At 50.4% G+C, this 288358-nt stretch overlaps 1 protein-coding gene across 1 annotated transcript; it reads left to right on the forward strand.

Annotated features, from left to right (window-relative positions):
- Positions 1-20922: 20922 nt before the first annotated feature.
- Positions 20923-222577, forward strand: POLD4 (DNA polymerase delta 4, accessory subunit). Its single transcript, XM_086953265.1, has 5 exons — positions 20923-21015; positions 33126-33240; positions 198606-198719; positions 219683-219794; positions 221037-222577. The coding sequence occupies exons 2-5, from the start codon at positions 33141-33143 to the stop codon at positions 221059-221061; spliced, it is 351 nt and encodes a 116-aa protein (XP_086809391.1). The 5' UTR covers positions 20923-21015; positions 33126-33140; the 3' UTR covers positions 221062-222577.
- The last annotated feature ends 65781 nt before the right edge of the window (positions 222578-288358 follow it).

Consider the following 288358-nt stretch of genomic DNA (forward strand, 5'->3'; position numbering starts at 1 on the left):
CAGACACTTGACCAGTATATCTTTTCAAACTCGGTTTTATTTTTAAGGTACGCTTTGTACGGAACGTTAGTCTCTCCCTCGCAAACTCGATTTTATCCGTGGTGGTGGTTTTCGGGGCACGCAGGGTTACAGATTGAAAGTTCCCCGGTTTCCAGGGGGCACAGGATGAGTGGTATCTTCTTTAGAAGCAGCGTCGTGGATACCCCAGGCAAGGTACGGTCTCAGGCGTTACTTTCCCCAGGTGCAGCAACATGGAAGAAAGAAGATGGACAGAGGGAGGCCGTTAGTCGCTATATCCGACAAGCGTTTGCACCCAAGGGTTTCCCGTGGTTGTGAGGGACACCGGTGTAGTTTACAAGCACGCTAGTGAGTATGTGATCATACAGGAGAGTAGAGTGAGGGAATGAGGGGGTAGGTGCGATAAGGGGATAGGGTAGCGGGAAAAAGGAGGGAAATGGGAAACACAGAGGTTCAGCACAAACAGGGAGCTTTTTACACTATTCACACGGGGCACTCTTTCTCCCCACCCAAGCCGCCCAACGCCGCCATACCTGGCTAAGCCACACTCCTCCCTCGGGAGTGTGGCACGGCGGAGCACAGGGTCGTTGGCCTCCTGGCTTTCCCTCTTCTTCTCGTCTTCCGTTTTCTCCCTCGTCTTTTTCCTCCGTTCGGTGTTCCTCGCGTCCTCTGTCCTTCGGCTCGCCGATGACGTCACACGCTGCGTACAGGGCTTCCCCTGTTTTCAACCATTCAGGATTGTCGACGTCAGTGGTAGGCGGGTCCTCGTGGAAGTCATCATACGCCCACTTAAAGGGGGCTGTGGATGTTTCTTCGGTTTGATCCACGTCCCAATCATCCCTCGGAGGTGCAGTCTGTAGAGTAGAAGGGGCACAATCAGGGATCCACCAGTCCTCCCGACAACCCGACCCGACCCCGTTACAAATATACTACTTTTCGCTCAGTCAGTCAGTGCGTTTATTCTCATTGATCTTCATGCACCAACTGACAGACAAAATTCTCTGAACATTCTGAAGTGAGCTTCACATGAAGATTCTAAGGAATGGGGGTACCAACTAGGTTAGAATGTGGGGAGAGGTGGGCAAGGGAAAGAGGGTGAGGGAGGAAGGCAGGAAGGGTAATTATAATAACATATTACAACAATATGCTTATTATGAGAGGCTTCTACAGGTATTTAAACAGTATAGTGGTTTTGAAAGCATAACAGATAAAGATATGGGACATTTTATGTATACGTTTGTGTTTGGATTGAAACCGGAGATTAGTAACATGATTCAGCAGCATTTGATTTGTTGGCAGAATGAAAGTGTAGATGAGATATTGCTGTATGCAAAATACTGTAGTTATTATATTGAATCAAGACATAAGAAGATAAAGGAGAAATTAATGTGGACACAGATAAAAGCGGCACAGAAAAGTGGAAATGTTGTAGATTTTTTCTCAAACAGGTTTCCCAGAAAAGAATCAGAATCAGAATACTCAGAATGGTCAAATTTCTATCATGTGAGGTGTCATGGTGAATGGTGGTGTTTCTACTCAAAGAAGAGGTAGGGGTAGAGGTAATAAATGAATGAATAGGTAATGCAAATGAATCCACCCAGAACACATAAAGATGTTCAAATGTTCTTGGGAATGGTTGGATACTGCAGACAATGGATCAGTGGTTTTACACTGACAGCAAAGCCATTACAGAGATTGACACATCAAGATGTGACTGATCCAATTGAACTGGATGAAGAATGCATGAAGGCATTTGTAGAGTTGTGAGACAGCCTTTGTTGAGCACCTGCATTAGGAATGCAAGATTACAGCAAGGATTTTGCATTGTTTTGCTGCGAGAGAAACGGTTGTGCACTTTAACTTCTAGTGTAAATGCTTGGAACAGCACGTCATCCAGAGGCATGTTTTTGTGCAACACTAGATTCAGTGGCTGCAGCGTTACCAGGATGTTTGAAAGCATTTGCTGCTACTTGTGGGAGTTTGAAACAGAGTGAATCGATTGTAATGGGACATTCATTGAGAATATATGTCCTTTATTCTGTCAAGATCTTGTTGACACGAACTAGAACACAGCATCTTACAAGTAGTCGGTTGAAAAGATATGAGAGAGTGATTTTGGGAGCAGAGAATGTGACTGAGACAAGATGTACAAATTTGAATCAAATCCAGCTACTTTGTTACCAAGTCCAAGTTGTGAGGAAGTGGTGGATGAAGCTGATCATGATTGTTTGGATGTGACTGCTCTGTGTACAAAGCCAAGACCTAATATAAAAGACACTCCATTGGCTGAATCAGTTTGCATGAAATTTGTGTGTGGATCTTGCTTGAGAGATGATAAAGGTACTTTGGGTACTTCATAGGCAGTTTGTATAAGCTCCATGGTTCTTGAAGCTTCATGCTTGAAAGGAGTAAGTTTCGCACAAATTTCTGAGCTGGTTGCATTGACCAGAGCATGCATAATTGGCAAAAATCAGAGAATACCCATATTCACTGATAGTCAATATGGTTTTGGAGTTGTCCATGGCTTTGGACAATTGTGGTTGCAACATGGATGTTTAACATCATCAGGCTCACCAATTCGGAATAGAAACTACATTGGGGGAGGAGCCAAGCAGGCGTTTGAAATGGCCGCATAGTCGCTTGGCTCCGCGAGCCCTTTCGCCCCACAAGTATATCCTGGTGCCCATCCTGAGGTACGAAGGCGTACTTTCATAGGAGAAGGAGAACTAATACTCACCGCCTGCTCCCGAAGCTCCTGGGTGCGGCAGACCCCGAGAACTCTCCCCGGTTGATCCGCGGCCCAAATGGTGATGAGACCGGGGCGTTGACCTGGACATGCATCCGGCCGCGACTACAGCAACAGCGGCCGTTGATGGCGGTGAGGAGCCTGCTGGTGGGTGCCGTTGATATGGTGGGCCGCTGATGAAGATGGCGGCCCGGTCCGCTTGGCGGTGACCCTTGAGGGGCAGTGTGGTGACACAGGATCGGAGGGGGTGCATGACTCCTGCCCCCTCCCCAAACTTTTTTGCCCGGGCATGACCAAGGATTGCCCCCGGTATAGGCGGGCGACTCCCGGGGTTCGGCTGGGATTTTAGCCTTTTGGCGACTCTCCTTGGGGGAGCCTGCCTCAGAGTTTTTGAGTCCCCGGGGTGTACTCCGTGGTGCCCCGCATTGGGGCCTGGTCCTTGAATGTGGTGAAGAAGGACGGGCCGCCTTGACTAAGATGGCGGCTGATGCCCTCCTCTAGGGTCCACTGCCAAGTCGGGCGCCTGCCGCACGGATGGAGCCGAGATGCTTGCCACATACAAAGGAGCTCACATTTAAGGACGTGATGGATGCTTTTACAGATTTGCACGCGACTTTGCTTTGTTCTGCCTGGGACCTGGGTAGCAGAATCGACGCCATTATTGCCTCGCCGTCTCTATCGGCCGCGGTCCGATTTCGAGGGACTGCCGATAACCTTGCAACTATGTCCACGGAAGTCCCAGCTTTGTCTGTGCATAGGGCGCTGCTGAAGGACCAGGTCCCCACGACCGAACGGGTCGATATGCTTACTCGTCTGGATATTTCTTTGGGACACATCCTTGACTGGCGGCTGGGGATCAAATGCTATTTTTCGCCTTGGCCTGTCCTAGCTACGCTGTGGCGCTTGCTGAATCATGTGCCTCTCCTTTCCTGGATGGTGCTACTGTGTGTGTGCTCTGGAAAGTTCCCGGGGTCAACGTTGCTATGGTCGGATCTCTGCTGTCGATATTTGGATGGATTTGGATTGCTGCTTGTTCCTATGGCTGCGCCCCGACCGGACCCGCCCAGATTGTTTGGACCCTCAGGATTGTTCTTTAAATTGATTGACGAGCGGACTTCTGGCGGCGCCATTGCCAGACGGGGTCAGGGATGAGATGGTTTGCAGCCTATATGCTTTGTTGTGGGCAGATGGTGTAGAGGGTATGTTTAATCGGGATTTCATAGGTGTTGTGATCGGGACTGATTGTTCTCCATTACTGTGCTACGTCATTTCTGGGAATTTCCTAGGTGTAGGGGTGAGGGGCGGGACCGGGCGACGTGACTGAGGGCCCTCCTCCGCTTACTTTCTTTTTCGCTTTCCTCTTTCTTTCTATATTTTGGGTCTCTATTAGGGTGACAGGCACGCTGCTGGGGGGGGTAGGCCATGGCCTTCTGCGGGAGTGCAGGGTGGGGGGGTGGGGGAAGGGGGTTCGTTCGATATTTGTTTCTATGGCCCTTCAGTCTTTCCTTCCTTTTTAGTGTCGCCATCGTTCATGCTCTCTGCAATATGTTTAGTTTTGAGGGGTGGGGGTTTGACTCTTTACGTGCCGGGGTTGTGCCTGCATTTCTCCTGCTTTGTATATCTTACCCCCGATATTTCCTTTGTAACTGTACTGTCTGTAGATATCCTGCTCCGCGCGCAGTATTGTAGGACTGTGTAAGATTGTGCGACACCCCTTTCTTTAGTTCCTTATTTTAAAAATGAACCTCTCAATCCTGATTTCAACTTGGTGCATCTAATTGCAAGATATGTTCTGGTCTTCTATGACCCCGGATTTCGAACTGCTATGCATCTTCATATTGATTACTGTCCTCCTGCTCTGTTTAGCGGCCGGCCGGGTTGGTTGTAGGCCCATACCTGTAATTGCTATTACTATCAATAAAGGTTCGCAAAAAAAAAAAACTGCATTAAAGAGTTACTATTTGCTCTCCAATTGCCCAAAGAAATTGGAGTTGTAAAGTGTTCAGCACATAAATCTTGAATGGATTATGTGAATTAAAGAAATCGATATGCGGACCCAGTTGCACGTTTTTGTCTTCAAAATTCAATTTTAATTAACAAAAGTTATGTCATTTGATGTTTTCTTCTGTGGGACCTGGAAAGAAATTAGACAATTGCAGGAAGAAGCAGGTGAGGAAGACATTTTCGGGGGGATCCAGACAGGATGTTCACGTAGGGCTGAAGATGAAGTGTGGGTTTACACTTATGGAAGACCAGTAATGCCAGACAGCATGTTGTCACAAATGGCAATAATGTACCATGGTCTAACAGGAAGAGGCGCCATGATTAGGCTATTTAAGGAAACATGGCATAATCCTAAATTCAGAGTCATTGCAGAAAGTCTTTGCCAGAGGTGCATCCCTTGCCAGCAGTTAAATGCAGGGAAGAAAACTGTTGTCAGTTGGGGACAGATAGGAATAGCAACAGGTCTATTTACTAGACTGCAGGCAGACTTTATAGAACTGCCTCAATGTAATGGATTGAAATATGTGTTGGTAGTGGTCTGTTTGTTCTCTCTTTGGGTGGAAGCTGATCCAACAAGATGAAATGATAGTTTAACTGTTGCTAAATTGCTACTGAGAGAGATAATACTACAATTTGGATGTCCAGTTTCTTTAGAAACTGATAGAGGTACACATTTTAATAATGAAATAATTCAGATGATTTGTACAGAATTGCAAATCGAGCAAAAATTACATTGTACCTATCGACCAGAAGCTTCAGGTGTGGTCGAGCAGATCAAATGTACAATTAAGTCAAGACTTTCAAAAGTGTGTGCATCCACCGTACTAAAATGCCCGGATGCTTTACCTTTAATTCTCATGAGTCTGAGAAGTATTCCTGATAAAAAGACTGGATTATCGCCCCACGAAGTGATTATGAGCAGAGCAATGAGACAGCCAATAGTTCCAGCAAATTAACTGATGAATATAACTGATGATCTAGTGCTCGATTATTGCAAAGGATTGGCTGGTGTGGTGCGTTCTGTGTTTCATCAGGTTGGAGAAGTTGCAACCACAACACAGCAAGAACAAGCGCATGACTTAAGTCCAGGAAAGTGGATCCTAGTGAAGAAACACGTAAGGAAGTCATGTTTGGAACCATGTTGGCATGGGCCATACTAAGTGATATTGATGATGACGACAGTAGTGAAGTGTGGTTGCTTACCAAAGTGGATACACGCAAACCAAACAAGAAGAGGCCCAAGTCCACTTGAAACAGCAGAAACAAATGAAAGAGATCAAGATCAGACTGAAAATCAAAAAGAATCTGAACAAAGTCGAATAAAGTGGGCACCAGCTACTGGGTCTCGTGAGACTATTGTCAATGCCGATGCAGAAGAGAGTTTGATTCAAGAGCATGTGCAAACAAGAAAGGAAGCAACCAAAAGAAATTTTGATTCAAGTGTTGAATCTGGTGACTCTGTGCAAAAGAGAAAGGCAAGAAAAGGATATACATGGCCAAAGGGAGTGAAATAACTGAAATACACTGCATAAAAAAGTTACAAATACAATAATAGATGTATTGAGCCAAACATAACAAAGTAATTCAGAAGAAGATACAGTTTGGAGAACAAAAAGAGCAAGAGTTCCGAACAAAAGATACACAGCACCCAAATGGACATATGTTGTGACTAAAAAAGTTAAACCTACGAACATTGCAAGGAAAAGAGAGATACAGAATCAATCCACAAAACCAATTACGAGCCACCCTAAATGAACTGTGTTGAAATTAAGGGTGCAGAAGATTGAAAAGGGTCTTCCGTAATGTGCAAAAAATAGAGCTGGAACTCAGTTAAAGGCTGTTAGAAGAAAAAAATATTTATAGGGGAAAACAAGAAGGTTTAAAGAAGTGCTTGGATACACTACATATTTTGCACTACACATTTTTACATATTTGTAGTTTTGTTTTAGTTTTTTTCAGTTTTTAGTTTAAGTTTTTGATTTTTCTAGAAAATGGCAAGGGCAAAATTTCAAGAGACTGGATATCAAACTCGAAGTTTTAAACATAAATGTATTAATGCTTTTTTTATAAGTGTCTAATTTCAGACCCATCTCTCTCCTTCCTTATCTTGCTAAAATTCTTGAAAGTTATGTTACTTCCTGCCTCTCCTCTTACGTTGAGCAGACCCATCTCCTCACTTCCCATCAAGCGGGCTTCCGCTCGGGCCACTCTACGGAGTCAGTGGTGCTTGCGGTTCTTGACGAGCTAAAAGCCAAGGCCGACACCAACTCCCCTCAAGCCCTGGTTCTTCTCGATTTGTCCGCTGCGTTCGACACGGTGGATCATACCATCTTACTTGACCGTGTCGGCGCAGCGGGCATTCGGGGCTCTGCTCTATCCTGGATCACGTCCTTTCTTACAGGTCGCTCACAAGCTGTCCACCTCTCTGGTTTCTCCGCTTCTCCCCTCCCGGTGTCTTGTGGGGTCCCTCAAGGTTCTTCCCTTTCCCCTCTTCTTTTTAATCTTTATATTCGCCCCCTCATTGTTTCTCTTCTTGGTCTGGGGGTCTCTGTGTATAATTACGCTGATGACCTCCAGCTCGTCTTTGATCTTTCCTCTTCTTCTCACTCCCTGTCATGTTTTCGTTCCACTCTGGTTTTTATTTCTGGATGGATGAGCGCCAATCATCTCAAGCTCAACCCAGACAAGACTGAGCTTGTCTTGACTGGAGGCTCATCCAGTCCTTGGTCCTCTGCCTTCTGGCCCCCCATCTTTGGCCCCCCTCCCACTCCGGTCCCCTCTGTTAAAACCTTGGGCATCAAGGTCAGCCAGGACCTGTCAATGCATGGCCAGGTCAGTTCTGTAGTGTCCTCCTGCTTTCTTTCCCTCCGTCTGATTCGAAAAATTTCCTGTTTTTTCTCCCTGTATTCCCTTAAAATTATCATTTCAGCCCTTATCACCTCCCGTCTTGATTATGGGAACAGCTTGTTCGTGGGCATTCCTGCCTACGAAACTCGCCGTCTCCAAGCAATCCAAAATCAGGCTGCCCGTCTTATTTTTAATTTTCCCAAAACTCACCACATCACTCCTGTCCTTAAGTCACTTCACTGGCTACCTGTTTTGCAGAGATCCTTATTTAAACTAGGGTGCTTAGTCTTCCGGGCTGTTGATCGCTCTGCTCCGGCGTTCATTAATACCCTGATCTCTACCCACACCCCGGCCCGTACCCTCCGTTCTTCTACTTCTGCCCTTCTCACTATTCCCCGTTTCCGCAAATCCCGCACTGGTGGCACCTGATTCTCTGTTCTTGCCCCCCGGTTCTGGAATTCCCTCCCCCTATCCATGCGTTCAATTCCTATCTTCTCACACTTTCGTAAAGCGCTCAAGACCTTCTTGTTTGCCCAGGCATACCCCTGTTAAAACTCCTCGGCCCTGTTTTGTTCAGTAGAGCTCTCAGCGCCAGGAAGCCGCTTGGCCACCGTGCGCTCAATAAATACCTTATTCATTCATTCATTCATTCATTACTAATAATGTTTGTTTGGTTAATATTAGTTGTTGTTGTGCCTTTTTTATGTATTCTACTAAGAATAATATTATTAATATTTGGTGAGTAAAAAAGTAGATGTGGAAAATCTTGAAGATCCACAGACTAGCATTTAGAAATTAACAAGTAATAATATATTACACCAGAATAACTCTATTAATGATTTTTCATTAAATGTTTTTACCAAATTATTGTACCAGTATGTAGATACTATGGATTAGAGAGATTGTTACGTGTGCATGCAATTACCTTTGTCTGTGTCTATGGGGGTACCCTATCATCACTTACCTTTAACATATGGAGTTTTGTGTACTCTACTAACAAGTTTGTTCTATGAAAAAGAAAGGTTGCAGTACTTGTATTCAAATTATGATTTAGTATTTTCTGAAGTGCCTATTAGAAAGAATATGAATATGGTGAGCAGTGTGAAAAATGCTGAATATTTTGGAAAATTCTTCCATACTACTAAAATGATAGATACTATGTATGTACATCATAATGATTTGACCTGTAGTTTGCATCAGGAGGAGATATATTATCTGGTGGAAGATAGGAGACAGAGGGGTCTATGACAATGACCCGCCACCTTAACGGTATGCGGGACCGTCCACCAGGGGTGCAACTGTCCCGCATCTGCAATCAGGATGCCACCGCCACAGTGGTGGTGGCATCCCCCATCCACACAATGCTGTGGATGCACCTTGTGCATTGGCATGGACAAGGTGACAGGCACCGCGCGGTGCCTGCCATTTTGTCTACGCCGATGTAGGGGGTACCATAGGTACCCCATTGTGCACCCCCCTCCCTCAATACTCCGGGGGACCGCAACGGGCTCCCACATGCAGAATATGCATGGCTTTCCATGGCGGCGTTGCCGCCATGGAAAGGCACATCTCCACCTGCATATTAATATGGATGGCGGTGTCTTGCAGACACCGCCACCATATTAAGCCCCTTTTCCGCCCGGTCTACTCATCGACGGGCAGGAAACCGGTGAACAGTCTTTCCATCTGCCGGGGTTCCCCCCCCCCCCCGCCATCATAATATGGAGGGGGGAAAATGGTAGGCGGGCAGTGGGAAATGGCGGGCGGATCGCCACCGCCATACAGGCAGTGACAATCTGCCCGCCATACTAGACCCCAGAGTTTTGAGAAAAAAGCTGCTGCGCAAAAGTCCCATATTCCCTTAGGCAGAAAACTGAATATACTAATTATTTAATTGGTTCTAGTGAATGTGACCATACTTTCCTAATTACAGAGGTTTGGGGAATAAGAGGTTGTATGCATCCTGTTTTCCCTGGGATACATTATGTGTGTGGTATAAATGCCTATTTTAGGTTGCCTGCACCGAGACCGCCCTCATCGCTGCCACCGATGACATCCGAGCCCTGATGGACAACGGAGAAACAGCGGCCCTCATCCTCCTAGACCTCTCCGCGGCATTCGACACTGTCTGCCACCGCACCCTAGTGCAGCGCCTCAGCAACGTCGGAATCCAGGAGAAGGCACTGGAATGGATCATCTCCTTCCTCGACGGAAGAACACAGAGAGTCCGTCTACCACCGTACAAGTCAGAGGCCACCGAAGTCATCTGCGGCGTCCCTCAAGGATCCTCGCTGAGCCCCACCCTCTTCAACGTCTACATGAGCCCCCTCGCGGCCATCGCACGCCAACACAACCTCAACATCATCTCCTACGCTGACGACACCCAGCTGATCCTCTCCCTGACCAACGACCCCGCCGCCGCCAGAGCCAACCTTCACGAAGGGATGAAAGACGTAGCCGAGTGGATGACGACCAGCCGCCTGAAACTGAACTCAGACAAGACGGAAGTCCTCATCCTGGGCTCCTCGCCCTCCGCCTGTGACGACTCCTGGTGGCCCCCCGCCCTGGGCACCGCACCCAAACCGGAAGACCACGCACGCAACCTGGGCTTCATCCTGGACTCCTCCCTCTCCATGACCAGACAAGTCAACGCGGTCTCCTCGTTGTGCTTCAACATCCTGCGCATGCTACGGAAGATCTTCCGGTGGATCCCCACCGAGACCAGGAAGACGGTCACCCAGGCCCTCGTCACCAGCCGACTGGACTACGGCAACACCCTCTACGCCGGAACCACCACCAACCTCCAGAAGAGACTCCAGCGGATCCAGAACACCTCAGCCAGACTCATCCTCGACATCCCACGACACAGCCACATCTCCGGACATCTGAGAGACCTGCATTGGCTCCCCGTCAACAAAAGAATCACCTTCCGTCTACTCACCCACGCACACAAAGCCCTACACGATCAAGGCCCGAGCTACCTCAACAACCGCATCAACTTCTACGCTCCCAAACGCCACCTCCGATCAGCCAGTCACGCCCTCGCCGCCGTCCCCCGCATCCGAAGAACGACAACAGGAGGAAGGTCCTTCTCCTACCTGGCCGCCAAGACCTGGAACTCCCTCCCTCCCTCCCGACCTGCGCCTGCCCAAGACCACCTCTCCTTCAGGAAGAAGCTCAAGACCTGGCTGTTCGAGCAGTAGCAGCACCCCCCCCCCCCCCCCAAGCGCCTTGAGACCCTCCGGGTAAGTAGCGCGCTCTATAAATGTCTCTGATTGATTGATTGATATGGGTGTTGTTATTTGGGAGTTGTTTTTCTGAAGGTATATCATTTGGATAAGAGTCATGGAACCAATGAAAAGAAGAATAGACTAACTTGAAATAAAAGGGGAATTAGCGCTACAGAGCTTTTGGATGATATTTTTGGAGCATTGATACCTTCAGACGGAGTAATCTTGAATTAAAATAAAATTAGAAAATTGTCTCCAGTGGTTGATCGTTTATCAACAGACACTGCTGGTGGGTTCTTAATGATTGATACAAAGATGGTGGCTATAAGATCTATGTTTTTACAAAATAAACTTGCTCTTGATGTATTATTGGCAAAAGAGGGTGGAGTGTGTCGCATGTTGAAAATTCAACAGTGTTGCACATATATCCTAACAAAAGTAAGAACCTAGAGGGATATATTACAAATATTACACATTTAAGAGAAGAGTTAACCGAACTGAAGATTGCTAGTGCTTGGGAGGAAACAAACACTAGAGACTAAGCGAAGAGCCAGAAAGAGAGAGAAAAAATAGAGTTGGGAGACAGAAGAGAAAATTACTATGAAATAGTAAAAAACACGGATGGGGTTATGTTGAACCAGAAGAAAACTACTGTTTTCTAGGCAGTATAACCTGATGACAATCAAATTTTTGTTTTTCTTATGATGGTTCAAGTCGCCATCAAAGGGGGGGATTGATGAAGCAGGGTTTTGCGACATAAAACCTGGTCGGATCGAACTCCTCAATGTATGAATTATTAACAAAATGGTGTGAAAATTAACAGTGCAAAACTAAAAAGGGGTGGATGAAACTAGTGTTTACAGTGCTTTTATAGTAGGCCGCAAATATAAATGAATAATGCAGAAATAACAGCCAAAGAAAATAATAATAATAATATTAGAACCCATTAGTTCCTTTTAACTAACTGTCTGAAAATATATATATAACCAGATGAAAAGAAGCATTAATAGTGGAATTTTATAAAGTGACAATGATAATCACATGTGTATTTGTTTTTCCTAGAGCACATTTCACAGTTTTGCAGAGAAGGCCTCAGGAGTCTTTTTAGGTATAATTTGCTTATTAAAACGTAGGCTGCAAAGAAATGTCTTTTGCCCTTCGTAAGTTCCTGAAGATGGCCAAGGTTGTGCGGAGGAAGTAATGAACATTATGAATGGAATTTCCTTGCCGAGTGGAGTATGTGGACACTTGTGCTATGAGTTTGATACATTAGCGAGTTGGAGAAATGTACAAGCCGCGGAAGAGATTATTGGACTTTTCTCTGCTGAAGGTCGATGACGGACGTTTATTAAAGACAAAGAAACTGTTGATAAGTTAGGCTCACCCAACATGGAGTGACCAGACACCCCTTGGTCTTGTCCACTGGGGTTTGAGAATTTTTTGTGTGATGATACATGGGGGTGGGGTTGGATCTTTTAGTGAATTAGGGTATAATTACTGGTGTTAAGATTTATAGTTAGGAAAGGTTACTTTGCGAAAGAAAAGAGCTGTGTTGCTGTGTCCACATTTAATTGGTGGACTATTGTTCTGCTGGTCCTGACTCTTTGACTTTGCTCCTCATATCTTTTGAGGGTGCCCCAGCTTACTCTCTCGGCCGGAGAGTAGCTTTTTGAATTCTAGCATTTTGTGCTAATAGGTTTGTATGATATTCTGAATTTGCATTAATCGAATTTTGCAAATGTCTTCATTCTTTTGTCTCTTCACCTATTCACTCTCTCATGACACGGATATTTGAGATGTGTTTTATGAATTACCATTTTATTATTTCCCTTGTATGGTGATCTATGTTCCGAGCTGTATTGTAGTTGATGAACATTCACATTAATTTAGATAAAAGCATATTGATAAGTAATCAGAGTCTGTCTTTATTAATGTCAAATGGTTATATTGAATGATTATTTCTTCATTTAGGTCCTCGTTATTAGAATTCTGTCAATCTTTTGCCAATCCCTGTCAACTATAAAAGATTCATCGAAGAGGAGAGAGGACCATTATAGACAATTGAGATTGGTAACATGTTTTAAACTCATACAGCGTGAAAGGGACTGTTAGGTATTAAATTGTTTGGGATTAAACTGCATCATGGCTCAGGACAAATCTGTGATACTACAGCATTTGAACTGGACAATCCAATTGCTTCAGGATCTAGAACAATATGCAATCCATCCTCTTTCCAGTGCATAGACCTTCTAGGATTCCAGATCGACTCCCAGACAAGGAAATTGTCTCTTCCTCCCCAGAAACTGAAAACAGTGCAAAAAGAAGTCTGTTCCTCCCTTCACAAAGACAAGATATCTTTGCGAGTTCCTGTCAGAATAGAGGGCCTTCTAGCTTCTTTTATTAAGGCAATTTTTCCCACCCAACTCCACCACAGAGTCCTTCAATAATTAAAGATTCACCATCTCCAAAGGGGGATCATCTACTTAGAATTTGTGAGCTTGAGACCAGAATGGTGTTTGGACCACATGACCACCTGGAACGGCAGAGCTAAATATGGTTCTTGACCAGATGTCATCAGAGAGTCTGACGCCAGCTTGTGGGGCTGGGGTGCCATGTGCAATAATACTTCTACCGGTGGGTGTTGGTCAGCAGAGGAAGCTGGCACCCACATAAATTGTCTATAGCTTTTAGTGGGGTCCTTCGTGATAAAGGCTCTAGTCCTTCACACAACCTGTTGTTGCATCCTACTGAGAATGGACATCATCTCAACAGTCCACTACATAAACAAACTGGTAGGGATGAAGTCCTCAGTACTGGTGGAGATTGCGAAAACCATTTGGCACTACTACCTTCAACATTACATTTTAGTAACGGCAGAGTATCTTCCCGGCCAGAACAATGTAGTGGCCGACTGGAACTCAAGATATCGCCAGTATTCCAGCGAATGGAAACTACACCCATTGATCTCTTGCTCTCTACAGGACCACTGGCCCATACCACAAAGATCTATTTGCGTCTCGTCTGTCCACTCAACTGGAGATGATTTTCTCATGTCGTCCGGATCCAATGTCTCTCGCCATCGACGCATTCCTCCAGGTCTGGAAAGGTCCTCTACCTTATGCCTTTGCCCCATTCCTCTTGATTCTGAGAGTATCAGCTTACTCCTGTATCCAACAAGTGGAATTGATTCTAGTAACTACCCTGTGGAAAGCACAACTGTGAATTCCTGCCTTTTTTTTTTTTGTTGTTAATTTTTGGTAAACCTTTATTGTTACATAAGGCAAATACAATAACAGGCCTAGAATAATCACAGCCGGCCATTATTTCAGAGACGGTCAATGCAAATCAATAAAGCCAAACATATGCAACATTCCGCCTCCTCAATGCCCTATTAAAGTCCAGGATACTGTCCGCACCATAATGGTACCAGGATAAAAGAGGCTTCTTTTAAGAATTTTTAAGGAAGAGCAGGAGCTGATGCCGTACAATCCAATCATACCGAAACAAGGGGTTATCATTAAGCAGGATATTCACAATCGGGACCACTGCAGGCAGGGCGTTGGCACTAACGCACATTAAACAGGATAGACAATAAACAGTACATTACGCCCCCCAATGCAGCATACGCCCGCTGTAGCTGAGAACTTTAAAATAACACCCACCCTTGTAATTTGAGCCATAAGAACGTACAGCAAGCCACCTACCACTCGGTTTCCCGAAGGATAAGAAAAAGAGAAAAAATAAAGAGAAAGCCAAGCAGAACAAGAGAGAAAAAGGGTCCCTAGAAACTGAAAAAGGGAAAGAAAACAGAGAGTACCCCTCCCCTAACCCCCCACCCTGCACCCCTGCCTCCGGCTACGGCCTCCCCCTCAGCAGCGTGCCTGTCGCCCATTGTATGGAACCCGAAATTTAGAAGAGAGAGAAAGAGAACTACCACCCACCTAGACTAAAAGAAGAACCCAAGAGAGGGAAGAAAGAAAGGGAGAACCCCGAAGTCTATGAAAGAGAGAAGAAGAAAAAAGAAGAACGGGGGGTTCTAGTCTACAACTACTAGGAAAGGAGTGAAAGACGGAGAGGAGCCCCCTAGCAGTCCCCCGGCCTCTCCCTCATGCAATTATTATGTCTGCACAGGATGTAGAATACATCTGCAAAAGCCAGTACAGTAGAACAATTCACTAGGTACAGAATCAGCCCAATATGTCGTTAGATAAGCCAATATGTCGCCTATCCCTCACAAACCCATAATCAGAAAATGCCAACACGGAGGAAACATCATTTATCCTTGTCCAGTCTTGCTCATACCGCGATGGCCACCCAATTTACCACACTCCAAGTCCATAGTCGTAGGGAAACGGAATACCAAGGCAAACCCAAACAGCAGCACGTCTGCAGCGCTTCGATGCAACCGGACCTCATCCAAGCCCGTTTCCTGCCAGTACGGTGGACCCAACCTGGTACAAAAATATGACTGCCACACTTCAATCGGCAAAATAGAGCAGGGGGAGAATGTCTTAATGTCCAAGCACGGCTGGAGCAGCACCAGAGACACTAACAGCATGACGTGGAGAGAAGTTCCATCGCTCGGTTCCAAGCTAAAGCCCACAGATTGTCCTAGGCCTCCGACATCACGGACTGGAAATGGCTCGAAAATCAGTGTCTCGGACTCTTCGGTATCAGTGACCGACGCCATCTTGTTGCATCTGGGTACTAGGTAAGGCATCTCGCTGTGCGTCCACGGGCCATCCGATCTCATTCGCTCCGCCGCGAAAAGCACATCATCCATTTTACTCCCCAGTGATCGGGCATCCTGCTCCAGGGTGTCGTGAAGGTCAGCTACGGTAGCCAGAAGATCGCAAAGGTGTAGTTCTGGTCCGTGCCCCCCTTTTGTCATGCTCCCCTTCTTCGTATGGTGTTCATTAGGTCGGGACTCAGTCTCCCAGAAGCTGCACTCTGCTCTCCTCACTATGTTCCGGGGCAGCACCACTCCGGATTGGGGCAGAGGCGCACGCAGTGGGGCATCGGGCGTCATGGAACCACCATCAGGGCCACCGAAACCGTTTCCGTGCGACCAAATCGCAGCCACCGGTGGAATCAGCCCTGTTTAATCGCGGCTCGGCACAAATTCGGGATCCTCCCGCCGTTAGCGGGATGAGTCTCATAACACTCCCCGGCGGCAAGCGAGCAAGTTCTAGTAAATATATAATCCACTCAGGGGCACAACGACAGGCTTATCTGTAAAAGGTGAGCCCAAATTAGTATCGATGCCCGGGCTGCTGGCGCAAGTCGCCTCTTAGTTCTCATTCTGAATAGTTACCAAATAAAGAGACGGGCGCTGGAGGCTGGAATCACAAGAACAAAGTTTTATTTCTCATGAGGAGAGCCTGTCATTTCGGACACGAAACACAGTGTCTTTCGGGAGGTGCTCTAACAAGTGTTCTGAGACATCGCCTTTTATACCTTACAAACACTCCTTATTACAATAATGACATTGTGAAACAAGGAAAAGACATTCCCGTTATCCTCGTGTCAATCCCACCCCACATGTATCCACAATAGAGACCCTTGAACTGTCGATAAGAGAAGGGGCAATCACGCAGCTGAGTGTTCCGCTGATTATTAGGATGTGTGCGCCTGATCGTATCCCAAGGGTTGGGAAGGCCAGGATCAATAGTGGGTTCTTTGAAGAGGAGTGACTCCATACAATAAGGGGCAATCAACAGTATCTTCCGGCTTAGGCGATGGCCTCGGACATGTGTGGACAGTCCATCGCGGAGGGAGGGTTTACTAACAGAGGGGTTATTCATGAAAGGAAAGGAGGTGTTGGTCAGGCGCGGCCGTGACTCCCAAGGACAGGGTTTTTGCAGAAGAAGAAGGTTTATGACTTATCCATGTGAGGGAGGAGGGGAGAGCCAGGGTGCGCACAGGGACAGAGCCGCACAGAGAGGGAGATCTTACGACCCGTACATGAGAGGACGGGGGCAGTCAGATACAGCTGGGGGGGGTTATGTCAGCTGAGGCGAAAGATGCTTCTTCGAGAGAAAAAATGGGGAGGGGGGGTGCATGGGTCAAGCAGGAGGGTTGCCTTTCAGGGCAGGATCGCGCAGGAGGGAAGCTGGGGATTCCAACGAGCGGGCAAAGAGGCCATGGTGCCTGAAATAGCTGTCAGGTACATGTGGGCACGGGCCTTTACTGGCGGAGTGGTGCGGTTAACGTACAGGGAAGGGAATGGGAAAGGATAATGAACGCCGCTTATGTACATTAATTTCGTTATTTTCCACATATCCCCGACTCGCGCCCCCAATCGACCCGAGTGAGTGTTGCAAAAATCGGCCGTTCCTTTTCACGCCGGAGCCGACCGGCCCTTCCCTGCCACCGGTGGCCGCTGTTGTGCACTTAGTGACCGGCCCTTCAATCTAGTCGAGTCCCCGGTCTTTGGGCTGCTGCGGGCCGCAAACGCCGTTGGCTGTTTCTCCCCGTATGAAGCAGGCACGAACCTCGGGATTGCGCCATCAATAATCGGAACTGTTCATGTACCCGTGTATACCATTGTGTGTCAGGATATCAAGCAGGATGTACACCCGGGAGGAGATGGAGGGACTGGGCGGCCATCGTGGACGCCGGCTTGGCTCCTCCGTGATTTCCTGTCTTGATAGAGATGTCATGCGATTTTCCAGTCCAGCTTCCTCAGGTTCCAGATTTCCTACTGGATCCTGCAGATTTACAACATCCACTCCTCCGTCAGGGTCATCTATGTCTCATGGCCAGGCACAATTCAGGAAATGCTGGTTCCTGCCAGGTCTTTGAGATCAAGCTGTTCCATTCATATTCAATTCCTGGTCCGAGTCTACCAACAAACACTATTTCTCCGCTTAGGGGGCATGTTAGATTGGTACAACAAACAGGATTTGGATCCCGTGAGGGGCTCTATTATCTGTATCATCAATTTCCTAGCATAAATGGCATCTTCCAGATTAAATTATTTTTCCGTGAACAACTATCAGTCTGCAATCTCGGGAGACCACTCGCTAAAAGGGGGATACCGATTGGAGTACACCCTCTCATGAGCATTCATCTTGCGAATTCTCCTCATTCTAAATATTCTGTCCTTTGGGGTGTTAATATTATTCTTAAATTCTTATAAAGATTGCCAACCAATTAACATCAATCCAGGAAACAACTTTCATCAAAATTAACCATCCTCTTAAATCCATGTTGGCTGAGGAATGGAGGGGTATTTCCCAAAGCACCTGGCTGACTAAACACACTCTCTAGGAGGGGGTCGGATGTCAAAGCTCTAGATCTTACATGTGGAATATTTTCACCTGATGGGGTATCCTACACTCTGCAAAGGAAAACTAAGGTACTTTCTCAGCAGATTATGTTTCCCAGTTTTTTGGCTCATCCCAAATTTTGCATTGTGCAGTGTCTGAAAGGGAACGAGATTCGTAGTAGGGAATTGCGTCAGTCTACAGGGGTAGGTCAGCTCTTAATTGCCCTTGAGAAACTCTTTGATCCGGTAGCATCAGCTACTTTAGCCCACTGGGTGAAATGGATTCTGTCTGAAGCAGGTATAGATGTTTCTAGGTTTGAAGCCCACTTGGTGAGAGGAGTCATGGCATCAAAGTCATATGCCTTAAATTCTCATTTCCAAGTCATAATGAGAGCAGCGGATTCCACTTTCAAAACCTTTTACTACAAGCCAATCCTAGATGTAGCTTCAATAGTGCTACAACTGCTTTGAACAAGCCTAATCGAAAGCCTCCGGACGTGACATAGAATAAAAAAAATTCTAGCTAATGTGTTAAGACTTTTCAATTATATTTAGGACGCTGGCGAGGAGTATCCAACCCTAAATTGATTCAAGAATGTGCATTTAAGTACCAAATCTATGTTTTGTGATATTCCACCTTTTTGCATTCCTGCATTTCAATATCTGAGTTCCATATATATAGCTTGGGTGTTACGTAAAGATTTTATTTGTTTTCTCTAGATGCTGACCAAAAGCATAACTAGAAGACCACAAAAGAACTTCCAGGTTTCCTGTTCTTTAAGGTCCAATTGGTTCTGTGGATGAGTCCGGTACTGGAGGCTCGACAAATGACACACTGTGGTTGTGGCAATCAGTGGATCATAAGAATCAATACCATTTACAGAGTTCGACAACCCCATCCGGTGCTTATGTTACATCAGTTCTATCCAGCTGCTGGTGGGAGGCTGTTGAGTTATGTTTAGCAGTTAAGGCAAAGAAAAAGGATATTAGGATGGCAGAACATCGGTTTATATGAACACCACCATGGTGATTGGTGCATAGTATGTGTGGTAATGTTGTGATTTATGGGAAATGTAGTTTATGTAAAAAGTTTCATTTTGATTGTCTGCTGTAAATTTGTGTTAATAAACAGCAAAGAAGGAGAAGCTTAATCCTTGCCTCCAGGTACTTAATAGAATTGAAAATTCTTAATGTGTTAGCTAAAAAAAGGTGTGTGTGCATGTTACAATCTGCATGTCACAATGTTTTAATGAAATAGAAGCGAAGATATTTGAGAACTCATCTAAAATGTGTCCTATTTTTGTGTTCTTCAGCACCAGCCATAATTTCTTTGACAAATGGAACCCTCAAGTTTTACTTTCTAAATGAAATGTTTTAAATTCTACCAGTTTGATTCAATCAAGATGGCTTCAGGTGTGCCACACTTTTGTCATAAGTAAGACTGTTAGCGGTCTAGTTGTTTTTTAGAACACTAAGGGAGGCTGCAGTAGAACACAAAGGAATCGACTGACAGGCTGCTTCTGTTGTAAGTACATGTTAAACTCAGAATGTCAGACTTTATTCTCATATGGCTGAGAAAGATAGAGTGAATTTACAGAAAATAGGTTCTCAATTTAGCTTCTGGAGCACCTTCCATACCTCTATGGATATATCATGAGGAAACTGTTTTGACTCAAACATTATTCATGAAATCCTAGCAGAAGGCTTTTCCACAGGGTAAAATCACCTTAGAACACACCACAATTCCTAAAATGAGTATGTTACCATCAACAAATGATTTATATTGTAACAAAAAACCTGTTATCAGTCACCCTTTAATGCATTTCTATGGAGTCCATGTACCAGAGTCCTGTAAGAGCTGTCACGGCGTGTTATCCATGTTGTGGCCAGCCAATTAAGGGGAGGGGGGGCCACTGGGACCACCCACATGCCCGTTGGGGTCTGAGTGTGCTCACCCTGCCCGCTTACTGATTTTTTGTAATTCATTTGAAGGGCACAGGGAGCAGGCCCCTGAGACTTGTAATTGCAGCCAAAACCTATTGTTTAGGTTGTCACAAACTAATCAGAATTGACTAGTGTCCTTTAAATTGGCCAATCAGAGCATTTCTGGACACCAACTGGTCAGATAAACAATTATGTTAAAATCTGAATTTCTCAAAAGTGTAGTGTAGAAATCACTTCAGAACAGATTCACACAAAATGCACAATCTGTGTGCCAAGATCTAGCTTCCTGCCAAATGTAGTTTAATTCCATTTAGTAGATTTTTTTGCTGTAGCCCGTGTTAAGGAAGTCTATGGAAAATGTATGCGATTTTTTATTTTGCCCCCTCCCTCCCATCCCCCATAGATGTATTTTTTCATAAATAGTTGGGGGTACAGGTGCTTTCAGTCGGATTGTTGAGGTGAGGAGTCTGTCCAATTTTAGAAGGAATGTATACATAAACACTGACAAAAAAAACGTACAGTCTCTCCCTCTCTGTTTTGAAAGTCTTCAAAAATGTTGGTTCTTTTACAAAATATTGTGTTTTCCCTCACATGGCGCCCGTGCAATCCGCATTCGCCTCAGCACCGCCCCACAAGCCCCTCTCGTGTGCCCTGCCTGTTTATAATATGAGTTATTTAACATACCATGCCCCCACCCCACCCCCGCCCCTGAGGCTGTGTCATGTCTCCGCCTCTCCTCCTCCGTCCCTCCGCCCCCGGGTGTGCGCTTCTCATCCATCGGGCCCCGCCGTCCCTCCCCTCAGGGGTCACTCTCCCCCCTCGGGCCGTGTGATGTCCCCGCCTCTCCTCCTCCGTCCCTCCGCCCCCGGGTGTGCGCTCCTCCCCGCGGTGGGTGTCACTGGAGGCGGCACCAGGAAGCGGAGGAGCCGGGACCGAGGCCGCTCTCAGCGAGACAAGTAAATATAAACACCCTGGTCGTCTCATGTGACCCCTGTCTGCGGTGCCCGGGGCCCCTCGGGCCTACGGATCCCTTACCGTGGGCCTCTGACACCGACGGGCCTGGGTGAGGCCGGGATGTCTCTGTCTGGGGTATCTCGGGCATGTCTCTATGGGTGCCAGTCCCTGTGTGAGGGGTGTGCCTGCCTGGGGAGTCTCGGGCATGTCTCTCTGCATGCCAGTCCCTTGGTGAGGGGTGTCTCTGTCTGGGGCGTCTCGGGCATGTCTCTCTGTATGCCAGTCCCTGAGTGAGGGGTGTTACTGCCTGGATGTCTCTGTCTGATTGTGCCAGCCCATGGGTGAGGGGTGTTTCGGACACGTCTCTTCTTGTGTCAGTCCTTGTCTGAGCGGGGTGTCTCTGTCTGGGTGTCTCAGTGATGTCTCCGTGGCTGTGCCAGTGCTTGTCAGAGCGGTGTGTCTCTGTCTGATGTATCTCTGTTGTGTAAGGCAGTGTCAGACATGCCCCTGTTTATGTCACCCCCCTCCAACCCCCTGTCGAGTCTGTCCCTGTCCGAGAGGTGGGTCCATGTACCAGCCCAGTCTCACAGCAGTGTGACCTCTGTCTCGGCTGTGACAGCCGGTCTGACGTGCATCTGTTGTGTAAGGCAGTGTCAGGCATGCCCCTGTTTGTGCCCCCTTCCCCCTCTGTCGAGCCTGTCCCTGCCCCTGTCAGAGAGGTGTGTCTATGTCCCAGCCCAGTCACACCTGTCTAGCAGCAGTGTGACCTCTGTCTCGGCTGTGACAGCCGGTCTGACGTGCATGTGTTGTGTAAGGCAGTGTCAGACATGACCCTGTTTGTGCCCCCCCTTCTCGGTCGAGCCTGTCCCTGCCCCTGTCAGAGAAGTGTGTCTATGTCCCAGCCCAGTCACACCTGTCTCACAGCAGTGTGACCTCTGTCTCGGCTGTGACAGCCGGGCTGACGTGCATCTGTTGTGTAAGGCAGTGTCAGACATGACCCTGTTTGTGCCCCCCTTCCCCCTCTGTCGAGCCTGTCCCTGCCCCTGTCAGAGAGGTGTGTCTATGTCCCAGCCCAGTCACACCTGTCTAGCAGCAGTGTGACCTCTGTCTCGGCTGTGACAGCCGGTCTGACGTGCATGTGTTGTGTCACGCATGGTGAGATATGTCCTTCAGAGTCGGGCATGTTCCTGCTAGCCCAGCCCCTGCCTGGCTGAGTTATTATGCCAGGCTCACCACCGCCCTTTGTTTGTCTGTTGTGCCAGTCCATGCGTAACCCTCACCCACTTCTGAAAAACAAGCTTTGCAAAGTCAAAAGATCTGGCCTCACTAAGCGTGAAATGTAATTTATGACGATTTTTGTAGGCAGACACGAAAAAGTAATTTCGCAAAACATTGTTTTTTTTAAATGAAAGCGCGGCCCTGCAGCTATGGCACGCTATCCCCGGCAGTAAGGAACTAGTAAAGTACTGTCACTCAGGTCAGGACCACTGGAATTATGCGATTGTGCGGCCGCGACCATTTTTGCATAATTATAGGTCTGCCATGTGTTGGTGTGTACACCTTAAGTGCTCCTACGTAGTTGTGAGTCGTAGCACGCCGCATCCCGTAGAGGGGTGCGAAGACCCCAATGATGAAGCATGACACCAAGGGGCCTGTTGGTGTGTGAGGGGTATTCAAAACAACACTGTGTGCTCCCCACCATTGTATGGATCACTACCACTACCTGAGTGGATTCCGTTCTGTTTATGTAAATTGTCAGGGGAGACCGAATCCACTTTCCCTCTCCCTCCCTCCTTTGTTAGATAACAGTTGCCACATAATACATAATCTACCGCAAAATGTGCAGATTTGGGTTAAAAATAAAAGAATCTAGCTCTACGGTTCAAAAGTTGCTAATAAGGCAGCAGCGGATGTTGCAGGGCATTGAAAGGCTCTTTCCAAAGCTGGACTGGTCGTCTTTCTGTTGCTTAGTTTTATATTTGGGTGTTAGTCTGGTACTAATGATCTGCAACCAATGCCCAGAGAATATAACCTAGTTTGATGGAATAGAGAAGTAATACTATTACAAAATGTGCCACATTATGCAGCATATAATGGCTTTTCTTGCCACATAATTTACTCAACCCTGCTCATAGTGCAAGCCGGCTAATGGATGCAGCATTGCCCCATGCTCTACCGTGTGGTGGGCGGAAGCACGATGATTTACACTTGAACAGACCAGTGGATGAAGAGGGCTACCTGAAAGCCTATGTCTGCATGTATGTTTATCAAGAATTTTGGGAGAATATGAGGCTGGCAAAACAGCTGAAGTTTACTGTAGGCTAGACCTAAAAACAGCGCCATGTGTCCCAGAGGCGTGATGGGTGTTTGCTTCTGCTTATTCCACCAACGGGTGTGTGAGTATACTCCACAACGTATGAAGTGGTTAGTACTTCTATTATTGAGGTTACTCATGGAGTGCGTCTAACACACTCCAAACCAGGGCTTTAAGTGGGCCGGGTCTCACCAGTGCTGAGCACCGGCAGTTCTTTAAAGAGGGCCTCGAAACGGGTCTCTATCGAGCTCTGTTTGTTCCCTGGCACAGGCAGTCCGTTTTTTTCTGGACTGCAGTGACAGCAGGCACATCGATGTGCGCGTGCTCATACGGCTTACTTCTCACTAGTGGAGAAGTTATGGATTGACCTCGTGCCAGGTGAGCTTTGTGTAGGGGAAGGGACATTTTTAGCTTACGTGTTTTTAAGCCACACCCTTAATTACATTGGCCACGCCCCTTTGAGAGACCCCCAAGTTTTTTCATCCCACTTAAAGCCCTGCTCCAAACTGAACACCGCCGCTTGCCTTGCCCAAGGTTTCATAATGATACATGACAAGAGTGGTCCAATCGGAAAGATCCACTATGTGAATAAGGTTTGAATGAATAAACGTATCCTAAATATTATTCTATGGCCCCAACCCATGAAACTCAAGGATGGGAGTAGGTCCCCTTTCTAACATCAATCGAGAGTTTGCTTATATTATTGTCAAAATCTAACATCACACACACAGGAAACACATTTGAAGGTATACAAGATTCTGTATTTTGAGAAACACCAAATGTAGGTGCAATATATACATATATGGTTGCTCCAAAGAGATAAGTGAAGGGGTGCTCAGGAAAGAAGTGCTTGTTTGCGAAGTTTTAGGATAGAGAAGGTAGATTTATTACATAGATTATCTTATTTACAGCATAGCCTGTTCGTATATACTTATTATCCAAGATAAGTATGCTCACATCAAGACAGAGGTAGTTGTATTATTCATAATTGTCCCTTTGGGGAGCCATTTGACATTATAGGCTGTGGGAAATTATGACGTTTCGACCCGACAAGATGTGGAAGGATGGGGACTAATCAAAGCCTCAATAGCGGGTCTTCATCAGGACTGGATAACCATTTGGAAAGGGGAGCAACCTGTAAACTATTCCAATGTGAATACTGCAGAATTGATCATGCAATTGACGGGGGGGCCTCCTGGCTTCTGCAGGGGAGTGGAATTAATCCTTAAGGAAAATGGAAGCTGTCAGCCTTAAATTGAGAATGATATGCAGGAGTCAGTTGATATCTATAGGAAAGTACTCCTTTTGGTATGGCTACACCCCATATCTTGCCTGACTCTGAATGCAACTTAGGCTGAATGTGCACTGGGTTCCTGCTAATCAGGTTCCCAGTGCCTGGGTTCTTCCCCAAAAACTGATTTTTTTCCCCAAAATGGGCACACCTCTGGCCCACATATAAGTCCCCTGTAAAAGGTGCCAGTGGTACCAAGGGCACTATGAGCAGAGGGGGTCTCTAAGTGCTGCAGCATATATTATCCCACCCAAAGAGACCACTCACCAAACACATGCACACTGCCACTGCAGCTTGCGTGCTTTGGTGCAGCTCAAAGTGAAGAGTCGTCCTGGCACACATTCTTGCGTGCCAGTCCTGCCTGCACTGCAAGAGGCATGGTTAAGTAACCCCTACAGCTGGCCTTATAGCCGTACGGCAGGATGCACTATATCTATATCTGCATGGGCAGTTATGCCCTTTTATTTAAATTTATTTAAAGTGATTTATATAGCGCTGGCTAGACCCGAAGGTATCAGAGCCCTTTACATAAGGTTTCACATAGTTGCAATCATACATCAGTTACAAGTTACCAAAGATACCAGTAATAACTTTTAAGGAGCATAGAAGAAAAGGAAAATGGAGTGAGGAAGGGAAAGGGGGTAGGGGGTAGGGGAAAAAGGGGTAGGGTATATGAAAGTACGGAAAATCTCCTACCTGAGCAGAAAACTGTGCCGACATTTCCAAGCTCTCTCCTTTTCCTGGTGCTGATGTGGGGCAGATTTGGGGTCTAAAGATGAAGATAACTGCACAGACAAGGGCTCATTCCTCCTCTGCATCACTTCTAGTGCCTGAGTCCATTCGTAGGCATTGTACGTGCATAGTGAGACTGTACTGAGCCCATGGGCTGGGAGCTTGTCAATACAAGTGCCACAGCTCCATGATGGCTTTACAGAATCCCAAGATGTTTGGTACCAAACATCTCAGATTGATGAGCCCACACTGACGCAAGTGCTGGATTCATTAATAAATGCACTCGGAGGGCACCCCAAAAGTGCACCCTGAAAACCTACCTAACCGCTAGTGTGTGGCTGACTGGTTTGCACCAGCCTGCCACTTCCAGACATGTTTCTCTTCCCCTGAGGTGGGAGCTCTTGTGGGTCAGAAACAAAGTCTGCTATGGGTGGAGGTGCTTCACACCTACCCCCAAGCAGGAGCAGCATTTAAGGGTAGTGAGCCTCAAAAGCCTCCTGCCCTTTGTTATGCTATCCAGGCCTCTCCAGCTAGTAGAGAGGCCTGCCCCTCTAACCAAGCCCACTTTTGGCAGCATCGCCGGCGGGGAAATTAATATGCAGGAGAGGTGTGTCCCCTCTCAGCCAGGACCATTCCTTAGGTGTTTTAACAATTATCTGTAGCACAGGCCATCAAATAATCAATAATATACAACAATTAAACACTTGGATTCCCAAACTTTTTTTGTGCTTGTCTTTGTCTTTATTACTTTACTCTTGATCACATTCTTCCACTCCCTTGTGCCAACGCGTTTCGTCGTCTTTGGGTGTGTACCCACGACTTCCTCAGGGCTTCCATATCTTTAGAACGCCAATTTCCTGTCCTCGCTGTTTGCATAAGCAAATGCCGGACCCTTCATCCATTGTGATTTACACAGGCTCTACAAAGTGGGGAGACCTCCTTGGGCGGAACCAGTCTTTCCGCCATGGTTTGCCGATCCCTAGAGTACGGGGAATCTTTTACTCTCTTTGCGTGTCTTCCAGTATCCAGAGACTCTGGATACTGGAAGACACGTGAAGAGAGTAAAAGATTCACAGTGGATGAAGGGTTTGGCGTTTTTGTGACTGTGGCACCGTAGATTAATAATATACTTGCTGAATAATCGAGTGCATGAGAGATTGTGGAGAAGCCGGATCTTTTTAACGGAGCATTAGATTTGAACAAGCCGATTAATAAGTATAAAGTTTGAATTAACAAAGGAGAAAAGAATACAAAGAGGATTTGGGGATAAAACTTCCTGCTTATGGAAACTGCGAGGACAGGGAATTGGCGTTCTAAAGATACGGAAGCCCTGAGGAAGCTGTGGGTACACACCCAAAGACGACGAAACGCGTTGGCACAAGGGAGTGAAAGAATGTGATCAAGAGTAAAGAAATAAAGACAAAGACAAGCACACAAAAAAGTTTTGGAATCCAAGTGTTTAATTGTTGTATATTATTGATTATTTGATGGCCTGTGCTACAGATAATTGTTAAAATTGTATTTAATTGTGGATTGAGCTATAGGAGGGATTGGGTGTTTACTCTCCTTTTCTGTGAGCACTGCTAGAAGGGGGACACCGGAGGATTGTTTTGAATTTATGATAATTGTGTGTAAATTTTACATGAGCGCCCCCTACTTTAGTTTCCATTCCTTAGGTGGCGGGCGGATGTGACCCCCTTCTTTGAAAATCCTCCATATTGGTTGCGAGGATTTCAGCCAATAGGATTAGGGGTATGACTGACCCCTCCCTAAAGGGAGGAGACGTACAAGGGATGTTGTCACCCTAAAGGTAAGTACCTGCCAGCTAAATACCTGGCTGCTACCTGCCTGCAACTGTAACACCCCTAAATTGAGTATTTAAGTGCACCCCTGAACCTTGATACTCAGATTCCTGGTGACCTAAAGAAGAAGAAGCAAAGAGCTCTTCCAACAGTGAAGACTCCAGATGACAACTGACTTGACCACAGGCCTACTGGCCTGTCTGCAGCTATCGAAGAAACCTGCTCCAAAAAGCGATTTGTCCTGCGGGCCCAGCGACCTCTAAAACCTTGGGAGGACTGCCTGCCTTAACCAAAGACCAAGAACTCCAGAGGACAGCAGCCCTGCCCACAAAGAAACCAATAAGAGCTCCAGTGCCCTGCTGAACCGCACAACCAGACCTCCGCACAATTCGAAGTGGCCTACCGGTCCAAAGAAGGTTCCTCAGCAGTCCTGAGCTCGAGTCCACCCCACAATGACCTCTCCTAGACTTCACGATGATGCCTGCAGCCTCAACACGTAGGACCCCCTACCGTGACCGGCTCAGGTAAGGATCTTCTGACCTCAAAGGACACCCCTGCACCTGCAGCCCCCCAGGCCTTGGGGAGTCTGACTAACAGTGCCCAGGTGTCCTTCAACATCCCAACTTACCTCAAGAGTCACTAGTTCCATTTGTCCAGCTTCCTGATCCGAGCCTGCAACCTTTGTTTGAAATCTTCATTCGCCATATGCCCGATATTCTGTTGGCACTCTGCACCCGGTTGCCTCTGTGCGTCTGAGGGTGTATGTTTGGTGCTGCCTCGTGCCCCCCGTGTTGGCCGAAACCCCTGGAGAATGACACCCAACTCCGATTTACCAACCTTCAACCGGTACCTCTTTGAGTTGCCCCAGTCCCATTGATTATCATTGGTACCAAGTGGCTGAATTTAACCTCTGCACCCAGACGCCCCAGAGCCGCTGGTGGTGCAGTCTCTACACTTACCTGACTGAGGGTCAACAAGGTACTTGGTAGAGTACCTAGCATCTCACAAAAAGTGAAGGACTGTCCTTACAAACCACCAGGTGTCATATGCTTCATCATTGGCCATCCTCGCTCTCTAGAAACTTGGTTTGGTAGAGAGCGGGCCTACACCTGGAGACATGGAGGCACTTCTAAATCTGCTTATATTTATGTCACAGTTCCCTCAGGCAAAGTTATAAGGTTCAGTAGACATGTGCGAAGTTCTTAAGTAACCTTTTGGTAGGGTTACATATGTAGTCTAAGGGGTTTTTCATTTCGCTCAATCTTTCACAAGCAGGTCCTTACAGTATCAAAGTCCCCCTTCGACTCTGGGAAGGTGGGAAGGACTAACGCAAGTGAGGGATGAAGAAGAAGTGGAAGGCAAATCAGGGAGGGCAGACGCAAGATAGAAAGAAGGAAGACAGAACAGAAAAAGCAAGGCAGCAGAGAAATGAGGGGAGATGGAATGAAGAACTTGGAGCGGTAGAGGGAAAGTGCTGTAGGGCATAGAGGAGGAAGGGAGAAGTCGGAATCTGACCACAAATCAAAGTAAGGAGCTGATAGACTACATATTTTTCTTACTATGATTGAACTTTCGTACTTTTTTAATTTCTGAAAAATTGTGATTCATTAGATGCCTACATCTGGCATTTGACATTACAGAAGGTCCTGTGGTCCAAGGAAGTTGTTGTTGCTGCTGAGAAATTCCGAGGAGCAGTAGAATCTAGACCTTTTGCCCTGGGCCTATACTGAAGTAGTGTGGGGCCTCCCAGAACTAGAAACCGTGGTCTGGGGTCTCAGAAACTGGCCTGAAAAGGCTGGAGAGTTTTCATCAAGGTAGCAGTACTTCAACAGCTGGGACTCAACAATAGTAGGGCTGCTCAACAGACATATAGGACTCAGGTCTTCCTTCGCTTCTACGGATTCTAATCTTGCACCACTACAGGGCCTACATTTTGGAGTCGGAAAGTATGGTGAACCACCAGATTATATTCAGCTGCATTAATTCATGAGTTAGTTACTTACTTACTGTCTGTTCTGCGGACTGGCATGTAGGGCAGCAAGAAAGGACCCCTCTTCTGTCTGTCTTTGGCAAATGTCTGTACGGTGCCCCAGCTGTAGCTCAGGGTCTTCATTGCAGGTTCCACCGTTCACTCTGGTATTCTGTGTCATGGCTCTCCTCTGTTTGCCCTCTTGGGTCCAGTGTAGAGCTGGTCTTGTGATGGAGTCATGTTCTGGTATTCTGTGTCATGGCTCTCCTCTGTTTGCCTTCTTGGTTCCAATGGAGAGCTGGTCTTGTGATGGAGTCATGTTCTCTTCTGATGGTGTGTCCTATCCATCTCCATCTTGTTCTCATAATAATGGTGTCCATGCTCTTGTGCTTGCATCTGGTCAGCAGTTCCTTGTTTGAGATGGTTCAAGGCCAGAAAAGGCACAAGATTCTTTTTTGTCTCCAAGTTTTATATAGCGTGAACTTGACCCAAAGGTTTCAGAGCGCTTTACATGAGCTCCAGTTGTCTTACAGAGGGACACATTCATTTTGTTAGGCACTGGGAGATACAGTTATTTGTCCAGAATCACAGGATGTTGAGTGTCCCTGCCAAGACTCGATCTCGGTTCCCTAGCTTCGTGGTCAACCGCTCTAGTCATTAGGCCACATCCCCTCCTCTCATCCTCTCTTCTCAGGTTGCTGGTGTGAAAGGCATACGGTTTGGTGATGTCGGCAGTATTCCGATCCATACAAGAGTGTGGACAGAACGCAGCTCTGGTAAAGCCTCATCTTGGTGTTGGCTCCTGTACTGAGATGACCTCCACACCATGTTCAGCATCCTGCAAGCATTGCTGGCCTTCTTCAGTCTGCTCTTGATGTCACTGCCTGCCTGTCCGATAGTACTGCCTCTGGAGGTGAACTCTTCAGTCATGGCAAGGTCCTCTCATCCACCTTGATTGATGAAGGGTTGAGGATGTTGAGTGGGTCGTGAGGCGTTGGTAAATTAGGCCTTAATCCTGGCATACCTCATCCATTAGGCTGAAATCGGATTTTAATTTCCTGTTTTTCTAATGGAGTGTTTTTAGTATTTGCTGTAACTATTGTTCTTTACATCCTATTACTTCATTTTGTGTCATTTTACTAATTATATTTTTACACTTTATCACTAGCTTGGTTTGGACATTCAGGCTTTGGGTCCGATGCATGATGTGCAGGCAGGTCGTAAATAGTGGGTACAACTTGTGCTCTAACGTTTTGTGGCCTCCCTGGCACATTGCAATGTAACCTAAGCAGTAACAGGTCGCATTGCGAAATTTTCATTCAAAGAGGATCACAAAAGTACCAGCGTAATGAATAATAATCAGGCAGGACACTGTAGTGACTCCCTGCTGCGAGTTACAAACACAGGATGGTGGCCTGTTAGGGACAGCCGACTCCATCACTGGGCATGTGCTGGCATGCCTAAATAGAAAACTTTTGTTTTACCTAGCCAGTGCCCATTTTAATGGACGGGTCCTGATTTAAAAATAAAGCAGTTTGGGAAGAAATTGGAGGGCGCCCACAGTGCACACCCTCTGGTAGCTTGGCACAGAGCAGTCTGGCGAATCTACAAAGGCAATGTGTATAGTACTTGTGCAACACACACTGACACACAGTAACACAATCAATACACCACAAAAAAGACTCCTCGCTTGCCCCGCTTACCATGTACCTAGATTGAAATGGATTAGGCCCATTTGTTGTAGGCTAGGAATTAAAGGGAGTGCTGAAGCCCTGAAGATATTCCGCACTAATACTTCTGAGCTGGTAGTGGTTGGCCTTGCTAAATTTCTTGGGTGGGCATGGGTCATTCGTACTAGGAACGGAAATGTATTTTAACCTTGAAATGATCTTAACACAAAATGATTGTTAATGTATTTTTGTACTGCTAAAAGTCTTACCATACTGTTTAATATTCCTTTTAAAAGATGTTTTGTAATGATGAACTTTTTGTCAAAATTTTATATTTAATGTTCTTGATATTCCGGTCTTTTATGATTTTATTATCGAAATAAAGACTTATGAACTGAACTGACTCCACACAAGATCAAAAATATAGATTATATGTTTAGGAATACATCAAGACCAAAACAATAAAAATCCAATAGGTAGAGCCAGAGTTATGATTGTTCAAAGAATAAATCAATAAAAGTGATTAGAAGTCAATAGCTCTAAAAGGTTACTTTTGGTCTTGCTAGACCGGGGTAAATCCAAAGTTCGGGCCGAACGAGATTGAGCGCATGTTGGATACAGTTCCAAACAGGGCCACCTGAAGTTCTACCTTCTCAAGCTGAGCAAAGTGCCCAGTTCGTGGGGGAGACAGTCACAGGGACCAAGTAGAGCATCGCTAGTGATGATCCTGTGGGCGCGAAGTTTCAGTCTGGTGTTGCGAACGGCAGACGAGGCCTCGCGGTCGATGGCGGCAATGGTTGCTGTGCGAGGACCCAATGCTGAGGCGGCTTGTTCTGTTCCTTCGAGCAAGCAGTGCAGTCTCAGTGCCAACGGCCTGTTTGCGGTCGCAAAGGCGCTGGTGCACTACCCACGATGAGAAAGATAAAGTTCGGTTCTGGCCACTCTGTCCAGTTACCATAAAAATATAAAAGCAGCTTGTAAAGCCCATATTGCATCTCAATTATCCCAGGCTGGCAACGTCCCTAAAACCTTGCATCACATTCTCCAGTCTTTTAATCAGCCCCAAGGCCTGTGAGAACCCTGAGGCGCCCACGCAAGCGCTATGTAACGATATTGCACTATGTAATGTAAATTGCATTTATATGGCGCATAAATCACCCGAAGGTCTCAGAGCGCTGGCACGTCCACCAGGCAGCGAGCAGGGCATGTGATCAGAAAAGCCAGGTTTTGAGGTCTTTACAAATTTACACAAATTTGGATCCATTAACATGTTACCGAATCACAATTTGGGTTTTTTAAACGTTGAAAAAGGCCATTTTGTGGCCGCAAGGCTCTAGTTAGGCAATTGTGAGCATAAATCCCTTGGTACATCAGGACCCTGTTGTCCAGCATCCAACTAGTGTGACATCTTTGTATTCACTTCCCACAAGTTTTTCTCAAGGTCTGTGCCTTTGAAAGGTGGTGACGTAAGTCAATGATATCCGAGTGTCCTCTTCTGAAGTCTGTGAACTTCAAGTGTCGTCTTTCAGTCGTTGTGACCTCTGAGAGATCTTGTATGAAGGATGTTATGCTGCTTTGTCTCCTTCTGAAGTCTGTGACCTCCGTGTGCCCTCTTTCAAAGCCTGTGAAGTTTAAGATCTCTCTACTCGAGTCTAACACCTGAGTATTCTTGTTGAAATACCTCTGAGTTTGGACCTATTAGAGCCATCCCCAAGGTCTGTGGTCTTTGGCCACCCCCTTCCAATGTCTGTGATCTCTGAATGCCCTTGTTTAAACAGTGCTTAGTTTGTAATAAAATAAGTGCCAGGGCCCTCGTCAGGAGGCCACTGCAGCTTGCACCGCCCATGCCAATGACAGTACCTACACAACTACTAACCTTAACGCTCCTACCAATGTGACACTTCAAATTCTTCCAGGCCCCCAAAGTTATAACAACGGATTGAGCAGCAGGTATTAGTCCCTTTTAATGTATATTGAGTTATTAAACAACTGTTGTTCTGATCACCTCTTAAACACACACAGCGCCATCATGAGGCAAACTGTAATAAGTGCTGGTTTTCACAAGTAAGTGCCTGTGCTGAGCACCGGAACCCCCCGGCTCAAATTGAGCACTGCGTTGAAGGACCATAATCTCCATGCGTCACTAACAAACTCTGTCACATCTGAGTGCCCTCTTCCAAAGTTTGTGTTTTCCGAGAACTCTAGTCTGTATCCTGCCTGTTCTCCCTTGCGCCCTCTTCCAGAGTCTGTGACCCCCTGAGGACCCTCTTGTAGTCTATGTAACTTTAAGTGTCCTGTTACCAGGCCCATGACTGATTCCTCTTCTTTCCGCAGTCAGCAGCTAGTGCCATGAGTCGCAAGAGCCTCATCACAGATTCCTACAAGGCAGTGAAGAGGCCGGAGAGCTCCAGGAAAGGAGCGAAGCGAGAGGAGCATGTTCCGGAGACTGGTAAGAACACTATGTGGCTAAATCAGGATCTGTGGAATCATGTAACAACGAAGGATCCAAGTATGCGGCAGGGTTGACACAATTATGTGGCACCATCTGTATCAGTATTATTTCATTATTTCCGCACTTTAACATTTATCAACCCCTTCGCCGCTGGACTAATTCCCCTGCGATGCGGGGGGAGGGGGCCGCGCACGACGCCACAGTGCTTGTGACGAGCTTGGCTCGTCATACAGCACCGTGGCGCTGTGCTCATGACAAGCTCAGCTCGTCTTGAGCACAGCACCATTGTGCCTCATGACGAGCTGAGCTTGTCATGAGCGCCCAAGGGGTTAATACTGTCTGGGTAAAATTGCTCCTCATTAGTACCAGTTTGACACACTTATACAACTAACTTTTGATCTGTCTGAGGTAGAAACCATTTTTTTTGTGAAATATTCAAAATCTGCAGCAGATACCTGATTATGAACCAAATGCTGCAATCCAGGATTATGTGGAAAAAGCTGCGGTTGTAGCTTGTATAATCCCAGTTGCCCTGGGCTAAAGCAGAGTGGAACAGATACACCAGTGCAGGACCGGCTTTAGCGCTGGTGGCGCCCGGGACGACAAGCTCCATGTGGTAATACCATGCACAGAGTTCTGGGGTCCCCAAAAGTGTATACGGCTCAATGAAAAACCCAAAGTGCTCTAATACTGGTAATGTGGGTGAGGAAACAGCGTTTACAATGCTGTCATTACATTGCAGTACTATTGAAACGCGGTCATTACAATGATCTCATTAGTACGCAATGCATTTACATCGCAAGTCATTAGATCGACTTGCTGTAGGGGGCGCCAAGGTATTGGAAATGAATTCCAACACCTTCCCTACTGTTGCGCAAACTGGAGTAGGAATAGTAAATAATAATATTCCTAAGTCCAGCGCGCCCCCTACAGCAAGTCGTTCTAATGACTTGTGATGTAAATGTATCACGTACTAACAACGCGGTCATTGTAATGACCGAGTTGTAAAAGCAAACAAGCAAGCAAGCAATGTAATATATTGCGTTGTTATGTGCTATATTCATGTGGGTGAGCAGCCTTAGGCCTAACACAGAGGAGTGTAAGAGATTTATGGCACAACAATGATCAACTATGGACACATGTCTCAAGGAGATCCAGACCAAGGCAGCAGAGGCTGGGGGTCGCATTACCAAGGCAGCAGGCCTTTGAACTTCCCTTTTCAAACACTGGCCCATCCTGGGGGAAGAGACATGACACCTCTGCCCAGGCAGTGCATTGTTTCTGGTCCCAGAAAGCGGGGGCTCTCTGCCCAGGGGTTCAGAAACATGTGTGGTGGTGGCTGGCTGCCTTCAGCCGGTCCGAGACCACACCAGTGTTGGTAAGGATTCAGAGGGCACTTCTCATGTACCCTCAGGGTACCTAGTAGATAAATCCCACACTGGGATCAATGTGAATTTATTGTAAGGAGTAGTTTGGTCGCAAACACTCCTGCATTCAGTGAAGCCATCATGGTGTTGAGGAACTCGAGTTGCCGAGTTCCCAGCCCATGCATTCTCAATGGCTTCCCTGGCACTTACAGTATCAGAAAATGGGGCCCAATATTGTAAGGGCATTTCTGCTCGTGCAGATATGCTCTTACCTGTAGTATTGTGCATCTTTCCTTAGGGCTGTGAGGCCTGATAGAGGTGTAACTTACCTATGCTGTCAGGCAGTGTTAGCTAAAATGGCAGGGTGCTATGTCGACTTTGTCGTTTTCTCCCTCAAAGGGGCATGCAGGCTGCAAAGACAGTATAATTGTCCCAGTGAGGGGGGTCCCAGGGGACCCTCTTCGGCTCCCAGGCCCTAGGTACCCAGGGTACCAATTACTAGGGACTTACAGGGTTCTGAAGTACCGATTGGGGGTTTATTTTAGGGAAGGAGCACTGGCACAGGAGACCTGGGTGGTAGAAATCCTTTGCACTACATTTGAAACCACATCAAAACCGGCAAAAAATGGGGGGCTAACCGTGCAATAGAGGCACTTTCACCTCCCCCCTCGATAACCTCTCCTCGTATTCCCTCACTACCAGACAGTAAAAGTGCCGCTCATCTCACTATAGCCCCTCTCTCATATACATTTAATTTGTTTTAAAGCGCTGGTAAAGGCTGGCTTTACTAATTCACTCAGCGATCAACATAAAATACAGATCTGTTCTTTGCAGCAGGCACATTAACGCTCTGCGCTACTTTATGCCAAGTCAAAACTGCCACTAGACAAAGTTATGACCTTTCTCCAGCAGGAACAATAATCACTAGAGTTATCTTGACATTTTTATTGCTGCCTGAAACTGTACCACAAGGAACTCTGGAGCAGGTGCTTTTAAATTGTAAGTTATGTTAAGCACAGTGCCCCCCTTGAGGTCAATGGCCCCCGCGCCCAAATCAGCACCCAGATCGCACCGCCCTAAGGCTGGCTCATCAGTGTGTGCCAGAGGCTGCAGCCCGGGCCACGCACTCAGTGTCTTGTACTCAGGTTCCTTGCTCTTCAGATTTCCAAGGACTAGGAAGCCTGGTTCTCTCTCACTGCCAAGGACAGATCGTTCCACCACTTCTCTGACGTTTCTAGTTGGAAGGCCTAACTCCGGCTTTGACTTATTGCCTTAGTCTATTCCCCAAAAAGAGTACACGACAACAAGGCTTAATTCAAGAAAAATGATCACTGGACCTTCATGCTACTTGCAATGATGAGTGGAGGATGAAAAGTGCACCCTGAGAAGAAGGGTTAGATCCAGATTCTGTTACACCACTGGAGGTGCCGTGCTTATACAAGACTCTACAACCTCGAGAGTGCCTGATATAGACTTTGTTGGATGGGATACTCCGGCACACATCTGGCGGATATCCCTTCCACTGTATTACAAGTGCCCTAGGATAGAATGTAATTGTAACATGGTGGACGTGATATCCGTCACGTTTGCGACAGAGTATCCCATCCGCCAAAGGTTGAGGGCCTGATTACAGTCTTGGAGGATGGGATACTCCTTCACAAACGTGACTGAAATCCCAACCGCTGTTTTACGAGTTTCATAGGATATACTGTAATTCTTACACAGCGTACAGGATATCGTCATGTGTGTGACCGAGTATCCCATCCGCCAAAGTCTAAGGGCCTGATTACGATCTTCGGTACAAAAGGGGGTGGTGATGGACGGAGCATCTGAACCAATCAAACACTCACACCCAGTCAAAAGATCTGGGTTTAATCCATCACCGTTCTTTAGCCCACTCTGCCACCCCAGTTCAGACATGGCTATATGCAAATCAGTCTGACCCTGTGCCTCATGGGAACAGTCCAGCCCGAACTGTCAAGCCATGTCTTCGCTGGACCGGAAACAAGCTTCCGAGGACCGGTTTCTGGCATTTCAGCCGTCTTCAGCCTGGCTTGCTTGAATCCAGTGGCAAAGTGAGCAAGGGACTCACGTCTGAGCATACCCTGCCACACTTATGGCGGCCAAAAGCGGTACAAAAGGGGGTGGTGATGGACGGAAAATGAAATGAAATAAGACTTATAACGCGTGACTTTGCCCGGAAGCATCAAGGCGCCTATATAAAAAAAAAATCATAAAAGGCAAAACCAGCAGACTAAGGGTAAGCTTTAGCAAAAAGCCACGTCTTCAGGGCCTTTCTAAGCGATTGCATTGAAGGCAGTGTCCTAATATCACAGGGCACAGTGTTCCACCATCTAGGAGCAAGGCTGGAAAAGGCTCTGCCTCCCCACTTGGCTCTTCAAACTCGTGGTACTGAGAGAAGAAACTTCTTAGTGGAGCGAAGGTTTTTCGAGGGAGCGTAGGGAATCAAAAGATCTTTTACGGAGCATCTGAATCAATCAAACACTCCCACCCAGTCAAAAGATCTGGGTTTAATCCATCACCGTTCTTTAGCCCTTTCTGCCACCCCAGTTCTGCTGTATTACAAGTTCCATAGGATAGAATGTAATTGTAACACAGCGGACGTGATATCCGTCACGTTTGCGACAGAGTATCCCATCTGCCAAAGTCTAAGGGCCTCATTACAACCTTTGGCGGATGGGATACTCCGTCACAAACGTGGCGGATATCCCACCCACTGTATTACTCGTTCCACAGGATATAATGTAATTGCAACAAGGCGGTCAGAATATCCGCACCCGTTTGTGACGCAATATCCCATACTCAAAGTCTAAGGCCTAGTTACAATCTTGGCAGATGGGATACTCCGTTGCAAACATGAAGGATATCCCATCCGCTGACCTACAAATTCCATAGGATATGATGTACTTGTAACACGGCGGGTGGGATATTGTCATGTTTGTAACGGAAGATCCCATCCGCCAAGATCGTGATAAGGCCCTAAAGCAGGTCTCTGTTGCTAAAGGGATGATATGTTGTATTATTTGTGAAGCAGATACAAGCTGTGAAATTTCAAATTTAGGGCTCACCTTCTAACTCATTCAATGCTTCGATATTGACTTCTGGTATGACGTCATAAATGACGTTTGTGTTTGCTAGGAAGCAGATGGTAGATTAAGACGGTTGCGTACAGGTGTGCACGCAATAGGTCGCTTTACTTTTCCTTTGTGGGAGGCCCCAGTTTGGCACGGAGGGCGAGCCATCCCTATCCTTGTAAATAGGACCCTGGGCTTGTTTCCATTATAAAGATCTAAATATCTATCTCTCACACACTTGCAGCAGTGGTAAGAGAAAGACCTCTGCAATCAAGAACATTTTAATAAGTAGCCAATACTCCCCTCTTGCTCCATGGCAGGAAATCTCACATTGGGAGTCGTCCTGGGGGGAGGGGTGGTCTAATTCTGACAGAAACAAAGCACACACACTCACACACACTCATACATTAACAAGCTCTCGCACACACACTCACGCACACTCATACACTCACAAGCTCACTCACACACACTCATACACTCACAAGCTCTCGCACACACACTCACACACACTCATACACTCACAAGCTCTCGCACACACACTCACGCACACTCATACACTCACAAGCTCTCGCACACACACTCACACACACTCATACACTCACAAGCTCACTCACACACACTCATACACTCACAAGCTCTCACACACACACTCACACACACTCATACACTCACAAGCTCTCGCACACACACTACCTCTCTTTTTCTTTCTCTCTCACACTCTCTCTCTGCTTTAACTTTCCAAGAGGCAGTGACCAGCCGTCCAATCAGCTCACAGCCATACAGAACACTGGGGCAGCAGCACACCACACTCACACTGCACGCATCACCCCTTAGTCTGTAAACGGAGCATTATATTTACCAAAATCTGTAGCTCTGTGTAAGGTTACTCAGAATGTGGGGTGACATCACCTAGGAAAACTCTATGAGCATCAGGTAAATAGAACTCATCAGCAAAGGCAGTGGGGCGGAAGCCCCCGCTTAAGGTCGGAGTTTGTGTAAGTGCTCAGGCCCCAGAAAGAGTTAGAGAAGGGTAGGGGTCAATATTGAATTAGTTGCCGTGTACTGTTAGGCTGTGGGTCGGGGCTGAGTGTAGGGTTATATTTACGGTAAGCAATAGGTTATTGGAAATGGATAAGGCTCGAAGTAGGTTAGGGTGGGCGTACATTTTGGGGTTATTTATAGGGTCAGAGATACAGTTGCATTGCGCCAAGTGCTAACGCTAGGGCTAAGGCACATGTAATAAAATGAGTATGCCAAGAGAAGGATAGGTTTCTTATGGGGGAAGGGCTCGCCCTGTTTTGTTTCTAAAAGAAAAACATAAAAACAAGGTACCAGTTGGATTTCCGTGAACTTACCAAACAACTAGTTTAGAGACAGAACCCCAGAATTATTAAAAACGGACTGTGATATTAAAGTAATTTATGCCCCCGAAAAGTGAATTATAATCCCCAAGTTCGAGGCATATGAGTGAGTTGCGGGTATCAGTAGCATGCCACTTGCAAAATCATATATGTTTAGTTCCTTTCTCAGATGAGTGGAATGCTTTTCCTAAGCTTTACTCCTCTAAGCGGGTGAGCAGCAGCCATCTTGGTGAGCAAGTTACCTCTATGAGGAATCAGTTTATTGTGTGTATTTGATCACATTTCTTGCCTTCTGATGGTGTCTACAACTGTGACTTGGGGCATGAATTAGATGTTGGTGGGACTGCCCCTGTCGTTGACTTTGAAGCGTGGTGGTCCGCCTGCCCGATTTAGATCCTGGCTGGCAATGGGCTGGAAGACCACCATGGTCCTGGTGACTCTGTCAGCAGATCTCCCTCTGCCGACGCTTCCAGGGCTGCTGCTGGCGAAGGTGGGATTCCAGCCCGGAGTGTGTGCTCATATACATTGCATGGAGTGTGGATGGTGTGAATGTGGCATACAGTATCAATCAATCAATCAGTGACACTTATAGAGCGCGCTACATACCCGTAGGGTCTCAAGGCGCTGGGGGGAGGGGGGTGCCGCTACTGCTCGAACAGCCAGGTCTTCAGCTTCTTCCTGAAGGAGAGGTGGTCTTGGGTCAGGCGCAGGTCGGTCGGGAGGGAGTTCCAGGTCTTGGCGGCCAGGTAGGAGAAGGACCTTCCTCCTGTAGTCGCTCTTCGGATGCGGGGGACGGCGGCGAGGGCGTGGTTGGCTGATCGGAGGTGGCGTTTGGGAGCGTAGAAGTTGATCCGGCTGTTGAGGTAGCTCGGGCCTTGGTCGTGTAGGGCTTTGTGTGCGTGGGTGAGGAGGCCGAAGGTGATTCTTTTGTTGACGGGGAGCCAGTGAAGGTCTCTCAGATGTCTGGTGATGTGGCTGGTTCGTGGGATGTCGAGGATGAGTCTGGCTGAGGCGTTCTGGATCCGCTGGAGTCTCTTCTGGAGCTTGGCGGTGGTACCGGCGTAGAGGGCGTTGCCGTAGTCCAGTCGGCTGGTGACGAGGGCCTGGGTGACGGTCTTCCTGGTCTCGGTGGGGATCCACCAGAAGATCTTCCGTAGCATGCGTAGGGTGTTGAAGCACGCCGAGGAGACGTTGTTGACTTGCCTGGTCATGGAGAGGGAGGAGTCCAGGATGAAGCCCAGGTTGCGTGCATGGTCTGTGGGTTTGGGTGCGGTGCCCAGGGCAGGAGGCCACCAGGAGTCGTCCCAGGCGGAGGGTGAGGAGCCCAGGATGAGGACCTCCGTCTTGTCCGAGTTCAGTTTCAGGCGGCTGGTCGTCATCCACTCTGCTACCTCTTTCATCCCTTCGTGCAGGTTGGCTCTGGCGTAGGCGGGGTCGTTGGTCAGGGAGAGGATCAGCTGGGTGTCGTCGGCGTAGGAGATTATGCTGAGGTTGTGTTTGCGTACGATGGCCGCGAGGGGGCTCATGTAGATGTTGAAGAGGGTGGGGCTCAGAGATGATCCTTGAGGGACGCCGCAGATGACTTCGGAGGCCTCTGATTTGTACGGTGGTAGGCGGACTCTCTGTGTTCTTCCGTCGAGGAAGGAGATGATCCATTCCAGCGCCTTGTCCTGGATTCCGATGTTGCTGAGTATGTAGACTGTACACATTAATAACATGCACATAGATACACATACACATCAGGCATGTATATAAATGTAAAGCAAATGTATCACTTACCTGTCTCTGAAACCCCGAAGCCTCACTCCATAGCCACACCGCCGTGCTGACACCACCAACCCAACTGGAACATCCAAATCTGGTCGGCGGGATCTCACCGTCAAGTCGACGTTGTAGTACATTCAGCTAGCACAGAAGACCACCGCTGCAGCGGTCATCTTTCTATTGTGTACAGATCCATATACGGATGGCGGTCCGCCGTCAACTCGACAGAGTAGTCAGGACCGCTGCCATGGTAGGACCGCGGTAGTCCCACCAACATCTAAATCAGACCCTTAGACACCAGAGGAGATCCGCCATCGATCTCTGAGATATACAAGGAAGTGTTTTAAGCACTACCTGGCGATGACCAGTGCCCAGGACCCACCAGAGGCTTTGAGGGATTAGAAAAAGACTGCACACGACTGGGCACCTAGGTGGCGTGTTGCCAGACAGCACACCCTGCGCATGGCTAGGTTTCCTGGTCCATGCTGATGATTCGATGATCATTGTCCTCTGAGGGTGGAGAAAGTATGATTGGACGTGGGCAGTAGTGGGACTGCCGAATCCAGCTGCAGAAAAAGGAATGTAAAACGCGGGCCCGATTTAGATCTCGGCAGACGAGTTACTCTCTCATAACAGTGGCGATAACCCGCAAGCCGAAATATAAATCCCATAGGATATAAAGGGATTTATATCTCGGCACATGGGATAGCCTTACTGTTGTGACAGAGTAACCCGTCCGCGAGATCTAAATCAGGCGCAGTTCTGTTCACGCCATGATGCTGAAGGAAGAGGACTTACCCTTTCAAAGATTGTGGATTTTCCAGAGGACACTATTGTAAGTGCCCAAACCAGAAAGAAGTGTGAGTCGTTTGTGATATATTTGTTGTTGTTTGAATCAAATATACAGGAGGCAGAATGACCTGAAGATGTGTCACAAATATTTTTGTCGCTGATTTTTTGCACTTTTGTAGCTGGATTTCACTTGGATTCTTCTCCTGGGTTCTGTGGTGATCTCTTTGTGGGGAAACAGTGTTTACCACGCAGTGCCTTTACAATGCGGGCACTACAACGAATGCATTGTTATCACACCTTCCTCTTCAGACGCTGCGTCTTATTATATGGTGGATCTTGGATGAGATACATTTGAATTGGATTTGGACATTAAAAATCGAGCAGAGAAGACTCTACAAAGACTGTGTTTTATTAATTTGAGTGCTCGGAGGAAAATCTTTTTTGTTTATTGGACCACATTGTGGTTTACTTCTGGGGTTGTGGTAACCGGCCCCTTTTCTTCCTGAGCACCTTACTTACGAATTGAGAATTTACATATACCTTGAATGTGCTGTGCGCTCCTTTCAGCTGTTACCATCTTCTTGTTTCATGCCTGGTTAAGGTTGTTTCCCCCCTTTCCTTGGGTTTACAAGAAAGAACCTGAACAGACCTTCCCTGCAGTGATCCCTTGCATCTGCGCAAGGCTTGTCTGCCTAAACAGGCTGCCTCGTTCTGTTCTTTCTGCATAATGTTTTGGGATTAGGTTGTAGGCCAAGTTAGATGGGATGACAGCACTGAAGCAGAGATCAAACATCTGATGGGATTAGAGATATTTGTGGTTAAGGCCGGGAGTGGCCTGTGAGCTCCTCTTATGAAATACAACAATGTTTTGCTGAGCTGTTTACATCTGGAGGAAGCATGGAGCACTGTGAAACTCCCAGGGCTCTGAACTCTTGTGAAGCAGGGCGTGCAGTTTCATCAGCAGATCTGTGTTCTTTGACTTATGAAAGTTGGGGTTTGGACCTGTTAATGCACCGACAGTTATTGGCCGTCGGGGGCTCCACCCTGTGGGGGTGCAGTAAAGTGGAGGTGTGTGGGGCAGACGTGCTGGAGGGGTGTGGCTGATCTCTGGCATTCTCCTGACAGACCACCCTTAATTACAGAACCAGGTATCGACGAGTCTGCTCATAGAATGTATCCGAGTATTAAAAGGGGTGCTCTGAGGGCCTCAAACATTACTCTGTAGAAAGGAGAGAGGACCAGCAATCCTTCGAGGGAATGCCGGCAGGTAAGTACCAGACAGCGATGAGGATGCCATACTAATGTGGGTTTTAGGCGTAAAGCCTGCACTAGTCTTGTGAATATTTTGGTTCTATATGTAATAGAGGAGGGTTTATCAGGTTGCTGGACAGGTAAATTAGGAGAAGGGTGTTATTTGGGATTGGATGTTTTATTATAGTAAGGAGGTGTCTTGATAGCTTGTAACTTTGGCTATCCCTTACAATCTTTGGAATTAGCATGTCAGACCCTGTTTGGGGAGGGTCACAGGACAGACAGGAGCTGCTTATCCTCAGCCATGGTGACTGGGCCAACTACACCCTTTCACCACACGACTCAGGGTAGCAAGGGCGAGAAGTTAAATGCTCCTGAAGGAGGTAGTGGGGGTGGGGCGAGAGCTCACAACTCCACAGTCAAACACCGGGCACAATGATGCATAGTCCAGCCCAGTGCAGTGCTTATCTTAGTAAAATTAAAGTACTTTAATAACACAACAGATTGTACTCCTAAAGAATCCAGTGGTGTTCAGCTGTGAGGCTGTGGGTCCCACTATCATCCCCAGGCACGTTTTACGCCTTCTATGCGGCTTAGAAGCTTCTCTTGGGGACTTCTGCTCAGGCATAGACATAGGCATAGATTCTACACAGGTGCAGTACATTAGGTCTCTTCTCAAATGCAGAGTTTTTCGTAGTTCAGTTCAACAGTTCATGTCCAAAATGTCCAAGATTGCATAAGTAACAGTGAAAGTTCCCGATACAAAACTCGCTCCGCACATCTGGCTCAGTCTCTTGCACGTGAGGCCCTGTTATCTACTCACGTTGCAGCAGTCAAGCGCCGCGGGCACGTGTCTTACAGGCCAGAGAATTCAGTGGCGACTCCACTGGTAAGGACTGTGGTGGCAGCTTCACATGGGACTCAGTCGCAGTGGGCGGACAGTGGTGGCAGCTTCAAGTGGGACTCAGTCGCAGTGGGCGGACTGCGGTGGCAGCTTCAAGTGGGACTCAGTCGCAGTGGGCGGACTGTGGTGGCAGCTTCAAGTGGGACTCAGTCGCAGTGGGCGGACTGCGGTGGCAGCTTCAAGTGGGACTCAGTCGCAGTGGGCGGACTGCGGTGGCAGCTTCAAGTGGGACTCAGATGCAGTAGGCGGACGGTGGTGGTAGCTTCACTCTGGACTCAGTCGCAGTGGGCGGACTGTGGTGGCAGCTTCACGTGGGACTCAGATGCAGTGGGCGGACGCTGTGGCAGCTTCACTTGGGACTCAGATGCAGTGGGCGGACGGTGGTGGTAGCTTCACATGGGACTCAGATGCAGTGGGCGGACGGTGGTGGTAGCTTCACTTGGGACTCAGATGCAGTGGGCGGACGGTGGTGGCAGCTTCAAGTGGGACTCAGTCGCAGTGGGCGGACTGTGGTGGCAGCTTCAAGTGGGACTCAGATGCAGTAGGCGGACTGTGGTGGTAGCTTCAAGTGGGACTCAGTCGCAGTGGGCGGACTGTGGTGGCAGCTTCACATGGGACTCAGATGCAGTGGGCGGACGGTGGTGGTAGCTTCACTTGGGACTCAGATGCAGTGGGCGGACGGTGGTGGCAGCTTCAAGTGGGACTCAGATGCAGTAGGCGGACTGTGGTGGCAGCTTCAAGTGGGACTCAGATGCAGTAGGCGGACTGTGGTGGTAGCTTCAAGTGGGACTCAGTCGCAGTGGGCGGACTGTGGTGGCAGCTTCACATGGGACTCAGATGCAGTGGGCAGACGGTGGTGGTAGCTTCACTTGGGACTCAGATGCAGTGGGCGGACGGTGGTGGCAGCTTCAAGTGGGACTCAGATGCAGTAGGCGGACTGTGGTGGTAGCTTCAAGTGAGACTCAGTCGCAGTGGGCGGACTGTTATGGCAGCTTCAAGCGGGACTCAGATGCAGTAGGCGGACGGTGGTGGTAGCTTCACTCTGGACTCAGTCGCAGTGGGCGGACTGTGGTGGCAGCTTCACATGGGACTCAGATGCAGTGGGCGGACGGTGGTGGTAGCTTCACTTGGGACTCAGATGCAGTGGGCGGACGGTGGTGGTAGCTTCACATGGGACTCAGATGCAGTGGGTGGACGGTGGTGGTAGCTTCACGTGGTACTCAGTCGCAGTGGGCGGACTGTGGTGGCAGCTTCAAGTGGGACTCAGATGCAGTAGGCTGACTGTGGTGGTAGCTTCAAGTGGGACTCAGTCGCAGTGGGCGGACTGTGGTGGCAGCTTCACGTGGGACTCAGTCGCAGTGGGCGGACTGTGGTGGCAGCTTCAAGTGGGACTCAGATGCAGTAGGCGGACTGTGGTGGTAGCTTCAAGTGGGACTCAGTCGCAGTGGGCGGACTGTGGTGGCAGCTTCACGTGGGACTCAGTCGCAGTGGGCGGACTGTGGTGGCAGCTTCAAGTGGGACTCAGATGCAGTAGGCGGACTGTGGTGGTAGCTTCAAGTGGGACTCAGTCGCAGTGGGCAGACTGTGGTGGCAGCTTCATATGGGACTCAGATGCAGTGGGCGGACGGTGGTGGTAGCTTCACTTGGGACTCAGATGCAGTGGGCGGACGGTGGTGGTAGCTTCACATGGGACTCAGATGCAGTGGGCGGACGGTGGTGGCAGCTTCACGTGGTACTCAGTCGCAGTGGGCGGACTGCGGTGGCAGCTTCAAGTGGGACTCAGTCGCAGTGGGCGGACTGTGGTGGCAGCTTCACGTGGGACTCAGTCGCAGTGGGCGAACTGTGGTGGCAGCTTCAAGTGGGACTCAGATGCAGTAGGCGGACTGTGGTGGTAGCTTCATGTGGGACTCAGTCGCAGTGGGCGGACTGTTATGGCAGCTTCAAGTGGGACTCAGATGCAGTAGGCGGACGGTGGTGGTAGCTTCACTCGGGACTCAGTCGCAGTGGGCGGACTGTGGTGGCAGCTTCACATGGGACTCAGATGCAGTGGGCAGACGGTGGTGGTAGCTTCACTTGGGACTCAGATGCAGTGGGGGGACGGTGGTGGTAGCTTCACATGGGACTCAGATGCAGTGGGCGGACTGTGGTGGCAGCTTCACATGGGACTCAGATGCAGTGGGCGGACGGTGGTGGTAGCTTCACTTGGGACTCAGATGCAGTGGGCGGACGGTGGTGGCAGCTTCAAGTGGGACTCAGATGCAGTAGGCGGACTGTGGTGGTAGCTTCAAGTGAGACTCAGTCGCAGTGGGCGGACTGTTATGGCAGCTTCAAGTGGAACTCAGATGTGGTAGGCGGACGGTGGTGGTAGCTTCACTCTGGACTCAGTCGCAGTGGGCGGACTGTGGTGGCAGCTTCACATGGGACTCAGATGCAGTGGGCGGACGGTGGTGGTAGCTTCACTTGGGACTCAGATGCAGTGGGCGGACGGTGGTGGTAGCTTCACGTGGGACTCAGATGCAGCGGGCGGACGGTGGTGGTAGCTTCACGTGGTACTCAGTCGCAGTGGGCGGACTGTGGTGGCAGCTTCAAGTGGGACTCAGATGCAGTAGGCTGACTGTGGTGGTAGCTTCAAGTGGGACTCAGTCGCAGTGGGCGGACTGTGGTGGTAGCTTCACGTGGGACTCAGTCGCAGTGGGCGGACTGTGGTGGCAGCTTCAAGTGGGACTCAGATGCAGTAGGCGGACTGTGGTGGTAGCTTCAAGTGGGACTCAGTCGCAGTGGGCGGACTGTGGTGGCAGCTTCACGTGGGACTCAGTCGCAGTGGGCGGACTGTGGTGGCAGCTTCAAGTGGGACTCAGATGCAGTAGGCGGACTGTGGTGGTAGCTTCAAGTGGGACTCAGTCGCAGTGGGCGGACTGTGGTGGCAGCTTCATATGGGACTCAGATGCAGTGGGCGGACGGTGGTGGTAGCTTCACTTTGGACTCAGATGCAGTGGGCGGACGGTGGTGGTAGCTTCACATGGGACTCAGATGCAGTGGGCGGACGGTGGTGGCAGCTTCACGTGGTACTCAGTCGCAGTGGGCGGACTGCGGTGGCAGCTTCAAGTGGGACTCAGTCGCAGTGGGCGGACTGTGGTGGCAGCTTCACGTGGGACTCAGTCGCAGTGGGCAAACTGTGGTGGCAGCTTCAAGTGGGACTCAGATGCAGTAGGCGGACTGTGGTGGTAGCTTCATGTGGGACTCAGTCGCAGTGGGCGGACTGTTATGGCAGCTTCACATGGGACTCAGATGCAGTGGGCGGACGGTGGTGGTAGCTTCACTTGGGACTCAGATGCAGTGGGGGGACGGTGGTGGTAGCTTCACATGGGACTCAGATGCAGTGGGCGGACGGTGGTGGTAGCTTCACTCGGGACTCAGTCGCAGTGGGCGGACTGTGGTGGCAGCTTCACATGGGACTCAGATGCAGTGGGCGGACTGTGGTGGCAGCTTCAAGTGGGACTCAGATGCAGTAGGCGGACTGTGGTGGTAGCTTCAAGTGGGACTCAGTCGCAGTGGGCGGACTGTGGTGGCAGCTTCATGTGGGACTCAGTCGCAGTGGGCGGACTGCGGTGGCAGCTTCAAGTGGGACTCAGTCGCAGTGGGCGGACTGTGGTGGCAGCTTCAAGTGGGACTCAGTCGCAGTGGGCGGACTGCGGTGGCAGCTTCAAGTGGGACTCAGTCGCAGTGGGCGGACTGCGGTGGCAGCTTCAAGTGGGACTCAGTCGCAGTGGGCGGACTGTGGTGGCAGCTTCAAGTGGGACTCAGTCGCAGTGGGCGGACTGCGGTGGCAGCTTCAAGTGGGACTCAGTCGCAGTGGGTGGACTGCGGTGGCAGCTTCAAGTGGGACTCAGTCGCAGTGGGCGGACTGTTATGGCAGCTTCAAGTGGGACTCAGATGCAGTAGGCGGACGGTGGTGGTAGCTTCACTTTGGACTCAGTCGCAGTGGGCGGACGGTGGTGGTAGCTTCACTTGGGACTCAGATGCAGTGGGCGGACGGTGGTGGTAGCTTCACATGGGACTCAGATGCAGTGGGCGGACGGTGGTGGTAGCTTCACGTGGTACTCAGTCGCAGTGGGCGGACTGTGGTGGCAGCTTCAAGTGGGACTCAGATGCAGTAGGCTGACTGTGGTGGTAGCTTCATGTGGGACTCAGTCGCAGTGGGCGGACTGTGGTGGCAGCTTCACGTGGGACTCAGTCGCAGTGGGCGGACTGTGGTGGCAGCTTCAAGTGGGACTCAGATGCAGTAGGCTGACTGTGGTGGTAGCTTCAAGTGGGACTCAGTCGCAGTGGGCGGACTGTGGTGGCAGCTTCACATGGGACTCAGTCGCAGTGGGCGGACTGCGGTGGCAGCTTCAAGTGGGACTCAGTCGCAGTGGGCGGACTGCGGTGGCAGCTTCAAGTGGGACTCAGTCGCAGTGGGCGGACTGTGGTGGCAGCTTCACGTGGGACTCAGTCGCAGTGGGCGAACTGTGGTGGCAGCTTCAAGTGGGACTCAGATGCAGTAGGCGGACGGTGGTGGCAGCTTCACGTGGTACTCAGTCGCAGTGGGCGGACTGTGGTGGCAGCTTCAAGTGGGACTCAGATGCAGTAGGCGGACTGTGGTGGTAGCTTCAAGTGGGACTCAGTCGCAGTGGGCGGACTGTGGTGGCAGCTTCAAGTGGGACTCAGTCGCAGTGGGCGGACTGCGGTGGCAGCTTCAAGTGGGACTCATTCGCAGTGGGTGGACTGCGGTGGCAGCTTCAAGTGGGACTCAGTCGCAGTGGGCGGACTGTTATGGCAGCTTCAAGTGGGACTCAGATGCAGTAGGCGGACGGTGGTGGTAGCTTCACTCTGGACTCAGTCGCAGTGGGCGGACTGTGGTGGCAGCTTCACATGGGACTCAGAAGCAGTGGGCGGACGGTGGTGGTAGCTTCACTTGGGACTCAGATGCAGTGGGCGGACGGTGGTGGTAGCTTCACATGGGACTCAGATGCAGTGGGCGGACGGTGGTGGTAGCTTCACGTGGTACTCAGTCGCAGTGGGCGGACTGTGGTGGCAGCTTCACGTGGTACTCAGTCGCAGTGGGCGGACTGCGGTGGCAGCTTCAAGTGGGACTCAGTCGCAGTGGGCGGACTGCGGTGGCAGCTTCAAGTGGGACTCAGTCGCAGTGGGCGGACTGTGGTGGCAGCTTCACGTGGGACTCAGTCGCAGTGGGCGAACTGTGGTGGCAGCTTCAAGTGGGACTCAGATGCAGTAGGCGGACTGTGGTGGTAGCTTCAAGTGAGACTCAGTCGCAGTGGGCGGACTGTTATGGCAGCTTCAAGTGGGACTCAGATGCAGTAGGCGGAAGGTGGTGGTAGCTTCACTCGGGACTCAGTCGCAGTGGGCGGACTGTGGTGGCAGCTTCACATGGGACTCAGATGCAGTGGGCGGACGGTGGTGGTAGCTTCACTTGGGACTCAGATGCAGTGGGCGGACGGTGGTGGTAGCTTCACATGGGACTCAGATGCAGTGGGCGAAAGGTGGTGGTAGCTTCACGTGGTACTCAGTCACAGTGGGCGGACTGTGGTGGCAGCTTCAAGTGGGACTCAGATGCAGTAGGCGGACTGTGGTGGTAGCTTCAAGTGGGACTCAGTGGCAGTGGGCGGACTGTGGTGGCAGCTTCATGTGGGACTCAGTCGCAGTGGGCGGACTGTGGTGGCAGCTTCAAGTGGGACTCAGATGCAGTAGGCGGACTGTGGTGGTAGCTTCAAGTGGGACTCAGTCGCAGTGGGCGGACTGTGGTGGCAGCTTCACATGGGACTCAGATGCAGTGGGCGGACGGTGGTGGTAGCTTCACTTGGGACTCAGATGCAGTGGGCGGACGGTGGTGGCAGCTTCAAGTGGGACTCAGATGCAGTAGGCGGACTGTGGTGGCAGCTTCAAGTGGGACTCAGATGCAGTAGGCGGACTGTGGTGGTAGCTTCAAGTGGGACTCAGTCGCAGTGGGCGGACTGTGGTGGCAGCTTCACATGGGACTCAGATGCAGTGGGCGGACGGTGGTGGTAGCTTCACTTGGGACTCAGATGCAGTGGGCGGACGGTGGTGGCAGCTTCAAGTGGGACTCAGATGCAGTAGGCGGACTGTGGTGGTAGCTTCAAGTGAGACTCAGTCGCAGTGGGCGGACTGTTATGGCAGCTTCAAGTGGGACTCAGATGCAGTAGGCGGACGGTGGTGGTAGCTTCACTCTGGACTCAGTCGCAGTGGGCGGACTGTGGTGGCAGCTTCACATGGGACTCAGATGCAGTGGGCCGACGGTGGTGGTAGCTTCACTTGGGACTCAGATGCAGTGGGCGGACGGTGGTGGTAGCTTCACATGGGACTCAGATGCAGTGGGTGGATGGTGGTGGTAGCTTCACGTGGTACTCAGTCGCAGTGGGCGGACTGTGGTGGCAGCTTCAAGTGGGACTCAGATGCAGTAGGCGGACTGTGGTGGTAGCTTCAAGTGAGACTCAGTCGCAGTGGGCGGACTGTTATGGCAGCTTCAAGTGGGACTCAGATGCAGTAGGCGGACGGTGGTGGTAGCTTCACTCTGGACTCAGTCGCAGTGGGCGGACTGTGGTGGCAGCTTCACATGGGACTCAGATGCAGTGGGCCGACGGTGGTGGTAGCTTCACTTGGGACTCAGATGCAGTGGGCGGACGGTGGTGGTAGCTTCACATGGGACTCAGATGCAGTGGGTGGATGGTGGTGGTAGCTTCACGTGGTACTCAGTCGCAGTGGGCGGACTGTGGTGGCAGCTTCAAGTGGGACTCAGATGCAGTAGGCTGACTGTGGTGGTAGCTTCAAGTGGGACTCAGTCGCAGTGGGCGGACTGTGGTGGCAGCTTCACGTGGGACTCAGTCGCAGTGGGCGGACTGTGGTGGCAGCTTCAAGTGGGACTCAGATGCAGTAGGCGGACTGTGGTGGTAGCTTCAAGTGGGACTCAGTCGCAGTGGGCGGACTGTGGTGGCAGCTTCACGTGGGACTCAGTCGCAGTGGGCGGACTGTGGTGGCAGCTTCAAGTGGGACTCAGATGCAGTAGGCGGACTGTGGTGGTAGCTTCAAGTGGGACTCAGTCGCAGTGGGCAGACTGTGGTGGCAGCTTCATATGGGACTCAGATGCAGTGGGCGGACGGTGGTGGTTGCTTCACTTGGGACTCAGATGCAGTGGGCGGACGGTGGTGGTAGCTTCACATGGGACTCAGATGCAGTGGGCGGACGGTGGTGGCAGCTTCACGTGGTACTCAGTCGCAGTGGGCGGACTGCGGTGGCAGCTTCAAGTGGGACTCAGTCGCAGTGGGCGGACTGTGGTGGCAGCTTCACGTGGGACTCAGTCGCAGTGGGCGAACTGTGGTGGCAGCTTCAAGTGGGACTCAGATGCAGTAGGCGGACTGTGGTGGTAGCTTCATGTGGGACTCAGTCGCAGTGGGCGGACTGTTATGGCAGCTTCAAGTGGGACTCAAATGCAGTAGGCGGACGGTGGTGGTAGCTTCACTCGGGACTCAGTCGCAGTGGGCGGACTGTGCTGGCAGCTTCACATGGGACTCAGATGCAGTGGGCAGACGGTGGTGGTAGCTTCACTTGGGACTCAGATGCAGTGGGGGGACGGTGGTGGTAGCTTCACATGGGACTCAGATGCAGTGGGCGGACGGTGGTGGTAGCTTCACATGGGACTCAGATGCAGTGGGCGGACGGTGGTGGTAGCTTCACTTGGGACTCAGATGCAGTGGGCGGACGGTGGTGGCAGCTTCAAGTGGGACTCAGATGCAGTAGGCGGACTGTGGTGGTAGCTTCAAGTGGGACTCAGTCGCAGTGGGCGGACTGTGGTGGCAGCTTCACATGGGACTCAGATGCAGTGGGCGGACGGTGGTGGTAGCTTCACGTGGTACTCAGTCGCAGTGGGCGGACTGTGGTGGCAGCTTCAAGTGGGACTCAGATGCAGTGTGCGGACTGTGGTGGCAGCTTCAAGTGGGACTCAGTCGCAGTGGGCGGACTGCGGTGGCAGCTTCAAGTGGGACTCAGTCGCAGTGGGCGGACTGTGGTGGCAGCTTCAAGTGGGGGCAGCTTCAAGTGGGACTCAGTCGCAGTGGGCGGACTGCGGTGGCAGCTTCAAGTGGGACTCAGTCGCAGTGGGTGGACTGCGGTGGCAGCTTCAAGTGGGACTCAGTCGCAGTGGGCGGACTGTTATGGCAGCTTCAAGTGGGACTCAGATGCAGTAGGCGGACGGTGGTGGTAGCTTCACTCTGGACTCAGTCGCAGTGGGCGGACTGTGGTGGCAGCTTCACATGGGACTCAGATGCAGTGGGCGGACGGTGGTAGTAGCTTCACTTGGGACTCAGATGCAGTGGGGGGACGGTGGTGGTAGCTTCACATGGGACTCAGATGCAGTGGGCGGACGGTGGTGGTAGCTTCACGTGGTACTCAGTCGCAGTGGGCGGACTGTGGTGGCAGCTTCAAGTGGGACTCAGATGCAGTAGGCGGACTGTGGTGGTAGCTTCAAGTGGGACTCAGTCGCAGTGGGCGGACTGTGGTGGCAGCTTCATGTGGGACTCAGTCGCAGTGGGCGGACTGCGGTGGCAGCTTCAAGTGGGACTCAGTCGCAGTGGGCGGACTGTGCTGGCAGCTTCAAGTGGGACTCAGTCGCAGTGGGCGGACTGCGGTGGCAGCTTCAAGTGGGACTCAGTCGCAGTGGGCGGACTACGGTGGCAGCTTCAAGTGGGACTCAGTCGCAGTGGGCGGACTGTGGTGGCAGCTTCAAGTGGGGGCAGCTTCAAGTGGGACTCAGTCGCAGTGGGCGGACTGCGGTGGCAGCTTCAAGTGGGACTCAGTCGCAGTGGGTGGACTGCGGTGGCAGCTTCAAGTGGGACTCAGTCGCAGTGGGCGGACTGTTATGGCAGCTTCAAGTGGGACTCAGATGCAGTAGGCGGACGGTGGTGGTAGCTTCACTCTGGACTCAGTCGCAGTGGGCGGACTGTGGTGGCAGCTTCACATGGGACTCAGAAGCAGTGGGCGGACGGTGGTGGTAGCTTCACTTGGGACTCAGATGCAGTGGGCGGACGGTGGTGGTAGCTTCACATGGGACTCAGATGCAGTGGGCGGACGGTGGTGGTAGCTTCACGTGGTACTCAGTCGCAGTGGGCGGACTGTGGTGGCAGCTTCAAGTGGGACTCAGATGCAGTAGGCTGACTGTGGTGGTAGCTTCATGTGGGACTCAGTCGCAGTGGGCGGACTGTGGTGGCAGCTTCACGTGGGACTCAGTCGCAGTGGGCGGACTGTGGTGGCAGCTTCAAGTGGGACTCAGTCGCAGTGGGCGGACTGTGGTGGCAGCTTCACGTGGGACTCAGTCGCAGTGGGGGGACTGTGGTGGCAGCTTCAAGTGGGACTCAGATGCAGTAGGCGGACTGTGGTGGTAGCTTCAAGTGGCACTCAGTCGCAGTGGGCGGACTGTGGTGGCAGCTTCACATGGGACTCAGATGCAGTGGGCGGAGGGTGGTGGTAGCTTCACTTGGGACTCAGATGCAGTGGGCGGACGGTGGTGGTAGCTTCACATGGGACTCAGATGCAGTGGGCGGACGGTGGTGGCAGCTTCACGTGGTACTCAGTCGCAGTGGGCGGACTGCGGTGGCAGCTTCAAGTGGGACTCAGTCGCAGTGGGCGGACTGTGGTGGCAGCTTCACGTGGGACTCAGTCGCAGTGGGTGAACTGCGGTGGCAGCTTCAAGTGGGACTCAGATGCAGTAGGCGGACTGTGGTGGTAGCTTCAAGTGAGACTCAGTCACAGTGGACGGACTGTTATGGCAGCTTCAAGTGGGACTCAGATGCAGTAGGCGGACGGTGGTGGTAGCTTCACTCGGGACTCAGTCGCAGTGGGCGGACTGTGGTGGCAGCTTCACATGGGACTCAGATGCAGTGGGCGGACGGTGGTGGTAGCTTCACTTGGGACTCAGATGCAGTGGGCGGACGGTGGTGGTAGCTTCACATGGGACTCAGATGCAGTGGGCGGACGGTGGTGGTAGCTTCACGTGGTACTCAGTCACAGTGGGCGGACTGTGGTGGCAGCTTCAAGTGGGACTCAGATGCAGTAGGCGGACTGTGGTGGTAGCTTCAAGTGGGACTCAGTGGCAGTGGGCGGACTGTGGTGGCAGCTTCAAGTGGAACTCAGATGCAGTAGGCGGACTGTGGTGGTAGCTTCAAGTGGGACTCAGATGCAGTGTGCGGACGGTGGTGGTAGCTTCACTTGGGACTCAGATGCAGTGGGCGGACGGTGGTGGTAGCTTCACGTGGTACTCAGTCGCAGTGGGCGGACTGTGGTGGCAGCCTCACGTGTGACTAAGTCGCAGTGGGCGGACTGTGGTGGCAGCTTCAAGTGGGACTCAGATGCAGTAGGCGGACTGTGGTGGTAGCTTCAAGTGGGACTCAGTCGCAGTGGGCGGACTGTGGTGGCAGCTTCATGTGGGACTCAGTCGCAGTGGGCGGACTGTGGTGGCAGCCTCAAGTGGGACTCAGATGCAGTAGGCGGACGGTGGTGGTAGCTTCACTCGGGACTCAGTCGCAGTGGGCGGACTGTGGTGGCAGCTTCACATGGGACTCAGATGCAGTGGGCGGACGGTGGTGGTAGCTTCACTTGGGACTCAGATGCAGTGGGCGGACGGTAGTGGTAGCTTCACATGGGACTCAGATGCAGTGGGCGGACGGTGGTGGTAGCTTCACGTGGTACTCAGTCGCAGTGGGCAGACTGTGGTGGCAGCTTCAAGTGGGACTCAGATGCAGTAGGCTGACTGTGGTGGTAGCTTCAAGTGGGACTCAGTCGCAGTGGGCGGACTGTGGTGGCAGCTTCACGTGGGACTCAGTCGCAGTGGGCGGACTGTTGTGGCAGCTTCAAGTGGGACTCAGATGCAGTAGGCGGACTGTGGTGGTAGCTTCAAGTGGGACTCAGTCGCAGTGGGCGGACTGTGGTGGCAGCTTCACGTGGGACTCAGTCGCAGTGGGCGGACTGTGGTGGCAGCTTCAAGTGGGACTCAGATGCAGTAGGCGGACTGTGGTGGTAGCTTCAAGTGGGACTCAGTCGCAGTGGGCGGACTGTGGTGGCAGCTTCATATGGGACTCAGATGCAGTGTGCGGACGGTGGTGGTAGCTTCACTTGGGACTCGGATGCAGTGGGCGGACGGTGGTGGTAGCTTCACATGGGACTCAGATGCAGTGGGCGGACGGTGGTGGCAGCTTCACGTGGTACTCAGTCGCAGTGGGCGGACTGCGGTGGCAGCTTCAAGTGGGACTCAGTCGCAGTGGGCGGACTGTGGTGGCAGCTTCACGTGGGACTCAGTCGCAGTGGGCGAACTGTGGTGGCAGCTTCAAGTGGGACTCAGATGCAGTAGGCGGACTGTGGTGGTAGCTTCATGTGGGACTCAGTCGCAGTGGGCGGACTGTTATGGCAGCTTCAAGTGGGACTCAGATGCAGTAGGCGGACGGTGGTGGTAGCTTCACTCGGGACTCATTCGCAGTGGGCGGACTGTGGTGGCAGCTTCACATGGGACTCAGATGCAGTGGGCGGACGGTGGTGGTAGCTTCACTTGGGACTCAGATGCAGTGGGGGGACGGTGGTGGTAGCTTCACATGGGACTCCGATGCAGTGGGCGGACGGTGGTGGTAGCTTCACGTGGTACTCAGTCGCAGTGGGCGGACTGTGGTGGCAGCTTCAAGTGGGACTCAGATGCAGTAGGCGGACTGTGGTGGTAGCTTCAAGTGGGACTCAGTCGCAGTGGGCGGACTGTGGTGGCAGCTTCATGTGGGACTCAGTCGCAGTGGGCGGACTGCGGTGGCAGCTTCAAGTGGGACTCAGTCGCAGTGGGCGGACTGTGGTGGCAGCTTCAAGTGGGACTCAGTCGCAGGGGGCGGACTGCGGTGGCAGCTTCAAGTGGGACTCAGTCGCAGTGGGCGGACTGCGGTGGCAGCTTCAAGTGGGACTCAGTCGCAGTGGGCGGACTGTGGTGGCAGCTTCAAGTGGGGGCAGCTTCAAGTGGGACTCAGTCGCAGTGGGCGGACTGCGGTGGCAGCTTCAAGTGGGACTCAGTCGCAGTGGGTGGACTGCGGTGGCAGCTTCAAGTGGGACTCAGTCGCAGTGGGCGGACTGTTATGGCAGCTTCAAGTGGGACTCAGATGCAGTAGGCGGACGGTGGTGGTAGCTTCACTCTGGACTCAGTCGCAGTGGGCGGACTGTGGTGGCAGCTTCACATGGGACTCAGAAGCAGTGGGCGGACGGTGGTGGTAGCTTCACTTGGGACTCAGATGCAGTGGGCGGACGGTGGTGGTAGCTTCACATGGGACTCAGATGCAGTGGGCGGACGGTGGTGGTAGCTTCACGTGGTACTCAGTCGCAGTGGGCGGACTGTGGTGGCAGCTTCACGTGGGACTCAGTCGCAGTGGGCGAACTGTGGTGGCAGCTTCAAGTGGGACTCAGATGCAGTAGGCGGACTGTGGTGGTAGCTTCATGTGGGACTCAGTCGCAGTGGGCGGAATGTTATGGCAGCTTCAAGTGGGACTCAGATGCAGTAGGCGGACGGTGGTGGTAGCTTCACTCGGGACTCAGTCGCAGTGGGCGGACTGTGGTGGCAGCTTCAAGTGGGACTCAGTCGCAGTGGGCGGACTGTGGTGGCAGCTTCAAGTGGGACTCAGTCGCAGGGGGCGGACTGCGGTGGCAGCTTCAAGTGGGACTCAGTCGCAGTGGGCGGACTGCGGTGGCAGCTTCAAGTGGGACTCAGTCGCAGTGGGCGGACTGTGGTGGCAGCTTCAAGTGGGGGCAGCTTCAAGTGGGACTCAGTCGCAGGGGGCGGACTGCGGTGGCAGCTTCAAGTGGGACTCAGTCGCAGTGGGCGGACTGCGGTGGCAGCTTCAAGTGGGACTCAGTCGCAGTGGGCGGACTGTGGTGGCAGCTTCAAGTGGGGGCAGCTTCAAGTGGGACTCAGTCGCAGTGGGCGGACTGCGGTGGCAGCTTCAAGTGGGACTCAGTCGCAGTGGGTGGACTGCGGTGGCAGCTTCAAGTGGGACTCAGTCGCAGTGGGCGGACTGTTATGGCAGCTTCAAGTGGGACTCAGATGCAGTAGGCGGACGGTGGTGGTAGCTTCACTCTGGACTCAGTCGCAGTGGGCGGACTGTGGTGGCAGCTTCACATGGGACTCAGAAGCAGTGGGCGGACGGTGGTGGTAGCTTCACTTGGGACTCAGATGCAGTGGGCGGACGGTGGTGGTAGCTTCACATGGGACTCAGATGCAGTGGGCGGACGGTGGTGGTAGCTTCACGTGGTACTCAGTCGCAGTGGGCGGACTGTGGTGGCAGCTTCACGTGGGACTCAGTCGCAGTGGGCGAACTGTGGTGGCAGCTTCAAGTGGGACTCAGATGCAGTAGGCGGACTGTGGTGGTAGCTTCATGTGGGACTCAGTCGCAGTGGGCGGAATGTTATGGCAGCTTCAAGTGGGACTCAGATGCAGTAGGCGGACGGTGGTGGTAGCTTCACTCGGGACTCAGTCGCAGTGGGCGGACTGTGGTGGCAGCTTCACATGGGACTCAGATGCAGTGGGCGGACGGTGGTAGTAGCTTCACTTGGGACTCAGATGCAGTGGGGGGACGGTGGTGGTAGCTTCACATGGGACTCAGATGCAGTGGGCGGACGGTGGTGGTAGCTTCACGTGGTACTCAGTCGCAGTGGGCGGACTGTGGTGGCAGCTTCAAGTGGGACTCAGATGCAGTAGGCGGACTGTGGCGGTAGCTTCAAGTGGGACTCAGTCGCAGTGGGCGGACTGTGGTGGCAGCTTCATGTGGGACTCAGTCGCAGCGGGCGGACTGCGGTGGCAGCTTCAAGTGGGACTCAGTCGCAGTGGGCGGACTGTGGTGGCAGCTTCAAGTGGGACTCAGTCGCAGTGGGCGGACTGCGGTGGCAGCTTCAAGTGGGACTCAGTCGCAGTGGGCGGACTACGGTGGCAGCTTCAAGTGGGACTCAGTCGCAGTGGGCGGACTGTGGTGGCAGCTTCAAGTGGGGGCAGCTTCAAGTGGGACTCAGTCGCAGTGGGCGGACTGCGGTGGCAGCTTCAAGTGGGACTCAGTCGCAGTGGGTGGACTGCGGTGGCAGCTTCAAGTGGGACTCAGTCGCAGTGGGCGGACTGTTATGGCAGCTTCAAGTGGGACTCAGATGCAGTAGGCGGACGGTGGTGGTAGCTTCACTCTGGACTCAGTCGCAGTGGGCGGACTGTGGTGGCAGCTTCACATGGGACTCAGAAGCAGTGGGCGGACGGTGGTGGTAGCTTCACTTGGGACTCAGATGCAGTGGGCGGACGGTGGTGGTAGCTTCACATGGGACTCAGATGCAGTGGGCGGACGGTGGTGGTAGCTTCACGTGGTACTCAGTCGCAGTGGGCGGACTGTGGTGGCAGCTTCAAGTGGGACTCAGATGCAGTAGGCTGACTGTGGTGGTAGCTTCATGTGGGACTCAGTCGCAGTGGGCGGACTGTGGTGGCAGCTTCACGTGGGACTCAGTCGCAGTGGGCGGACTGTGGTGGCAGCTTCAAGTGGGACTCAGTCGCAGTGGGCGGACTGTGGTGGCAGCTTCACGTGGGACTCAGTCGCAGTGGGCGGACTGTGGTGGCAGCTTCAAGTGGGACTCAGATGCAGTAGGCGGACTGTGGTGGTAGCTTCAAGTGGCACTCAGTCGCAGTGGGCGGACTGTGGTGGCAGCTTCACATGGGACTCAGATGCAGTGGGCGGAGGGTGGTGGTAGCTTCACTTGGGACTCAGATGCAGTGGGCGGACGGTGGTGGTAGCTTCACATGGGACTCAGATGCAGTGGGCGGACGGTGGTGGCAGCTTCACGTGGTACTCAGTCGCAGTGGGCGGACTGCGGTGGCAGCTTCAAGTGGGACTCAGTCGCAGTGGGCGGACTGTGGTGGCAGCTTCACGTGGGACTCAGTCGCAGTGGGTGAACTGCGGTGGCAGCTTCAAGTGGGACTCAGATGCAGTAGGCGGACTGTGGTGGTAGCTTCAAGTGAGACTCAGTCGCAGTGGGCGGACTGTTATGGCAGCTTCAAGTGGGACTCAGATGCAGTAGGCGGACGGTGGTGGTAGCTTCACTCGGGACTCAGTCGCAGTCGGCGGACTGTGGTGGCAGCTTCACATGGGACTCAGATGCAGTGGGCGGACGGTGGTGGTAGCTTCACTTGGGACTCAGATGCAGTGGGCGGACGGTGGTGGTAGCTTCACATGGGACTCAGATGCAGTGGGCGGACGGTGGTGGTAGCTTCACGTGGTACTCAGTCACAGTGGGCGGACTGTGGTGGCAGCTTCAAGTGGGACTCAGATGCAGTAGGCGGACTGTGGTGGTAGCTTCAAGTGGGACTCAGTGGCAGTGGGCGGACTGTGGTGGCAGCTTCAAGTGGAACTCAGATGCAGTAGGCGGACTGTGGTGGTAGCTTCAAGTGGGACTCAGTCGCAGTGGGGGGACTGTGGTGGCAGCTTCACATGGGACTCAGATGCAGTGTGCGGACGGTGGTGGTAGCTTCACTTGGGACTCAGATGCAGTGGGCGGACGGTGGTGGTAGCTTCAAGTGGGACTCAGTCGCAGTGGGCGGACTGTGGTGGCAGCTTCAAGTGGGACTCAGATGCAGTAGGCGGACGGTGGTGGTAGCTTCACTCGGGACTCAGTTGCAGTGGGCGGACTGTGAGGGCAGCTTCAAATGGGACTCAGATGCAGTGGGCGGACGGTGGTGGTAGCTTCACTTGGGTCTCAGATGCAGTGGGCGGACGGTGGTGGTAGCTTCACATGGGACTCAGATGCAGTGGGCGGACGGTGGTGGTAGCTTCACGTGGTACTCAGTCGCAGTGGGCGGACTGTGGTGGCAGCCTCACGTGTGACTAAGTCGCAGTGGGCGGACTGTGGTGGCAGCTTCAAGTGGGACTCAGATGCAGTAGGCGGACTGTGGTGGTAGCTTCAAGTGGGACTCAGTCGCAGTGGGCGGACTGTGGTGGCAGCTTCATGTGGGACTCAGTCGCAGTGGGCGGACTGTGGTGGCAGCCTCAAGTGGGACTCAGATGCAGTAGGCGGACGGTGGTGGTAGCTTCACTCGGGACTCAGTCGCAGTGGGCGGACTGTGGTGGCAGCTTCACATGGGACTCAGATGCAGTGGGCGGACGGTGGTGGTAGCTTCACTTGGGACTCCGATGCAGTGGGCGGACGGTGGTGGTAGCTTCACATGGGACTCAGATGCAGTGGGCGGGCGGTGGTGGTAGCTTCACTTGGGACTCAGATGCAGTGGGCGGACGGTGGTGGTAGCTTCACTTGGCACTCAGATGTAGTGGGCGGACGGTGCTGGTAGCTTCACTAGGCACTCAGTCGCAGTGGGCGGACAGTGGAGGCAGCTTCAAGTGGGACTCAGATGCAGTAGGCGGCCTGTGGTGGTAGCTTCAAGTGGGACTCAGTCGCAGTGGGCGGACTGCGGTGGCAGCTTCAAGTGGGACTCAGTCGCAGTGGGCGAACTGTGGTGGCAGCTTCAAGTGGGACTCAGATGCAGTAGGCGGACTGTGGTGGTAGCTTCAAGTGGGACTCAGTCGCAGTGGGCGGACTGTTATGGCAGCTTCAAGTGGGACTCAGATGCAGTAGGCGGACAGTGGTGGTAGCTTCACTCGGGACTCAGTCGCAATGGGCGGACTGTGGTGGCAGCTTCACATGGGACTCAGATGCAGTGGGCGGACGGTGGTGGTAGCTTCACTTGGGACTCAGATGCAGTGGGCGGACGGTGGTGGTAGCTTCACGTGGTACTCAGTCGCAGTGGGCGGACTGCGGTGGCAGCTTCAAGTGGGACTCAGTCGCAGTGGGCGAACTGTGGTGGCAGCTTCAAGTGGGACTCAGATGCAGTAGGCGGACTGTGGTGGTAGCTTCAAGTGGGACTCAGTCGCAGTGGGCGGACTGTTATGGCAGCTTCAAGTGGGACTCAGATGCAGTAGGCGGACAGTGGTGGTAGCTTCACTCGGGACTCAGTCGCAATGGGCGGACTGTGGTGGCAGCTTCACATGGGACTCAGATGCAGTGGGCGGACGGTGGTGGTAGCTTCACATGGGACTCAGATGCAGTGGGCGGACGGTGGTGGTAGCTTCACGTGGTACTCAGTCGCAGTGGGCGGACTGTGGTGGCAGCCTCACGTGTGACTAAGTCGCAGTGGGCGGACTGTGGTGGCAGCTTCAAGTGGGACTCAGATGCAGTAGGCGGACTGTGGTGGTAGCTTCAAGTGGGACTCAGTCGCAGTGGGCGGACTGTGGTGGCAGCTTCATGTGGGACTCAGTCGCAGTGGGCGGACTGTGGTGGCAGCCTCAAGTGGGACTCAGATGCAGTAGGCGGACGGTGGTGGTAGCTTCACTCGGGACTCAGTCGCAGTGGGCGGACTGTGGTGGCAGCTTCACATGGGACTCAGATGCAGTGGGCGGACGGTGGTGGTAGCTTCACTTGGGACTCCGATGCAGTGGGCGGACGGTGGTGGTAGCTTCACATGGGACTCAGATGCAGTGGGCGGGCGGTGGTGGTAGCTTCACTTGGGACTCAGATGCAGTGGGCGGACGGTGGTGGTAGCTTCACTTGGCACTCAGATGTAGTGGGCGGACGGTGCTGGTAGCTTCACTAGGCACTCAGTCGCAGTGGGCGGACAGTGGAGGCAGCTTCAAGTGAGACTCAGATGCAGTAGGCGGCCTGTGGTGGTAGCTTCAAGTGGGACTCAGTCGCAGTGGGCGGACTGCGGTGGCAGCTTCAAGTGGGACTCAGTCGCAGTGGGCGAACTGTGGTGGCAGCTTCAAGTGGGACTCAGATGCAGTAGGCGGACTGTGGTGGTAGCTTCAAGTGGGACTCAGTCGCAGTGGGCGGACTGTTATGGCAGCTTCAAGTGGGACTCAGATGCAGTAGGCGGACAGTGGTGGTAGCTTCACTCGGGACTCAGTCGCAATGGGCGGACTGTGGTGGCAGCTTCACATGGGACTCAGATGCAGTGGGCGGACGGTGGTGGTAGCTTCACTTGGGACTCAGATGCAATGGGCGGACGGTGGTGGTAGCTTCACATGGGACTCAGATGCAGAGGGCGGACTGTGGTGGTAGCTTCACGTGGTACTCAGTCGCAGTGGGCGGACTGTGGTGGCAGCTTCAAGTGGGACTCAGGTGCAGTAGGCTGACTGTGGTGGTAGCTTCAAGTGGGACTCAGTCGCAGTGGGCGGACTGTGGTGGCAGCTTCACATGGGACTCAGTCGCAGTGGGCGGACTGTGGTGGCAGCTTCAAGTGGGACTCAAATGCAGTAGGCGGACTGTGGTGGTAGCTTCAAGTGGGACTCAGATGCAGTAGGCAGACTGTGGTGGTAGTTTCAAGTGGGACTCAGTCGCAGTAGGCGGACTGTGATGGCAGCTTCATGTGGGACTCAGTCGCAGTGGGCGGACTGTGGTGGCAGCTTCAAGTGAGACTCAGATGCAGTAGGCGGACTGTGGTGGTAGCTTCAAGTGGGACTCAGTCGCAGTGGGCGGACTGTGGTGGCAGCTTCACATGGGACTCAGATGCAGTGGGCGGACGGTGGTGGTAGCTTCACTTGGGACTCAGATGCAGTGGGCGGACGGTGGTGGTAGCTTCACATGGGACTCAGATGCAGTGGGCAGACGGTGGTGGTAGCTTCACGTGGGACTCAGTCGCAGTGGGCGGACTGCGGTGGCAGCTTCAAGTGGGACTCAGTCGCAGTGGGTGGACTGTTATGGCAGCTTCAAGTGGGACTCAGATGCAGTAGGCGGACGGTGGTGGTAGCTTCACTCTGGACTCAGTCGCAGTGGGCGGACTGTGGTGGCAGCTTCACATGCGACTCAGATGCAGTGGGCGGACGGTGGTGGTAGCTTCACTTGGGACTCAGATGCAGTGGGCTGACGGTGGTGGTAGCTTCACATGGGACTCAGATGCAGTGGGCGGACGGTGGTGGTAGCTTCACGTGGTACTCAGTCGCAGTGGGCGGACTGTGGTGGCAGCTTCAAGTGGGACTCAGATGCAGTAGGCGGACTGTGGTGGTAGCTTCAAGTGGGACTCAGTCGCAGTGGGCGGACTGTGGTGGCAGCTTCATGTGGGACTCAGTCGCAGTGGGCGGACTGCGGTGGCAGCTTCAAGTGGGACTCAGTCGCAGTGGGCGGAATGTGGTGGCAGCTTCAAGTGGGACTCAGTCGCAGTGGGCGGACTGCGGTGGCAGCTTCAAGTGGGACTCAGTCGCAGTGGGCGGACTGCGGTGGCAGCTTCAAGTGGGACTCAGTCGCAGTGGGCGGACTGTGGTGGCAGCTTCAAGTGGGACTCAGTCGCAGTGGGCGGACTGCGGTGGCAGCTTCAAGTGGGACTCAGTCGCAGTGGGTGGACTGCGGTGGCAGCTTCAAGTGGGACTCAGTCGCAGTGGGCGGACTGTTATGGCAGCTTCAAGTGGGACTCAGATGCAGTAGGCGGACGGTGGTGGTAGCTTCACTCTGGACTCAGTCGCAGTGGGCGGACTGTGGTGGCAGCTTCACATGGGACTCAGAAGCAGTTGGCGGACGGTGGTGGTAGCTTCACTTGGGACTCAGATGCAGTGGGCGGACGGTGGTGGTAGCTTCACATGGGACTCAGATGCAGTGGGCGGACGGTGGTGGTAGCTTCACGTGGTACTCAGTCGCAGTGGGCGGACTGTGGTGGCAGCTTCAAGTGGGACTCAGATGCAGTAGGCTGACTGTGGTGGTAGCTTCAAGTGGGACTCAGTCGCAGTGGGCGGACTGTGGTGGCAGCTTCACGTGGGACTCAGTCGCAGTGGGCAGACTGTGGTGGCAGCTTCAAGTGGGACTCAGGTGCAGTAGGCTGACTGTGGTGGTAGCTTCAAGTGGGACTCAGTCGCAGTGGGCGGACTGTGGTGGCAGCTTCACATGGGACTCAGTCGCAGTGGGCGGACTGTGGTGGCAGCTTCATGTGGGACTCAGTCGCAGTGGGCGGACTGTGATGGCAGCTTCACCTGGGACTCAGTCGCAGTGGGCGGACTGTGGTGGCAGCTTCAAGTGGGACTCAGATGCAGTAGGCGGACTGTGGTGGTAGCTTCAAGTGGGACTCAGTCGCAGTGGGGGGACTGTGGTGGCAGCTTCACATGGGACTCAGATGCAGTGGGCGGACGGTGGTGGTAGCTTCACTTGGGACTCAGATGCAGTGGGCAGACGGTGGTGGTAGCTTCAAGTGGGACTCAGTCGCAGTGGGTGGACTGTGGTGGCAGCTTCAAGTGGGACTCAGATGCAGTAGGCGGACGGTGGTGGTAGCTTCACTCGGGACTCAGTTGCAGTGGGCGGACTGTGAGGGCAGCTTCAAATGGGACTCAGATGCAGTGGGCGGACGGTGGTGGTATCTTCACTTGGGTCTCAGATGCAGTGGGCGGACGGTGGTGGTAGCTTCACATGGGACTCAGATGCAGTGGGCGGACGGTGGTGGTAGCTTCACGTGGTACTCAGTCGCAGTGGGCGGACTGTGGTGGCAGCCTCACGTGGAACTCAGATGCAGTAGGCGGACTGTGGTGGTAGCTTTAAGTGGGACTCAGTCGCAGTGGGCAGACTGTGGTGGCAGCTTCATGTGGGACTCAGTCGCAGTGGGCGGACTGTGGTGGCAGCCTCAAGTGGGACTCAGATGCAGTAGGCGGACGGTGGTGGTAGCTTCACTCGGGACTCAGTCGCAGTGGGCGGACTGTGGTGGCAGCTTCACATGGGACTCAGTCGCAGTGGGCGGACTGCGGTGGCAGCTTCAAGTGGGACTCAGTCGCAGTGGGCGGAATGTGGTGGCAGCTTCAAGTGGGACTCAGTCGCAGTGGGCGGACTGCGGTGGCAGCTTCAAGTGGGACTCAGTCGCAGTGGGCGGACTGCGGTGGCAGCTTCAAGTGGGACTCAGTCGCAGTGGGCGGACTGTGGTGGCAGCTTCAAGTGGGACTCAGTCGCAGTGGGCGGACTGCGGTGGCAGCTTCAAGTGGGACTCAGTCGCAGTGGGTGGACTGCGGTGGCAGCTTCAAGTGGGACTCAGTCGCAGTGGGCGGACTGTTATGGCAGCTTCAAGTGGGACTCAGATGCAGTAGGCGGACGGTGGTGGTAGCTTCACTCTGGACTCAGTCGCAGTGGGCAGACTGTGGTGGCAGCTTCACATGGGACTCAGAAGCAGTTGGCGGACGGTGGTGGTAGCTTCACTTGGGACTCAGATGCAGTGGGCGGACGGTGGTGGTAGCTTCACATGGGACTCAGATGCAGTGGGCGGACGGTGGTGGTAGCTTCACGTGGTACTCAGTCGCAGTGGGCGGACTGTGGTGGCAGCTTCAAGTGGGACTCAGATGCAGTAGGCTGACTGTGGTGGTAGCTTCAAGTGGGACTCAGTCGCAGTGGGCGGACTGTGGTGGCAGCTTCACGTGGGACTCAGTCGCAGTGGGCGGACTGTGGTGGCAGCTTCAAGTGGGACTCAGGTGCAGTAGGCTGACTGTGGTGGTAGCTTCAAGTGGGACTCAGTCGCAGTGGGCGGACTGTGGTGGCAGCTTCACATGGGACTCAGTCGCAGTGGGCGGACTGTGGTGGCAGCTTCAAGTGGGACTCAGATGCAGTAGGCGGACTGTGGTGGCAGCTTCAAGTGGGACTCAGATGCAGTAGGCGGACTGTGGTGGTAGCTTCAAGTGGGACTCAGTCGCAGTGGGGGGACTGTGGTGGCAGCTTCACATGGGACTCAGATGCAGTGGGCGGACGGTGGTGGTAGCTTCACTTGGGACTCAGATGCAGTGGGCAGACGGTGGTGGTAGCTTCAAGTGGGACTCAGTCGCAGTGGGCGGACTGTGGTGGCAGCTTCACTTGGGACTCAGATGCAGTGGGCTGACGGTGGTGGTAGCTTCACATGGGACTCAGATGCAGTGGGCGGACGGTGGTGGTAGCTTCACGTGGTACTCAGTCGCAGTGGGCGGACTGTGGTGGCAGCCTCAAGTGGGACTCAGATGCAGTAGGCGGACGGTGGTGGTAGCTTCACTCGGGACTCAGTCGCAGTGGGCGGACTGTGGTGGCAGCTTCACATGGGACTCAGTCGCAGTGGGCGGACTGCGGTGGCAGCTTCAAGTGGGACTCAGTCGCAGTGGGCGGAATGTGGTGGCAGCTTCAAGTGGGACTCAGTCGCAGTGGGCGGACTGCGGTGGCAGCTTCAAGTGGGACTCAGTCGCAGTGGGCGGACTGCGGTGGCAGCTTCAAGTGGGACTCAGTCGCAGTGGGCGGACTGTGGTGGCAGCTTCAAGTGGGACTCAGTCGCAGTGGGCGGACTGCGGTGGCAGCTTCAAGTGGGACTCAGTCGCAGTGGGCGGACTGTTATGGCAGCTTCAAGTGGGACTCAGATGCAGTAGGCGGACGGTGGTGGTAGCTTCACTCTGGACTCAGTCGCAGTGGGCGGACTGTGGTGGCAGCTTCACATGGGACTCAGAAGCAGTTGGCGGACGGTGGTGGTAGCTTCAAGTGGGACTCAGTCGCAGTGGGCGGACTGTGGTGGCAGCTTCATGTGGGACTCAGTCGCAGTGGGCGGACTGTGATGGCAGCTTCACCTGGGACTCAGTCGCAGTGGGCGGACTGTGGTGGCAGCTTCAAGTGGGACTCAGATGCAGTAGGCGGACTGTGGTGGTAGCTTCAAGTGGGACTCAGTCGCAGTGGGGGGACTGTGGTGGCAGCTTCACATGGGACTCAGATGCAGTGGGCGGACGGTGGTGGTAGCTTCACTTGGGACTCAGATGCAGTGGGCAGACGGTGGTGGTAGCTTCAAGTGGGACTCAGTCGCAGTGGGCGGACTGTGGTGGCAGCTTCAAGTGGGACTCAGATGCAGTAGGCGGACGGTGGTGGTAGCTTCACTCGGGACTCAGTTGCAGTGGGCGGACTGTGAGGGCAGCTTCAAATGGGACTCAGATGCAGTGGGCGGACGGTGGTGGTAGCTTCACTTGGGTCTCAGATGCAGTGGGCGGACGGTGGTGGTAGCTTCACATGGGACTCAGATGCAGTGGGCGGACGGTGGTGGTAGCTTCACGTGGTACTCAGTCGCAGTGGGCGGACTGTGGTGGCAGCCTCACGTGGAACTCAGATGCAGTAGGCGGACTGTGGTGGTAGCTTTAAGTGGGACTCAGTCGCAGTGGGCAGACTGTGGTGGCAGCTTCATGTGGGACTCAGTCGCAGTGGGCGGACTGTGGTGGCAGCCTCAAGTGGGACTCAGATGCAGTAGGCGGACGGTGGTGGTAGCTTCACTCGGGACTCAGTCGCAGTGGGCGGACTGTGGTGGCAGCTTCACATGGGACTCAGATGCAGTGGGCGGACGGTGGTGGTAGCTTCACTTGGGACTCCGATGCAGTGGGCGGACGGTGGTGGTAGCTTCACTTGGGACTCAGATGCAGTGGGCGGACGGTGGTGGTAGCTTCAAGTGGGACTCAGATGCAGAGGGCGGACTGTGGTGGTAGCTTCACGTGGTACTCAGTCGCAGTGGGCGGACTGTGGTGGCAGCTTCAAGTGGGACTCAGGTGCAGTAGGCTGACTGTGGTGGTAGCTTCAAGTGGGACTCAGTCGCAGTGGGCGGACTGTGGTGGCAGCTTCACATGGGACTCAGTCGCAGTGGGCGGACTGTGGTGGCAGCTTCAAGTGGGACTCAAATGCAGTAGGCGGACTGTGGTGGTAGCTTCAAGTGGGACTCAGATGCAGTAGGCAGACTGTGGTGGTAGTTTCAAGTGGGACTCAGTCGCAGTAGGCGGACTGTGATGGCAGCTTCATGTGGGACTCAGTCGCAGTGGGCGGACTGTGGTGGCAGCTTCAAGTGAGACTCAGATGCAGTAGGCGGACTGTGGTGGTAGCTTCAAGTGGGACTCAGTCGCAGTGGGCGGACTGTGGTGGCAGCTTCACATGGGACTCAGATGCAGTGGGCGGACGGTGGTGGTAGCTTCACTTGGGACTCAGATGCAGTGGGCGGACGGTGGTGGTAGCTTCACATGGGACTCAGATGCAGTGGGCAGACGGTGGTGGTAGCTTCACGTGGGACTCAGTCGCAGTGGGCGGACTGCGGTGGCAGCTTCAAGTGGGACTCAGTCGCAGTGGGTGGACTGTTATGGCAGCTTCAAGTGGGACTCAGATGCAGTAGGCGGACGGTGGTGGTAGCTTCACTCTGGACTCAGTCGCAGTGGGCGGACTGTGGTGGCAGCTTCACATGCGACTCAGATGCAGTGGGCGGACGGTGGTGGTAGCTTCACTTGGGACTCAGATGCAGTGGGCTGACGGTGGTGGTAGCTTCACATGGGACTCAGATGCAGTGGGCGGACGGTGGTGGTAGCTTCACGTGGTACTCAGTCGCAGTGGGCGGACTGTGGTGGCAGCTTCAAGTGGGACTCAGATGCAGTAGGCGGACTGTGGTGGTAGCTTCAAGTGGGACTCAGTCGCAGTGGGCGGACTGTGGTGGCAGCTTCATGTGGGACTCAGTCGCAGTGGGCGGACTGCGGTGGCAGCTTCAAGTGGGACTCAGTCGCAGTGGGCGGAATGTGGTGGCAGCTTCAAGTGGGACTCAGTCGCAGTGGGCGGACTGCGGTGGCAGCTTCAAGTGGGACTCAGTCGCAGTGGGCGGACTGCGGTGGCAGCTTCAAGTGGGACTCAGTCGCAGTGGGCGGACTGTGGTGGCAGCTTCAAGTGGGACTCAGTCGCAGTGGGCGGACTGCGGTGGCAGCTTCAAGTGGGACTCAGTCGCAGTGGGTGGACTGCGGTGGCAGCTTCAAGTGGGACTCAGTCGCAGTGGGCGGACTGTTATGGCAGCTTCAAGTGGGACTCAGATGCAGTAGGCGGACGGTGGTGGTAGCTTCACTCTGGACTCAGTCGCAGTGGGCGGACTGTGGTGGCAGCTTCACATGGGACTCAGAAGCAGTTGGCGGACGGTGGTGGTAGCTTCACTTGGGACTCAGATGCAGTGGGCGGACGGTGGTGGTAGCTTCACATGGGACTCAGATGCAGTGGGCGGACGGTGGTGGTAGCTTCACGTGGTACTCAGTCGCAGTGGGCGGACTGTGGTGGCAGCTTCAAGTGGGACTCAGATGCAGTAGGCTGACTGTGGTGGTAGCTTCAAGTGGGACTCAGTCGCAGTGTGCGGACTGTGGTGGCAGCTTCACGTGGGACTCAGTCGCAGTGGGCAGACTGTGGTGGCAGCTTCAAGTGGGACTCAGGTGCAGTAGGCTGACTGTGGTGGTAGCTTCAAGTGGGACTCAGTCGCAGTGGGCGGACTGTGGTGGCAGCTTCACATGGGACTCAGTCGCAGTGGGCGGACTGTGGTGGCAGCTTCATGTGGGACTCAGTCGCAGTGGGCGGACTGTGATGGCAGCTTCACCTGGGACTCAGTCGCAGTGGGCGGACTGTGGTGGCAGCTTCAAGTGGGACTCAGATGCAGTAGGCGGACTGTGGTGGTAGCTTCAAGTGGGACTCAGTCGCAGTGGGGGGACTGTGGTGGCAGCTTCACATGGGACTCAGATGCAGTGGGCGGACGGTGGTGGTAGCTTCACTTGGGACTCAGATGCAGTGGGCAGACGGTGGTGGTAGCTTCAAGTGGGACTCAGTCGCAGTGGGTGGACTGTGGTGGCAGCTTCAAGTGGGACTCAGATGCAGTAGGCGGACGGTGGTGGTAGCTTCACTCGGGACTCAGTTGCAGTGGGCGGACTGTGAGGGCAGCTTCAAATGGGACTCAGATGCAGTGGGCGGACGGTGGTGGTATCTTCACTTGGGTCTCAGATGCAGTGGGCGGACGGTGGTGGTAGCTTCACATGGGACTCAGATGCAGTGGGCGGACGGTGGTGGTAGCTTCACGTGGTACTCAGTCGCAGTGGGCGGACTGTGGTGGCAGCCTCACGTGGAACTCAGATGCAGTAGGCGGACTGTGGTGGTAGCTTTAAGTGGGACTCAGTCGCAGTGGGCAGACTGTGGTGGCAGCTTCATGTGGGACTCAGTCGCAGTGGGCGGACTGTGGTGGCAGCCTCAAGTGGGACTCAGATGCAGTAGGCGGACGGTGGTGGTAGCTTCACTCGGGACTCAGTCGCAGTGGGCGGACTGTGGTGGCAGCTTCACATGGGACTCAGTCGCAGTGGGCGGACTGCGGTGGCAGCTTCAAGTGGGACTCAGTCGCAGTGGGCGGAATGTGGTGGCAGCTTCAAGTGGGACTCAGTCGCAGTGGGCGGACTGCGGTGGCAGCTTCAAGTGGGACTCAGTCGCAGTGGGCGGACTGCGGTGGCAGCTTCAAGTGGGACTCAGTCGCAGTGGGCGGACTGTGGTGGCAGCTTCAAGTGGGACTCAGTCGCAGTGGGCGGACTGCGGTGGCAGCTTCAAGTGGGACTCAGTCGCAGTGGGTGGACTGCGGTGGCAGCTTCAAGTGGGACTCAGTCGCAGTGGGCGGACTGTTATGGCAGCTTCAAGTGGGACTCAGATGCAGTAGGCGGACGGTGGTGGTAGCTTCACTCTGGACTCAGTCGCAGTGGGCAGACTGTGGTGGCAGCTTCACATGGGACTCAGAAGCAGTTGGCGGACGGTGGTGGTAGCTTCACTTGGGACTCAGATGCAGTGGGCGGACGGTGGTGGTAGCTTCACATGGGACTCAGATGCAGTGGGCGGACGGTGGTGGTAGCTTCACGTGGTACTCAGTCGCAGTGGGCGGACTGTGGTGGCAGCTTCAAGTGGGACTCAGATGCAGTAGGCTGACTGTGGTGGTAGCTTCAAGTGGGACTCAGTCGCAGTGGGCGGACTGTGGTGGCAGCTTCACGTGGGACTCAGTCGCAGTGGGCGGACTGTGGTGGCAGCTTCAAGTGGGACTCAGGTGCAGTAGGCTGACTGTGGTGGTAGCTTCAAGTGGGACTCAGTCGCAGTGGGCGGACTGTGGTGGCAGCTTCACATGGGACTCAGTCGCAGTGGGCGGACTGTGGTGGCAGCTTCAAGTGGGACTCAGATGCAGTAGGCGGACTGTGGTGGCAGCTTCAAGTGGGACTCAGATGCAGTAGGCGGACTGTGGTGGTAGCTTCAAGTGGGACTCAGTCGCAGTGGGGGGACTGTGGTGGCAGCTTCACATGGGACTCAGATGCAGTGGGCGGACGGTGGTGGTAGCTTCACTTGGGACTCAGATGCAGTGGGCAGACGGTGGTGGTAGCTTCAAGTGGGACTCAGTCGCAGTGGGCGGACTGTGGTGGCAGCTTCACTTGGGACTCAGATGCAGTGGGCTGACGGTGGTGGTAGCTTCACATGGGACTCAGATGCAGTGGGCGGACGGTGGTGGTAGCTTCACGTGGTACTCAGTCGCAGTGGGCGGACTGTGGTGGCAGCCTCAAGTGGGACTCAGATGCAGTAGGCGGACGGTGGTGGTAGCTTCACTCGGGACTCAGTCGCAGTGGGCGGACTGTGGTGGCAGCTTCACATGGGACTCAGTCGCAGTGGGCGGACTGCGGTGGCAGCTTCAAGTGGGACTCAGTCGCAGTGGGCGGAATGTGGTGGCAGCTTCAAGTGGGACTCAGTCGCAGTGGGCGGACTGCGGTGGCAGCTTCAAGTGGGACTCAGTCGCAGTGGGCGGACTGCGGTGGCAGCTTCAAGTGGGACTCAGTCGCAGTGGGCGGACTGTGGTGGCAGCTTCAAGTGGGACTCAGTCGCAGTGGGCGGACTGCGGTGGCAGCTTCAAGTGGGACTCAGTCGCAGTGGGCGGACTGTTATGGCAGCTTCAAGTGGGACTCAGATGCAGTAGGCGGACGGTGGTGGTAGCTTCACTCTGGACTCAGTCGCAGTGGGCGGACTGTGGTGGCAGCTTCACATGGGACTCAGAAGCAGTTGGCGGACGGTGGTGGTAGCTTCAAGTGGGACTCAGATGCAGTAGGCGGACGGTGGTGGTAGCTTCACTCTGGACTCAGTCGCAGTGGGCGGACTGTGGTGGCAGCTTCACATGCGACTCAGATGCAGTGGGCGGACGGTGGTGGTAGCTTCACTTGGGACTCAGATGCAGTGGGCTGACGGTGGTGGTAGCTTCACATGGGACTCAGATGCAGTGGGCGGACGGTGGTGGTAGCTTCACGTGGTACTCAGTCGCAGTGGGCGGACTGTGGTGGCAGCTTCAAGTGGGACTCAGATGCAGTAGGCGGACTGTGGTGGTAGCTTCAAGTGGGACTCAGTCGCAGTGGGCGGACTGTGGTGGCAGCTTCATGTGGGACTCAGTCGCAGTGGGCGGACTGCGGTGGCAGCTTCAAGTGGGACTCAGTCGCAGTGGGCGGAATGTGGTGGCAGCTTCAAGTGGGACTCAGTCGCAGTGGGCGGACTGCGGTGGCAGCTTCAAGTGGGACTCAGTCGCAGTGGGCGGACTGCGGTGGCAGCTTCAAGTGGGACTCAGTCGCAGTGGGCGGACTGTGGTGGCAGCTTCAAGTGGGACTCAGTCGCAGTGGGCGGACTGCGGTGGCAGCTTCAAGTGGGACTCAGTCGCAGTGGGTGGACTGCGGTGGCAGCTTCAAGTGGGACTCAGTCGCAGTGGGCGGACTGTTATGGCAGCTTCAAGTGGGACTCAGATGCAGTAGGCGGACGGTGGTGGTAGCTTCACTCTGGACTCAGTCGCAGTGGGCGGACTGTGGTGGCAGCTTCACATGGGACTCAGAAGCAGTTGGCGGACGGTGGTGGTAGCTTCACTTGGGACTCAGATGCAGTGGGCGGACGGTGGTGGTAGCTTCACATGGGACTCAGATGCAGTGGGCGGACGGTGGTGGTAGCTTCACGTGGTACTCAGTCGCAGTGGGCGGACTGTGGTGGCAGCTTCAAGTGGGACTCAGATGCAGTAGGCTGACTGTGGTGGTAGCTTCAAGTGGGACTCAGTCGCAGTGGGCGGACTGTGGTGGCAGCTTCACGTGGGACTCAGTCGCAGTGGGCAGACTGTGGTGGCAGCTTCAAGTGGGACTCAGGTGCAGTAGGCTGACTGTGGTGGTAGCTTCAAGTGGGACTCAGTCGCAGTGGGCGGACTGTGGTGGCAGCTTCACATGGGACTCAGTCGCAGTGGGCGGACTGTGGTGGCAGCTTCATGTGGGACTCAGTCGCAGTGGGCGGACTGTGATGGCAGCTTCACCTGGGACTCAGTCGCAGTGGGCGGACTGTGGTGGCAGCTTCAAGTGGGACTCAGATGCAGTAGGCGGACTGTGGTGGTAGCTTCAAGTGGGACTCAGTCGCAGTGGGGGGACTGTGGTGGCAGCTTCACATGGGACTCAGATGCAGTGGGCGGACGGTGGTGGTAGCTTCACTTGGGACTCAGATGCAGTGGGCAGACGGTGGTGGTAGCTTCAAGTGGGACTCAGTCGCAGTGGGTGGACTGTGGTGGCAGCTTCAAGTGGGACTCAGATGCAGTAGGCGGACGGTGGTGGTAGCTTCACTCGGGACTCAGTTGCAGTGGGCGGACTGTGAGGGCAGCTTCAAATGGGACTCAGATGCAGTGGGCGGACGGTGGTGGTATCTTCACTTGGGTCTCAGATGCAGTGGGCGGACGGTGGTGGTAGCTTCACATGGGACTCAGATGCAGTGGGCGGACGGTGGTGGTAGCTTCACGTGGTACTCAGTCGCAGTGGGCGGACTGTGGTGGCAGCCTCACGTGGAACTCAGATGCAGTAGGCGGACTGTGGTGGTAGCTTTAAGTGGGACTCAGTCGCAGTGGGCAGACTGTGGTGGCAGCTTCATGTGGGACTCAGTCGCAGTGGGCGGACTGTGGTGGCAGCCTCAAGTGGGACTCAGATGCAGTAGGCGGACGGTGGTGGTAGCTTCACTCGGGACTCAGTCGCAGTGGGCGGACTGTGGTGGCAGCTTCACATGGGACTCAGTCGCAGTGGGCGGACTGCGGTGGCAGCTTCAAGTGGGACTCAGTCGCAGTGGGCGGAATGTGGTGGCAGCTTCAAGTGGGACTCAGTCGCAGTGGGCGGACTGCGGTGGCAGCTTCAAGTGGGACTCAGTCGCAGTGGGCGGACTGCGGTGGCAGCTTCAAGTGGGACTCAGTCGCAGTGGGCGGACTGTGGTGGCAGCTTCAAGTGGGACTCAGTCGCAGTGGGCGGACTGCGGTGGCAGCTTCAAGTGGGACTCAGTCGCAGTGGGTGGACTGCGGTGGCAGCTTCAAGTGGGACTCAGTCGCAGTGGGCGGACTGTTATGGCAGCTTCAAGTGGGACTCAGATGCAGTAGGCGGACGGTGGTGGTAGCTTCACTCTGGACTCAGTCGCAGTGGGCAGACTGTGGTGGCAGCTTCACATGGGACTCAGAAGCAGTTGGCGGACGGTGGTGGTAGCTTCACTTGGGACTCAGATGCAGTGGGCGGACGGTGGTGGTAGCTTCACATGGGACTCAGATGCAGTGGGCGGACGGTGGTGGTAGCTTCACGTGGTACTCAGTCGCAGTGGGCGGACTGTGGTGGCAGCTTCAAGTGGGACTCAGATGCAGTAGGCTGACTGTGGTGGTAGCTTCAAGTGGGACTCAGTCGCAGTGGGCGGACTGTGGTGGCAGCTTCACGTGGGACTCAGTCGCAGTGGGCGGACTGTGGTGGCAGCTTCAAGTGGGACTCAGGTGCAGTAGGCTGACTGTGGTGGTAGCTTCAAGTGGGACTCAGTCGCAGTGGGCGGACTGTGGTGGCAGCTTCACATGGGACTCAGTCGCAGTGGGCGGACTGTGGTGGCAGCTTCAAGTGGGACTCAGATGCAGTAGGCGGACTGTGGTGGCAGCTTCAAGTGGGACTCAGATGCAGTAGGCGGACTGTGGTGGTAGCTTCAAGTGGGACTCAGTCGCAGTGGGGGGACTGTGGTGGCAGCTTCACATGGGACTCAGATGCAGTGGGCGGACGGTGGTGGTAGCTTCACTTGGGACTCAGATGCAGTGGGCAGACGGTGGTGGTAGCTTCAAGTGGGACTCAGTCGCAGTGGGCGGACTGTGGTGGCAGCTTCACTTGGGACTCAGATGCAGTGGGCTGACGGTGGTGGTAGCTTCACATGGGACTCAGATGCAGTGGGCGGACGGTGGTGGTAGCTTCACGTGGTACTCAGTCGCAGTGGGCGGACTGTGGTGGCAGCCTCAAGTGGGACTCAGATGCAGTAGGCGGACGGTGGTGGTAGCTTCACTCGGGACTCAGTCGCAGTGGGCGGACTGTGGTGGCAGCTTCACATGGGACTCAGTCGCAGTGGGCGGACTGCGGTGGCAGCTTCAAGTGGGACTCAGTCGCAGTGGGCGGAATGTGGTGGCAGCTTCAAGTGGGACTCAGTCGCAGTGGGCGGACTGCGGTGGCAGCTTCAAGTGGGACTCAGTCGCAGTGGGCGGACTGCGGTGGCAGCTTCAAGTGGGACTCAGTCGCAGTGGGCGGACTGTGGTGGCAGCTTCAAGTGGGACTCAGTCGCAGTGGGCGGACTGCGGTGGCAGCTTCAAGTGGGACTCAGTCGCAGTGGGCGGACTGTTATGGCAGCTTCAAGTGGGACTCAGATGCAGTAGGCGGACGGTGGTGGTAGCTTCACTCTGGACTCAGTCGCAGTGGGCGGACTGTGGTGGCAGCTTCACATGGGACTCAGAAGCAGTTGGCGGACGGTGGTGGTAGCTTCAAGTGGGACTCAGTCGCAGTGGGCGGACTGTGGTGGCAGCTTCATGTGGGACTCAGTCGCAGTGGGCGGACTGTGATGGCAGCTTCACCTGGGACTCAGTCGCAGTGGGCGGACTGTGGTGGCAGCTTCAAGTGGGACTCAGATGCAGTAGGCGGACTGTGGTGGTAGCTTCAAGTGGGACTCAGTCGCAGTGGGGGGACTGTGGTGGCAGCTTCACATGGGACTCAGATGCAGTGGGCGGACGGTGGTGGTAGCTTCACTTGGGACTCAGATGCAGTGGGCAGACGGTGGTGGTAGCTTCAAGTGGGACTCAGTCGCAGTGGGCGGACTGTGGTGGCAGCTTCAAGTGGGACTCAGATGCAGTAGGCGGACGGTGGTGGTAGCTTCACTCGGGACTCAGTTGCAGTGGGCGGACTGTGAGGGCAGCTTCAAATGGGACTCAGATGCAGTGGGCGGACGGTGGTGGTAGCTTCACTTGGGTCTCAGATGCAGTGGGCGGACGGTGGTGGTAGCTTCACATGGGACTCAGATGCAGTGGGCGGACGGTGGTGGTAGCTTCACGTGGTACTCAGTCGCAGTGGGCGGACTGTGGTGGCAGCCTCACGTGGAACTCAGATGCAGTAGGCGGACTGTGGTGGTAGCTTTAAGTGGGACTCAGTCGCAGTGGGCAGACTGTGGTGGCAGCTTCATGTGGGACTCAGTCGCAGTGGGCGGACTGTGGTGGCAGCCTCAAGTGGGACTCAGATGCAGTAGGCGGACGGTGGTGGTAGCTTCACTCGGGACTCAGTCGCAGTGGGCGGACTGTGGTGGCAGCTTCACATGGGACTCAGATGCAGTGGGCGGACGGTGGTGGTAGCTTCACTTGGGACTCCGATGCAGTGGGCGGACGGTGGTGGTAGCTTCACTTGGGACTCAGATGCAGTGGGCGGACGGTGGTGGTAGCTTCAAGTGGGACTCAGTCGCAGTGGGCGGACTGTGGTGGCAGCTTCAAGTGGGACTCAGATGCAGTAGGCGGACGGTGGTGGTAGCTTCACTCGGGACTCAGTTGCAGTGGGCGGACTGTGAGGGCAGCTTCAAATGGGACTCAGATGCAGTGGGCGGACGGTGGTGGTAGCTTCACTTGGGTCTCAGATGCAGTGGGCGGACGGTGGTGGTAGCTTCACATGGGACTCAGATGCAGTGGGCGGACGGTGGTGGTAGCTTCACGTGGTACTCAGTCGCAGTGGGCGGACTGTGGTGGCAGCCTCACGTGTGACTAAGTCGCAGTGGGCGGACTGTGGTGGCAGCTTCAAGTGGGACTCAGATGCAGTAGGCGGACTGTGGTGGTAGCTTCAAGTGGGACTCAGTCGCAGTGGGCGGACTGTGGTGGCAGCTTCATGTGGGACTCAGTCGCAGTGGGCGGACTGTGGTGGCAGCCTCAAGTGGGACTCAGATGCAGTTGGCGGACGGTGGTGGTAGCTTCACTCGGGACTCAGTCGCAGTGGGCGGACTGTGGTGGCAGCTTCACATGGGACTCAGATGCAGTGGGCGGACGGTGGTGGTAGCTTCACTTGGGACTCCGATGCAGTGGGCGGACGGTGGTGGTAGCTTCACATGGGACTCAGATGCAGTGGGCGGGCGGTGGTGGTAGCTTCACTTGGGACTCAGATGCAGTGGGCGGACGGTGGTGGTAGCTTCACTTGGCACTCAGATGTAGTGGGCGGACGGTGCTGGTAGCTTCACTAGGCACTCAGTCGCAGTGGGCGGACAGTGGAGGCAGCTTCAAGTGGGACTCAGATGCAGTAGGCGGCCTGTGGTGGTAGCTTCAAGTGGGACTCAGTCGCAGTGGGCGGACTGCGGTGGCAGCTTCAAGTGGGACTCAGTCGCAGTGGGCGAACTGTGGTGGCAGCTTCAAGTGGGACTCAGATGCAGTAGGCGGACTGTGGTGGTAGCTTCAAGTGGGACTCAGTCGCAGTGGGCGGACTGTTATGGCAGCTTCAAGTGGGACTCAGATGCAGTAGGCGGACAGTGGTGGTAGCTTCACTCGGGACTCAGTCGCAATGGGCGGACTGTGGTGGCAGCTTCACATGGGACTCAGATGCAGTGGGCGGACGGTGGTGGTAGCTTCACTTGGGACTCAGATGCAATGGGCGGACGGTGGTGGTAGCTTCACATGGGACTCAGATGCAGAGGGCGGACTGTGGTGGTAGCTTCACGTGGTACTCAGTCGCAGTGGGCGGACTGTGGTGGCAGCTTCAAGTGGGACTCAGGTGCAGTAGGCTGACTGTGGTGGTAGCTTCAAGTGGGACTCAGTCGCAGTGGGCGGACTGTGGTGGCAGCTTCACATGGGACTCAGTCGCAGTGGGCGGACTGTGGTGGCAGCTTCAAGTGGGACTCAAATGCAGTAGGCGGACTGTGGTGGTAGCTTCAAGTGGGACTCAGATGCAGTAGGCAGACTGTGGTGGTAGTTTCAAGTGGGACTCAGTCGCAGTAGGCGGACTGTGATGGCAGCTTCATGTGGGACTCAGTCGCAGTGGGCGGACTGTGGTGGCAGCTTCAAGTGAGACTCAGATGCAGTAGGCGGACTGTGGTGGTAGCTTCAAGTGGGACTCAGTCGCAGTGGGCGGACTGTGGTGGCAGCTTCACATGGGACTCAGATGCAGTGGGCGGACGGTGGTGGTAGCTTCACTTGGGACTCAGATGCAGTGGGCGGATGGTGGTGTTAGCTTCACATGGGACTCAGATGCAGTGGGCAGACGGTGGTGGTAGCTTCACGTGGGACTCAGTCGCAGTGGGCGGACTGCGGTGGCAGCTTCAAGTGGGACTCAGTCGCAGTGGGCGGACTGTTATGGCAGCTTCAAGTGGGACTCAGATGCAGTAGGCGGACGGTGGTGGTAGCTTCACTCTGGACTCAGTCGCAGTGGGCGGACTGTGGTGGCAGCTTCACATGTGACTCAGATGCAGTGGGCGGACGGTGGTGGTAGCTTCACTTGGGACTCAGATGCAGTGGGCTGACGGTGGTGGTAGCTTCACATGGGACTCAGATGCAGTGGGCGGACGGTGGTGGTAGCTTCACGTGGTACTCAGTCGCAGTGGGCGGACTGTGGTGGCAGCTTCAAGTGGGACTCAGATGCAGTAGGCGGACTGTGGTGGTAGCTTCAAGTGGGACTCAGACGCAGTGGGCGGACTGTGGTGGCAGCTTCATGTGGGACTCAGTCGCAGTGGGCGGACTGCGGTGGCAGCTTCAAGTGGGACTCAGTCGCAGTGGGCGGAATGTGGTGGCAGCTTCAAGTGGGACTCAGTCGCAGTGGGCGGACTGCGGTGGCAGCTTCAAGTGGGACTCAGTCGCAGTGGGCGGACTGCGGTGGCAGCTTCAAGTGGGACTCAGTCGCAGTGGGCGGACTGTGGTGGCAGCTTCAAGTGGGACTCAGTCGCAGTGGGCGGACTGCGGTGGCAGCTTCAAGTGGGACTCAGTCGCAGTGGGTGGACTGCGGTGGCAGCTTCAAGTGGGACTCAGTCGCAGTGGGCGGACTGTTATGGCAGCTTCAAGTGGGACTCAGATGCAGTAGGCGGACGGTGGTGGTAGCTTCACTCTGGACTCAGTCGCAGTGGGCGGACTGTGGTGGCAGCTTCACATGGGACTCAGAAGCAGTTGGCGGACGGTGGTGGTAGCTTCACTTGGGACTCAGATGCAGTGGGCGGACGGTGGTGGTAGCTTCACATGGGACTCAGATGCAGTGGGCGGACGGTGGTGGTAGCTTCACGTGGTACTCAGTCGCAGTGGGCGGACTGTGGTGGCAGCTTCAAGTGGGACTCAGATGCAGTAGGCTGACTGTGGTGGTAGCTTCAAGTGGGACTCAGTCGCAGTGGGCGGACTGTGGTGGCAGCTTCACATGGGACTCAGTCACAGTGGGCGGACTGTGGTGGCAGCTTCAAGTGGGACTCAGATGCAGTAGGCGGACTGTGGTGGTAGCTTCAAGTGGGACTCAGATGCAGTAGGCAGACTGTGGTGGTAGTTTCAAGTGGGACTCAGTCGCAGTGGGCGGACTGTGGTGGTAGCTTCAAGTGGGACTCAGTCGCAGTGGGCGGACTGTGGTGGCAGCTTCACATGGGACTCAGATGCAGTGGGCGGACGGTGGTGGTAGCTTCACTTGGGACTCAGATGCAGTGGGCGGACGGTGGTGGTAGCTTCACATGGGACTCAGATGCAGTGGGCAGACGGTGGTGGTAGCTTCACGTGGGACTCAGTCGCAGTGGGCGGACTGCGGTGGCAGCTTCAAGTGGGACTCAGTCGCAGTGGGCGGACTGTTATGGCAGCTTCAAGTGGGACTCAGATGCAGTAGGCGGACGGTGGTGGTAGCTTCACTCTGGACTCAGTCGCAGTGGGCGGACTGTGGTGGCAGCTTCACATGGGACTCAGATGCAGTGGGCGGACGGTGGTGGTAGCTTCACTTGGGACTCAGATGCAGTGGACTGACGGTGGTGGTAGCTTCACATGGGACTCAGATGCAGTGGGCGGACGGTGGTGGTAGCTTCACGTGGTACTCAGTCGCAGTGGGCGGACTGTGGTGGCAGCTTCAAGTGGGACTCAGATGCAGTAGGCGGACTGTGGTGGTAGCTTCAAGTGGGACTCAGTCGCAGTGGGCAGACTGTGGTGGCAGCTTCATGTGGGACTCAGTCGCAGTGGGCGGACTGCGGTGGCAGCTTCAAGTGGGACTCAGTCGCAGTGGGCGGACTGTGGTGGCAGCTTCAAGTGGGACTCAGTCGCAGTGGGCGGACTGCGGTTGCAGCTTCAAGTGGGACTCAGTCGCAGTGGGTGGACTGCGGTGGCAGCTTCAAGTGGGACTCAGTCGCAGTGGGCGGACTGTTATGGCAGCTTCAAGTGGGACTTAGATGCAGTAGGCGGACGGTGGTGGTAGCTTCACTCTGGATTCAGTCGCAGTGGGCGGACTGTGGTGGCAGCTTCACATGGGACTCAGAAGCAGTGGGCGGACGGTGGTGGTAGCTTCACTTGGGACTCAGATGCAGTGGGCGGACGGTGGTGGTAGCTTCACATGGGACTCAGATGCAGTGGGCGGACGGTGGTGGTAGCTTCACGTGGTACTCAGTCGCAGTGGGCGGACTGTGGTGGCAGCTTCAAGTGGGACTCAGATGCAGTAGGCTGACTGTGGTGGTAGCTTCAAGTGGGACTCAGTCGCAGTGGGCGGACTGTGGTGGCAGCTTCACGTGGGACTCAGTCGCAGTGGGCGGACTGTGGTGGCAGCTTCAAGTGGGACTCAGTCGCAGTGGGCGGACTGTGGTGGCAGCTTCAAGTGGGACTCAGATGCAGTAGGCGGACTGTGGTGGTAGCTTCAAGTGGGACTCAGTCGCAGTGGGCGGACTGTGGTGGCAGCTTCACATGGGACTCAGATGCAGTGGGCGGACGGTGGTGGTAGCTTCACTTGGGACTCAGATGCAGTGGGCGGACGGTGGTGGCAGCTTCACGTGGTACTCAGTCGCAGTGGGCGGACTGTGGTGGCAGCTTCACGTGGGACTCAGTCGCAGTGGGCGAACTGTGGTGGCAGCTTCAAGTGGGACTCAGATGCAGTAGGCGGACTGTGGTGGTAGCTTCAAGTGAGACTCAGTCGCAGTGGGCGGACTGTTATGGCAGCTTCAAGTGGGACTCAGATGCAGTGGGCAGACTGTGGTGGTAGCTTCACTCGGGACTCAGTCGCAGTGGGCGGACTGTGGTGGCAGCTTCACATGGGACTCAGATGCAGTGGGCGGACGGTGGTGGTAGCTTCACTTGGGACTCAGATGCAGTGGGCGGACGGTGGTGGTAGCTTCACATGGGACTCAGATGCAGTGGGCGGACGGTGGTGGTAGCTTCACGTGGTACTCAGTCACAGTGGGCGGACTGTGGTGGCAGCTTCAAGTGGGACTCAGATGCAGTAGGCGGACTGTGGTGGTAGCTTCAAGTGGGACTCAGTCGCAGTGGGCGGACTGTGGTGGCAGCTTCATGTGGGACTCAGTCGCAGTGGGCGGACTGTGATGGCAGCTTCACCTGGGACTCAGTCGCAGTGGGCGGACTGTGGTGGCAGCTTCAAGTGGGACTCAGATGCAGTAGGCGGACTGTGGTGGTAGCTTCAAGTGGGACTCAGTCGCAGTGGGGGGACTGTGGTGGCAGCTTCACATGGGACTCAGATGCAGTGGGCGGACGGTGGTGGTAGCTTCACTTGGGACTCAGATGCAGTGGGCAGACGGTGGTGGTAGCTTCAAGTGGGACTCAGTCGCAGTGGGCGGACTGTGGTGGCAGCTTCAAGTGGGACTCAGATGCAGTAGGCGGACGGTGGTGGTAGCTTCACTCGGGACTCAGTTGCAGTGGGCGGACTGTGAGGGCAGCTTCAAATGGGACTCAGATGCAGTGGGCGGACGGTGGTGGTAGCTTCACTTGGGTCTCAGATGCAGTGGGCGGACGGTGGTGGTAGCTTCACATGGGACTCAGATGCAGTGGGCGGACGGTGGTGGTAGCTTCACGTGGTACTCAGTCGCAGTGGGCGGACTGTGGTGGCAGCCTCACGTGGAACTCAGATGCAGTAGGCGGACTGTGGTGGTAGCTTTAAGTGGGACTCAGTCGCAGTGGGCAGACTGTGGTGGCAGCTTCATGTGGGACTCAGTCGCAGTGGGCGGACTGTGGTGGCAGCCTCAAGTGGGACTCAGATGCAGTAGGCGGACGGTGGTGGTAGCTTCACTCGGGACTCAGTCGCAGTGGGCGGACTGTGGTGGCAGCTTCACATGGGACTCAGATGCAGTGGGCGGACGGTGGTGGTAGCTTCACTTGGGACTCCGATGCAGTGGGCGGACGGTGGTGGTAGCTTCACATGGGACTCAGATGCAGTGGGCGGGCGGTGGTGGTAGCTTCACTTGGGACTCAGATGCAGTGGGCGGACGGTGGTGGTAGCTTCACTTGGCACTCAGATGTAGTGGGCGGACGGTGCTGGTAGCTTCACTAGGCACTCAGTCGCAGTGGGCGGACAGTGGAGGCAGCTTCAGGTGGGACTCAGATGCAGTAGGCGGCCTGTGGTGGTAGCTTCAAGTGGGACTCAGTCGCAGTGGGCGGACTGCGGTGGCAGCTTCAAGTGGGACTCAGTCGCAGTGGGCGAACTGTGGTGGCAGCTTCAAGTGGGACTCAGATGCAGTAGGCGGACTGTGGTGGTAGCTTCAAGTGGGACTCAGTCGCAGTGGGCGGACTGTTATGGCAGCTTCAAGTGGGACTCAGATGCAGTAGGCGGACAGTGGTGGTAGCTTCACTCGGGACTCAGTCGCAATGGGCGGACTGTGGTGGCAGCTTCACATGGGACTCAGATGCAGTGGGCGGACGGTGGTGGTAGCTTCACTTGGGACTCAGATGCAGTGGGCGGACGGTGGTGGTAGCTTCACATGGGACTCAGATGCAGAGGGCGGACGGTGGTGGTAGCTTCACGTGGTACTCAGTCGCAGTGGGCGGACTGTGGTGGCAGCTTCAAGTGGGACTCAGATGCAGTAGGCTGACTGTGGTGGTAGCTTCAAGTGGGACTCAGTCGCAGTGGGCGGACTGTGGTGGCAGCTTCACATGGGACTCAGTCGCAGTGGGCGGACTGTGGTGGCAGCTTCAAGTGGGACTCAGATGCAGTAGGCGGACTGTGGTGGTAGCTTCAAGTGGGACTCAGATGCAGTAGGCAGAATGTGGTGGTAGTTTCAAGTGGGACTCAGTCGCAGTGGGCGGACTGTGATGGCAGCTTCACATGGGACTCAGTCGCAGTGGGCGGACTGTGGTGGCAGCTTCAAGTGAGACTCAGATGCAGTAGGCGGACTGTGGTGGTAGCTTCAAGTGGGACTCAGTCGCAGTGGCCGGACTGTGGTGGCAGCTTCACATGGGACTCAGATGCAGTGGGCGGACGGTGGTGGTAGCTTCACTTGGGACTCAGATGCAGTGGGCGGACGGTGGTGGTAGCTTCACATGGGACTCAGATGCAGTGGGCGGACGGTGGTGGTAGCTTCACGTGGGACTCAGCCGCAGTGGGCGGACTGCGGTGGCAGCTTCAAGTGGGACTCAGTCGCAGTAGGCGGACTGTTATGGCAGCTTCAAGTGGGACTCAGATGCAGTAGGCGGACGGTGGTGGTAGCTTCACTCTGGACTCAGTCGCAGTGGGCGGACTGTGGTGGCAGCTTCACATGGGACTCAGATGCAGTGGGCGGACGGTGGTGGTAGCTTCACTTGGGACTCAGATGCAGTGGGCGGACGGTGGTGGTAGCTTCACATGGGACTCAGATGCAGTGGGCGGATTGTGGTGGTAGCTTCACGTGGTACTCAGTCGCAGTGGGCGGACTGTGGTTGCAGCTTCAAGTGGGACTCAGATGCAGTAGGCTGACTGTGGTGGTAGCTTCAAGTGGGACTCAGTCGCAGTGGGCGAACTGTGGTGGCAGCTTCACGTGGGACTCAGTCGCAGTGGGTGGACTGTGGTGGCAGCTTCAAGTGGGACTCAGATGCAGTAGGCGGACTGTGGTGGTAGCTTCAAGTGGGACTCAGTCGCAGTGGGCGGACTGTGGTGGCAGCTTCACGTGGGACTCAGTCGCAGTGGGCGGACTGTGGTGGCAGCTTCAAGTGGGACTCAGATGCAGTAGGCGGACTGTGGTGGGAGCTTCAAGTGGGACTCAGTCGCAGTGGGCGGACTGTGGTGGCAGCTTCACATGTGACTCAGATGCAGTGGGCGGACGGTGGTGGTAGCTTCACTTGGGACTCAGATGCAGTGGGCGGACGGTGGTGGTAGCTTCACATGGGACTCAGATGCAGTTGGCGGACGGTGGTGGCAGCTTCACGTGGTACTCAGTCGCAGTGGGCGGACTGCGGTGGCAGCTTCAAGTGGGACTCAGTCGCAGTGGGCGGACTGTGGTGGCAGCTTCACGTGGGACTCAGTCGCAGTGGGCGAACTGTGGTGGCAGCTTCAAGTGGGACTCAGATGCAGTAGGCGGACTGTGGTGGTAGCTTCAAGTGAGACTCAGTCGAAGTGGGCGGACTGTTATGGCAGCTTCAAGTGGGACTCAGATGCAGTAGGCGGACGGTGGTGGTAGCTTCACTCGGGACTCAGTCGCAGTGGGCGGACTGTGGTGGCAGCTTCACATGGGACTCAGATGCAGTGGGCGGACGGTGGTGGTAGCTTCACTTGGGACTCAGATGCAGTGGGCGGATGGTGGTGGTAGCTTCACATGGGACTCAGATGCAGTGGGCGGACGGTGGTGGTAGCTTCACGTGGTACTCAGTCGCAGTGGGCGGACTGTGGTGGCAGCTTCAAGTGGGACTCAGATGCAGTAGGCGGACTGTGGTGGTAGCTTCAAGTGGGACTCAGTCGCAGTGGGCGGACTGTGGTGGCAGCTTTATGTGGGACTCAGTCGCAGTGGGCGGACTGTGGTGGCAGCTTCAAGTGGGACTCAGATGCAGTAGGCGGACTGTGGTGGTAGCTTCACCTGGGACTCAGTCGCAGTGGGCGGACTGTGGTGGCAGCTTCAAGTGGGACTCGGATGCAGTAGGCGGACTGTGGTGGTAGCTTCAAGTGGGACTCAGTCGCAGTGGGCGGACTGTGGTGGCAGCTTCACATGGGACTCAGATGCAGTGGGCGGACGGTGGTGGTAGCTTCACTTGGGACTCAGATGCAGTGGGCGGACCGTGGTGGTAGCTTCACATGGGACTCAGATGCAGTGGGCGGACGGTGGTGGTAGCTTCACGTGGTACTCAGTCGCAGTGGGCGGACTGTGGTGGCAGCTTCACGTGGGACTCAGTCGCAGTGGGCGAACTGTGGTGGCAGCTTCAAGTGGGACTCAGATGCAGTAGGCGGACTGTGGTGGTAGCTTCAAGTGGGACTCAGTCGCAGTGGGCGGACTGTGGTGGCAGCTTCAAGTGGGACTCAGATGCAGTAGGCGGACGGTGGTGGTAGCTTCACTCGGGACTCAGTTGCAGTGGGCGGACTGTGAGGGCAGCTTCACATGGGACTCAGATGCAGTGGGCGGACGGTGGTGGTAGCTTCACTTGGGACTCAGATGCAGTGGGCGGACGGTGGTGGTAGCTTCACATGGGACTCAGATGCAGTGGGCGGACGGTGGTGGTAGCTTCACGTGGTACTCTGTCGCAGTGGGCGGACTGTGGTGGCAGCCTCACGTGTGACTAAGTCGCAGTGGGCGGACTGTGGTGGCAGCTTCAAGTGGGACTCAGATGCAGTAGGCGGACTGTGGTGGTAGCTTCAAGTGGGACTCAGTCGCAGTGGGCGGACTGTGGTGGCAGCTTCATGTGGGACTCAGTCGCAGTGGGCGGACTGTGGTGGCAGCCTCAAGTGGGACTCAGATGCAGTAGGCGGACGGTGGTGGTAGCTTCACTCGGGACTCAGTCGCAGTGGGCGGACTGTGGTGGCAGCTTCACATGGGACTCTGATGCAGTGGGCGGACGGTGGTGGTAGCTTCACTTGGGACTCAGATGCAGTGGGCGGACGGTGGTGGTAGCTTCACATGGGACTCAGATGCAGTGGGCGGGCGGTGGTGGTAGCTTCACTTGGGACTCAGATGCAGTGGGCGGACGGTGGTGTTAGCTTCACTTGGCACTCAGATGTAGTGGGCGGACGGTGGTGGTAGCTTCACTTGGCACTCAGTCGCAGTGGGCGGACAGTGGTGGCAGCTTCAAGTGGGACTCAGATGCAGTAGGCGGCCTGTGGTGGTAGCTTCAAGTGGGACTCAGTCGCAGTGGGCGGACTGCGGTGGCAGCTTCAAGTGGGACTCAGATGCAGTAGGCGGACTGTGGTGGTAGCTTCAAGTGAGACTCAGTCGAAGTGGGCGGACTGTACTCCGCCACCTTCCCGGAAAACTGGAAACACGCTGAACTCACCGCCCTTCTGAAAAAACCCACAGCGGACCCCACCGAACTCAAAAATTACCGCCCCATTTCGCTCCTCCCATTCCCGGCCAAAGTAATCGAGAAAGCTGTCAACAACCAGCTCGCCGCTTTCCTCGAAGCCAACAAATGCCTCGACTCCTCTCAGTCCGGCTTCCGAGCAAAACACAGCACTGAGACCGCCCTCATCGCAGCACCAGACGACATTCGAACTCTACTGGACAATGGAGACACAGTCGCCCTCATCCTCCTCGACCTCTCTGCAGCATTCGACACAGTCTGCCACAGCACCCTTTTACAACGCCTCAGCAACATCGGAATACAAGGAAAAGCACTCGAATGGATCACCTCGTTCCTCACCGGAAGAACCCAGAGAGTCCGCCTTCCACCATTCAAGTCCGAGGCCACTGAAGTCATCAGTGGCGTCCCACAAGGATCCTCACTCAGCCCCACCCTCTTCAACGTATACATGAGCCCCCTCGCGGCCATCGCCCGCCAACACAACCTCAACATCATCTCCTACGCGGATGACACTCAACTAATCCTTTCTCTCACCAATGACCCCAGCAACGCCAAAACTAACCTACACGAAGGAATGGAAGAAGTTGCCGAATGGATGAAACACAGCCGTCTGAAACTGAACTCAGATAAAACAGAAGTCCTCATCCTAGGTACATCCCCCTCTGCATGGGACGACTCTTGGTGGCCGGAAGCCCTTGGAAAAGCACCCATCCCGACAGACCACGCACGGAACCTAGGCGTCATCCTGGATTCTTCACTCTCAATGAACAGACAAGTCAGCGCCGTATCCTCATCCTGCTTCAACATTCTTCGCATGCTCAAAAAAACATTTCGCTGGATCCCCACCGAAACAAGGTAAACAGTCACCCATGCTCTGGTCACGAGCCGACTGGACTACGGAAACACCCTCTACGCAGGTACTACCGCTAAACTTCAGAAGAAACTCCAACGAATCCAAAACGCCTCAGCCAGGATCATATTAGACATCCCGCGCAACGAACACATCTCTGGTCACCTGAAAGACCTCCACTGGCTACCCGTCAATAAGAGAATCACTTTCCGACTACTAACCCACGCACACAAATCACTCTACGACATCGGACCAGAATGCCTCAACTCACGACTGTCCTTCTCCACCCCCTCCCGCCAACTCGTTCTTCCAGCCAAGCCCTCGCCACTGTACCTCGCATCAACAAGACCACCATGGGAGGCAGATCCTTCTCATACCTGGCTGCTAAAACATGGAACTCACTCCCCACTTACCTTCGCCTTACCCAGAACCACCTAGCATTCAGAAAGCAACTTAAAACGTGGATATTTGACAAGTAATCCTCCTCCCCTTCCTAAGCGCCTTGAGACCCTCTGGGTATGTAGTGCGCTATATAAATTCTATGACTTGACTTGACTTGACTTGGTGGTAGCTTCACATGGGACTCAGATGCAGTGGGCGGACGGTGGTGGTAGCTTCACGTGGTACTCAGTCGCAGTGGGCGGACTGTGGTGGCAGCTTCACGTGGGACTCAGTCGCAGTGGGCGGACTGTGGTGGCAGCTTCAAGTGGGACTCAGATGCAGTAGGCGGACTGTGGTGGTAGTTTCAAGTGGGACTCAGTCGCAGTGGGCGGACTGTGGTGGCAGCTTCATGTGGGACTCAGTCGCAGTGGGCGGACTGTGGTGGCAGCCTCAAGTGGGACTCAGATGCAGTAGGCGGACGGTGGTGGTAGCTTCACTCGGGACTCAGTCACAGTGGGCGGACTGTGGTGGCAGCTTCACATGGGACTCTGATGCAGTGGGCGGACGGTGGTGGTAGCTTCACTTGGGACTCAGATGCAGTGGGCGGACGGTGGTGGTAGCTTCACATGGGACTCAGATGCAGTGGGCGGACGGTGGTGGTAGCTTCACTTGGGACTCAGATGCAGTGGGCGGACGGTGGTGGTAGCTTTACTTGGCACTCAGATGTAGTGGGCGGACGGTGGTGGTAGCTTCACTTGGCACTCAGTCGCAGTGGGCGGACAGTGGTGGCAGCTTCAAGTGGTACTCAGATGCAGTAGGCGGCCTGTGGTGGTAGCTTCAAGTGGGACTCAGTCGCAGTGGGCGGACTGCGGTGGCAGCTTCAAGTGGGACTCAGTCGCAGTGGGCGAACTGTGGTGGCAGCTTCAAGTGGGACTCAGATGCAGTAGGCGGACTGTGGTGGTAGCTTCAAGTGGGACTCAGTCGCAGTGGGCGGACTGTTATGGCAGCTTCAAGTGGGACTCAGATGCAGTAGGCGGACGGTGGTGGTAGCTTCACTCGGGACTCAGTCGCAATGGGCGGACTGTGGTGGCAGCTTCACATGGGACTCAGATGCAGTTGGCGGACGGTGGTGGTAGCTTCACTTGGGACTCAGATGCAGTGGGCGGACGGTGGTGGTAGCTTCACATGGGACTCAGATGCAGTGGGCGGACGGTGGTGGTAGCTTCACGTGGTACTCAGTCGCAGTGGGCGGACTGTGGTGGCAGCTTCAAGTGGGACTCAGATGCAGTAGGCTGACTGTGGTGGTAGCTTCAAGTGGGACTCAGTCGCAGTGGGTGGACTGTGGTGGCAGCTTCACGTGGGACTCAGTCGCAGTGGGCGGACTGTGGTGGCAGCTTCAGGTGGGACTCAGATGCAGTAGGCGGACTGTGGTGGTAGCTTCAAGTGGGACTCAGTCGCAGTGGGCGGACTGTGGTGGCAGCTTCACGTGGGACTCAGTCGCAGTGGGCGGACTGTGGTGGCAGCTTCAAGTGGGACTCAGATGCAGTAGGCGGACTGTGGTGGTAGCTTCAAGTGGGACTCAGTCGCAGTGGGCGGACCGTGGTGGCAGCTACACATGGGACTCAGATGCAGTGGGCGGACGATTGTGGTAGCTTCACTTGGGACTCAGATGCAGTGGGCGGACGGTGGTGGTAGCGTCACATGGGACTCAGATGCAGTGGGCGGACGGTGGTGGCAGCTTCACGTGGTACTCAGTCGCAGTGGGCGGACTGCGATGGCAGCTTCAAGTGGGACTCAGTCGCAGTGGGCAGACTGTGGTGGTAGCTTCACGTGGGACTCAGTCGCAGTGGAAGAACTGTGGTGGCAGCTTCAAGTGGGACTCAGATGCAGTAGGCGGACTGTGGTGGTAGCTTCAAGTGGGACTCAGTCGCAGTGGGCGGACTGTTATGGCAGCTTCAAGTGGGACTCAGATGCAGTAGGCGGACGGTGGTGGTAGCTTTACTCGGGACTCAGTCGCAGTGGGCGGACTGTGGTGGCAGCTTCACATGGGACTCAAATGCAGTGGGCGGACGGTGGTGGTAGCTTCACTTGGGACTCAGATGCAGTGGGCGGACGGTGGTGGTAGCTTCACATGGGACTCAGATGCAGTGGGCGGACGGTGGTGGTAGCTTCACGTGGTACTCAATCGCAGTGGGCGGACTGTGGTGGCAGCTTCAAGTGGGACTCAGATGCAGTAGGCGGACTGTGGTGGTAGATTCAAGTGGGACTCAGCCGCAGTGGGCGGACTGTGGTGGCAGCTTCATGTGGGACTCAGTCGCAGTGGGCGGACTGTGGTGGCAGCTTCAAGTGGGACTCAGATGCAGTAGGCAGACTGTGGTGGTAGTTTCAAGTGGGACTCAGTCGCAGTGGGCGGACTGTGATGGCAGCTTCACGTGGGACTCAGTCGCAGTGTGCGGACTGTGGTGGCAGCTTCAAGTGGGACTCAGATGCAGTAGGCGGACTGTGGTGGTAGCTTCAAGTGGGACTCAGTCGCAGTGGGCGGACTGTGGTGGCAGCTTCACATGGGACTCAGATGCAGTGGGCGGACGGTGGTGGTAGCTTCACTTGGGACTCAGATGCAGTGGGCGGACGGTGGTGGTAATTTCACATGGGACTCAGATGCAGTGGGCGGACGGTGGTGGTAGCTTCACGTGGTACTCAGTCGCAGTGGGCGGACTGTGGTGGCAGCTTCACGTGGGACTCAGTCGCAGTGGGCGAACTGTGGTGGCAGCTTCAAGTGGGACTCAGATGCAGTAGGCGGACTGTGGTGGTAGCTTCAAGTGGGACTCAGTCGCAGTGGGCTGACTGTGGTGGCAGCTTCAAGTGGGACTCAAATGCAGTAGGCGGACGGTGGTGGTAGCTTCACTCGGGACTCAGTTGCAGTGTGCGGACTGTGGTGGCAGCTTCACATGGGACTCCGATGCAGTGGGCGGACGGTGGTGGTAGCTTCACTTGGGACTCAGATGCAGTGGGCGGACGGTGGTGGTAGCTTCACATGGGACTCAGATGCAGTGGGCGGACGGTGGTGGTAGCTTCACGTTGTACTCAGTCGCAGTGGGCGGACTGTGGTGGCAGCTTCAAGTGGGACTCAGATGCAGTAGGCGGACTGTGGTGGTAGCTTCAAGTGGGACTCAGTCGCAGTGGGCGGACTGTGGTGGCAGCTTCACGTGGGACTCAGTCGCAGTGGGCGGACTGTGGTGGCAGCTTCAAGTGAGACTCAGATGCAGTAGGCGGACTGTGGTGGTAGCTTCAAGTGGGACTCAGTCGCAGTGGGCGGACTGTGGTGGCAGCCTCACGTGGGACTAAGTCGCAGTGGGCGGACTGTGGTGGCAGCTTCAAGTGGGACTCAGATGCAGTAGGCGGACGGTGGTGGTAGCTTCACTCTGGACTCAGTCGCAGTGGGCGGACTGTGGTGGCAGCTTCACATGGGACTCAGATGCAGTGGGCGGACGGTGGTGGTAGCTTCACTTGGGACTCAGATGCAGTGGGCGGACGGTGGTGGTAGCTTCACATGGGACTCAGATGCAGTGGGCGGACGGTGGTGGTAGCTTCACTTGGGACTCAGATGCAGTGGGGGGGACGGTGGTGGTAGCTTCACTTGGCACTCAGATGCAGTGGGCGGACGGTGGTGGTAGCTTCAATTGGCACTCAGTCGCAGTGAGCGGACAGTGGTGGTAACTTCACTTGGCACTCAGATGCAGTGGGCGGACGGTGGTGGTAGCTTTACTTGGGACTCAGTCGCAGTGGGCGGACTCTGGTGGCAGCTTCAAGTGGGACTCAGTCGCAGTGGGCGGACTGTGGTGGCAGCTTCACGTGGCACTCAGATGCAGTGGGCGGACGGTGGTGGTAGCTTTACTTGGGACTCAGTCGCAGTGGGCGGACTGTGGTGGCAGCTTCAAGTGGGACTCAGTCGCAGTGGGCGGACTGTGGTGGCAGCTTCACGTGGGGCTCAGATGCAGTGGGCAGACGGTGGTGGTAGCTTCACGTGGGGCTCAGTCGCAGTGGGCGGACTGTGGTGGCAGCTTCAAGTGGGACTCAGCCGCAGTGGGCGGACTGTGTTGCCAGCTTCAAGTGGGACTAAGTCGCAGTGGGCGGACTGTGGTGGCAGCTTTAGGTGGGACTCAGATACAGTGGGCGGACGGTGGTGGTAGCTTCACATGGGACTCAGATACAATGGGCGGACTGTGGGGGCAGCTTCACGTGGGACTCAGATGCAGTGGGCGGACTGTGGTGGCAGCTTTAAGTGTGACTCAGTCGCAGTGGGCGGACTGTGGTGGCTGCTTCACTTGGGACTCAGATGCAGTGGGCGGACATGGTGGTAGCTTCACTTGGGACTCAGTCGCAGTGGGCGGACTGTGGTGGCAGCTTCAAGTAGGACTCAGTCGCAGTGGGTGGACTGTGGTGGTAGCTTCACTAGGGACTAAGATGCAGTGGGCGGATAGTGGTGGTAGCTTCACTTGGTACTCTGTCGCAGTGGGCGGACTGTGGTGGCAGATTCACTTGGAACTCAGTCGCAGTGGGCGGACTGTGGTGGCAGCTTCATGTGGGACTCAGTCGCAGTGGACGGACTGTGTTGGCAGATTCAAGTGGGACTCAGTCGCAGTGGGCGGACTGTGGTGGCAGCTTCACATGGGACTCAGATGCAGTGGGCGGACGGTGGTGGTAGGTTCACTTGGGACTCAGATGCAGTGGGCGGACGGTGGTGGTAGCTTCACTTGCCACTCAGATGTAGTGGGCGGACGGTGGTGGTAGCTTCACTTGGCACTCAGTCGCAGTGGGCGGACAGTAGTGGCAGCTTCAAGTGGGACTCAGATGCAGTAGGCGGCCTGTGGTGGTAGCTTCAAGTGGGACTCAGATGCAGTAGGCGGCCTGTGGTGGTAGCTTCATGTGGGACTCAGTCGCAGTGGGCGGACTGCGGTGGCAGCTTCAAGTGGGACTCAGCCGCAGTGGGCGGACTGTGGTGGCAGCTTCACGTGGGACTCAGTCGCAGTGGGCGGACTGTGGTGGCAGCTTCACGTGGGGCTCAGATGCAGTGGGCAGACGGTGGTGGTAGCTTCACGTGGGGCTCAGTCGCAGTGGGCGGACTGTGGTGGCAGCTTCAAGTAGGACTCAGTCGCAGTGGGTGGACTGTGGTGGCAGCTTCAAGTAGGACTCAGTCGCAGTGGGTGGACTGTGGTGGTAGCTTCACTAGGGACTAAGATGCAGTAGGCGGATAGTGGTGGTAGCTTCAAGTGGGACTCAGATGCAGTAGGCGGACTGTGGGTGTAGCTTCAAGTGGGACTCAGATGCAGTAGGCGGACGGTGGTGGTAGCTTCACTCGGGACTCAGTCGCAGTGGGCGGACGGTGGTGGTAGCTTCACTTGGGACTCAGATGCAGTGGGCGGACGGTGGTGGTAGCTTCACATGGGACTCAGATGCAGTGGGCGGACGGTGGTGGTAGCTTCACGTGGTACTCAGTCGCAGTGGGCGGACTGTGGTGGCAGCTTCAAGTGGGACTCAGATGCAGTAGGCTGACTGTGGTGGTAGCTTCAAGTGGGACTCAGTCGCAGTGGGCGGACTGTGGTGGCAGCTTCACGTGGGACTCAGTCGCAGTGGGCGGACTGTGGTGGCAGCTTCAAGTGGGACTCAGATGCAGTAGGCGGACTGTGGTGGCAGCTTCACGTGGGACTCAGTCGCAGTGGGCGGACTGTGGTGGCAGCTTCAAGTGGGACTCAGATGCAGTAGGCGGACTGTGGTGGTAGCTTCAAGTGGGACTCAGTCGCAGTGGGCGGACTGTGGTGGCAGCTTCACATGGGACTCAGATGCAGTGGGCGGACGATGGTGGTAGCTTCACTTGGGACTCAGATGCAGTGGGCGGACGGTGGCGGTAGCTTCACATGGGACTCAGATGCAGTGGGCGGACGGTGGTGGCAGCTTCACGTGGTACTCAGTCGCAGTGGGCGGACTGCGGTGGCAGCTTCAAGTGGGACTCAGTCGCAGTGGGCGGACGGTGGTGGTAGCTTCACGTGGGACTCAGTCGCAGTGGGCGGACTGTGGTGGCAGCTTCACGTGGGACTCAGTCGCAGTGGGCGAACTGTGGTGGCAGCTTCAAGTGGGACTCAGATGCAGTAGGCGGACTGTGGTGGTAGCTTCAAGTGGGACTCAGTCGCAGTGGGCTGACTGTGGTGGCAGCTTCAAGTGGGACTCAAATGCAGTAGGCGGACGGTGGTGGTAGCTTCACTCGGGACTCAGTTGCAGTGGGCGGACTGTGGTGGCAGCTTCACATGGGACTCCGAGGCAGTGGGCGGACGGTGGTGGTAGCTTCACTTGGGACTCAGATGCAGTGGGCGAACGGTGGTGGTAGCTTCACATGGGACTCAGATACAGTGGGCGGACGGTGGTGGTAGCTTCACGTGGTACTCAGTCGCAGTGGGCGGACTGTGGTGGCAGCTTCAAGTGGGACTCAGATGCAGTAGGCGGACTGTGGTGGTAGCTTCAAGTGGGACTCAGTCGCAGTGGGCAGACTGTGGTGGCAGCTTCACGTGGGACTCAGTCGCAGTGGGCGGACTGTGGTGGCAGCTTCACGTGGGACTCAGATGCAGTAGGCGGACTGTGGTGGCAGCTTCATGTGGGACTCAGTCGCAGTGGGCGGACTGTGATGGCAGCTTCACCTGGGACTCAGTCGCAGTGGGCGGACTGTGGCGGCAGCTTCGAGTGGGACTCAGATGCAGTAGGCGGACTGTGGTGGTAGCTTCAAGTGGGACTCAGTCGCAGTGGGGGGACTGTGGTGGCAGCTTCACATGGGACTCAGATGCAGTGGGCGGACGGTGGTGGTAGCTTCACTTGGGACTCAGATGCAGTGGGCAGACGGTGGTGGTAGCTTCAAGTGGGACTCAGTCGCAGTGGGCGGACTGTGGTGGCAGCTTCAAGTGGGACTCAGATGCAGTAGGCGGACGGTGGTGGTAGCTTCACTCGGGACTCAGTTGCAGTGGGCGGACTGTGAGGGCAGCTTCAAATGGGACTCAGATGCAGTGGGCGGACGGTGGTGGTAGCTTCACTTGGGTCTCAGATGCAGTGGGCGGACGGTGGTGGTAGCTTCACATGGGACTCAGATGCAGTGGGCGGACGGTGGTGGTAGCTTCACGTGGTACTCAGTCGCAGTGGGCGGACTGTGGTGGCAGCCTCACGTGGAACTCAGATGCAGTAGGCGGACTGTGGTGGTAGCTTTAAGTGGGACTCAGTCGCAGTGGGCAGACTGTGGTGGCAGCTTCATGTGGGACTCAGTCGCAGTGGGCGGACTGTGGTGGCAGCCTCAAGTGGGACTCAGATGCAGTAGGCGGACGGTGGTGGTAGCTTCACTCGGGACTCAGTCGCAGTGGGCGGACTGTGGTGGCAGCTTCACATGGGACTCAGATGCAGTGGGCGGACGGTGGTGGTAGCTTCACTTGGGACTCCGATGCAGTGGGCGGACGGTGGTGGTAGCTTCACATGGGACTCAGATGCAGTGGGCGGGCGGTGGTGGTAGCTTCACTTGGGACTCAGATGCAGTGGGCGGACGGTGGTGGTAGCTTCACTTGGCACTCAGATGTAGTGGGCGGACGGTGCTGGTAGCTTCACTAGGCACTCAGTCGCAGTGGGCGGACAGTGGAGGCAGCTTCAGGTGGGACTCAGATGCAGTAGGCGGCCTGTGGTGGTAGCTTCAAGTGGGACTCAGTCGCAGTGGGCGGACTGCGGTGGCAGCTTCAAGTGGGACTCAGTCGCAGTGGGCGAACTGTGGTGGCAGCTTCAAGTGGGACTCAGATGCAGTAGGCGGACTGTGGTGGTAGCTTCAAGTGGGACTCAGTCGCAGTGGGCGGACTGTTATGGCAGCTTCAAGTGGGACTCAGATGCAGTAGGCGGACAGTGGTGGTAGCTTCACTCGGGACTCAGTCGCAATGGGCGGACTGTGGTGGCAGCTTCACATGGGACTCAGATGCAGTGGGCGGACGGTGGTGGTAGCTTCACTTGGGACTCAGATGCAGTGGGCGGACGGTGGTGGTAGCTTCACATGGGACTCAGATGCAGAGGGCGGACGGTGGTGGTAGCTTCACGTGGTACTCAGTCGCAGTGGGCGGACTGTGGTGGCAGCTTCAAGTGGGACTCAGATGCAGTAGGCTGACTGTGGTGGTAGCTTCAAGTGGGACTCAGTCGCAGTGGGCGGACTGTGGTGGCAGCTTCACATGGGACTCAGTCGCAGTGGGCGGACTGTGGTGGCAGCTTCAAGTGGGACTCAGATGCAGTAGGCGGACTGTGGTGGTAGCTTCAAGTGGGACTCAGATGCAGTAGGCAGAATGTGGTGGTAGTTTCAAGTGGGACTCAGTCGCAGTGGGCGGACTGTGATGGCAGCTTCACATGGGACTCAGTCGCAGTGGGCGGACTGTGGTGGCAGCTTCAAGTGAGACTCAGATGCAGTAGGCGGACTGTGGTGGTAGCTTCAAGTGGGACTCAGTCGCAGTGGCCGGACTGTGGTGGCAGCTTCACATGGGACTCAGATGCAGTGGGCGGACGGTGGTGGTAGCTTCACTTGGGACTCAGATGCAGTGGGCGGACGGTGGTGGTAGCTTCACATGGGACTCAGATGCAGTGGGCGGACGGTGGTGGTAGCTTCACGTGGGACTCAGCCGCAGTGGGCGGACTGCGGTGGCAGCTTCAAGTGGGACTCAGTCGCAGTAGGCGGACTGTTATGGCAGCTTCAAGTGGGACTCAGATGCAGTAGGCGGACGGTGGTGGTAGCTTCACTCTGGACTCAGTCGCAGTGGGCGGACTGTGGTGGCAGCTTCACATGGGACTCAGATGCAGTGGGCGGACGGTGGTGGTAGCTTCACTTGGGACTCAGATGCAGTGGGCGGACGGTGGTGGTAGCTTCACATGGGACTCAGATGCAGTGGGCGGATTGTGGTGGTAGCTTCACGTGGTACTCAGTCGCAGTGGGCGGACTGTGGTTGCAGCTTCAAGTGGGACTCAGATGCAGTAGGCTGACTGTGGTGGTAGCTTCAAGTGGGACTCAGTCGCAGTGGGCGAACTGTGGTGGCAGCTTCACGTGGGACTCAGTCGCAGTGGGTGGACTGTGGTGGCAGCTTCAAGTGGGACTCAGATGCAGTAGGCGGACTGTGGTGGTAGCTTCAAGTGGGACTCAGTCGCAGTGGGCGGACTGTGGTGGCAGCTTCACGTGGGACTCAGTCGCAGTGGGCGGACTGTGGTGGCAGCTTCAAGTGGGACTCAGATGCAGTAGGCGGACTGTGGTGGGAGCTTCAAGTGGGACTCAGTCGCAGTGGGCGGACTGTGGTGGCAGCTTCACATGTGACTCAGATGCAGTGGGCGGACGGTGGTGGTAGCTTCACTTGGGACTCAGATGCAGTGGGCGGACGGTGGTGGTAGCTTCACATGGGACTCAGATGCAGTTGGCGGACGGTGGTGGCAGCTTCACGTGGTACTCAGTCGCAGTGGGCGGACTGCGGTGGCAGCTTCAAGTGGGACTCAGTCGCAGTGGGCGGACTGTGGTGGCAGCTTCACGTGGGACTCAGTCGCAGTGGGCGAACTGTGGTGGCAGCTTCAAGTGGGACTCAGATGCAGTAGGCGGACTGTGGTGGTAGCTTCAAGTGAGACTCAGTCGAAGTGGGCGGACTGTTATGGCAGCTTCAAGTGGGACTCAGATGCAGTAGGCGGACGGTGGTGGTAGCTTCACTCGGGACTCAGTCGCAGTGGGCGGACTGTGGTGGCAGCTTCACATGGGACTCAGATGCAGTGGGCGGACGGTGGTGGTAGCTTCACTTGGGACTCAGATGCAGTGGGCGGATGGTGGTGGTAGCTTCACATGGGACTCAGATGCAGTGGGCGGACGGTGGTGGTAGCTTCACGTGGTACTCAGTCGCAGTGGGCGGACTGTGGTGGCAGCTTCAAGTGGGACTCAGATGCAGTAGGCGGACTGTGGTGGTAGCTTCAAGTGGGACTCAGTCGCAGTGGGCGGACTGTGGTGGCAGCTTTATGTGGGACTCAGTCGCAGTGGGCGGACTGTGGTGGCAGCTTCAAGTGGGACTCAGATGCAGTAGGCGGACTGTGGTGGTAGCTTCACCTGGGACTCAGTCGCAGTGGGCGGACTGTGGTGGCAGCTTCAAGTGGGACTCGGATGCAGTAGGCGGACTGTGGTGGTAGCTTCAAGTGGGACTCAGTCGCAGTGGGCGGACTGTGGTGGCAGCTTCACATGGGACTCAGATGCAGTGGGCGGACGGTGGTGGTAGCTTCACTTGGGACTCAGATGCAGTGGGCGGACCGTGGTGGTAGCTTCACATGGGACTCAGATGCAGTGGGCGGACGGTGGTGGTAGCTTCACGTGGTACTCAGTCGCAGTGGGCGGACTGTGGTGGCAGCTTCACGTGGGACTCAGTCGCAGTGGGCGAACTGTGGTGGCAGCTTCAAGTGGGACTCAGATGCAGTAGGCGGACTGTGGTGGTAGCTTCAAGTGGGACTCAGTCGCAGTGGGCGGACTGTGGTGGCAGCTTCAAGTGGGACTCAGATGCAGTAGGCGGACGGTGGTGGTAGCTTCACTCGGGACTCAGTTGCAGTGGGCGGACTGTGAGGGCAGCTTCACATGGGACTCAGATGCAGTGGGCGGACGGTGGTGGTAGCTTCACTTGGGACTCAGATGCAGTGGGCGGACGGTGGTGGTAGCTTCACATGGGACTCAGATGCAGTGGGCGGACGGTGGTGGTAGCTTCACGTGGTACTCTGTCGCAGTGGGCGGACTGTGGTGGCAGCCTCACGTGTGACTAAGTCGCAGTGGGCGGACTGTGGTGGCAGCTTCAAGTGGGACTCAGATGCAGTAGGCGGACTGTGGTGGTAGCTTCAAGTGGGACTCAGTCGCAGTGGGCGGACTGTGGTGGCAGCTTCATGTGGGACTCAGTCGCAGTGGGCGGACTGTGGTGGCAGCCTCAAGTGGGACTCAGATGCAGTAGGCGGACGGTGGTGGTAGCTTCACTCGGGACTCAGTCGCAGTGGGCGGACTGTGGTGGCAGCTTCACATGGGACTCTGATGCAGTGGGCGGACGGTGGTGGTAGCTTCACTTGGGACTCAGATGCAGTGGGCGGACGGTGGTGGTAGCTTCACATGGGACTCAGATGCAGTGGGCGGGCGGTGGTGGTAGCTTCACTTGGGACTCAGATGCAGTGGGCGGACGGTGGTGTTAGCTTCACTTGGCACTCAGATGTAGTGGGCGGACGGTGGTGGTAGCTTCACTTGGCACTCAGTCGCAGTGGGCGGACAGTGGTGGCAGCTTCAAGTGGGACTCAGATGCAGTAGGCGGCCTGTGGTGGTAGCTTCAAGTGGGACTCAGTCGCAGTGGGCGGACTGCGGTGGCAGCTTCAAGTGGGACTCAGATGCAGTAGGCGGACTGTGGTGGTAGCTTCAAGTGAGACTCAGTCGAAGTGGGCGGACTGTACTCCGCCACCTTCCCGGAAAACTGGAAACACGCTGAACTCACCGCCCTTCTGAAAAAACCCACAGCGGACCCCACCGAACTCAAAAATTACCGCCCCATTTCGCTCCTCCCATTCCCGGCCAAAGTAATCGAGAAAGCTGTCAACAACCAGCTCGCCGCTTTCCTCGAAGCCAACAAATGCCTCGACTCCTCTCAGTCCGGCTTCCGAGCAAAACACAGCACTGAGACCGCCCTCATCGCAGCACCAGACGACATTCGAACTCTACTGGACAATGGAGACACAGTCGCCCTCATCCTCCTCGACCTCTCTGCAGCATTCGACACAGTCTGCCACAGCACCCTTTTACAACGCCTCAGCAACATCGGAATACAAGGAAAAGCACTCGAATGGATCACCTCGTTCCTCACCGGAAGAACCCAGAGAGTCCGCCTTCCACCATTCAAGTCCGAGGCCACTGAAGTCATCAGTGGCGTCCCACAAGGATCCTCACTCAGCCCCACCCTCTTCAACGTATACATGAGCCCCCTCGCGGCCATCGCCCGCCAACACAACCTCAACATCATCTCCTACGCGGATGACACTCAACTAATCCTTTCTCTCACCAATGACCCCAGCAACGCCAAAACTAACCTACACGAAGGAATGGAAGAAGTTGCCGAATGGATGAAACACAGCCGTCTGAAACTGAACTCAGATAAAACAGAAGTCCTCATCCTAGGTACATCCCCCTCTGCATGGGACGACTCTTGGTGGCCGGAAGCCCTTGGAAAAGCACCCATCCCGACAGACCACGCACGGAACCTAGGCGTCATCCTGGATTCTTCACTCTCAATGAACAGACAAGTCAGCGCCGTATCCTCATCCTGCTTCAACATTCTTCGCATGCTCAAAAAAACATTTCGCTGGATCCCCACCGAAACAAGGTAAACAGTCACCCATGCTCTGGTCACGAGCCGACTGGACTACGGAAACACCCTCTACGCAGGTACTACCGCTAAACTTCAGAAGAAACTCCAACGAATCCAAAACGCCTCAGCCAGGATCATATTAGACATCCCGCGCAACGAACACATCTCTGGTCACCTGAAAGACCTCCACTGGCTACCCGTCAATAAGAGAATCACTTTCCGACTACTAACCCACGCACACAAATCACTCTACGACATCGGACCAGAATGCCTCAACTCACGACTGTCCTTCTCCACCCCCTCCCGCCAACTCGTTCTTCCAGCCAAGCCCTCGCCACTGTACCTCGCATCAACAAGACCACCATGGGAGGCAGATCCTTCTCATACCTGGCTGCTAAAACATGGAACTCACTCCCCACTTACCTTCGCCTTACCCAGAACCACCTAGCATTCAGAAAGCAACTTAAAACGTGGATATTTGACAAGTAATCCTCCTCCCCTTCCTAAGCGCCTTGAGACCCTCTGGGTATGTAGTGCGCTATATAAATTCTATGACTTGACTTGACTTGACTTGGTGGTAGCTTCACATGGGACTCAGATGCAGTGGGCGGACGGTGGTGGTAGCTTCACGTGGTACTCAGTCGCAGTGGGCGGACTGTGGTGGCAGCTTCACGTGGGACTCAGTCGCAGTGGGCGGACTGTGGTGGCAGCTTCAAGTGGGACTCAGATGCAGTAGGCGGACTGTGGTAGTAGTTTCAAGTGGGACTCAGTCGCAGTGGGCGGACTGTGGTGGCAGCTTCATGTGGGACTCAGTCGCAGTGGGCGGACTGTGGTGGCAGCCTCAAGTGGGACTCAGATGCAGTAGGCGGACGGTGGTGGTAGCTTCACTCGGGACTCAGTCACAGTGGGCGGACTGTGGTGGCAGCTTCACATGGGACTCTGATGCAGTGGGCGGACGGTGGTGGTAGCTTCACTTGGGACTCAGATGCAGTGGGCGGACGGTGGTGGTAGCTTCACATGGGACTCAGATGCAGTGGGCGGACGGTGGTGGTAGCTTCACTTGGGACTCAGATGCAGTGGGCGGACGGTGGTGGTAGCTTTACTTGGCACTCAGATGTAGTGGGCGGACGGTGGTGGTAGCTTCACTTGGCACTCAGTCGCAGTGGGCGGACAGTGGTGGCAGCTTCAAGTGGTACTCAGATGCAGTAGGCGGCCTGTGGTGGTAGCTTCAAGTGGGACTCAGTCGCAGTGGGCGGACTGCGGTGGCAGCTTCAAGTGGGACTCAGTCGCAGTGGGCGAACTGTGGTGGCAGCTTCAAGTGGGACTCAGATGCAGTAGGCGGACTGTGGTGGTAGCTTCAAGTGGGACTCAGTCGCAGTGGGCGGACTGTTATGGCAGCTTCAAGTGGGACTCAGATGCAGTAGGCGGACGGTGGTGGTAGCTTCACTCGGGACTCAGTCGCAATGGGCGGACTGTGGTGGCAGCTTCACATGGGACTCAGATGCAGTGGGCGGACGGTGGTGGTAGCTTCACTTGGGACTCAGATGCAGTGGGCGGACGGTGGTGGTAGCTTCACATGGGACTCAGATGCAGTGGGCGGACGGTGGTGGTAGCTTCACGTGGTACTCAGTCGCAGTGGGCGGACTGTGGTGGCAGCTTCAAGTGGGACTCAGATGCAGTAGGCTGACTGTGGTGGTAGCTTCAAGTGGGACTCAGTCGCAGTGGGTGGACTGTGGTGGCAGCTTCACGTGGGACTCAGTCGCAGTGGGCGGACTGTGGTGGCAGCTTCAGGTGGGACTCAGATGCAGTAGGCGGACTGTGGTGGTAGCTTCAAGTGGGACTCAGTCGCAGTGGGCGGACTGTGGTGGCAGCTTCACGTGGGACTCAGTCGCAGTGGGCGGACTGTGGTGGCAGCTTCAAGTGGGACTCAGATGCAGTAGGCGGACTGTGGTGGTAGCTTCAAGTGGGACTCAGTCGCAGTGGGCGGACCGTGGTGGCAGCTACACATGGGACTCAGATGCAGTGGGCGGACGATTGTGGTAGCTTCACTTGGGACTCAGATGCAGTGGGCGGACGGTGGTGGTAGCGTCACATGGGACTCAGATGCAGTGGGCGGACGGTGGTGGCAGCTTCACGTGGTACTCAGTCGCAGTGGGCGGACTGCGATGGCAGCTTCAAGTGGGACTCAGTCGCAGTGGGCAGACTGTGGTGGTAGCTTCACGTGGGACTCAGTCGCAGTGGAAGAACTGTGGTGGCAGCTTCAAGTGGGACTCAGATGCAGTAGGCGGACTGTGGTGGTAGCTTCAAGTGGGACTCAGTCGCAGTGGGCGGACTGTTATGGCAGCTTCAAGTGGGACTCAGATGCAGTAGGCGGACGGTGGTGGTAGCTTTACTCGGGACTCAGTCGCAGTGGGCGGACTGTGGTGGCAGCTTCACATGGGACTCAAATGCAGTGGGCGGACGGTGGTGGTAGCTTCACTTGGGACTCAGATGCAGTGGGCGGACGGTGGTGGTAGCTTCACATGGGACTCAGATGCAGTGGGCGGACGGTGGTGGTAGCTTCACGTGGTACTCAATCGCAGTGGGCGGACTGTGGTGGCAGCTTCAAGTGGGACTCAGATGCAGTAGGCGGACTGTGGTGGTAGATTCAAGTGGGACTCAGCCGCAGTGGGCGGACTGTGGTGGCAGCTTCATGTGGGACTCAGTCGCAGTGGGCGGACTGTGGTGGCAGCTTCAAGTGGGACTCAGATGCAGTAGGCAGACTGTGGTGGTAGTTTCAAGTGGGACTCAGTCGCAGTGGGCGGACTGTGATGGCAGCTTCACGTGGGACTCAGTCGCAGTGTGCGGACTGTGGTGGCAGCTTCAAGTGGGACTCAGATGCAGTAGGCGGACTGTGGTGGTAGCTTCAAGTGGGACTCAGTCGCAGTGGGCGGACTGTGGTGGCAGCTTCACATGGGACTCAGATGCAGTGGGCGGACGGTGGTGGTAGCTTCACTTGGGACTCAGATGCAGTGGGCGGACGGTGGTGGTAATTTCACATGGGACTCAGATGCAGTGGGCGGACGGTGGTGGTAGCTTCACGTGGTACTCAGTCGCAGTGGGCGGACTGTGGTGGCAGCTTCACGTGGGACTCAGTCGCAGTGGGCGAACTGTGGTGGCAGCTTCAAGTGGGACTCAGATGCAGTAGGCGGACTGTGGTGGTAGCTTCAAGTGGGACTCAGTCGCAGTGGGCTGACTGTGGTGGCAGCTTCAAGTGGGACTCAAATGCAGTAGGCGGACGGTGGTGGTAGCTTCACTCGGGACTCAGTTGCAGTGTGCGGACTGTGGTGGCAGCTTCACATGGGACTCCGATGCAGTGGGCGGACGGTGGTGGTAGCTTCACTTGGGACTCAGATGCAGTGGGCGGACGGTGGTGGTAGCTTCACATGGGACTCAGATGCAGTGGGCGGACGGTGGTGGTAGCTTCACGTTGTACTCAGTCGCAGTGGGCGGACTGTGGTGGCAGCTTCAAGTGGGACTCAGATGCAGTAGGCGGACTGTGGTGGTAGCTTCAAGTGGGACTCAGTCGCAGTGGGCGGACTGTGGTGGCAGCTTCACGTGGGACTCAGTCGCAGTGGGCGGACTGTGGTGGCAGCTTCAAGTGAGACTCAGATGCAGTAGGCGGACTGTGGTGGTAGCTTCAAGTGGGACTCAGTCGCAGTGGGCGGACTGTGGTGGCAGCCTCACGTGGGACTAAGTCGCAGTGGGCGGACTGTGGTGGCAGCTTCAAGTGGGACTCAGATGCAGTAGGCGGACGGTGGTGGTAGCTTCACTCTGGACTCAGTCGCAGTGGGCGGACTGTGGTGGCAGCTTCACATGGGACTCAGATGCAGTGGGCGGACGGTGGTGGTAGCTTCACTTGGGACTCAGATGCAGTGGGCGGACGGTGGTGGTAGCTTCACATGGGACTCAGATGCAGTGGGCGGACGGTGGTGGTAGCTTCACTTGGGACTCAGATGCAGTGGGGGGGACGGTGGTGGTAGCTTCACTTGGCACTCAGATGCAGTGGGCGGACGGTGGTGGTAGCTTCAATTGGCACTCAGTCGCAGTGAGCGGACAGTGGTGGTAACTTCACTTGGCACTCAGATGCAGTGGGCGGACGGTGGTGGTAGCTTTACTTGGGACTCAGTCGCAGTGGGCGGACTCTGGTGGCAGCTTCAAGTGGGACTCAGTCGCAGTGGGCGGACTGTGGTGGCAGCTTCACGTGGGACTCAGATGCAGTGGGCGGACGGTGGTGGTAGCTTTACTTGGGACTCAGTCGCAGTGGGCGGACTGTGGTGGCAGCTTCAAGTGGGACTCAGTCGCAGTGGGCGGACTGTGGTGGCAGCTTCACGTGGGGCTCAGATGCAGTGGGCAGACGGTGGTGGTAGCTTCACGTGGGGCTCAGTCGCAGTGGGCGGACTGTGGTGGCAGCTTCAAGTGGGACTCAGCCGCAGTGGGCGGACTGTGTTGCCAGCTTCAAGTGGGACTAAGTCGCAGTGGGCGGACTGTGGTGGCAGCTTTAGGTGGGACTCAGATACAGTGGGCGGACGGTGGTGGTAGCTTCACATGGGACTCAGATACAATGGGCGGACTGTGGGGGCAGCTTCACGTGGGACTCAGATGCAGTGGGCGGACTGTGGTGGCAGCTTTAAGTGTGAGTCAGTCGCAGTGGGCGGACTGTGGTGGCTGCTTCACTTGGGACTCAGATGCAGTGGGCGGACATGGTGGTAGCTTCACTTGGGACTCAGTCGCAGTGGGCGGACTGTGGTGGCAGCTTCAAGTAGGACTCAGTCGCAGTGGGTGGACTGTGGTGGTAGCTTCACTAGGGACTAAGATGCAGTGGGCGGATAGTGGTGGTAGCTTCACTTGGTACTCTGTCGCAGTGGGCGGACTGTGGTGGCAGCTTCACTTGGAACTCAGTCGCAGTGGGCGGACTGTGGTGGCAGCTTCATGTGGGACTCAGTCGCAGTGGACGGACTGTGGTGGCAGATTCAAGTGGGACTCAGTCGCAGTGGGCGGACTGTGGTGGCAGCTTCACATGGGACTCAGATGCAGTGGGCGGACGGTGGTGGTAGGTTCACTTGGGACTCAGATGCAGTGGGCGGACGGTGGTGGTAGCTTCACTTGCCACTCAGATGTAGTGGGCGGACGGTGGTGGTAGCTTCACTTGGCACTCAGTCGCAGTGGGCGGACAGTAGTGGCAGCTTCAAGTGGGACTCAGATGCAGTAGGCGGCCTGTGGTGGTAGCTTCAAGTGGGACTCAGATGCAGTAGGCGGCCTGTGGTGGTAGCTTCATGTGGGACTCAGTCGCAGTGGGCGGACTGCGGTGGCAGCTTCAAGTGGGACTCAGTCGCAGTGGGCGGACTGTGGTGGCAGCTTCACGTGGGACTCAGTCGCAGTGGGCGGACTGTGGTGGCAGCTTCACGTGGGGCTCAGATGCAGTGGGCAGACGGTGGTGGTAGCTTCACGTGGGGCTCAGTCGCAGTGGGCGGACTGTGGTGGCAGCTTCAAGTAGGACTCAGTCGCAGTGGGTGGACTGTGGTGGCAGCTTCAAGTAGGACTCAGTCGCAGTGGGTGGACTGTGGTGGTAGCTTCACTAGGGACTAAGATGCAGTCGGCGGATAGTGGTGGTAGCTTCAAGTGGGACTCAGATGCAGTAGGCGGACTGTGGGTGTAGCTTCAAGTGGGACTCAGATGCAGTAGGCGGACGGTGGTGGTAGCTTCACTCGGGACTCAGTCGCAGTGGGCGGACGGTGGTGGTAGCTTCACTTGGGACTCAGATGCAGTGGGCGGACGGTGGTGGTAGCTTCACATGGGACTCAGATGCAGTGGGCGGACGGTGGTGGTAGCTTCACGTGGTACTCAGTCGCAGTGGGCGGACTGTGGTGGCAGCTTCAAGTGGGACTCAGATGCAGTAGGCTGACTGTGGTGGTAGCTTCAAGTGGGACTCAGTCGCAGTGGGCGGACTGTGGTGGCAGCTTCACGTGGGACTCAGATGCAGTAGGCGGACTGTGGTGGTAGCTTCAAGTGGGACTCAGTCGCAGTGGGCGGACCGTGGTGGCAGCTACACATGGGACTCAGATGCAGTGGGCGGACGATTGTGGTAGCTTCACTTGGGACTCAGATGCAGTGGGCGGACGGTGGTGGTAGCGTCACATGGGACTCAGATGCAGTGGGCGGACGGTGGTGGCAGCTTCACGTGGTACTCAGTCGCAGTGGGCGGACTGCGATGGCAGCTTCAAGTGGGACTCAGTCGCAGTGGGCAGACTGTGGTGGTAGCTTCACGTGGGACTCAGTCGCAGTGGAAGAACTGTGGTGGCAGCTTCAAGTGGGACTCAGATGCAGTAGGCGGACTGTGGTGGTAGCTTCAAGTGGGACTCAGTCGCAGTGGGCGGACTGTTATGGCAGCTTCAAGTGGGACTCAGATGCAGTAGGCGGACGGTGGTGGTAGCTTTACTCGGGACTCAGTCGCAGTGGGCGGACTGTGGTGGCAGCTTCACATGGGACTCAAATGCAGTGGGCGGACGGTGGTGGTAGCTTCACTTGGGACTCAGATGCAGTGGGCGGACGGTGGTGGTAGCTTCACATGGGACTCAGATGCAGTGGGCGGACGGTGGTGGTAGCTTCACGTGGTACTCAATCGCAGTGGGCGGACTGTGGTGGCAGCTTCAAGTGGGACTCAGATGCAGTAGGCGGACTGTGGTGGTAGATTCAAGTGGGACTCAGCCGCAGTGGGCGGACTGTGGTGGCAGCTTCATGTGGGACTCAGTCGCAGTGGGCGGACTGTGGTGGCAGCTTCAAGTGGGACTCAGATGCAGTAGGCAGACTGTGGTGGTAGTTTCAAGTGGGACTCAGTCGCAGTGGGCGGACTGTGATGGCAGCTTCACGTGGGACTCAGTCGCAGTGTGCGGACTGTGGTGGCAGCTTCAAGTGGGACTCAGATGCAGTAGGCGGACTGTGGTGGTAGCTTCAAGTGGGACTCAGTCGCAGTGGGCGGACTGTGGTGGCAGCTTCACATGGGACTCAGATGCAGTGGGCGGACGGTGGTGGTAGCTTCACTTGGGACTCAGATGCAGTGGGCGGACGGTGGTGGTAATTTCACATGGGACTCAGATGCAGTGGGCGGACGGTGGTGGTAGCTTCACGTGGTACTCAGTCGCAGTGGGCGGACTGTGGTGGCAGCTTCACGTGGGACTCAGTCGCAGTGGGCGAACTGTGGTGGCAGCTTCAAGTGGGACTCAGATGCAGTAGGCGGACTGTGGTGGTAGCTTCAAGTGGGACTCAGTCGCAGTGGGCTGACTGTGGTGGCAGCTTCAAGTGGGACTCAAATGCAGTAGGCGGACGGTGGTGGTAGCTTCACTCGGGACTCAGTTGCAGTGTGCGGACTGTGGTGGCAGCTTCACATGGGACTCCGATGCAGTGGGCGGACGGTGGTGGTAGCTTCACTTGGGACTCAGATGCAGTGGGCGGACGGTGGTGGTAGCTTCACATGGGACTCAGATGCAGTGGGCGGACGGTGGTGGTAGCTTCACGTTGTACTCAGTCGCAGTGGGCGGACTGTGGTGGCAGCTTCAAGTGGGACTCAGATGCAGTAGGCGGACTGTGGTGGTAGCTTCAAGTGGGACTCAGTCGCAGTGGGCGGACTGTGGTGGCAGCTTCACGTGGGACTCAGTCGCAGTGGGCGGACTGTGGTGGCAGCTTCAAGTGAGACTCAGATGCAGTAGGCGGACTGTGGTGGTAGCTTCAAGTGGGACTCAGTCGCAGTGGGCGGACTGTGGTGGCAGCCTCACGTGGGACTAAGTCGCAGTGGGCGGACTGTGGTGGCAGCTTCAAGTGGGACTCAGATGCAGTAGGCGGACGGTGGTGGTAGCTTCACTCTGGACTCAGTCGCAGTGGGCGGACTGTGGTGGCAGCTTCACATGGGACTCAGATGCAGTGGGCGGACGGTGGTGGTAGCTTCACTTGGGACTCAGATGCAGTGGGCGGACGGTGGTGGTAGCTTCACATGGGACTCAGATGCAGTGGGCGGACGGTGGTGGTAGCTTCACTTGGGACTCAGATGCAGTGGGGGGGACGGTGGTGGTAGCTTCACTTGGCACTCAGATGCAGTGGGCGGACGGTGGTGGTAGCTTCAATTGGCACTCAGTCGCAGTGAGCGGACAGTGGTGGTAACTTCACTTGGCACTCAGATGCAGTGGGCGGACGGTGGTGGTAGCTTTACTTGGGACTCAGTCGCAGTGGGCGGACTCTGGTGGCAGCTTCAAGTGGGACTCAGTCGCAGTGGGCGGACTGTGGTGGCAGCTTCACGTGGGACTCAGATGCAGTGGGCGGACGGTGGTGGTAGCTTTACTTGGGACTCAGTCGCAGTGGGCGGACTGTGGTGGCAGCTTCAAGTGGGACTCAGTCGCAGTGGGCGGACTGTGGTGGCAGCTTCACGTGGGGCTCAGATGCAGTGGGCAGACGGTGGTGGTAGCTTCACGTGGGGCTCAGTCGCAGTGGGCGGACTGTGGTGGCAGCTTCAAGTGGGACTCAGCCGCAGTGGGCGGACTGTGTTGCCAGCTTCAAGTGGGACTAAGTCGCAGTGGGCGGACTGTGGTGGCAGCTTTAGGTGGGACTCAGATACAGTGGGCGGACGGTGGTGGTAGCTTCACATGGGACTCAGATACAATGGGCGGACTGTGGGGGCAGCTTCACGTGGGACTCAGATGCAGTGGGCGGACTGTGGTGGCAGCTTTAAGTGTGACTCAGTCGCAGTGGGCGGACTGTGGTGGCTGCTTCACTTGGGACTCAGATGCAGTGGGCGGACATGGTGGTAGCTTCACTTGGGACTCAGTCGCAGTGGGCGGACTGTGGTGGCAGCTTCAAGTAGGACTCAGTCGCAGTGGGTGGACTGTGGTGGTAGCTTCACTAGGGACTAAGATGCAGTGGGCGGATAGTGGTGGTAGCTTCACTTGGTACTCTGTCGCAGTGGGCGGACTGTGGTGGCAGCTTCACTTGGAACTCAGTCGCAGTGGGCGGACTGTGGTGGCAGCTTCATGTGGGACTCAGTCGCAGTGGACGGACTGTGGTGGCAGATTCAAGTGGGACTCAGTCGCAGTGGGCGGACTGTGGTGGCAGCTTCACATGGGACTCAGATGCAGTGGGCGGACGGTGGTGGTAGGTTCACTTGGGACTCAGATGCAGTGGGCGGACGGTGGTGGTAGCTTCACTTGCCACTCAGATGTAGTGGGCGGACGGTGGTGGTAGCTTCACTTGGCACTCAGTCGCAGTGGGCGGACAGTAGTGGCAGCTTCAAGTGGGACTCAGATGCAGTAGGCGGCCTGTGGTGGTAGCTTCAAGTGGGACTCAGATGCAGTAGGCGGCCTGTGGTGGTAGCTTCATGTGGGACTCAGTCGCAGTGGGCGGACTGCGGTGGCAGCTTCAAGTGGGACTCAGTCGCAGTGGGCGGACTGTGGTGGCAGCTTCACGTGGGACTCAGTCGCAGTGGGCGGACTGTGGTGGCAGCTTCACGTGGGGCTCAGATGCAGTGGGCAGACGGTGGTGGTAGCTTCACGTGGGGCTCAGTCGCAGTGGGCGGACTGTGGTGGCAGCTTCAAGTAGGACTCAGTCGCAGTGGGTGGACTGTGGTGGCAGCTTCAAGTAGGACTCAGTCGCAGTGGGTGGACTGTGGTGGTAGCTTCACTAGGGACTAAGATGCAGTGGGCGGATAGTGGTGGTAGCTTCAAGTGGGACTCAGATGCAGTAGGCGGACTGTGGGTGTAGCTTCAAGTGGGACTCAGATGCAGTAGGCGGACGGTGGTGGTAGCTTCACTCGGGACTCAGTCGCAGTGGGCGGACGGTGGTGGTAGCTTCACTTGGGACTCAGATGCAGTGGGCGGACGGTGGTGGTAGCTTCACATGGGACTCAGATGCAGTGGGCGGACCGTGGTGGTAGCTTCACGTGGTACTCAGTCGCAGTGGGCGGACTGTGGTGGCAGCTTCAAGTGGGACTCAGATGCAGTAGGCTGACTGTGGTGGTAGCTTCAAGTGGGACTCAGTCGCAGTGGGCGGACTGTGGTGGCAGCTTCACGTGGGACTCAGTCGCAGTGGGCGGACTGTGGTGGCAGCTTCAAGTGGGACTCAGATGCAGTAGGCGGACTGTGGTGGCAGCTTCACGTGGGACTCAGTCGCAGTGGGCGGACTGTGGTGGCAGCTTCAAGTGGGACTCAGATGCAGTAGGCGGACTGTGGTGGTAGCTTCAAGTGGGACTCAGTCGCAGTGGGCGGACTGTGGTGGCAGCTTCACATGGGACTCAGATGCAGTGGGCGGACGATGGTGGTAGCTTCACTTGGGACTCAGATGCAGTGGGCGGACGGTGGCGGTAGCTTCACATGGGACTCAGATGCAGTGGGCGGACGGTGGTGGCAGCTTCACGTGGTACTCAGTCGCAGTGGGCGGACTGCGGTGGCAGCTTCAAGTGGGACTCAGTCGCAGTGGGCGGACGGTGGTGGTAGCTTCACGTGGGACTCAGTCGCAGTGGGCGGACTGTGGTGGCAGCTTCACGTGGGACTCAGTCGCAGTGGGCGAACTGTGGTGGCAGCTTCAAGTGGGACTCAGATGCAGTAGGCGGACTGTGGTGGTAGCTTCAAGTGGGACTCAGTCGCAGTGGGCTGACTGTGGTGGCAGCTTCAAGTGGGACTCAAATGCAGTAGGCGGACGGTGGTGGTAGCTTCACTCGGGACTCAGTTGCAGTGGGCGGACTGTGGTGGCAGCTTCACATGGGACTCCGAGGCAGTGGGCGGACGGTGGTGGTAGCTTCACTTGGGACTCAGATGCAGTGGGCGAACGGTGGTGGTAGCTTCACATGGGACTCAGATACAGTGGGCGGACGGTGGTGGTAGCTTCACGTGGTACTCAGTCGCAGTGGGCGGACTGTGGTGGCAGCTTCAAGTGGGACTCAGATGCAGTAGGCGGACTGTGGTGGTAGCTTCAAGTGGGACTCAGTCGCAGTGGGCAGACTGTGGTGGCAGCTTCACGTGGGACTCAGTCGCAGTGGGCGGACTGTGGTGGCAGCTTCACGTGGGACTCAGATGCAGTAGGCGGACTGTGGTGGTAGCTTCAAGTGGGACTCACTCGCAGTGGGCGGACTGTGGTGGCAGCCACACGTGGGACTAAGTCGCAGTGGGCGGACTGTGGTGGCAGCTTCAAGTGGGACTCAGATGCAGTAGGCGGACTGTGGTGGTAGCTTCAAGTGGGACTCAGTCGCAGTGGGCGGACTGTGGTGGCAGCTTCATGTGGGAGTCAGTCGCAGTGGGCAGACTGTGGTGGCAGCTTCAAGTGGGACTCAGATGCAGTAGGCGGACGGTGGTGGTAGCTTCACTCGGGACTCAGTCGCAGTGGGCGGACTGTGGTGGTAGCTTCACATGGGACTCAGATGCAGTGGGCGGACGGTGGTGGTAGCTTCACTTGAGACTCAGATGCAGTGGGCGGACGGTGGTGGTAGCTTCACTTGGCACTCAGATGCAGTGGGCGGACGGTGGTGGTAGCTTCACTTGACACTCAGTCGCAGTGGGCGGACAGTGGTGGTAACTTCACTTGGCACTCAGATGCAGTGGGCGGACGGTGGTGGTAGCTTTACTTGGGACTCAGTCGCAGTGGGCGGACTCTGGTGGCAGCTTCAAGTGGGACTCAGTCGCAGTGGGCGGACTGTGGTGGCTGCCACACGTGGGACTAAGTCGCAGTGGGCGGACTGTGGTGGCAGCTTCAAGTGGGACTCAGATGCAGTAGGCGGACTGTGGTGGTAGCTTCAAGTGGGACTCAGTCGCAGTGGGCGGACTGTGGTGGCAGCTTCATGTGGGAGTCAGTCGCAGTGGGCAGACTGTGGTGGCAGCTTCAAGTGGGACTCAGATGCAGTAGGCGGACGGTGGTGGTAGCTTCACTCGGGACTCAGTCGCAGTGGGCGGACTGTGGTGGTAGCTTCACTTGGCACTCAGTCGCAGTAGGCAGGTGCCCATCTTGGCCGATACGGCCTCCAGTCCAGGATCCGACAAATCTGGCTTGTGCGCCGGGATCCCATGGGTGCTTGCCTGGCAGGTGCGGCCTCCGTACCAGTTTCAGGCTTCCACTTTGGCAGCCATAGCAGCTCCTCCACTGGAGTCGCTCGGAGTCGGGCAGCAGCAACACCAGTCCTTCGATTATTGCTGCACGGCACGTTGTTACCTCTCTGTCCAGAGTCCCTGCAGGAGCCGCAGTGGGAGCCCTAACAACACAGGTGGGTTGCAGTTTTGCTCCCAGGAGCAGTCTACAATGTCTGGGTGTTCCGTGTGCCAGTAACACGACTGGCTTTTCCTGCGGCACATTTTCTCCTGCTGCAGGGCCAGACCCTCTTACTCTCTCAGGCCATGGTAGCAGCGTTTTAGTTACTGGACAGACTTTCAGTTTGTCCCGCAGGTTGGGCAGACTTCTTGTGATGTTCCGCCACCTCTGCGAGGCTGGCTGGCATGGAGGCACCAAACCAGGTAACACAGCACTATTTTGAGTACTCGGTGAAGACTTCCCTTCCTTGGTCATGAAGAACTTGAGACTAGAACAGAGAGTTGTTGTTTCCTTCTCACTTTTATCCAGACAGGGGACGTGGGCCGCTTCCTAAAGTTTCCGAACCAGATTGGGGTGGTTATCTTTCAAATGTCTTTTTCTGCCTGTTCCTCAGCCACATCCTTTGTCCAAGGTGATTGCTCTTACAGCAGGGAAGAATGGGGCTGGCTCCAAGCTGGAGTATCCATAGCAAGGGCAAAAGGATGAGATCTCTGCACCGGGCTGCCTGTCATCAACCTTCCTGAAGCAGTAATCAGGGACAGACAGAAGGACAGAAACGTCCTCACCTAAAACGACAGAAACTGCAGTCCCAGCCCTCACCCACTCCATACCGGAGTGTTCAGGAAGAACTAATCAGCACCCTTTTGCTAGGAAGGTCCTGATTGAATCTCTAGGGGCCGCCCTGTCTTCCCTCGCCTCATTGGATGGATCTCCTCCTTTCGGCGACAGGGATGCGGTCAGGGCCGGACTGGGAACCGAACCCGGCCCAGGAAACTGCTTGGCTTGCCCCCTGGGTTGAGGAGGGGGGTGCGGCCGAGCCGTTTGAAACCGTCGATTTCGGCTCATTTTGTTACAGGGGTTGATTTTGCTGGACAAACACCCTGGCGGCTTACCGGGGAAACGCCTGGTGCCCGCTACTGCCAGTCCGGCCCTGGATGCAGTCAATGCACGCCCACGCTCTGTGGAAGCTCTGTCACCGCCCGTCTCGTGCCCTGCTAAACCTGAGGCCATCTGAAATGTACCAACACTGCGACTCACACCAGAGTCCTACCACCATCCATGTGCTACACACTTATCGCGCACACGTGCATTCGACACAGAACGAGAAGGGGCAGTAAACTCTCCTGTCCCTGTTACAGAGAAAGGGACTGATCTCACTCCTGATTCACAAAGCCTCGGCATGCTGCCACCATTGCTTTGCGGGGTTCACTCAGGGCGGCGTGAGGGATGCTTCGTGGCCCCTCCAGGTCACAGAGCAGGGTTCGGACCTCGATCCCAGAGCACGAGCTAGGGAAGCGTGGTCTCAGGGCCGAGATGGAAAGATGCCTGTTACACATGCAGTCGGGCACTGGGGCAGGGTCACCTGCCCCATGCCACGCAGGCAGCATTCCTGTCTCAAAAACCCACCCACTTGGATCTATTTCCTTGGATTCTCCCTCAATAAATAAAAGGTGTGATACATGTTTGAAAACTCCTGTGGGTGAGGCCAAGACTGGTATTTGGACCTTAGACTATAGGGCTAGGGCTGGCACATACACTGATTGTCTTCCTTGAACGAGGACCCCATCCTGTGTCAGTGGCAGTGAGCAGGACCAATCAGCAGCCGGGGCCCACCACGAGCCGCTGCAGTCGGATCTCTCAGCCTCTTGTTCATCAATCCATCAGGAGGGGAGGGCGCATTCCCCTCCCACCTATTTGTGTCATGGGTTGAGGCATAAAGCACCATACCTGAAAATATTTGAAAAGTCTACCGCCAGCCAATCACTGCTCGGTAAGCTTCCCATATTCCTGGTAGTTGCGCCAGTAGCCACTGGACTAGTTCTGAGTCAGGATCAAAAAGGAGCATCTGCGGCCATTTCAGTAGATTATGTAAATAAGGCAATTAATCGTTCTTTTTTTTTGTTTAAGAAAATTTTATTAAGCATTGAAAAGTGATACAAGAAGCATGTCATGAAGAATTAGAAAAAAGTACACATGAGTATAATAATAAAAAGACATCAATCTATAGGAATTTATATATAGAAAAGAAGGGTAGGAAGAAAGAGATAGAAGAAAGACGGAAAAAGAAAGAAAAAGAAGAAAGCAGAAGGAAAGGAAAGAGAAGAGGGGAGAAAGAGGAGGAGAGGGAAGTAAAACAAAGGGATCACAGGGGACAAGGAGCACGCGGTAAGGGAGAGGGGTTAGATGAAAGATAAGAAGTAAAGGGAAGCCATAATAAATCAGATTTGATTTTCAAAGGAACAGAGGTAGAAGAGGCTATAGAAATTCTGTGTTCATCACAAATATAATTCCACCATGTGTGGACCGAGAGTTTTGAATTATCTTTCCAACACGATAAAATAACTTTAAATGCAAGTGCAATAAATAGGTCTAACAACTTAGCAGAAGAGGGTGTAATAATATCAATATCATCAGATAAAGAACCTAAAAATATGCGTAAAAAAGATAATTGTGAAGAAAGAGATAACATTTTCATACATATATTCCAAACATCATTCCAAAAAGATAAAACTGGGGAACAATGGTACAGTTGGTGTTGTAGAGTACCTGTAACTTTAGAACAAGACCAACATAAAGGAGAAGAGGTTGGAGAAAATTTATGAATAGTAACCGGGGTAATAACAACTCTATGGTAAATAAAAAATAAGGATTGGGTAATGCGTGCAGCAACAGAGACTTTAAAGAGTCTAGACCATAAACGATCCCATAATGCAATGTCAAAAGAGACATCAAGATCAGTTTCCCAAGCAGTCTCTACTTTAGATTTAGAGCGAACAGAAGAATGAGACATTAAAAGTGAATATATAAGAGCAGCTTTTGGTTGTTGAGTAGAAAAGAGAGGATAAAGTGGAGTGACAGGAGTAAAAGAAGAAAAGGAGTCGGGGGAGGAAGATAAAGAGGATAAGTGAGATTGAATAGCAGATGTTATAATAGAATATTCAGCAAGAAATGAGGGAGGTAAATTAAACATGTTTTGTAAAGCTGGAAAAGAAAGAAGAGTGGAGTCAAGGAAAAACTGATGTACAAACATTATATCCTTTTCTTTCCAGTGTTTAAAATAAAATGATTTACCCTTATATCTAAGAAATTTGTTATACCAAACTACAGATGATAAAAAACATTGTAGAGGGGAAAGAGTAGAGGAGAAAACACTTTGCAATGTAGATTGGGAATACTTCAGAATGGGATACTTGGATATAAAGGTACAATTTGACATAAAAGGAACATGTTGAAAGGAGAAATCTTTTAAAAAAGAGCGTTCCAGAAGAACCCACTTAGGGACAGGAGTATCAAGGAAGTCATAAGCCAAGGAGAAGGATTGTTTGATCAAAAAGGCAGAGTGATAAGAGCCAAAATCAGGAAAACGAACACCACAATTCATTTTTAGGTCGGATCAACTTATGTAAACCAATGCGGGGATGTTTATTATTCCACAGAACGTTTGTACATATAGAATTAATACCAGAAAAATAGGATTTGGGGATTTTGAAAGGGAGCATAGAAACAGTATACAACACATGTGGGGTAATCATCATTTTGATGGTGTCCAGTCTGCCCCACCAGGATAGAAATAAGGGGGACCAAATTTGCAGAAGGGATTGAATTTTATTAGTCAACGATTCAAAGGTTAATTTAAGGGTATCTTTTAGAGAGGAGGAGAACCATATACCAAGGTACTTAATTTTAGATGGGCACCATGCAAAATCAGAATTATTAAACATGTATTGAAAACACAATGAATTAAGGGGAAGCACTTCCGTTTTGGATAAATTGAGCTTATATCCTGATATTGAAGAATACAACTGAACTTCATTTAAAAAGGGCGGGAGGGATGATTCGGGATTGGACATGTAGATGAGGACATCATCAGCATACGCTGACAATTTAGTTTCGACAGAGGAAAATTTTAAACCAGTGATATGAGGGTTGGAACGAATGCGCTGGAGAAAGGGCTCAAGGCATAAAATAAATAGTAAAGGGGAAAGGGGACAACCTTGTCTTGTGCCTCTGGTTAAAGAAAAGAATCTGGAAAATTGGTTGTTAACAAAAATGCTGGCACGAGGGGATGAATAAAGGAGTTTAACTAACGATATAAAATTTGGGCCAAAACCAAACCAAGTAAGGGTTCGGAACATATATTGCCAATTAATACGATCAAAAGCTTCTTCAGCATCTAGGGATAGGGCTGCTAACGGGGTTTTGACATTTTTACTGTGGGCAAGGACATTGGAAAAAAGACGAGCATTATCAGCAGCGAGCCTGCCCTTAACAAAACCCACCTGGTCTGTGTTGATTAAGCGAGGGATAATGGAATCAAGGCGAGAGGCAAGGATTTTAACAAAAATTTTACAGTCATAATTAATTAAGGATATGGGGCGATAATTTTTACATTGGGAGTGATCCTTATCAGGTTTAGGAATAATTACAATGAGGGCATCCAAAAAGGAGCCGGAGGCTTTAGCTTCCAAAATAAAAGAGTTAAATAACTGAAGGAGTTTAGGGGCAAAAAAGGAATGGAATGAGGAATAAAACTCAACTGGCAGACCATCAGGGCCAGGGGCTTTTGATTTCTTGAGGGAATGAATGGCCGTGGTGATTTCCTGGAGGGTAATTTCACGTTCTAGATGTGAAAAGTCAATAGGGAGGGCTGGGGGGGAGGGAAGGCCTTCAAAAAATGTTGTTAAGTTTGCATCAGAAGGGTGAGTGTCATCTGTGTATAGGGCTTGGTAGTAGTTGTGAAAGACTTCAGCAATGTCTTCATCAGAGGTAACAAGTTTGTTAAGTGAGTCATTAAAAATTGGGCCGACAGCTTTGCGTTCAGACTTGATTTTCAAATAATTGGCCAACATTTTCCCTGCTTTGTTCTGACCACCATGAAATTTAGATTTTATTTTAAGGAGGGTGTGACAGGCTTCATTAGTGATAATTTTATTAAGTGTCGTTTTGGCAAGAATCAAATCCTGAAGGGCAGATGGGGATTTGGAAGAGAAATACGTGTGTTCAAGGGTTTTAATCTGTTTAAGTTGATCTTCATATTTTTGCTTATTAAGCTTCTTTTTAGCAGAAACATAGGAAATCGTAAAAGCTTGAAAAGAAGCTTTAAAAGCATCCCAAGTGTTAGGAATGGAGGTATCAGCAGGGTCATTTAAGGAAAAGTATTCATTAAAAAACGCAGTACATTTTTTCATAAAAGTGGCATCAGATAAAAGGAAAGAATTGAATTTCCAACGATTAAATTTAGAGGAGCTAAGGGAAAGGTCAAGGGTAGTATAAACAGGAGCATGGTCAGAGATAAAAATAGAACCAATAACAGATTTTTGAATGGAGGGAAGAAGAGACTTACTAATCATAATATAATCAATTCTTGAACGTGTATGGTGAACATTAGAAAAAAAAGTATATTCCAATAAATCAGGATTACACACTTTCCACGAATCATATATAGGCCGCGAGGCAATGGCAGATTGAAAACTCTTATGGGTTTTGTCAGGTTGAAATTTACTCGAAGATAACCGATCTGAAAAAGGGTCTAACCACTGGTTAAAATCACCAGCTACTATGAAATCAGGACAATCTATAGATGCAATGAGTTTATTTATTTATTTTATTTTATTTATAGTGTTTTGTATAGCGCGAACAAGACCCGTGGGTATCAGAGCGCTTAACAAGGAAAGAATTACATACAGACATTATAAAAGCAGTACTGACAACAAGAGAATAATGAGGTAGAAGGCAATATACTGTATGGACGAGATTAAATATATATATTAAAAATGACTGTGCAATTAGTATTAAATGGCGAGCAAGGCTTGGCTTGTGTCATAGTAACAAACCATGTTCGTTGAGGTAGGGTTATGAGGCGTCCCAGTGCATATCAAGGATAATAAGTATAAATAAATCAGGTGCGGTAGAAGATATATAGTATGATTGTGACATATAGTTAAAGGTTCCACATATATGGATAAATAAATCAAGTGAGAAAGAAGTTCTATAGTATGACTGTGAGATATAGTTAAAGTTCACACATATATGAGGTAGCAGTAATGTGTCAAGTCTCGGCTTGCGCACGGCATCATTTTATTATCCGATGATGATCTTCCAATTTTCCATGAAGAGGGCGGCCCTTAGTTAGCTAAATTGATCATCCCAGTGATCGGTAGGTTTCTCTAAGTAGGGTATTTACTCATCAAGTGGCTCTTCAGTTCTCGTTTGAATGTTGCTGTATTTTGAATCTTCCTGATGTTTGGAGGGAGTGAATTCCAGATTCTGGGGGCAGCTCCAGAGAATGCTCGGTTGTAGGTCTTTCTCTTGTGGAAAAAGGCTGGTCGTAATAGCAAATCTTTTGCGCTTCTAGTTGTTCTGTTACCTCCTGAGAGCTTAAGTTTCTTGGCTAGGTATCTAGGCGTGTTGTAGTGTACCGCTTTATGCGTAATACAGGCCATCTTCATTTGAATTCTAGCCTCGTAGGGTAGCCAGTTTAGTGCTTTCAGGTGAGGAGATATGTGATCGAATTTCTTCGTTCCCGTAATGAGTCTCACCGCTGCGTTGAGGCAGGCTTTTAGTGGTGCTGTGGATGATTTAGGCAGGCCCGCTAATGTGGTGCAGCCGTATTCGATCCTCGAGATGACTAGTGATTGGATAGCCAGTTTTAGATCTGTCTCAGAGATAAAGGGTTTCAGTTTTCTTAAGTAATTCAAGTGGAAGCGGGCGCTCTTGGCCAACGAGTTAATATGGTTTTTCATGTCGAGGTTCTTATCTAGTGTAATTCCTAGTGATTTGGCTGAGTTAACTAGGGTCGGGGGGCAGTTTAGCGCTGTCACCAATTTAGTCCACTCTTTAACTTCAGATTGGCTCCTTGTTGGTGAGATTAGTAGGATTCTGACATTGAATCCCTTAAGCTAAAGAGACATTGGGTGGGTCAGGTTGTGTTTTCTCCTGCGGTTAACAAAAAAATAAAACCATCGTCTTATTGTGAATAACAACCTTTGCCATTGCCCAACGACCTTCATCATCATTCTGAGAGGAAATAATTTGTGCATTTAAAGCCTTGTGAAACAATATAGCAACCCCTCCTTTTTTGTTAACCGCAGGAGAAAACACAACCTGACCCACCCAATGTCTCTTTAGCTTAAGGGATTCAATGTCAGAGCAATGCGTTTCCTGAAGAAAAACAACCTGTGAATGAAATTTGGTTAAGTGAGACAATACCTTCTGACGCTTGACAGGGTGACCAAGACCTCGAACATTCCAAGAGACAAAATTACACATGTTGGGAGGAGGGAAGGATGGGCGACAAATGGAAGCGACACAAGGCGAGGAGATCACTACAGAGGGGAAGACAAAAAATAACAGTTAAACAGTGAAATTTTAGAACGCTCATTTCAAGAAAGGAAATAAGAATCAAGAAATGAGGATAGAATAATCGGAGAAGTAGAGAAAACAGTAGAGGCCACTTGAGAAGAAGGAAGCAAGGAAAGAGAGAGAAAAGAGAGAGAGAGGAAAGATACATAAAAAGAAAAAGAGAATAAGAAAACAGGTCAAGGCACAAAGGCTTGACCTGAGGAAAAGACAGTAACCAAAACATGTGAGACGCGGGTACACCTGAGAGAGGACATGTCCCACGAGCACACCGGATACGGACATTATGAAAAAGGATAAACACAAGGATGTGAGGAAAATATTAAAACGAAATAGAAAAGGAAGACAAGTTAAGAAACATAGGACCTGGTACGGCCATTGTGGGTGATCTTGCAGAAGCAGGGATGGAGAATTCCATACTGAATGTTGAGTTGTCTCATCGTGGGTCGAAGGTTCAGGAATTCCTTACGTCAAGCATTTGTAGCAGAAGAGAGGTCTTGGGAAATGAAGATGTTGTGACCAGACCACTGGAGGCGACGTTTGGCCCTGGCGGACTTCAATACAGCCATTAACTCTGTGAACTCCAAGAATAACATGATGATTCCACGTGGTTTGGTGGCATTCGAATTGAGGCGGCCAAGACGATGTGCTCGTTGGATGTTGAGAGGATGAGTCGATGGTGAGAGTTCCAGGAGTTCCTGAAGGAATTTTCGAATAAAAGAGACCATGTCAGACCCCTTCAAATTTTCCGGAACACCATAAACGCGTAGGTTGTTGCGTCTATTACGATTTTCCAAATCCTCTGTATGTAGTTTGAGTTTGTGGATTTCTTGTTCTTGTTCCAATAGTGGAATTCGAGTTGAGAGGTCCTGGACATCGCTTACACGTTGTTCTAAGTTCAACACCTTATTTTCCATAACCACCCAGCGCTCCTCAATCTGCTGGAGTTTAGCATTGGTAGCAGACATAAAAGGTTGGAGACCACGCACCTCCTCAAGGATGGAATCCAGAACAGGATTAGTCGAAGAGTTAATGGGGGAGGGTGGGTCGTTTTTTTGTCTTTTAGGTTTGGTTCCAGTTTGCGATAACTTCGGCGAAGTAGAGACATTCGCCATGATGCAGGATGAGAAAAAGGAGATATGTCCAATAATGTTGTATAATCTGGAACAGAGTATGGATGCAGAAAGGTGATAGGGGCCAAAACGAAAGGGAGAGTGCAGAAATAGCGCAAATAAACATTCGAACCGGCAGCACACAAAATGGCGGCCGTTCGTGCTTTCAAGTGAGGAGATATTTACCAACAGAGATTGTCCTCGAAACTGCGCTCGTTTCAGCTAGAAAAACGCTTCATTGCAGAGCTCACACCTTCCGACAGCTCAATTCGGCAAAAAAAAAAACGTCCGAAAGACGGGAAGATGACTTCTCACGGCATCCGCGGGATGTCCGAGACGGAGCTCACGGGAGAGACGTCCTCTATCTCCGGCGCGCAAGCCACGCCCCGGCAATTAATCGTTCTAATTTGTTAGTCTGTGACTGTGCGGACTCCACTTTGCATTTCTGCGGTTTTATTTGATGCTATTTCCTTAAAGCCTTTATAAGTGTGGCTTTGAAGGCCTCTGGCCCCTGGGTAAGTATTTAGAAACATTCAGCCCAGAGTCCATTTACATTCTTGAGAGCCAATCCCGGCCAGTCTGCTGAGGCCAAGCCTGGGCTTAAAGAAGATTGGTTGCAGGGGCGTGGATTCCACTCGTGCAGCAGGTGCTGTGGCACCGGGGCCCAGAGCCTGATAAATGCTGGATTTACAACAGCAGTCAAAGACGACATGTTCCTTGCTTGCCCCAGGACCCAGTGCCCCCTTGCTACGTTTCTGATTGGCTGCTGAATGGGTGCTTTCCAGCATCACTGTAGTCGAAAAAGAAAATCAACTCAAGCAGCAAAAGTGGTGAAACAACTGAAGCCGCCCATGAAAAGCAGAAGGGATGAAAAGCAGAAGGGATGAAAAGCAGAAGGGATGAAAAGCAGAAGGCATGAAAAGTAGAAGAATTGAAAAGCAGAAGGGATGAAAAGCAGAAGGGATGAAAAGCAGAAGGGATGAAAAGCAGAAGGGATGAAAAGCAGAAGGCATGAAAATCAGAAGAATTGAAAAGCAGAAGGGATGAAAAGCAGAAGGGATGAAAAGCAGAAGGGATGAAAAGCAGAAGGGATGAAAAGCAGAAGAATTGAAAAGCAGAAGGGATGAAAAGCAGAAGGGATGAAAAGCAGAAGAATTGAAAAGCAGAAGGGATGAAAAGCAGAAGAATTGAAAAGCAGAAGGGATGAAAAGCAGAAGGGATGAAAAGCAGAAGAATTGAAAAGCAGAAGGGATGAAAAGCAGAAGGGATGAAAAGCAGAAGGAATGAAAAGGAGCAGAATTGAAAAGCAGAAGGAATGAAAAGCAGAAGGGATGAAAAGCAGAAGGAATGAAAAGGAGCAGAATTGAAAAGCAGAAGGAATGAAAAGCAGAAGGGATGAAAAGCAGAAGGGATGAAAAGCAGAAGGGATGAAAAGCAGAAGGGATGAAAAGCAGAAGAATTGAAAAGCAGAAGGGATGAAAAGCAGAAGGAATGAAAAGGAGCAGAATTGAAAAGCAGAAGGAATGAAAAGCAGAAGGGATGAAAAGCAGAAGGGATGAAAAGCAGAAGGGATGAAAAGCAGAAGGAATGAAAAGGAGCAGAATTGAAAAGCAGAAGGAATGAAAAGCAGAAGGGATGAAAGCAGAAGGGATGAAAAGCAGAAGAATTGAAAAGCAGAAGGGATGAAAAGCAGAAGGGATGAAAAGCAGAAGGGATGAAAAGCAGAAGAATTGAAAAGCAGAAGGGATGAAAAGCCGAAGGGATGAAAAGCAGAAGGGATGAAAAGCAGAAGAATTGAAAAGCAGAAGGAATGAAAAGCATAAGCGATGAAAAGCAGAAGGCATGAAAAGCAGAAGAATTGAAAAGCAGAAGGAATGAAAAGCAGAAGGGATGAAAAGCAGAAGGGATGAAAAGCAGAAGGGATGAAAAGCAGAAGGAATGAAAAGCAGAAGGGATGAAAAGCAGAAGGGATGAAAAGCAGAAGGAATGAAAAGCAGAAGGGCTGAAAAGCAGAAGGGCTGAAAAGCAGAAGGAATGAAAAGCAGAAGGGATGAAAAGCAGAAGGAATGAAAAGCAGAAGGGATGAAAAGCATAGGGATGAAAAGCAGAAGGATGAAAAGCAGAAGGAATGAAAAGCAGAGGGATGAAAAGCAGAAGGGATGAAAAGCAGAAGGGATGAAAAGCAGAAGGGATGAAAAGCAGAAGGAATGAAAAGCAGAAGGGATAAAAAGCAGAAGGATGAAAAGCAGAAGGGATGAAAAGCAGAAGGAATGAAAAGCAGAAGGGATGAAAAGCAGAAGGGATGAAAAGCAGAAGGAATGAAAAGCAGAAGGGATGAAAAGCAGAAGGGATGAAAAGCAGAAGGAATGAAAAGCAGAAGGGATGAAAAGCAGAAGGGATGAAAAGCAGAAGGAATGAAAAGCAGAAGGGATGAAAAGCAGAGGGATGAAAAGCAGAAGGATGAAAAGCAGAAGGAATGAAAAGCAGAGGGATAAAAAGCAGAATGGATGAAAAGCAGAAGGGATGAAAAGCAGAAGGGATAAAAAGCAGAAGGGATGAAAAGCAGAAGGGATGAAAAGCAGAAGGAATGAAAAGCAGAAGGAATGAAAAGCAGAAGAATTGAAAAGCAGAAGGGATAAAAAGCAGAAGGGATGAAAAGCAGAAGGGATGAAAAGCAGAAGGAATGAAAAGCAGAAGGAATGAAAAGCAGAAGAATTGAAAAGCAGAAGGGATAAAAAGCAGAAGGGATGAAAAGCAGAAGGGATGAAAAGCAGAAGGAATGAAAAGCAGAAGGAATGAAAAGCAGAAGAATTGAAAAGCAGAAGGGATGAAAAGCAGAAGGGATTAAAAGCAGAAGGGATGAAAAGCAGAGGGATGAAAGCAGAAGGATGAAAAGCAGAAGGAATGAAAAGCAGAAGGAATGAAAAGCAGAGGGATGAAAAGCAGAAGGGATGAAAAGCAGAAGGAATGAAAAGCAGAAGGGATGAAAAGCAGAAAGAATGAAAAGCAGAAGGAATGAAAAGCAGAAGGATGAAAAGCAGAAGGATGAAAAGCAGAAGTGATGAAAAGCAGAAGGAATGAAAAGCAGAAGGGATGAAAAGCAGAAGGATGAAAAGCAGAAGGATATAAAGCAGAAAGAATGAAAAGCAGAAGAAATGAAAAGCAGAAGGGATGAAAAGCAGAAGGGATGAAAAGCAGAAGGCATGAAAAGCAGAAGGGATGAAAAGCAGAAGGGATGAAAAGCAGAAGGCATGAAAAGCAGAAGGAATGAAAAGAAGAAGAATTGAAAAGCAGAAGGGATGGAAAGCAGAAGGAATGACAAGCAGAAGGGATGAAAAGCAGAAGGAATGAAAACCAGAAGGAATGAAAAGCAGGAGAAATGAAAAGCAGAAGGGATGAAAAGCAGAAGGCATGAAAAGCAGAAGGCATGAAAAGCAGAAGGAATGAAAAGGAGAAGGGATAAAAAGCAGAAGGGATAAAAAGCAGAAGGGGTGAAAAGCAGAAGGAATGAAAAGCAGAAGGAATGAAAAGCAGAAAAATTGAAAAGCAGAAGGGATGAAAAGCAGAAGGAATGAAAAGCAGAAGGGATAAAAAGCAGAAGGGATGAAAAGCAGAAGGGATGAAAAGCAGAAGGGATGAAAAGCAGAGGGATGAAAAGCAGAAGGATGAAAAGCAGAAGGAATGAAAAGCAGAGGGATGAAAAGCAGAAGGGATGAAAAGCAGAAGGGATGAACAGCAGAAGGGATAAAAAGCAGAAGGGATGAAAAGCAGAAGGGATGAAAAGCAGAAGGAATGAAAAGCAGAAGGAATGAAAAGCAGAAGAATTGAAAAGCAGAAGGGATGAAAAGCAGAAGGGATGAAAAGCAGAAGGGATAAAAAGCAGAAGGGATGAAAAGCAGAAGGGATGAAAAGCAGAAGGGATGAAAAGCAGAAGGAATGAAAAGCAGAAGGAATGAAAAGCAGAAGAATTGAAAAGCAGAAGGAATGAAAAGCAGAAGGGATGAAAAGCAGAAGGGATGAAAAGTAGAGGGATGAAAGCAGAAGGATGAAAAGCAGAAGGAATGAAAAGCAGAAGGAATGAAAAGCAGAGGGATGAAAAGCAGAAGGGATGAAAAGCAGAAGGGATGAAAAGCAGAAGGAATGAAAAGCAGACGGGATGAAAAGCAGAAAGAATGAAAAGCAGAAGGAATGAAAAGCAGAAGGATGAAAAGCAGAAGGATGAAAAGGAGAAGGATGAAAAGCAGAAGGATGAAAAGGAGAAGTGATGAAAAGCAGAAGGAATGAAAAGCAGAAGGGATGAAAAGCAGAAGGATGAAAAGCAGAAGGATATAAAGCAGAAAGAATGAAAAGCAGAAGAAATGAAAAGCAGAAGGAATGAAAAGCAGAAGGGATGAAAAGCAGAAGGCATGAAAAGCAGAAGGCATGAAAAGCAGCAGGGATGAAAAGCAGAAGGGATGAAAAGCAGAAGGAATGAAAAGCAGAAGGAATGAAAAGCAGAAGGATGAAAAGCAGAAGGAATGAAAAGGAGAAGAATTGAAAAGCAGAAGGGATGAAAAGCAGAAGGAATGAAAAGCAGAAGGGATGAAAAGCAGAAGGGATGAAAAGCAGAAGGAATGAAAAGCAGAAGGAATGAAAAGCAGAAGGAATGAAAAGCAGAAGAAATGAAAAGCAGAAGGGATGAAAAGCAGAAGGAATGAAAAGGAGAAGAATTGAAAAGCAGAAGGGATGGAAAGCAGAAGGAATGAAAAGCAGAAGGGATGAAAAGCAGAAGGAATGAAAAGCAGAAGGAATGAAAAGCAGAAGGAATGAAAAGCAGAAGAAATGAAAAGCAGAAGGGATGAAAAGCAGAAGGGATGAAAAGCAGAAGGCATGAAAAGCAGAAGGAATGAAAAGGAGAAGAATTGAAAAGCAGAAGGGATGAAAAGCAGAAGGAATGAAAAGCAGAAGGAATGAAAAGCAGAAGGGATGAAAAGCAGAAGGCATGAAAAGCAGAAGGAATGAAAAGGAGAAGAATTGAAAAGCAGAAGGGATGGAAAGCAGAAGGGATGAAAAGCAGAAGGAATGAAAAGCAGAAGGAATGAAAAGCAGAAGGAATGAAAAGCAGAAGAAATGAAAAGCAGAAGGGATGAAAAGCAGAAGGGATGAAAAGCAGAAGGCATGAAAAGGGGAAGAATTGAAAAGCAGAAGGGATGAAAAATAGAAGGGATGAAAAGCAGAAGGAATGAAAAGCAGAAGGAATGCAAAGCAGAAGGGATGAAAAGCAGAAGGAATGAAAAACAGAAGGATGAAAAGCAGAAGGGATAAAAAGCAGAAGGGATGAAAAGCAGAAGGAATGAAAAGCAGAAGGATGAAAAGCAGAAGGGATAAAAAGCAGAAGGGATGAAAAGCAGAAGGGATGAAAAGCAGAAGGCATGAAAAGCAGAAGGCATGAAAAGCAGAAGGGATGAAAAGCAGAAGGCATGAAAAGCAGAAGGGATGAAAAGCAGAAGGATGAAAAGTAGAAGAGATGAAAAGCAGAAGGGATGAAAATCAGAAGGAATGAAAAGCAGAAGGGATAAAAGCAGAAGGGATGAAAAACAGAAGGCATGAAAAGCAGAAGGGATGAATAGCAGAAGGCATGAAAAGCAATAGGGATGAAAAGCAGAAGGGATGAAAAGAAGAAGGCATGAAAAGCAGAAGGGATGAAAAGCAGAAGGAATGAAAAGCAGAAGGGATGAAAAGCAGAAGGGATGAAAAGCAGAAGAAATGAAAAGCAGAAGGGATAAAAAGCAGAAGGGATGAAAAGCAGAAGAATTGAAAAGCAGAAGGGGTGAAAAGCAGAAGGAATGAAAAGCAGAAGGGATGAAAAGCAGAAGGCATGAAAAGCAGAAGGGATGAAAAGCAGAAGGATGAAAAGTAGAAGAGATGAAAAGCAGAAGGGATGAAAATCAGAAGGAATGAAAAGCAGAAGGGATAAAAGCAGAAGGGATGAAAAGCAGAAGGCATGAAAAGCAGAAGGGATGAATAGCAGAAGGCATGAAAAGCAATAGGGATGAAAAGCAGAAGGGATGAAAAGAAGAAGGCATGAAAAGCAGAAGGGATGAAAAGCAGAAGGAATGAAAAGCAGAAGGGATGAAAAGCAGAAGGGATGAAAAGCAGAAGAAATGAAAAGCAGAAGGGATAAAAAGCAGAAGGGATGAAAAGCAGAAGAATTGAAAAGCAGAAGGGGTGAAAAGCAGAAGGAATGAAAAGCAGAAGGGATGAAAAGCAGAAGGGATGAAAAGCAGAAGGGATGAAAAGCAGAAGGAATGAAAAGCAGAAGGATGAAAAGCAGAAGGGATGAAAAGCAGAGGGATAAAAAGCAGAAGAATGAAAAGCAGAAGGGATGAAAAGTAGAAGGATGAAAAGTAGAAGGGATGAAAAGCCGAAGGCATGAACAGCAGAAAAGTAGAAGGGATGAAATGCAGAAGGAATGAAAAGCAGAAGGGATGAAAAGCAGAAGGGAAGAAAAGCAGAAGGGATGAAAAGCAGAAGGCATGAAAAGCAGAAGGAATGAAAAGCAGAAGGGATGAAAAGCAGAAGGAATGAAAAGCAGAAGGAATGAAAAGCAGAAGGGATGAAAAGCAGAAGGAATGAAAAGCAGAAGGGATGAAAAGCAGAAGGGATGAAAAGCAGAAGGCATGAAAAGCAGAAGGGATGAAAAGCAGAAGGAATGAAAAGCAGAAGGGATGAAAAGCAGAAGGGATGAAAAGCAGAAGGGATGAAAAGCAGAAGGGATGAAAAGCGTGCATCCAAGTGTTCAGAGTGTAAAGGAGAGCCGGTCGCTGCCAGAGGGGAGTCCTGACCCCTGCTGGTGGCATGGGCAGGCTGTCAGGGTGGAGAGGGGACCTATCCCTTGGGGGGCGGAGGGAGTTGTGGGACAATAGCTCGCACCTGTCACTCACCACAGACACTCAGGTGTCGGCCTAACCGCGCGCTAATTACCGGCTAATTTGAACACTCAGCCAAGGGGGGCCAGAGGGCAGGGCAGGGGTGAGAGGCCGGGACAGATCTCTGCCCCCTCGGGCACTGGGTACTTTAAAGGTGAGAAAAGTCTGACTTGGAAACCAGAGACGCCTGGGAGTTCAGAGAGCCGAGGGAACCGGAGCAGTCCCCTGGGAAACGAGGAGGGAACCGGAGCCTGGCAGGGGAGGGGGGCTTCCAGTGATAAGAGAATGGAGGGATTAGAGCTGGTACCAGTAGGTAGCGCCCAGAGAGGGGGAGGGCTGCAGGTGATAAGAGAATGGAGGGATTAGAGCTGGTACCAGTAGGTAGCGCCCAGAGAGGGGGAGGGCTGCAGGTGATAAGAGAATGGATTGGGTTAGATCTGGTACCAGCAGGTAGCGCCCAGAGGGCCCTGGCACAGGAGGGGGTGGGCTGCAGGTGATAAGAGAATGGATTGGGTAATTAGATCTGGTACCAGCAGGTAGCGCCCAGAGGACCCTGGCACAGGAGGGTGGGGGCTGCTGGTGATAAGAGAATGGATTGGGTTAGATCTGGTACCAGCAGGTAGCGCCCAGAGGACCCTGGCACAGGAGGGGGAGGGCTGCAGGTGATAAGAGAATGGATTGGGTTAGATCTGGTACCAGCAGGTAGCGCCCAGAGGACCCTGGCACAGGAGGGGGAGGGCTGCAGGTGATAAGAGAATGGATTGGGTTAGATCTGGTACCAGCAGGTAGCGCCCAGAGGACCCTGGCACAGGAGGGGGAGGGCTGCTGGTGATAAGAGAATGTATGGAGAGGATTAGAGCTGGTACCAGCAGGTAGCGCCCAGAGGACCCTGGCACAGGGGGGGGGGGGGGCTGCCAGTGATAAGAGAATGGATTGGGTTAGATCTGGTACCAGCAGGTAGAGCCCAGAGGACCCTGGCACAGGAGGGGTGAGCTGCTGGTGATGAGAGAATGGAGGGTATTAGATCTGGTACCAGCAGGTAGCGCCCAGAGGGCCCTGGCACAGGAGGGGGAGGGCTGCTGATAAGAGAATGGAGGGGATTAGAGCTGGTACCAGCAGATAGCGCCCAGAGGACCCTGGCACAGGAGGGTGGGAGCTGCAGGTGATAAGAGAATGGAGCGGATTAGAGCTGGTACCAACAGGTAGCGCCCAGAGGACCCTGGCACAGGAGGGGGAGGGCTGCTGATGATAAGAGAATGGAGGGGATTAGAGCTGGTACCAGCAGGTAGCGCCCAGAGGACCCTGGCACAGGAGGGGGAGGGCTGCCGGTGATAAGAGAATGGATGGGATTAAAGCTGGTACCAGCAGGTAGCGCCCAGAGGACCCTGGCACAGGAGGGGGAGGGCTGCTGGTGATAAGAGAATGGAGGGGATTAGAGCTGGTACCAGCAGGTAGCGCCCAGAGGACCCTGGCACAGGAGGGGGAGGGCTGCCAGTGATAAAAGAATGGAGGGGATTAAAGCTGGTACCAGCAGGTAGCGCCCAGAGGACCCTGGCACAGGAGGGGAGGGCTGCAGGTGATAAGAGAATGGATTGGGTTAGATCTGGTACCAGCAGGTAGCGCCCAGAGGATCCTGGCGCAGGGGGAGGGGGGGGGGGCTGCCAGTGATAAGAGAATGGATTGGGTTAGATCTGGTACCAGCAGGTAACGCCCAGAGTACCCTGGCACAGGAGGGGGGGGGGGACTCGTGATAAGAGAATGGATTGGGTTAGATCTGGTACCAGCAGGTAACGCCCAGAGGCCCCTGGCACAGGAGGGGGAGGGCTTCCGGTGATAAGAGAATGGAGGGGATTAGAGCTGGTACCAGCAGGTAGCGCCCAGAGGACCCTGGCGCAGGATGGGGAGGGCTGCAGGTGATAAGAGAATGGATTGGGTTAGATCTGGTACCAGCAGGTAGCGCCCAGAGGACCCTGGCACAGGAGGGGGAGGGCTGCTGGTGATGAGAGAATGGATTGGGTTAGATCTGGTACCAGCAGGTAGCGCCCAGAGGACCGTGGCACAGGAGGGGGAGGGCTGCTGGTGATAAGAGAATGGAGGGATTAGAGCTGGTACCAGCAGGTATCGCCCAGAGGACCCTGGCAGGGGAGGGTGAGGAGGATTGGATTGCTTGTGATAAGAGAATAGAGCGGATTAGAGCCGGTACCAGGATATAGCGCCCAGAGGACCTTGGCACAGGAGGGGGGCAGCTGGTGGTCATAAGAGAATGGAGGGCATTAGAGGTGGTACCAGCAGGTAATGCCCAGAGGACCCTGGCAAGGAGGGCGAGGAGGATTGCTGGTGATAAGAGAATGGAGGGGATTAGAGCTGGTACCAGCAGGTAGCGCTGAGAGGACCCTGGCAGGGAGGGCGAGGAGGGTTGGTGGTGATAAGAGAATGGAGCAGATTAGAGCTGGTACCAGCACGTAGTGCCCAGTTGTAGTTTTTTTAAATGGCACAAACTCGACCCGCATCCGCACCACTTATTGCTTTTTAACACTGACCCATATTTACAAGGATGGGGCAGCGCCAAACACTAAGGCCAGGTAAAACCTGGGGGATATGTACAAGAAAATGTTGGAGCATGGTGTAACGCCACATTTGGCAATGCCGCACTCCAACATTTTCAAAGCGCAGGGATGCGCCGTATTTACAAAAATACGGTGCACTGCTTCTCATCAGTTGTCTCCCTGTGCCAGAACACTTTCTGTTCCTATATCCAATCCAATCCAATCCAAAAAATCTTTATTTCGGCCATTAAGACCATAAAAGATACATAGAAAGACATACAACATTTTACATCAACATTTGGTACATGTAATACAAAGGATACAAGTTTTGGAAGTAAAAGTTAAGTGAGATAAAAATGGATAAAAAGATACATCACAATTATATTGGTTCATTTAAAATAATATTGATGTAAAAACTTTGCCATAGAGGGCTAAAATTTAATTTAAGACAGTGGCCGGAACTATCATCCTATGTTGATAGAGCCTTAATCAACTTGGACCTAATACGCCACATGGCGAACAGATATTTTGAGACTGCAAAAACAATGTGAGGGGAGGAATCAGATTTCAAAATTCTATAAGAAGTGGAACAGTTTCTTATTGCCATGTTTCTGCATAAAGGCACCAACCAATACTTCCTTGGGGACCTATAGGTGGAGCAGAAAAATAAGACATGGATTTCCTCCTCATCACAGGAATTGCAGCCAGGGCATAGTTTATCCCCTCCATTGGTCCATTTACTCGTAAAGGATTTAAGGGGGAGGGTTCCAAATCGCCACTGTAAAAAGAGCTTCCTTGCTGCGACCGGATAAATAAAATCCAGGAAAGTTTCAAATTTATAGGTATTTTTGGATTGGGTAAAACAATGGGTTAAAATGCCAGTGCTAGGTGCAGTCATTTGGGTTGCAAGATTTTGTTGCTTGCAGGCTTTCGCTAGGCTTTTCCGAGGGACCTTGATACAACCAGTTTCGGGGGCCAACCACAGTTCACTGAGGCCTAGCCGGAACAATTCTTTTTTAACAAAAGTTAGCCAGGGGATCTTGTCGTTGACATTTAAGTTCATTACATGCACAAGATCACTCCTGTAGTGGTTAAGCTCCTTAGTTGACCAGAGTCTGTGCCAAAATCTTATAGGGTTAAGTTCAGCATCCTCCCTGATAGATGATAAGCCCAAATCAAGACGTAGGGGAAGTAATGGGGTTGCAACTGGAAGGGCCAGGAGACGCCTCATGAAATTGTTCTCCACACGTACCAACTCATTTGCAGCTTGGTGTCCCCAGAGTTCGCTGCCATATAATGCAGCAGGTTTTGCTTGGGTTTTGTACATCTCAACTGCGGGGGCTATGGGTTTGTATGTTGAGGTGTTAGTAATCTTCAGGATAGCCCCAGACAGTTGGGATAGCCTTAACCTAGAATTTGCAACTTGTGGACACCATGACAGATTCTCTTGAAGGGTAACGCCCAGGTATTGAAATGTTTTTACCCTCTCTAGAACTGTGGAATTTAGGGACGGGTTGGGTCTGGTTGTGGAAGAGGGGTTAAAGATCATATACTTGGTCTTCCCGGCGTTGATCTCGAGGCCAAACTGCCTGCAGAAGAGATCAAAGCCATCCAGAGTTCTCTGAATACCCATGGGCGATTTGGAAAGCAGGAGGGTATCGTCCGCAAACATAATTGCCGGTACCCTCCTGCCTGCCAAGACCGGGGCGTCGTTGTCTCCAACATTGGCTAAATGCGAGATGACACTATTCACATAGAGACAAAAAAGAGTTGGGGCAAGTACGCACCCCTGCCGAACCCCTCGGGAAACAGGGAACCTTTGTGTCAGAACACCACCCCTCCCACAACGTACCTGGGCAAAGTTACCCTGATGAAGTCTTATGATTGCCTGGAGTAGATTAGTGGGTACTCCCATCTCCCTCAGGACCTCCCAAAGTTTTTTCCGTGGTACAAGGTCGAAGGCTGACCTCAGGTCTACGAACACCATGTATAATCTCCCGCCCTCGATGGTCACCGTTTTCCAATAGAGGAGAACGAGGCGGAAGATTTGGTCCATGGTGGACGTATTTTTCCTGAAGCCAGCCTGGAGGGGACTTAAAATTTCATTTTCCTCCATCCAATCCATGAGTTGGTCCAGTAAAAGTCGCGAATAAATCTTCTGGGGGACATCAATCAGGCTGATCGGCCTGTAGTTGGATGGGAGCAGAGGACAGCCCTTCTTGAAGATAGGGACTATCTCTGCCCCCAGCCAAGTGCAGGGGATCGCCATTCCACCTGCTATTGAGTTGAAAAGGATGAGGAGATACGGTGCCCAAATTTCTGGATGGGACCTAAAAAGGTCACCAGGTAATTTATCAAGGCCCGGGGCCTTGCCCATTGCTAAGCCATCTATTGCACTGACCACTTCCCCTAATGTAAACTCCAGAGTATCCCCAGGGAGGGAAAGAAGTGCCGCAATAGTGGCATCAGTGTTTTCTAGCTCGTCTGCATAAAGTTTCCCGAAATGGTCTTCCCATATATATGCAGCTATGTTGGGCTCAACCGCAGCTTTAGGTTCCCCTGAGCCAGTGGAGACTAAGGACCAAAATCTTCTAGAATCCTTCGCTATTAATGCTGCTGAGAGATCATGCCATCTATCCCAGTCCCAGTCTGACCTCGCACGGGCCATAATGATTTTATAAAGTTGCCGCAAAGCAGACACCCTATTACGGGGGGCACCCTCTTTGACTGCAGCAATAAGATCAGATTTGGCCTTTCTGCAGTCAGAGTTGTACCAAGTGGAAGTTCTGGTTTTATGCTTGGGTTTAGGTACCTCTGGATAGAGGACCTCACCCAGAGTTCCCACTAAATCCTCGTGTATAGAAGGTAAGATTTTAGATAGGTCCTGGGCACTGGAGTGACTAATTACTTCTTCCAAAGCCTCAAATCTTGGGAGAACGAGATTGTAAATTTTCCCAATATTTTCTTCCGACTTGGAGAATTTCTGCCATCTCACCCTACGCCTGTTAGAGGTTAATACCAAGTTTCCCCGTTCATCTCCTTTCCCTGGAGAAAAGAGTCCAGTGGACTCAGGAAGGTAACGCAAGGTGAGTGAAAGGGCGTTATGATCGCTATCTATGCGGGGGATTATATTAAAATCCTCAACCTTTGGCCACAGACTCGTATCAACGAAAATATAGTCCAGTCTTGACTCATGGTTTAGTCTGTTAAATGTGCATTTTGAGGGGGTATCTGAAGGTGTGCGACCATTGCAAGCTCTCAACGCATAGTTAAGAGTTAGCGCCATGATTTGGACCGCAAGTGGCGACCAGGCTCTGGGGTGGGGAGATTGGCACGGTGGTATGCCCCAATGGTCGTCTTCTGCCATGAGGGCCCCTTCCCTCAGGCCCTCTAAGGGTTCAAAATGACAGTTCAGATCGCCCCCCAAGATCACCTTATAATCTGGCGGGAGCTGACTCAAAAAGGATGCAAGGTCTTCTAGTGTGGTAGACTCCGCCGTCGGTCCTACTGGGCGGGAATAAACATTTATAACTGCCAACTTCGGGATGCCCGTCCAGGTTAATAAAACACACTGGATATCCTGGGAAAGTGTGGCTATACATTCCGCTATACACCCAGTGTGAGATGCTATCCACACCGCCAGACCGCCTGAGGGCCTTCCCCTTCCATTCCAAGTAGCAGGGATTTCAAAGACAGCATAACCAGTCTTGTGAACCGGTTCCCTCGCCCATGTCTCTTGAAAGAGGCAGATCTCATAATTGTTTATCAGAGAATCCCATTCTTCAGTTTGTATTTTGTTCAGAATCCCTGCAACATTCCATGAAAGTACCCTCAGGGCTCTGGGCTTAGTTTGGGGTGAGGGGCCTTGGCCCTCGGAAATGACTCCACCACTACATACATGGTAGCTAGAGATGCGAGGGGGGGGAGATAAACTGTGATTACTTCCCGCTAGATGGATTGGGGTTATACCATAGACATCTCCAAGCAGTTGCCGGGGAAGGTTAAAAGCTTGGGCATCGGGATTGCCGTGATGTTCACTTAAGGCCCCCTCAGCAGTAGAGTGACCAGAGGAGCACCCCTCGAGTCAATCACAAGAGTCCAAGCCAGAGAATGCTTCAAATCTATTGCTAACTTCCAAGGGTGTAAAAGGAAGCAAGTGGTCCATCCCCCCCATTAGGGACGAATGGTCCAAACTTCTATAATTGGAACCATAGCCCCTCTGAGGGACAGATCCCCACCTATGAGCATTCTTTAGGATCAAGGAGTCAGGGTGCAAGGGGGGATAGTGGTTGATTTGGTTAGGACCATTTATCCCTGTCGAGGGCATAGAGGGCCATGGACATGACAGGGGGGCCACTAGAGCTCTAGGGTAAAAATATGTAAGATCACACGGCATGATGGATTTTCCAAGATTCCCTGGCATCCAACTCAGAATATGCCTGACAGCTTCCGGGTCCCTGAAGTTAATCACAATCAGGTCGCCATCTATGTCTTTCACCCGCCCCCCCAGCCAAGGGAGTCGGCGCACATGCACTATGTCCCCATTTACATTCCCAGGGAGTGGTCTGTTCTTAGACAGCCAATACATGGTCTTGTTTTTAAGTTGTTGCGGGCCTTCTCGCTTATCAGGGTCAAGAGGGGGAACACCCGTAAGCACCACTACATAAGGTAGTGATTCCGGAGGCAGTTCGACCTGAGGGATCCTACGTTTTTGAACTATACTAGGGGGTTCCCTCTCTTCAACCGTCTGGGTTGGTCTAGGTAGCATGTTTCCGCCCTTGGGAATGGCACCATTCAAGTGCATGTCGGATGTAGAATCATTTTTAGAATTTGAAGTTCCCAAGACATTATTTACCACTTTATTGGTGGGGAGATTGGACAAGGGGAGAGAGGCCGTTGTGACAATGGTAGTGGTTGTGTGAGCCGTCTTAGCTAGGTTGGAGGAAGTTGGAAGGGGCTTCTTAGGTACATGGGGTTTTAAACCATTTGATGAGCCAACTAAAGCTGTCACTGTAGTGGATACGGGAACGACCATCTGGATGTCAAGTTTATTATGAATGGTCTGCTCCAGATTCCCTAGCCGCTCTTCAATGGCCCGTAATTTGTCCATAATTGGGGAAGTGAGCGTCCTAAGCATTTGCCCAAGAAACTCCAAGGTGGGGGCAAGCGGGAGGATCTCCTCAGAATTTAAGTTTGGAGGGGTAGTGTTAACTGAGGGAGATGGAGTGTCTTGTATAATCACTGTTGGAGTATCAGGTCTGGTGCCTTCAGTTGATTTAGGAGCAGAAGCAGAAGCTATAGCTGTCCCCCCCCCCCTTGCCCTTGCCAAATTCAGTGTGACTAATTTTGCTTTTTTGTAAGGAGCCCCCCTTCCTCATTCTCTTTTTGGGCGGAGGACCATGATTTATCTGGGCCACAACCTTCCTCTGCTGATTTTTAGGATTAGTTTTTCCAGTTTGGATAGGAGCGGACGGGGGATTTGGGGCTGCATCAGAGTTACCAAGTGGTGGGGGGGCAGGAGAAGATGGACTAAAGGGATCCACAAGAGAAAGTGGTGCGGAAGAGATATCTCTTAAGAGTTCAGGGACACCCTGGGATGTAAACGGGTCCTCAGTGATCAATTCTATACTAGATAATCGTATAGGCAGGGATGTACCCAAGGTGGATCTAGCCTTATGACCCTCGATGGAGCGACGACGCTCCATCCTTTTCTCTTCCAGGGCTTCTTCTCTTTCAATCTCAGAAATGGATTTCTTAAAATAATTGTCCAATGTGCCCTTGTTGGAATTTGCCCCCGCTTTCCCAGGTGAGACCATGTCCATTATGGCAGAAGATGACATCTATAGAAAGTAACTAAAAACAACCGTCCCACTAGTTAGCCAGCCACCGAGTCGGAGGGACTTGGCAGCCACTTGACAATCACCTCAGCCGCGTAGTACAACACAATGGGGAAACATGCATTAGGAATTCCAAACCAGGGTATATGCCTGAAAACTCAGGGACAGGGCCCAGCCCAGCCTCACCAGCCACCTAACGGCCACACAACGGCCCGCTCTTTGTCCGGTCTTCGCCCCGGCCTTTGCCCCGCGCGCGTCCCGCGTGCGCGTGACTGAGACTCAATGTTATAGGGTGCGACAGGAAGGGGCGGGAAGAGGACCAGCTGCGGCCGATTTGCGCCGCACAGCAGGCTGGTCCTCGCAGTCCCGCCTCTGGGCTTAAGCAGAGAAAGTACTTTGGAAATAGCGCGTTGGTGCTCCGATGCACAGCGGTACAGGATTAACCTGCTCCCTTCTGGTGACTTGAGCCTACGAGCGGCTCCCGCGGAGCGGGGGCCGCGAGGCGTTGATTCTTAGCAGGCAGGTGAAAGCAGCAACCGGGACAGCACTCCCAGGACGGCAGAAAGGACAAACCCAAGGAACACACTCTCCGCAGCTATTTTAGCAGATGGAAGGGGCGGGAAGAGGACCAGCTGCGGCCGATTTGCGCCGCACAGCAGGCTGGTCCTCGCAGTCCCGCCTCTGGGCTTAAGCAGAGAAAGTACTTTGGAAATAGCGCGTTGGTGCTCCGATGCACAGCGGTACAGGATTAACCTGCTCCCTTCTGGTGACTTGAGCCTACGAGCGGCACCCGCGGAGCGGGGGCCGCGAGGCGTTGATTCTTAGCAGGCAGGTGAAAGCAGCAACCGGGACAGCACTCCCAGGACGGCAGAAAGGACAAACCCAAGGAACACACTCTCCGCAGCTATTTTAGCAGATGGAAGGGGCGGGAAGAGGACCAGCTGCGGCCGATTTGCGCCGCACAGCAGGCTGGTCCTCGCAGTCCCGCCTCTGGGCTTAAGCAGAGAAAGTACTTTGGAAATAGCGCGTTGGTGCTCCGATGCACAGCAGTACAGGATTAACCTGCTCCCTTCTGGTGACTTGAGCCTACGAGCGGCACCCGCGGAGCGGGGGCCGCGAGGCGTTGATTCTTAGCAGGCAGGTGAAAGCAGCAACCGGGACAGCACTCCCAGGACGGCAGAAAGGACAAACCCAAGGAACACACTCTCCGCAGCTATTTTAGCAGATGGAAGGGGCGGGAAGAGGACCAGCTGCGGCCGATTTGCGCCGCACAGCAGGCTGGTCCTCGCAGTCCCGCCTCTGGGCTTAAGCAGAGAAAGTACTTTGGAAATAGCGCGTTGGTGCTCCGATGCACAGCGGTACAGGATTAACCTGCTCCCTTCTGGTGACTTGAGCCTACGAGCGGCACCCGCGGAGCGGGGGCCGCGAGGCGTTGATTCTTAGCAGGCAGGTGAAAGCAGCAACCGGGACAGCACTCCCAGGACGGCAGAAAGGACAAACCCAAGGAACACACTCTCCGCAGCTATTTTAGCAGATGGAAGGGGCGGGAAGAGGACCAGCTGCGGCCGATTTGCGCCGCACAGCAGGCTGGTCCTCGCAGTCCCGCCTCTGGGCTTAAGCAGAGAAAGTACTTTGGAAATAGCGCGTTGGTGCTCCGATGCACAGCGGTACAGGATTAACCTGCTCCCTTCTGGTGACTTGAGCCTACGAGCGGCACCCGCAGAGCGGGGGCCGCGAGGCGTTGATTCTTAGCAGGCAGGTGAAAGCAGCAACCGGGACAGCACTCCCAGGACGGCAGAAAGGACAAACCCCTCCTATATCATAAGCCATATTTAGGTAAAATTGCCTCGCTATGTCTCCAGACAGTGCATGCCATGGTTGTCTTTTGCCTGGCATCCACCTATGTACAGTGCCCGAAGCCCTGCTGGCTTAAACCTGCGCTATATAAAACAACAAATAAATGCATATTCTCAAGCGACCCTGATAGAGGAAGAGGGGAGCGGGAGGGGGGGAGCGGGTGCAAAGGCTGATATACATAGATGGCCCCTCACACGAGGAGGAGGACATAATGGCGAGCAAGATGGCCGACAAGTGAGGAGCTCCTCGAGATGAAACAGGCCGTGGAACCTCCCGAACCCGACCAGCCAGCCCACCACAGGCCTTTAATTAGAAAAGGCAACCAGCAGCCTACAGTCAAAATGACAGCAGCGGATTCCAGGGGCGAAGACCCTCGTGGGTGCCCTGAGCACTGCCTGACCTCAAGATGGCGGTTAGACTGACCTGAATCTGTCTGTCCTCGTGACCATGGACTGCGTGGACCTCAGACTGCCATTGCGAAGAGCCCCCTTGCAAGGTAGAGATCAGCCTGTGGGGCAAATTCTTATTCTTGTTGAATCGAATCGTAGGGTATTGGGGGGCTAAGATGACAGTGCTGACATCTAGATAAGCCCTGCCTGACTTCAACATGGCGCCCAAGACGAGACATGCCTGACCCAGACTTGGCACCCCCGTACAGTAGATGAGCAACATGCAGGAGTAAAGCTACTGTAAGTTGGCAACCAAGCGATATACCCTTTTCTACCATACCATGCTCATAATCTCCGCACCCGCCCGTTTCTGGACTTGAGACTTTTCGGTCACTTCAAGATCTTCAGTCTAAATACGTTGGAACCCGAACCACATGGCTGATTCCTGGTGGAGCTGCTGAACACCTGGCTGAAGGATGGCAAGAATGTCTACTCTGTAAATATGTAATATATGATTGTCTAAACCTAATCGCTGTTAATATGTAATCCTGAGGAAATTTGCTATTTGTATATTTATATAACTCTAACCACTTGTATATGTAGTAGACTTTTGTACTTACTGCCGTTCCTATGTGATTTTAGAGTTTATCTGTTTGTATCTCTTCCTTGAGTGACTTTACAACTTGTACATTTGCAATTTTCCCTCCTTTCACTTCACTTGTATATTTGCAAAAATTTTTCCGGTTTGTATCACTTATGTAACTCATGGAATCCAAAGTCCTTATGTAACACAACTGGTCCTTTTGTAAAGCGCTCTGACACCTTCTGATAATGTTCGCGCTATATATAAAATCGCATTAAATACAATTAAAATAAAATTAAATGGGAATAAAGGCGATGTGCAAAGAGGCTGTAGCTCAGCCGACCCTCACTTGGGATGGGATGAGGGGCAGGGAGAATAGGTGTAGAGGTTGACAGAAACATGATGGACCTCACTGACTCTCACGGTGAAGAAGAACGGGGGTAGAGGCCGAGACAAGCAGGACAGCCCTAAGCAGACCCTCATATGGGATGAGGGGGAGGAGAATGGGGGTAGAGACTGACAGAAACAAGATGGCCCTCACATGGGAAACTGTGAGAGGGAAAGAGTATGGAGGTAGGGGCTGACAAAAACAGGACGGCACTCACAGACCCTCACATGGGAAGGTATGAGGAGGAAGGAAATTGGGGGTAGAGACTGACAGAAACAGGATGGCCCTCACAGAACTCAACAATGAAGTAGAATGGGGTAGAGGCTGGGACAAGCAGTTCAGCCCTTAGTAGACCCTCAAATCAGAAGGGATAAGGGGGAGGGAGAATAGGGGTAGAGGCTGACAGAAACAGGATGGACCTCACTGAACCTCACATTGGAAGAAGAATGGGGTAGAGGCCGAGACAAGCAGGACAGCCCTCAGCAGACCCTCACACCAGAAGGAATGAGGGGGAGGGAGAATGGGGCCAGGAACTGACACACATGATGGACCTCACAGACCCTCACAATGAAGAAGAATGGGGGTAGAGGCCGAGACAAGCAGGACAGCCCTCAGCAGACCCTCACATGGGAAGGTATGAGGGGGAGGGAGAATGGGGCCAGGAACTGACACACATGATGGACCTCACAGACCCTCACAATGAAGAAGAATGGGGTAGAGGCCGAGACAAGCAGGACAGCCCTCAGCAGACCCTCACACCAGAAGGAATGAGGGGGAGGGAGAATGGGGGCCAGGAACTGACAGACACATGATGGACCTCAGCCGACCCTCACAATGAAGAAGAATGGGGGCAGAGGCTGAGACAAGCAGGACAACCCTCAGCAGACCCTCACACCAGAAGGAATGAGGGGGAGGGAGAATGGGGCCAGGAGCTGACAGACACATGATGGACCTCAGCCGACCCTGGCGTGCAATTAGAGGGAATTGAAATAGTTCTCAACTGACCCTCACGTGGGATGGGATGAGGGGGAAGGCGGATGGAGATAACAGACATAACAGACTTTCAGAGGACACATAAGGAGGTATTGAGGGAGAGGCTATGAGAGGGACAAAGCCTGATAACTGTGTCACAGACGAAGGGTATAGCGGCAGGCTGAGGTTGGCTTTGGAGGGGGCTTGAAGCTCATAGAAAGACACACTAGTCACTACGAGCCCTCAAAGGGGGTGCCTGGTCGAGGAGAAATAGACAGAAAGGGAGAAGGAAGTGACTTGACCAGAGCCCTCCACAGTGACTCACTCCTATGTGGAATTGTGATCTTCTGACCTTTGAACCTTTGAGGCCTAGATTTGCAGATGCCATATCCTCTTTAATCCCACTCTTGGTGGTGGGGGGAAGGGCCACGACTTACTTGAAGTGAAACCCTTCCTCTCTTTCAGCAACATTGGTCGAAGTGGGCGGGACCTATTGGGAACAATGTTTCCAACCATTTTCAATAATAGGCGCTTGAGAAGCCCACCTACTAAACTGAAGGGCGAGGATCTCCTGTCCTGTGAATCCAAGGGAGAGGTAGAGAGCTGGAACAAATATGCATTGGTAAAGCCAATAGATCTTGCCTCAGGGACCTGTGGCTTTGCCAGTGGCTTTTCGCAATGCTGTGAAGTGTTGACGGAGGCAAGCAAAATGCCCGTACAACATTGTACAACATTGTTAAAAACATTGTTAAAAAAAGAAAAAAAAGGCACGATGATGCAACCGTTGCATGATTCCACTTTCATGCGCTTGCATCTCAATGCATGTGCGTACCAGCAGAATGACGCAGGCGTCAATTTCTTTATTTGTTTAACGATCCAAGATGGCGGTGCCACTTAGATCATTACATAAAAGTATGAAGGTTGTTTTGCGCAAAAGCGAAACATTAAATAACAAAAAAAGACAACAGGGGTGATGTGATGTCCAGATATTGCAATAATTAGGCAAGTAAGTTTTAATGTAAAGCCCTGCGATCAACCACCAGCTGAGCCACGGGCAGGAAGTAACCGTGCGATCACATTTCCACATTCTAAAAATGCTCATAATCAATTTTAGAAGAATGGCTCACGCAAGGCACTCACCATGAAAGAACAGAAAACCCATCACACATTTTCCTTCGCAACATCACAAACTCAATTAAAAACCACAAGATCATAATTAAAACTAAACATATATACCATCACATTAAGAAAACACAAACTACAGCCACAGCATATTGGATAACAAGCATTGGCATAGCCAATAGGTCTCGCCTTTGGCTCCTTATAAGTATTTAATTATGCAGCACAATATCCTTACCTCAACAACATTAACTGTTGCATGGCTAAACACTTATAAGGTCCCAAAGGCGAGACCTATTGGCTATGCCAATGCTTGTTGTTGTCAGGTGCTGTTTATCTTTATAATAGCATACTAAGCCCCTACCTAGGACTAAAAACTTTTAGTAGGAAAATCACTGCCATTTGTTCATGGTTTGAATTTCTGGAAGGGCTGTGCCATGGTATTTGTACATTAATTTATTTAAACTTGGAAATCCTGTTTTCATTTTTAACATACATCTGTCTCGGTTTACTTACATTGTGTTCATTCGCACAGCTTAGAGCCATTTTATTAAGTGAGTTTCTAATGTAAACTATTTGCCGTTTCAATTATTATGGAAGAGGGTAAAAGTACCTGCTTTGGGCTGAATTTAATATTTTTTTACCAGCCTGGGTATAAAAGAGCATAAAGCACGGTCACGCGAGTAAAATACTATGGTGGCTCGCACTTTTCTGTCTTCTGGCTCTAAATGCATATTGTTACTTTGCAGATATGTCCCTAATTTTAGGATGTGCTCATTCAACGTGTATCCTTTATTTACATAAACATGTTTTGTCCTGCGTTTAATATTATTGCATGCAGCCCATGCAACTCAATGGCGCTTTTAGACTTGCTCCGTAAAAGGTTTACCTTTATTCTCGAAGTCCTTGAAATGGCTTTGGAAAGGTGGCGTCAGCAGGACCCATGCAGCACCACCCTCAATTAGCACCCATCTCTGGGGCAGCCATGTGCACAGTCCCAGGGCCCGTGCCACCCCCTAAAGTTTCCACCCCAACACCGGGAGGGAGTATCGCCCCAGCGCGCTCCCCTGTCCTCCTCCCACACACACACTAAGCTGCCGCTTCAGGCGGGCCCTGTAATTCTACACATTACGGTAAGTCCTGGTTGTCCTGCCCTGGTCACGTGACGGCTGAAGTGTGTCTTTCCCTGTTGCTCCTCAAATTAATTTCCCTGAAGAGGGTGGAGTCAGAGTGAGCCGGAGTGGAGCCCTTGACACGGAGAGCGTATCTGAGGAGCCTGTCGTCACCCCCACCCCCGAGCCTGCTGCTGATACCAGCGCCTGACCCACCACTCCGTTAGGGCTCGAGTCGGGGCACCACGTGGGTGAACGGCCATTGGGTATTGTTGGTTAGTGGGCTCAACTAAAAAACATTCAGTGCATTCACTCGATTTTTTAATGTGGTAGATTAGATTGTTAGGAGTTGGGTGTGATCTTTAATGAAAGAGGTATGTGACTTCATTCTGAGGGTTGGTGTGGGCGTGTGAGATGAGGTAGAGGAGAATAGGTATTGTGAGGTTACAGAGGTGGAACTTTCAAAGAAGGAGAGGTTGTGATCTCTCTAAAGAGTTGTGGGTAGTTTGCTGAAATGCATCTGTCATTGTCACAATAATTGTAAGGCGCTCTGATTCATTAGCGCTATATAAAACTCTTGCATAAATCAATAAAAGAATAAATACATAGAAATCAATGCAAACATGCATTGATTTGAAGAAGAGTGTGCTCAGGGAGAAGAAAGTCTGGAAAAGATGGAAGGGAGGACCATTTGAAAGAAAACAAGTGGCGGCAAAAGTGAAAGCGCTTCCCTTGCGGGAGCGAGCAGCGCCAGGAGCGATAATTGCTAACACATGGCGCCAAAGCTCGCTCCCGCAAGGGAATCGCCAAACGTTCAAGCGTTGCTATTGAAAGCAATGCAACGTCTGCACGTTTTTGGGAACAAAAGCGGATCGATTCCAAGAGGACCCCCCTATGCAGCGCAAATGCTGCGTAGGCGAGACCTAAAAAGGGAAAAAATCTCAAAAGTATATATGGCAAAACATAACAGGAGAATTGAGAACCCTTTGAGACATACGAACCCAACAGTGGAACTAGTGGAATTTTGCTGGACACCTGCATGCTCTGTCGACCAGACTTAAAATGAGAACCTGTTCTTGCAGGAAATGAAAGATGATGGCCAAAAAACACGCCTACCATGCGTTACTACCAACAACCTCTCCTTACTCAAAACATTTACCATTCTTAAATGTACAGCCCTTCCATGAACTATTGAGCTTAGAACCAGGAAACCTTCACCTTAACCATACAAACGGTGACACGCCAATGTCAGCGTTGAGTGTAGTCTATCTGGCTAATCAATCAATCACTCAATCAGGTGTTTGTTAAGCACGACTACTCACCCGTAAGGGTCTTAAGGCACTGGGGGTTGAGCGGGTCGCAAGTTCCAGTCCATCAAGGAGGGGGTCTGTCGAAGAGCCAAGTTGTGAGGTTTCTTGCGAAGATAGGGAGCGATGTTATCTGTCTGAGGTGAGTGGAAGGTTGTTCCAGGCTCTGGTCACACGGAAGGAGAAGGAGCGGCCTCCCGATCTGGTCTTTCTGTTGCGGGGGACCACCGCGTAGGAGAGTTGGGCTGATCGTAGCGTCCTTTGGGGTGCGTGGAATTTGAGTCGGCTGCTCAGGTATGCTGGGTTCGTTGGATAGGGAGTGGATGAGTTGGGTGTCGTCTGGGTATGACACAATGTTGAGTCCGTAGGTTCTGACAATGGGGGCGAGCGGAGCCATATAGACGTTGAAGAGTGTAGGGCTGAGGGAGGACCCCTGGGGAACACTGCAGGTGGTAAGTGTAGGGTCCGAGAGGAAAGGTGGGAGTCTGACCTGCAGCATTCGGCCGGAGTGGATCCAGTCGAGGTCCTTGTCTTGGATCCCTGCGTCGTGGAGCCTGCGTGTTAGGGTGCAGTGAGAGACTTTGTTGAACGCCGCTGAGAGGTCGAGGAGGATGAGGGCTGCTATTTCTCCTTTGTCCAGTAAGGTACAGCTGTCGTCTGTTGCGGCGAGGAGAGCGGTTTCCGTAATGTGGATTTTTCTGAAGCTGGATTGGGAGGAGTCAAGGATGTTGTGCACTTTGATGAATGTGGCGAGTTGGCTGTTGATGGCTTTCTCGATGACTTTCGCTGGGAACGGGAGCAGGGAGATGGGTCTGTAGTTTTTGAGGTCGCTGGAGTCCGCCGAGGGTTTCTTCAGGAGGGGGTTGATCTCGGTGTGTTTCCAGTCATCAGGGAACGAGGCGGTTGCCAGGGAGCGGTTGATAGTGTGGCAGAGCAAGGGTGCGATGGTGTTGGTGGCTCTGTTGAAAATGTGGTGGGGGCAGGGGTCCGTGAAGGGCCCGGAGTTGATTGACTTAATCGTCTTCAGTGTGTCTTCGGTGGTGAGGGCTGTCCAGTTGTCGATCGGTGGCTTCAGGGTGTCGGGTATGGTTGGTGAGGGTTCAGCGTGTTGGTTGTCTTTGTCGAAGTTGTCATAGGTGCTCTTGATTTTGTGGTGGAAAAAGGTGCTGAGTTTGTCGCAGAGGTCTTGTGAGGGAGGGATGTCGGTGTACTCGCTGGTGGGTTGGGTGAACTCCTTGATGATGTTGAAGAGTTCTTTGCTGTTGTGTGCATGAGTGGAGATTCTGTCTTCAATCGCTTTTTTCCTTGTTTTTCTGATGAGTTGGTGGTGGGCGTTGGTGGCGGCTCTGACGTTGTTGTGGGCTTCTGTGGATTTGGTGTTCCTCCAGGCCTTTTGGTGGCGGCAGCAAGTGCGTCTGGACTCTCGACGTTCGGTGGTGAACCATCTAACTTTCTTGGTATGGGTGTTGTTGTTTTTCTTGAGGGGGGCTATGGTGTTGGCACTGTCAGAAAACCATCTGTGCAGGGTTCGGGCTGCTCAGATGGAGCTCAACCAATCAATTCAAAACATTCACCAATGATAACTGAACTGCACGTTGTCTATGATCACTGTATAACACTTTTCTACCTAACCATTACCACAAGGATGATAGCCGTGGTCACATGATGTAAGTAGCACTCGATCATTGGTTTACCTCCTATTTAAAAAAAAAAATTAAAAAGTTAAAAGTTTCAGAGAAAGAGTCTTTTCATTTATTGAAACCAAAAGAGGTAATTTCTTCTTTCAATGATGCTTCCCTTTGGCTATTAACTGAGAATGATCCTGTCCTGGAAACTCATCCTCCTTTGTTTCCTCTGATGGAGGTACTAGTAATCCAAAAATATTAAATGAGAAGGCTTCGCCTCTGATTCTGGTAGATTTTACGGTTCCCGATATTGAGATTTGTAATACAGTCTGTTATACAGGGAAAGAGAAGTGAAAAATTACTAGTACTCCAGCGAATGAGGTTATCCATGAAGTATCTAATACTTCTGATTTTACTTGAATGTCTCTTCTCATCCTACAAGAGACTATGTGCAGTTCTGAGAAGCTCTACAAATCCTACAGAGAACCTTAGAGTCTATTTTATCATTATTAGAAAAGACAACATCAAATTCAGATCACTTTCTTGAAATGTTACCCTGTATTCAAAATTACTTAGCATTCATAGTGTTCCCTTGAGGAATCTTCAAGCCCCATTGAGCAACAAAAAGTTGAAACCATCGTCTGCAAATTTACAGGTTCTCTACTATTACCCGGTACCATTATATATACCTGTATATCAACCAGTCCTAAAAGACGTATGGGAACTCAAGCTGGACAACCAAATATAGTACAGAATAGATCCTCAATAGTGTCCAATCAAGAGGAGATTATGTTCCTTAAAAAAAAATCTCTTTTGGATGAGTCAATAAAGCCACAAGCCCTTTTTTATATTCAATGTAGTTCTGATGTACCATGTTTCCCAATTTTTAATAAAGTTAAAAATTAATCTTATCATTTGGAAGAGTTGGACATGTTACAAAGGAGTGGTAAAGTTAACCATCCAAGAAAAAGTACAGGGAGTAAAAGGAAAAGAAAAAACACATTGAATCACTAGAAAACGTTCCAGTCTTATCAGATTTCATTTAAATTCTGTAGTAAAAACATCCCCAATCCCCCCACCTAACATTGGTAATAGGATTTGTCAGGATTCTTCTGAAGTTAGGCATTTTAATATTCCGGAATTCCTCCGGACCTACAATCTGATAGTTATTTAGCTATGTGGGATCTAGAACAGCCCTGTCATGGCCTTAATCATTTATTCACAGACTTTACATCCCAAAGTTTAGGTAAACAAATGTTTTCTTCCCCACTGTAAGAGATCTTAGTTAATAGTTCAGAAATTCCCTTAGTCACTCAGATATATAATAATTCTTGTGCTATTATTTATTAATTATTGATATTTTTCATACAGATTGTGATACACTAAATCGTCTAGGATTCTATGGCTACTGCTTTCTTACATATTTGCAATCATTATCTGCTGAAATCAAGTTAGCCTCTTTCCTTTTGAAATCTGATCCTTTTATTGCAAGAGTTTAATTTTGGTCTATTTTACATCCAACAATAATGCTGACTGATGTGGGTTTATTACATAGGAGGGAGTATGACGTTTCTGCTTTCGAACAACCTTTTGTGGGAGTAAAGTCAGATAGCTCTCCTACAGTAGATATGAATGCCCAAGCTCATATTTCCAGATTATCTAATAATGATAAAGTTTATGAGTTGCCTAACTCTTTGGTCATCCAAGTTGACATGGATTGCAGAAGAGTCTACTAGCGAGCATCTTGGGCAGGAATTGTTCAGCAATGAAGGGCCTGGCTATCTGGACAGCTAAATGCCAATAAAATAAACAAGGATTTTATGTTGCCTTTTTCACAATAGCTTCCAGCTTCTACCATTGGATTCAGTGGGCTGGCATAGTGAAAATAACCTTCTAATGAGCCTTAAAGCTTCTATTATTTGTCTGCATGAGACCTGGTGTTTAAATAAACTAGAAATCAATAGCTTCTATGTAATCAAGAGTCTTTCATTCTGCTCAAACAAAGGCCACGCAGAGGGAGGTTTAGCTATATTACTATCAATGTTATACAGATGGAACTTAGTGTCTGAAATTGGTCCGAGTGATTATATTCAACACGTAAAAATTGAATTATAGGATCAGAATTACTGTAGTAAAAAAACATTCTTATATACCCCCAGGTAAAAACAATGACTTGCTCCTGGTCACCTCTTTGGATTTTATTAAAAGTACAATTGAAAATGACTCAAGTTACTAATAGTGGGAGATTTCAATGCAAAAATATCTAATGCTCTCCTCAACACCTTTATAAACAAAGAGATTGAGGAAAACTGGGATATCCCAGAATCTTTATTTCCAAACCACTGTTTAGCCGATTGTAGGGGGGGACAATTGCTTGAATTCCTAAAAATGATTAGGGGAATAGTAATCAATATTCCTGCAAGACCTACTAGAACCTGTAAAGCTGAATTATCAACAACTGACTATATAATATCGAGTTGTGATTTATTTGGTCTAATATCTTGATTGAGCAGGGTTGATCAAAATTATAGTGATCATACAAATTTGAAAGTGTCAATTCAGTAATGGTCACGTCAATATAGCGCCTAAGCAGGGACGTCTTTTTTGAAACTCCTGCAATATACATTTATCTGTGGGAAAATGTCAGTAGATTTGGAGTTAGATAATGACAAGGATTTCAGTATAATTGCAGAGTTCGGTACATTCATCACTTTACGTCTCGAAAAACCTCTAAAAAGAGACTGTGGTAATAAAAACATTAGAGATACAAAGCTTTCCTTTTTCTTTTTTGGCCTTCCCATTATACCTTTCGTATATAATGCTTGATAATATTTCTGAAAAGAAGCCCTTATTGTAGCCGGGTCTAAAACCCCTCCAAGTGCTTAATTATATACATTTTCCTGTCTCATCGCTAGATAATGTCCTATTTTTTCACCACATTCATAAGCCTTTTCTTTGCACACAACTAATCACCCTCTGCTTTTTTACCAAATATTTCCCTTTTCGCTGCCCTCGCCGCCCCTACCTGCATTGGGCCTCCTCCACCCCGTTCCCTGCTGTACGGCTACTACTAACTCTCCCTCAGCCAAGGCCGGAGTATTCTGGCGAGCCTGAGGTATATGTTTTTTGTCTTTCCCCTGATTCAAAGAAAACTGCAGCGTCTCCTGCCCGGATACACTCCTCCAGAGTATCCCACAGGACCCCTGCTGACGCGCTGCCTACATGCCTCTTCACAAACTGAAGGAGCCACTCTTTCATATGCTTACAGTATTCATCTTTATATAACAGGGTCCTGTCAAAGCTCCAAGAAGCAACCTTCCTTGTGAACCCATCCCCTGGATCCCTAATACAAGAGGACTACAGTCAGACAAAAACTGCGGATAAGGCTCAATCTGTCATTAGAGCAACCTGGTTTACACGGCCTGCATGCCTCTCCTCTGTCTAGATGCAAACCCTCTAAACCTGTCTATATGCAAACCCTCTAAACCTGTCTAGATGCAGACCCTCTAAACCTGTCTAGATGCAGACCCTCTAAACCTGTCTGTATGCAAACCCTCTAAACCTGTCTATATGCAGACCCTCTAAACCTGTCTGTATGCAAACCCTCTAAACCTGTCTGTATGCAAACCCTCTAAACCTGTCTATATGCAAACCCCCTAAACCGGTCTGTATGCAAACCCCCTAAACCGGTCTGTATGCAAACCCTCTAAACCGCTCTATATGCAAACCCTCTAAACCTGTATAAAAGCAAACCCTCTAAACCTGTCTAGCTGCCCACCCTCTAAACCTGTCTAGATGCAAACCCTCTAAACCTGTCTAGAAGCAAACCCTCTATACCTGTCTCGAAGCAAACCCTCTAAACCTGTCTAGAAGCAAACCCTCTAAACCTGTCTAGATGCAAACCCTCTAAACCGGTCTGTATGCAAACCCTCTAAACCTGTCTGTATGCAAACCCTCTAAACCTGTCTAGAAGCAAACCCTCTAGACCTGTCTAGAAGCAAACCCTCTAAACCTGTCTAGATGTAAACCCTCTAAACCTGTCTGTATGCAAACCTTCTAAACCGGTCTGTATGCAAACCCTCTAAACCGGTCTGTATGCAAACCCTCTAAACCGGTCTGTATGCAAACCCTCTAAACCGGTCTGTATGCAAACCCTCTAAACCTGTCTACATGCAAACCCTCTAAACCTGTCTACATGCAAACCCTCTAAACCTGTCTAGATGCACATCCTCTAAACCTGTCTGTATGCAATCTGAGGTTCCGTGAATCTGAACCCGTTTCATAAAGGTCGTCATATCGTGACGATTTTGGTAACAGCGAACCGCAAATGACGAGTGCGGTATGTACAAGTGTTTTCGTCATGTTCGATTGATGGATTCACTATGTATTCAGGGATTTCGTTCCGAACCTTCGGGTTCCATTTTGTGTACGGCAGCCATTTTGTGGTTGCCCTCACATAGGCCGATGACTACGGCGGAGCGAGTCTTTGGGACACATACACCTTTAGCTGACTTCTGTGTGACCTGAGCGAACTGACTCCATTGCCCGAAGCTAAACTTGTTGAGCCAGTTCCTTGTTCGGCAGCTGGTCAAGATAGAGATCAAAGAGCAGGACATTGCTGAGTTTATGGTACACGCACACACCCTTCTATCTTGCTTCTCACCTGTTTCTGTTCCTTCTTTTATGGCCTATTTATGGTTTGGGTTGTGGTCCTTTTATTATGGGTTCGTCCGGCCTGTCCAAGCGAGAATGTTGGGTTTTCCCTTGTAATTAATGGTGGGCTGGACAACTAAAAAGTGGGCTTGTCGTTATGTGATACCTTTTGCAATGTCACTTGTAATTGGACAGTTTGTAAATAATTGGTGCTAGTCAGGAATGTGATTTTTGGCATGAAAGACGATGTCTCGCAATACGAAAATTGTGCAGTCTCTAGCGAACCACCCGTGTTGTGCTTCGTAGACCTCTGTTCCTGGTTGCAGCCAATAAATTTGATCTTTGACGTCACCGAGAAGTATCCCGTGTGTCTGTATTCTAAGACAGGTGAACCCGAAGACATTGGGCGTGCCCCTGGCGCCGCTGGGTTCTAAAACCCGGTTCTTCAGTTGGCGCCCAACGTGGGGCGACTTCAGCAGTACCGGTCCAAGCCTGAAGATCGTGAGGAGCTTCGTGTGAAAATTCTGGAGGAAGGCCTACCACTTCATCGACCCCTGTATGTCGTCGTGGTCCGAAAGACTTTGCTGCGAGGTTCCCCGCTTTCCGGCGGCTACGAAGGACTGCTGCCCTGACTGTCGCCCTGTCTTGGACCCTTTGACGATTTGTAGAGCGAGACGATAGACGGGTGTTCTGGTGACGTGATCGATACCTCAGTTAAGTATGAGTGGAGCGTCTCCCAGTCCTTAGTTTTTGGGTATACCTTGGGATCTTTGATTTGGAACTTGCAAGCTCCAAAGCCGAGGGACTCGTGTATTCGCGAGACTACCGTATTCGATATTCCCTTGAAGTTTGAAGCTAGACTAGTGAGCGAAGATGCCTGGTCTTAGACTTGGAAAGATATTTTGTTGTGGTTGTAATAGGGATTCCCGATTGGAGGATTCGTGTCCGGTACCTCCGATTGGAACTCCGACCTATGAGCTCTATTTGAAACATGGCGTGGGCCCCATCACGTATAATGAAGTGTGGATTCGCTATACTAGGAAGGATGGTGTCCTAAAGTGGCCCCAATATGGTAGTTATGACACAGAGATTTTAGATAATCTGGAAGTTAAACTCTTTAAGAAAAAAGCCCGGCCGGCGATGTTTGACCCTTTCCGCCTCTGGCGAAAGGAAGCCAAACAGAAAGAAATTAAATTAGCAAAGAGAAATAAAAGAGAGAAGGGTATCTCGATAATGCAGGCTGCAATACAGTTTAAAGATAACGAAGAAGAACAAGCGAGTGAGCAGTTGCACAGGCAACGTAAAATGGCGATTGATAAATGTTATCCAGCTTTGCCACCTCTTCAGCAAGGTGCAACGAAGGACCTTGAGAAAGATCCTTTGATGTCACATTTGTTGAGTTCGCCACCCCCTTATGTGCAGAGTGCTACAGCACCTCCGCAACCTTTAGTTGCGCAACCTCTGGTTGCTTTGCCTCCTGTTATTGTACAGCCGCCAGATCCTCTTTAGTTGGCTCCTATTCCTCTGGTGCAGCCCTCTCATGGGCCGCCGACTTTGCTACCTGTTCTGCCTCCAATTCCTAAGACTTTGTCTCCTGTATTGTCTACTTCTTCTAATACTCCTTCTGATACTACTTCTATGTATGCTTTGTCTCATCCTGTTTTTCCTCCTGTGCTTATGTCAACTTCTCCTTCTGTTCGACAGTGAATCACTGATACTGTTACTGGTCTGCTGTCTCCTTTCTTTGGGTCATTGAGTATGACCCCTGTTTCAGCTCGTAAACAGTTGCGTAGCCAAATGCCTGGTCCCGAAGAGCGGGAAGTATTGGATCATTTAGCTCGTAAATGGGTTACTCATTCTTCGAGATATAGTTTAGAGTCTGTTATGGATGTCTTCCGTCAATGGGAAGCACCGAAGCAGAGGTATGTTTTTGACAAGATGTGTACTTTCCTTCGTGAAGAATGGGAAAATGGTGATTTGGGACAGACTCCGTCTGAGTTGTTCCGTGTACAGTCTGAGTTTGCGAAGGGAACTATAGTGGGTCTCGACGTTGAAAGAGCAGTTGCGACATTGTTGTTGTTTAGGAGCGAGCCTCCTTCTCAGCCGTTGTTTGAGCCTGATCCTACTGTTAGGAGAAAAGTGCGACAATATCAAATAAGAGAGGTTCCTCCGGTGTGGAAAGAGGCTTTCTTCAGCATCCTGATTGCCGACGAGAGTAGAGATATTTTTGGCTTCTCTTTAGGAGGCCGAAGTTTCCGGTTCAAGCACGCTCCTCAAGGCTATTGTGAGAGTCCATCTATCTATAGTAAGGCTTTAAAAACACAGCTTGATACGATTGTCTTACCTGACGGTGCTGCTCTTATTCAGTATGTCGACGATTTGTTAGTTGCTGCTGATAATGAAGAAATTTGTAAAGACGCTACGTTGTTGTTGCGTCATTTGTCTGACTTCCATCATAAAGTGTCTCTTTCGAAGTTGCAGTATTGTCGACAAGAAGTGACCTACTTAGGTCACCTCTTATCGAAGGAGGGAAGAAGATTGAACCCAGAACGAATTCAAGCGATTGCGAAAATGAGTGTGCCAACTACACAGAGAGAAGTGCGTGCTTTCCTGGGTATTACGTCATACAGTAGAAAGTGGATTCCAAATTTTTCGCTTCTTGCGAAACCTTTGTTAGCTCTTACTGTCAAGGATACTCCAAATCCTAATCCTTGGACTGACGAATGCCAGAAGAGTTTTTCAGAATTGCGTGATGCGTTGTGTTCGGCTCCTGTGTTGGGTACTCCCGACTACAGTAAGCCTTTTACACTCTATGTCCACGAGAGAGAGGGATGTGCATTGTCAGTCTTGACACAGCAGTTCGGCGATAAACAACGTCCATGTGCGTATTTCTCGTCGACTTTGGATCCGGTAGCTAGAGCGTTGCCGAGTTTTCTGAGAGCTACAGCGGCAGCGGCTGTCTCTATTCGACAGTCTGCTGGTTTGGTGATAGATAATACGTTGATTGTGATGGTTCCACATGCAGTGGATACCTTGTTAAACAGGACCAAGACAAAGCACTTGACTTAACTAGTGCTCGATTGTCAGGTTATGAGTTGACACTCTTGGCGAGTCATGTGCACATAAAGAGATGCAATACGTTAAATCCAGCTACATTGTTGCCGATTTCAGTAGAGACAGATGTTTCTGAACAGCATGATTGCTTTCTTAGGACAGAGGAGGAAACGAAAGGGAGAATTGATCTTAGGGACACTCCTCTTCCAAAGTGTGATGGTACCTTATGGGTAGATGGTTCGTGCTTCAAGCTTCCGAATGGTGATACGACTGCGGCATATGCTGTTACGACTTTGCATACGATTGTTGAAGCTGCACGTATCCCACATAATTCAGCTCAAGCAGCAGAGTTGATTGCATTGACAAGAGCGTGTGTGTTGTCGAAAGGGAAACGAGTGACTGTATATACTGACAGCCAGTATGCGTTTGGTGTGGCTCATAGTTTTGGTCGTTTGTGGAAGGAACGTGGGTTCCTCACGTCTCATGGAACAAAGATTCAGCATGGTCAGTTGGTGAATGAACTTCTTGAGTCACTTACTTTGCCGTTGCAAGTTGCGATCGTGAAATGCAGTGCACATAAGAAGGTTACCGATGACGTTGGTCGTGGTAATGCGTTTGCGGATGAAGTTGCAAAAGAAACGGCGAGAGATGTGATGAGTTGAATGTATGTTGGGGGTCCGGCGAGATGGGTTCTGGATAGAAGTATGTGTGAAGATACGATAGAGAGTGTGAAGTCAATTCAGGCTGAAGCTACAGAGAAAGAGTTGAGCGTATGGAGAGAGAGTACGGGTAAACTGGATTTGAATGGTTGTTGGGTTGAGTTGTCAGAGCATTAGCGATGGTTGTTACCTGATGCGTACGTGCTTGCAGAGGTTACGATGGCGCATGGAATGGCTCATATCAGTGCGAAAGGGATTTGTAAGTTGTTGGCTCCAGTATGGCAAAATGCTGGATTTCCTAAGTGTGCAGAGAATCTGGTTAAGAATTTTATGGTTTGTCTGATGTATAATCCTGGTAAGGGAACTCCAACTCCAGCTGGTCATTTTGCGCCTCCGACGTATCCGTTTGAGGCTTTGCAATTAGATTTCATCCACATGGAGAGGTGCAACAACTTGAAATACATACTGGTGGGTGTTTGTGCCTTTTCGAGATGGATAGAAGCATATCCCCTGAAAGATAATGCTGCTTTGTCCACAGCTAAAGCCCTTGTTAAGGAATTCTTCCCTAGGTATGGTTTGCCGAGAATGGTCTGGAGTGACAATGGGAGTGAATTTGTGGGTCAAGTGATGAAGAGAGTGTGTGATGGTTTAGGTATCCGACAAAAGTTCCATGCTGCAAATCACCCCCAATCTGCAGGTCTGGTAGAATGCAATAATGGCACCCTTAAATTGAAGTTGGCCAAGATTCAGGGGAGCTCTGGTCTACAATGGCCTGATGCTTTGCCACTAGCACTTTTGTCAACTTGGATGACTGTACATTCTCGAGTGGGACTTAGTCCTTACAAGATTGTTTTTGGTCGCCCGGCGAACATATGGGGAGTGCCGAGGCCGACCAAATTCAGTGAGATTGAACACCCTGTATTGTTTGACTATCTGTATGATTTGACGACTAAATTGCGTGTCTTACACCAACAGGTTCATGATACATTGCCTCAGGCTTCTGAAGATTCAGGACACGCCATCGATCCTGGTTCCTGGGTCCTGGTCAAGAATTTTCAGTGGACAAAGAATGATCAGCCACTTGGTGCTATTATCTACGCGATCTGCAGTGCGAGTGCACGGGAAAAAGACTGGATCCACGGCGTACATTATAAGAGAGCTCCTTTGCCTCTGCCGTACGACCGGTGGGTCCAGGAGGGTATTCCTGATTCAGAAACTGATACCGTGCCTCGTTTTCTGCCTTTTGGTGATGCACGTTTAATTGGGACAAATTATGAGCATGAAAGCGACGATCTTCTGCAAGAAGTTGTGCCACCGTCAGTTCGATTGGACACCACTGAACTTGAACTTTTGTTTTGTGATCAGACATTGCCTGGTAAAGGCCGTTATAAATTGCGACCAAGAGTCGTGGGACTAATAAAGTGAAATTCTTTTCTTTGCTATTTTTGAAGTTAAGCTCTCCCATCTGAGAAACTGTTATGGCCGATTTTTGTTTTTCGAACCGCCATCCGGGTTCAGCTGTAGGGTCGCGGTATAAAGACTCAGAGCGTACTGCCGTGTAGACACAAGGCCGACGGTTCTGGTTTGGTCTAGGGCGTTCCCTAGGACATTCAGAGGTACACTGATCGAATCGAACCAACTGCCGCGAACAGCACGGTTAGAGGATGGAGTTTTTCGAGATGGAGAGACCTGTTGAAGACATTAGCTTTAAGAGCAAAATGTGCAAAATTATGAGTAGAAAGTGTTTCCTAATAATATGCCTTTTGTTGCTACTTAGCATAATGATGTTTTTGATAGGATATGTGACTTTCTCTTTTCAAGTGACGTTTGCACCCACTACACAACCCAGACCTTCTTCTACTGTTTCTTCGCATTCTTTTCACCTTCTGCCTGAACATGAGTCCATTAGGAGATTGGAATTCGTAAATAACTGCTTTGTTCAACTTTTGCACAAACATCAGCTAGTAGTGAACATGACTAATTTTTGGGTGTGTGGCCTTATGCCCCATTCTACTAATAAAGGTATTCCTTACCTGGTCCTGCCTTTCAGCTACAATGGTTCTGTGTGGGCATACAGAACGATGTTCATCTATGCTCGTGAAGTCTACCCCCTACGTTCTGTGAAAGACAATCCGAAGAATAGTGCTCTAGTTAAGGGTATAGTAGACATGATTAGAGGAATAAATTCCTATGAGACTATCCCGAAAGATGAGACACTAGCGTATATTGGACGGAACGTGACTGGATATGGTGTTAGTCTGAGTGGAAACCAGCGAGCAAAAAGATCCTCTCCGATTTGGATCGTACCCCATCAGGGTCATTACTGTCTGCAAGGTAATGGCAAGAATCCGAGAGCTCAGTTAGGGAAGAGTGTTTGCACTGAGACGTATGTTTTTGTGTCCCAGACTTCCCCGTTGTTTTTAGCAGCTAAGGGTACCTATTTTGTCTGTTATGATAGAGCGTACACATGGTTGCCCCCTGATTTCTCGGGCACATGTTTTGTCTCGTTCCTGTTGCCTCCCACTTATACAGCTGCGGCAGATTACCACAAGACGAGAGTTGTTAGAGGTGTCTTCAGTAAGGAAGATACTGCAGGACAAGAATTAGGAGATTTCTTGAAGGGTTTTCTTCCGTTTTGGGGACCTATGGCTAACAGCAGGGAACATCCGACAATTGACGAGAGTGGTTGAGTCCACCATAGTTGAAGCTGCCGGTGCCCTTAGTAACTTGACTGCTGAGCTCCAGTCGGATCGCCTTATGACTCTTCAGAACAGAGTTGCGTTAGATGTCATACTTGCAGATAGAGGAGGGGTATGTAAATTGATTCAATCGAGCTGCTGCGTTTTCATTCCAGACAATGCTCCAACAGTGTACCAAGCCATTTCCAAGCTACATAAGATCTCCGAGTCTGTACATGTGGACGAAGGAGATTGGTCATTAATGGGATGGTTTTGGGGATTGTTATCCACCTGGGGATGGAAGATTCTGATGATCATTGGGATGGTTTTAGCTAGCCTTTTCCTGTTCTGTCTTTGCGTACAGTGTGCTCCTGCTATATGTGGCCTTTGTGCTACTTCGTGCGCGAGGAGACCTGTCCAGAGAGAGCTACTAAGTACTAGGATGATGCTACAGCAACACCTTGATGATCAGATGAATATAGACCTGAATTCAGAATGACGTGAGTTTGGGTTTATTGCCTATGTAAGGGCAAAAGGAGGGTCTAAGGTAGTGTGATTCTGAACCCGTTTCATAAAGGTCGTCGTATTGTGACGATTTTGGTAACAGCGAACCGCAAATGACGAGTGCGATATGTACGAGTGTTTTCGTCATGTTCGATTGATGGATTCACTATGTATTCAGGGATTTCGTTCCGAACCTTTGGGTTCCGTTTTGTGTATGGCAGCCATTTTGTGGTTGCCCTCACATAGGCCGATGACTACGGCCGAGCGAGTCTTTGGGACACGTACACCTTTAGCTGACTTCTGTGTGACCTGAGCGAACTGACTCCATTGCCCGAAGCTAAACTTGTTGAGCCAGTTCCTTGTTCGGCAGCTGGTCAAGATAGAGATCAAAGAGCAGGACATTGCTGAGTTTATGGTACACGCACACACCCTTCTATCTTGCTTCTCATCTGTTTCTGTTCCTTCTTTTATGGCCTATTTATGGTTTGGGTTGTGGTCCTTTTATTATGGGTTCGTCCGGCCTGTCCGAGCGAGAATGTTGGGTTTTCCCATGTAATTGATGGTGGGCTGGACAACTAAAAAGTGGGCTTGTCCTTATGTGATACCTTTTGCAATGTCACTTGTGATTGGACAGTTTGTAAATAATTGGTGCTAGCCAGGAATGTGATTTTTGCCATAAAAGACGATGTCTCGCAATATGAAAAGTGTGCAGTCTCTAGCGAACCACCCGTGTTGTGCTTCGTAGATCTCTGTTCCTGGCTGAAGCCAATAAATTTGATCTTCGACGTCACCGAGAAGTATCCTGTGTCTCTGTATTCTAAGACAGGTGAACCCGAAGACATTGGGCGTGCCCCTCGCGCCGCTGGGTTCTAAAACCCGGTTCTTTAAAACCCTCTAAACCAGTCTGTATGCAAACCCTCTAAACCTGTCTAAATGCAGACCCTCTAAACCTGTCTATATGCAAACCCTTTAAACCTGTCTGTATGCAAACCCTCTAAACCTGTCTATATGCAAACCCTCTAAACCTGTCTGCATGCAAACCCTCTAAACTTGTCTGTATGCAAACCCTCTAAACCAGTCTGTATGCAAACCCTCTAAAGCTGTCTAGATGCAAACCCTCTAAACCTGTCTATATGCAAACCCTCTAAACCTGTCTATATACAAACCCTCTAAACCTGTCTGTATGCAAAACCTCTAAACCTGTCTGTATGCTAACCTTCTAAACCAGTCTACATGCAAACCCTCTAAACCTGTCTGTATGCAAACACTCTAAACCTTTCTAAATGTAAACCCTCTAAACCTGTCTTCCGAAAAGAAGATAAAAACTCTGTCCCCATCTCAAAAGCCCTTCAATGTGTGAGGCCACTCAACCCCACCCTACCGAAAGCTGCCCTCCACCCTGGCCACTACCAAAAAAAGAGCAATCAGGCCACACCTTAATGATGTACACCTTCCCAACAAACCCACCGTTCCACTCTCCCCTGCCAAAAGAAACACGGTCATTAACAGATTCAACTGTAACACACCTTTTCCTCCCTTACTGCCAATATATAGATCTCTTGTCAATGCACCAAGACACCCCACCCAGACATAACTCATTTTGTCGAACTGTTGCTGAAGACCCCCCATTTAGCGCCTTTAGATATTCCTGTTGTGAAAACTACAGGAGTATAAACCCTTCAACCACGTTGGAATTGGGGTAGGAAATTAGAAAAAAACAAAAAAATCCCAACAGGTATAATTCATTAGACATTTAAACAAGATATGCAAAAACATTATCAACAAAGGAATGAAGAGACTCAATACATCTTATCTTATGTGCCATTGGCGTCATATTTATGCAAGTAAAAATTGGTAAGGAAGCTAGACAGTAATATTAACACTGTGGGTAAACAATACAACAACCCTAGTTGTACTTGGTGCAATAAACGTGCAAGTGGTGTGCACTGTGGCGGCGCAAGTGACAAGGTGGTCAGCGTGAACGGCGAAAAAGTGATAAGTGTCCAATATATACAGTGATAAAGTAATACAATATGGCTTTGTAATGATTCGCTACAAATTGTTTTGAATGTAAGTCAACTGAGTTATGGAAATGGCCACATTGTAGATAGCGCCTTTGAATGGGCTGGGTAGTCGACAGTGTTTCGATCCTCCTTAATTGGGATCTTCCTCAGGACAGGGTGGTATGTGGGACAGTGCTGAAGAATATGGAAAATGCAGGTGATGGATGAACCAATCATCTATTAACCCCTTTGGTGCTCATGACGGAACGGTTCCGTCATGAGCGTCGGTTGGCCTGTGCTCATGACGGAACCGTTCCGTCATGAGTCCATTGGCTCAATAGAACCTTCAGCACAGCGCGAGAATTCGCACCGCGCTGAATGGGTTAAGTATTCGGTCTGGGGTGCGATAAGTACATGGTCCAGTACAGTGAAAAATATGCAAGCCGTGTTCCTGGAAGTGTGGCCGAACCACGATGTGAACAGGGCGGCTGGGAATAAATCTCAGGTAGTGATGGTTCGGCTTGGTCTATGCCGATATCCAGGAAGTATTGCCGATTCACAATGGAGTCGGGTCCACAGAGAATCAGTCTCTGATAGAAAATGAAGCGGTTTATGGATCTGTCCGGGAACTCTGGACGTTGCAGATGGGTGGACCTCCACACAGAGGTTGACTGATGGTTGCAGATGGGTGGACCATTGTACAGAGAGTAACTGCTTGTTGCAGATGTGTGGACCTGTGTACAGAGGGTGGCTGCTGGTTGCAGATGAGTGGACCTCTACACAGTGGGTGGCTGCTTGATGGCTGGACCTCTGCAGAGAGGGTGGCTGCTTGATGGGTGGACCTTTTTACAGAGGGTGGCTGCTTGATGGGTGGACCTCTTTACAGAGGGTGGCTGCTTGATGGGTGGGCCTCTGCACAGAGGGTGACTGTTTGATGGGTGGACCTCTGCACGTAGGGTGGTTACTTGATGGGTGGACCTCTGCACAAAAGGTGGCTGCTTGATGGGTGGACCTCTGCACAGAGGGTGGCTGCTTGATGGGTAGACCTCTGCACAGAAGGTGGCTGCTTGTTGCAGACGTGTGAACCTGTGTACAGAGGGTGGCTGCTCGTTGCAGATGGGTGGACCTCCGCACAGAGGGTGGCTGATGGTTGCAGATGGGTGGACCTGTGTACAGAGGGTGGCTACTTGTTGCAGATGTGTGGACCTGGGTATAGAGGGTGGCTGATGGTTGCAGATGGGTGGACCTGTGTACAGAGGGTGGCTGCTCGTTGCAGATGGATGGACCTCAGCACAGAGGGTGGCTGATGGTTGCAGATGGGTGGACCTGTGTACAGAGGGTGGCTACTTGTTGCAGATGTGTGGACTTGTGTACAGAGGGTGGCTGATGGTTGCAGATGGATGGACCTGTGTACAGAGGGTGGCTGCTCGTTGCAGATGGGTGGTCCTCAACACAGTGGGTGGCTGATGGTTGCAGATGGGTGGACCTGTGTACAGAGGGTGGCTGCGGGTTGTGGATGGGTTGACCTCTGCACCCATCTGCTGGTTGCAGATGAGTGGACCTCTACACAGAGGGTGGCTGCTTGATGGGTAGACCTTTGCACAGAGGGAGGCTGCTTGTTGCAGGTGGGTGAACCTCTGCAAAGAGGGTGGCAGCGGGTTGCGGATGGTTGAACCTGTATACAGAGGGTGGCTGCTCGTTGCAGATGGGTGGACCTCCGCACAGACGGTGGCTGATGGTTGCAGATGTGTGGACCTGTGTACAGAGGGTGGCTGATGGTTGTAGATGGGTGGACTTCGACCTCTACTCAGAGGATGGCTGCTTGATGGGTGGACCTCTGTACAAAGGGTGGCTGCTTCATGGGTGGACCTCTGCACAGAGGGTGGCTGTTTGTTGCAGATGTGTGGGCTTCTGCATAGAGGGTGGTTGCTTGATGGGTGGAGCTCCGCACAGAGGGTCCCTGTTGCAGATTGGTGGACCTGTGTACAGAGGGTGGCTGATGGTTGCAGATGGGTGGACCAGTGTACAGAGGGTGGCTGCTGGTTGCAGATGAGTGGACCTCTATATAGTGGGTGGCTGTTTGATGGGTGGGCCTCTACACAGAGGGTGACTGTTTGATGGGTGGACCTCTGTACCTAGGGTGGTTACTTGATGGGTGGACCTCTGCACGGAGGGTGGTTACTTGATGGGTGGACTTCTGCACAGAGGGTGGCTGCTTGTTGCAGACGTGTGGACCTGTGTACAGAGGCTGGCTGCTCGTTGCAGATGGATGGACCTCCGCACAGAGGGTGGCTGATGGTTGCAGACGGGTGGACCTGTGTACAGAGGGTGGTTACTTGTTGCAGATGTGTGGACCTGTGTACCGAGGGTGGGTGATGGTTGCAGATGGGTGGTCCTGTGTACAGAGGGTGGTTACTTGTTGCAGATGTGTGGACCTGTGTACAGAGGGTGGGTGATGGTTACAGATGGGTGGTCCTGTGTACAGAGGGTGGCTGATGGTTGCAGATGGGTGGACCTGTGTACAGAGGGTGGCTTCTCTTTGCAGATGGGTGGACCTCCGCACAGAGGGTGGCTGATGGTTGCAGATGGGTGGACCTGTGTACAGAGGGTGGCTGCTCGTTGCAAATGGATGGACCTCTGCACAGAGCGTGGCTGATGGTTGCAGATGGGTGGACCTGTGTACAGAGGGTGGCTGATGGTTGCAGATGGGTGGACCTCCACACAGAGGGTGGCTGATGGTTTATTTATTTTATTTATTTATTTGCGGGTTTATAACGCGCTTGAATCGACTCCTTTCGGAGTATCTCTGCGCCCAAAAAACAACAGAAGCGTGGTCAAGCAGTCACTGGATAGCAAATTAATTCTGAAACAAAAATGTTTTGAGCTTGTTTCTGAAGCTCAAATGTTGAGAACATTGCCTCAGATTAAGGGGAAGCTTGTTCCACAAAGTGGGACCAACTACAGATAAGGCCTTGCCACCCTGTCTGGCCTTTCTCACAGCTGGCACGTAATTCCTCCTCCCTATGGCTCTCCTATCATCTGCCTTCTGAAATCTTTGCAGCAATTAGCGCGGGGACACACTGTCTTCTGTGTAACCAGGCGCTCAATAAATGGTTTATTATTATTATTATTATTATTAAGGAGAAGCTGGTTACTGGACCTAAGGGACCGAACCGGGTTGTATGGAATGAATTTATCTCTCCAGTGCAATGGCCCTAGTCCATTTAGGCTCTTGTGTATTAAACAGCAGATCTTAAATGTTACCCTGTTACGGACTGAGAGCCAATGCAATTTCTCCAAGAGGGGTTTAGACGGTGTCCTAGGGGGGGCATTTAGTACCAGCCTGGCAGCAGTATTTTGAATCATCTGGAGTTTTGCCAATACTCCATCATTGGCCTATAGCAAGAGGCCATTACAATAGTTGAAACGACTAAGTATCAGAGCTTGCACCAAGGTTTTCCTGGTGAAGTCCGGTAGCAGGGGAAAAACCTTTCGCAACAAGCCAATGACATGGAAACAGGAACCCACAGTGCTGCTTAAAAGAGAGTTCACAATCTAAGCGCTCTCCTAAATTTTTCACAACCAATTTAGGGTCTGGGATCGGGCCAAGGTCTTGCGGCCACCAGTCCGGGGTCCACAGGATCTTTGCTTCCCCAAAGAGCACAACCTCCGTTTTGGTTGCAGATGGGTGGACCTGTGTACAGAGGGTGGCTGTGGGTTGTGGATGGGTGGACCTCTGCACAGAGGGTGGCAGCTGGTTGCAGATGGGTGGACCTCTACACGATGGGTGGCTGCTTGATGGGTAGACTTTTGCACAGAGGGAGACTGCTTGTTGCAGGTGGGTGGACCTCTGTAAAGAGGGTGGCTGATGGTTGTGGATGGTTGGACCTTTCTACAGAGGGTGGCACCGGGTTACGGATGGGTGGACCTCTGCACAGAAGGTGGCTGATGGGTGGACCTGTGTACAGAGGGTGGCTGCGGGTTGTGGATGGGTGGACCTCTGCACAGAGGGTGGCGACTGGTTGCAGATGGGTGGACCTGTGTACAGAGGGTGGCTGCTTGTTGCAGGTGCGTGGACCTATCCAAAGAGGGTGGCAGCGGGTTGCGGATGGGTGGAACGCTGCACAGAAGGTGACTGCTTTTGTTGCATTAGGTTGGACTTGGACCTCTGCACAGAGGGTGGCTGCTGGTTACAGATGGGTGGACCTCTGCACAGAAGGTGGCTGATGGGTGGACCTGTGTACAGAGGGTGGCTGTGGGTTGTGGATGGGTGGACCTCTGCACAGAGGGTGGCGGCTGGTTGCAGATGGGTGGACCTCTACACGAAGGGTGGCTGCTTGATGGGTAGACTTTTGCACAGGGGGAGACTGCTTGTTGCAGATGGGTGGACCTCTGTAAAGAGGGTGGCTGATGGTTGCGGATGGTTGGACCTTTCTACAGAGGGTGGCACCGGGTTACGGATGGGTGGACCTCTGCACAGAAGGTGGCTGATGGGTGGACCTGTGTACAGAGGGTGGCTGCGGGTTGTGGATGGGTGGACCTCTGCACAGAGGGTGGCGACTGGTTGCAGATGGGTGGACCTGTGTACAGAGGGTGGCAGCGGGTTGCGGATGGGTGGAACGCTGCACAGAAGGTGACTGCTTTTGTTGCATTAGGCTGGACTTGGACCTCTGCACAGAGGCTGGCTGCTGGTTACAGATGGGTGGACCTCTGCACAGATGGACTCCAGTAAGAGAGGTGCTGAGCCTGCTTTTGGAACTGATTAGGTTACTAGACCTGGTAAAAGCTGAGAATAAGTTTGTAAGAGACCTAGTCTCACTCCCTATTTCAACCCCCCTTAGACCTCTGTATGCTGATTTGGGAAAGAGATCAGTCGGGGATATAGTACCCCTTCGCCCCTGCTGTTTTGGGTGCGTCTAAGAAGAACACCCGATTTGGCTAAATACGCCTTGGTGTTGGACGAACTAATCACTCTGAATGTCTCCACTAAAATAAAATGGCATAACAAACTGAAACAGTTGGTGATGAACCTAGGAATGAAAGAATTTTGGGCTTCTCAATTACCACCCTCATAAACAAATTGTTAAAAAAATCTATTGGGAGTGGGTAGAGGCCGAGGAATTAAAAAGTACAAAGCGGAGGAGCCAAGATGGCGACCGGAGCGGACCTGTAGGCTCCCGGCTCCGCTAGTCCGTTTCTGCCGTGCTGATATCCTGCTTCTAATCCTGGCGCACTTGACGGTGGACTGTGGGCGAAACGGCGCTGATCCCGGCGGTGCTTTTCCGGACCCTCGACCCGCCCGGCAGCCGAAGATATTCGCCTCCTGGCTCCTGACCCTGGACCCCACATGCGAGGGCTCCTCCTGCCGTGCCTCGGGGACCTGCTACCGGCCGGAGTGCTCCGCCGGCACTGGCTGCTGCGGAACCGGCGTGACTCCTGTGAGGCGCTTCCCGAGCCCAGCCGCCTGTAATGACGCGGGGCGGACGGAGAGAGGGCAGTGCTCACGGGGCTGTTGATCCCCATCGAAGCGGAGCCTTTGTTTGAGGCGGCAGGTACGGGGAGAGGACTGTCCGGCCATTTTGGGACACACATCGCTTATTGACCCCGTGCCTTGCCACCCGTGATTGCCGAGGGGCGCTTACACCGCGCGGAATATCTCTTGGGCACGGTGCATGACACTCTGCTAGCAGCTATAGGGGAGTGCGCCGGTGCTCTCCTTCCACCGGTGACTGTCGTGTCACTTGGTCATAATGGCGGAGTGCGCCACCATGTTTTGCGGGGAGATGCGCCTGTCCACGCCAGAGACTAGTGCCGCCCTGTCAACAGGAGAGTTCGAGACTCGAGGGATCCCCCGGGGACACAAGACCCAGGGGCAACAGTCTGAACCTTCCCTTGGCGCTGTCCTGTTGGCCCTGCATGATCTCCGCTCAGAAGTCCGCCACTGCTACCGGGAATTGGGGGACAGGCTGGACCATATGGCGTCTATGTTGGGACGGGGCACTATTGATCCGGTGTCGCAAAGTTGCCGCCTGTCACCGCCTGCACCGTGTGGGGCGCCAGCGCTTTCCCTTGCCTGTTGTACAGCTGAGCTCGCTGTCTATTTTGCTGCCGCCCAAGACCATCAGCCTGAAGACTCTACACGGGACACTTTGTTTCCCCTCCCAGCGCAGTGTGTAACATTGTGGCCGGACTCTCTGTCGTGTGTGCCTCGAGAACTGTCTGGGACGTTGCAGCTGCCTTTTCCTCCTGCGCTGCGCCTCTTGCCTATCCTGCTTACAACATCGTGTACTTTTGGTGGTATTATGGTACATTTTGCTGCACTCGACGGACTCCCTGATGACTCATCGTGGCCATTTTGTGCTTTCTTGTTGTTGTCCTCCTCCCTCTCGCCATTTTACTCCTTTGTTATGTGGTGGGCGGGCCTCACTTGGGTGGCGCGTCTGGGGGTGTATCCACGTTCGGGCCAGGGCTAGGCTGCTTTTCCTGTTGTTGGCTGCTGGGCTGGCGGACCGGGGTTTGGGAGGGTTTCTTGCGTCCAGACTGTTTGATCGCTGTTGAGTAATGCTTCGCACCTGTACTGTCTTACTGATTGGCGTTTATCCTGAACTTGGGGTGGCAGATGCATTGGTGACTGACGGGGTCCGGGTTGCCTGGAATTGATTCTCCTCCTCTCCCTTTTTTCTTGTTTTTGAGAGTCGAAGATTAGGGTGTCCTTCTCTCCCTCTCTATATCACATGGTACGTTTTTCTATCTTTTTCCTTCTCCCTTTTTCTTTCTTTCTATATTTCGGGTTTATTGGGCGACAGACACACTGCTGGGGGGGGGGGGGGGGGGGCAGGCCGTAGCCTCCGCATGCGTGTAGGGTGGGGGGTTAGTAGTTAGAACTTAGTCATTATTTCTATGGTGCCTTCTTTTATTCCTATTTTTTATTTTTACTTTTGGTCTGGGTCCATGTCTAGTTCACTAGGGGTTAGGTAGCGGCGGTGACTGGGTGGCGCACGCGGGCGGGTCTTCTAATTGACTCTGAGGTTAGCTGCCTTACTGCCCGGGGGGAACTCGCTGGTTGATGTTGATATCCTGTGCAAATGCTTGCAATTGTGGTTATGCTCCTCCCGCATGGATCCTTCTTTGCTTCTCTTTTATAAACTTGGGACAGTACGATTTGTTTCAATACTTGCGAAAAAAACCTTTTAAAATTAACCTTCACTGGTTCTGGGACATGGTACTACGGTAACTGAAGTGCAATTTTAATGTCTACTTATATTGAGGAGTAATACTATGTCGCCGTAATGCTGCATTGGTGCTTCACTGTTTCCGTGGCCGGCCGGTAGGTTGTAGGCCCGTACTTGTTCTGCTATGATGCACAATAAAGGTTTTCAAAAATTTAAAAAAAAAAAAAAAAAAAGTACAAAGCATGGTTCATTGACCAACACATTTCTGGAATTTAAAACAACCAAGAAATTAGAGCCACTCCTGGATTATATTCAGATTCCTAGAGACAGACCACTTTATCTGAAAATGAGATATGGTATCTTGCCATTGAAAAAGTTTACAGCTGGATGGAAAGGTGTGAGAAATGATGATGTTAACTGCCCAGGCTGTTCATGTAAGATGGAGACTTTACCACGCTTTTTGTTTGCTTGCATGGAGAGATGGGTGTTAGAGATTTTAGGACCGCATTACGTATTGTGCTAAGCGACACATCCTCTACGTTTATTGTTTGTGGAATTGCAAAGTACATCTCTAGCGCTTGGTTCATAAGATCTAGGTTGCTGGACTCCACAAAACAGAAATATTAACCTCCTTTCGACTGATTTCTCCTGCTGAAAATGTATTTTAGACTCTTTTAACCATTTATATGTAAAAAGTGTTTTAGATAATTTGTAATATGCATGTGATACTTTTTTGTATATTGATTGTATAATTAATGTATGTTTGCACTTTTATGATATGAAACATCGAATAAAGTATTACAACAACGATTAGGTTTTGGAGTATTAGACCTCTCTATCATTTATTGCCAATCAGAAAGAGCTTTTTTGGTAAATCTGTAAAGTTTTATAACGATTGTCATTCATTTCCTTTCACGGAACCATGCTGCCACCTTCCTGTTACAGTCGTAAGTGCATGCAGATGATTGTTCTTTTGTATGTGAGTTTTGTGGTGAATACTTTGATTAACCACTGAACTGAATTTCATCCTCTTTCTTCCAAATTTGGTGACTACATTTGCTTAAGAGTTTTGTGTCAATGAGAAAGTCCTTATAGGGTTTTATGCCACAACGCCTTTGTTATTTTATTCCCCATTGACCGATAGAACTTAGAACAATGCACCAGAACGCCTGAACACATTTTAGGGGCAGTCCGAATTGATGCACATTGGCCCAGATCTTTGCACATTAGTAATAAATGTGTGAATGCTCATTTATATCTACATTACTCTAGAGATGTTCTGCAAGAAGCTTGAGAGCATATACTCATTACACAGAGACAGAAAAAATGCAACAAAGATGATTAACACACACACAGGCCAGAATCTCAGGGGTTTGGCTACCCCAGGGCTAAGGCTCTACTTAAATGCTTTAAAGCTTCAAACGGGCTCTATGAGGCGTATTTGTTGGGTCTATCCTCAGTAGAACTGGGCAGTGTCTGTGGTGCGTAGTGGTGGAGGTTTTGAAGCTCAGGTACAGAATGAGAGACTAACCCACCCAAAACACTCAAAAGTTACCAATTACATTTTGTATCATGGAAAGTAAAAGTAGTACGACCTACTCACTACAACATGCATGCTCACACCACTGCAGCAGTTATATATTCTCATAAAGGTGTCTCACTGATTATTTTAATTGCACCAGAGTGGGCTCGCCAAGGGTGTTTTGAGCCCCTCTTTTTATCTTTTATGGCTGTGATTACTGCTGTTTAACGGTTATTATTTTACTGCAAAATGCAGTTCACAAACAAACGTGTGGAAATCTCCCCCGCTCGTATTTCTTGTATGAGGAGATCTGTGCACTTGTAAGATTACTATTAGTAGTAAATCTGGGTGGGTCTGGGGAGTGGTGTGAAAAAGGGAATATCTGATGCTAAATAGGGGGGGTTTAGGAAGGAGTAAGAAGGGGGCACGGTGGGGTAAGGAGGAGTTTAGGAAGGGACCAGCTACTACAAATACCCAACCACACAAGTGACGGATGTCCCATCCACCGTATAATAAGTGCATTATTGCCCATGGCACTAGTAATAGGGCGGGCGGAATATCCGTTACATTTTACGGAGTATCCTATGCGCCAAATTATAAATCAGGCCCTAAGACAAAAACATTAGTAAATGTCTCCAGCTCAGCCTTGGGATGAGTCTAGCACCACACAAGGCCTCTCACAGGCATTGTAACACACTCCCATAGAAAGTAATGGCGGCAGCTACTTAATATACCATCCCACAGGAAATTATGTTAAAATTATTTAAACTTTCAAATTGTGTGTGTATGGCTGAAAAATGATGTACTTTAATAATTACATGTCACTAGTTAAATAAGTTAATGTATTTAAGTAAATAACTTTGTAACCTTTTATTTATTAAAAATGAAGATGCAATGTACATTAATTAAACACAACTTGTAATTACATTTGATAAATGCTGAATAAAAATATAATTGCAAGACAGGGTATATTTATTCTGTTTTGTTTAAAAACTAATATTCAATTAAAATAGCATATTTAATTATTCAGTGACCAGGTTCCAGAGGTGGCAGCTCGAGCAGCTAGGCCACATCTCGTCCTCTCATCATTGTCTTGATTTTTCTCACTGGGGGCTCTCCACCGAGGTGGCCGAGATCTGCACCTACTCGTGGAAAGCCACAGGTAGTGCGCTTACACTCGTATATTAGGCTAAACCCCCTGGTTTCAGGGGGTGGAGACATGTAAGTCTGCACTTAAAGATACATTTACACTTGGGATGATGACTGGCCAAAAGAAGTACATTTACTCCAAAGGGTAAGATTACATTTACATGTGTACATTTACTCATATATAAAATGTACGTTGGTGAATAGGCCTCTCGATGTCTAGTAAGAGCTTTTTCTAATCAGGGTCCTCCTTTTGAGTAGGGCTAAAGTAAAGATGGAATATTCTATACCAGGGAAACCATATCTCACGATTGTCTGGTCACAGTCAACATGATCTAATGTTGGAGGCACCCACAGGACTTAGAACAGCCACTGTGCCCCCCAGTTCACAATAGCTACTGTAGAACTAGGATTCAGGGTTAGGGTTCAGTCTTGTCTTTAAAGTACAATCACCCAGATTCATGAAGAACACATTTTGCGATTCCTTAATAGCGAAATTTACCGATTCGCTATTAAGGAATAGCAAAATGCTATTCATCAAGAAATCACGATTTCTAATTATTCCTTAATTGCGACTCGCAAATTGCGAGTCACAATTAAGGAATATCTCCCCATTCATTCCTATGGGCCTAGAGGCCCATAGGATTGAATGGGAAGACACTCGCAATTTGCTAATTGCAAATAGCGAGTCGCAAAATAAAATTGCGATTTCAAGGGTGCAGGAGTGTCTAAAGGACACCCTGTAGCACCCCTGAAATGTGAATTTACACTGATGTTGTGCACACACATGTCCAAAGGACATGTGTGTGTGTAACATGCAACTTAGAAAAATGCATTTAAATGCATTTTTCTAAGTTTTCGCTATTTACCACGAGGTTTGACTTCGTGGTAAATAGCGGTCCTAAATTGCGAATTCACAATTTTTAAATGTTTCATGAATAGCATTTAAGGAATCTCTAATAGAGATTCCTTAAATGCTAATCCTCGCAAATTTGTGAATTCTTTATTAGCGATTTTTGCATTTGGGATGATGAATCCCAAATGCAAAAATTGCACTCGCAAAGGGCCAGATTCTCAGAATCGGGCGCTTTGCGAGCGCATTTCGCTTGATGAATCTAGCTGTAAATCTCTGACCAATTAGCTGTTGAAAGATGGTTCAAGTGGTTCCAGAATCAGAGTGTCTATGTATGGGACGTTAAGACCTAAGGTGAAAGGTTAGAATCCCAGTGTCCCTCTGTGGCTTGAAGAGGGGCCTTGGGCCACACTCAGCCCTGGGATGTCTTCTATGCAGCAGATTTCTTCACTTCTCTTTGGCCACCTCAAAGATCCTTGTGGCTTCTGGGTTCAATTCACTTCCTTGTTGTGACCTATACTTAGATTTGTTACCTGGGAATGGCCCTTTTACATGTCAGGTTCCAGCTCCTCTCTATGAACTGGGCATTACAACTGCCTCTAATTCATACCAAAAAAGCATAATAATCACTAGCCTTGCAGACTGCACTATGACACATGCCACAAAGAATATAAAGTTTCCTAGCATTTGTGAAGGGAAGTTTCAATTCTATTAAGGAAACTGTGCAGAGGATTAACTTTCTCATAAGCCCTAGGGAGAGAAACAGCATTGTTTTAAACAGCCATCCTATTTCAGTCATCAGTGCCCCCTCTTTCGTCATGTGACAAAGACAAACCGATAGGTCATATTTAATCTTCTTTGGTGTTTTAATTTCCTGTATATAAGCGATCGATCATTGGTGATGTGTTTTCCTGTATGCTTCTGTACGAAAGTCACAATGATCATTCATATGGTCATTTGTTTTACCAAGGAGCCATAAACCAACAGCGGCGATCGCATTATAGGCTTACACTACAGTTACGTAGGCCCGTCATTGAAGTGAACATTTTCTTTTGCCACTTCTGTCCCTCCCAGGGTAGATATCTGATTACGTTCAGCCAGTGGGAGGCCTAATCCTCATCTCCACGTCTTCAAAAGAAACTAAACTTTCCTTCACAATAGCTCGGCAGTTTTATATTCTATGTCAGGACCGGAGGCGAGGATTAGGCTTGTTCAACGCTTACTCACCACCAGCGCCTTCATATCTATGACTGGTTTAAAGTAAAACCTTTTAAAAGTGAAATCCGAAGACCAGTCAGCTGCGCTCAGGATATCCCCTAATCCAGCTCCCCAGGAAAAAGCCTTCGGTGTCAAACCCTCGCTAGCTGAATGTGCAGCAAATGTTTTGAGTCGATCCCTGTTTCTCTTGCATGTCCCAGCAGAACCATCTTGCAATACTGAGAGAGAGGACAGCATTGAGGGCTTTCCTGATGGACATCAGTGATTGTCTCGCACCTGGCAGGTGAAGTTCCTCCGTCATACTTTCATAAACCTTTAAAGCTCCTTACCTCAAACAGTTTGGGAATATCATTGAATGCAGGATAGGAAATAATCCTAGAGCTGGACTTAGTTCCTTTGGAAACATTGAAAGTGACCCCCTTCTGGGGCGAATACTCTACCTGTAATATCCAGTACTCTGACATCCGTAACACGTCTGCAAGATGTGGCATAAAAGCATAGCCAACTTACAGGCGAGTTCTTTCCTGGACAAGTATCTTTTACTCTGCCGGGAGAGAGACAAGTTCAGGGCTGTATTGTCACCCCAAAGGGCCTGGCTTTCAGAAGGGAAAGCCTTACTCCCCTCAACAATTTCCTAAGCAGAGGGTGTACCCCAAAGACCCATTATTAGGAATGTGGTCAACTGATTTAGTGGAATGGAAGGTGGCTACTGACCTGTAAGACCTCCCATCTGAGGCCAAGCATGATAAAGTTAGGACCAGCACAGGACAGGACCTCTGCAGTATCCATGTCCCTTTGCAAGCACCAACTCCTCCCATCCATCTCATCGATGCAGACTTGTAACTCTTAACTGCAGTCAGCCCCTGCCCTACTGATGAGACATTCTGCATGTTCCAAACAGCCCTGGGATTTTTGAGTGATCTTCACATGGGGTTCATGAAAAGTTCAGCTTTCTGCTTTCTCACCTAAGCAGACAACCTTGCTATAATTGAAAAGGGTGGGAACGCGAAGCTGGATTCTTGGCTCCAGTCCTGTAGGAATGCATCTGTGGCTGCTGCTTCCTGGCCCAGTGTCCAGCTGAAGTACCCCTGTACGTGGTGGCCTAATCTCGAGGCGAAGAGGTCCTTGGAGAAGGGGCCCCACCTTCTTGAGATCACCTTGAATATTTCCTGGTTCATTTTCAATCGTCTCTCATCTTGAGAGGGCAGATCGTGCCAATCTGACTCATTCTTCGTTGTCCCAAGAAGATATTCCGTCATCACCAAAATTCTGTTGACTAGGTATAAATACCATAAGTTCTTGGACAAATCTATAAGAGCCTTGGATTTTGTACCCCCAAGATGTTTGATGTAACACACTGCAGAGATGTTGTCCATCTTCAGCAGGACAAGGCAATGTACTCGTTCTTTGGTCCAACGCTAAGAAATCCAATAGAACTTCCAGGCAGTTGATATGGAGTTTGAATTCTGTTTTTTGACCATTTTCCTCCCCTGCATAACTCCCCACATCTGGGCGCCCCAGCCACTTCTGATGGTGTGCGACTCTATGACTAGGTCCGAACTGAACCAAAAGATCTCTCTCCTGTTCCATGCTTGGTATGGGAGAGCCACTACTGTGTTTCTTCCTCGGCATCCTCTGACAGAGGAAACAGCTCAGTGTATGGCAGTCCCTACAGAGATGGTGTGCCTTCAGTATATGCAGCGCTCTGCAGTGCAAACCAGAAAAAATGGGTTGGATGGAGAATAAGAGGAAACCCGCCAGTCGATCAATCTGGATCAGAGAACTTTCTGGGTCTGGGCAGGGTCTTGCGTAATTTTTGTCAGGTTTTCTCTATCTGCTTTAAAGGGAGGCTGAGTGTAGTCTCGTTGGGAGTCTTTAAAACAGCAGAGAAATGTCATTCTTTGAGCTGGTGTCAAAAGTGATTTTGCCCTGTTGATGATGAATCCTACTTTTTCTAACAAATTCACTGTCGTTTGGAGATTTCTCGTCAAGTTCATTGGGCACTGATCCATAAGTGGAATGTCAGCCAGATAGACGATGATGTGCATGGCCCTGGACCTGAGGTATCCATTTAACGGCCTGAGCTCCTTTGTCAAGCACCACAGTGCCAGTAAAAGGTAGAATGGAAGAGTTGTCATTTCATAAGCCTGTTGTCTACAGGTGAATTGTAGACATCTGCGATGAGGGGGGAAGATGGGAATCTCAGGGAGGTGTCCTTCAGGTATAGGTGGACCATCCAGTCCTGCTGCCTTAGGAGGTCCCTTAATAGGTGCATTCCCTCCATCTTGAAATGTTGAAATTCTAGCCATTCGTTGAACTCTCTGAAGTTTATTACTTGCCGCTGACTCCCATCAGTTTTTTTCGACCAGGAAAAGGTTGCTCACAAAACCCCTGGGGTGGAGGGTTGTCTCAGATATTGTGTTTTTCAAGAGCAGTTCAATCAATCAATCAATCAATCAATCAGGGAATTTGTAAACACACTACTCAACCGTGAGGGTCTAGATGGTGCTGAAGGGGGGTCCGTAGATCTTTTTAGCCGAAGAGCCAGTTCCTTAGGGATTTCCTGAAGGTGTTCAGGGAGGGGGCGAGTCTGATTTCTGCCAGTAGCTCTTTCCAGGTCTTGGCTGCAATGTGAGAGAAGGATCTTCCACCTGCTCTGGCTCTGTGGTTGCGCGTGGTTTTGGCCAGTGCGAGGTTGGATGATCGGAGGTTTCTTTTGGGTACGTGAAAGTTGATTCTGTCGTTGAGGTATTTGGGTCTGTTGGTGTGTAGGCATTTGTAGGTGTGAGTGAGGATTTTGAAAGTGATTCTTTTCTCCATGGGGAGCCAGTGGAGACTTCGTAGGTGTTGGCTGATGTGTTTGTGTCGGGGGATGCCGAGGACGAGTCTGGCGGCGGTGTTCTGTATTGTCTGGAGTTTGTGGAGTAGGGACTTGTTGATGCCGGCATAAAGTGCGTTTCCATAGTCCAGTCTGCTGGTGATGAGCGCTTGGTGACTGTCTTCCTTGACTCAGGGGGAATTCACTTGTAGGTCTTGCGGAGGGTGTTGAAGCAGCTGGAGGTGATGGCGTTGACCTGTCGGTTCATGATGAGTCGAGTACGATGCTGAGGTTCTTGGCGTGGTCTGAGGGGGTAGGTGGGCTTCCGTGGCGGTCGGCCGCCAAGTGCTGTCCCATGCCGAAGGGGTGGTATAGAGGACGAGAACTTCTGTCTTCTCGGCATTGAGCTTCGGGCAGCTGTTGGTCATCCAGACTGCGACGTCTTGCATTCCTTTCTGGATGTTGAATTTGGCAGTGGTGGGGGTCTTTGGTGAGGGAGAGGTTTCGCTGGGTGTCATCGGTGCGGGGTACGATGTAGAGGCCGTGTTGTCGGATGATGGCTGAGATTGGGGCCATGTAGATGTTAAAGAGGGTAGGTCTCAGTGATGAACCCTGTGGGACTCCGCAGGTGATTTTCGTGGGGTCGGAGAGGAAGGGTGGGAGTCCGATCCTTTGGCTTCTTCTTCCAGTGAGGAATGATCAGATCCAGTCCAGGGCTTTGCATGCATCGAGTAGTCTGGTGCCAAACGTGCGCTGGGAGACTGTGTCGAAGGCCGCTGATAGGTCGAGTAGGATGAGGGCTACAGATTGGCCTTGGTCCAGGAGGGTGCGGATGTCATCTGTGACGGCGAGTAGGGCTGTCTCTGTGCTCTGGTTGCTTTGGAATCCGGATTGAGACAGGTCATGGACGGCTTTCTTGTCAATGAATCGTGTCAGTTTTCTGTTGACTGTTTTCTCTGCAACTTTGGTTGCGAAGGGGAGGAGCGAGATGGGCCGATAGTTCTTGAGGTCGATGGGGTCAGCTGTGGGCTTCTTGAGCAGGGGTCTGACTTCTGCGCGCTTCCAGTCATCAGGGAAGGTGCCAGTTTTGAAGGTGGTGTTGATGGTGCAATGTAGTTTGGGTGCAATGGCGGCCGCAGCTCTGTGGTAGATGTGAGGGGGGCAGGGGTCGGTGGGGCCCCCGAATGGATGCATTTCATGGTCGAGGCGGTGTCTTTGGCCGTGATCGATGCCCAGTTGGAGATGGTGGGCTGGCTGTTTTTTCTGGGAAGTGGGGGGCAGTCCGTGGCTCCTGGTGGATGGTCGATGAAGTTGTCGTAGAGGTTTTTAGCTCTTGCGCCTGCGATTGCAGGGACGGAAGCCCCTGCTGTCGCAAAGCGAGTCTATTGCAATCGTTTCAGTCCTTTCAGCTTTCAAGGACTACCCAGAGGAGACAAGAGACTGGCACGCGCACGCAGCCTGCCGGAATCGGATCAGGTCGCGCGTGTGAGCACGCGCTCCGATTACGGCAGGCTGTTCACAACACATGCACACGCAGGCAGGCACACACGCAGGCACACAAAACACACACACAGACAGACGCACGCACACACACAACACACCCAGACAGACAGACGCACGCACACACACACACACACGCACACACATCCCCCCCCCACTCACCGGGCTCTTTTTGCGTGTTCTGTGTCCCTGTCTCTCTCCTCAGCCAGTGGGTCAGTCTCGAGCTCCCTCCGCAACGCTGGTCTTCAACCGGGCCCCCTCCTGGGACCCGGGACTTCAGATGCCGCACTCCGCTTTGGCACCAGGGCTTGGCCCCCGCCCTCTTACTGTCAGCCCGGGCTGCTTTCGGTTTCTGTTCTGTGTTGCTGGTTGGAAACCCACAAGAGTGAGGTGCGCGCAACAAGTGAATTGGTATTCACATTTATTTAATGTTTTCAAGAGTGTACCTATGTTTTAAAATAAATGTCATGTTTTCCGGTTGCACCCACTTCCCGCTGCTTTCTGTGTGACAGAAAGATTAGGCATCCACGGGAAAGGTAGCTCGGTGGGATTAACTACCTGTTGCAGAGAATCCTCTAGACTAGAGTGTCAATACAGTGGGGCAATGGAATGTCTGTGCATGTTTGTTGCTATCTATATTCATACCGATCCAGGGAGCCTCTTGAGTTTTACCTTCAGAACATGCAAGATGGAACTGCTTTCACTGCTTGCCAACACATTACAGATTGTGTTGAGCATTACTGAGCACTCAAATTATTTCGGGATTTGCCTTTGAGATAATTGCTTCATCCTTTGTTCACCCAGTGTTTGAATTTTATTCTGCTAGTATAGTCTAGGCTAGATGGAAAAATTAAATTGTTTTGTGTCAGGGACTTAAGGGCTGGAATTTACGAGAACATTCAGAATAATACCTACCTTTATAGTGAGGTGGCAGGGGCCATATTTACAAAGGAAAGAAATAGCTGTGCTAAGTTTGAAAAATGTTTACCAATAGCTGATATGGAATTGTCATGTACAAACCAAAGGTTAAAGGTGTATGACCCGCAGTGAAAACATGAGGGAATTTCTATTAGCAAATCAATTTGCAAACAGGGAACAACCTGTCATCCCTTTATGATGAACAGCTGGCCCTTCCTGGTAGTCAGAAGCAGGGTTATGCCGAAGGCCGGGGGTCAGCTCGAACTCAATCATATAACTGACAGGGCAAGTCATAAATAAGAGTTGCTTGAAAAATGTAACATACACACATCAGCATGAAGTGAATTTATTTTTCACTCTCCATCTTGAAGGAGAAATGAACAGTTAGACTTTTCTTGAAAAAAAATCCCTTTTCGGTGCATCATCAGGGCTGTGTTAATAATAACTGCATCAGCCCCGTGCGTGAGGTGCATCATCAGAGCTGTGTGAATAATAACAGCTGTGAACCCGTGTGTGAGGTGCATCATCAGAGCTGTGTGAATAATAACAGCTGTGAGCCCCGTGCCTGAGGTGCATCATCAGAGCTGTGTGAATAATAACTGCGTCAGCCCCGTGCCTGAGGTGCATCATCAGAGCTGTGTGAATAATAACAGCTGTGAGCCCGAGTGTGAGGTGCATCATCAGAGCTGTGTGAATAATAACAGCTGTGAGCCCCGTGCCTGAGGTGCATCATCAGAGCTGTGTGAATAATAACTGTGTCAGCCCCGTGCGTGAGGTGCATCATCAGAGCTGTGTGAATAATAACAGCTGTGAGCCCGTGCCTGAGGTGCATCATCAGAGCTGTGTGAATAATAACAGCTGTGAGCCCCGTGCCTGAGGTGCATCATCAGAGCTGTGTGAATAATAACAGCTGTGAGCCCGTGCCTGAGGTGCATCATCAGAGCTATGTAAATAAAAACTCCGTTAGCCCTGTGCGTGAGGTGCATCATCAGAGCTGTGTGAATAACAACTGTGAGCCCGTATGTGAGGTGCATCATCAGAGCTGTGTGAATATTAACAGCTGTGAGCTCGTGCCTGAGGTGCATCATCAGAGCTGTGTGAATAATAACTGCGTCAGCCCCGTGCCTGAGGTGCACCATCAGAGCTGTGTGAATAATAACAACTGTGAGCCCGTGCGTTAGGTGCATCATCAGAGCTGTGTGAATAGTAACAGCTGTGAGCCCGTGCCTGAGGTGCATCATCAGAGCTGTGTGAATAATAACTGCGTCAGCCCTGTGCGTGAGGTGCATCATCAGAGCTGTGTGAATAATAACTGCGTCAGCCCCGTGCCTGAGGTGCATCATCAGAGCTGTGTGAATAATAACAGCTGTGAGCCCGTGCCTGAGGTGCATCATCAGAGCTGTGTGAATAATAACTGCGTCAGCCCCGTGCGTGAGGTGCATCATCCACATTGCTCAGGTCATCCAAATTCCTGCACTCTCTACCACGCTGCTTTCACGAACAGAATACTCTTGCACACACTCTCACTGCTCACCAATTCAAAGTTTGCTAAAAAATGTATGCAACGCATAGTCATACACAATGCCAATAACTCAAACTTTAATGCTGCGAGACCTATTGCATTGTAAATGCTTGTTGATCTTGAGGTGAAAATAGGTTCCAAGCTTGACGCAGAGGTCTTGGGATGAGGTGATGTCTGTGGCTTCGCTGCGTGGGCTGGTGAATTCTTGAATGACACTGAAAAGTTCCTTTGTAGTTGGTTGAGTTGGCCAGGATTTTGTTGTGGATTAAGTTCCTCTTGGTGGCTCTGTTCTGGTTGTGGTAGTCCGTCATGGCTTCCTTGTAGATAGTGTGGTTTTCGGTTGTCTTGGTGTTTCTCCAGTTATCCAGGCGTCTGCAGGTGCGTCTGGCTTCTAGGAGAGCAGTGGTAAACCAGGTGGCTTTCCTGGGGCATTGCCTGTCACAGTTGTGTAGCGAGGTGAACTCGTCTGTGCAGTTGGAGATCCAAGTGTGGAGGTCTCTGGCTGAGTCATTTGCATCGCTTACGTCTGGTGCCCAGGTGTGGTTGTCTTGGGTGAGGGTGGAGTTAAGTTGCTTGTAGGGGAACCGTGCTCCAGTTCCTTCGTGCCTTGGGTTTGTTGATGGCGAAGTGTACGCAGTGGTAGTCGGTCCATGGCGGCTGCGTTGTGTGGCTGAATTGGACGCTGTTTCCTGCCGCAAAGATGGGGGTCGAGGGTGTGTCCTACTCTGTGAGTCGGTGTATTGACGAGTTGTTTAAGTCCAATGCTGACAAGGTTGTCAGGAAGGATAGTGGACTTGGGGTCCCTGGGGTTGTCGAGGTGGAAGTTAAGGTCTCCATTGAGTATATAGTTTGTTGAGGTGATGGTAAGGGGTGCAATGAAGTCGGTGATGGTGGTGGCGAAGGGGACCTGGCTTTCAGGGTGGTCTGGATCTGGAAGTGCAGGTGTTCGGCGGAGGGGAAGGTTTTGCTGGAGGTGGTGAGGCAGAGGGTGCTCTTGTTGGCGATGGCGAGGCCCCCTCCTGGGTTGTTGGGGCGGTCTTTCCTCTGGATCTTCAGGATATTAGGAGGCGATCCTTTTGTGAAATGTAAGGGAATGGGGTTGATGTTTTTACTACAGGGATCTGTAGAATTCAATATGGAAGCCTTGGATGGTTTGAGTGACCCATGTGGCTGAGGTCAGGATGCACCAGTTGTGTACAAAACTTGCCAATCTCACCACCACCCTTAGTTGGGAAGCAGGGGTAACACTCACCCCTAAAGCTTCCTTTTGCATTGCTGCCATAAAAGCCTCCCCTCTAGCCCCTGTCTTTATGCTCTTATTGAGGGAAAGAAACCCCTGGTCTTGCCAATGGCTTAGTTTTCGAGCCTTGTCCTTCGAATGGGGCTTGTGATGGTAAACAGCTGTTCAAGCACCTCTGGCACGACTGGCGCTAGAGAAAACCTTGGGTGTAAGTAACTTTTTTATCAGGGCCTGAGCATGGTCAAGCAAAGTAAAGGTGGGCGCAAATTTCCTTACTTTTTAATGAAGGGCCCGACAAAGAGGAATCCAGGTGGCAATGACCCCACCTCCGTGGGGGTAAGATCTCCTAATTTAGGATCTATTTTAATTCAAAAGTGATCTACACTGTTCCGTGGAAATGGCGCAGTTGCCATTTCCCAGAAAGACCACTGTCCTTTGAACCCATATAAGAGATATTATCTGGGATATTAGGGACCCTGATTCTTTTCCCCTTCTACCATAACTAAAATCTTGGGCAAGGGTCCAGCAATATCAAGGAGATTGTCCTGGCCTGAGCACCAGGAGTGGTTGATACCTCTTTTTGGGGTCCTTCATCTATTTTGCTAAACAAAGTGCCAATTTTACCATCAATTTAGGGTGCAACCCTGTAAGGTGGGAAGGGGACACTCTGCCCTAAGGCAATTGCGGACCTCTTTTTCTGAGGCAATCTGCTACATATGCAGCTACCTTTCCTGCAGGTGCCCATTCTGAGGATCAGCGGAGTAAGATATCCACAAAAATTAGATTGTTGTATGCACTGGTGTTGTCTTTCCTACCATTATCTGGAGCCTTGCCTTGTGGCAGAGGGTCTGAAGAAGGACTCCATTGCCTAGATGGTCCTGCATCTCCGTCCAAATCCCCTTGGTATTCGTCCCCGTCAATAGGATCTGGGGCTTTGGGGTTTTGGGTGTAGGATAAGGTCAAGCAGTGCTCTGGCTCTCTGTAGCAAGGTGTAAGGGTTCCACACAGGGGTTCAAGCCATGAGACAGAAAGGCTTGTTTCAGCCTGTAAAATGCATCAACGTCTATACCTTGCTCAAGCTTCATTTCCTGTCTTGCTTTGGTCAGTATGCTTCCAGGTGGCCCCCAGGAGAGGTTCAGGGTAACTACCTGTCAGCTGCAGCTGGGGTGTCATGGATGCAGTGACTGCTCTCTATCTGTAGAGGTTTCCGCAGCTCTGTACATTCTTTATCCCAAGCTAGGAATGCAATGTATTCTGGTTATAAGTAGGAGGCATCAGACATTGAATGCTGCTAGAGAGGGCACATGACGTCATAAGCACTGATGAGTCCAGGTTCATAATTGGTTAAAACAAGGTTGTTCCTTTCCCTTTTCTTGATTGATTTTTCACTTGAAAAGATTACTTATTACATGTCATGGTATTTCTTCACATAATTCATTGCACGTTACATACAATAAATAAGGGAGGGAGAGAGCTAAGACATAAACCTGTACATTATAACCATTCAATATGTACAAGGAATAGCATCTGATATCGCAATACAATATTACTTACAAAGGGAAAGTGCAAATGCAATAAATAGAATAATCTCATGTAAAATTCAGTGATTAGCATGATCAGCAGGCAAGGATCGCCAGATAAGAACAAAGTTACGTTGTCCCTACCTGTCTTGGCCTGCTGACCCCTCGCTACCGCACCCCTAAGAAAATGTGGAGGCTAGCCATTATTGATTCACCACTCCTGCAATAGGAACCTAGATTCTCTGCCCCAGCTCTTTTTTCCTTCGTCCTCTTGACTTATAAACCAAGGATTCTTTATTGTAAATAGCCAGCATCCTCGACCGCCAGCTAGAGAAAGTTGGGGGTCACTATCCATTGAGAGGTAATGCATAAGCAGGCAATGGCCATTGCATTGAACACAAACCCTATCTCTGACCTCACCCTCTTATCTGTCTCTGTGCTATTTAATAATCCCAGGATTAACAGAGCTGGCATAATTGACTCTGAGAACCCTAAGACCATAGTTAGAAAAGCTTCAAGATCCTGCTAAAAAACATCAATTTTAGGACAAGAGTAGAACATGTGTATGGTATCAGCTGCCTGTAAGCCACATCGATTGCATCCCCCCCCCCATTTAGCTGTCTTTGCTGCGGTGTAGTAAAGATCAAAGACAGACATAAAGTGTTGGCTCCTAAGACTACTAGTTAGCAGCATCTGGTTAGCCAGCTCCAATGAGTCCTCAATATTGATTACTTTCTCTCCAAGCCTACTCTCCCACTTTGCATTCTGAGCATCAATATCATATGAGTAAGCCTGAATCAAATTTTTTTTTTTTCCCGACCCGAGACTTCCTCAGTGATGTCTCCACTAAAGGTATCTTTTCTAAATTCAGAGCAGCCCTGTTCGCATTTACCCCCAAAAAACTCTGTATCTGAAAAAACTTTTTAAAAAATCTCCCTTATCCACCCCAAATTATTCCTGTAGATTTGAAAACGACAAAAAATTGGCCTTCCCTATAAAAATCTAGAGATATAATTCCATTTATCCCCCATCTAAAGGTGACGTGGTCCGTAAAAATCGGTGAGAGGGTACCTGGAGTGAAGAATGGAGTATATACTTTCAAGTTTGGAATCTTCAATTTCCGCTGTATCTGCCTCCATACCTTATAAGCAGCTTTCAATATTTTAAATTTGGTCTTCTTATAATAGCCGGGTTCCAATATCCTGCCCAGACAATCCTTGGCTTCGCTCCCCAGCCCTAGTTCATATATAGTCGGTTTGGCCTCACCTGAGATTTGAGTCTTATCCCCCACTAGCAGAATGGCCATGTGTTATAAAATAGATGCCCAGTGGGAGAGAAGAAAACTGGGTATAGCCACCCCCGCTGTCCAGGGAAGGTCACTCATCTGGCCGCTCTCCTTGATCTGCGATACCCTCATAAGAATCTATAACATATCCTCTCTATCCTTGCTAGGACAGAACAGGAACATTCTAGAGAGATAGTTTTAACAACATATAAAAGTTTTGGGAGGACCAACATTTTGACATTGCTTCGCCCATATGAAGACAGATGCAGGTGGTCTAGCCTCTCCAGTTTTTGTTTACATTTTCTATTATTGGGGCGGTATTTAAATCGGGAATTTTGTCCACAGCAGCTGTCATTTGGACCCCCAAATAGGTTGCCTCTTGAACAACTGGGAGTCCTGCAGAGCAAGTATTCCCTGAGCAAAGAATCTGAGTTTTCTCCATATTTAATTTATATCCTGAGAGGAGACCCAACTGTTCGGCTGAAGCGACATCAGCGGTAAGTCGGCCGCATATGCCAATACTCTATAATCAACATGGTTGACCCTGTTATTCGAGTTGACCTATACAGTGTAAATAAAATTGCCAGGGCCGTTATATACTCGATCACACGTCGATGTTGGATACCTTTCTTCAGTGTATTTACCTGTGCACGGACGGCCAGGTTTTATATGCAGGAAAAGAATAATCTCAATGGTCCTGCCTTGCGCATACGCCCACTCCTCTGCACGTGATTGGCCTCCTGTTTTTATCCTGGTCAGTATGTAGCACTCTGTGTGGTGGTGGTCTATGTAAGCCAGGTTCACATCAGCCAGTATTGAATAATCATTAAGAAGAATTGCAGATAGAGTGCGACATGTTTATCCACTTGTACCAACTGTAAGAATGTTTACCATTAGTTGATGAATGAATGAATGAATGAACCGGTTCTTGTATATGCGCGGACTTAGCCCAATGGGCGTCAAGGCGCCTAATTCAAATACGGAAGACAGAATAACTACCAGGTCCTATTTGCTCATGGGTAGGCCCTCTTAAAAAAGTAGGTTTTAAGAGCCTTTTTAAAAGATTCGATGGTCGGGAGAGTTTTTATTTCTTCGGGGATGGAATTCCACAGCTGCGGAGCAACCACAGAAAAGGCTCTGGCGCCCCATCTGGCAAGTTTGAAACGGGGAACAACCAGTTGACATAGTCCCGCAGATCGGAGGTTTCTTGAGGGAACATAACGCGTAAGAAGAGATCCGATAGCAGTAGAAGGACCATCCATCAGTGCTCTGTGGGTCAGACAGAGAATTTTAAAGGCAATTCTGTGCTGCACCGGGAGCCAGTGGAGCTCCTTCCTGGCTGCGGTGGCTGAAGATGCTTTCGGAAGCTCCAAAACAAAGCGCGCTGCAGCATTCTGGAGAATCTGCAGACGATGTATCAGTCCTTTATTGGCTTCCATGTACAGAGAGTTGCAGTAGTCCAGCCTAAAGTTGATGCTGTGCATTTTATTGCCAATTTGCTTCTTCCGCGCGCGCCCAATGCCTGGTGTGCAACCCAGCATCCTTGCTGTAATCACCCTTTGTGGTCACAGTGGGCACTCAATTGATGAAAGGAACCCAAGGTTTGGGTGCGCTGCCACAAGCTGAAATAGTGCTAGGGCTCGAGATACAGAACCGCACTGAAGTAGGCAGCAGTGTTGTCATCCTGTCGCAGCCTCTGAATACTCTTGAGTCTGAATATCAGCTTTGTATGCAAAAAACATGACACCCATTTCTTCCTTCTGTGTTTTGTTTTTTCTTGTTCACATTTTGATGCGTTTTTTACTTCACTTTTTGGATCAGGAACTTGAACGTATACATAGTGACTGGTTTACCAATAAAGTAGTAAATCTCCCCAAAAGGAGGGAAACCGGAAACAGTTCTTAAAGTTTTTGGAAGTGGGAGGGAGTGACCCTCCCGGCCGTATTTATTAAAACAAAATTAAAAACATTAAACGTTTCATGTTATGTACAATTTCATTATCACATTGCGATGTTTGGCTAACCTTAACATATTCTCTAATACAGAGGTTCTCCTAGCCGAACTAGCATCCTACAAAAAACATTCTCTAGAAATACTGAAATTGTACATCCTAACGTTTAAGGGCCAACGGCAAGGTCATAACCGGTGTCAAGATCCCTAACCAGACTTACCCCTCCCACTTGGGAGGGGCGACAGCACAGAGGCTTACCTCAAGTGCAACTACTAACAATTTCCCTTGACTTGACGGGGGCACTTAAGACTCGACGCCATTTAAAGGTCGTTCGAAGACTCGTGTGAGGTATCTAGAAGGTATCGTGGACCTCCCCCCACCCCACACAACTTACCGCATCTGCCGTCGCAGATGACACTGGCCCCGGGAAATTCACCAGGAGGGGGCTGTAACCCCTCCTACAAAGGAAGGGGCCTTGACCGCCTTTCCTTTACTTCCGGCGACCCATCCTTAGACGGGACCGCCTCCCCATTGAGGGGCCAATGGCCACCTCTCCCGAGCGCTCCCATCCGTGTTGGGTGACGCCCACTCATAGGGATCTTCTAATTAGTGCTCACCGATCATGACCTTACCGCCTACCAAAAAATAAATACGACAATTCTACTCAAACCTATGTAAACATTGGTCGCTACGACCGAAAGAGCATGCTTAAAATGCAACACTATATCAAATCATTTTAATCGTAAAAACCTACACGACATTCACCATTCTTTATTATGATCAACATCAAACTGATACCTTCACAGCCTGTCAACGAAACGGAAAACATATTTATAAATTCACTTTATTACAAAACAACTGGCTGTCCTCAGGGGCTGGTGGGTGGGGCAAAATTGGCTCTTCGTTCTGTCCCGAGCTCACGTGTAGCGAGGGGGTGCAGCTTCGGAGCACAAGAACAAGAGGACGTCTTCTGGTCTTGCGTCCCTTTTTTATCCGTCTTCAGGGCGGGCGTAAACCCGCCCCTGCCTGCCCCTAGGGCGGGGCTGGCTACGTCGGTGTCTAGGCCAGCCCACTCTAGGGCGGGAAAAAGCGCGCCCCGGCTACGCCGCTTCGGGCATACCAGCCGAGACGCGCCTCCCGCCCAAAAATGGCTTCCCGGGGGGATCGAGGCACTCCGCCATACGTTCGGGGGGACCGAGTGGTCGCCCCTTTCCATATGGCTGAGATACCCGCCACCCCCTCTCAACACAATCCCCAAAAGGAGGGAAACCGGAAACAGTTCTTAAAGTTTTTGGAAGTGGGAGGGAGTGACCCTCCCGGCCGTATTTATTAAAACAAAATTAAAAACATTAAACGTTTCATGTTATGTACAATTTCATTATCACATTGCGATGTTTGGCTAACCTTAACATATTCTCTAATACAGAGGTTCTCCTAGCCGAACTAGCATCCTACAAAAAACATTCTCTAGAAATACTGAAATTGTACATCCTAACGTTTAAGGGCCAACGGCAAGGTCATAACCGGTGTCAAGATCCCTAACCAGACTTACCCCTCCCACTTGGGAGGGGCGACAGCACAGAGGCTTACCTCAAGTGCAACTACTAACAATTTCCCTTGACTTGACGGGGGCACTTAAGACTCGACGCCATTTAAAGGTCGTTCGAAGACTCGTGTGAGGTATCTAGAAGGTATCGTGGACCTCCCCCCACCCCACACAACTTACCGCATCTGCCGTCGCAGATGACACTGGCCCCGGGAAATTCACCAGGAGGGGGCTGTAACCCCTCCTACAAAGGAAGGGGCCTTGACCGCCTTTCCTTTACTTCCGGCGACCCATCCTTAGACGGGACCGCCTCCCCATTGAGGGGCCAATGGCCACCTCTCCCGAGCGCTCCCATCCGTGTTGGGTGACGCCCACTCATAGGGATCTTCTAATTAGTGCTCACCGATCATGACCTTACCGCCACAGGTCCGGATAGTTGACCGGCTATCCGGACCCCCCACAAAACTCCTACCTAAAGGTCATGTTTTAACGTTTTTAACCAAGCTAAGAAGTCTCCTATGAGTAACTCATTCCCCACCCTTGACAAATGCACACCATCCCCCAAATACATACTGTCATCGTTAATACAACTATGCGAGATCGAATGCAATGTCTTGGAACGGAACAACCTACTCACTTTGTTATTCAGTTTTCTAACAGAATGATTCAAAGCAGGGATCGAGATAGCCCCCCGCCACACTTTTCGTGGGATCATATGAGACCATGCAATTATGCACCCCGGAACTCTCCTCGCTAACCAACTTACCGTGGAAAGCATTGCCTCCAGGAGAAGTCGTCTACCGGTGGTGACCAAATCATTGCCCCCTAAATGCACTATGACTATGGATGGCGGTGACCTCATCCGCCCTAACAAACCCTCAAAGAATGCTTGAAACTGGTCAATACAGAGACCGCCCCTTCCGTAGAAGGACACTCTGTACCCGTATTCCCCAGGTACGTGAATCATGTCACCTGCTTTGAATACGTCTGCGGCCCGTCTCACGTATGAGTGGCCCACGACCCACACCTCCTTTCTCACAGCCGGTGATGTCTGACCGCTGGCCTGGTGTTGGGTCGACTGCATAGTCCGCCCTGCCGCGTAGGCTTGCGCAACTGAAAACAAACAAAAGACAAGAAGCGTGAGTACATGATTACAGCTTCACAACATGTGCAATCGCACATATCTCTTATAACAATTGGAGGACCAACGCCCCACTCGTTTCACTTGTTCTACATTAAGACCCCTGGCTGTAGCTTCAGTGGCAGCCCCTATTCGAAAGGAATGGGTCCCGAATTCGCCCGGGTCCAAGCCCGCTGCGGCAATGGCCATTGCAAGCACCCGCTGAAACTGAAACCTCGTCAGCGGGGTGGCGTCTGCATGCCTCAACAATGTCCCCCCCCATGATGCCACCCTTCGTGCTAGGTAATCTTCTAAACACTGTACCGGACACATGGAGGACCCGGGGGTCCTGCGAATGATCGTGCAGTCCCCCCTCCCATCTTGGTCGGTCTTGGACCTGAGAAAGGAGACAATCATCGCATCGCCCCTGATCTGAACGTGTTCCCGGCACAACCCCCCCTCCACATCCTGTTTGTTCCTTGCAACCAGCTCACTTATCCTCATAGCCCCGTGAAATGCCAGCGTAAATGCAGTCCGGAACAAACACGTCTCGAAAGGAGACGAGCATGTGGTAGGGAGTGTGGCCAGCAACTGGGACAACCTATCCAGACCTATCGGTCGTCTCACATCTACTCTGCGACCCTCCAGGCGTTGCCACCCACGCAGCGCCTTTTGTACTGCAAAAGACGCTGTCGGGTCCTGGATGTTATGGGCCCTGGCAACAAAGGAAATGGCGGCACGATGCCTTTGGGCCGTAGCCACCGACTTCCCAGCCCTACGTAAGGACATCAGAAAATGTACTACCCACTCTTCCTGATCCCAAAGTCCCCCTCTCTCCGTCCCCAAAAAGGCTAAATAGGCCTGAAACGCCCCTTCATATGCCTTCCTTGTCCTGGGTGCTAGACTCTCTCCCACGAGGTGACGAAGTTCGGGGCACCGAGAGACCAGAGAGCTTCGGGGAAGGGTGCCGGCTCTGGGTCCGCTGAAGGAAGGAAACCCGAGAAAGCCTGCATGTGAAAACGCGACAGTGCATCAGCCGCCTGATTCATCACCCCCGGGACATGTTTTGCTCTGAATATCACGTTCAGTTGCATACACAGTAAGACAATTTCTTTGAGCAGCCTCAAAATCAGTTTACAACGGGCTGCCTGACTATTGATGCATTCTACAACGGTCATATTGTCAGACCAGAACACGACAGAATGATCTCTGAACCCTTCAGGCCAGGTTCTCAGGGCCACCAGAATGGGAAATAGTTCAAGGAAAGCAATATTACTCGTCAGCCCCTTCTCATGCCACCATGGGGGCCACCTTTGTGCCGACCATTTTGTGCCGAAGATGGCGCCAAAGCCTATGCTTCCCGCTGAATCTGTCCATAGCCCAAGCTCATCGGAGGACACGGCTGGCTTGTTCCAGACGACTCGACCATTGAAGTCCGCCAAAAATGCTAACCAAATACGCATGTCCTGGCGGACCTCAGCCGATAACCTCGTGCGATGATGACCCTCCTTTAGGCCAACCATCGCTTGGGCAATTGAGCGGGAAAAGGGGCGGGCCATTGGGATCACCCTCAAGGCAAAGTTCAACTTCCCCACCAATTGTTGCAACTGATGCAGTGTAACCTTAGATGCATTTAAACATACTTGGAGGGCTGCCCTGAATTTCAACACTTTGCTAGCTGGTAAACGGAAACACCCCTCCCTAGAGTCCAACTCGATCCCCAAAAACTCGAGGCAAGTCGTGGGACCCATAGTTTTACCTGGTGCCAATGGCACGCCAAAATGACCCATCAACACACAGAATTCAGCTAAGGCCTGGGCACATTCGGGATTTCCGGCGGGGCCAAGAAACAGAAAGTCGTCAAGGTAGTGCATTACATTTCGGAAACCCGTTTTCTTAGTGAACACCCATTGCAGGAAAGTACTGAATTTCTCAAAATAAGCACATGATATAGAGCATCCCATTGGCATACACCTATCCATGTAAAATGATCCCTGAAACCCGAATCCCAGAAGACGCTGGTCGTCTGGGTGTACCGGGAGCAACCGAAACGCTGACTCGATATCTGATTTCGCCATCAACGTCCCGGGCCCCAGGCGATTCAAGATGGCTACTGCCTCATCAAACGATGCGTATCGCACCGAACAAACCTCCGGATCAATTGCATCGTTCACCGAAAGACCATGTGGAGCTGACAGATTATGGATCAATCGAAACTCACCTGGGTCCTTCTTGGGGACCACCCCTAACGGAGAACAGACAAAATACGGTACCGGGGGTACACTAAACGGGCCGGCGACCCGTCCCCGGCTAACCTCTTTCTGAATCTTCTCTTGCACTACAGATGTATGCTGTAAAACGGAAAGTTGATTTTTGCACGTCCCTACACCCTGAAAGTCCCCTACCGGGATGCGGAAACCATGTGTAAAACCGTTCCGCAGCACCCCAGCAGAAGTACGATCCGGGTATTCGCTGAGCCAGGGAATCATTGCCAAGGTATCAATCGGGGTTGGTAAAGGCGCCCCTCGGACTATCTTAGACCTGTTTGGCGCCTCCCTTACCCCCATTCTCACTCGTTCTGGCTCTGCACGATGACTCAGGATGGGACGACCCACAAGTACTACATTCATGTTTGAATTTACACGATCCCGGAGGCCTAGTACATTTCCCTTTGTTGAAATTAAAGCAGAAACCCCTTTTCCCTGTATTGCCGGCGGGTCTCGAATAATCGTCGGTGCTCGTACCTGGTCGAAAGGGCGTCCCCACATTTTGGCGGGAGTAATCAACAACATTGCTCCCAACCAATGGCATTTTTAACATTCCTGATTCTTTCATTTTATCCCATGTCACAGAATCGTAACAATCCCAAGTCAAACCCTTGTTATGCTCCTTTTCTTTCCTGAACAGATTGTCATAACAGAACCAATGGTTACCTTGATACGCTGTCGAGTAACCCATAATTCGTGATTGATAAATGGGAAACTCAGGAAGCAACTCGGGCCTACGTTCCCCCAAAATCGATGTAAAAATACCCCACGCATTGCCCCAGTTGCCAATATTCTCATTTACCTTAAAGGCGGCCATTTTTGCGCGCCAAACACTTGGATGCATTAGGTCCTTCTGACTCTTGACATGCTCTACCTCATAATGATCGACAAGCAAGGAGAATATATTCACGTATTCCCCCGCCCAAATCTTTTCTTTTATTGCTAAAGGAACATGCTGCCCCAATCTTTCTCTACGAGAGGGTGCTGACTCGTCCCTTGCGATCGGCAATGGCCGCTTACCTGAACCGGATGCTGCTTCCGCCACTTGTGGCTTTTCTATCACCGCCACCGGCGCGGTCACCTTGGCTGCGTCTTTTTCCTTACGCAGCTTTCTTATCAGCGCCTGTGCCTCGGCAGCCGTGGCGCCCTCAGTACTATCGCCCAACCACGCTGCTAGCTGTGCTGCCAGCTCGGGGGGCATATCCTCGTTGGATGTTGGGGTGATGACAACGGGGATTGGATTCCCCTCCATCGGTAGCGGGGTCGGCACCTCGAGCGGGGCAGAGGGAGCCGGGACATCTCCCCCGGCTGGAACCCTTCTCGGCCTCTTAGGTCTCCCTCCAGCCGGTGGTTGGCCTGATCCCTCCTCCCCGTCTCGCTCCGCCAGCCGCTTCTTTATGTCGGACATATCCTTAAAAAGGGCCCGAACCATCTGCTCAGTCGTCATTCTCTTTGCACCTTTCTTGGGCATCTCTCCGACGAAGTATCTAGAAGACAAAGAAAAAGATCAAAACGCTCAAAATTGGCTCTTCGTTCTGTCCCGAGCTCACATGTAGCGAGGGGGTGCAGCTTCGGAGCACAAGAACAAGAGGACGTCTTCTGGTCTTGCGTCCCTTTTTTATCCGTCTTCAGGGCGGGCGTAAACCCGCCCCTGCCTGCCCCTAGGGCGGGGCTGGCTACGTCGGTGTCTAGGCCAGCCCACTCTAGGGCGGGAAAAAGCGCGCCCCGGCTACGCCGCTTCGGGCATACCAGCCGAGACGCGCCTCCCGCCCAAAAATGGCTTCCCGGGGGGATCGAGGCACTCCGCCATACGTTCGGGGGGACCGAGTGGTCGCCCCTTTCCATAAAAGTACACACAATAAAACCAAAATACACACATAATAAATAGTCACTGAATAAACACATTAACATCTCACCAGTAAAACAGAACATACAAATAATAAAAACAGATCTTGCATGATACTCATTTTCTTATTTTTTTTTTGTACTTTTTTTTAGCTGCACATTTTTCTGACAGCAGCAACTAAGATCCCAATCCCGCTACCTTATACCACCCTTGTGGTTCGCAAGCAAACAATGTAGAAAATGTAATGTAAACCTCGTTGGTAGGAAGCAATGATAAGGGATTGTAGTTATGATTAGATAAGGCTCTACTGACAGGCACAATGTAGTAAAATATAAGCTCATAAGAGGTTCTCTCTCCACACACACACTAGACGAACAAGTTACTTACCTTCGGTAACACTTTTTCTGGTAGATACAGTATCTGTTTGTGGATTCCTCACCTTGTGAATATCCCCTTGCGTCAGCAACATTCGGAAATTCTTTTTGTAGCTTTGCGCCGACGTGGACGACGTCATAGAGGCACGGCATCGCCTGCGACTCGGCTGACGTCGCCGACACCATAATAGGCGTGATGACATCAGTTCCGCCCTTTTTTCCGTGCCTTCGAGGCACACGGACGGACCGATGACAGTAGATATATACACAGTATACGTAGTACACAAATGTCAAGATAACACACACAGTGTGAAGCAAATGCAGAAATGCAATTAAAATAAAACATTTCCTTGACAATAAACTCAGGTATAGAAGATTGGACAACGGGGAGGCGGGTGGGTCAGTGAGGAATCCACTGGCAGATACTGTATCTACCAGAAAAAGAGTTACCGAAGGTAAGTAACTTGTTCTTCTGATAGATACATCTGCCAGTGGATTCCTCACCTTGTGAATAGAGTCCCACAGCAGTCCCCACTCCCGGAGGAGGGTGTCCACTCTCCTATACCAGAAAATCTTGGAGGACAGAGCGCGCAAAGTGGCCGTCCCTCCTCACCTCGGTATCCAAGCAATAATGCTTCGCGAAAGTGTGGAGGGAGGCCCAAGTCGCGGCTCTACAAATATCCTCAACAGGTACACCTCTGGAAAGAGCAGATGTTGAAGACTTAACTCTAGTAGAATGAGCCCTTATACCCTCTGGAGGTTCCTTACCCGCCAGGGAGTAGCAGATCTTGATGCATAAAACAATCCATCTCGAGAGCGTGGGGCAGTCAGTTACCCTTCCTACCTTCTATCCTCCCCCTCACCCTTCCAAGGAGGAGGAAAGGCTTCACCGCTCAAGAGGGCGGTGAGTTTCTACCTGGATAGGACGAGAGAGTTCAGGTCGGATGACCAGCTGTTCGTTGGTTTTGATGGCTGCAAGAAGGGGAAGGCGGTGCAGAGCCTTGATATGGACATCCACCTCTAGTTTTTTTCAGAAAAAGGTCAATATAGAGAGCAAAGAGCAGAGGAGAGCACAGGCATCCCTGCCTAGTACCTCTGCTGATATCAAACAGATTCGAGTCCTGCCATGAAATACGAATTACAGCCTTAGGTGATAGGTACACTGCCTTAATAGCCTGGATAAATTCCCCACATATCTTCTTCCACTGTAGGACAGACCACAGAAACCGCCAGGAGACCCTGTCCAACGCTTTCTCAACGTCCAACAGGACTACCCCCAGCAGTGATTCCGTGGCCTGAGCCCAGTCAAGAAGGGCTATAGCTCAGCACACATGATCTGCTGTGTCCCGACCTGGAATGAACCCAAGTTGACGGATTGAAAACAGAAGAGTGATGACATTACCCAACCTGGTTTTCGAATATATCTTGCTGTCACAATTTATAAGTGATATTGGTCTATATGAAGCTGGCATTAACTCTGACTTCCTTTTTTTTTAACTCAACTATAGTTGTCCTCTGCCATGAATCGAGGATGTAGCCCTTTTGGGCCAGCTGGAATAGTGGTGTTATATCTTGCAACAAAGGCTACGAAAATGCTATACAACCCTCTAGGGGAATGCCATCAGGACCGGTGGCTTTGCCCAGAGCTAGAGAAGTTAAGGCAATTTGCAGTTCTTCCCAAGTGATCGGTGCTGCCAGGATTTCATTTTGAAAATCTGTGACCTCCACCATTTCTAAATCTTTAAAAAAATCTTTGGGAAATTTTACCCCTGGTGAAGTCGCTTCCTCAGTGTAAAGCTGTTTATAATAGTTTTGGAATACCTTCAATACTTCTGCTACGGAGTCCGGAACCAGATCTAAATGATCTTTAATCTTACAAATTTGGTTGGTCACTTCCTGCTGTTGCAGTCGTTTTGCCAAAACCCCCCAGGTATTTTCTCCCAGTTCGTATAGCTCAGACCTATACTGCAAATATTTAGCTGCCACCTCCGCTCCAAAATAATGATGGATTTTAGATTTAGTGAATCCCAATTACCTGTTGGCAATCCTCTATATTTTGACCCTCAATTACTGTCTTCATATGTTTAAGCTCAACTGCCCTTAACTGCTCGACCCATTTTTCAATTACCTCCTGAAGCACTTCTTGTCGAGAAATAGAAAAGCTCAGGGTCTCACCTCAAGCTCCTGCTTTAAAAGCATCCCTGACAGAGGTTTCAGAGGCTGTGCCTCTATTAATATCAAAGAATTCCACCACCATATGATCACGGTATGGTTGATCATACAGGAGTTTCCTTTCGAAGGTTCAGGGCAGCTGAGCTCTTGTAGCTCCACTTAATGGAATTTCAGTTACTAGAGGATTATGATCTGAAATGATCCTCGGGAAGCTCTTGATTTTAGCTATTTCGGCCAATTGGTTAGAAACAAAAAATTAATCCAACAGAGCTAGTTTGTTATGTGGTCTCGAGTAGAAAGTGAACCCTGGTTCGACTGATCTATGCTTACAACAGCTATCAACCAACCCGTGTTCTCTCACCAGTCGTTTTAGGGCCTTAAAAACTCTGACTTTCCTACCCTGGTATGGTGCATTAGTATTCAAGTTAAAATCACTGTCTAAGTGGATATTAAAAATCACCACAGAGGATCAGAGGATGTGGCCATAAGACCAATTAAACATTTAAGTGATTATCAGGACCATCTAGATTAGATCCATAAATAGAGCAGATTGAGATTGGGGCATTATTAGCTGCTAATTTATATTCTGCAATAGCCCAACGCCCCAATTTGTCTTCTTTGACTCGTTTACCAAATCCCATACCACGTCTTGTTAAATTTGCCACCCCTCTAGTTGTTGTCCCTTGCCTTGTACAATCTATCAAATCAAAACCTAAATCCCTCAACTACCGTTGTTTGCTCCAGGGTATATGGGTCTCTTGAATGCACACTAAATTGACCTGCATGTATCGGAGGCTCTTAGCCAACATGCCCCTTTTTTAGGTTTCGCCTGGCATAGCACTGCGCAGCAGTGCTCGCGCAGGCGAAATCTTATGTTAGAACAGTATGGGGCTTTGTCCCGCCTCCCTTCCATTGGCTAGCTCCATAAATGGAGGCTAGCCATTAGAAGAGAGATCTGTCCGTCATTGTCGGAGCAAATTCGTGGGCGTTCCAGCAATTTTTTCGCTCTCCGCCCCTTTTAGAACGTCATTGCGGCGGTGGGCGATGTTTTTTGTTTTTTTTACAGCATGTTTTTCTGGACACCTGCTGCTCCCCTGGGATTGTGCTGGGCCGGGTCTGGTCTGGTCACCAGCTGCTTCCCCTGGAATTGGGCTGGGCCGGGTCTGGTCACCTGCTGCTCCGCTGGGATTGGGCTGAGCCGGGTCTGGTCACCTGCTGCTGCCGTGGGATTGGGTTGAGCTCGGTTTGGTCACCTGCTTAACCCCTGGGATTGAGTTGAGGCTGGTCTGGTCACCAGCTGCTCCCCTGGAATTGAGTTGACATGGGCCTCGTAACCTGCTGCTCCCCTCTGATTGGGCTGAGCTGAATCTGAGTGCCTGCTGTTCCTCTGGAGCAGGGCTGATGTGGAGTGGTGTGGCTCACTGGTTAGAGGCGGCAGACCCGGAAGCAGAGGACGGCCCGGGACCAGGGTTCAATTCCCGACGCGGCAGGGTCGTGGACCAGGGTCAGCGGACTCAATAATTCTCACCTCGGTGCCTCCTCTAACCAGGGATCACACTCGGCAACTCTGAGCATTAGCTTGCCTCATCTCCACAATGGCCCCCCACATACGCCGGGGATGCCTGGTTTCACCTTGGAGATACCCAGTAGAGACCATCTCACAGGGAAAGCCAGGATGGGTTCCCCAGCAGTCTACAGCGCGGAGATACCCCATGTGGGGTGATTCATGCGCTTTACAGGACATCATTACATTACATTACATTACATAAATCAAAATATCCCGGGGTTTACTCCCTGCTGACAGTGAGGGGTTCTTCTGCTTGAATGGGAACCTGTGTGCACGCTGTATTTCTTGAGCCCAGTCCCACTTTTCTAGCTCAGGGAGAGCCCCTTTGAGGAGATCAACCATAAATGTTAAAGTATCACCCCCCCCCCCCCTCCACCCCTCTGGAACACCCAAGACTCTCAAGTTATTCCGTCTCATTCTGTTTTCAAAGTCCTCTAGTTTCTGTACTAGGTCATTTGATTCTCCAATGACACTGTGAGTTGAGGCTTAATTTTCCAGCATGTTCACCCTGCTCTCCACCTCATTCATTCCTACCACAAACTCGGAGCAAGTCTTAGAGATCTTTCGGATGGGTCCCTGCATCTTTTTAAAAGCTGTCTGAACTCTCCGACTCTCAATGTGTGCTTTTTCCCTATGGGCCATGATAAATTGGTATATAGATTCCAGAGAGGTAGATTCAGCAGCTCCCATAGTATTACCACCTGCTGATACATTTCCTTCTAATACTGGGGAAATGGAATAGTCCCAGAGAAGACCATGGGTCTTTATTTCAGTTTATTTGCTGCCTCTATCACAAGGATTCCTCCCCTTTTTAACTGTAGCAGTATCAATCAGAATCTCGTCTTGCCCCTTATTCAAATTCCTGGAGTCTGATGAATGGCCCTGAGTACAAAGTCGGACCAATCTGAAATGTCTGATAGGGCAAAAAATGTATCTCCGTCTTCTGCTTCAGCTAGTTGCAAGTAGCAAGTTCTTGACTTAACTCATCTGCATCCGCCTTATCAATAGAAGAAGGCACCTGGCGCAGCTTGGATACCCCAGCTGTGGGTAAATCACCTTCATTCTGTGAGGGAGTGTCCCCCCTTTGCCATCAGACACTCCTGGAGCCTCTACTGCCCCTTTTACCACAGCACTGTCAAGACTTAAAGTTTGGCTCACCTCAGAATCCGTGAGCGTCAGCTGAAGGTTTGTCTTGTAGAGCGTGCCGTCCGCCAGGTGTAGGTTGCTGGATCCAATATTTTGATCTTGTGAAGCTGAGTTTGTTGAGTTTGCGGGGATAGGATGATCTGGCCCTGAAGATGCTTTCCTATTAGGAGTCTTTCCTGACTCCCTCATAATAGTACGTGAGGGCTTCTTGAAAAAGGCAGGCCAGGCTCCTTCCAGTTCTGGTGCTGCAGCTCCATTTGCAGTGGAGCCTAGGTCCGCCTTTATTGAAGATTTCTTCACAGCTGAGCCGGCCTTCACATGGTTTTTAACCCCTTTAGCCGCCTTAGCTGTAGGCATTGCCGGGATGCGAAACAAAAGTACCCCGCCTCTAGCAACAGTAGTGCAAGACGACCCCAAACGCGGGAAAATTGAACTGCAGGAATCAGGAATAATCAGAGAATTCTCCCATCGTGGTCTGTTCGTTCCATGCAGACACTTGCTCTCTTACTCGGCATGCTGTGCAGCAGGAGAGATGGAAAACGCGGTTGTGGGATGGATCAAGCGGAAGGGCTCCCATCGGCCCCGATCACACAGCCGCCATCTTGCTGCCTTTTTATGTTGTTCCTTACCTTAGGGTTTATGGGAAGTTGGTTTGTTGGCCTTATAATTTTTCCTATGGGTTGCTGGAGAAAATCAAGTGAAGAAGTTTAAGCTCAATCTTTCCCTCTGGTCTTTACATCACTTAACAACGACACATCACACAAATATACATACATGGCTATGTGCTGGCTTCTGGGCAACAGCCCAGTATACAGTGTTCACAGTTAACCCAACTAAATGTAGCAGAGAGAGACAGCTTTTGTTATATTTCATGTGCTGTTACCAACAGCACAGACCTCTCAACTCGCTCATCTAGTCGAGGGAACCACATTTGATTTTGCAGGGCTCTTTTGGTGACTAACATACCACAGTGTGTTTCATGGGCAGGCTCGATGGCCGGCTGTTTTAAGCTTTGTGGAAAGAAGGCCTTTGAGTGTATGGCAGTGGCTCAGGGTCTAGACGACAGGCCTGTAAATACTAATGTGGGCTTTTTAGCAGTAGAAAAAAACATATAAATTCTGCCTGCTCGATTCTCACACATTTTCTGTTTCTCACTTTAACAAACCAGAGAAGGAATGTTTCCACTTGCTGGATCAGTTTTCTGTTGCGGTAGTTGTGGCCCTGCACTGCAAGTATAAACCACCTCACATGCTTATGTATGAGAGGTACTAAGATACACTGGTAGCAGCTTCTGTATTCTTCATGAAATCTTAAGGAAAGCATGGTTACGGTTCTCTGTAACAAATGCAGGACCCTAGCATGTAAACAGCATTCTACACTCCATAGCCGGCCATGTGAACAGAACATTCGATGACCATGACCACGTGTGGAAAATGTATAGAAGGTACTGGCAATTTTGGGGGTTCTACATAGATCAACTGGTTGCTAAAGAGGTGCTGAAAGACAAACCTCCAATTTAAGGCCTAATGGCATATATGAATATGAGTCTGGACACTAATCAGCATAGATATTCTAAAACAGACTTTGCTTCAAATCAGTAATGTAGGAAGGAATTAGACTGGTTACAAATATGTGCAGATATATTGCATATTACCCATGTGCGTTTAGGGTTCACCCCTGTATTCATTTTGTTTGCTGAGTTATTATAGCAATAATTCTTACATTTTGTGTAGAACAGCACATATTAAATATTAGTTTGTTCTAAAATTCTACTACTTTTGTGTGTGTGGTGATTTTGGGGTTCAGGTTGGTGCGCCACATTTTCAACTGCAGATGAGAGATAAACTAATATGACACCTAACACCCCTTCTCACTCAAGAATATTTCAGAGAGAGAGAGATATGAGAGACACTTGCCAAGTTTCCTTTTCAAGGTTGTAATTTATTTGTGTGGATGAGGAAGTGTACCAGGTGTGAACATAATTTGGGGAACACAACAACATGGTGCGATTACCCTCTCTTTGCTGGAGCACAATCATGAGAGGAGAAGCAATGCTTTGCAAGTCAGTGGTGGCATCTAGTTGTATGGCTGCCTGCTTGAGCAATTAGTTATAGCTGTGCAAGGTAAGTAAAACCCTACAGGAAGTAATGTACCATTGGTTACAGATGTGCAAGGTAAGTAAAACCCTACAGGAAGTAATGTATAAATGGCTACAGCTGTGCAAGGTAAGTAAAACCCTACAGGAAGTAATGTGCCATTTGTTACAGCTTTACAACGTAATTATAACACTACAGGAAGTAATGTACCATTGGTTACAGATGTGCAAGGTAAGTAAAACCCTACAGGAAGTAATGTATAAATGGCTACAGCTGTGCAAGATAAGTAAAACCCTACAGGAAGTAATGTGCCATTAGTTACAGCTTTGCAAAGTAAGTATAACACTACAGGAAGTAATGTATGATTGTTTACAGCTGTGCAAGATAGGTAAAACACTACAGGAAGTAATGTATGATTCATTACAGCTGTGTAAGATAAGTAAAACACTACAGGAAGTAATGTACCATTGGTTACAGATGTGCAAGGTAGGTAACCCCCTACAGGAAGTAATGTGCCATTAGTTACAGCTGTGCAAGGTTAGTATAACACTACAGGAAGTAATTTATGATTGGTTACAGCTGTGCAAGATAAGTAAAACACTACAGGAAGTAATGTACCATTGGTTGCAGCTGTGCAAAGTAAGTAGAACACTGCAGGAAGTAATGTATCATTATTGCTGTGGGGTTTAGCTCTGTGCTGGTGCATACAGCACAGACATTGGTACAAGGTGGTCAGATGTCATCTATTGGTAAAGCCCAGGCTCAAGACTGTAACCCTTCTATAACAGTAAGTAGTGTGAGTTGAAGGCAGCTGTACAGAATCACAACACTGCTGACTCCAGATCTCTTCCCTTCTAGGAAGATTCCAAAGCCTGCCTCAGAGTAGACCTGTGGCATCCACGCCTAAGGAGGAGCTGGCGCTTGAGAGACTGAAGAGCTTTGATCTCGAGTGGCGATATGGACCTTGTACTGGTGAGTAGTTGTGGAAAAGATACGCTTGCCTCGACCCTCGTTTCCAGCCGCCTGGATGAGGCGTAAATTTGATACCCACTTTGTCTGTTGAGATACAAGTTTTTAGGTAAGGTCATTGCAGTCACATAGTGCCCATCTCATTTTCAATCTTTTGTTCTCTTGTTGTCCTCTTTTCTCTATCCTGGTCTTTCCTTTGTATCTCTACTGTCCCTTGTCTATGCCTTGATGCAGCGTGAAGGGGATATACAGCAAAATAGAAGAAGGAAGCATAAAACACCAAAAGGGCTCTTAATGCTGGTCACTCCTTCCTCGTCCATGAAAAGCCAGCGATTTGTATCACGATTTGCACTGAGGGGACATTAGGGAATTGAACCACAAGGAGATGAATTGATTTGCCCTGGATCACCATAAGTAGTCATGTCCCGCTAGTGACAGTTTTTATAGTAGACCGCACTGTCTTCTGTTTACACTTTCATTTTTTTAAAGTTATGTGTCATATTAAGGGACATGTTTCTTAAAGCCTATTTTAGAAAAACAGTATTAATGCAACAGAGCCCCATACTGGGGTGGAATGCTGTCCAGAGTCATTACCAATAATCAAGATCTATTCAATGGCTTGCATCCATCACTTTTTGTATTTCAAAGCCAAACACCAGCAATGATCAATCAATCAATCAGGAGTTTGTATAGCACAGCTACTCACCCCTTAGGGTTCAAGGCGCTGAGTGAGGGGGGCGCTGCTGATCTATCTGGGTGTGGAGGTTCAGTCGTAGAGCCAGGTCTTGAGATCCTTCCTGAATTAGGTCAGCGACGGAGATTGCCTGAGGTGGAGAGGCAGAATGTTCCAGGCTTTGGCGGCGAGGTAGGAGAAGGCTCCATGGAACAGTGGCCAGGGCAAGTTGGGTGGAGCAAAGTTGTCTGGCTGGTATGTGGAATGAGAGGTGGTTGTTATGATATGCTGGTCCTACGTCATGGAGAGCTTTGAAGGCATGTGTGAGGAGCTTGAAGATAATTCTCTAGTTTGTTGGGAGCCAGTGGAGTAGTTGAAGGTGTTCTGTGATGGGCTTGCTGCGGGGGATGTTGAGGACCAGTCTGGCTGCGGCGTTTTGAACATTCTGTAATTTTCTGGGCGATGCTGGCATAGAGTGCGTTGCCGTAGTCCATACGACACTGTGGTGTGGAAGCCCCCTTCCTGCGGTCTGGCGAGGGTCCAGGTGCCCTTGACGGGGTCCATCGGGCCAAGGGAGGCTCCCCCAACCTGGCTGGGATCAGAAGCAGGGACCGGGCCAGGTGTGGGGGTGGCTGGCTAAGTCCTTTCCACTGCATAGTAAGAGTTTGGTCCAGTGTGTTGGTGATGAGTGCATGGGTGACTGTCTTTCTGGATTCTGTGGGAAACATATGCATGTTTTTCAAAGCAGGTAGAGTGTGTGGAAGCAGGATGAGGATACGGCGTTGATCTGCCGGTTCATAGTGAGTGAGGAGTCCAGTATGATGCCAAGGTTATGTTTGTGGTCCTTGGGGGTGTGAGAGGTTCCCAGTGCAGCGGGCCACCAGGAGTCATCCCAGGCTGAGGGGGCGGGTCCCAGGATGAGTACTTCTAACTTGTTTAAGTTGAACTTGAGGCAGATCTCTTTCATCCAATTGGCAACAGCCTTCATCCCGCTGTGAAAGTTGATTCTGGTGAGTGTGGTTTGGTTGGTGAAGGATCAGGATTAGCTGGGTGTCCGCATAGGAGACGATGTTGAGTCCATTGTTTCTGATGATGGCCGCGAGGGGGGCCATGTAGACGTTGAAGAGGGTGAGGCTCAGGGAGGAGCCCCGGGGCACTCCGCAGCTGATATCTGTAGGTTGTTAGGGGAAGGGAGGAAGTCTGACTCGCTGTGTTCGGCCGGTAGGGAAGGAGTTGATCCAGACCAGGGCCTTGTTGCAGAGTTAGGTAATACGGGTGCAATAGGAGACGGTATCGAAGGCAGCCGAGGGGTCCAGTAGGATGAGGCTGCTGTTTCGCCTTGGTTGAGGAGGGAGCGAATGTCGATGAAGAGTAGTGCGGTCTCGGTGCTGTGGTTGCTTTGGAAGCCGGATTGCAAAATGTCCAGGAAGTGGTTCTTTTGAATGAACTCGGAGAGTTGGGCTTGATGGCCTTCTCAATGACCTTGGGTGGAACGGTGAGGAGGGAGATGGGTCTGAAGTTCTTGAGGTCAGTCGGGTCAGTGGATGGTTTCTTCAGCAGGGGGTTGATCTCTGCATGTTTCAAGTTGCCAGGGAAGGTGGCGGTTTCGATGAAGCAGTTGTTGGTGTGCGAAGCTGCAGGATAATGGAGGTGGATGTTCTATGGAAGTTGTGATATGGGCAAGGCTCTGATGTGGCTCTGGAGAGGATGCTCTCCATGCTCTTGAGTGTGTCATCTGTGGTGAGCATAGTCCAGTTGAGCAGGATCTGTTTAGAGTGTGGCGTGGTTGTCTGCGGTGGTGACCCGGGTTGTGGTAGGTTCTTGGGGCATAGAGTCCTTGAGTGTGGCTTGTCAAATATGGCAATTTAGTCTCTGCATTTAAGGCACAAAGTAATATGGGTTATTGAGTAGGTAAATCTGTGTGTTTTTATATAATGCATACAGTATTTGTACTTAGAAATAGTAATAAATGAAAAGTCTGTGTGTGTTTTTTGCATAGATTGACTCTTTTAGATCAAGGGCAGCAGAGATGGCACAAAAATGATTCATTGAAATGCTTGAATGAAACCAAACCCCTGCCAATTACTTTGGTGTTTTCATTTATTCATTTTATAAATTTAGCATGTCTGTGCTTGCCAGAGAGTGACAAACCATATGGGCTTTGAGCTGCAGTGGTTCTCCTCTTTGTGTAAGGACTCCAGCAGATCCCCTACCTACCCGCTGCCACAGAGGGGTTTTTCCAAGGGTCATTCATAGGCCCTCTCAATGCACCTCCTCCATTGTGGACATTGTCTCCTCCTTCAGCTTTTCCTACCACTTTGAAGCTGATGACAAATCAATCTTTTGCCTTCCTACCCCATCCTCCTACTTCCGATCACATGTATCTGATGGCCTCGCTCCAGTCCAGCACTGGCCGGCCATCTGATCTTCTAGGTTAAACTCATCCAAAGCGGAGGTCCTTTATAGCCCATCCTCTTCTCAACCTTCTCCCTAACTAGCTCCATCTACTTTCCTCTTGACTTCTAGACTTTCTTCTCCCTGATGGCAGTCTCTGCAATCCCTTCAATCATTGAAAGTGCATGGAATCACTTATCCCTCCCATTGCAGTACATCATCAACGGGGCCTGATTGTAAGAAATATATGCCGATATCTCTAGTTCCATACTACCAAGGCAGTAGTGAATTCGCTAATAAATTAGTTTATTGTAACAGTCTGCTTGTGGCCCACTCGACAGTCTTTTATTTCCACTGTACAAAGTTCTCCAAATACCACCACGGACTACCTTGCCAACGTACTGACCGACAGTTCTCTCACCAGGAAGCTGCGGTCCATCACTGAGAACTTGTTGCCCACTCTGAAATGCTTCTGTAACATCCTGATCTGATTCTTTCATCTTATTAACCTCCTTTAACTCACTTAACTTGTAAAGTTGTAGGCTGATATCTACTGTACCTGGAAAGGTATAGACTGAGATCTACTGTGCTTGTGAATACTTATCATTTATAACATATTTTATTGTAAAAAAAACACATACATTAACCATCTGTTTTTTTAGATTAAAAATAAACTCGCATAAAAGCCCCCTACCACTCTCACCTCAACAGTAGAACAATGTTTCAGATATTGTTTGCAAAGTGATTTACAGCAAAGAAGAGAAACGCAACCTCAAGTCCCTCCTCTGTCTAGAGTGGCCCCATCTGCTCAGCCTCCGGGTCCATCTCCCACTGCCAGTTTCCTCATTTACCTTCCTAACTTGATGGTCCAAGACTCTAGTCAGACTAAAAAGATAACTTCTCCTCTGGTGAAACTGAATCAAAGCACTCCACAGCAACCCTAAAAAATCCTCATTTGAACTGCTTTCTCAATATCCTCTTTCCTTTACCATTCCTGAAAACACACTGATGATGCCTTTATCGCGAATAGCCTGGACTAGTCACTGTCGATTTTTTCAACTGATTGGTCAATTGCCAGTTTGACTGCATAACGTGTTTTAATACATTTGGCCCTAATTTAGATCCCATATCTCCAAATAATGACTCCAGCTTAAAATATAATTCAAGGCCGCATTATTAAAAGAGTGAAGCTGCTAGTGGAAACAAAGGACTACAATAGAGGGAGAGAAGAGAACAGTAAACGAGTGCCATGTCCAGGTTATGAACATTGCTAACAATTCTTTGTGTAGAATCTGTATCCCAGGTTATGGTGCAATAGTTCATATGTGCTTGTAATGGTGTATACTGAGGTCTAATGGACTTGTAATGGTGTAGACTGAGGTCTACTGTGCTTGTAATGGTGTAGGCTGAGATCTACTGTGCTTGTAATGGTGTAGGCCGAGACCTACTGTGCTTGTAATGGTGTAGACTGAGATCTACTTTGCTTGTTATGGTGTAGACTGAGGTCTACTGTGCTTGTTATGGTGTAGGGCGAGACCTACTGTGCTTGTAATGGTGTAGACTGAGGTCTACTGTGCTTGTTATGGTGTAGACTGAGATCTACTGTGCTTGTAATGATGTAGCATGAGATCTACTGCGCTTGTTATGATGTAGACTGAGGTCTACTGTGCTTGTTATGGTGTAGACTGAGATCTACTGTGCTTGTAATGGTGTAGGCCGAGACCTACTGTGCTTGTAATGGTGTAGACTGAGATCTACTTTGCTTGTTATGGTGTAGACTGAGGTCTACTGTGCTTGTTATGGTGTAGACTGAGATCTACTGTGCTTGTAATGGTGTAGACGGAGGTCTACTGTACTGGTTATGGTGTAGACTGAGATCTACTGTGCTTGTAATGGTGTAGACTGAGGTCTACTGTGCTTGTAATCGTGTAGGCCGAGACCTACTGTGCTTGTAATGGTGTAGACTGAGATCTACTGTGCTTGTTATGGTGTAGACTGAGGTCTACTGTGCTTGTTATGGTGTAGACTGAGGTCTACTGTGCTTGTAATGGTGTGGACTATGATCTACTGTGCTTGTAATGGTGTAGACTGAGATCTACTGTGCTTGTAATGGTGTAGACTGAGATCTACTGTGCTTGTAATGGTGTAGGGCGAGACCTACTGTGCTTGTTATAGTGTAGACTGAGATCTACTGTGCTTGTTATGGTGTAGACTGAGGTCTACTGTGCTTGTAATGGTGTAGACTGAGATATACTGTGCTTGTTATGGTGTAGACTGAGGTCTACTGTGCTTGTTATGGTGTAGACTGAGGTCTACTGTGCTTGTAATGGTGTCGGCTGAGACCTACTGTGCTTGTAATGGTGTAGACTGAGATTTACTGTGCTTGTTATGGTGTAGACTGAGGTCTACTGTGCTTGTAATGGTGTAGACTGAGATCTACTGTGTTTGTAGTTATGTAAACTGAGAACTTGTGTTTGTATTTTTAAAAGCCTTGAGCTCACCTGCACGGAAGCGCTGACCTACACGCGCTAACACAGCCCTCCTCCTCCACCCCTGACACAGCGACGCCAGCGCTGATACAGGGAAACGCCCAAAGGCGGAAGCCACGCCCACTGCGAGGCCACGCCCTCCTCTAAGCTCTACTTAAACGCTGATAACTAGCGCACCGATCATCTCTGTTGTAATCCTCTGAGGCGGAAGCCGGAGGACTGTGCTCTCATTTGATTTTAAAACTGGTCATTTTCACTTGTGTTTGTATTTTTAAAAGCCTTGAGCTCACCTGCACGGAAGCGCTGACCTACACGCGCTAACACAGCCCTCCTCCTCCACCCCTGACACAGCGACGCCAGCGCTGATACAGGGAAACGCCCAAAGGCGGAAGCCACGCCCACTGCGAGGCCACGCCCTTAACACCTATTACAAATGTGCCGGCCATACCAGCGCAGCGGACGAGCGCAGCGGGAGCGCCGTTTGCGTGCCGAAGGCGCGCCTAAGGCAAGCCCGTCTGCGCCCGTCCGCGCACGACCGGGCCTAGGGCCAGACTCTATGCCGGACCCTACCGCCACTAAGGTAAGCTACTCTCGTAGAGATCTTCTTAGCCTCAGACCCACTAAAAACATCACTTGTCACGTAATGCGCGATCCCAATGGTCCCTTTACCTGCTGTAACATCTGCAAACCAGGAAAGCTACTCCTTCCCAAACCTTCTGTTCCTCCCCCTGGCCTTAAAATTGCGACACTTAATTGCAGATCGCTTCCCAAGCATGCCCTGCTCATTAATCATCTCATGTCGATCTTAATCTGGACATACTTTTCCTTACCGAAACGTGGATCACTGAGCACTCTAACTCGGACGTAGTTCTGGCTTTACCCCCGGGCTTTCTTATCATGTCCCAACCCCGCCCCTTAGGCAGAGGAGGTGGATTAGCCATCATCCATCGGGATCACTTCGCTTGCCGTACCAGCGAGATTCAGAGCCAGGAGTCAGAGAGCTGCCTCTTCACGATCCAGCTATCCCCGACTAGCTCCCTGTCAGGCCTCCTGGTGTATCGGCCCACCGGGCATTTCAGCCCCTTCTCGGCCGCCCTTCTGGAAACCGTCTCATCCTCGGCCCACCTGACATCCAACTTCCTAATAACAGGAGACTTAAACATACACTTCGATGACCCACTAGACACAGGGGCGTCCGACCTAATTTGTGACCTGGCGGCCCATGGCCTTCTCCTTGCCAATACCGGTGCCACGCATACGAAAGGGCACCTGCTTGATCCGGTGTTTTCTAACATCCCTTCTCTCCAATTCATAAATTCCCAACCACTCCCGTGGACGGACGATTTCCTGGTCACGACCCACCTACCAGGGGCATTCAGGAAACCCCAAAAACCCATTACTTACACCAGAGACAGATCGTGGGCCAGACTCTCGGCGGAGGACTGGTCCAAAGCCCTGGATTCCACGACCCCTAGTCTCATGGAGGATTCTTCCACCGCGGATATCCAGTTCAGAAATTGGATCTCCTCCTCCCTTGTGGTAAAATCGATTACCTATACTTAATTTGCTATCAATAATCAATAAGAATAACTCAGAAAAATAAGAGGCAAAATCCGGGATATTGAGGTTAACTCAAAAGGGTTTTATTCCTGTAAAAGGAATTGGGTTATTGGCTCGAGCCAAGGTGGCATAACCATTCCATCACCACACAGGGTTCAGGAAGGGAAGACAGACAACATATTGTTTACAGAAATACAGATATATAGTCAATGCATTACAATGTATGAGCATGTAGTAGGCGTAACAGTAGGCGTAACAGCTGGAAAAGAAGAGATAAAACATGGAAACGTCACAAAACGTCATTAAAAAGGCGGTATAATAGGCGTGCATAAAGGCGTACACTAGAAACGTCATTGATCATGAGGTCACAAAATGGGTGGATACATAAGAGAATCTTGCAATGTCAGCAGAAATATATGGCAGAGATGCGCGCGCAGCTGCTTGACGTGTGTCTGACGTATAACCAGAAGGTGAAAGGACTTGACATTTCGCACTACAAGTGTAGACATAAGTGTAGACATAAGTCTGGGATTTCAGATCAACCTAATCCCAAATCGTATCTGGTATCATATGTTTAAGGAACAGTAGTGTCTGGAAGGGAAAAGGTCTCTCGGGCAGGGACTACTCTATACTGTCTGCATGTATGCGTCTACGTGTTGGCATGCGGGGTGAGGGGGCATGGTCCTACCATGGCAACGGAGTCTATGAATTACTTGCACGGAGACAGAAGAACCGGGCCCTCTGCTCCTGCAGCTGGGAGGATGTTTACTTGAACTACGAGACAGGAATGTGTTTTCGAGGAGTGGAACAGATAATTCGAAGGTTGAAGACGGTCTTGGCAGGCAGAGGTTAGGCTATGCGCCGGAGCCGCGCAGGGAAGTAAGGTGGGGGCCACTGGCACAGAGGTAGCCTGGGCTGAGGCCCTTGGAGTCAGGAAGCAGGAGAGAACTCGAAAAAGGCTCAATGGCATATTCTGGGCCTACTTCGCCAGAGCTGAAAAACGTGTAAAGTGTACCACAAAAAGACGGTGGCACGACATATATAGGAACTGAATATTCAAACCGTTCATGGCGGATCTGAAAGAGGACAAGTTAAAGATGGACGCAAATGTATTTGCGTCTTCATGGCTGGCACAGGAGGGAAATAACATGCACTGCAAGCTAGTACATGGAGACGGTGGGGTACTCGCTGGGGAACACTACTTGATCAAAAATTATATTTCCTCATTCCCTCCTTGTTCCCCACGGACCCTTCATGAAACATCGATTCTCATTAATTGATCGACTTGTTCACTTAACATCATTTGCTCTTCTTTCTTTAGGCGCTTTGAATGAGACCTGGAACGTGGAACACATGAAGTGGCACACAGGCCGCAAATTGCCGGTCCACATTGGATACACAGGCAACAACTGAATACTACAAGAAAACCAATACCTAGGAGGGATAGGATCTTCCACCCCCAGGCAGACAACGTTGTCCAGAACCAACCGGACCAAGTCCAGGTGCCTGGAGTCTGATGAATTAAACTTGCGATCTTATGGAGACGTGTAATAGCTTTGTACACGGATGGTGCGTTATTAGGGATGAAAATACAGCAGCTTGACCCGATGACCTTACAAGCTCCACCCCTATCTGCCAAGATGACGTCAATAACAAGACGATTTTGAAGAACAACAACCCGCATAGCGGACTGCTCCTCCGTTAAGTTACCTAGAGCTGAAGCGGTCTCAAGTACCACTGCTTCGAGGGTTCTGGTCAATCTACGGATTAGTTTACTATTTGAAACAGTACCTAGGTAGGGGAAGAAACCTTTATTGAAATCTGTATATTGTTCCCATGTAGTTTCTTTATAATTGACAAGCGGGAGATCTCTCTTGTATCTATGCTTAACCAGATTGGTGTTTCTATGATAGTCGGGAGGGGCTAGAAAAACAGGTGGCAGAAGGAATGCAATATAACAAGTGCCATCCCAGTCTAAAGGCAAACGGACATATGCGGTGTGACCACAAACAAAATAGGAATGACGTAGAGCCCTAAACGTGGATCTACCATGATCAGTAAATTCAACTACAGTGGTACATTTACTATGACCTACGTGTACAGAACCATTCTTGCGAACACATAGTTCACCAGTAACAGGCAAGACTGCCATAGCAGGTAGAACAGGAGCAGCTTCGGATTCGACAGATAAAATCATGAAAGTGACTGTGTAATTTCCTAACCCATATACTTCGTTTTCTAGATCAGTTCCAGTATCAACGGGGAGTCCCTCCTTGTCAGGGTAGCATACCTTAAGCAGGACTAAGTTCAGGTCACCCCAAACCCAGTTACCGTCATAAATAGCAGCAGTAGAAACTAGGGAATTGAGCATTTTAAACCACGCGGCACATGTGCCATTGTGAGTGAACGGGTACGGGAAAAGGGGCAAAACACCCTTGTTTTCTTGGTAAGGAGGGAGACGACCACATATCCAGCAATTAGTAGCATTAGTAGCCTGATGGGAGTGATGTAACATACTGATGAAAGTGTTGTTGCGCAGCGCAAGTCTATATGATAATTCATGAGGCGGTAATTCACTAAAAGAATGTTCAGTAGTAGCATTATAAGTAGCACGCTTGAATATAGGGTAGTATATATGCAGAAGAATACCAGCAGTGATAACCAGCAAACATAGGAAAAACATAACAAGTAATGTCACTATACAGCGACTACGAAGTGATTTGCAATACGCCTTTTTCTTATGTTGTCTTTGTCTATCTGTCTCTCTATCTTGATCTAGGGGATACATGTCAGAAACTAATTTAACCGATTCACCTAGGGGAGGACTTAAACAATTAAACTGTCTGACTTGCTAGATCGTAACTTTTGTCTGTAAATTTCTGAAGCAGTTTTCTCAACCAAAGGGAGTTTCGTGTCAGTTTGTGGAGGAGGGCAGGGCTTAGTGTCCAAGTCCGAAGGAAGTCCAAAGTATTTCTTTACGTGGCTGGAATGCAGCCACCCTTTCCTGCCCTCGATTTTTACAGCGGTCCTCGTCGTAAGCAGAACCAACTTCGGCGACTGCCAGCGGGGCTCCAGCGGGCTCTTCCGATCGAAATTTCGGACATATACAAAGTCACCAGGTACCACTTCATGGGGCTTCGCCTCAGTGTTGTCGGGAAAGGCTGCAGCTACCTGTGAACGACAAGATTGTAGTGCAGACATCAAGGAGGCAAGGTAATCTGTCAGCATAAGACAATCAACATCAGTTATTTTACGCGGGATGGGCGTCCCCCACATATTCGGTGGCCTACCGAAGACCACTTCATACGGGGATAGTCCAGAACGGGAATGGGCCACCATCCTCATATAGAAGAGGGCGACCGGCAAGGCAACTATCCAGTCTATACCTTTATCTCTACAGATCTTGGAAAGTCGGATTTTCAATGTTTGATTATGACGCTCCACGAGACCTGCTGCCTCGGGATGCCGGACACAATGGAACTTCCACTTGTAACCTAACAGAAGTGTAACGTGTTCCATTAGCTTGGATGAGAATGGCTGGCCATTATCTGAGTACACGATACGGGGCAAACCATACCGCGGGAAGTATTCACGAACCAACTGCTTGGCAGTGGTCGGAGCAGTGTAGTCGGGAACTGGGTATGCCTCTATCCATCGGGAAAGAACACACACGACTACGAGAACATACTTGAATCCTCGACACCGTTCCATCTGGATATAATCCATCTGGAGGACTTCAAAAGGGTGATCGGGAGGCTGAAATCCACCTTGTTCTACGGGGATGCTTTTACCTGGATTGAACTGACCACAAATCATGCAAGTATGTACTTTCTGTTTGGCTGCTGCCCGTAAGTTTTTATTGGACCATATGTGTTGAATACTGTCTAGCATTGCTTTCTCACCAAGGTGTGCAGGACTATGTATTGTATTAATGATGACTTGTACCATAGAGTCGGGGAGAAACCATGTAGATTTTCCCTTCGTCATCCATCCCTGGTCTGTTTGGACCCCTCCTAGTCTAGTCCATTCCTTAATTTCATCTGGTGTTGCATGTGACTGTATGTCGATCACATCATGTGCGGGATCCCTAACTGTCATGCAGTGTGCTGGTACCCCTATTTGTGTCTGATCAGTTACATGAGTTCGGTTCTGAGCGGTCTGCTTTGCTGTTCGGTCTGCCAGGTCGTTACCCAGGGAAATGACATCAGTAATCTTAGTGTGTGCCTTGCATTTCATGATAGAGATTGCAGTAGGTAGATGTATTGCATCTAACAGAGCTTGAATGAGGGGACCATGCTGGATGTTGGCACCGTGAGAAGTTAAATAACCTCTCTCTCGCCAGAGGACTCCAAAGTCGTGAACGACTCCGAATGCATAACGTGAATCAGTATATATGTTAACTCTCTTATTTCGGGCTTGAATACATGCTTGTGTCAGAGCAATAAGCTCTGCTGCTTGGGCTGACAAAGTGTCAATACAATTGGTTTCAATGACTTCCGTGTCTGTCGTGACGGCGTAAGCTGCCACTAATTCACCTGTCTTTGTTCTCATACATGAACCATCCACATAAAGTGTCAGGTCTGGATCTGGTAACGGGACATCTGTCAAGTCTTGTCTGGGTTTTGTTGTGATAGTAATAACTTCAATGCAATCATGTGCCAATGGATCTACCCCATTTACTGGCAATAACGTGGCAGGATTCAATGTGCTGCAGCGTCTGATTTCGATGTGTGGCTGAAACAATGTCAATTCATAACCTGTCAGTCTTGCTATGGTTAGGTGTTGGGTCTGAGTTCGATTCAAGAGGACTTCTACAGAATGTGGAACCTGTACTGTCAATGGATGTCCTAACACAATAGAATCACTCTGTCTGATTGCTAAAGCTGTAGCTGCAACTGATTTCAAACATGCTGGAAGGGCTTGTGCGACTGGGTCTAATGTACTGGAAAAATAAGCACAAGGCTTATGTGAACCTGCTTGTTCCTGGGTGAGGACTGACAATGCAGTACCTTCACGTTCTGTAACAAAAAGTGTAAAAGGCTTACTGTAACATGGTGTCGCTAAAACAGGTGCTTGACATAAGGCTTTCTTTAAGTCCTCAAAAGCTTGTGTATGTTCCTGAGTCCAAGGGAGGACAGACGAAGTCGCTGCCTCCTGCGTTGTTAACTGAATGAGTGGCTTTGCTAGAAATGCATATTGGGGAATCCATTGTCTACAGTATGAGGTGAGGCCTATAAAGGCCCGTACCTCCTTTTGTGTTCTGGGTGGTGACATGTTTACAATTAACTGAATGCGATCAGGTGTGAGCTGTCTCCCCACTTTGGACAGCAAGTGACCCAGGTACACAACTTGCTGAACACAGAATTGTAGCTTCGAAGGAGACACCTTGTGTCCCTTGTCAGCCAGGAAATTCAAAACAATCAGAGATGCATTTTCACATTCGGGTTCGCTTCGAGCGGTGATCAACAGATCATCGACATACTGAAGCAGAGCAGTGTGAACTGGCATGTGGATACTGTCTAGTTGTTTTTTCAATGCTTGGCTATAGATGCTGGGGCTTTCTGTGAACCCTTGAGGTGCACGGGCAAATTTAAAAGATCGTCCATTTAAACTGAATCCGAACAAATATTGGCTTTCCGGATCAATGGGAACACTGAAGAAAGCATTCTTGAGATCGATTACAGTAAAGAACGCTGCTTCGGAATCAATGGCTGTCAGCAACGAAGAGATATCTGGGACCACAGGGTACTGCGGTACAATGCATTTGTTCAATTCGCGCAGATCAATAACCAATCGATAAACAGGTGGGGAATTCTGGTCAGTACGTTTGAGAACAGGAATGATAGGGGAATTACACACATTAGAGTCGGTTTCCACAACCACACCTTGTGCGATTAGCTCGTCAATGATTCTCAGTAAAGCCACTACAGCATCTGGAGGTAACTTGTATTGTCGAATTCGTGGTAATACCACTCCTGCTTTAAGTGTGACTCGATACGGAGTAATGTGCATGCAACCTACATCAGTGGGGCCCTGCGCCCACAGGTGGGCAGGGACGTTCTGTAATCGGGGATCCATGTCTCTCAATACATAATGGCCTTTGAAATCTCGCAAAAATAATCGTACTCCCTCGGGAGAACAACAAATAATAGCCCCTAGAGCTTTCAGTGTTTTAATGCCCAATAGATTTTCTGGACAGGATTTCGTGAGCAATAAGTCTGTAGTCCGTGTCAGAGGACCTACTGCAAGAGGGAGGGGTTGTGATACTTCGTTGATAATCGGTTTTCCTGAAAATCCGAGGGACACGTTCTGTGAGCCTGAGAGGGGTGCCCCTGGTACTTCACTGTGACTTATCGTGGTTCTGCTTGCCCCTGTATCAATGAGAAACTTTCTGTCTTTCCCTAAAACTTGACTATGTACATAAGGACCATTCTGATCTACAGGAACTTCAATAAGGGGCAAGCGGAATTCACTCTCTAGGCTGTTTCATGTGTATCGTTGGTAGTCAGGGTAATCGTTCTGTGCATACTGATACATTTGCTGTGTCGTGGTTTGCGTTGCAGTAATGGGCTGTTGCTGAGGTATCGCTACTGTCTGTGAAGGAGCTGGCATGGGTGCGATCTGCTGTGTATTCTGGGGTACTTGTTGTGAAGTCTGATCTTGTCTAGGAGGACGCGGTCTTTCTTTAGTCTTGCCCGTGGCAATATTATGCTTCAAAACGGCACATTCATTTATATAATGACCTGGCTGCTTGCAATAATTACATACACCTTTTACGGGAGCTGACGAATTACTAGATTGGTTCGCACCCTTTTTCTGACCATCAGCAGGAACTGACTGAGCAACTAACATTTTCATTTTCGTATCTTTCATACGTCTCTGTTCATGTTCTTGTTCTTCTCTAAGCCTATTCTGGTGATACTGTAACATTTGTAACATTTGCGAAGGAGTATTAGCTTGCCAAGTGCTTTCTACTTTCAGTACTCTATTCTTAACCTGGGGTAGGGAATTCTCGACTAATTTCGTTACAAAAAGATGTGGATATGACTCGCTACTTGCTTTCAGACCGCTGTTAATACCAAAACATTTCTCAAATCGTGTATAAAAATCACTAGTGTCTTCATCAGGTTTCTGTTTGCATGCTGAAATTGCACCCCAATCCTCCTTTTTCGTACTCAATAAACGTGGCAACACTTGTACTAATAAACCTGGTAACGCTTTAACTTTATCCCCAAGCCCTAGGCCTGGCACTCGGGTATTCTCTTCATCTTGTAATGCAGCCCAATCAATCTTCGCATCACCCACCTCCCACTCTTTTTCTCTGAGTTTCTCGTATATGCCTGGAGGTAGTAACACTTTCAGTATTTTCATAAGGTCGGGATATGTGTAATCGCCCATCAATAACATATCCTTTATTTCGCGGTGAAAACCTGCAGGGTCTTTATCGTGACTGGGTACTAATTTCTTCATTTCCAATAATTCCATTTTAGTTACAGGAGTATACACAAATACGCGTCTAAGCGTGTGGTCTGCATTCTGTACGGGGTGCACTTCTCGCAACGGATTCTGTCTATCCATGTAATACATGGTCTTTCGTTCCATAGCGGGTGCTGCGTTAATCTGTGGACATAAGAATGTACTATACTTGTGGCGGTGTTCTAGAATTACTTTAATTAGATCAGTACTTAAACCTGTCCATCTGTTCGTGACCAGTTCTATTAGTATATCACGCAGGGGACCTGGATCAGAATGCTGGCTTTTATATAACAAGAGCAGATGCTGTATCATATACATGCCAGCTAAACGCTGCTCACTCGGTGTCAAGTTCAGGAACGTATGCGCTAGCACATCATCACCATATTTCTCGGAGTTGTCAGCCCATTGCACGGCTGACCTGGCTAATTCTTGTTCATCCATAGAGTCAAGTGCATGATACCCCATGCGCTCTTGAAGTACTCGGTCGGTGGCTTGGAATAAGTGTTCGGGTGTTTTAGGATTACACATGGCTTCCTGATATATTCTTTTACATTCCGGGCGCACTAGACGCACTGGATCTTTAAACGGTCTTCCTTTACCTACATACGCGACCATCTCTCTGACTGGCGCCTGTGCTTGTGCTAGTGTCTCTGGTTCTTCCTCTGGCTCCTCCTCTGTGGATTCATGTTTATCTGCATCTGCTTCTAGAGCAGCCTTTCTTTTCTCGTGCATCTTAGTTATTGAAGTTCTGATTCTTCGGTACATGTTATCTATACTGGCTTCTTTGTCATGCTGACCATCGGATATATGTCGGCCCCACTTGTGGAGTGCTTTCAAATCATCCGGGTTCGCACCCGGCCTATCTGCTTCTCGAATAAAACAGTTTATAAGAAACCGTAATAGCTTGGCTTTAGTATCCACTTTCTGATGCTCCATGGCCTCTTTAATGCTTTCAGGCCCTACTCCTGTCTGCACAAACTTATATATTCGATCCATATGTTCTGTCATTTCAGGTAGTGACATTAGGAAGTTCGTGACTCGCCGTAAACGTACTGATGCAAGTAACATGTCTACATCATTCTTTTTACCCGGTACCGGATCATATCTACAATCTGCAAGGCGATCTCCATAAAATGTAATATCTGTTCTAGGTGTACGCTGTTGCGCTATTTCTCTAAGACTCAGGCGATGATTTGGTGGCGGAGTCTGGTAACCAGCCCCTCCGGACGCGCCTCCTGAGGCACCGTCTCCGAAAGGGTTAGTCGGATCTGTATCAAGGGAAGTAGGAGGATTCTAGGGAGGAGTAGCTTGCGGGGGAGGAAGAGCATAAGGGTTCAGACCGTTAGGCACAGGCCCTGGCGCAGGCAAGGGCGCAGGCAATGGGGTATTAACATAGGTGGGAGCAACATCATCTAAGTAGGAAGAAAGGAAAACGTCCTTTGCTGTCCTCGGGTGTGTCTTAGTCGGGAGCAATGGGGGTGGTAGGTCCTTCGGTATTTCTGGAGAGGCCTTAGGCAGGCCTTTTGACAGGATGGGGAACATGCCATTCATAAGCGTATTTCGCTGTCTGTCTACTTGCTCTAATTTTACTCTGATACCTTCCTCTACTAATGCGTCTTCTCGGACCTTGTCGGGTTCTTCCTTACTCTTTTCTTCTAGTCTGTGAGCTTTTTCTGTGCGTCTATGCGACTCTTTACGCCATAACTCGATGGCATCTTTCTGTGACTGTCTGGCTTTCTTTTTCCATAATGCTTCTTCTACTCTCATGATGCAATCTGCATCCCATGTCCCAGCAGCGGGCCATCTCTGATTCTCGGACAGTTCTTTAGTGTAGTCTACCCACAAGTCGAGAAATAAAACAGCATCTAAGCCATGTTTATGGTACATAAAGTACCCTGGAGTGTCCCTAGGTGGAATGGGAACAGCTTCCTCTAAAACCCCCTTACGGGTTTTTATTTGTCTTAATTTAGAGAACAACGGCATTCTGAAATCTGGCTACTTGATTCTTACTCAGATATGAACACACTATACATAAGACACGTCGAAGCACAACAATGAAAATCGAACATTCACTCATACCACGACATTTGAATGACACATTAAAACATTTCAAGAACGAACCACATTAATTGAGTACAATAACAAGTGCAACAGGATGTACCGCTAAACGGCACGGATACACCTTATACAGGTGCAGACTAGATGTACTGCTATACAGTACAGATACACTGCTAAACAGTGCAGACCAGGCTCGTGCACCCGAACCTGTCTTGACCGGCACAAACTAATGCGCACGTCAGGATGCGTCCCTAGCAACGGTACTCACCAGGAAGCACGGAAACGGAAGGCCTCGGAAACTCTGGACTGGACTCAACACGGACTGGATTCGGACTCGACTCGCGACGTGGATACTTCGGAACTTCGGAACCTGGCGGGCCTCGGTATACCACGGATCTTGCTCTCTCAGCTAGGCTCGGGTTGGGATCCTCCGCACTCCTCACCGCCTCGTCTGGGTGTCGATCGCAGCCTCAGTCACCTCCGTTGGCCTGAGGGAGATACAGGAAATCCTGCGGATACGCGTAGTTGTCCGTCCGGCTGTGGCAGGGGGCTAGGCCTGCAACGCACCGCCGGCGCGTGGGGTGGGGGAGGGGTCCCTATTCGGGCGCCAGAACTGTGGTAAAATCGATTACCTATACTTAATTTGCTATCAATAATCAATAGGAATAACTCAGAAAAATAAGAGGCAAAATCCGGGATATTGAGGTTAACTCAAAAGGGTTTTATTCCTGTAAAAGGAATTGGGTTATTGGCTCGAGCCAAGGTGGCATAACCATTCCATCACCACACAGGGTTCAGGAAGGGAAGACAGACAACATATTGTTTACAGAAATACAGATATATAGTCAATGCATTACAATGTATGAGCATGTAGTAGGCGTAACAGTAGGCGTAACAGCTGGAAAAGAAGAGATAAAACATGGAAACGTCACAAAACGTCATTAAAAAGGCGGTATAATAGGCGTGCATAAAGGCGTACACTAGAAACGTCATTGATCATGAGGTCACAAAATGGGTGGATACATAAGAGAATCTTGCAATGTCAGCAGAAATATATGGCAGAGATGCGCGCGCAGCTGCTTGACGTGTGTCTGACGTATAACCAGAAGGTGAAAGGACTTGACATTTCGCACTACAAGTGTAGACATAAGTGTAGACATAAGTCTGGGATTTCAGATCAACCTAATCCCAAATCGTATCTGGTATCATATGTTTAAGGAACAGTAGTGTCTGGAAGGGAAAAGGTCTCTCGGGCAGGGACTACTCTATACTGTCTGCATGTATGCGTCTACGTGTTGGCATGCGGGGTGAGGGGGCATGGTCCTACCATGGCAACGGAGTCTATGAATTACTTGCACGGAGACAGAAGAACCGGGCCCTCTGCTCCTGCAGCTGGGAGGATGTTTACTTGAACTACGAGACAGGAATGTGTTTTCGAGGAGTGGAACAGATAATTCGAAGGTTGAAGACGGTCTTGGCAGGCAGAGGTTAGGCTATGCGCCGGAGCCGCGCAGGGAAGTAAGGTGGGGGCCACTGGCACAGAGGTAGCCTGGGCTGAGGCCCTTGGAGTCAGGAAGCAGGAGAGAACTCGAAAAAGGCTCAATGGCATATTCTGGGCCTACTTCGCCAGAGCTGAAAAACGTGTAAAGTGTACCACAAAAAGACGGTGGCACGACATATATAGGAACTGAATATTCAAACCGTTCATGGCGGATCTGAAAGAGGACAAGTTAAAGATGGACGCAAATGTATTTGCGTCTTCATGGCTGGCACAGGAGGGAAATAACATGCACTGCAAGCTAGTACATGGAGACGGTGGGGTACTCGCTGGGGAACACTACTTGATCAAAAATTATATTTCCTCACCCTCGACAGTATTATCCCCATAAAAAAACGTGAGAACAAATATGGGATAAAGGGCCATGCCCCATGGTACAATTCTGAACTCAGAGCTCTCCGCAAAGAGTGCAAAAAGGCTGAGAGACAGTGGAGAAAGGACTGGCTCCATAGTAATAAGGACATGTACCATAGCTCGGTAAGACGCTACAAATCTGCCCTAAAGCTAGCTAAGGCCGCATTCTATGACAATAGAATAAAAAATGCCACTAATTCGTCAAAAGAATCTTACCTTATAGTCAAAGAACTACTTAATATTCCAATGGCACCCTCTGCCCACCCCCCTCCTCCAGATAGAAGTAAGGACCTGGCCACCTATTTCGACTCCAAAATCTCGCGGATACTGGACTCCCTCCCATCCACCAGCCCACACAATCACACGGATATAGAGGCCTGCAGTAACAGCCCTCGGCTGTCCACTTTCAGAGCAGTCTCCCTTACCGAGGTTACTTCCACGCTGGCCAAAATGAAAAGCGGATCCCCCCTTGACCCGGCCCCGGTTAGATTCTTAAAAACCGTGTCTCCCAGCATAGCCCCCATCATCAGGGATCTCATTAACACCTCTCTCTCTCAAGGCACAGTGCCCCCCAACTGGAAGAATGCTGTTGTCAAGGCTCTGTTGAAAAAGCCCCAACTGAACCCGGACGACATGGCCAACTACAGACCCATATCGCTCCTTCCATGTATCAGCAAGATGGCTGAGAAATTAGTGAATGTGCAATTATCCCAATTCCTTGAGGCAAACAAACTCCTACGTCAATCCCAAACAGGATTCCGGCCCGGCCATGGCACAGACACTGCCCTCCTCTCCGTCATCGAGGAGGCAAGGTGTATCCTGGATTCAGGAGGATCAGTGGCAGTGATCCTCCTGGATCTCAGTGCCGCCTTTGATACCGTGGACCACCGTGTCCTGTTACATCGCCTGGCCATGGCAGGAATTGTGGGAACTGCACGCGCATGGATTGACTCCTTCTTATCCGGTCGTTCATTTCAGGTGTGGGACGGCAACTCTCGTTCAGACCCACTTCCACTCACAAGTGGTGTTCCTCAGGGGTCTTCGCTTAGTCCCACCCTGTTTAATGTCTACATGGCCCCCCTTGAAGATGTCGTGACCCCTTACGGGATAAAAATAGTAAACTATGCAGACGACACTCAACTCGTCGTCTCTCTTTCCCACCTGGATAAACACCCAGACAGCCTGCTGAACTGTCTCCAGGATATTCACACCTGGATGTGCGAATCTTCCCTGAAGCTGAACGGTGCAAAAACCGAAATCATGCTCTTGGGCAATAAATGGACCTCCATCCCACCATCAGTCTGGCCGGACGCCTTTGGTGAAATCCCTACACCAAAAAAAGAAATTAAAACATTACGAGTTTGGCTGGAACCTGACCTCACCATGAAGACTCAGGCAGCCAAAACAGCTGGAACATGCTTTGGCCTCCTGCGATCAATTCGCAAGTGTCTCCCTCTCCTCCCTCCCTATCCAGGAAATTACTGGTTCAGGGGCTCATCTTATCCCGACTTGACTATAGCAACGCCGTCTACCTCGGCGCACCTGAATTTACCTTGGCTAAACTCCAACGGACCCAAAATGCGGCGGCGAGGCTCATTATGAACCTTCCACCTAGAGCCTCTGCCAGGCCTGCTCTTAAGGCTCTGCACTGGCTTCCTGTTCGCCAGCGAGTAGAGTTTAAAGCCCTGTGCACCACCCATAAACTCATCAACGGTGGTGGTCCAGCCGCCCTGAAAGACATGATCGTCCCCTACAAAGCCCCCAGACTCCTTCGCTCTGACGGCGAACATCTGGCCACGGTTCCTAAGTTCAAGAAGGCTCGCACCGGTGGCCGACGCTTCTCTGTCAAAGCCTCCGCAGGATGGAACTCACTTCCTTGCAGTTTGCGTCTGGAACCTTGTCACGCCCTCTTCCGAAAAAAACTAAAAACCTTCCTGTTCCCCAAATAGTTTTCCTGGTCTCCCTCTCTTGGTATTCACAGATTTACAGCGCGGGGATGCCTACGGGTCACCAGGTGCTCTACAAATCACAAAAATAAATAAATAAATAATGTTATAGCTTACTGTGTCTGTATTGCTGTTAACTCTGATCCACTGTGTTTTTAATAGTGTAGAATTAGATTTCATTTGTAGGGCTTTCGTTTGGTGTTTTATATCAATTTCGGTTTAAATGGATCGCCCATTGGCTAAGCTCAGAGTGGGAAGGGATCACTTCCCCAGTTTGTGGCTAGGAGAACGCTGGCCGCACGGTGGACTTAACACATTGCGCATTGCCTGCTGGTGTCAAGACTAGATCTTTTGCTACACACACCACTTTTAATACAATCCCGACAGCTCCCTGATGTGCCCATGCGAGTATGGAGGAAATAGGGGTACACTCACCTTTTTATGTCATCTCTCAATAGGGATCACACGGCTGGAGCGGTGGGAGAGAGCCGAGTTTCTTGGGCTGCAGCCTCCCAAGGCAATCAGAGACCTTGTGCTGAAACATGGCGATGATCCAAGATTTGTGAACGGGTGAGCTCAACATCCAACGCGGAGACCAGGAATGGCGATTCTCAACCTTCTATGCTCTCCTGGAAAATGGTGGTCTCTTGGGGTTCGACACAACTTCCCTGCCAGAGGAGCATGTGTAGATGGTCATTCCATGATTCAGCCCCATTAGTGGGGTTGTGGTGTCAACGTGGGTCTGTTTCTTTGTTTCATGGATAGACCCGTTGGTACGCTGTGTGTGCACAACACAAGTTTACCCAATGAGGGTCTGGAAGAGGAGGATGCGTGCATGTGTGTGTGCATATGTGAGTTGCTGTGTGTTTTAAAAATGAAAATAATGTAATGTAAAAAAATTAATATATCTGAGCCTTCTTAATGTACTGTTTTGGAAAAGGTTGGCCCAATCAAGATTCCGTTTCTTGTTTTATGAAACTTAATCAATAGTGAAATTCTGTGTGGTCTCAATACACGACTATCTTCAAACACGTTTAGCTTCCATTTCAATCATATTCTGTTTCTGTAAGATAAAGATGTGAGACAAACCGGTGAAGTGTTATACCACTGTACTCGGTGAGACAGAATTTCCAATGATCTCCCTCTGGTTATCAATTTATCAATTGGGTATCACTGAAGCTCATGGGCTCTGATGAAGGGGCATGTATCCATTCCACTAGGGAGGACCCCCCATTGGGATAACATCTGCAAGAATATTGGCTACCAGTTGCTTTTTTTAACTAGTAAAGACTCCTAAGTAGTTACAACATACCCTTTGTCCAGTCCAAACAGGTCTTTATAGATCTTCTGATGGGGCGACATGCAGGTTGTAAGGTGTCTCCGCAGACCTAGAAGTGAGAGATGAATTCCCTTAGGATCATGGTTATGTTGAAAGAAGGGGCATCCTATGTTATGAAACAGAGTATATATCAGAAACAGTGAGTGAGTGCGGCTTAGACCAAGGAACGGCAATGAAACGCCTGTCTATAGACAACCTACGTTATGTCCCGGTACTATAAGCACCCAGCACCTCCCACCCCATCAGGCACAATCAGTTCTCTTTGGACCCCCAGAACCATGGATAGAGCCTAAGAATGTCACCTGGGTACTGAAAAGATGGCTCCATAATGTTTTCTCAGGGCTTATTTTGGGAACAAAATTGGGTCCTCTTGTTTAGCAAATGTTTTCAAACTTCTTTTTTGTAAGTTAAGCAATACCATGGGCTCACTGTCAGTAAATTAACCCCTGCTCTTCCAATTCTTTTCCTTGCAGTCTTTGGAGCGACTATCCTCTCTAGGACCATGCCACCACGGATGTCTCGGTATATGGGAACGCCGAGAGGACTCCACTCTTTTGGAGAAAAAGTTAATGTTAATATCAGTTTATATTATTTGAAAAAATGTTTTAAAGAGTTTTATATTTTTTAAACATATAACCATTTGTCGTGGTTCAATTATTTTTATGTTTCAAAGTGAACATTAGGCTCCCGCTGGTTCTGCTCTTTGAGATATTCTGTAAAGTCACATTTTAAATAGTCATGCCCTGTTTGGAAAGGAAACGGAAGCGGGGGTCACCTGTGCGTGACAAGTATCAATCACACCAAAATGCATGTAGTGCTGTGACGTCCCTTCCTGCAGGGAACACAATGAAACGATACAGGTACGCATGTGTCTTACTGGGCAAAAAGAGGAAGTGATGTCACAGGCAGAATGACCACAAAAGAACATGGAACTTCTGCATTATTAGGCATAGTGTATAACATCAGCGTTCCCATACTTCAAGTACTTCACAAACTCTTTCACAGGCTAGATTGTGGCAATATATGGTTAAAATAATATTGGGAAACACTGGTGAATGTATGGAGGGCAGTAACCCAACTTAATGCAACCGGGCGTAGAAAGAGGCATGTACTTAGTCAATTTGTGCTTTTAAAGAAACAGGAAGTGATGTCAGAGCAGTTATTTAGCCGACAGACTGCTGCGCTATAGGTAGTGTATGTGCGTGTAAACTGTAACAATTTAAGAGTTTAGGTAATATTGCTTAACATTAGTGAATTTGTCTTAACAGGAAGTGATGTCAAAGCAACCATCCAGTTGACATGGCATGTATGTGCACAGCAATAGCCTCACTTCATGCAAAATGCTGAACAAAGCACCAGTGTGTGTGTGTCTATACATTTACTTTACGCTGAAAAAGCAAATTGCCATTGATTGTTTATGTACAGGAAGGTTAACTGTCATCCTGAGCTTCCGCTCGGTCCCATACCGGAAGCACTATCATTGAGATGAGTCAGAAGACAAAGCGATAACTGTAGGGGCTGTAACCTCACTTCCTGTAATCTGCTGAATACACAGGAAGGGTATACATTGGCAAGCTTGGCCCTCGGTCCGAGACAGGAAGTGATGTCTCAAAATACCTGATTTCAGCTAGGATTACCACCTGGCTGGCTTTGACCTTGACTGTTTGAGTTTAGGGTGACTTGTGTAGGTATCAGGTCAGAGGAAGAATTTAGAAAGAGGGAATGTGAGCTGAAACACCATACTGTACATGTCTGTGCATGCCTGTGACATCACTTCCTGTTAGCTGCTGGGCGACTAGACTTTGAATGTAAGGGTGGAAGGGTGTTTATAGAAACAGGAAGTGATGATACTTTAAAAGGTAGCATGAGTTGAAAGTAATTTTAGTTTTTTGATTAATACGAAATATTTATTTCACCATTATGCCTTCACTACAGATAAGCACGTTTTGCGTTTTATTTTCACTTGCTGAAATAAAATGTAGAACCTGACAAATAAAAACATATTTTTACAGTGTCCAGAGCTTACATTGTCTGTAAAATGAAACTGTCAGGTAAGGGTGAAATGACTGTCAGTGTGAAAGGGCGAATGGGGGATCGGTAGACATATAAGAATCGGACCGTAAGCTGATCAGAAAGGAATCTGGAGGGCCATGAAGCTTTATAAAAGCTAGGAGGTGGGTCAGCTGAGGAACGTCATACAGACATCACAAGCATAGCAATGATAGCATGGTACAATGTTGATCACAGCAGCCCCGACTCCAGTCACTCAGCCTCACACATGTATGAGAGAGCCGCAGGGCCACCGTTGTGCACTTCACAGCGCCCCAAGACACTATGGGAATTAGTGTAGGGCAGCGCCGCAAGTCTTTTTGCTGCACTGCCCTACGCCAATGTGAAGGGGCAGGAATGACCCGTATTTATGAAAGACAGTGCATTCCTGTCCTTTTTCCCCAGCGCTGGCACACAATGTGCTTCCTAGCGCCAACGTAGGCATCCTTGCACTAAGCTGCAAGGGTGCCTGCATTGCAGACAGGATTGTTTTTGTGCAAGAAAGGGCTCCTTCCTGCACAAAAACAATCCTGAGAGGCTTGTTCCTCTTTCTACGCGTGCTGCGATATGCAGCCCATATGGAGAGAGGCAACGCTCTTGGGAAGACGTAAGGTTTTGGCGTTTTGCCAGGTTTATGTCATTAAGTAAATCTGGGGCAGCATCAAAACCCATGAGTGTTGAATGGGAAAACCCACTGCCACGCCCATGGAACGCCTCCCGGCCTTAGAAGAAGGCTGTGCAGTGGCGTGCGCTGCTTTGTCTTACTCCATATCTATGTATCCATTCAGAGCCATGCAAATTTGCTTTTCGTGGCCTCCTAGATATGATTGAGAGGTTTGTGCTGCCGGAGCGCCAGAAAGTGTGACGCTCCAGCGGCGCAAGCCACCCATTAATAATGCCTTATGATATAGCCTTCATTAAAGACGTGAGCCTTCAACTGTATCTTAAAATTGGAGAAGTGTTGGGGTGGTCCAGAACGTAGTAGGTTGTTTCCGGCCCTGGTTGCATCGACTGAAACGGCCTGCTGCCTTGTATATTTATTTTTTACACTTCTTAGTTTGAAGTCTGATGGTGTCCTGGCTTGGGTGAGAGCAGAGCTACCAGAGATGGTGCGCAGGGTGAAAGATAAGGGAGTGTGCTAGTTGCAATGTCTTTGTAAATGATGTAGCTGGTTTTGGAGATGCTGTGGGCACGCAAGGCGAGGCAATGGAGCTCCATTAGGATATGTGATCATATTTCTTCATGCCTTGGGTAAGACGTGCTGCAGCATATAGGTGCCCTTAAGGGACTTTACTGTGGAGTTTGGGAAGCCATGAGGTAGGCCGCTATGGCCATCCAGATGTGACAGTACAAGGACTTGAACAGCTGTTCTGAAGTTTCTTTCTCGAAGAAAAATGTCTCTTTTTTAGAAGAGGGAGTTGGTACCAGGCCTTCATTGTATTTTTGAGAATGTGTTCCTGAAGGGTGAGGTTGGTGTCCTGCATGAGGCCAGGTGACTTGGCATTCAGTGAAAGTTTGGATTCAGAGTCGTCAAAGTTCATGTCATTTAGCCAGGTTTGTAGTGTTTCTTGTTTGTTATTATTGGCAAATAACAGGATTTCTTGAATGTGTTGAGCTTGAGGTTTGGATGATGTGCAGATTGTACCAGAGACATTGGATGCCTGTAGCGGAGGAGACTTTTGAGTAAAATTGTGCATGATCAGCATATTGGTGAATCATACTACTGTTATCTGTGAATAGAACAACAAGTTGCTCTATCTAGAGTTTTAGGTTTGCCTGGAGCAATATATAACCCGGGTGGACTACACAGGGGAAAGGGATCTTTAGGGACATCCTGGTGTCCTTGCGAACCAACTGGTACTGGTTGAAAAGGTAGGAGGAGAACCAGTTAAGGACATTGCTTGTGAATCCAATTCAAGACCCCAGGGAGCGTATGAGGGTGGGATGGTCGACTATGTTGAAGGCAGCTGAAAAGTCCAGCAATATCAGAAGGCAAGGGTCGTCTTCATCTGTGATCAGGAGGGCATTGTCTGTGATGTGTAAGGAATAGGTTTCTGTGCTGCAACGTGATCTGAAGCCTGACTAGTACTCATGTAGGAGATGGTTAGCATTACTGTGATCTTGGAGCTGAACATAGTTAGCTTTTTCTACCATTCCTGATTTCATTGTGTTAAGCTGCTCCATCAGTCATCGAACTGTCAGAAGACGAGGACATATCATACAGGCGAGACCGTTGAACCTTCGGCATTTTAAGCAAGTCATCAACATTCATCCGTTCCCATTTCAGGTCATTTTCAAACTTTCTCAAATTTGTGCACCCTGTCATGGTCTATTACCAACAGATTTTCCATTGTGTAGACGTTCCATGCTATCGCCTACCTTTGGGCTGGGAGCCATAGGGTCTAGCTGATTCTTCAAAAAAATGCATCATATTAAGCCTGACTGCCAGTGAAAGATGTGGTATGAACGTGTCGAATGCTGTTGTCATTGGGTAGATGCTGTCCTTTCTAGGTGCCCCAAGCAATAGAATAGTGGATCTTCTGGGAGATCCACCTCTTGATCAACATGATTTATAACAGGATATCTTTGGATATGTTCATGGATCGCCATTCATGAGCCATTTTGCCCAAAGTGCCGCACACTTGCCATCGTTGGTGAGAACACTCGAACATTGCTCTCAATAGAGTAAAATACACCTTCCTCTGCCTACTCTATGGGTTTCTTTATGTTGAGCGTACATGGATGACTGCCGCTGTAGAACATATGTTGGTCCATATTTCTTCTGGTATTTCAATGCCTAAATCTGTTGTACAATTTGATATGTAGGTGTGTTTAAGATTTGGTTACAGGTTGTTCATATGACTGTAAAGGCTGGAAATCCTCTTCTTCAACTGTCTATTTGTCTTGTTTCTGTCTGTTGCCTCTTGTGCTGCACAAGGCAGCACACATGGAAAAAGCAAGAACGAGGCAAAATAATGCCTTTCTCCTCGTTTCACCAACTTAAGATCAAGTTTTACCTGGTCTTAATTTTGGCGCTGCCTCCTATGTACGATGACCTTGTACATAGGGGGCAGCGTCACAATCAATGGGTGTTGCGGTGGAACGCCCACCACAACACCCACTGCCCACCCCTTTCACGCAAACCATAGCGTTAAAAGGTACCTTATTTACAAGGCAGTGTTAAGCCACACTGAGTGGCTTAACGCTGCCTTGTAAATAAGGTTTAGCTCCTGTCACCACCACAACGTCAATAAAAGTGATGTGGTGGCGATAGGGGCTCGTACATATGCCCCTCAGTTTTATACTAGCCATTCAGCCTAGCCACGAGATATCTAGCTTGCCCCATCTGTACAGATTCTTATAATAGACCAAGAGAAGGGATGGGACACAAGTCTGCTGTCTGGCTGGGCAGATAAATGTGTAGGTATTTTATAGAGCCTGCTGTCCATCAGGGTCCATTCTTTTGAAGGAAGCTTTGACATGTGGCATGGATCTGGAATCCACGAAAGTTGTTGTAATGAATCTCGAAGCTGGATACTTCTGAACGTGGGAGAATCTGGCTCTCGGTGCTGTCAAGGACCACCTAGGATTTGTTAGGAGGCAAAGTATGTCATCAGTAATTAACATAAGCTTATATTCTCTCCTTGTGATCCCTTTGTTGTCGGGTTTATCAGTGGTCTTCCATGGCCAGTTACCTCTACCTTAGATAATGGACAGCCCTGCGTCGTTCCCCTCAACAAAAGCATCACGGGCCTAAACTCACCAATCACCTTGATCTTTGCTGAAAGGGCCACAAAAGTAGGCAAGGTGTATTTCACACTGGTCTGGCCTAGCTCTGTTTTTTGTGAGCACTTTGCTGAAAGGGCCACAAAAGTAGGCAAGGTGTATTTCACGCTGGTCTGGCCTAGCTCTGTTTTTGTGAGCACTTGCAACAGATTCTGCCAGTCCACCCAATCGCCTTCCATCATTCAGCGAAACAAGGACCATTTGCTGTGTTATCATGCTCTGTTAATTCCATCAAGTTATGTTATGTTATGTTATTATAAGCTTGTAGAGCGCTATATCACCCAGGGGTATCTAAGCGCTATCAGCGGACACACAACATCAGTGGGTACAGGTGCCAAATCACAGAGGCCCCCACGCCTCCCCAAAAAGCACCGTCTTCAGTTTTTTCCTAAACAACAGCAGGTTAGTTTCCTTCCTAAGTTCCTCGGGCAGGTGGTTCCATGCCAGGGGGACAATGCTAGAAAAGGCTCTGCCACCCTTGGATGTGAGGTTATACCGAGGGCAAAGCAGGTTACATCCCTCAGCCCACCGGAGGGACCTGGTAGGTAGGTACATGAAGAGCCGATCCTTGATGTATTTAGGGGCTGAGCCGTAGATTGCCTTGTGCGCAATGCAGAGGTTTTTAAATTTTATTCTTTGAGCAATAGGCAGCCAATGTAAACTGCAAAGTAGGGGCGTAGCTCGAGTGTGCCTAGGTTTGTTAAAGATAAGCCTGGCGCATCGTTCATTACGACCTGAAGTCGGGCCAAAAGATTGTTTGGGAGGCCATGGTATAGGGAGTTACCATAGTCCAGCCTTGCCAGAATCAAGGCGGAGACCGCCAACCTCATTGTGGAGAAGGACAACAATGAGGAGAGTTTCCGAAGCTAGCGAATCAGACTCACGCAGATGCCCACCACTGATGATACCTGCTGAGTCATAGATAGTCGGGCATCAATTTAGATGCCAAGGCTTTTTACTGCTGGCGCTGGTTCTGGAAGTGGCCCTAATTCAGCCGGCCAAAACTGGTCGCACCAAGGATTAGCAGCTGTGGTGATAGCCAGGACTTCAGTTTTATCTGGATTTATTTTTAGAGAGTTATCCGACATCCAGCTGATTGTGAATTTGAGTATGTTTTGCATTCTCAAATGAGCCTGAGCAGTGTCGTCAATCTGAATCAGAATCTGCGTGTCGTCTGCGTAATTGTAGACTCTACAGTCCATCCTGTTCAATGACGCGATCAGTGGCTGAAGATAAATGTTAAAAAGCAGAGGTGACAGAGCCGAACCTTGGGGCACGCCGCAGGTCAGCTTTGCCGACTTGGACACAAGGTCGGCAAGTTGAACTCGCTGCGACCGGTCTTCAAGGAAGGATGTCAACCAAGCAAGGACTGTGCCCTGAATCCCCAGGCGATAGAAGTTGGTAATGATTAACGGTATCAAATGCCGCAGATAAGTCCAAGAGGATCAGGGCACAGGGTTTTTTTGTCAGCCTTGAGTCTCAGGTCGTCCAGCACGGACAGCATTACCAGTTCCGTGCTGTGGTGGGCTCTGAAACCCGCCTGATTGGGCTCAAGGAGGTGATTACTTTCCAGGAAGTGGGTGAGAGATTGTAAGACATGCTGCTCTAGAATTTTCGCAAGAAAGGGAAGCTGGGAAATTGGCCTAAAATTCTTTAGGTTTTTTGGGTCAGCACCAGGTTTCTTAAGTAACGGAACCACCCTTGCCTCTTTAAAGTTGGAGGGCACCTGTCCCGTCTCCAAGGAGTGATTTTGCAGCATGAGGACTTTGTCCTCCAATCCAGGCCATCCCAGTTTGAAAATCTGAGGTGGGCAAGGGTCAGCTGGAGAGCCAGATTTTACCCGGTTCAGTATAGTCGCTAAACACTCCTTGGTTAGGGCTGGTAAAACCAATAGGTTTTGCGAGGTAGGGCTGACGGGGAATGGGAGGGGATCAATAGAGCATGGAAGGATTGGGATCTGATTGATTTCTGTGACCAATTTCTTGATTTTATTCATAAAGAAGTCTTGAAAGACTTGACAGTCTTTGGAGTCAAAGGAAGGTTTTGGCTCTTTGACAGTGCGTAGATCATTTAAGACTTTAAAAACTTCTTTCTGGGGGTTGGCTGCCGTTTGGATGGCTCTTTCGTAGAATTCGGCCTTCCTCATACGAATGGCTTTTTTATAAAATGCAAGCTGCAGAGTGTAAGCCTCAAGTGCAATGGGCGAGCGGGACTTCCGCTTTCGCGTTGGCGTAGAACTTACTTTAGTTCCCTAAGATCTTTATTAAACCATCCTGCAACTTTGCCCTTGTCTCTCATTCTGATTTTGTGGACAGGGGCAACAACCTCAATGGCTTCTTTGAGTGAATACTGCAGGGCGGCGCTTTCAGTATCACATCGTCCATTGGCGACGGGGGGTATGAGGTTTGTGATAGAGCGGTTATTAAGTCATCAGCTTTAACCTGCTTCCAACTACGGAGTAGTTTCCACTGTGACTTAACTCCCTGCTGTCCCAACAGGAGAGGAAAGTGGCCTTCAATCAGGTAATGATCAGACCAAGGACATGGGGAAATCACTGGGGGTGCTAAGAGTGGGCGAGAGGACCAGATCAGGTCCAAAGTGTGGCCCTTCAGGTGGGTTGGCTCCTCAACTACCTGTGAGTCCCAAGTGGGTTAAGACTTCATCAAGTTGTTTTTCCTGGCTGTTCTTCGGGGTAATATCCCAGTGAAAGTTAAAGTCGCCTAACACCACTAACCCTTCATAGCGAGTGCGGAGGTCCTGGACCATCTTCAGGAATGGTTCCATGAACTTAACTGTTGTGCTTGGAGGGCGGTAGACTAAAAGAAAGGCCACGCAGTCCGTAGGGGAGCAGAATTTCACACCCAAGACGTCTACGCCTTCAATACACTCAGAATATATTGTTTCCGTCTTTAGAGTGTTTTTAAAGAGGAACGCGACACCACCCCCCATTACATTATCTGGACGGTTGGCATGAATGGTGGAAAAGTTAGGGGGAAGGGCTGCCACTAGGTCTGGAGTAGAGGACTCATTCAGCCAGGATTCGGTAACGCAGAGGATATCAACAGTATCCTCCTGCAGGAGGGAAAAGACCTCGAGACAGTGCTTCTGCAAAGATCGGGTGTTAAGTAGTGAAAACTTGCACCCCTGCCTGCTCGCCTGTTTCGGCAAAGTGCCCTGTAAGGAGGGTCTGATTGCTAACTTGGGGCTATCATTAGGTCTCAGGAGTCCTTCCCGTTTACGTTTCAATATTACCCTATCTGGTAATGTGTGGGCAAGTGAATCACAGCATAACAGTGACTGTCTGGAATAAACCAGGGAGGAGCCATGGATCCTGGCCCGGTCTGGCGTGGACGGGCGCAGACGGGCTCGCCTTAGGCGCGCCCGCTGCGCGCGTCCACTACGCGACAGTGCCGCCATTCCCTTCAAGTAGGATACACCAGGGAAGGCCCGCCTGCAGCCCGCCCCCGGAAGTGCGTCACCAGGGGGAGCCCAAACTAGCCCAACTATAGGTCCCTGAGCCCTTCACTCAAGCGGCACCAGCCGTGGTGGAACGGGGCTGTTGACCAGCGTTGGACAGCGTTTGCCAGGTGAGTACAAGAATACACATTAAAAGTCGTAATCACTTAAAAGTGCAACACTCACAAGTCTACTGCAAGTACCCGTCTTAGTGGGCTAAGATGGCAAAAGAGCTTCAGATCAGCTCTTGCCCGAGACCCCAAATAATCATGATAAATCCTGTGTTAGGAGTACTAATTTATGCACCCCTATAAATGTGTAATTGAAGCACAAGAAGTGGGACCTCGAGGTAGCCACAGAAGACGATTGGCTGCTTGAATCGCTTCACCTCATGTTGGTGCCCAGCGTTGGATCCGGTGAAGAAGTGGTCTATGCAGACTGGCGGTTATACATTGTAGGTTCACTATTCTTATTTAACTAAATAAATATTGGGCAATGGGGAAGGTCAACTGCAATGAAACTGAAAGCATTTCCAAGGTAGAAGATACCTGAAGCATTTTTTTCTTTTTTAGCGAAGATGGTGTGGATAGTAACATGTGGAATGAGGGACCGAGCTCATTAATGGAGCTCAGAGGTATAGGGGCGACAGATACTTCTAGGGTGGAAGTGTAGGGTAGCGGGGGAGCAGTTGGGGGAATGCAATTGTCTCATAGTTATGCACTAACCTCTTGATTCAATGCTAACACATGCTCCCATAGCCACATATTGAATGCCCGGCTGAATACGAGATATTGACACAATAATATTATGAGAGGCGTGGTATTCCAACATATTAAAGGTCGCTCCCCATGTTTAGTATTACTACAGGAAACATATCTCCTAGGCTGTACATGCGGTTTCATAGGCATAGGGTACACACAGGTTTTGCACTTTCAAGAGGGGTGGGCTTACCTGCTGAAGAAATCTTTTTTTAAAAAATCCAGATTTCCGAAGCACACACCAATAGGCAGGGGCTCTGCGTACTACTAGCTGGCTCCCTTGAAGGGTGCAACTGGACCTTTTTAAGTGTTTTGGTACCACATGTGCTAATCCTTAAGGATCTTTTGTTACATGTTCCAATGGGAAAGATAATCATTAGAGGCGATTTCAATGACATCATGGATGATGCAGTGGATTCTGAAGGGCCAGAGGCAGCCATTGCTCCCAGCACCAGATTTAAATGAGGTTTTTGGCATGTGTATTGTCCCCTATGGTCTGACTGGAGTCAGGTCAAAGGTTGTCCTAAGGTGCACCTGGTGGCACTTGGATGAGGACTTTACTCACTACATTAGAGAGGAAATTAAGGAATGTTTTCAAGCGAACCAAGGAATGGTACACTCAGGGGCTAACACTCTGGCAAGTCTTCGCAGTGAATATCTGGAGGGAATCCATGGCTTTGGTATACAACTGGATCAAATAACAAGATTGTGCCATTGCAGGACCAGAAAGGGACATAGTAGACCTAGAATGCCGCACGTGAAAACGGACTAAAGGAAGGATACAAAACAGTGATGGAGTGATCAGCATGGATGGTATCACAACATCATATCTATGAATAGGGGCATATATACTAAGATATCACACAGCGAAGCACAGCAAGTCACTTTGCTGCGCTGCGTGACAGGGAAAGGGCTACGCCTGGGCGGTGAACTTCGCTCCGTTCGCGGAGTTTGCAGAGTTTTCCGCACTCTGTGGAGCTTGCGGAGTGCAGAAAACTCTGCTTTGCGATGTGCAGTGGAGTATTTTCCCCGCTCGCGATCGTGAACGGTAAGTTCTCGATCGGGAACAGTAAGTTCGCCAGCGTGAGCTGCCGCTCGGGTAGAATTTCTACCCGAGCAGCAGAAATACCAGCAGAAACTGCAGTTCGCACTGCTCTCCGCCACACGCACAACTTTGTGGAGTTTTTTTGTAACTTTGCGGAGTTCCGCGTAGCAAAACCCTGCGAACTACGCCCAGGCCTAGAAAGGGAAGGCGTAGCATTGTGATGCATTCCAAGGTCTACCAGTAATGGAACCCCTGCAGTACAAAACCTACGCTATACTCTCACACACACCCTTGTTTTTTCCAGGTGCGAGATGCGTTAGAGGCCCACAGCCATTGGATCACAGCACTACCAGACTTTAGTCCACTTGAAACAAAGCTGACAGTGGGGACAACTTAAACAAAAGGGGTTTCTTGAACTTATATAAATCCCTGGTAGTAAACACTCCTGACCCTATCCAGGTCGAGGGAGTATGGGAAGGGGATTTGGGCTCATTGGAAGGTGCAGAGTGTACAGGGGTAAAGACGCACCTCGGGCCCTGTCTGTTATGCTTAGCCTACGCTTGGTACAGTTTAAATATTTCCATAGAGAGTACTTCCAAGCAGAAAGGAAGGAGAGGACAGTAGGAAGTCGCAGTTCGAACAGCCCTAGATGCGAGAAGTCGACAGGTATATGGTCAAATATGATAAGGGACTGCCCGAATATAAAGCAGTATTGGACATGAATGCATAATATCCTTGTTAGAGTAATAATTAAGCCAGTAGACATGGACCCTAAAATTGACTGATGGATGACTAAGGAGGCTCCAGGGGTTCAAGAACACTGGCAGGAATGAGCCTTTTGTTGGCAAAACCATGCCTCACTCATCATTGGAGACCGGGCACAGAACCTGCAGTAGCTGAATGGCTACAGTAGAATAGACAGAAGAAGCCATTTATAAGAGTAGAGGATACCTACTACAATGTGAGGGAAACCACCAGAGGATAGAGGATGAGAGTAACTACAGAGACAAGGATGCCAAACCCAAGAAGATAAGAGGTTGACTGGACCTACTAACCTGTATGTATGCGTTGATGTATGCAGTGTTTGCGCTGGGCCAGAAAAAGTCTGCTCCAAGAATGATGCTGTCTATGGTGTGGCAACTATTGATGAAGCCTGAATGTTGCATGGAGATAAACGTAGCCAGCTGGGGTAGAAGTGGCACACCAATGTCGATGTCAAAATATTTATACATATTTAGTAGGGCTACAGCCTGTAGGAGGTGCAGTGTGTGGGATCTTTGCCTGGTTTCGATAGTAGCTTCTATCATGGTTTTAGGGTCTGAACCTGAGATCAGCAAATACTTCTAAACTTTAGCAAGAGGGTTGTCCCATAGTTCAATAAAGGCCTTGTGAAAAGAATCTATGCCACAAGCGTGCCCAATAGATTTTTTAACAGCGACCTTGACCTCCTTGGTTGGTATTGGCTCTTTGAGTCAGTGTAATGTAGCTGATCATCATGTGTGCGGAGAGACGCCAAGAAATAGTTTTCCTGGACTCTGAATCATAAAGTGTGGATTGTAAGCATGAAAGGACGATAGTGTGTGGAAACATGAAAGACCTTTTTACATTCCCGTGCTGTAATCCTGCTTTGCGTTCCACAGTGAAATATAGTCCCTGCAGACATATGGACCACCAGGGCAACTTTGGATTCACCCTCCTCATTGCCATCAGGCACTTATTTGTGATCTGGCTGTACTACAAACGTCATCCCAAACAAGTAAGGCCTGAATCTTCGAAGGGCCCACACTACGGCAAAACATAATCTTTCAATAGCAGACCAGTTATGAAACCCTGTTGAGAAGTCTGCAGCTGATAATAGCCACTGGATGCTCCTTTCCCTTCTCATTGAGCTGTGCAAGAATTGCCCCAATGTTCTTGTCTGAAGGATCTATCTGTACAATGAAGGTCTGTCTGTAATCCAGGGCCTTCAACACAGGTCCCCAACGCATTGTCCTCCTATGATGTCATCAAATGCCTTCTGGCACTTCAGTCCAGATCACCTTCCTGGGCTTTCATAGGGGAAACTATGGCCCCATAGTTTGATACAAAATTCCAATAAAAGCCAGTAAGACCCCAAAAAACCCTCAAGTGGGTATGAGTAGGGGAACATCCAAGCCCAGCACCGCCTTGACTATCACCTCCAGTGGTTCAACCTTCCCATTTAGCTACCTGATGCCAAAGATAAACAACAGAGAACGGGCCAACTTGGCACTTGGTTGCCTTGATGGTCAGTTTGACCCCCTGCATCCTCACCTGCACTTGCTCCAGGTGCTCCATGTGGCATTCCATGAGTTGCTGAATATAGCAAAGTAATCTAGGTAATTCACACAAAGCTCTTCCAAGCCTGGCAACACATGCTTGACCAGGGACTGGGCAGTGGCAGAAGCATTCTTCAGTCCAAAAGGCATAGCATTAAATTGGTAGAGGCCCCTTGGGGTTGAAAATGTCGCCTCCTTCTTGGCACCAGGGGTTAAAGCAATCTACTAGAACCAACTGGTATGATCAAAAGTATTAAGTTACTATGTTGTGCCCAACTTATTCACTGGGTCATCAACTCTGGGGATAGAATGGGCATCAGTTCTGGTCAGGGAATTTAGGCTACCATAGTCCACAAAGATGTGTAGGTCAGCTGACCCTTGCTTAGGCACCAACACACCTGGGCTGGCCAAGGGACTACGGGGGCTCAATAACACCCAGTTCCAGCATCTTAGCCACTTCAGTCTTGACGCACTCTTGGACCCAGTCTGACATTCTGTATGTCTTGCTCTTAACAGGTGGGGTATCCCCTGTCTTTATGTCGTGGGCACAGACAGGTGCCTGTCCTGGGATAAGTGAGAAGAGATGGTAAAAATTGCTCCAGCACCTCTCTCCGCTCTGCTTGCTGTTCAGGTGTTAGTTCAGAGGCAGGCTTAACTCTCTCAACAGAACCTTCTTTAGCAACACCTTGCAATAAGTCAGGAAGCAGCTCACTCTTCTCTAATTCATCAGCTATTGCAAGTATGAAAACTGTGTAATCTCTGCTGAGAAACGGCTTCAGACAATTAACATGGAATACCCACTGGGGCTCCCATGCGGAATTTTTGTCAACTAAATAGGTGGCATTAGAATTCTTCACTTGTCCACAAGAGCCTGGGGACAGATCTGCTTCAGGGCCCAAACGTCCTGGGCTCCTGGTACCCAGTCAGCATGGCCTTCTGGTCATGCCACTCCTTCATCAGCTCCTGGCTTGATTGAAGATTACTCTTTGCATTATTCATTAGTTAGGCCAGAAGTTTCCAGAGGCCCAGGATATAGTAAACCACATAAAGTTTAGGGGACATAGGGTTTTTTCCCAGCCCTTTGTAACTAAAGTCAGGGGACCACAGATAGGATGTCCAAAAATAAGTTCAAAAGGTCTTAACCCTATTCCTTTCTGTTGTATCTTCCTGTAAGCATACAAAAGGCATTGCATGTCAGACCCGGTTCCTCAGGAGCAGTACCCTCAAGAAGCTCACCTTCAGGCAGCCTTGACTCTGCACTTAATAACACCAGAGTTTCAAGATGGCCAGATGGGGGGAAGGGAATTAGGGAGGGTTCTGCGGGGAGGGAGATCTGGAATAGACGTAATGTACAGTTGAGTTGGTAATCTTTTACTTGTCTCCAAAAATATAAGCTATACATGTTCAATAAACACAATTCTCATAATTACCTGTAAAGGAAAATACCATATGTTCTGTAATAGTAAATAGCAGTCTCAAATTGGTTGAAAAGTCCCAAAATATCTCTTTCTCTGATAAGAAGTCCGGAATATCCACTGCCAAGGATTAGTTGTAACCTTTAAGTTAAGCACTTAATATCATCGAAGAACACTGATGAAATAACTGTGCACAACTTGGTACTGTTCATATAAGAGTTTGTAACACCAAAGTTCAAATGGGCAATCAAAACATGCATACCATATGCTTAACTGTTCCTGGTTTGCGGCTTACTGTTCATGGTTAGAAGCATGTTTCTTCACTAATCTTTATACATCATACTAATACGTTTTGCTCGCAGAAGATAATTTTGTCCTTTTATATAACCCTTGGGCTCAAATGACCCTTTACGCATTTCCCACTGAAGTCAAATTCAAATAAACTATTTATATGCCAAAATGTCTAAAACGAAGAGCTCTCAATGTCGTTTATAAAATAAAAGTGCTTTTAGAAAAGAAAACCTGGAAAGAGATTCGTTGGATGATTTAACCAGATGCAAGCACTCTGTGAAAGTCTCAAAGTCTTTTGTAAAATAAAAGTTCTTTTGCAAAAGAAAACCTGTCAAGAGATTCATTGGATGATTTTAACCAGATGCAAGCACTCTGTGAAAATATAAACAATCAAGCTCATGCAATTCCTGAAATACAGTGGAGCACTAATAAAAATGAAGTCTCCTACCTGAAATGCACTCTGAGAATCTGAACTGGAAACCTTACCGGACAGGAAAATACTTTACCAGTAAAAGTGCAAGCAGAGAACTCATCCTGGAAGCTGCTGGAATAATCTGCAAGGAGCAGCAGGGCGCGGTTCCGTTAATTATCCCCAAAACAGTTACGGTGGCTGCCGAGGAGCATATTTAGAGTTTATGCAATTGATTTCTTAATTGGAGGACTCCTGTTGTGAAAATAAGAAAACTGCTCAAAGAAAAATATTCAATAAATATATACAAAAAAGGGAAACATCTACAAGAGTTCACCAAACAACCTTTTTGGTGTCAGTATCACACAGCAGACACCATAACCAATGCACAAGGCTCCAGACTCAAGGGTGTCCATATAAAGCCCAGGCAAAAGCACCACTCCTGTAGGCTATATCCAATACACCAGCTGGATACCGGGGCAGGGTATGACATTGCAAGATAAAATCCCACTTTCTCTTGAGGGGATCAGAGAGAACCTCCATCGTGCTCTTTAGGGTCTTATTGAAACACTCTACCCACCCATTAGTCTGTGGATGGTATGTGGTAGAGAAGTGGCAAGTCATGTTTACTTCATACTAACCCCAGGCACAGCTGGCATAGTGCCACTAGGAGTTGGGAAACAACTCAGTTGAACTCCGATCTGCCACCTGCCTCCACCCCCAATAAAAAATATTTAAAAATTAATTTAAAAAGAAATGAACACACTTACCTGTACTGCAGCGTCCCTGGGCTGCCCTCCTCCTACTCGCCATCTCTCTTCTGCAAGCCCCGTACGTCGGACGTTCATCTAGCAAGATCTAGTATAATCGTATAGTATAGATTAAATGAAAACCAAGTATTTATAAAAATATGTATTTATTATATAACACCATTGAGTACGTTACAGTATCTCCTACACAGAGATAGGCACAAAGCGCACAATACTTTAGCAAATAAATCACAGTAAATAGCACTGATACAAAGTGGGCCCCAGGGGTTAGCCAAACCATATTCTAAGAAAGTGGTATGAGAACCACTACTCAATTCAGGACAATGTTGAGAGGACGGAGAATTGATGGGGACCCACAGAACACAAGTAGATAGGACCCGACGGAGAGCATTTGCAGTGTGTGAATACGAGCACGTGCCCCGTAAATCTCTATTTGCAAGTCGTGGTTGGAATTTCAAAGATTAGGGACCCTTCCCACTGGACACTGAAGAAACCCCATGGAAGACAGAAGGTTGAAGAGCCACCCCACCCGTGGATACCGTGGTACCCAAGTTACCTATCCCAGGGGAGGGGGGTGCATAGGTGTGAAGTAGCATCGGAAACCGTTGTCAAACCCAATGGAGGACTTCAGGAAAGGGTTGCTGCTGGAAGAGGAGAAAGTGTTTGGAGGAATCCAAATGTGGATTCTTGAAGAGGAGTACCTGAAAGCTGGGGGGGCAGTGTCTAATCTGGAGCGTCATGAATGACCTGGGCCCGATCGTTACTGATCTTCTTGACAACTCTGGGCAGGAGTTGTATAGGAGGGAAGGGGTGCAGGAGGCCTAAGCTCTGTTCCGCCTTGGAAACTCCAGTGCGCCGATGCTGACATTGCTTGTTCTATGCAGTAGTGAACAGATCTAACCAAGGCTGTGCCCAATCCTTTAAGAGACCTTGCACCACCTCCAGATGAAGATGCCATTCAGGATACACAAGGCATCGGTGGCTAAGTTTGTCTGTTCTGGCTTTCAGAGAGGCCGCGAGGTGTTGAACCACAAAGGAAATGCCCTCAGGTTTCAGCCATATCCATAGATGCACACCTCTTGACAAAAGGCCCACGACCGACTCTGTCCTGTTTGTTGCAGTATCACATGGCAGTGGTGTTGTCCATGAACACTTGCACTAGCATTCAGTTGATCGAAGGAAGATAGGCTTTTAGAGCCAACCAGATCGCCTGAAGTCCAACAAGAAGATGTGGAGCCCAGACTCCACCAGAGACCAGAGTCCTCTGTTCTCCGCCTCTCTCAGATGGCCTCCCTAGTCAGTGAGTGATGCATATGTCAGTACAGTCAGCTCTAGATGGGAAAGGAAGCGGGATCGGACACTGACACAATCGTAGTTCGTCAGCCACCACTGTAGGTCATTTGCAGTTCCCTCTGAGATCTGAACCAGTTTGCAGAGATTCCCCTGATGCTGCGTCCACTGGAACTTCAGATCCCACTGCAGAGCCCGTACATGCCAATGGGCATGTATCACTAGCAGGATGAAGGAGGCCATGAGGTTCAACAGCCTCAAAGTCAGTCTCACCGAAATCCAGGATAGAGGCTGAAATATTGGAATCATAGCCTGAATATCCTGGACTCGTCATTTGGGAGTATAGGCCTGAAACTGTACTGTGTCAATAAGAGCTCAGATGGAAGGGAGCATCTGAGAGGGAGTCAGGTATGATCTCTGTACATCTATAGTGAACCCCAGCTAATGCCTGAGGTCTGCCGTAGTCTTGAGGTGGGAGATGACTGTCTGGGGTGAGCCTGTCTTCAACAGCCAATAGTCGAGGAAAGGAAAGACGGGAACCCCTGACCTCCATATATGCGCTGCAACTACCGCCATCACCTTGGTAAACACCTGAGGACTGCTGCTAAGACCAAAGGGAAGCACAGCAAACTGAAAGTATTCTTAGCTCAGCATAAACCACAGGTAACATCTGCGGGCAGGCAGGATGGGTATGTAGAAATATGCATCCCACAAGTTGAACACTACTGTACAGTCTCTAAGGGTTCAGGCATGATAGTACCTGAACAAAGGTGAGCATCTTGAATTTATCCTTCTTCAGGAAGAAGTTGAGAAGGCACACGCTTAGAATAGGATGGAGGCCTCTCTCCTTTTTGGGTATCGGACAGTAGCAGAAATGGCAACCACAACCTACTTCTGATGCAACCACCCTCTAAATGACCTGTATGGTCAAAAGGGCCAATACTTCCTGACGGAGCAAGGGGACATGGCCCTCTATCATCCAGCAATAAGTGGGTGGCATAGGTGGGGGAATTTCAAGAAAGGGGGCGGAGTAACCCCTCTGTATGATTTATAAAATCCACTTGTACGATGCTATGGAATGCCACTGGATTCAAGCTAGCCTGGCTGATGAGGGGTGATGCCCCTAAACCAGTCCCAGCATGCTTGTTTCCAGTCGAGGGAAGACCTGGTCTGGCACTTTGGTCTGGACTGTTCCCACAAGTCTGATTTAGATATGGGGTGGCATAGTTGGCAAAAGAACAATGGATTAAACCAAGATCTCTTGACTGGGAGTGAGTGGTTGAAAGGTTTCAGCACTCCATCCATCATCTTGTTGGGTTTGCTATGTTTGCCCTAAGTGGCCAAGGGTATGCCCAGACATGGGTCCCGTGCTCACTGTGCCCCTAGAACCAATCTAGCCTGGCTGATGAGGGGTGATGCCTCAAAATCTGTGCCAGGATGCTTGTTTCTGTTCCAGGGATTCCTGGCCTGGCAGTTCGGGCTGAACTGTTCACATGGAGAGCAGGGTCAAGGCTGATTTGCATATGGCTGGGTCAAAACTGGGGTTGCATGGTGAGCAAAGAAATGCCGGATTAAACCCAGACCTGTGACTGGGGGTGAATGTTTGATTTTTTCAGCATTCCATCCATTATCAGTTGTTTTTGCCAAGGACTGTCAGGCTGGCACAAGGTCACTCTAAAGGGGTTGTGAGGCTGCCAAAGGGTGGTGGACTGGTCTGGCTTCTGGCTGGTATTCCCATGTGAGTTGTGGGTTGGGGGAACCGCGTCTGCAGCCACGAATGTTATGTTATGTTATGTTATTAAAATTTCTATAGCGCACAGCTGCCCCAGCAAAGGGGCGTCCTGGCGCTTTGACAGATGCTGTAACATAACACACAAAAGAATTTAGCTAGAAACTGGAAAGAGGAAAGTTTTAATCGCCTGCCTGAAGGCGAACATATCCTCAAGAGCTCGAATGTGAACTGGGAGCGAGTTCCATAGGCCTGCCGCTAGTACCCTGAAAGAACGGCCACCCATCCTGCTCAACCTAAAACGTGGACAGACAGCCAAGTGAAGCCCCTCAGATCTTAAAGATCTCGACGGCACATAGGGCGTGAGTAGAGTGACAAGTGCCGGTGGCGAAGAAGTTTTCAAAATTTTGAAGGCCAGACACAGCGCCTTGAACATGATTCGCTGTCTGACCGGGAGCCAATGCAGGGCCGAGATGGTACCAGACACTGAACAGTGTCTGGGAAGGCCCACAATGGCTCGTGCCGCGGCGTTTTGTACTCTTTGGAGCCTTGAGGCCTCCGCTTGATTCACCCCTAACAACAATGAACTGCCGTAGTCCAGCCTAGATAGTATTGCGGCCTGAACTACAAGCTGTCTGGTAGGGGGATCAAAGTACTTCAAGACTGGCCTAATACCACGCAGTATTCCGTAGCACGTGGCAGCCACCTTCTTGGTGTGATCCCTGAAGGTGAGCGCAGAATCCACCCAGACTCCTAGATTTCTCACTCCAGTCACTGGAATAGGAGTGACACCAAGCTCTGACGGCCACCACTGGTTGCCCCATAGCTCAGCGTGCTTCCCTAGAACCAATACCTCAGTTTTGGTGGCATTCAACTGGAGGCAGTTGGTGCGAAGCCATCTGGCTACTGCCAAGAGACCCGCACGGAATCTCGGAGCTGCTACCTCGGGGTCTCCGCTAAGTGTCACCGCTAGCTGAGTGTCGTCAGCATATGAGGCCATCGTAAGACCCCACTGTTTGACGACACCGGCCAACGGTTTCTCATAGAGGTTAAAAATTGTAGGGCTCAACGAAGATCCCTGTGGAACCCCCGTCTTCAGGGGGTAAGTGGTGGATTGGCCAGGTGGTATAGCCACTTTAAAAGTACGGTCAGCCAGAAAGGACCGAAACCATTGGAGAGCGACCTCAGTCACTCCCGCCTCCTGTAAGCGTTGGATAAGTATTTGGTGGGACACAGTATCGAAGGCAGCGCTTAGATCTAATAATATAAGCGCTGCAGTATGACCTGAGTCAAGTACCTGGCGAAGGTGTTCCAAGATGTAGAGAAGTGCCGTCTCGGTACTGTGTCCTGACCGGAAGCCGTTCTGGCTGGGGTCCAGAATCTGGTTGCAAGCCAGATGCTCAGACAGAACCGAGTTGACATGCGCTTCTGTTACTTTGGCGATCCAAGGCAACAGGGAGATAGGTCGGTAGTTTTCTGGCAGACGGGGGTCAGAGTTGGCTTTTTTTAGTATGGGGGTGACCACTGCCTGCTTCCAAGCCGCGGGTACAGTTCCAGAGGACAAAGACATATTAATGAGATCCAGTATGGGGTTACGACACAGCGGGGAAAGTGTATTAATGAAGGCAGGCTTTAACGGGTCCGCCGGGGAGCCTGATTTAACCCTGAGGCTGAGTCTGTCAAAGGCCTCAACCGACAGTTCAGGTAAGATAGCCAAGGGCTCATGATCCGATGTATCAGAGACAGTGACTTCTCGATCCTGGTGGAGCGTGTCGAACCCGTGATATATTTTTTCCACTTTCTCAACAAAAAAGGAGGCCAATTTATCACAGTGTGAATCTGTGCAAATCGCCTCTGATGAGGATCTGTTTTTCATAAGGTCCTTCAGTACCTTGAAAATCAGTTTTGAGCGGTTAGTACTGGTGGCGAATTCCTGGGCGTAGAATGCAGCTCTAGCTCTGCAAATAGCTCTGTGGTAGAGTTTCAACTCAGTAAAATACCGAATTTTCAGAGCAGGGTCATATGATCGTCTCCATTCCCTCTCTGTTTTACGGCAGGATTTCTTCAGATCCGCCAAAGACTCGTTATACCAGGGACTAGGTGTTTTTGTCCGGCCTTTCGCCCATCGTAAAGGTATCAAAGAGTCCAAGGCGTCGGTGATCCACATGCAGAACTGTTGGTAGCCTTGTTCCACATTAATGAAATTGTTCAGAGGTTTCCGCTCTAATATACCGTAGAACTCTTCCAGCGTAAGTTTGTGCCACGGCCTTTTGAGGGTTAGCCTTTCCCTGGATATAAAAGGCTTGTCATGGACCGGGCAGAGCGCCTCTACTAGTAGATGATCAGTCCACCCTATCCTCCTTGGATCTGACACCCTTAACCCGTCAAGTGTGGAAAAGAAGGGGTCAAGGATATGGCCTCCAACGTGGGTTGGACGGGTGACAAGCTGAGTAAGTTGGAGAGCTTCCAAGTCGGCTAACAGGGAGCTCACGGTAGTGGATGCCCCATTATCAAAATGGATGTTAAGGTCACCCAAGATGTTGAAATTGGCGCAGCCCAATGCTATGGGACTGACCATGTCGGCCAATGCGGATCTGAATACCGAGTCATTGCCGGGGGGGCGGTAGACCAGCAGCCCGCTGAAGGTGAACTGATGAGAGAAGGCGACTTTAAAAATAGCGCTTTCACAAGCGGGTAGTCCTGCTGGCTTCCATTCTGCTGGGAAGCAGGATTTGACAGCCATAGCAATGCCACCACCTCTAGTGGCCCTATTAGAGGTGTAGATGGTGTAGTTCTGGGGGAATGCAAGGTTCAATATGGCAGAGTCAGAGTCCTGAAGCCAGGTTTCTGTTATTAAGAAAACATCGGGATCCTCTTTATCTATCAGGTCATAGATAGACAGGTGGTGCTTTACAAGAGATCTCACGTTGAGGCACCAAATACGGAGATCTCGCGATCCAGCACGAGGCCGTGTGACAGGGACGACGTTTTCCAAGGATCGTATTTTGGTTGGGCTCTTAAGAGACCAGCCTTCACAGGCGCAGCTGTAAGGGCCAGCTAAGGGGTCCACAGGCTTACACGCAGAGCTCCTGGACAGATGACCTATGGCCAACAGCTCCGAACGTGTGTAAGATATCATACCTGGCAGCGCAGCAAAACGGCGCTGAGATAGCAATTAGGACTGAGCCTGCCCTGCCTCGCGCTGCCTCGACGCGGACGAGCGCAGACGGGCAGGACTCAGGCACGACTCCGGCTAAGCGACGGCGTCCACAACTGCGCGGGAAGGGGGAGCTTTAAGTAGGCTCTCCAATCGTGGCGCGAGCGCGAGGACGCTCCAAGATGGCGCCCAAAGCTACACTAACTGCCCAATCCAAAATGGCGCCCACAGTGAGCCACCCCCGGGATCCAGGCCCGCCAAAACGGCAGTGCGGGAGACAATTATGTGCAGAATGGGGACGGGGGCAAGACCCTGTTAAAACCAGGGGAAAAGTGCTAAAAAGAAATAAGCAAAAGACAAAAACGGGTAAGTTAAAACAAACGCGCTAGCAGTAGCGCTGGCATCAGCAGTAAATGCGCGATAAAATCAGCATCTGTCAAGACCTGACATGATTCTGGGTCCGCCTTAAGTAGGCTCTCCAATCGTGGCGCGAGCGCGAGGACGCTCCAAGATGGCGCCCAAAGCTACACTAACTGCCCAATCCAAAATGGCGCCCACAGTGAGCCACCCCCGGGATCCAGGCCCGCCAAAACGGCAGTGCGGGAGACAATTATGTGCAGAATGGGGACGGGGGCAAGACCCTGTTAAAACCAGGGGAAAAGTGCTAAAAAGAAATAAGCAAAAGACAAAAACGGGTAAGTTAAAACAAACGCGCTAGCAGTAGCGCTGGCATCAGCAGTAAATGCGCGATAAAATCAGCATCTGTCAAGACCTGACATGATTCTGGGTCCGCCTTAAGTAGGCTCTCCAATCGAAAAGGCTGAGAAGCCTGCTGGCCTTGATGGCTGGGCGGAAAAGGATGTGGTTGTTTGTCCCTCCAGTAGCCACGAAAGAAGCAACGGAAGACTGAGGTTAGTAGGGGCCACGGAGAGGCCTAAAGACTGGCCACAGCTCTGCTGTCTTTAAAGCGCTCCAGTGCTAAGTCTGTCTTTTCACCAAAAAGGTCAGAACCATCAAAGGGAATACCCATGAAGGAAATTTGAACATACCCTGAAAAGCCAGTGGTTCTCAGCCACGTGTGTCATTTAAGTGTTACTGATAATGCAATTACTGCCTAGGTAGCCGGTAGTGTCCAGCCCACATCTGATGGTGGACTTTGCTGCATCTTTTCAGTCAGCAATTGCTTAGGTGACTATGGCCCAGCCCGCAGCACTAGTTTGGCAGATGAGAAAATCCACTTGCCAAAGGAAATCAGCCTTTTGGATTCCCTATTTGATGGACTGATAATGTACATGCCGGGATTGATCGTCCAACCAAGTCCTCGCCGCAATCCCGCGCATCCATAGATCCACCATGGGAGGTAGATCCTTCTTCTACCTAGCGGCCAAAACCTGGAATTCCCTCCCCACCCACATCCGCCTTACACAGAACCATCTCTCCTTCAGAAAGCAACTAAAAACTTGGATATTCGATAAGTAAAGCTCCCCATCCTCCCTCAAGCGCTTTGAGACCCTCTGGGTGAGTAGTGCGCTATATAAATATATGAACTTGAACTTGATTCTGGAGGTGGAGGCTTGGACCCACAAGCTCTCTGGGGTGGGGTGCTGGGTGAGGAAACTGGAGTCCCCAGCAGTGGAGTGATAGTGGTGGGTAATCGTCCTATGCACATGAGTCCCTTTACAGGGCTTGGACCAAGCCCTAAGTGGGACGTCTGTGAGGGCTTCATAGAATGGGAGGAGAGATTCATAAGGGGTAACGCCCAGCTGAAGCACCTCCTTCAAGACAATCCTCATGGACCACAGTCACTCTCCACACCATCATTGCAAAGGAGGCTCCGACACCAATTGAGTTCTGTATTGGAGTTGGGATTAACAATGGTGTTGGTACCGCTCTGGGGCATCAGCAGCACAGGGAACAACAGCACTGGAACGGGCTGCATGGAAGGTTGTGGTCTTGTTAGTAGAGTTGCTCTGGATCCAACAGAGCGGAAATCCAGTAGGGGCCCCTCCTCCTCCCGTAGAGCCGGAAGGCACTCCATAGGAGTCCAGCCTCCAACATATGAGGTGTTTGCCTCATATAACTCTTTGAGTTGTGCAGGGTTTCCCCAGCTCTAGAAAACTCTAGAAGGCACAGAGTGAATCCAGGGACAGGCTCCGTAGAGGAGCAAAGCCTTGAGCGTCGTCGTCATTCCATCCCCTCATCCGAGGACTTGGACCGGCACGGAGAAGTCGAAGAATGCTTATCCGACGATTAAGACCTGGGTGACAATCATCAGGAATGGGACCTTCCACGAGATCGGGATGGAGTGCATCACAGGGTCATCAGGCGGTGAGGAGCTTCAGGGAACATTCCCTCAGAGCCTACGGGTTCATGCTACAGCAGTCCTCGCAGGCTGTGGAGTAGTGGCCCCACGCCAAGCACCAAAACCAGGTTTGGCTCCGTCACAGACATCTGCCTGTGACAGTGTCTACAGGGTTTGAACCCCATTGATTTTTTGGGTGGCATCCCTCACACACTAGGAGAAAGGATTCTCAAAATATATCTTTGACAAAACATCGAGAAAAGCTTAGTCAAAAAAGGACTGGGTGTAGCTCTTCCAGATCTGAGCTGACTGGCACGGAAAGGAAAGAACTGATGTCTGGGTATAGGGGGTTGCAACTACAAGTAGGGGTGGGCGGACACCATGCCGGGCCCTACAGAGCGCTGCTTCTTTCCTGCAGTGCAAGTAGATTTTATACTTGAGCAACAGCCTTCTCATCGTTGTGGTGTGCGCTCTAGCCTATCGGCGCATACGGGATTACGCGATGCGCCGTAGGCTAGAGCGTCATAGGCGCGCATGCGCAAAGAGAAAAGAGAAACGGCGCGAAAGCCAGAAATCGGCAGTTGGCGACCGGAGCAGTCGGCGGTTAGACGCTCGGCGCCCTTAGTTTGTACCTTGTATCTTGTGACAGAAATAAACGCATTCCTGTTCACCACTACCAGTGTCAGTGCATTCCAGTGGGAAATACGAACATTACAGTGGCGACGAGGGTGGGATCTGGACACCACCGGGCACAAGACGACAGCAAGGGTATTAACCCCCACTCCCACGAGCCAGTTAAGGCACAGGACCGACAAGGAGAGCAAGGGCGTGGCAGCAGCGCAACAGCACGACCAGAGGAAAGCCACCAACCTCAGAAAGCCAGGTCAGTGGGGCCCAAGACGCAAAAAAGCCCCCAGGCAGCAACCTGGCAACCAAGGGAGATACCCCCGAGCCAGAGGAAGGGGGGAGGACTGCGCAGGCAGCGCACGCTTCGAGGGACAATACCCCAGGTAGCCCAAGGGGTCAAGGAGACACGGCAGGCAGCGCAGGAGCGCCCGGTGTACCCACCAATAGAACCCAGGAGGAAGGACCCAGAGGTGAAGCCAAAAAGGGCGAATCAGGCATCAGCCCTAATGGCGCCAGTTCCATTCCTAACCAGGCCAGGGGAACCCCAACTCAAATGGGAAGACTGGAAGGAATACTTCCTAAATTACATCGAAGCCTTAGAAGACGAGAGTGAGGGGGAATACAAGCCGGAAAGGAAGAAGAGGCTTCTGCTCCACAACTTAGGCCCAGAGGGGGTCAGAGTGTTCAAGAACTTGGTGCCCAAAGAGAGGGGCGCGGAGGAGACCGACGTCTTTGAGAACGCACTGGACGACCTGGACAGCCATTACCGCCCAGCAGTCTGCGTCTCGATAGACCGCTATAACTTCCAACAGAGGAAACAAGAGGCGGGAGAATCCATCGACGACTATGTAGCAGCCCTCCGCAGGTTGGCCATCACGTGTAGATATGGAAATTTACAGGATGAATACATAAAAGACCAAATAGTGATGCACACCACCAGCAGAGCAGTCCAAGATAAGCTAGGGGCAATGAATGAAACCACCTTGAAAGAAGTAGTGGCGATGGTCAAAAAGGCGGAAATGTCGAAGAGAGGCGCGGACGCGGCGAAAAGAGAAAGCGGGCCCAGACAGATGATTAACAAAATAGATGAAGCGCCGCAATCCAGTAAACCCAAAAGCATGCACGGGGACCCGAAGAAGGACACAAGAGGGCCGGGGAAGCAGATGCCTCGCTACAGCCCAGGAGCGAAATTTGCGTGCTACAGATGCGGCAGTGCAGCGCACGCTGCCCAGGACAGGCGCTGCCCCGCGTTTCGCGCCAGGTGCTCGTTTTGCGGGTTGACGGGGCACTTTGAAAAGGTCTGCCGAAAGAAAGGATCGAAATCCACGGTCAAGTGCATCGAATCGGCCACGGCCAACGTCAGTGAAGAGGACGAGCAGGAAGAGGATGACCTAGTGCTCTGCATCGAGGATCAGGTGCTGGACGTATCCGGGAAGCGCAGGGACAAACCCCGCACCCACATGCACATAGGAGGCGTCAAGGTATATGTGGCTGTAGATTCGGGATCCCCATGGACCATAATACAAAGATCGATATGGGAAGAGGATTTCGAGCCAGTTTTAGGCCCCGACCTGGAGCCGCCGGACATCAGACCCATCTCGTACACGGAAGATTCCATTCCATTGGTGGGATGCAAGGAATTGGTGTTCGAATTTAGAGGACGGTCAGCCTCATGCACCCTGTACGTAGCAGAAAAGGGCCCATCAGTGCTAGGGTGGAAAGACGCAGGTGCCCTCGGCATTGTTCTCAACCCCGGAGGGAAAGAACAGATCCTGCTAACAGACGAATGGCCCCTGTCGAAGGAGGAGGACTGGAAAGCGGCATACCCCAAGGTATTTGAGGGCACGGTTGGAAAACTGGATAAGTTCGTGCATAAGATGGCCCTGAAGGAGGGAGCAGTTCCGGTAGTACACAAAGTACGGAACATACCGATCTCCACAAGCGAGGCAGTGCGCCTGGAACTACAGAAGCTAGAAGAGCTAGAGATCATCGAGCCAGTCGACAGTGCAGAATGGCTATCGCCCTTGGTGGTAGTGAAAAAGCCCAATGGGAAGGTCCGGCTCTGTGTGGACCTGAGGGAGCTCAACAAAAACCTCATAGTGGAGAGATTCCCGCTCCCCAGGATCGAGGAGATGCTAGCCAGGACAAAAGGCATTACTCACTTCTCCACCATAGACCTAACATCTGCATACTACCAGATAGAACTCCACCCGTCGAGCAGGAAGTACACAGCGTTCATTACACCCTTTGGATGTTACCAATTCAAAAGAATGCCCTTCGGCCTGGCATCCGCCGCAGCCGTTTTCCAGAAGTTGATGCACAGGTTGTTTAAGGACATCGCGGGGGTGCAATACTTCCAAGACGACATCCTAGTGATGGGCACGGACAAACGTGACCACGACGAGAAACTCCATAAAGTTCTGAAAGTGCTGCAAGGCAAAGGAATGACGGCGGAGTGGAGCAAGTGCAGGATCGGTTCTCGCACAGTGACCTACCTAGGGCACGAGATAGGAACACGAGGAATCTCGCCGAAGGAGCAGAACGTGAAGGCGATAAAGGATGCCAAGGCCCCATCCACCAAGGAGGAAGTGCGGTCATTCCTAGGAATGGCCGAGTATTACAGCAGGTTCGTCAGACAATTTGCCACAAGAACACACAGGATGAGACTACTGACCAGGCTCAATACAAAATTCGAATGGGATGAGGAAGCCCAGGCCGAATTTGAAGCCATTAAGGACTGTATCAGCCATGCCATTCCCCTGCAGGGATTCGCCCCCACAGATAAGTCCATAGTGACAACGGACGCCAGTGACAAGGGCTTGGGGGCTGTCTTGGCGCAGGAGAGGGAAGACGGAACAAGAGAAACCATCAGTTTTGCATCCCGGGCGCTGTCCCCGACGGAACAGAGATACAGCGTAATTGAAAAAGAGATGCTGGCGGTCACGTGGGCGCTGTGCAAATTTCGCCAGTTCATATGGGGCACGAGATTCAGGCTCCAGACGGACCACAAGCCACTCATCAAAGTGTTGACGTCATCAGGTCATGACACAGCCACTCCGAGGATAGCAAAAATGACCCTGAAATTGCTGGATTTCACATACGATGTGGAATATCTCCCAGGTACGCAAAACAGGGTGGCAGATTACCTCAGCCGGGCAGCGGCCATGGAGGAAGCACCGGGAGAGTCTCAGGACACAGAGGAGATGGTTGCCAGCATGGAAGACCATGAGTCGTCCATCAGTGCGCAGGAATGGCAAGCGGCATATGAACTCGACGAGGAGAAGATGGAGATAAAGAAACATCTCACGTTGGGGTGGCCGGATAAGAAGAAGCTTACAGAGGGGGTCCGGCGCTTCTACGAGATGAGGGAAGAATTGTCCCTGAGTGACTCGGGAATCTTCTTGTACAGAGGAGAGAGAGTTGTGCCCCCAGTGACGCTGATACCCCGACTCCTGAAGGTGCTTCACGAGGGGCATCTGGGCATAGTGAAAACCAAGGCTTTGGTCAAGCAAATGTATTGGTGGCCAGGAATGGATGCCCACATCGAGAGACAGGTGCGGGAGTGTGAACAGTGCCAAGGAGCGGACAAAGTGCTACGCCCACTCCGACCTGCATTAGGGAAATTCGACACCCCACACGGCCCATGGGAGGAAGTGGCCATAGACATCCTTGGACCCATTCTGGACAACAGAGGAGTGAATAAGTACATATGTGTGGTAGTAGACAAGTACTCCAAGTGGCCAGAAGCAGACATACAAGAGTCGATGGACACAGACACGATCTTGAAGTTTCTGACAGGGCTTTTCCTCAGGGAAGGAATACCCAGAACCGTCCTAAGTGACAACGGACCGCAGTTTGTGTCGGATAAGTGGGAGAAATACATGAAGAGGAACGGAATCGAAGTAAGACACACGGCAGTATACCATCCGGCGTGCAATGGTCAAGTCGAGAGGTTCAATAGAGTGCTAATGGGCTCCATTCAGGCAGCAATATCGCAAGGAAAGGACTGGGAAGTAGAAATGATGAACATGATATGGGCCTACAGGATAACGCCCTCAGTGGTGGGGTACAGCCCGTTTCAAGTGTTAAGAGGTAGGCATCCCTTCACAAGGGACAACGTGGCATGGAGGGAGAAGACCATCACCAGCAAGTGGTCCCCGGCCGTGGTGCAACACAACCTGGAGAAGGCCCAGAAAATTTACGCAGCACACTATAACAAACGTCGTGGCACCAAGGACACAGAGCTAGAAGAAGGGGAGTGGGTGAGGATCAAGCTCCCTACCTTACAGAGGAAGGGCGAAAGCAAATTCAGCCAGCCGCTACAAGTCAAGGAGGTGCGGGGCAGGGCGGCCCTCCTCAGTGATGGCAGAGTCTGGTCGCAGGATCGAATGGCCAGGGTAAACAAAATCCTAGTCTGGCCCAAGACTGAGGAAATCGAGAGGAGCTTGGACCACCAGGAGGTTCTCCCGCTCCCTGAGTGCGGCGCAGACGACCAAGAGGAAGGCATAAGGGAGGACCATGAAGAAGCAGTGTGGAGAGCCAGGCCGATGGACGGAGAAGCAAGACAAGTGAGTGCGGAGCCGAGTACAGGCGGGAGAGAAACTGAGATGTCCCAAGGAGAGACAGCGGTGAGAGAGAACATGCCGGTAAGACACACCCGCAGCGGAAGGGCAGTTGTAGTGCCCTCTCGTTATAATGACTTTGTGATGAATGGACACTAGATTGGTGCCAGCCCCCGGGCACCTCACATAGACTTTGGACACTGATGAAGGACACCAACCTGGGGAGGAAATGTTATGTTTAGTATTGTGTAAAGGGGGGAGATATGTGGTGTGCGCTCTAGCCTATCGGCGCATACGGGATTACGCGATGCGCCGTAGGCTAGAGCGTCATAGGCGCGCATGCGCAAAGAGAAAAGAGAAACGGCGCGAAAGCCAGAAATCGGCAGTTGGCGACCGGAGCAGTCGGCGGTTAGACGCTCGGCGCCCTTAGTTTGTACCTTGTATCTTGTGACAGAAATAAACGCATTCCTGTTCACCACTACCAGTGTCAGTGCATTCCAGTGGGAAATACGAACATTACAATCGTGACCCACCGTGTTGAGAAAATCTTGCTGAGTGCCTTATTAGCGCCCGCAAATTGCGCCAGGGAACGGCAATTCTGGCTCACCAACGTACGGTTAGTGAGCCGAGTGTGAGAAAAGATTCTATCAGTGTACAACTAGATGACGGATGACGTATTAAAGCGTTTCTGAAGGTCGGTTTACCCTCGAACTTGTAATGCATGCTCACTTATGCACCTTTGTTAAATCAGGGCACACAATGTTTTCAATTTAGTATCTGAGCGCTCTTGAAAGTCGATTTACTCCTAAACTCATAATGCAAGCTCACACATGCATCTCTACTACATCAGGGCACACCCTCCTGTTCCACGTTCACCGTTGCATGTGCACCAACACAGCATCCATTTACCTGCCGGTATTCTTATTCACCTGTTCATACCATTAGTGGGGACTCTTTCATGATATGAAACACCCAACTCGTATGAGACTTGATGACCACCAAGATTCATGCTATGGGCTCACATGGAAGAAGCACCACAAGCGTAATGTCACCTAATAACACATATGTGATCATGTCCACACTCGTTATTATTTCATAAATGTCCTCTATGTTTCTAGAAAACAAGCCCCTGCTGAAGGGCACGGCCCGAAATGCATTGGGCAAGAGAAATTAAAGTATGAACCATTGAAGTTATATAAGTGAAGAAAGTGATATGACATGGATAAGGAATAATGAATCAAAATAACGTGAGAAAAACATTTTTAAGAGTGATTACATTTTTGAAAATCGCAAGGACTGCAATTGGAGAAGTCCTCCCGTCCAGGAAGCAACGCAAACCAAATGAGAAAAACTCCACCACACCGCAGTTGATGACGTTTGGCCATAGCAGAAGTGGACAAAACTCCTGTAACTCTGCTGGCGGAGCAAAATGTATCACCCACCCCACTATATAGGCACGGCGCACGTCACTTCTGGCACAGACAACGCTGATGATGCTGACTCGGAGCCCATTGACGACACCTACTGGCATGCAGTGATACTGCACAAGAATTTCCGGATCCAAACTGTTGCCTAGGGATGATTCTAAGGTAAGGAATTTGTGGCTAGAAGTCTCTGTCAGATGAACCCAGGTAAGGGAAAATTCAGAGTGTGCACGGGACCCATGTCTGAGCATACCCGACCTGAGTGAGTACCAGAGGCAGAGATTAATTCAAGCATTCCATCCATCATTTTTTTGTATACTTTAGTGAGTCGCCCTAAGTGGGACGGGTATGCCCAGACGTGGGTGCTGGACACACTGTGTTAATGGATCCAAGCTATACCCGGCTGATGAGCTTTAACTAGGGTGAAGCCAGATCTGGGTCACTGATGCTTTCAGTTCAGGGAAGACCTGGCTTGGCACTTCACGCTGGACTGGTCTGATTGGATCTGGGTCTAGAATGATGTACATTTGCTGGGTCCAAAGTGAGGTGGCATGGTGGGCAAAATAATGATGGGCTGGGATGCGGCCTGAGTGATTACCAGCGGCTGAGATGAATTCATCCATCCATCACTTTCTGTGCACTTTGGACTGCCTCAAAGGGCAGCCTGAACCCAATTCTAACCTCACTGCCTGAAAAGGTCATTTCACTCAGTAAAACGATTTCTCTCAAAAGAAGCTGCAATCAGGTCGGAAGTGCCATATAAATGCAATTACATTGCAATCCAATCCATGAGCAGGGGTGACCCAAAGGCGTTTCTATGTATTTTGGGAACAAATGGTTTGACCAGCATACATCTTGTAGGAGGTCAATAAAGCGTAGCTGAGGCCTGGAAAGAACTCAACAGCAGTTCATATACATAACACAAGATGGCAGCATTGCTCCTTGAATAGAGAACATGTAGTCCAAAAGCTCTCCCGTAAGGGCACACCCTTTAACTACTGCTGGTCACAATTTTTTGCCTCCTTACCTTTGGTCTGCAAATAAAGGCAAGAGGTTACATAGCTCCTCAAACTCCGCCTTCAAGGCGGGTTTATCCGGCAGTGGTTGAATATTTCCAGCAGGATCTGAGATCTTAGCTGCCCCCACTAGCCTCCTCTCATGCTGGCCTCGGTCAGAGCTAGAAGCAGTGATTCCTTTTAATACCTGTCCTCGGACCAATCTCACTTAAACGAGACTTGCAGCAAAGAGGCCGCAAATTGTATGATCAAAATGTTGTAAAAAGTGGTTTGAAAGTGTCTTTTCATGAAGAGGCTGATAGAATACTCTGGGCCAAATTTACGAGTTTTGTGGCGCAGGGCAGAGCAGCAAGTCCCCCTGCTCCCTTCTATTTCCGTATCTGACACGCGTGATTATCTGAGTGGAGACTTATCATCACCGCTAGGATGTGGTTCGGACTCCCAAGTATCTGCTAAAGTTTATGGCGCGGTCCCAGGTCGAAGGCCACATACCCTGTCTGGCGTCAGCCAGGACTTCTTGATTTTACTAAAATGATACGCATAATATACCTACTTAGAGGGATGTTAAGCCAGTCCTCTTAATCCATTGGTCTGTTGTTGTGTCATCCACATTTTTCTTCTGCCCAATATAGCAAACATCACAGGGCAATAGGTCAGCCTACCTCTGCCATTGGCTAACTTCATTGAGATTGACAGCATTCAGCTCTTTCACAATGAGTACATCCACACACAAAGTAGTTCTCTTCAGTGCTTGGTACTACAAAAAAAATGTGTGCTCTTTGAGCCCCAAAAATATTTTTACTTTTAGATAATGCTTTTTTCATTTCTTTGCAAGGTCCCCAGCAATACGTTTTACGAAAACCATGACAAAACAAGCACTGATAATGCCTAAAGCTGGCTGTCAATACCAGATGTATTGGGTTTACCAATTCATGAATTGCCGAAGCACTCTAATATGAGTATATCGATTGTTCAGTAACAATTTACAAAAATCAAAACACCAATTCTGACAGAAGTAACAAAAGTTCCAATAGATGAGTGAATCTTGGAGTCTTTAATGGAGATTACAGCCAGCCGACACGTGTTTCATCGCCTTCGCGATTCCTCAGGGCTGAAACAAACAAATGAGTAGCGTCTAGCATATTCTTTGAGCAGATGGATTTACATACAAGACCATAGTGTATGGCCGTTATAAACATACAATACAGCTTCCTCCTGCAGTGAGCATACAGTGATTGTTTCATTTTTTCAGGTTTGTTTCGCTAGTGCCACCACAACACATCCGTGTCGAAGTTAGGGTGTGTATTACCGATTTTCTATAAGGACGTGAATATATGTGATAGTGATTGTGATGGATATATGCAGGGACGAGATAACCATCGTATATCTCAAAAGGCAAGCAATGACACGTGCTTTACATCTTGGCGGAAGTGTCCTAATCGTGTGCGGCTCTTTCATCCTACATGCCAGTCCTTTGTGAAATAGTGAGAAACAAGTGTCATTGTGAAAGCATACCTAGATGGCCGTGTCAACGTCAGAAGGTCTGCATATTTTTTGAAAAGAAGAAGACAAAAACGAAAAATCTCATCACTAACCGAACTTTAGTGATATTCAGGCAAAATGTCACCAAAATGAGACTGTCCGCCAATAACTACATGAAAACTCACCGCTCAGCTGGTGATAATTCCGACCCAGCCGGGCCCCTGACCAGTTGCACTAGTTCGAGTGTGTCCAGCAGCGGTCAATATCTTTATTTCTATGACAGAGTAAAAGCAATATGTGTCACCTTAATATGTGGTGTTTGAGACGTTATCACGGTGATATGAGATAGTTATTCTCTGTATATTCTAATGTCACAGGGATTGTCTCACTAAAGCCATGGTATTAAAAATACCTGCGGGGAATTCCCTGTCTTTCACTCCAACATCAATAATCGATCCGACTTTTTAGGAATTTGTAGCATGTTACGCAATACCCACAAAGGTACTGCTTATCTACTTACATGAGTATAGAATCAAGAAGTCTATTATGGGCTCGGAGGTCACCCGATATAGTTCATGACGTTTGAGATTTTCGTTATCAAAAAGATACTGTTAAGAAAAATGACAGTTATGTCAAACATTGACATGGTTATAATTGGTCATTGTTGCGCAGAGTTATATCTCGAAAGTTGTTGCCCTGGTCTTACCTATTCCATTCCTATGCGTGGATACCGGTTGCGGTTCCAATTCAGGCGTGCTCCAAGCTAAAGGAGAACGAGTAATAGTAGTATTTAGACTATGTTCATGTGCGGAGAATCATATCTTACAAGTCCTACTTCAGTGCTCGAATACGATCGCACAATTAACTCACCCGTGTTTGGCTCTCCGAGTGCGTATGGCGGGTGCACCTCCTCCGAGCTCTGTTCCTGTTTGGACACGTGACTGTGTCCAAACAGACGTATATGCGTGCTTGAGCGTAACGTGTTCTAAAGACTAGAACGCGTATAATACTGGTACTACCGTCCATGTTGGATGGTCTCTCTATGTTACAATTTATTTAACCCGTGTGGTGAAAATAAACATCAGTTTTGGGAAATTCTCACACCGAATAAGATGAGAAAATTGTATATCAGAAATAAAATGTAATTATGCATATTGGAAGCGAAAAAAAGTGCGATAAGTAGATCGCAATTCAAGTCATGAGAAACGTTCTCATCGGGTATCTACAAAATTGTATACGCTCCAATGTGCCAGTGGGTGTATTATCTGGGGAATTCGGATATTTAGAATAGTGGATTCGTACTAAAATATAGCGTGACATTAGATTCTAAGATGGTTTCCTATGGTGAAGTGCGCACCGTGAATGAGTATGACTTTCTATATAGGTGAAAAGCCCAATCATACTGTGACTGTATATCATCTAACATTGCGTACAGTATCATAAGTTATTGTTTTGGGGTCTCATAACAGTATTTATCCGTACAGGAGAATCATCCCAGCATTAGGAAAGATCTAAATGTCGACGGATTCACATACGCAGTTCTGCAATATATTAAAATTTTCATGACATTCTACTGTGAATGCAATACAACAATACCTAGATTCAATCACCCAAAAAGTATTGCATTTCTTGGTCATAATTTAATCCTGACTCTACAGATTTCAAACGCATAATCCAAATCGCTTCAGAGATATACGATGGTTATCTCGTCCCTGCATATATCCATCACAATCACTATCACATATATTCACGTCCTTATAGAAAATCGGTAATACACACCCTAACTTCGACACGGATGTGTTGTGGTGGCACTAGCGAAACAAACCTGAAAAAATGAAACAATCACTGTATGCTCACTGCAGGAGGAAGCTGTATTGTATGTTTATAACGGCCATACACTATGGTCTTGTATGTAAATCCATCTGCTCAAAGAATATGCTAGACGCTACTCATTTGTTTGTTTCAGCCCTGAGGAATTGCGAAGGCGATGAAACACGTGTCGGCTGGCTGTAATCTCCATTAAAGACTCCAAGATTCACTCATCTATTGGAACTTTTGTTACTTCTGTCAGAATTGGTGTTTTGATTTTTGTAAATTGTTACTGAACAATCGATATACTCATATTAGAGTGCTTCGGCAATTCATGAATTAATTAGCAGTAGTATTTTCTACTCTAGGGAGTGGTTCAGGTTTGTCCACTCGCCGGTTAGCACCTAGGAAACTTACATTAATTATAACTGAATGCGTATGAACTGGCAGTGCACCCAATTATAACTGATCTAAAAACCTTCCCTTCTCTAGTTGGGTTTACCAATGCTTGCTTTCTTCGTGCAAGCTGTGGAGCTCCCTCAGCTCCAGGATACAGTGAACCACGTGAACTGCAATACAAACTCCTGTCTGGCATCTTCTAGACAAGACCTTCATGTCATTTCAGGTAAAGCAAAACTGCATCAGAGTGCAACGTACACATGAGCAGCGACACATTCCCCTTGATAGCAGCAGACCAATGTCAAGACCTCACCCACCGCAGCCACCTCTTCCCACACAAGGTATAACACCCACACATGTCTGCAGGGCTAGCCTATCATTTCCAGGAACTGCATACCTTTAATCAGGGCACAAGTCGTAAAAAGAGAAGTGTGGGAAGAGACGTCACAACAGGAAGTAACGTCACGAAAGGTGCCGAGCTCCCCGTCCCATAGAGGCCAAAGAGTGAAGTCCAGCTGTTTGGCAGGGGGGATGGCGTCCTGCCGGTAAAATAAGTGGGGGGGACGCCGTACACCTGCGTGGTACCCCGACTCGAGCCCTGCCTTTAATTTAGTAAATCAGTCCTGGGGCACGTATGCTGGACCTTTACACGCTCTTGGTCCCCTCTTTGTTGTGATTGGTTAGGCTACAATTGCTCCAGACAATAGGGGGGGCTAGAATGTCACACTAGTGACCCCTACATGCTCCTCAAGTGCTAGATAATGTAATATAACATTCTCTTCGATGGCAGTCTTCAACAAGTCAACAGAAAGAGTATAAAAGAGCATGGCAGCTACAGAAACTGCATGCAAACATGGCACAGATTAATTTATTACGCTACATCTTATAAGAGATTTAAAACGGGTTATGCCACCTCTTTTAGAATCCGATTCACAGAATGAATTTAAGACTCAATCCTAAACTTACTACTTTTGGCATTCACAGAATGCACTTACTCATTTCGGTATTCATAGAAGTTAGGACTCCTAAATGCCTTCTGTGAATACCGAAAGTCTTACAATTAGGATTTTTCTCAATAAATTAGGACTCCTAACTTTACTACTACTTAATTGAGAAAAATCCTAATTGTAAGACTTTCGGTATTCACAGAAGGCATTTAAGGAGTCCTAACTTCTGTGAATACCGAAATGAGTAAGTTCATTCTGTGAATGCCAAAAGTAGTAAGTTTAGGATTGAGTCTTAAATTCATTCTGTGAATCGGGCCCTTAGTCTTTATGGTTTCCCCAGAATCTCTAATCTATGGGGAATATTTCTGAGAGGGTTGCGTCACGTTTGCACCATGCAACGTGGTACATGCGTGACGCAAACCTCTAAGTTAGATTTTAAAAGCAACTTAGAGCGGCTCCAAACACCTGGAGCAAAGCAGCGCAAGTCACTGCATCGCCTTACTCTGCACAAGGAAGGCATTCCATGGACGCTACAGTTTCTGTTCCCACGCAACTACAAGACTTTGCAAATACGGGATTGCGCCCAAAAGATACTCCTTCCCAATAGTGGCACAACAAGGAGAAACATCTTTATTTCTCCTCGTTGCTTCCTCTTTCCATGTCTGCTGCATTCTGCAGCTCACATAGATGAATATGCCTCTCAGGATGGTTTTTGTGCAGGTTTTCAGCCTTTTGAATCTTTCGGTCTCATACAGATATGGGTGGGGTGCCGCTCGATAGAACGAAGCACATATGGAAGCCCAAACTGCTTGGATTCAAACAGGGCCAAGCCTTCCTGCTCACATTACCATTTACAAATCCATGCACATGTTTAATTTGCAGACAGGCTCTATATGTCACCAGTGGTCATTTAGTAATTCCCTCTGTATTTGACAACAATTACTGTGATTTTTTTTTTGTTGAGTTTTATGTAGCGCGAACTTGACCCGAATCGGGTATCAGACTGCTTCACATAGCACCAGTTGCATTACATGTGGACACGGGGAGATTAAGGGGCATATCAGCAACGGTCGGTGATAATATCCTTGTGAGCCCTTGATTCTGTCAATGGGGTAATGGTCATCTGGGGTGGGTTGACTCTCCCAACTTCCTTGTCACATTATCTAAGTTTCACTATTTTAGTAGTCCCAGTACGTCTCCTGTGACCACCCTTACTAGACCCTCCCAGTAGCCTCGAGCATCTGGCCAGTGGTGCTCGAACCAAACCCTAAGGGCCCGATTCACAGAATGAACTTAAGACTCAATCCTAAACGTACTACTATTTTGGTATTCACAGAGTGCACTTACTACTTTTGGCATTCACAGAATGAACTTACTACTTTTGGTATTCACAGAAGTTAGGATTTTGTCTTAAGTTTGTCTTAAGACAAACTTAAGACAGACTTAAGACCTCTCTGAGGTAAGCAGAAACAGATTTATTTACGTTTCGTTGCTTTTTCAATCTGTGGACAAAATTGGTTGGACCAGTTCCATTTTTGCCTTTGGCATATATTAGAAAATACCAAGGCAGTTTTGGGAAAAAGTGATATCAATTTCCCAAAGATGTCCTTTAAAAGCATTTCCAGACCTACCCCAGTCAAAGTGCCCAAGTCATTTTCACCACAGTGCACAATTATAAGGTCAGGGTGTGTTAAATGCATAAAGGATTTTATCAATGGTATCAATTGGTGACTCCTCAATCCTCTTTGTCCAATCCATACAATGTTCACATTTGGTAAATCAAGATTGTAAATACCTCTGTTAGTTGCGTATTTTTGAGCCCAGTGGACATAGCTGTGACCCACAAACCAGATTCTTTTCATTTTGAAGGTAGGTGTGTGAAGTAGGTGTGCTTCTAGTAAGATGAGTTGTGGAAATTAAATGGCAGTTTGATTATGATAAAAAAGTGTTTGAGAATCAGTGCAGATGAATAAGTAGAAATGATTGGAGCTTTGTTAAAAATCTCCACTGAAAATTAGGGCGAATGCTTTTTTTTTTAAAAAGAAGTCATTTCAATGGTGGAGAAAAAGTAATTTAAAGAAACATTGCATTTTATTAGCTAGTAGATTGAGAGGTCTAGCAGGCTTGATGGATTTTTTTGCAACATAGTAAAATGAACTTGTGAATTCTGTGGTGGTTTTAGAGGGAGTTACCATGGTTACTTGGTGAATGAGCACTGGGGGGATGGGTGAATGTTATGTGAATTTCAAAGTCTTGAAATCTTCAACCTATTAAAATGTGCAGTTTGGTTTTGAATTTGTGGGGGAACAATTTTTATTGGCTATGTGCAAGAATATGGCTCTGAAATCAGAAAGAATCTGTGCCATTATTGAAAGGCTCCCAGTGAAGGAAGATTTTTCAGAGTTTCTGTATAAGAATTTCTGTTGACTGTGACTGACACTGTTTGACATCTTCTAAACCATTTTTAAAGGTGAGTAATGATTCTTTTAAAAAAGATAGAGAGTTTAAAGATTTTTTACAAGTATCATAGTATGTGTCTCTGTGAATTAAGGAATTATATTTTTACCTGTTTCCATAATGTTAACTGAATGGTGCCTATTTAAAAGCCCCTTGCGCAATGTTTGATATTAATGCTGGTATACAGATAGTGTAATGGTTTCATTGGTATATTTACAAGCCCCTTGCGCAATGTTTGACATTTATACTGGTATAGAGATAGTGTAATGGTTTCATTGGTATATTTACAAGCCCCTTGCACAATGTTTGACATTAAGGCTGGTATAGACATAGTGTAATGGTTTCATTGGCATATTTACAAGCCCCTTGCGCAATGTTTGACAGTAATTTATGAGACCATGTGTCACTTTTACGCTGCCGGTGCGTCACTTTTTGTGACACAGCAGTGGTGTAAAAATTGCACCTTGTTGAGTTATATTTACAAAGTGATGCATCTAGGTAGATGCGCCACTTTGTAAAGCCCTGTGCCACATTATATGTGCGTCAGGTGTAATGTATGCAAAGGGGGCGTATTGACGCAAAGAAGGGTTGTACAAATGATGCAGTGAAATCTATTAGATTTCACTGCGTCACGTTTAGGACGCTGTTGTGTCTTTATTTTGCACCTGCCTCACAGTAGGTGTAAGACTGACGCAGGCTTGCCCCATGTGAAAGGATGCATTGCTGGAAAATATTTTTTCAAATGGCATAAATTGAGATAGAATATACAAAAAAAGAGAGACATATTTACAAGCTGCGTGCACAATCTTTGATATAGTTGTGTGTTTATAAGGTAGACTTTTTTTATAAATTGCTTTTTATGCTTGGATTCAATGCTGGTTTAGAAATTGTGTAATGGTTTTATTGGAGTTGTAAATATGCTCATTTTTATGAAGCACATTGTGCAACCTGTAGCATGGGTAGAAGGAGTGAATGTCTAGAGAGGGATAGGAATAGCAGATAGAAACCCATATGAAATGGTGGGGAGATGCATAAACACACAGCTATGTCAAAGATTGTGCACGCAGCTTGTAAATATGCAGGCAGACAAAGCAATCTTTGACATAGCTGTGTGTTTATAAGGTAGACTCTCACAGTGATAAGATCTCTCACAGCATTTCATATTATTGTCTGAGTGCATATTTACAAGTTGTGTGTACAATCTTTGACATAGCTGTGTATTTATAAGGTAGACTCTCACAATGTTAACATCTCTCACATTACATAAGGTAAGGTCATGAGCTTGCCCCATGTGAAAGGATGCATTGCTGGAAATTATTTTTTTTACTACAATTGTTTACACTGTTTTTCCCTGTGGTGCGCTTGAGGGCCTCATTTATGAGACCATGCGTCACTTTTACGCCGCTGGTGCGTCACTTTTTGTGACACAGCAGTGGTGTAAAAATTGCACCTTGTTGAGTTATATTTACAAAGTGATGCATTTAGGTAGATGCGTTACTTTGTAAAGCCCTGTGCCACATTATATGTGCGTCAGGTGTAATGTATGCAAAGGGGGCGTATTGACGCAAAGAAGGGTTGTACAAATGATGCAGAGAATTCTATGAGATTTCACTGCGTCACTTTTAGGACGCTGTTGTGTCTTTATTTTGCACCTGCCTCACAGTAAGTGTAAGACTGACGCAGGCCCTTTCAGTTAAGGCTTGCGCCATGTGAAAGGATGCATTGCTGGAAAATATTTTTTTAAATGGCATAAATTAAGATATAATATACAGAAAAAGAGAAACATATTTACAAGCTGCGTGCGCAATCTTTGACATAGTTGTGTGTTTATAAGGTAGACTTTTTAATAAATTATATATATTATTATATTTATATTATAAAGTGCAAATATTTAAAATGGTGCAAACAAGCATTGTAAACATGAATGTGAAATGCACTATCCAGATATCATACTCCCTCCCTACTACATACAATATCAATATGAAATGTAATGGAGTAAAAAATGAATCCCTAGGTCAATACTCAAATAACTAATATGGTCTTCATCACCACATTTAACACAAAATGTAGTGTCAATCATAAGTAGAATACCCCTAGAGAATAGCAGCATGGGTTAGATCCATATGTAATAAGCTAATATAAAGTGCGAATGTGCATACGTTTGTGCAGCTACTACAATGTTAACTATGATGTAAATTCCAACTAATATCATGTTCCATTTGGGCTAAAACATTCCTCCTGGTAAATAATCATATTTAAAGGGCTTCAGAGTCTATGAAAGCGAAAATACATACATGAGAATAAAAAGTGTCCCACCTGGTGTACACAAAGATAAAGTAAAACAAGCATTGGAAATGCAATAGGTCTCGCAGCATTAGAGTTAGTGCTTTTAGAATTGTTTATGGGTTTTTTTGTAAATCTTTAGCATTTTTGTTTCCTGTAGCCAATGCTAAAGAATAAAAAAAAAAAGCCATAAACATTTCTAAAAGCTCTAACTCAAATGCTCCGAGACCTATTGCACTGTGTGAGGGTGAGGGGTTGAGGGTGAGTGAGGGTGAGGGTGAGTGAGGGTGAGTGTGAGTTAGGGTGAGGGGTTGAGGGTGGGTGAGGATGAGGGGTTGAGGGTGAGTGAGAGTGAGGGTGAGTGAGGGTGGGTGAGGGGTTGAGGTTGAGGTGTTGAGGGTGAGTGAGGGTGAGGGCGAGTGAGGTGTTGAGGGTGAGTGAGGGTGAGGGCGAGTGAGGTGTTGAGGGTGAGTGAGGGTGAGGGGTTGAGGGTGAGGGTAGGTGAGGGGTTGAGGGTGAGGGTGAGTGAGGGTGGGTGAGGGGTTGAGGTTGAGGTGTTGAGGGTGAGTGAGGGTGAGGGCGAGTGAGGTGTTGAGGGTGAGTGAGGGTGAGGGCGAGTGAGGTGTTGAGGGTGAGTGAGGGTGAGGGGTTGAGGGTGAGGGTAGGTGAGGGGTTGAGGGTGAGTGAGGGTGAGGGTGAGTGAGGGTGGGTGAGGGGTTGAGGTTGAGGTGTTGAGGGTGAGTGAGGGTGAGGGCGAGTGAGGTGTTGAGGGTGAGTGAGGGTGAGGGCGAGTGAGGTGTTGAGGGTGAGTGAGGGTGAGGGTGAGGGGTTGAGGGTGAGGGTAGGTGAGGGGTTGAGGGTGAGTGAGGGTGAGGGTGAGTGAGGGTGATGCTGAGGGGTTGAGGGTGAGTGAGGGTGAGAGAGTGAGGGTGAGTGAGGGTGAGTGAGGGGTTGAGGGTGAGTGAGGGTGAGGGGTTGAGGGTGAGGGTAGGTGAGGGGTTGAGGGTGAGTGAGGGTGAGGGTGAGTGAGGGTGGGTGAGGGGTTGAGGTTGAGGTGTTGAGGGTGAGTGAGGGTGAGGGCGAGTGAGGTGTTGAGGGTGAGTGAGGGTGAGGGCGAGTGAGGTGTTGAGGGTGAGTGAGGGTGAGGGTGAGGGGTTGAGGGTGAGGGTAGGTGAGGGGTTGAGGGTGAGTGAGGGTGAGGGTGAGTGAGGGTGATGCTGAGGGGTTGAGGGTGAGTGAGGGTGAGAGAGTGAGGGTGAGTGAGGGTGAGAGAGTGAGGGTGAGTGAGGGGTTGAGGGTGAAGGGTTGAGGGTAAGTGAGGGTGAGGGTGAGTGAGGGTGAGGGGTTGAGGGTGAGTGAGGGTGAGGGGTTGAGGGTGAGTGAGGGTGAGGCGTTGAGGGTGAGTGAGGGTGAGTGAGGGTGAGGGTGAGTGAGGGTGAGGGGTTGAGGGTGAGTGAGGGTGAGTGAGGGTGAGTGAGGGTGAGTGTGGGTGTGTTAGACGGACCGGGAGGGTCGGCCGAGAGTACGGGGAGAGGTCTCCAGGGAGAGCCGTCTCCAACGACTGTACAGACAAGTAACTTCCCCCCCCACAGACGGACACCACACAAGATTGAAGGTTAACGAGACTTTATATGCAATTCTTAGGTTACGTTGGTATGATACAAGGAGGTCTGGACTCAGGGGTCCCCTCGATTCTAGTCTTTGGTTGAGGAAAGGGGTAGCGGGACAGTCTTAGTTACCAATGAGTACAAAATAGCTCTCAATCCTCGAGCTCGGCGTTCTAGATGATCGGGCCGTGGAGGAGCCAAGCAGGTCCCGAGATGGATGAAGGAAGGACGACGGTCCGCGGCGGAGCCTGCAGGTCCCGGTGGAAGATGGCGGTTACAACGGTCCGCGGCCACGCCAGCAGATCCCGACGACGATGAAGGATGAAGGTTACGACGGCTGTGGCAGCGCCAACAGGCAGGACGATGGTGCACAGGACAGAGCTATGGCAGCGCCAGTAGTCCGTCCAGGATGAGTTCCTCTTTACGTCTCTCGACTCCAAGATACAACTGCCTTCCTGCTCTGGAGCTGCCCCAGTTATAGGGCTGGTGTGCTTTGATGTCCGGACCCTCGCACTTGGAGGTCGGGAGGTCCGGGATGAGGGAGTCCAGACACCCAGCAGGGGGGTGGAGCCAGCGCCCGGGGAGGCGATGGGCGAGCGGCACTTGGCGGGGGAGAGCCATCGGCACCTCTTTCTCCCATTGACTTGCCAAGTAGCCCGCTCACCTCCTGGGTGGAGGGTGGTGCCGGAATGTCTGAGGCCGGGCTAGGCCCCGGGTTGAGGTCGATCGGGGGCCAGGCGGCCTCATGGTGAAGGGTCCAAGATGGCGGCCCGGGCCGGGCGCGTGGGCCGGCAGTGGATCGGATCCACGAGGTTAACGTGCTCGGGGGCAGGGGTCCCTGAGGGGACGGAGGACGTGCAAGGGTGGTGTGTGGTGCTTGCGTGACCGGGCTCGGGCCTGGTTGAGCCGGGGGAGAGCGGCCCTTCATGTGGCCTGTCCAACATGCGTCCCCCCCAGCTGAAGGCGGGGAGAGTTACCCATCCTCTTGGGGACTCTCCTCGTCGAGGCGGAAAAACCGGGACAGGCCATCCGCGTTGGCGTGGTCTGACCCAGGCCGGTGTTCGACTGTGAAGTCCATACCTTGCAAGGAGATGGACCAGCGTAGCAACTTTGGGTTTTCCCCCCGCATATGCATCAGCCACTGCAGGGGTCGGTGGTCGGTCTGCACCCGAAAGTGGGTGCCAAAAAGGTAGGGCCGGAGCTTCTTGAGGGCCCATACCACAGCGAAGGCTTCCCTCTCTATGGTGCTCCAGCGTTGCTCCCGTGGTAGGAGTCTCCGGCTGATGAAGGCCACCGGTTGATCAAGGCCTTCGGTGTTCACTTGAGACAGGACCGCTCCAATGCCCTGGTCGGAGGCGTCCGTCTGGACGACGAACTCCCGGCTGTAGTCTGGGGCCTGGAGCACAGGAGCGGAACACATGGCGGCCTTCAACTGTTCGAATGCCGCTTGACACTCTGGGGTCCAGTTCACCTTCTTGGGCTGATTCTTTGACGTGAGTTCGGTGAGAGGCCCCACTATGGTACCATAGTCTTTCACGAACCTTCGGTAATAGCCCGTGAGGCCCAGGAAGGCTCGTACCTCGGTTTGGGTGATAGGGGGCTGCCAGTCCTGGATGGCGGCAATTTTCAGCTGTAGAGGGGCCACTAGGCCGCTTCCCACCTGGTAGGTCACAGACCCTTGTCCAATTTGACACTTGCTGGCCTTGATCGTGAGGCCAGCTCGCTGAAGGGCTTGCAGCACTGCTCGGAGGTGGTGGAGGTGCTCGGTCCAATGGTGGCTGTACACAGCGATGTCGTCTAGGTAGGCGGCGCTGAACCCTTCGAGCCCCGCCAGGACCTGATTGACGAGCCGTTGGAAAGTCGCTGGGGCATTCTTCATGCCGAAGGGCATGACCGTAAAATGGTAGTGGCCATCGGGGGTGGAGAAGGCAGAACGTTCTTGGGCTCGGGGTGTGAGGCCGATCTGCCAATAACCTGCTGTCAGGTCGAAGATGCTGAGGTAGCGGGCAGCTCCCATTCGGTCGACCAGTTCATCTGCCCGGGGGATGGGATGTGCGTCCGTTCTGGTGACTTCATTCAGGCCCCGGTAGTCGACGCAGAACCGGAGTTCTGGTGTGGTTCCGGGGGCGGCTGCTTTGGGGACCAGTACGACCGGGCTGGCCCATGGACTGTCGGAGGGCTCGATGACCCCGAGCGTGAGCATCTTAGCCACTTCCGCCTGGATGCAGGCCCGTACCCGATCAGGTACGCGGTAGGCCCGGCGGCGGATAGGAGGGCTGTCTCCGGTGTCCACATCGTGCACACACCAGGAAGTGACACCTGGGGTGAGGGAGAACAGACTGGCGAACCGTGACAGGAGGGCTTGGCACTCTTGGCGTTGTTCTCTGGTGAGGGTCTCCGAGAGTCGGACCCCATCCACGGAGCCGTCTTGCTCCTGGGTCCGCAGGAGGTCAGGGAGAGGCTCGGAGTCGTCTTCAACCCCATTGTCTGTGGCCATCAGTAGGCTGAGTTCTGTTCGTGCAAAGTGGGGTTTCAGTCTGTTGGTGTGGAGGACTCGGAGTGGGTTCCGGGAGGACTCCATATCGATCAGATAGGTGGCAGGACCCTTGCGCTCGATTACCTTGAAGGGTCCCGTCCATTTGTCTTGGAGAGCGCATGGCTCCGTGGGGGACATTACCCATACCTGTTGCCCCGGCTCGAATTCAATGGATGAGGCGTTCTGGTCATACCATTTTTTCATGTCCTCTTGACTGGCCTCTAGGTTGGCTTTTGCTAGGTCTCTGAACCGCCGGGACTGGTTGCGGAGGGTGAGGAGGTACCGGAAGACATCTGGAGGGCTCTTGGCCGGAGGCATCTCCCAGCCTTCTTTGATCAGGCTGAGCGGCCCCCGCACTGGGTGCCCATATAGCAGTTCGAATGGGCTGAAGCCTAGGGATTTCTGTGGGACCTCTCGGTAGGCGAAGAGGAGGCACGGCAGCAGCACATCCCACTGGCGACGGAGGGGCTCTTCCAATCCCCCGATCATCCCTTTTAGCGTGCGGTTGAACCGCTCAACAAGTCCGTTTCCTTGGGGGTGATAGGGGGTCGTGAATCGGTAGGTGACCCCACACTGTTGCCAGAGGGATTTCATGTATTTAGAGATAAAGTTCGTGCCTCTGTCGCTGACGACTTCTCGGGGGAACCCCACACGGGAGAAGATCCCCATCAGGGCCCGGCCGACCACTGGGGCTGTCACGGTCCGGAGGGGAACAGCCTCAGGGTAGCGGGTGGCGTGGTCCACTAGCACCAGAATGAAGCGATGGCCTTGTTTTGTACGCGGGTCCAGGGGTCCCACAATGTCTATTCCGACCCTCTCAAATGGGGTCGTGACTACTGGAAAAGGTTGCAAGGGGGCCTTTAGTTTGCGGCCGCTCTTCCCACTGGCTTGGCACGTGGGGCAAGATCGGCAATGCTGGTGCACATCGTTTCTCATTTTGGGCCAGAAGAAGTGGGTCACTAGGCGACTGTAGGTTTTATCTTGTCCCAGGTGCCCTGCCAGGGGGACATCGTGGGCCAGGTTTAGCAGGAAGTCTCTAAAGCGGAGGGGCACTACTAGTACTCGGTTGGCCCCCAGCTCGGCGATTCGTTGCTCGCTGTACAACAGATCATTGTCCCAGTAGACCCAATGAGTTCCGGAGGTATCCCCTGCGCTTTGGGCGAGCGCTTGTTGGCGGAGTCCCTCGAGGGAGGGACAGGTCTTCTGTTCCTGGCGAAATTGTTCTTGTGTGGGTCCCCCCTCTTGGGCCCACTGGTCAAGGTTAGCGAGGTCGGAAGGTTGAGCAGGTTCGAGGGGGGTGTCATGGTCGGGGGTCTCGGCTGGGGCGACCGGAGGCGGTGGCGCCGGCCATTCTGGTTCTTCCGGGTGATGGTTGGCACGGGCGGCCAAGGACCGGGTGGTGACGCACGCCCAGTCCGGGACGCCCAACATCCCCAAGTGTTCTTTTCGCTCCACGGCTGCCCACGGGGAGCTCTCCAGGTCATTTCCGAGGAGGCAGTCCACGGGGGCGTCGTCTCGGACCGTCACCTTCAACGTGCCGGAGACCCCTCCCCACTCAAAGGGGACGCAGGCCATCCGACACAGACTTTCCGAGTTGTCGGCTGATCGCACAGGGCAGAGAATGTTCGGTAGATATTGTTCTGGGGTCACCAGGTGACAGCGGACGGCTGTCACACTGGCCCCGGTGTCCCGAAGGGCTTCGGCCCGTTGTCCATTGATGCTCACCCATTGGCTGTACTTCTGGGTGTTAGCGGGTAGGGGGACCCGCGGGACCATGTCTCTTCCCCCTAAGCACGCGAGAGTCATGGCGGCTGGCTCCCACTCTTGATACTCTTGCTCGTCTGTTTCTTGTTCCTCGGAGATCTGTTCTTCCCCTAGTGCCGCGGCGGCCACATGGCGGGGTTTTGGACTCTGATACTGCGGGCAGCTTGGGTCGTTTGCATAGTGGCCGACTCGTTGGCATCGGTGACATGTGACATTGGCTCTGTACCCCGGTCGCGCCGGGGTGCTGCCCCGGTTGGCCGGGGGGGTGGTGCTGGTAACGGGGGCGGCCGGAGTGTTGTCTCTTCCTCGTCCTTGGCCCCCTCCTCCTCCTCTGGGTCGGTGGTGACCATTGTTGTTCCTGTTCTGCTCGTAGGACCCATTCCGGCCCACTCTGGTGATCTCCCACCGGTCAGCTTCGGCTGCGAGCTGCCGGGGATCGGTTAACTTGCTGTCGAGGAGGTGTTGGCGTAGTTCAATGAAGCAATTGTTGGACAGATGCTCCCATACCATCAGATTGAACAGCTGCTCGTAGGTCGTGACGTTGTTCCCTCTGATCCAGCCTTCGAAAGCTCGGCTAAAGTACGTTACATAGTCCACCCAAGTTGTACCCGGGATGCGTGTGCAGTCTCGGAACCTCTGACGGTACATCTCGGGCGTGAGGCCATAGCGGGTGAGGAGGGCCGCTTTCATATGGTCGTAGGAGGTCATCTGGTGGTCTGGGAGCTGTAACAGGGTATCGCGGCCCTCATTGAGGAATCTGCCCCATAGGCCGGCTCCCCAATCGTTTCTATCGATCCGGTGCGCAGTCATAGCGATTTCATAGGCCTTAAACCATTGCTGGATGTCGTCCTCTCGAAAATATTCTCGGACAACATCCTTGGGGATGTGTACTTTTTTCTCCGTGGTCCCTGGGGTGTGTGGTCTCTCGGGCACCCCTAACTCTTTATTCTGCTTGCGCAGGTTGATCTCGGCTAGGTTCCGTTCGTGCTCGTACGCTAGTTTCTTTTCCTCGAGCTCCCTTTGTCTCTGTTTCTCCTCTCTTTCTTCTCGGAGACGTAGGTGCTCTAAGTTTATTTTTTGTTCGGCCAACTTGAGTTCTACGTCCATCTTGAGTCGGGCCATTTCTAGCTCGTGTAGTCGGGTTTTTTCTCTTTCTTGGATCTCGTCTTGCGAGAGACCGGTTCTTTGCCCTTCAGGGGCCGTGTTGGTTTTTTTCGCGGTGCTTTGCTCAGGGGCTTCGGCATCCCCGGTCTCTGCCCAAGATTCTAGGGCATGCTTAAAATCGTCCTTGGTGCTTAGTCCGGTGGTAGCGATACCTAGTTCGATGCAGAACTGCTTTAGTTCACGATGGCTGTACTCCTCTAGTTTTTCCATTTGGAACTTCTCAGTTGATCCGCTCTCTTTAGTTGTCATTGTGGTTCGTTGTGGGGTGAGCTACTCTCTGTACGTTATGCGGTGATTCGGATCGCGCCGCTGGCCACCAATGTTAGACGGACCGGGAGGGTCGGCCGAGAGTACGGGGAGAGGTCTCCAGGGAGAGCCGTCTCCAACGACTGTACAGACAAGTAACTTCCCGCCCCACAGACGGACACCACACAAGATTGAAGGTTAACGAGACTTTATATGCAATTCTTAGGTTACGTTGGTATGATACAAGGAGGTCTGGACTCAGGGGTCCCCTCGATTCTAGTCTTTGGTTGAGGAAAGGGGTAGCGGGACAGTCTTAGTTACCAATGAGTACAAAATAGCTCTCAATCCTCGAGCTCGGCGTTCTAGATGATCGGGCCGTGGAGGAGCCAAGCAGGTCCCGAGATGGATGAAGGAAGGACGACGGTCCGCGGCGGAGCCTGCAGGTCCCGGTGGAAGATGACGGTTACAACGGTCCGCGGCCACGCCAGCAGATCCCGACGACGATGAAGGATGAAGGTTACGACGGCTGTGGCAGCGCCAACAGGCAGGACGATGGTGCACAGGACAGAGCTATGGCAGCGCCAGTAGTCCGTCCAGGATGAGTTCCTCTTTACGTCTCTCGACTCCAAGATACAACTGCCTTCCTGCTCTGGAGCTGCCCCAGTTATAGGGCTGGTGTGCTTTGATGTCCGGACCCTCGCACTTGGAGGTCAGGAGGTCCGGGATGAGGGAGTCCAGACACCCAGCAGGGGGGTGGAGCCAGCGCCCGGGGAGGCGATGGGCGAGCGGCACTTGGCGGGGGAGAGCCATCGGCACCTCTTTCTCCCATTGACTTGCCAAGTAGCCCGCTCACCTCCTGGGTGGAGGGTGGTGCCGGAATGTCTGAGGCCGGGCTAGGCCCCGGGTTGAGGTCGATCGGGGGCCAGGCGGCCTCGTGGTGAAGGGTCCAAGATGGCGGCCCGGGCCGGGCGCGTGGGCCGGCAGTGGATCGGATCCACGAGGTTAACGTGCTCGGGGGCAGGGGTCCCTGAGGGGACGGAGGACGTGCAAGGGTGGTGTGTGGTGCTTGCGTGACCGGGCTCGGGCCTGGTTGAGCCGGGGGAGAGCGGCCCTTCATGTGGCCTGTCCAACAGGGTGAGGGTGAGTGAGGGTGAGGGTGAGTGAGAGTGAGGGTGAGTGAGAGTGAGGGTGAGGGTGAGTGAGGGTGAGGGGGTTGAGGGTGAGTGAGGGTGAGGGGTTGAGGGTGAGTGAGGGTGTGTGAGGATGAGGGGGTGATGATGTGAAGGCGCGCATCCGTAGACGGTCAGAAACCGAATGGGGAAGAACGAATTCCATAACATATTTTAAAACTCGAGGGAGCGATTCATGGTCAAAGACTCAGAAAATGAGTGAAAACGCAAAACAAAAAGAACGGTTATTAGTGGGGCGTGGTGTTGAGAGAAGAAGAGAAATGACAAGTCTTCGATCAGCCTTAGAAGTGCGGGACCAACGAGTGAGACTACAATAATACAAAGATCGGAAACGCGAATACAAACGGCGAATAAAAAGTGGACCGAAGAACAGTGAAATGTTAATATGGGAGAAAAACACACGAACCACGTACATAGCAAAGAAAGAAAAAATATGATTACAAATGCGGAAATAGGGTGAGATCAGGGAAGGAACTAAGGCCAAATGAGCTAAAGAAATGGGAGACATAGAGAGTGAGTGACTGAAGGGAGAATTGTAAAGGAAATGAGAAAACGAAATGAAGGAAAGACGGGCATCGAGAAAAGTTGTGAAGTAAACAGAACTAATGGAAATGCCGAGACTAGACTGACATGTCGACTGGAAGACAGACTTCTAGGTGCTAGAGGAGGGAAGAAGGCGCTAACGGGAAAAAGAATTAGTCAGGCAGGCTCCGGGGTGGTTCAGTCCCGGACAGTTCGTCTCGCCTCAGCTGTGGCGTTGGTCTGTCCTCGGGGCCCGGCCTGTCACGGGAGCTCGTTCGGCCTACTTTCATATTTTTTGAGCCGGTGGCTTCGAATAATTTATAGTGCATTTCCAAACGAATGCTGTTGACAGCGTTCACTAAAATGTACCCCCTCGGCCCATTTCTTCCCCCTCTGATTTGATTCTGCTGGAATAGGGAGCGTTGTCGTAGGCTTGCTGTGTCTCTGGGGTAAAAATAAAGGTACACAAATAGATGTTGACAAATAAACAGTTGTCTGTTCCGCCCATCGTATTTTACTTTCGCTTTCTTCGTGGGGAAACTATTTCTAATTCGGGAACGTATTATGTTAAAAAAAAGCACAGCCGCGTCAGACCGGGAAGGCGGAGATGGATTAAAACAAACACAGTACGGCGATGAGTAAGAGCTTTAAAAAACAAATGTGCAGGAGAATACAAAAAATGCAATGTGCAAGGCAAGCAAGCAGTGAAGTTAAAGCATTTGAGACAGGACTGAGAGGCGAAGTCTGTAGCAAGCGGCAAAAGCAAAGAGGACAGGAGTGACACAAAATAAGACTGCAATACAGCGAGGCAGTTCACAGCACTTACAGTCCCATCATAACACACTTTACTAAACTTAATCTATGGGGAGATTAGTATAATGCACTTTGTCAAACGTCTAGAGCAGCCCATGTATTGAAAAATTTGCAATTGAGATTAGGCAATGTGCAATGATTGTATGGTGGGAAGTGACGTAGGCTTGCTGTGTCTCTGGGGTAAAAATAAAGGTACACAAATAGATGTTGACAAATAAACAGTTGTCTGTTCCGCCCATCGTATTTTACTTTCGCTTTCTTCGTGGGGAAACTATTTCTAATTCGGGAACGTATTATGTTAAAAAAAAGCACAGCCGCGTCAGACCGGGAAGGCGGAGATGGATTAAAACAAACACAGTACGGCGATGAGTAAGAGCTTTAAAAAACAAATGTGCAGGAGAATACAAAAAATGCAATGTGCAAAGCAAGCAAGCAGTGAAGTTAAAGCATTTGAGACAGGACTGAGAGGCGAAGTCTGTAGCAAGCGGCAAAAGCAAAGAGGACAGGAGTGACACAAAATAAGACTGCAATACAGCGAGGCAGTTCACAGGAGAGAAAGAAAACAAGACGGACGGACGGAAGAGAGGGGAGGGGAGGGGGGAGGAGAAATGCGACACGGCGGGAAGGGGAGGGGGCGGAGCGGGTACAATAAACAAGACGGAGGGAAGAGAGGGGAGGGGGGAGAAGTGCGACAGGAGAAATGCGACACGGCGGGAAGGGGAGGGGGCGGAGCGGGTAAACAAAGACGGACATGCACGCGCCCGTGACTTTTAAGGTCAATGCGCATGCGCATAAGCTTAATGCGCATGCGCATGCGCATTGACCTTAAAAGTCACGGGCACTGCAAGGAATCGCCACGATTCCTTGCAGTGCAGATAAAGAGTGGATAACTCGCAATACTCTCGCCTTGCTCGATGCGCATGCGCATCGACAGGCGAGACCTAAAAAGGGGGACTAGTATGTCAAAAAATATTAAATCTCATCAAATAGCAGCAACAGTATTTCACTCCTAAATTAAAGGAACTGTCTTAATTAATATCTGTTTCAGTTAGTCAGCATAAGCAAAAAGCCAAGGGAACCCCTATCCAATACTGATTTCGATTTGATAGACAACAAGATTAAACCACGTGAAACTCATTTCAGATAATGATACCCCCAGTCGGGGATACCAAGTACTCATAAGAGGATGGACTGTGAGGTGACTCCTAAATAGCTCAGAGTAAATTATTTAAAATCATAACTAAAGTTAGCCGGTGACCCTGCGTCACCGGCTAACTATCGCCTTATTGCCCTATTCGACCTGGAGGCAAAGGCATACGCTCGATGTCTTCTCCGGTTGCTTGAAAAATGGGTCGAAGAAAATAACATAATACCATACTACCAAACTGGGTTCCGGGCATCGGCCTCCACAATAGACAACATCATTACTCTAGCCGCTCTGAGTCAAAAAGCAGCACAAAAAAAACATCTTCCACTATATTGCTGCTTTATAGACTACAGCACGGCTTTTGATAAAGTGTCTCGGAACATCTTGTGGAGGAAGCTGAACAAATAGGGGATTCCGCATGACCTACTAGGTGCACTAATTTCCCTGCATAAGAACACGTGGGTGCGAATTAAAACCAGCCCAAGGACACTTTCTTCAAGAATTGCCGTCGAAGATGGGCTAAAGCAAGGCTGCGTTCTTGCCCCGCTGCTGTTCAATCTCTACACAGCTAACTTCGGTACATTCTTGGAGAATAGTAACCTTCTCCCGCCAAAACTGGGACCCGCTAAAAAGCCTCTTCACATATTACAATATGCAGATGATATTGTAATAATGGACCAAGCAAAATCGGGTCTCCAACGGGCATTAAGTATGCTTCATACATATAACTCCGCCAATGCCCTGAAAATCTACCAGGCAAAGACGAAGGTACTGGTATTTGGCAGATGTAAGAACAAAAAATGGCTGGCATGGAACATCGGGCCCGCCAGGATTAACACAACAGTAAAATATAATTACCTGGGAGTCTGGTTCAACGAGACCTCCAGGTCTACAGCTCACCTAGCAGCTTTGCAAAAGAGAGCAGGTGCAATTACATACTCCCTGACCCGGCTGAACCAAACTTTGAGCAGCCCCTCTGCAGAAGCCATCCTGAAGGTGGCTAAAGATACTTTACTTCCTGCATTAATTTACGGACACCAGGCCTTTCCTGGAGCATGCTCCTCCAGTCTTGAGCTCGCCCAAATCTCCACCTACAAAAAACTTTCCCATCAGCCAAGTTTTATTCAGCGGGCAGGACTACGATTGGAGCTGGGCCTACAAAGACAATCTCTTCACTGCGAGGCCGATATCCTGAAATATTTTATTAGGACCCTAAAAGCAGGTGATAACACTCTTAAATTCCAGCTAAAAGGAATCCTGTCTAGCCCAGGCAATCCCTGGAATACCCAGATTATAAAGGCCATAAGAGTGTTAGAGATTGACGAGTCATCTCTCCCCTCAGTCACTATTCCATACTCGGCCTGGAAAAGCACCATCAATAAGCAAGTCAAACTTATTTCTCAGTCCATGGATCTGCAGGCTCTAAAGACATCAACCATTCTGCTCCCCTTGAACTCTTCGTATCTTCTTGGGCGTCCACAAGCATACTGCCAGGAAAACTTAAGCAAAGTGGCTCGGAAGAACATAATGTTTATGCGACTTCTAGGCTTGCACTCGACGGCCTTCAACAAATGGGCCCCAACAAGCGAGGCGGGGGGCTTGCAGGCTGTGTAAATACCACTCCGAATCATGGCTGCATCTCCTGTGCTGCTGCCCGGCAATAGCAGCCCCCAGCAGGTCCCTTTTGAAACCCTTGTTCTTAAAATGGGGCGCCAGGACATGCTGGGAGGCCTCGCCCTTGTGTTTTACATCTACTGACATTCAAGTGCTCGCTAGGTTTGGAAAATTTGTGAGACTTTTGGACAATCTTCTATTACCTCCCCTGGTTGCCATGCTTCCTCCCTCTCCCTCTCCCCCTCAAAGACTCTTTACAGACTTTTTTCGTCCTTTGGCCGAGTACTCTCTGTCTTAACTATTTTATCCGGCCAAGCATAGCAAAACACTCACATAGGGAACTATAATGCTGCTCTTCAATAAGCATATTGCTCTATAAGCCTTGAAAACTGTTCTTTAGCCTTGTTTGTACTTGAGAAATGTGCTAAAAGCTAAATGTTATACTTGTGCTAAAGTAGATTTTGTATAGCAATGGTTTTAAGTAACTGTGCTAAATCAATAAAAAACTTGAAACTTGAAAACTAAAGGTCACTAAGGACATGCCAGCCGGCCGCCTTACTAAAATAAGAACCCAGTAAGTGTCCACCAACATGCCAGAGAGTACTGTAATCTAGGATAAACATGTATACATATCGTCAGTTACATTGAGCCCTCCCAGAGACTTTGTGTCAAGTTGTTATATGTATTTGGTCTCCAACCTGCGAAGTTTAGCTTCCCTGTCCCCTCCTCGTCTGCTTGCTTTGACTGCATCAATAACAAAGTATTTAAGGCAGCTGTTACCACCCTCATGCAAGTCACGGAAGTGTCTAGCCACTGGATAAGTATTATCCTGGTTTGCTATCGCTCTCAAATGTTGAAGTATACATTTGTGGACAGCTAACTTCGTGCTCCCCACATACCTCAACAAACCTGGGAACTGCAATACATAAATAGCGTATTCCATCTTGCAAGTTAGTACTTGGCTTATTTGATGTTCATGATTGCTAAAACCTTCGGTGTAAGTTTTTTTGTTAATCCCATGTACACACGATTTGCAGGTTTTGCATCTAAAGAACCCTCTGTTATTTTGCAGCCACAACGTTTTTTTAATAGTTTCAGGACATGTGTCCACCAGTTGGTCTTTTAATGAGGGGGCTCTGCTAAAAGTGAGAGAGGCTCTACAGGGTAAGGTGGAACCAATAACGGGATCATTCAGGATGGTTGGCCAATTTCGATTGATAATTTTGTAAATTGCCTTGTGTTGTCTACTATATCCTGTTATGATCCTGAAAGTACTTCTGGTAGTGCCACTAGGCAGAGGGCTAATAGTGGCAGACTTACTTTCAGATTGTGCATCTTTCCTATATCTATCCAGCAGATCTTGTTTGTTGTGCCCCATAGATTCAATGCGGGCACTTTCAATAGCTTGCCCAGAGTACCCCCTCTCTAGAAACCTGCACCTGCTGGCAAATTGGGCTGCTTCTAAATCTTGGGTGTCACTACAAACCCTCCTGATGCGCAACATTTCCCCGTAGGGAATACTGGCAATTAGATGAGCAGGGTGAGCGCTTCCAGCACGTACAATAGTGTTTCCTGTGTTACAGTTTAGTTTCCAATTTGCTGTCTTTGACATATACCTCGGTATCTAGTAAGGTGACAGAGGTTTGGCTTAATGTTTCTGTGAAGGCTAAATTAAGTTCATTAATGTTGATATCCCTAAAGAACTCCTTGGATAGTTGTTCACTGCCTCTCTATATCACTAATAAATCGTCTATAAAACAAAACCACCCAATTACATTGTTTTCAAAGACCTCACGATGTTTGGTTTTGAGGACCAGTTCCTCCCAAGCTCCCATGTGAAGACACGCGAAGCTTGGGGGGAAACTGGCCCCCATTGCCACTCTTTGTAGCTGTCGAAACAAAAGGTTATTGTACATGAATACATTATTCTTTAAGCAATATTCAAGCATCTGTAGCAACATGCTGGTATGCTCAAGAAAATGATCAGATCGTTGAGAAAGATAATATTCCACTGCCGCTAAACCATCAGTATGTACAATACTGGTGTAAAGCCCGGTGACATCGAGTGCCATCATCCAATCTCCTTCTGCCCACTCAATTTGCTGTATTGTGAGCAGAAAGTCCCCTGCATCTTGTACAAAAGAACTAAGAGAACGAACATAACCCTGAAGAAAGTAATCAATATAAATAGATGTGCGTTCCAAAAATCCTCCCCTGGCTGAGATGATCGGTCTGCCTGGGGGTTTTTTCAAGTCCTTATGTACCTTGGGGATGAAATATATCAGGGGTGTTACAGGATTTTCCACTCTGAGGTACTTGAATTCCTCCTCAGAAATCAGTTTTTTGGCTTTCCATTTCATTAACTTGTGATGGTACTCAGATTTGATACTTTTTAATGTTGCTGTCTTGATTCTTTCATAACATTGTCGATCATTCAATTGGAGGTACGCCTCCTTGTCATAATTGATTCTTGTCATGAGGACGATGTTACCTCCTTTATCACTCCCACGTATGACAACATCCTTCTCCTTAGTCATGCGGAAAACCAATGCTTCATATTGCTGTGTTTGTTTGTCTCAGTTTTTCTTTTGTATGCATATCTTTCTCTGGAGGTCCTTGAGTTGCTTTACAGAATCCTCGTGAAAGATGTCAATCGCATCTTGTGGCATGACAGGGTTGAACACTGATGGTGGTCTGAATGGAGTTTTTGCTAAGGCCCGATTTCCTGGTATGTCCACTGTTCTTTCTTCACCAGATTGAAACTCGTTTGGGTCATATCCTGCACCCTCAGTGTCCCATAACTCCACTGTCGCTCCCGGAATGGGGGTTCCAGGGATATTGGTAATACTCGCTGTGATTAATTGTTGACCAATGGTTTTCTTCTTAGGTCTTAAGGCATAATATTTGCGCAACTTTAATTTCCTTACTGCTTTATAGCGATCACATCTAGTAGCAGCATAATTAAAATTGCATGATGGAGCAAAAGATAGTCCGAGTTTCAGGATGTTTTCTTCATCCACTGAAAGCTGCAAAGGAGTGAGGTTGACCATTGGCCCCTTCCCCTCTTTTGCTTTTGATAATTTGTTCCTTTTCCTCGCCCTGTACCTTTGCCGTCGCTTGTAAGTTGCCTATTGTCTTTGTAATTTATTTGAATTTGTTGCCAGAGCGACTGCAGCCTTTCCCTGGCATAAAAAGTGATCTCTTGTCCAGGTGAAGGCTTGATTTGTGAGCCCGATGTGGCATTATTGCGGCGCTCCGATTCAGACTCAGTATCGACTTACGAGCTGATCTCAGATACTGAGGAATCTGTTTGATCTTTTGTTTTTCTGTTAAGTTTGGGCTTGGATGGATTTTTGGAGGCCAGTCCACGCAAAGCATCATACTTTCTTGAGAATGTAAAGATTTGACCTAACTCATAATCATTGCGGTCACACTGAAACTTATAAGTTTTCCTCTCCATAATTTTTGCCTCTTCCTTTTTGAGCCGTATATTCATTTCATTGGTTAATTTGGTTTTCTCATCCTGTTCCCCTATTGCCTTCAACTGCTCATAAAGTGCTGTTATTTCTGTGAGCAGTACTGCTCGATCAATGTCGGCATATTTTATGAGTATGAGCACTAATCGAAGTGAGGCCTCCAAATTGCTTTCTGCCCACTCTGTCATTAAATCCGGATTAGGATTTTCATATGTAGGAGCAGTTAAAATGCGTAAGCCCCGGGGGATGCGATTGACATCAATATATTTTTGAAGGGACTTGGATTCCCACCATTTTGCCTGTTCACTCTTTAATTTTTTCTCCAATGATTTAAAAATATCTTTTAGCGTACTGTTGCTGCTACTGGCTTCCTCATTTATCCTTCCCCTTATATTGCTGGGAATGGGTGAGCTGTCGGAAAACATAGTTAATGCTGCTGCCTCCCGAACCTTTACATTGTCAGCCAACATGTCTGCACTGAACAAAAATGACGGGCGTCTAATCCTCAAATATTGCCTTAATATATAGATAACTAGCAGCCCGGCCCGACGTTGTCCGGGTATGAATTGCTGCCGGCCAGTAATATATTGTTTTGTAGGATTTTGTTTTGATAGCATTTCTTATCTGTGACAGGCCTGTGAAACGCTTCGATTCACAGTGCACTGCTGATGCACTTAAGAGTGGTGTGTGAACTCGAGTTGCCCTACTTTATTTTTCCTTGCTATATTATAAAGCGCGAACTCAACAACACGGCATGAGCACAATTTACATTACAGAAGAACACATTCATTTGTGGTAGGCACAGGGAGACAACGCGATTTGCCTGGAATCACAGGATGTTGAGCTGATGCCGAGATTTGAACGTAGCTCCCCAGCTCTAAATTTCGCAATTCTAGAACTTGTGGCGGGAGGTGTGTCTAAAAGTGCATGTCGGTGCTGGCCATCAATGAGAGAGACCTGTGCATTTTTCAAATGGGTGGTGAAAAAATATGAGTATGTTGCTGCCACCAATGTACTTACCGGAGGAGGGTAAACACCCATTATTCCGCAACTTTCTTTCCGTATACTATCACTCCACATACTTTCATTACGAAAGTACAATGACTCCGCAATGCCATTATAACGCATGGCATTACATTTTATATGCTTTTACCACGCATACATTTACAACGAAATTCGTTGGATATATATATATATATATGCATACATATATATTACCTACTGGCGGTCGCCAGTAGGTATATATAGTTAGGACCTAGTTACCATAGGAAATTCCGAACATTCTATTGGGAATAACTTTGGCGCCGATTGTGGGATCTGCCTGTAATTCTCCTTAAATGAAAGACGGGGAGTGGGGTGGTTGTGAAGTCTCCTAGCCAGACCGCCTGGGTGCGGTCCCTCAGGAAGGAGGAAAGCCACACCAGGGCTGATCCCTCAATTCCAGCCGCCTTGACACATGACAGTAAGATGGTATGGTCCACCGTGTCAAATGCGGCGGAGAGATCGAGGAGTACCAGCGCCTGGTGTTTGTTGTGATCCATACCCTTCCTGAGGTTGTCCAGGACTGATACCACGACTGATTCAGTCGAGTGCCTAGGTCGAAAGCCAGCCTGGCGGGAAGCCAGTCCCCCCTTGGCCTCTACGTGGGTGCTGAATACCGCGGTGACATAGCGCTCCAGCACCTTGCCCAGGTAGGGCAGCAGGGAAATGGGGCGGTAGTTGGCTGAGATGGATGGGTCGGCGCCAGGCTTCTTTAAAATGGGCACTATGGTGGCTGATTTGAGTGCAGGGGTCACTACTCCCTGCGCTAGGGAGCTGTTGAGGAAGGTAATGGGGGGTTCAGGACAAGAGGAGTAGATTTGTTTAAGGATTCGCGCCGGACAGATGTCTGCCGGAGAACCTGATTTCACTTTGGGGAGTATCTCCAGGAATACCTCTTCAGTGAGGGGAGGGATGGAGGTGAGAAGATTTTGAATAGTAGGAGGAGAAGGATCAACAAAGGCAGACGAGGGGGATGGAATGTTGGCCTTAATGGTGGCGATCTTGTCGAGAAAGTAAGTATTTAATTGGTTGCATAGAGGCTGGGATGGGGGGATTTGAGGTGAAGCTCTGTCAGAGTAGGCCAAGTCCTGTACTATGCCGAAGATCTCCCTGGGTTTATTTTCAGCAGACATTATTTTTGTAGAAAAATAAGAGGTTTTGGCGGCGAGGATTGCGGTCTTGTAATCGGCGAGTGATGTAAGATAAAGGGTTTTGAGTGAGGGACAGTAATTTTTTCTCCAGTGCCTCTCAGCCTGTCGAACAGACAGTTTTAGTTCTTTTAGGTGGTCATTGAACCACCTATTCGACTCCTTGGGCCGCCGGATGGAGATGCGACGCAGGGGAGCCACTGAGTCACATCCTCTAGCCAACCAAGCATTGATAGTGTTGGCTTGAGAGTCGGACGGAAGACCAGAGAGGGTCGGGGTAGAGTTCCGAAGGTGAGAAGTCAGTGTGGGAAAATCAACTCTGTTCCAATTCCGCGCCCAGGTGTTTTTGGCATGGGGGACTTTGGATACCGGGCTAAGAGAGATGGAGAAAGAAATAAGGGCATGGTCGGACCAAGGACAGGGGGAAACCGTCACCGGGGAGACTGGAAGGTTGAGGGACCAGACCTGGTCCAGTATATGACCATGAGAGTGGGTGGGGACTGCAATGTCCGACACAAAATTCAGAGATGTAAGAGACTCTGTGAATTCTTTCGAGGCAGTGCTCTCAGAAGGGTCCGAGGGCCAGTAATTGAAATCCCCTAGCACCAGGACCGATGCATAGTTGACCACCATGTTGGCCAGTAGGTCTTGGAAGGCCGGCAAGAACAGAGGCGAAGAATGGGGAGGGCGGTACATTAGGAGACAGGTGATGGGGGGGGAGAAGGCGAGGGAGCGGACTGTAAGGAATTCCGTGGGAGGAATGGGGGCAGAGGGGAGGGATTGAAAGTTTAGTTCCGACCGAGCGATTATCGCCACACCACCGCCAACCCTACCTGCTGGACGATCGGCGCGTAAGGCCACGTAGGAGGGGGGAGGGTAGCCAAGAGAACGGGAAGGGAAGAATCACAGAACCAGGTTTCGGTCAAGAGCAGTAAGTCAGGCTTCTCGGAATCGAGCAGGACAAAGAGCTCATGATGGTGCTTGACCGCTGACCTGGTGTTGAGTAAGAGAATGGATGATGACGGAGTAGAAGTAGGAGGGTCGGGTGGGGGAGAGCATTGTGGCGGAGAGGCGGGCAGAGAGGACGGCAGTGTAGGAGTGGAAGAAAGGACAAGCCCTAGTGAGATAATGTGCCTACGTACGGAATCTGACAGTGGCCAATGGCCTTGGAGGGTGATAAGCTCCTCAGAGGAGTATGAGATAAAATTGGCATGGAGTCCTGCCCCTAGCCCCGTCCGGCCGCGGACGGGCGCAGACGGGCTTGCCTTAGGCGCGCCCACTGCGCACGTCCGCTGCGCGTTCTGTAGATGCACATTACAAATAGGAGGCCTCAAGGGCGGGAAGAGGGCGTGGCCTAGCGATGGGCGTGGCCCGCGGCGATGGACGCCGGTGTGAGGGGTCAGACAGGCTTGCCTTAGGCGCGCCCGCTGCGCACGTCCACTGCGCGTTCTGTAGATGCACATTAGAAATAGGAGGCCTCAAGGGCGGGAAGAGGGCGTGGCCTAGCGATGGGCCTGGCCCGCGGCGATGGACGCCGGTGTGAGGGGTCATGTGAGCGCTAGATCCGCTCCGTGATGCCCTAAAGTGCAAGAGTGCAATTAAGAATACAAAATACAGTTTTTAAAAGTCACCAAAGCTCAGTTAATAGGTAAACAGCGTCTACTCCCGGCTTTTCGCCTCAGGAGACAACCCAGCCGAGCGCTTGCAAATCGGCGCTTATGAAGGGCGGGAAGAGGGCGTGGCGTAGCGGTGGGCGTGGCCCGCGGCGATGGACGCCGGTGTGAGGGGTCACGTGAGCGCTAGATCCGCTCCGTGATGTCCTAAAGTGCAAGAGTGCAATTAAGAATACAAAATACAGTTTTTAAAAGTCACCAAAGCTCAGTTAATAGGTAAACAGCGTTTACTCCCAGCTTTTCGCCTCAGGAGACAACCCAGCCGTATGCTTGCAAATCGGCGCTTATGAAGGGCGGGAAGAGGGCGTGGCCTAGCGGTGGGCGTGGCCCGCGGCGATGGACGCCGGTGTGAGGGGTCACGTGAGCGCTAGATCCGCTCCTTGATGCCCTAAAGTGCAAGAGTGCAATTAAGAATACAAAATACAGTTTTTAAAAGTCACCAAAGCTCAGTTAATAGGTAAACAGCGTCTACTCCCGGCTTTTCGCCTCAGGAGACAACCCAGCCGAGCGCTTGCAAATCGGCGCTTATGAAGGGCGGGAAGAGGACGTGGCCTAGCGGTGGGCGTGGCCCGCGGCGATGGACGCCGGTGTGAGGGGTTACGTGAGCGCTAGATCTGCTCCGTGATGCCCTAAAGTGCAAGAGTGCACTTAAGAATACAAAATACAGTTTTTAAAAGTCACCAAAGCTCAGTTAATAGGTAAACAGCGTCTACTCCCGGCTTTTCGCCTCAGGAGACAACCCAGCCGAGCGCTTGCAAATCGGCGCTTATGAAGGGCGGGAAGAGGGCGTGGCCTAGCGGTGGGCGTGGCCCGCTGCGATGGACGCCGGTGTGAGGGGTCACGTGAGCGCTAGATCCACTCCATGATGCCCTAAAGTGCAAGAGTGCAATTAAGAATACAAAATACAGTTTTTAAAAGTCACCAAAGCTCAGTTAATAGGTAAACAGCATCTACTCCCGGCTTTTCGCCTCAGGAGACTACCCAGCCGAGCGCTTGCAAATCGGCGCTTATGAAGGGCGGGAAGAGGGCGTGGCCTAGCGGTGGGCGTGGCCCGCGGCGATGGACGCCGGTGTGAGGGGTCACGTGAGCGCTAGATCCACTCCATGATGCCCTAAAGTGCAAGAGTGCAATTAAGAATACAAAATACAGTTTTTAAAAGTCACCAAAGCTCAGTTAATAGGTAAACAGCATCTACTCCCGGCTTTTCGCCTCAGGAGACTACCCAGCCGAGCGCTTGCAAATCGGCGCTTATGAAGGGCGGGAAGAGGGCGTGGCCTAGCGGTGGGCGTGGCCCGCGGCGATGGACGCCGGCGTGAGGGGTCACGTGAGCGCTAGATCCGCTCCGTGATGCCCTAAAGTGCAAGAGTGCAATTAAGAATACAAAATACAGTTTTTAAAAGTCACCAAAGCTCAGTTAATAGGTAAACAGCGTCTACTCCCGGCTTTTCGCCTCAGGAGACAACCCAGCCGAGCGCTTGCAAATCGGCTCTTATGAAGGGCGGGAAGAGGGCGTGGCCTAGCGGTGGGCGTGGCCCACGGCGATGGACGCCGGTGTGAGGGGTCACGTGAGCGCTAGATCCGCTCCGTGATGCCCTAAAGTGCAAGAGTGCAATTAAGAATACAAAATACAGTTTTTAAAAGTCACCAAAGCTCAGTTAATAGGTAAACAGCGTCTACTCCCGGCTTTTCGTCTCAGGAGACAACCCAGCCGAGGGCTTGCAAATCGGCGCTTATGAAGGGCGGGAAGAGGGCGTGGCCTAGCGGTGGGCATGGCCCGCGGCGATGGACGCCGGTGTGAGGGGTCACGTGAGCGCTAGATCCGCTCCGTGATGCCCTAAAGTGCAAGAGTGCAATTAAGAATACAAAATACAGTTTTTAAAAGTCACCAAAGCTCAGTTAATAGGTAAACAGCGTCTACTCCTGGCTTTTCGCCTCAGGAGACAACCCAGCCGAGCGCTTGCAAATCGGCGCTTATGAAGGGCGGGAAGAGGGCGTGGCCTAGCGGTGGGCGTGGCCCGCGGCGATGGACGCCGGTGTGAGGGGTCACGTGAGCGCTAGATCCGCTCCGTGATGCCCTAAAGTGCAAGAGTGCAATTAAGAATACAAAATACAGTTTTTAAAAGTCACCAAAGCTCAGTTAATAGGTAAACAGCGTCTACTCCCGGCTTTTCGCCTCAGGAGACAACCCAGCCGAGCGCTTGCAAATCGGCGCTTATGAAGGGCGGGAAGAGGGCGTGGCCTAGCGGTGGGCGTGGCCCGCGGCGATGGACGCCGGTGTGAGGGGTCACGTGAGCGCTAGATCCGCTCCGTGATGCCCTAAAGTGCAAGAGTGCAATTAAGAATACAAAATACAGTTTTTAAAAGTCACCAAAGCTCAGTTAATAGGTAAACAGCGTCTACTCCTGGCTTTTCGCCTCAGGAGACAACCCAGCCGAGCGCTTGCAAATCGGCGCTTATGAAGGGCGGGAAGAGGGCGTGGCCTAGCGGTGGGCGTGGCCCGCGGCGATGGACGCCGGTGTGAGGGGTCACGTGAGCGCTAGATCCGCTCCGTGATGCCCTAAAGTGCAAGAGTGCAATTAAGAATACAAAATACAGTTTTTAAAAGTCACCAAAGCTCAGTTAATAGGTAAACAGCGTCTACTCCCGGCTTTTCGCCTCAGGAGACAACCCAGCCGAGCGCTTGCAAATCGGCGCTTATGAAGGGCGGGAAGAGGGCGTGGCCTAGCGGTGGGCGTGGCCCGCAGCGATGGACGCCGGTGTGAGGGGTCACGTGAGCGCTAGATCCGCTCCGTGATGCCCTAAAGTGCAAGAGTGCAATTAAGAATACAAAATACAGTTTTTAAAAGTCACCAAAGCTCAGTTAATAGGTAAACAGCGTCTACTCCCGGCTTTTCGCCTCAGGAGACAACCGAGCCGAGCGCTTGCAAATCGGCGCTTATGAAGGGCGGGAAGAGGGCGTGGCCTAGCGGTGGGCGTGGCCCGCGGCGATGGACGCCGGTGTGAGGGGTCACGTGAGCGCTAGATCCGCTCCGTGATGCCCTAAAGTGCAAGAGTGCAATTAAGAATACAAAATACAGTTTTTAAAAGTCACCAAAGCTCAGTTAATAGGTAAACAGCGTCTACTCCCGGCTTTTCGCCTCAGGAGACAACCCAGCCGAGCGCTTGCAAATCGGCGCTTATGAAGGGCGGGAAGAGGGCGTGGCCTAGCGGTGGGCGTGGCCCGCGGCGATAGACGCCGGTGTGAGGGGTCACGTGAGCGCTAGATCCGCTCCGTGATGCCCTAAAGTGCAAGAGTGCAATGAAGAATACAAAATACAGTTTTTAAAAGTCACCAAAGCTCAGTTAATAGGTAAACAGCGTCTACTCCCGGCTTTTCGCCTCAGGAGACAACCCAGCCGAGCGCTTGCAAATCGGCGCTTATGAAGGGCGGGACGAGGGCGTGGCCTAGCGGTGGGCGTGGCCCGCGGCGATGGACGCCGGTGTGAGGGGTCACGTGAGCGCTAGATCCGCTCCGTGATGCCCTAAAGTGCAAGAGTGCAATTAAGAATACAAAATACAGTTTTTAAAAGTCACCAAAGCTCAGTTAATAGGTAAACAGCGTCTACTCCCGGCTTTTCGCCTCAGGAGACAACCCAGCCGAGCGCCTGCAAATCGGCGCTTATGAAGGGCGGGAAGAGGGCGTGGCCCGCGGCGATGGACGCCGGTGTGAGGGGTCACGTGAGCGCTAGATCCGCTCCGTGATGCCCTAAAGTGCAAGAGTGCAATTAAGAATACAAAATACAGTTTTTTAAAAGTCACCAAAGCTCAGTTAATAGGTAAACAGCGTCTACTCCCGGCTTTTCGCCTCAGGAGACAACCCACGGTTGAACGGAATAACACCAGAATTGGCAAAATGGTAGGGTCTGGTATGCAGCAGAAATTTTTCAAATGACATTTTCTATGGGACCTTTAGACACGGCTACAGCCCGAACGGCTGAACGGAATTACACCAAACTTGGCAAAATGGTAGGGACAGGTATGCAGTTGTGCCTTTTCTATATTTGGTGAATATCCCTCCAGTAGTTGTTGAAAAAATTGAATTTGAGCAAATGATATATCTATATGCGCGTACCGTGCGCGTACCGTACGGTAAAACACCGTGACTCCGCATTTTATATATATCTATATGCGCTCAACATTCTATTGGGAATAACTTTGGCGCTGATTGAGGAATCTGTGTGTAATTTTCCAGAATTTTTGCCAGCTCCGCTCCGCTCCTTCCCTGAAAGTTTCGGGATGATTCGCGGGAGGCAAAAGGGGGGTCCCAAAACGTGTTTTCCCCATGTTAATTTCCATTGGGACCTTTAGACACGGCTACAGCCCGAACGGCTGAATGGAATTACACCAAACTTGGCAAAATAGTCGGGCCTGGTATGCAGATGTGCCTTTGCTATGTTTGGTGAAAATCCCTCCAGTAGTTCTTGAGAAAATTAAATGTTAAATTTTTCAAATGGCATTTTATATGGGACCTTTAGACACGGCTACAGCCCGAATGGCTGAACGGAATTACATCAAACTTGGCAAAATGGTAGGGACCGGTATGCAGTAGTGCCTTTTCTATATTTGGTGAAAATCCCTCCAGTAGATGTTGAGAAAATTGAATTTGAGCAAATTATATATCAATATGCGTGTACCGTGCGCGTACCGTACGGTAAAACACCGTCACTCCGCATTTTTTACTCCACATACCTTTACTCCTCATACCATTATAACGCAGGTACCGTTACTCCGCCAAATTTTACAACGCATGCCATTATATATTATTTGCTTTTACCACGCATGCTTTTACAACGAAATTCGTTGTAAAAGCATGATTGGTAAAAGCATATGTTTTTTTATTTAAGTGTAAGGTATGTATATGGTTTTAGTTTGGGGGTGTTGGAGTATATGTTTTAGGGGTTCAGGGGTATTTTAAGGGTGGGTTTGGTTTATGGTGTACAGGGGTATTTAAGGGTTAAGGGATGTAAATGTAAATGTACAGGAATTTATGTAGCACAAATCACGAGCGGTTTCGAAGCACTTGCTTAGGGAACCCGTCCTGGTATTCCCCTGTGAGGTAACCCCGGCAGGGTATCCGCAAGGTGAAAGCCAGGCATCCCGCCACGAGGGGCCGTTGTGGAGATTAAGCAAGCTATTGCCCAGAGTCGCAGAGTGTGAACCCGTGAATCGAGTAGGCACCGGAGCGAGAATTGTCGAGTCCATGGACATTTTAGGACTCAAGACCCCGCCGAGCCGGGAATTGAACCCTGGTCCCGGGCTGACCTCTGCTTCCAGGTCTGCCTCCTCTAACCAGTGAGCAGGTTTGGGTATTGGGGTATAGGGGTATTTTTAGGCTTCAGGGCTAGGTTTGGGTTTTGGGGTACAGGGGTAATTTTAGGGTTCAGGGCTAGGTTTGGGTTTTGGGGTACTGGGGTATTTTTAGGGTTTAGAGCTAGGTTTGGGTTTTGGGGTACAGGGGTATTTTTTAGGGTTTAGAGCTAGGTTTGGGGCACAGGGGTATTTTGGGGTTTTGGGGTACAGGTGTATTTTTAGGTTTCAGGGGTAGGTTTGGGTTTTGGGGTACAGGGGTATTTTTAGGTTTCAGGGGTATGTTTGGGTTTGGGGGTACAGGGGTATTTTTAGGGTTCAGGGCTAGGTTTGGGTTTTGGGGTACAGGGGTATTTATAGGGTTCAGGCATAGGTTTGGGTTTTGGGGTATAAGGGTATTTTTAGGGTTCAGGGGTAGGTTTGGGTTTTGGGGTATAGGGGTATTTTTAGGGTTCAGGGGTAGGTATGGGTTTTGGGGTACAGGAGTATTTTTAGGGTTCAGGGGTAGGTTTGGGTTTTGGGGTACAGGGGTATTTTTAGGGTTCAGGGCTAGGTTTGGGTTTTGGGGTGCAGGGGTATTTTTAGAGTTCAGGGGTAGGTTTGGGTTTTGAGGTATAGGGGTATTTTTAGGGTTCAGGGGTAGGTTTGGGTTTTTGGGTACAGGGGTATTTTTAGGGTTCAGGGGTAGGTTTGGGTTTTGGTGTACAGGGGTATTTTTAGGGTTCAGGGCTAGGTTTGGGTTTTGGGG

The sequence above is a fragment of the Lissotriton vulgaris genome, chromosome 1_2 (genome assembly GCF_964263255.1).
Source record: "Lissotriton vulgaris chromosome 1_2, aLisVul1.2, whole genome shotgun sequence".
NCBI classification, from domain to species: Eukaryota; Metazoa; Chordata; class Amphibia; order Caudata; family Salamandridae; genus Lissotriton; species Lissotriton vulgaris.

Excerpts from the sequence above, each read along its gene's own strand:
- POLD4 (XM_086953265.1), top strand. The coding sequence starts at position 33,141 with ATGAGTCGCAAGAGCCTCATCACAGATTCCTACAAGGCAGTGAAGAGG. Across the intron at positions 33,241-198,605 it reads GGAGCATGTTCCGGAGACTG|GAAGATTCCAAAGCCTGCCT; the intron begins GTAAGAACACTA and ends CTTCCCTTCTAG. Across the intron at positions 198,720-219,682 it reads GCGATATGGACCTTGTACTG|GGATCACACGGCTGGAGCGG; the intron begins GTGAGTAGTTGT and ends ATCTCTCAATAG.